The sequence below is a fragment of the Callionymus lyra genome, chromosome 9, assembly GCF_982586985.1.
Source record: "Callionymus lyra chromosome 9, fCalLyr1.hap1.1, whole genome shotgun sequence".
Lineage (NCBI taxonomy): Eukaryota > Metazoa > Chordata > Actinopteri > Syngnathiformes > Callionymidae > Callionymus > Callionymus lyra.
In genome coordinates, this window is record NC_141826.1 from 11,075,001 (window position 1) to 11,316,494 (window position 241,494).

The 241,494-nt window shown below is 38.3% G+C and overlaps 13 protein-coding genes across 20 annotated transcripts; 9 read left to right on the plus strand and 4 right to left on the minus strand.

The window, feature by feature from the left end:
• Positions 1-2,149: 2,149 nt before the first annotated feature.
• Positions 2,150-8,648, plus strand: LOC148071811 (cationic amino acid transporter 2). Its single transcript, XM_087798590.1, has 11 exons — positions 2,150-2,202; positions 4,020-4,432; positions 5,291-5,446; positions 5,507-5,672; positions 5,785-5,921; positions 6,830-7,052; positions 7,125-7,261; positions 7,331-7,433; positions 7,496-7,626; positions 7,698-7,973; positions 8,039-8,648. The coding sequence occupies exons 2-11, from the start codon at positions 4,069-4,071 to the stop codon at positions 8,167-8,169; spliced, it is 1,824 nt and encodes a 607-aa protein (XP_087654716.1). The 5' UTR covers positions 2,150-2,202; positions 4,020-4,068; the 3' UTR covers positions 8,170-8,648.
• A 1,860-nt stretch (positions 8,649-10,508) lies between these two features.
• On the plus strand, positions 10,509-15,418 carry LOC148071812 (platelet-derived growth factor receptor-like protein). The gene is made up of 7 exons (XM_087799064.1): positions 10,509-10,646; positions 10,722-10,885; positions 10,974-11,116; positions 12,322-12,473; positions 12,572-12,865; positions 13,619-13,758; positions 15,125-15,418. Exons 1-7 carry the CDS (start codon positions 10,571-10,573, stop codon positions 15,329-15,331), a joined length of 1,176 nt encoding a protein of 391 aa, XP_087655190.1. The 5' UTR covers positions 10,509-10,570; the 3' UTR covers positions 15,332-15,418.
• Positions 15,419-16,777: 1,359 nt separating this feature from the next.
• Positions 16,778-48,435, plus strand: n4bp3 (NEDD4 binding protein 3). Of its 3 annotated transcripts, none has more exons than XM_087799804.1 (10): positions 16,778-16,918; positions 38,344-38,624; positions 38,689-38,839; positions 41,137-41,343; positions 41,402-41,523; positions 41,600-41,780; positions 43,361-43,453; positions 43,510-43,761; positions 44,867-45,113; positions 46,070-48,435. In XM_087799804.1, the coding sequence occupies exons 2-10, from the start codon at positions 38,377-38,379 to the stop codon at positions 46,435-46,437; spliced, it is 1,869 nt and encodes a 622-aa protein (XP_087655930.1). In that variant the 5' UTR covers positions 16,778-16,918; positions 38,344-38,376; the 3' UTR covers positions 46,438-48,435. The 3 variants fall into 3 exon arrangements, with proteins under 3 accessions (XP_087655930.1, XP_087655929.1, XP_087655931.1); XM_087799803.1 differs by lacking the exon at positions 16,778-16,918 and adding an exon at positions 24,181-24,348; XM_087799805.1 differs by lacking the exon at positions 16,778-16,918 and adding an exon at positions 37,249-37,303.
• Positions 48,436-51,464: 3,029 nt separating this feature from the next.
• Positions 51,465-86,938, minus strand: rmnd5b (required for meiotic nuclear division 5 homolog B). 2 transcript variants are annotated; one of them, XM_087799818.1, is made up of 10 exons: positions 86,922-86,938; positions 55,838-56,005; positions 55,587-55,729; positions 55,383-55,520; positions 55,216-55,316; positions 54,958-55,124; positions 54,250-54,415; positions 54,075-54,177; positions 52,877-53,031; positions 51,465-52,808 (listed from the first exon to the last, which is right to left on the minus strand). In XM_087799818.1, the coding sequence occupies exons 2-10, from the start codon at positions 55,974-55,976 to the stop codon at positions 52,745-52,747; spliced, it is 1,176 nt and encodes a 391-aa protein (XP_087655944.1). In that variant the 5' UTR covers positions 55,977-56,005; positions 86,922-86,938; the 3' UTR covers positions 51,465-52,744. The 2 variants fall into 2 exon arrangements, with proteins under 2 accessions (XP_087655944.1, XP_087655943.1); XM_087799817.1 differs by lacking the exon at positions 86,922-86,938 and adding an exon at positions 57,455-57,524.
• LOC148071815 (uncharacterized) lies at positions 62,818-67,810 on the plus strand. The gene has a single exon (XM_087799650.1). The coding sequence runs from the start codon at positions 62,818-62,820 to the stop codon at positions 67,522-67,524; it is 4,707 nt and encodes a 1,568-aa protein (XP_087655776.1). The 3' UTR covers positions 67,525-67,810.
• Positions 86,939-102,926: 15,988 nt separating the features above from the next.
• On the minus strand, positions 102,927-106,503 carry hbegfa (heparin-binding EGF-like growth factor a). The gene is made up of 6 exons (XM_087799820.1): positions 106,296-106,503; positions 105,557-105,802; positions 105,295-105,493; positions 105,072-105,227; positions 104,478-104,564; positions 102,927-104,402 (listed from the first exon to the last, which is right to left on the minus strand). The coding sequence occupies exons 1-5, from the start codon at positions 106,336-106,338 to the stop codon at positions 104,492-104,494; spliced, it is 717 nt and encodes a 238-aa protein (XP_087655946.1). The 5' UTR covers positions 106,339-106,503; the 3' UTR covers positions 102,927-104,402; positions 104,478-104,491.
• Positions 106,504-108,992: 2,489 nt separating this feature from the next.
• Positions 108,993-116,240, plus strand: rufy1 (RUN and FYVE domain containing 1). The gene is made up of 17 exons (XM_087798521.1): positions 108,993-109,305; positions 110,566-110,745; positions 110,810-110,927; positions 110,997-111,098; positions 111,182-111,305; positions 111,377-111,438; positions 112,031-112,166; positions 112,254-112,355; positions 112,420-112,536; positions 112,650-112,817; positions 112,878-112,975; positions 113,047-113,166; positions 114,128-114,257; positions 114,438-114,532; positions 114,605-114,653; positions 114,720-114,797; positions 114,868-116,240. The coding sequence occupies exons 1-17, from the start codon at positions 109,005-109,007 to the stop codon at positions 115,012-115,014; spliced, it is 2,127 nt and encodes a 708-aa protein (XP_087654647.1). The 5' UTR covers positions 108,993-109,004; the 3' UTR covers positions 115,015-116,240.
• On the minus strand, positions 116,102-120,826 carry LOC148071818 (heterogeneous nuclear ribonucleoprotein H-like). Of its 2 annotated transcripts, none has more exons than XM_087798523.1 (11): positions 120,723-120,826; positions 119,741-119,835; positions 119,508-119,666; positions 119,282-119,425; positions 118,307-118,445; positions 117,570-117,748; positions 117,366-117,493; positions 117,170-117,305; positions 117,017-117,100; positions 116,855-116,947; positions 116,102-116,769 (listed from the first exon to the last, which is right to left on the minus strand). In XM_087798523.1, exons 2-11 carry the CDS (start codon positions 119,820-119,822, stop codon positions 116,675-116,677), a joined length of 1,239 nt encoding a protein of 412 aa, XP_087654649.1. In that variant the 5' UTR covers positions 119,823-119,835; positions 120,723-120,826; the 3' UTR covers positions 116,102-116,674. The 2 variants fall into 2 exon arrangements, with proteins under 2 accessions (XP_087654649.1, XP_087654650.1); XM_087798524.1 differs by having other exon boundaries at positions 117,366-117,478; positions 119,741-119,827; positions 120,713-120,794.
• A 3,470-nt stretch (positions 120,827-124,296) lies between these two features.
• On the plus strand, positions 124,297-147,234 carry ankhd1 (ankyrin repeat and KH domain containing 1). 2 transcript variants are annotated; one of them, XM_087799780.1, is made up of 39 exons: positions 124,297-124,780; positions 127,627-127,780; positions 130,495-130,651; positions 131,532-131,694; positions 131,808-131,955; positions 132,945-133,178; positions 133,267-133,361; positions 133,966-134,121; positions 134,291-134,372; positions 134,805-134,996; positions 135,072-135,181; positions 135,379-135,466; positions 135,605-135,732; positions 135,815-135,958; positions 136,043-136,145; positions 136,230-136,492; positions 136,830-137,117; positions 137,181-137,613; positions 137,692-137,828; positions 137,912-138,023; positions 138,097-138,242; positions 138,314-138,456; positions 138,566-138,779; positions 139,060-139,235; positions 139,310-139,472; positions 139,537-139,632; positions 139,706-139,822; positions 139,943-140,111; positions 140,191-140,390; positions 140,501-140,859; positions 140,943-141,095; positions 141,162-141,311; positions 141,563-143,090; positions 143,426-143,606; positions 143,963-144,091; positions 145,186-145,437; positions 146,107-146,291; positions 146,371-146,538; positions 146,633-147,234. In XM_087799780.1, the coding sequence occupies exons 1-39, from the start codon at positions 124,496-124,498 to the stop codon at positions 146,690-146,692; spliced, it is 8,061 nt and encodes a 2,686-aa protein (XP_087655906.1). In that variant the 5' UTR covers positions 124,297-124,495; the 3' UTR covers positions 146,693-147,234. The 2 variants fall into 2 exon arrangements, with proteins under 2 accessions (XP_087655906.1, XP_087655907.1); XM_087799781.1 differs by having other exon boundaries at positions 143,963-144,088.
• A 1,341-nt stretch (positions 147,235-148,575) lies between these two features.
• On the plus strand, positions 148,576-150,554 carry higd2a (HIG1 hypoxia inducible domain family, member 2A). Its single transcript, XM_087799825.1, has 2 exons — positions 148,576-148,775; positions 150,245-150,554. Exons 1-2 carry the CDS (start codon positions 148,592-148,594, stop codon positions 150,409-150,411), a joined length of 351 nt encoding a protein of 116 aa, XP_087655951.1. The 5' UTR covers positions 148,576-148,591; the 3' UTR covers positions 150,412-150,554.
• Positions 150,555-151,769: 1,215 nt separating this feature from the next.
• Positions 151,770-156,013, minus strand: cltb (clathrin, light chain B). 2 transcript variants are annotated; one of them, XM_087799322.1, is made up of 6 exons: positions 155,648-156,013; positions 155,116-155,162; positions 154,828-154,945; positions 154,092-154,203; positions 152,675-152,728; positions 151,770-152,458 (listed from the first exon to the last, which is right to left on the minus strand). In XM_087799322.1, exons 1-6 carry the CDS (start codon positions 155,808-155,810, stop codon positions 152,287-152,289), a joined length of 666 nt encoding a protein of 221 aa, XP_087655448.1. In that variant the 5' UTR covers positions 155,811-156,013; the 3' UTR covers positions 151,770-152,286. The 2 variants fall into 2 exon arrangements, with proteins under 2 accessions (XP_087655448.1, XP_087655449.1); XM_087799323.1 differs by lacking the exon at positions 152,675-152,728 and having other exon boundaries at positions 155,648-156,006.
• Positions 156,014-159,853: 3,840 nt separating this feature from the next.
• On the plus strand, positions 159,854-215,245 carry LOC148071822 (PDZ and LIM domain protein 7-like). Of its 2 annotated transcripts, none has more exons than XM_087798598.1 (11): positions 159,854-160,008; positions 162,028-162,126; positions 176,902-177,053; positions 189,005-189,032; positions 190,523-190,701; positions 202,992-203,044; positions 203,293-203,527; positions 205,491-205,671; positions 205,777-205,897; positions 211,820-211,935; positions 213,427-215,244. In XM_087798598.1, the coding sequence occupies exons 1-11, from the start codon at positions 159,994-159,996 to the stop codon at positions 213,511-213,513; spliced, it is 1,266 nt and encodes a 421-aa protein (XP_087654724.1). In that variant the 5' UTR covers positions 159,854-159,993; the 3' UTR covers positions 213,514-215,244. The 2 variants fall into 2 exon arrangements, with proteins under 2 accessions (XP_087654724.1, XP_087654725.1); XM_087798599.1 differs by lacking the exon at positions 159,854-160,008 and adding an exon at positions 161,490-161,627 and having other exon boundaries at positions 213,427-215,245.
• On the plus strand, positions 193,778-197,467 carry LOC148071823 (PDZ and LIM domain protein 7-like). Its single transcript, XM_087798601.1, has 4 exons — positions 193,778-193,813; positions 195,113-195,267; positions 195,413-195,449; positions 196,897-197,467. Exons 1-4 carry the CDS (start codon positions 193,797-193,799, stop codon positions 196,991-196,993), a joined length of 306 nt encoding a protein of 101 aa, XP_087654727.1. The 5' UTR covers positions 193,778-193,796; the 3' UTR covers positions 196,994-197,467.
• Positions 215,246-241,494: the final 26,249 nt, after the last annotated feature.

Here is a 241,494-nt window from a genome sequence, read left to right on the forward strand (position 1 = left end):
TTCTATTTTTGTATTATTATTGTTTTGTTTTTTAATTTATTTAGTTTTTTGTTTTATATGTATGTAAAAAAAATGGAAAAAGTCAAAGAAAGTTTTGTGATGTACACTGTGTTCTAATTTGTCGTTTTCCAATAACAAATATTGAAACAAAAAAAAAGGCAAATATAATCATTACCATTCTATTACTAAGCCAAACAACATTTAAATGTAATAAAATAAAAGTTAATTTACGTTTTATACAACATTCATTTTATATATTTTCACGTTTGTGTTTCATCTTAATCAAGTTAAGATTAAAAACGTATGTCAAATGACAAACATATATTTCGATCAGTATTTTTTTTTTGTCATGTGTTTGAATCTGGAGGCGGTTGAGTGGTTGGCACTGGGGTGACTCCACCTGTTCTATTTCTGTTGTGACATCTATTCCAGTAAATATTACCATGGCAGTGGGAGGAGGAGGAGGGGAGAACTAACAGAGTATACATACATAAGTTTAAAAAATAATAATAAATAGAAAACAAAATCTCTGCATTCATTTTTAATGGCGTTACATACTAAATTCTTCGTTTTAAGTTTTACTTGAAATGATTCAATATATCGATTAAAATCCCTAAAAGCGTAATGAAGTTCTATTCTAGTGTTTTCACTGTACATAGTGAATACATTTACGTTTAAAAACACGTTGGCACCCTCGTGTGGATAGAAATTAGTTTTAACTTTACTTGCTTCTCCTAAACATTTTCATACAACTATTCATCTTTGTCTTTTTTCAATTGGATTCATGGGCTTAAGCTCAGAGCGTTGTATTCACAACTTGTTGATTAATCAAAAACACATTTTCCAATAATTTCTTCTAATATTCAAAACCCCCAGAGGTTGTATTGGTCAACAGAAACCATACAAAACTAGGACAATATTTTTATTTGCTGAGAATCTCCTTATTAATTCCCCCAAAACAACCGTAAATTTGTTCACTCTTCTACTTTTTAGTCTCAGATCAACAGTTGTCATTATCGATGTATTCTTTCAAACAAGTTAACCCATTTCCCCCCAGAGTGATTTTGCTAAGAGACAGATAAAAAGACAAATATGTGCAAATAAATCATAACATCTTGCCTGACAAACCTTTTCACCACTGACCTCTGCTGTGTAGGAATTGCATTGAACGTTGTGACACCAACTAACATTGGGTTTAAATTCCATCAAGGGCTGGAGACGTTTATAAAGAATGTCAGCGTTCATGGCTTATTGTAGCATAGAGCGTCTCTGTCCAAACATCTAAATATTACTGTCTGATGCTGAAATAGGGGAAAATAAGCACCAAAAAGGAATATTTCACAACCAACTCCGGACAGAAAAAGCTTATTGTGAAACATGGAGTAACAGGTCCTGACATTGTAGGTCAGGGATGGGCAATTAAAATTCTTCAAGGGCCACATTAAATTCTGTGAATGTTGTTAGGGGCCGTAGAGCAAAAAGAAAGACGAGAAAATCCCTAAAAAAAATTTAGTACGTTTTAAAACATTAGGACGTGACATTTATTAAGCTAAATAAGCTGCAGTTTTATTCTTGTATATATGAGTTTTTTTCAAAACATTTCTTCAACTAACTTTAAAACTTTGAGCGATCAATATATACTCAAAAAATTACACATAAAAAGGAGGGAAATGTAAATGAATAATAAATACAAAATGCACTTTTTAATGCATTAGAACCATTTATACATAAATGTAATACTTTGTCTCAGAGTGATACATAGGTGGTCTGGTTTATACTTTTAGTGTAAAACTAGAATTTACTATATGTTGAAATCTCTTGCAGGCCTCATAACATGACTAGTTGTCCCAGATTTGTTCCTTTTGAGCCACAGTTTGAAAATAAAAACACCAGTATGTATTAATATGCTTCAAAAACACCATCACCATGTTGTTTTCCATGTTTAACATGGCTGACTAAAAATATATCAGGCGTATTTGGGAATGTGAAAAGGATTGGAGTCTCAGCGTCGGTAATAATGAGCACATTATTATCCAAACTGGTCAGGGGTTGAGAACTGTGTAAGTAATTCCAGTGAGTGGGAGGGTCGCACAGACCCGTCTTGTATATATTGAGTCCAAAAAAAAACCATGCTTCAAGTCAACAAACATGGATATTGGGATCGGACTGTTTTGATCGAGGCTGCAGAGAACTGAGAAGCAGGTAAACAAATATTATACTGTATTAATGAAGGGTAAAAAAAAAGATGCTGTATTTATCTGGCGTGCCCTAAATACCCAAAGACCATCACGTGCAGATAATGTTTAGTTATGTATTACCTCAACGTGCCACTGAGAAGCATATCTCGAGAGGCGAGATCGACAGATAGTTTTTAGTTTGGTCAAAGGTACAGTGACGCACAGGCCGCCTCACTTCCCTTCTCCTGCCTGCAGAAGTAGATGCCAGCAGGGATTAGAGGATCTGAAATCCCCCTGATGGTGAATGAGGAGGTAAAAGTGTGCGTGCGTAAGCTATGAAAGCTGCTTTGTGCTAAAAAGTTTGGCCAACTCACACCCTCATTGCCTTGTTCCTTACAACACTTTGTTATAATGACTTTTAACTTGTTATTTTCAAGATTCATAAGAACACCAGACAACAATAAAACGACCAGACCATGTGTCTGCAACAATGGGTGTAGTTTCATTAGGAGACTTTCTTTAAAACTACTATCTGAGTTGCAAACACATTTACAAACAAAATTACAATTTTCAGAATACATTTTATAATCTCTCTAAATAAAAAAAGGACAATGTACAGAATCAAATTTAATCCTTGTTTAATCTCAGGGTCAAGTAGGCCCGAAAACAAATTTGTTTGAGGTAATGGAAATTTGAATGAGGAAATAATAAAACATTTTCAGAGTTTGTACATTTTGTTTTAGAGATTTAAACCCCGAAGACAAATGTGTTTGAGGTATCCCTATGTTGTCTTTAAGTTATTATTTAGTGAATAACATTTCCAATCTTTGGAAATTCTGGGAAAAATGTCTGAACTTGAAAACAGATTATTAAACTCTGGAACAAAGTATAACATTCAATGTTTTATTTTTTATTTATTAAATGTACAAATTCTGAATCACAAAAATCACAAACAAATTAATAAACTCTGAAACAAATTGAAAAACTCTTAAACAATTAAAAGAATCGGAAACAAATCTTCTATTTTCTGAATGAAATTGACAAACTTGTAAAAGAAAAAAAGCGGAAAACGGTACAAACTCTGAAACAAAATACAATTTACACATAATCATTTTTTCAAAGTTTTTAATTATCAGTAAATTGAATCGAAATCGAAGTCGTTTCAGAGTTTGATCATTTTTCCTGCACTTCCAGCCACCGAACAGAACAGATGACCTGTTGTATTTGTCATTAACTGATTAAAATGAAGCATCGACAAAAGGTAACAAATGCAAACACACCGACAGGAGAGTAAAACAAGTTTGAAGTTCTATCATTGACATGTGCTATCTCAATACCTCTTTTTCATTGTTATTATATAGAGGAAATAGGATCTTATTTCGTAAGCGGTGATTATTTTTATCACTGTGATTCTGGAACTCGTGTTTACTGTTTCCTCTCGTGTTCACGAGCAAGATTAGGTAAAGTGCAGTCGTGGCAGTGATTCTGTTTTTTTGTTTTCCTCTGGGTGGAGAAGAAAAGATAACGCATCAGCAGTTTAGTATCTGAGGTGTAATAAATATGTCTATATAAAAGAATAATCTTCCAATAATGGTGTCTTTCAACAACCTGAGTACGAAGAATCTGATCAAGAAGGTGAGAAGAAACATATATTTTTATTACTTGTACTAACTAGTAACTCAATGAATGTACAATTAAGCATTACTGGTTGTGTCTTAAGAGAAAGTTAATTGCATTGGTATCCAGTTTTATTGAAGGGTTGGCCTGGTAATTATTCACCAACTTGTTTACTGGTCTGCACTTTCTACCTCTCTCCCCACACTCTACCTCCCACCCCATTAGTCTCAATACCGTCCAGCCTCTCACGTCTTCCCGTCCGAATCTCAGCACCATGGCCCTGCTGAAGTCCTTCTTAGTGAGCATTTCCCGACGCAAGCCTCTGGAGCCCGATGGCGAGAAGTCAACATTCAACCGATGCCTGACCACCCTGGACCTGGTGGCCCTCGGCGTGGGGAGCACCCTGGGGGCAGGGGTCTATGTCCTCTCCGGAGAAGTCGCCAGAGACACCGCCGGTCCCAGCATCATCATCTCCTTCTTCATCGCCGCGGTGGCTTCTATTTTCGCCGGTCTGTGCTACGCAGAGTTCGGAGCCAGGGTCCCCAAAACAGGCTCGGCATACCTGTACAGTTACGTGACAGTAGGAGAGCTCTTGGCGTTTATCACCGGCTGGAATTTGCTACTGTCGTATGTCATAGGTGAGTGTGGAGATAATCATTTACCTGGCTGTTTATTTTACCTACTGTTTAGTGAAAAAGTGTTTGCAGAAAAGCTTAAAATGTAGGTAAGAAAAACAACTATTCACCAGCTTTATTAAATAAGTCCTTGACTAAATGCATTATAACTATTAAGATTTAGTGACAGCCTTGTTTGTAAATCTGGGTTACGTCTAACATTATGACTTAAACTACTTAAACTTTTCAGATTAAAGCTTTTCAGATTAAAAGTTCTATTTCAGAAATTGAAAAATGCTAGAAAAGTAATAACACAATCATGTTATTCATAAATAAATCTTCCTTGATCAGTTGTTATCTTCATCTTTTCAAAATATTTCTAAAGATATATATATAGTATATTTCCTAAAGCTCTTAAAGGTATTTTTGAATGGTTAGAAACGTATATATTCTAATGAACTGTCTGTTTCCATAAAGCCTCAAAAGTAATTATAAAGGTGTTTGTAGTGCATTATAAACGGAGCTTCATAAAAATAGATACGGGTTAGATAATCAAGGTTTTATCGATCTATATTAAAGATTTTAGTTGTTGTATTACATGACTTGTGTGTCCAGGAAGTCTTAAAACTCCATTAATGATCAACTATGAACAACCTATGATCCTTAACCTGCTGTAGAAGCAGATTCTTCTTTATTATTGTGTCCTCAGAAAGTAGTTTTCGCTCAAAAAACTTGTAAAGTTTTTCACTGTGGCGTTAATAACCCCATAAAGTTTTAATAGACTGAGTCATGGTGTTTAAAAACTGCCAATAACCGCATCATCCAAACTGACATCCAGTTAGTGACGGTTTTGATTGATTTATCTCATCCTTCTTTTCTCAGGGACATCAAGTGTGGCTCTTGCATGGAGTGGAACGTTCGACGATCTTATTGGCGGCGTCATCTCCAAGTATTTCTCTGAAAATGCTGCCATGGGTCTCCCGGGCCTGGCCTCGTACCCGGACGTCTTCGCTGCCTCCCTCATCCTGCTTCTGTCAGGTACTATCAAACTTCAAAATAAAAAACTCAACAAGGGACTCAGTGGCTTTTTTCTCAAAGGTTTGTTGGCCTTCGGAGTGAAAGAGTCAACGACGATCAACAAGGTTTTCACAGCGATCAACATCGTTGTCCTGCTGTTCGTCACCATCTCCGGCTTCATCAAGGGAGACAGCAGCAACTGGAACATCAGTCATGAGGAGTTGCTGAACTACACGGCAGAAGTCGAGTAATGTCAAAGAGCAATATAATCTTGTGTGTCTGGATGTGTGCATGATAACAGAGATCTGCTTATCCTTTAGTCAAAAGGTGAGAAGATAACGCTCTTTCTGTCTCGCTAGCAACCTGAACTCCACCGAAAACGTCGAAAGTCGCTACGGAACCGGTGGATTCTTCCCTTATGGTTTCAATGGCACCCTCGCTGGAGCCGCCACTTGCTTCTACGCCTTTGTGGGCTTTGACTGTATCGCAACAACTGGTGAGATTATTTATGTTTCGTTTTGGTTTGAAGATCATGGATCATTAAAAATGATCTTGTGATTTGAGTCTACACTTCTGCAGATGAACAAACTAGCCAAATCGATAATGCAATGTGAATATAAATAAATATTACTTACTTACTTACTCAGTTCCCCAGTAGAGCAGTTATTTTAAAATAATCTGCGGGGGGAAAAAAAAAAGGAATCGCAATAGAAAAGCACTCGGAGGTCAAAAAACTCTGTCATGCTGCCCCTTCTATTTATAGATTAGATTTTTACAGCCACTTTTTGATTGAAATGACTGTATCCTGTGTGTGATGAAGTCCTTTCTTTCTTACTTTTTTTTGTCGAGTCAGTGACAAATCCTTCAAAGGATAACTGGATCCAGATCGCCCTCTACAAAAACTCCAATTTGAGATATTCTGTATCTTTTCCTATTGCCAAAGTTTTCTAAAAACATTGTTGAAATGGGTTTAATACTAGTCAAGAGTCAGTGCTGGTCAGAAAATTAGTGGTCCTCGATCCCTCCTTTTTTTTCATCTTCTTCCGCTTATCCAGGGGTCGGGTGACAGAGGCATCAGTGTCAGCTACTGGCCCAGACTTTTATTCTCCCCAGCTGCATCTTCCAGGGGGACCCTAAGGCATTTCCAGGCCAACTGTAACTGTAACTGTGGTGTGACCCCCTGCCGTCGCCAGTTCCTATAACGTGTCCTAGGCCTTTCCATGCTCTTCTATAGCACCAGGAGGCAACCTAGTCTGACTCCCAAGCCACCTCAACTGAACTAAACTGCCACAGATACCATCTCAACATATTCATAGACAGAACTTAGTATCTGAATAGAGGAGTGTTCTAACTTTATTTTCATGAACCATTTTAACTAAACCTTCTTCAAATCCCTCGTCACAGGTGAGGAGGTGAAGAACCCTCAGAAGTCTATCCCGGTGGGAATCGTGGCTTCACTACTCATCTGTTTTGTGGCCTACTTTGCCGTCTCTGCGGCCCTTACCCTGATGATGCCCTACTATTTGCTGGACGAAAAGAGCCCACTGCCCGTCGCCTTTGACTACGTTGGATGGGGACCTGCTAAGTATGTCGTGGCGGTGGGATCACTGTGTGCCCTGTCCACCAGGTAAATACAAACGAGATCAAGTACGTTGACACAAGCCATGGTCATAAACTTAAATTACATTGTATTTTTCAGCTTGCTGGGGTCCATGTTCCCAATGCCAAGGGTGCTGTTTGCAATGGCGAGAGATGGTTTGCTTTTCACCCCACTGACAAGGGTCACCTCAAAAGGAAGTCCAGCCATCGCAACGATATCATCGGGAGTTGTAGCTGGTACATACTGATAATCCAATCATGTAAATGAATTAAATATAAATGTTAACTTTATTTTCATATCTAAAGCTATAATGGCCATGTTGTTCGATCTGGAGGCCCTGGTGGATCTGATGTCGATCGGAACGCTGTTTGCATACACGCTTGTTGCCATATGCATCCTGATACTCAGGTATGTGTTGATGATGACAAACCATATCAAAGTGATCACGCTAACAGCCTTATCAAATGTAGGTATCAGGTGAGTGAGGCGGAAAAATCCAACCTGCAGATCATAGAAACAGGCAAGCTCAGCTTTTTAAGACCACCATCGCAGCCCACTTCAGTCACCTCCAGGAGGGTCACCATCCTCACAGTATTATCTGGTAGGTCAAACAAAGCCTATACTCACCATTTATGAAATAGTTCCTCCTTAAATCTATATATTCTTTTGCAGTGGTGTGTGTGGGGGCGCTGTGTGTTACGCTAACACAAGGGATGGACGCCTTATCAAATGGGGAGGTCTGGGCTATCGTTCTTGTCAGCGTACTTAGTCTCATCATAGTGATCAACGTGGTCTTGATCTGGAGGCATCCACAGAACGGCACCAAGGCAACGTTCATGGTGCCTTTCCTCCCGGTTCTGCCCATCGTGAGCACACTCATAAATGTCTACCTAATGGTCCAACTAAACGGACCCACGTGGATGCGATACGCTATTTGGATGGCAATAGGTAAGACTACTACTGCTCGAGTCTCGTTTGTTATATTTTGTTACTCATTCGTCTCTCTTTCGCAGGGCTAGTCATCTATTTTGCATACGGAATGTGGTTCAGTGTTATGCGGCGAGGTCCGATAGCCAGGGCTACAAGCCTAGAGACCATCAGCGGAAAAATGGACAATGAAGTTGTGAAAGAAAACAAATTCTAAATGTGTTGACCAGCACTTTAATTCTAATGACTTTGCACATGTCGAAGAATCATGAATGCACTGAGCTGCTAATACTGAGGCCTTGTCACGTAACATTTTGACGAATTAAGTACTGTACAGAAGAGATCATTTTGTTAATATCATTGACTTGTTGTTGTAACAAACGGCGTTATTTTTTTAATCAGTAACGTATGTGTATATACCGAAGACTTTTATGAAACTAATCCTGTGCATTTTAGGTCAAGTTTGACTTTAAAGTTGCCGTCAAGGTGGAAACATCCATGATTTTGACAGTTTGAAAGGGGAGACATGTTTTTTCCCTGCAGGATTTGTGTTGAATCTGTGGCAATTCAAAACCTCAACCAAGAAGCTGACAAAATCTGAGGAATGTTTTACCCATCGTGACAGAAACTACCGTCTTAAGACAGAAATCTTGTAACAATATCTGTCATTTCCTCTTTTCTACACTGAAGCACATTCAAAATAATGTAATAACCCACCAAATGCGGTCTGATTGACATGTATTATAACTTTACACATTGTAGATACTTAAATCTTTTTATACATTGTCTTGTTAAAATATAACTTGTTATGTAACATATTTTGTGATTCAATATTTGTAAATATGTCTTGATTAAAACTGTCTTTGAATTCTTTGAATTAAAGTCTTTTGTCATTTCTGCTTGACCAACATTTAACGTGGAAAAAAACAAAAAACTTTGTGCTTCTAATCTTTGATTGAAAGTTGGCTGGAGCGTTCCAAGAACCAAATAATCTGTTTAAGGAGCTTTACTTTACATTCTTTTCTGCTGCCTGTGGTGGGAAAAGAATTTAAAACGCTTTTTTGTTAAAAACAACAGGATACTCCTTTTTTCCTTCGTCAAAAACTCTTTGGCCTCGTTATTCACATACACTAGTACACAAAATAAAACATCAAAAGTAATGACGATATAAAACAGAGGACAAAATGTTCGTCAAAACATTGGTCTGGTCTACAAAATAAAGATTTAATTGGAAAACAATTGGAGAAAGAAAGAGAACTTTACAGTCAGACCTGGCTCACAGAAACAACACAACAAAACTTAGGCCCCAAAGTAGGAATTTATGATAGAAACAGAGAGTACAGGAGGGGAATTTCGTTGAGCAACATGAGGTCCAGGTGAAGCTCTCAGGGACAAATAAGAGACAACAAACGACCAATACAAAAGCATGATAAACCAAAGTCTACCAATTTATGAGTATAATATGTAGTTGTTAACCAAGGGTGAAAAAAAACAACAATAGTAATAAAAGAAGAAAAAGAACAAAAGAAAATGATATTGAATGCAAATAACTGCTAACGTGCTTTCAGGTGTTTTTTAAATTTTCAATAAACCTATGATGAGTTTCATTTATATGGAATGTGGCCGACCAATTGTTGTTGACAGTGAAACCTTTATAAATGGTTAAGTAAGTAAGTAACAGTTATTTGTAAAGCGCCTTTCTAGACCAGGGTCACAAAGCGCTTGAACAATCAAAAGCAATACACAGTTAAAAATGTGTACAAATTTAAAAACTGTTAATGGCCAAGACAACATAAGACAAACACCGGAGTCCCAGGAAATTAGGAAAAGGCCTTAATAATAAGTAAGTTAGTAAGTTAATAGACAAAGATAAACAACGTTTTAATAATTATTCTAAACTAAATATTTTGGGTTGTTTTTAATCTTAAACCGACTGCAAAAATCGACTGTTGTTACTAGATGGAGAACGTCACAACTTTTAGTATTTGTCGACTTCGAAATGCTTACCAATCTCACATAGTATAAAATGAATCATCTGGATTGAATCAGCTTCTGGGCCCTATGTAGAGTAAATATATGAGGCTGTAGTGAATATTTGAAGGATGTTTCGTCCCCTTCTATTTAGCTGAGATAAGTGAGAAGAGACTAATATTCCATAATGTTAAGATTTTTTAAATAATATAGCCATCACCTCATGTTTAATCTAGTGGAAGACACCATGGGCAGGAACAAAACTGTACTTGGAAATTAAGTATCATAAGTTAAATCCTGTTTCACAAGTCAACAAATGCTCCTCTGGGCTTCTTTTTGCTCGCAGCAAACTTCCATTCTGGCAGCTAAGCAAACAGTCTGTGTGATTCCACACGGAGGGGTCGGTGCTTCTGGACCCTCATTGGTCAAGCTTAGCTTGAAAGCCGCCATTGAGCCAGTGAGGAGGAATTTGGGGTGCTACTTTTCAGGAGCTGGAATTTGCGTGATACTAGTAAACAGCTGACCACGAGCTTCTGCAAGCTCTGCCCACCTCCTCATTTTTTTTTCCCTTTTTACATTCTTCTCCTCTGGTGTGAGGGAAACAAGAGGCTAACAATCTTGAGGCTCCAGTAATCCTGCGGTCAATCATGACTTTGATGAAGCTGCCCGGGTCGAGGCTGGTGCTTTGCGCCCTCCTTGTTTGTGCGTTAATCTCCGAGTTAGGTAAGTGACTTTGTTTCCTCAGCCGTGACCTCAATCGTTTCCATTGGTTGTGACTTTATGATCTTTCCGTGGAAGTGTATTGTGAAAAAGATGCTGAACTGAAAACCAGTTCAGGAAAAAAGGCAAAGATAAGTAAGCCAAAGAATCAAAAGGCAACAACTCAACGTCCCAAAGCTGCCAAAGTAAATCCCAAAATCAAAACCCCCCCTGCAGCCTCATCTCAGACCCTCCTGACGCAGGTAAATGACGACCCCCTGACGTAGCAGGACATCATATCTGGATTCTGAAGGATGATATGTTTCTTTGATTCTCGATTCAATCCTGAAGGTGTTAAACAGAGGCAAGTTTACTAAGGTGGGTGATACACTGAGTGTTCGCGCGGGAGACACTTTGGAGTTGAGGTGCAGAGGAAAACCCGTGCAGTGGAGTGTACCCCCGTACCTGGAGGAAGACAATGAGGGGAGGCTCAGGTGAGCAGCTGTCAAACGACACATTAATAGCTCAGTTTTTTTGTTAGCAAAATACATGGAAATGTTGTGAATGGATCACAGTGAGATTTCACTTAAAGTAGCATGAGCGTGAATTACTTTTTACAGTTTCTACTGGATTGTACAAGCCACTACTAATACCTGATTTTCCAATAAGCTTATTTGAATTTGACCATTGGACAGCCTGAGCCAAGAGGCAAAGATTTCCTTCTACTCAGTTACTTCTTCCGTTTATCCTTGGAGAATACAGCAGGACTCATGGGTAAAGCAGGAGACATATAGTCTCTCAATCGTGTCCTGGCGCTGCCACAAGGTCTTGCCTATGTCTAAACGTGGGTCCCATGACTCTAGAGCCGATCGTTGGTGGGGGTGTGAGAAAATATCGATACATATTGCGATATTTCTTTCACAATACTGTATCGAGATTTAACAGCCATATCGTTACTTTTTCAAGTAGAAATTTCGAATTATGTTATTTTATGGTTTATTTTTCAATAATCTGTGTATAAAATTAAAAAAATTAATTGATTTTATCTACAATTTTAAAGCCAGGGCTTTTTGTGTTGTAATGCAATGACTTCTCGTCACTAGATAGCAACAATCAAAGGGACAATACAATTCAGAGGTATCAGGAGAATGAGAACGAGAGGATACAGCCGACTCCAGCAGCTTTTAAATCTAATGTTTGGGCAAATATGGCTGTTAAATATAAATGAAAGCAATCTTTTTCAGGGGAATTCTACAACACCAGAGTCAAGTACTCGGAAAATACTGCTAATATATCCATATATTGCAATATAAAGCTCGTTGCCACTATATCGTGATATGTATCGTATCCCCGGGATTCTCGCCAGTAAACACCTCTAGTAGCTAAGGTGAGTATTGTAGGATTCTACCCATCGGGCCAGTTCTAGCTAAGCACAAATGATAAACATAAATCAGGTCGAGGGCACCTCAATTGGCCAGCCAGCCAGGGGCGTAGGCCTTAACGGTTTAATTTATAGAGCTGCTTGGCAGTGGTTTGCGCTCTCTGAGTGCTTTACTAACTAAACAATATATTCCTACCGACTGATTATTCCAAAAACTAAACTAAAATAAATGATGTGATTTTTTTTTAAGATTGTCCCGAAACTGCAATGATAATAGAAAACTCACACTGTCATCGATCTAAATCTCTTTGTTTCCAGGATGATCCAACAGGAGAGATACGGTGTTCTGACCTTGGTTAACAGCACCGGCGCAGACACTGGGGAGTACACTTGTTACCCAATGCGATGTGAAGATACAGACTGCAGAAAAGATTACGACAAAGCCGTCAAAGTCTTTGTCTTCTTTCCAGGTACAATATATGTGATGGTTTATTGATGCCCGTGTCGCCACCCTGTTGATTTTCACGCAATCTAATCTACCATCTTTCATATCTCCCGCACAACCCAGATCCACATGAGCTGTTTGTTCCATCATCCGACTATTACGAGGTCGTTCAGCTGAGGACCAACTGGCCGACGGTTCTGCCGTGCCAGGTCTCGTCACCTCAGGCCCAGGTGACTCTTCACCGCGAGTACCCGCCCGCCGAGGTGACCGTGGACGGGTCCGAGATCTCCTTCGATGTGAAGAAGGGCTTCACCATCCATCGCCCGCGTCCTCACCACGCCGGGGCGTTGTACTGCGTCGCCAGTCTGGGCAACCTGAGGCAGAGTTCCACCAAGTACATGCTAATCTACGTCAACTGTAAGTGAACTTATGTCAGTCATCAGATGAAGGAAGTAATCACACTGCGATAAACAGTCAATAAAGCCATAAAGTCTAATTACTGTAAAGTCAGTAGACTTGCAGTAATGACTCAGGGTTTTATAACTTACATTTATAAATGTAAGTGGGTAGGTAATAGTTATTTGTAAAGTGCCTTTATGACCAGGGTCACAAAGCACTTGAACAATCAAAAGCAATTAAAAAATTTAAAAAAATACCTATAGATTTAAAAACTCTAAAAGGCCAAGACACATAAGACAAACACAGCAGTCCCAGAAAATCAGGAAAAAGCCTACACAAATAAAAATGTCTTAAGGGGTTTCTTGAAGGAGTCAGTAGATCCATCAAAGACAGAGGGAGAGGAAGATCGTTCCAAAGCTTAGGAGCAACAGCCTGGAAGGATTTCTCTCCTCTGGTCCTGAACCGTGTTCAGGAACCATTAGTAGATTCTGATCCACAGACCTCAGAGCCCGAGCTGGGTTGTAAGGCTGGATCATATCACTGATGTGAGGAGGAGCCTGACCATAGCTTTGAAAGTTAGAACCAGAATTTTTAAATTGATCCTGAAATAAACTGTCAGCCAATGCAGAGTTTAAAGGATCAAGGAAATGTGAGTTCTTCTACTAGAGCAGGTCAGAATTCTCGATGCAGGGTGTTGTATTAACTGCAGGTGAGACAGCTCCTTCTTGTTGAAATGACTCAGTAGTTCATACAATCGCTTTCTTTTTTCAGACCCCATGGCCCCTCCTGCCCCAGTGATCCAGGCCTCGGTGGGCTCTCTGACTGCTGGCGAGAATCTACGGGTCACCTGCAGCGTGGTGGGAGAACAGAACGTCGCCGTGGACATCAGTTGGGAATATCCTGGACAGCAGGTCAGTATGAACAAATGTTTATTAATCAATATTGTACTTTTAACCATCAGTCAGAAGTCCGTATTCACTTATTAAAGGTTACGCATTGTGCAGTGCCGGGGCCACAATCAGCTATTTGTCAAGATGTCAGGCAGTGGTTGGTTCTCGTGTACACAGAAATAATATTAAAACGTTATTTAATGTTGTTGTTTTTTTTTGTTTTTTTTGTATTTATTAACCCACATAAAGTGCATACATATTTTTAAATAAAGATTGCTAAAAGTTTTAAGGTGGAACACATTTTATAATAACCAAATGTCTTTAACAGGAAGTATCAAAATCCGATTTCCCTCAATTTATTTCAACCTCACTTTTATTCTCATTGGAAGTCTCCACATAATTGTTGAGGTCAATAACCTCTGTTACTTATCTTACCTTAAACACTGGCTTCTTTACAAATCACCATATTAACATGGATATTAATCTACTTTAATTTTGAGCCAACTATCCGGTGGGCCACATAGAAATACTTAGGGAGCCAGATTTGAGTTTGTAACTGTGATCTAAGAACACTGTAGTAAGTTTAAGTATATGCCAACTAAACAACTTATATTAAGAATATTTCACTGGACTTAAAGTAGATTTCCAAGAATACTTTAGGTACTTTAAATTATGTGTTTAGCATAGATTATTAAATTAAAATGAAAAAAGTACACTTGGTGTATACTTCATCTACACTTTATATATACTTTATGTCTGCTTCAAGTACTAGTACGTGTTAGATGGATGAATGGATGAATGGATGAAAGGATGGATGGATGGATGGATGGATGGATGGATGGATGCATGGATGGATGGATGGATGGATGGATGGATGGATGGATGGATGGATGGATGGATGGATGGATGGATGGATGGATGGATGGATGGATGGATGGATGGATGGATGGATGGATGGATGGATGGATGGATGGATGGATGGATGGATGGATGGATGGATGGATGGATGGATGGATGGATGGATGGATGGATGGATGGATGGATGGATGGATGGATGGATGGATGGATGGATGGATGGATGGATGGATGGATGGATGGATGGATGGCAAGCATGAGGGAGAGATCTGTTGTGGCACCTTATGGCAAAAGGAACAAAGTATGTTTTCCTGTGTTCCGTTCTGCAGTGCATGGAGAGGAGCCTGTTGCTGTGGTTACTCTTCTGAGCTGCCATAGAGACAAGCAGAGGGCGCCATAGTGTTTACTTATACTCATTTATACTCAAACATTTTCATAAAATCTTCCACCTCAGTGATCTATAACACGTTGAAACGCAATACAAATCACCTTAACATATCAACATTATATTTTTTCTCTCCTCATTCTTCAGATCGGGAGGCCTCAGTACACGCAGGAGAGCGTCAGTCCAGTAGGCGGCGCTCCTGCTCGCCAGCAGACCCAGTCAGTTCTACTGGTGGACGAGGTGAGGGACGTGGACCAGGGCACGTACACCTGCACAGCTCACAACCTGCAGGGAGAAAAGTCAGTGTCCACAACCGTCAAGGTTGTTCCCAAGCAGAAACCACGGAAACCCTGAGCCATTATACGAGGAAGAGGAAAGACTACAGTCGTCAAAATAGCCATTTTTTAAAAAAGCCAAATGTATACACTGTTCAAAGTTTTATAAAAGACTCCAAAAACATATGTTATTTGTGCTTCTTGTGCGACTTGTGCAACCTTCTACATCATTTATGAGTAAAATAAATTAAAAAAAAAGTTTTTTATTCAAATAAATCTTATCCTTCTTTTAATACCTATACTATACGTATACTTAAATCTATGTTCCATCAGGAGTCACCACTCTTTTCTTCACTGAGATCTACTTCATGGGCACTGAGGAGTACCAAAGTCCACCAAGACCTGTTTGACCTGAAATAAAACAACTACACAGAAATCTTTTGAGTAACAACACTATTCATCATTGTCATAATAGAAGTAGACGGTATACAATGTGAACACATGTCACCAACTATTATTCACCACAATTATTCACAAAGATTTAAAACAATGGTAACAACAACTTTTTTCTTTGTATGTCAGCTACAACATTCAAACTTTAGGGACCACAAAAAGTAAGTAAGTAAGTAAGTAAGTCATTTTTATTTGTATAGCGCTTTTCCAGACCAGGGTCACAAAGCGCTTAAACAATCAAAACAATATTCAATAAAGTATATACTTAAAAGATCAAGATAAAAACTGATAACACAACAGCAGCCTCATTGTGTTATTTTTAGAACATACCCACAGGAGGCATGAGCATTGGGTGGTCCGCTAGCATGTTGTTTGTGTAAAAGCATAACAGAGGGCATTCAATTCTTCATATTAATCTTGATTAAGAATAAACATAATTTAATTTAAAACTCCTCTTTATTTAATTAATTTTCTATTTTTACTATGATTCTATGTTGAGGGTCAAACATATTACCAATCATATACAATTCAATATAATTTGGTAGTTTCATTAGTCAAAATGAAGATTGAAATCATGTTTTTCTGTTTTATGTGTTGTATAAAAGTGAATCTGGATTTCTGTATGTAAACTGTAATCTCCAGATTACCACCCAAACAAATTAAATCATTGACTGTATTTAAAGTGTATAATAGTTAAATAAGAAAATACTATTTTCACAATTTGATGGAATTCAATGGCTCCACGTGTCTTTATCTTCTATATTATCACATTGTAAAAGAAAAATAACTGGCGCCTACGTGCGTTTACTCCTGGGACCCCAGTTTCCATGCGCGAAAAAACAACAGTTTAAATAAATGCTGAAAATATTTACGAGTGTTTGTGGTGGTTTTACTCTCGTATAAATTCAATTCATGACAATAAAAACGACAGCGGTTCAAGTAGGGGGGGTGGGGTGTTGTTTGGATGTGGCCGCTAGATGGCGGTGTCTCCCCTCTCTTATTAGGGTCGTCAGTAAAGGGGGCAACTTTCCCACCGACTTCCACGCTTTCCTTCTCAGTCCTGCTCAGGTCTCCGAGGGGAAACATTGGTTTTGTGTCCACGCTGCCAGCAGCCGGTCCTGCAGGAAGTCTCGGAGGAATAACGTTTCTCCTGATCCCACCACCGAGAATCTGAAGAGGTCCAACACTGAAGATGACTTACGTGCTGAACATGGTAGGTCTACTTGAAGTTGTCAGTGATGTGGGTCTTGTACAAGGGGTCCACGTAGACCTTAAAGATAGTTTATCCTGGTCCAGTTTGATATTTGTAGTGGGGCCAACTTTTATTTTGTCTGGATGTTTGACTGAAATATTGTACCAAAGCTCCATCTGTTGGCAGCTCTGGTGGTCTCCTTCAGTTTCCAAAAGTGATTGTGTTGTCACAGTTGTGTGTTTGTGCACAAGCTCTCCCACACAACAGGGTCTCTCTTTTTACACACCAGTGTAGTCTCCAGTGTTTATGTGTCGAGGGCGACACAACACAAAAATCCTCGGTGTGTGTGTGGGTGTAGAGATTGTCTCGGTCTTGGGGACCGTCGCCGTGGATACCAGAGGCCAGCAGTGACCTCTGACCTAGGGACTCATGGAGCGTCGCTGGAATGGCTGCTTTGGAGCCGTTATTGGTGGCCGCTGACGCAAGTGAAGTGGCAGGTTTGACAAAAGAGACACAAAAGATGAGTGGACTGTTGCGGAGGAGTGCGCTCCTGTAATTTGGGATTACGGCTGATTTCACTGAGGGGTTGTGCTGCTGTAATCACACACATACGAGGCTCAAGTAGTGTTTTGGGTTTCGGTCACTTTGCAAAAAAAATAAAAAATCTCATCTTCAACCCCACTGACCACTTCTTCAAACAAGGACCTGGTGGCTCTGAATGTCACACTCAAAGTTTCTTTCTCGATCCCACAATATCACTTTTAGGAACTACCTGCTTAACTCCATGTTACTCTTTAGCAAGGCACAGAGTTCCCCATATAATGGAAACTTTATAAACAATCTTATGTAAATAAATAAAAAATATGTTCTGGTGAATACTGCACAACTTCCACACTCTGTAGGTCGCTTTGAGTTTTTGTATTGAAATCAAATTTGGGGCAAAAATGTCTGTTTTATGTTCTTTTGGCAACAAAAAATGACTTTGTTGACTTAAATGTTGACAGCTTTACTCTAATAAACTGTTTTTAGTTGGGAAAATTGGACACATTATCTCCAAAGTGTGTGCATGTTTGCAATTTTCAACATGAGTGTGCAAAATGTTCCAATTTGGCTTTAAATAATCCACAAAATCTACATAGAATCTAGATTCTGAATTGAAAAACTGTCAAAAATACGTCATAGATTCTCGCAAAATTCAAAATATGTAACTTGTCTATTATTTGTGAATTATTTTGTGCCAAATGTGTTGACAAAAAAGAACCTTTAAAATGTAGGTAGAGATACTGACAAGTAAAAACACCATACTTGAACACACAGTTCATACATTATTGAAGTCAGTTTTTATGCCAAATACATAGAAAAGCTTGTCAAACAAGGACATAATCCAAAAAGTTATTTTTCGTTGCAGAAACAAGATTGAAGTACATTTCCCGCCTCATACTGTTGTGTTTGTAAGTCCATGATAACACGTCATCTCCTGACTCAGCTATTTTTTATTGTGCGGTGGAGTGATATTCCCCAATCAATCTCACATTGCACCGTCAAGCACTTGCAAACAAGACCTACAGATGTCAGTTTCTGCAGTTAATGTTCCTTATTTATGATGCTTTATTAATGATGAACAGATAAAAAAATCCATTTATCCATCAATAATTCAAACTGTGGAAGATGGAGCGTCTTAATGTGAGAGATGAAAACCTACAGTTCTTAAACAGAGTGGTGACTTGAGAAGAAGGATTTGATTTATATTTTATATTTTGTTGTTTCTCTACTTTCTGTTTGGGTTTGAGTGTGACGACAGACCCATCGTCGTAACTCTTCTCTCAGCAGAATCAGTTCAGCTGTTCGAGAGGGGGGGAGGAAAAAAAGGGGGTGAAAGGAGGGATCGGACAGCTGATGAAACGCTAACCACGGCTCCGACTTCAACCGGACCGGTCAGACTTATTCACTGGATGTTAGTTTTCTCCGAGAGTGGAATCAATACTGATGTCTTCAACAGCTCAGCTCAGTCATGCTTCAGTGGAGAAGCAGGTGCTTCAGCGGGGAAGGGTGGTAATGGTGTTTGTTACACAGATTTATCCTCGGTCGAACCTGCTCGTCGCCTCCCACATCTAATGTTCGCTCCTCCCCGCTACGAGGCCGAGCTCGGCCGCTCAAAGAAATACTTTTTTCCCTCTTCTTTGTCCGTCCTTCAGGTGCCACCCTTCTGTCTCCGCGCTGTCCGTCAGACGGATTTAAGCTCACCTGGGCCTCCGACCAGTGGAAACACAACGTCACAATGAATAGTTCAAAGCCAAAGTGGATTTTTTCCGTCCGTTCTTAAATGGAATGCGTATCGGTTCGGATGTGCAGGAGACTTTGTTTGGCTTTGTTTCCCTGCCCAGCCATCATAGGGTCCTTGAGAAATTGGAATTCAAACATACCTTTTTTATTAAGATCAAATTAGGAAACCAAAGCCAATTTCACTTTGCATTTAAAAACAGATATTCTAGGACACTACGAAGGTTAATATTAGACAAGCATACACCTAAATCATTTCCTGAAGGGGACCTCCAGAGGGATCAATAAAGTTTTATCTATCTATCTATCTATCTAACTATCTATAATATCCATATATCTACCTGATTTCATATTCATTTATTTCACATTTTCATAGCAGACAAAGTTGAACATGCATTATGACGTTGAAACCTTTTTTTCCCTTTAAAATAAATCCCTTAAATGTAATTTAAAAGGCAAAGCATGTTTTTCTATGTATTATCATTATGTTATTGTTATTATTATGTATAACTCTAGTTTATTCAACAATTTGAAGGACAAGAGAGAAAATATTGATTGATTGATTTACATTGATAATGAATAAAGAACTGTTTTTCTTTCACAGAAAAAAATAAACTATATATTTTGAATGCACACAGGAGAATAGAAAAAAAAATTAGAAATAAGACAGAAGCAACAATAGAATATACACAAATATCAATAAAGTTTTACCTTACCTTACCTTACTAAAGAATGTAAAAAAAAGATGTTGGCTAGTCATTTTTTTAAAAACATATGCTGTGTCTCAGATAGCACATTTCTTTAAGTGCACTGCTCTACAGTACACTGTAAGACAGTGCACTTACTAACAGTGCGCACAGTCGCACAGGGTAGTATGTCTCATATCAAACACTGCTGCTACACACTTGCCGGAAATGACTCGACAGCTTCTTCTTCTACTACTATTTAACAATGATTGCAACCAGCCATTGGAACCTTATCAACGACACTCGCCAATCGAAAAAAGTTATTAATTGTGTTTTATTTTGTTATTATTGTTGTTTTGTGATAAAATTAGTGTTTTCTCAAGACATTTACGCCGGTATCTGTTCCAAAGACGAGTCGTCGGTTACGTAGCTTCCATTAGTGTCATCAACGTCACTAAGACGGCGGCCATTGTGGGTTTAAGGTGTCCATCGTTCCACACTAAATTTTCTGGATGTTTGACACCAATTGAGTGCACATTGCTCACTACAATACCGCTCAATGTGTTTGCACTTGTGTATTCAAACCATTAAGTGTAAGTACAGAAGTGATTTGGGACACACCAATAGTTCCTTTGTTATGGTCCGATTTTCTTATTTCCTCATTTTTTATTTAGATAAACAAAAACAAATAATATTGTACAGAAATTGGAGCTCTGTCATCCAGGAGAGGCTCAGAGTGGAGCTGCTGTCACTCCAGGTTAAGGAGGTATCTGGACCATGATGAGGAGAGATCAGGTTTAAAGAATCATATATGTCGGTTGTCATGGGAAGTATTCCAAGAGGGTAGAAGAATCATGACATCGTTACTGTTTTCGTGCTGCTTCGAGTGAAAATAAATCAAATATTTTAAACCCCGGCCTGACAGAGCTGCCCTATCCGACCCTGTCCGGGTCCAAAGGGCCGAGCAGGTGCTGCCGGACGGCGGTGAGCCTCAGAGGCGCGTCTTAGATTCCTTAGATTCTCAGATGGTCATCTCCCACATAGCTGGCCACGCAGCTTCAACCTGAAACCCCTGGGAACCAGCAGGAGTGGAGATGTTGGTATGAAAAAATGTAGGAGGCGAGTTGTAAACACAAGAGCGGAGACGACAGATCCGACAAGTGCTGAGCCGGTTAGACTGTTGAACTACAACCAGAGAAGACTCATTTCCTCTGCTTAAGCCCGGCCAGACTGTAACAACAAGTCGCTACAGAAGGCCTGCGGCTTTTATACACTATTGTTGGACGCTAATCTGTAAAGTATGAAGCTTACAGACAGTAAAACAAACATCCTTGTGGTTTAAGTAACAAATATGTTTTAATATGATTATCAACTTTACATAATACAAGATTCCATTAGTCCACAGTAACCTGTTATAAGTCCAGAGACCAAAATTAGGATTGTTTTTTTTCTTCTAATTTGGCTCCAGCCAACCTGCATTTTAAGTAAAAAATATATGGTCATAGCATTGAAAATAGATACCAAATTTCCGATTAATTTGGAATTCAAAAATGTATTGTCGGTTCCACTAATGAGCCACTTTTTGTTGTGAGAGTACAAGCCATGTTCGATTTAATATCTTGAAAATTCAAGTTTTCTTTGTCATTTTGTGATGATTTGACATGAACCTTTTGGAATTATTTAACGGGATCAACTGAGATACTCAAGACACTTGACAGTTTAAGTAGAATATGTAGGAGAAAAGAAAAACAGGTCCCAGCGAATCAAAAATTGGGTGAATCACAGTGTGACAGTGTTAAGGAAAAACTTGCTTTTAACCGGCAGAAAAGTTGAGCAGAACCAGACTCGGTGTTGACAGCTTCCTGCTGTGACCAGTTAGGGGTTTAGGGAGATGGAGAAAATGGAAAATGTAGAGGTTTTTTTTTTATAGAGAGAAGAGTGTAGAGCAGTGTTCTTAAGTGATAATGAAGTTTCAAGAAATAAACTAAGTTTAAATGCAACACAATAGTTGTTTGTGTGGCTGACAGTGCATAGTAGAATGAATTAAATAAATAGAAATATGCACCATTAAACCCTTGTGTTGTCTCTTGGTCAAGGTGAACGACCCACAGACTACACAAGGGATACCTCAAACACATTTTTTTCATGCCTCTGGGTCACCTTGATCCTGAGATAACACAAGGGTTAATAAATAAAATGATGAGATGAACAAAATTCACTTCATTTTAGTCATCAATTAGAAAAACAAAGAATAAACTATTGATTTAACTAAATAATCAGTAACCAACAGGTTTCCTTTCATAGAAAAAATAAAGTTAATTTTAATTTCAAAATGTATTATCCTTGATTAAGTAAAAGACAAAAATTGCAAACCATGAGTTCAAGGTTATGCGTTTATCTTTTTTTGCGTGTCTTGCCATTTTTAAATTTGTTTTTAAAAAAATGAATAAACAGTATAATATAAAATTATTGAGTAAAGAAGAATTGTTTGATTTTTCCATATCGCCATAAGATGCTAATGTATATCAAGGATATTTAAAATGCTCATAAAAGTAATTCCAGTGCAATTATATTGAACTCTTAACTCTGTAAATGAGCAACTTGGTGCATACTTGACTTGAGTCTCCGTGTGGCCTCAAGTTCTCAGTTTCTCTTTGAACCTAAAAGCGACAAAGTGAGAGGAGTGAGGAGTGAAGGGCGACCCGGCGTGATAAAAATAAACCTTCACGCCCACTCGCAGTCCGCTCTAGGTCTTTTGTTCGGCAGACAAAATAGACTGACGTCACACAAACACGCGCTTGTTATCGCCACGTGAAGATAAGGCGCATCGATACAGGAACGAGGAAGTGAAAAGTCGATCTCGCCGAGGACGAGACAGCACTCTCGGGGGGGAAAAGTTTAGGTGAAAGTTTTTGAGAGGGAGTGAGCAGCTATTTTCCTGTGTCATGTCGGACAAAGAGCCCAGTCAGGGGGCCTCCTACACACTAGAAGACCTCTCCCCTCTGAAGGTCAATGGGTCCTGACGATCTCAGGAGGACAAAAAAACAAAAAGAAATGGATGACAAAACAGCTACACAATTGAAGTTAATGAAAAAAAAGTTAATTTATCCAACACTGGGGAAAGGAGGTACAAGACTAAAGACCCCTGTGAGAATTTAAATTCTTAATATTTTGAATACATTTAATCAAAAACATTTCTCACTAAGTAAATGAAATTTCATGATTTTTCAGCTCCTTAAAGCAATTGTAAGAGGGCAAAAATTGGGCAAAATACCCCATTAAAATGAAAATATGTCCATTTCAATTGAACGTTAACATTTTTAAATACTTATTAAAAAGGGATAATCATTTCTTCCCCTTTTCAGGAATTCCAAGACCCATAATCCACCTTAAATATACTTTACAAAAGTATTTGTATACCTGGTTTCAGCTCATAATACTAAATAAAACAGCAAATGAATCACTGATGAGAAGGGTTTCAGTGATCTATTTTGTGTGATTTTGCGAAAAGAAACAGTGTCATTGTAACAGCAAGAACATGTAGAACATAAAATATAGTGACAACAATATATTTTTGAATATTCATTTAACCCTTTAATTAACTTTTTTCCCCCCCTTTTTAAGTAAGTAAGTTAGTAATTTTTATTTGTATAGCGCTTTTCCAGACCAGGGTCACAAAGCGCTTAAACAATCAAAACAATATTCAATAAAGTATATACTTTAAAGATCAAGATAAAACTGAGAACACAACAGGCGTTCCAGAAAATCAAGGAAAAGCCTGAACAAATAAAAACCATATTAGTCACTATAAAGATGATTTGCTTAAGTATATGTAATAAAAATCTATACTCTCCATCCATCCTTTAACACCTTGCAAAAACACATTTGAGTTTCTTGGTGATCACATGTTGGATCTGTGCCTGACTAACAGGAAGCAACAAACACTCAGACCATTGTCCAGACTCTGACGCTTCTCCTCCCTCCACCTGCTCTCATTTTCCACTTCTTTCTCTCCTATATTTGTCTTGCAAACCTGAGGCTATTATTGTGCTTCATCCAAAAACAAACAGCCCAAATTGCGGCATCAGCGATTGTCCGGTGACACTTATGTATGTGTGTGTGTGTGTGTGTGTGTCCAGAGAGCTGAGCTGCTTCACATGCACAGCTTTTGTTTCTGAAACAGGAGGAACAAGTCCTGCCACATAATCCCTAATGGAGCTCAAAGTGCACAAAATGAGGAAAAGATGAGACGTTGGGAGGGCGTGGAAAGTGGGCTGGTTAAGACTGAGGAGGAAGAGGTCAGTTTTGTGATGAACAACAAACACCCGCAGGTGAACTGAGTCAAGAGCTCTGGGTTAGTCGCATCTTCACGCCTCCTTCACGACTCTATCAGAGAGATAACCAGTGGAGGACGTTACCAAGATGATAGGACGACATATATGACCTGAGGGAACATCTGAAGCTGAGCAGCAACGTTTTAATCAGGTAAAGAAGAATTTAACTTAAAATAAAAAACATTAAATAACAGCATTTGCCTGTTGATGGACAGTAATATACTCTTTGTTTGTCTAATCTAACATTTTATCATTAGCATTCATAATTTAGTTCATTTTGAGCATTTCATGTATATTTTGAACTTTAAATGCGACTTTAAATTAGAGTTAAAACTAGTGATGAGTCTTCAAGTTTTCATGAATATTGTTTCATTTTACTTTAAATAAATGAAATAAAATGATTTCACAACATAACTGGACAAAAGTTGTTTCTGTGATATAAAATAACTTTCGAAATGTTTCATTAATTTAGATTGCATTTAATTTGAGTGGCACTCACAAAAAAGGACAAATGAAAAGTAGTAAAAAGAATATGAATTTATTATATTATTTTACTCTTTGTTTGTCTAATTCATTCAAAATTACCGAGAAGATTAAATTAACTCCATTGAAGCAATTTACATCAAAATATTTTCAAACTCATTTGAAATTTGACATTTGAGTTAAAATTAACGATAGATGTTTAATATTGCATGTTTAATTTTTTAATTTTTCTTAATAAAAAGTCAATTTACTTCACAAAAGAACTGTGGACAAAAGTTGTATATATTTTATACAATAAGATCATTTCAAAATGTTTAATGAAATTAATATTACATTTATATTTTTCTCCCATTATTGCCGTCATTCATTTTGTACTCCAAATGATGATCATTTTAAAGTATTATTAAGACATTTTCGTCTGCAAATCATACAAGTATCATATTTCTGTGTATTTTGTAAAATGTTCCTGTGTTTTTTAGTTTTTCTTTCCAGTAAAAGCCTGATATATTAAATATTACAATGAAGTAACAATAAATCCGAACGGAGGAAAATGAAAATTTAAATCCTAAAAACAAAAATGTTATATTTAGAATCGGACCAGTGATGAATAATAATAAAAAAGGCACAGTGTAAATATATCTATGAACTGCCAAAAACAACTCTATTTCATAATATTTATAGATAAGGTTTGACCTCACAAGGGTTACCTAAATACACTTGAAGGGTTTGGTATTGGAAAAATCTAAAATATCCAAGAAAAGTTATTATTTATCCAATAAATAGCTAATTTAAGTAGCAATTGGCTGCACTGTTGTAACTATGAGTCAAAATATTTTGAAGTTAAAACTGACATCAGAAGTGACCCGGTCGTAGCGAGGAGGAGCCCAATTGTTAATCAGCTCAGCAGGAATTCTTGTTTTCTCCGACGTTGAATAAGAATTAGCAAAGCAGCCACTTCCTCCCTCATTCAACGTCCTCCCTAAAACTATGCTAATGAACTGTTCTTCGGTGAACGAGCCAAACTTAAAACCACGGGGAGCTTCAAAAAACAGCATGTCAGCTTTACCGCTCCATCGAGTGCACCTTGATTCCGACAATAAAGTGCCTAATAACACGTGGTTGCTCTGCTGCTCTGATGAACTGTTTGTGAGGCTGGAATTCCCCCTGAGGGGAGTTCATGCTTTCTGTGGCAGCCAAGCAGGCTAAGATTTCATTTGGCTGTTTGTTCTGACTTTGTTCCCAGATTTTCTTTTTTTTTTTCAAAGGTGTAGTTTCTGTGTGCGGCTGAGGGTGAAACACGTCTCATGTTGACTTCGGTGTTGTCATTGTAAACTGCTTGGATTGTTCCCACACTGCAGCTTCTGTGAAGCAACTCTATTGACAAGGAAAGTTCTCATGAAAACCGATTGTCATCATTCCGTGTCAGCAGTCGGTGTTTACACCAAAACACTCGCTGGAATTAGAGTTGTTCCCTTAAAAGGCAATATGTTAGGAACTTATTTTGGTCAAACTGGTCCATACAAGATCTAGGATGTAAAGTCTGATTTGGATTTTGTCCTTTGATTCCTGGAGGCTTGACACATCCAAAATATCTCAATTTCTGTTCTCCCATGAAACAAATCTCCTTGTTTGACTATTGACTTTGTATGTCAAGGTCTTGAGTTTGACAATTGAATAAACGTAAATAAATGTAAAAAATTCGAAATAAATAAGAGTTTTGATCTTATTTTTGTTTAAATCAGTGCTATTTCTATGTATATATATACACATTTATTTTTGTATACATTTTCTTTTTTTTTTCTCACATTTTTACATTTTTGCATTTTATTCAATTCTGTTTTTATGCTTTTTGTGTTTTATTTATTAATATATTAAGAAAGTAAAATCAGAAATAATTTATATCGGCATTTTTACATATATAAACACATTTATTTGTTTATTTTAATTTATAATTATAATCATTTTGTTTTGTTTTTTTAATGTTAACTGTATGTTCAACTTACATTTCTGTGGGAAGGTAGGATTAAGGAATGTCTTATCTTATCTAATCTTGATGAAGGAAACTTGCTTGGGAAAACTGATGGGAGTGTCTGGAGAAGGAGGTCAACCATAGAGATAAAACACAAAGGTCGACCCTCCAAGAGGTAAAAGACAAGATTTTAATCAGACTTTTGTAAAAGACAGTTAGATAAATAAACATTTAGTTCTTCCTCAGCAAGAGGTCGCAGGACTTATTGGGTTTGACACCTCAGCACCAGAGGGTTTATGGAGGCAAGCTTGAGTTGGACAAGGCCCAGGCCACACTGTTGGTTCTTCTACACAAACTAAAACACATTAAATACATTCCCAACCTCGTCCTTGTCCATAAGTGTTTGGTAGTGAAGAAGTGCCAGATAAAAACAGTCAAGGTCTTTCCCTCATATGGTGTTTGGACTGTCCTTCGGAGGAAACTTATGTCTAAAAGGAGAGGTTAACCAAGGTGGCTAGATGGTCGGATCCATGGAATGTCCATCACAACCAAGGTCCATTACATTTTTAAACGGATTTCCTTGGAACTTCTTCCCACGAAAAAATCTGAAGGAGTTTTCAGAGGGTTGTCTTGGCTAGGTTACCCACATGACCTGGCGCTATGAACCGAAACTGACTCAGACTCCACATACAAGATAAAAGTGTAAAAAAAACGAAGAATATCTGCTTTTCATTTTCCAAGTTGAGTCACAAATATCCACAATGGAGTGTCCGGAGTGCGATGGTGGGCGCGTGATGTGAAACTACTTCAGGTGTAGGTGGATCTCTCGAACTCTATCGCTGTAATCGCAGATGGGTGCCTCCTAAATGAACCTCTCTTGGAAACAATGACTCCACACAGAGCGTCCTCACAAAACCCCCCAATTATCTGTAATCAACTTAATAAGCTTTCTCCTCGTTTCATACTGTATGACCTTGGGTCTCCTGGAAAAAATGACCTTCATTATAGGTCTGATGTTACAGCTCTAATCCTCATGGGAACTTCTATGATAGGACACAATAACGTAGCCATAACAAGATGTTTACTCTCATCAGAGCTGGCGAGGGTCAAATGAAGGTGCATTAATAATTGCCCAGGAAGAAATGTGAGGAATGCTTGAGTTTGTTTGGTCGTATCCGACTCTCTTTGCATTCCAACTTGTTGAACAGAAACCAAGCAGGACTGAGATTGTGTGAGAAATGTTTGATTACCTTCACGCATTCCTCAACACCTCAACAGGAACTGATCTGTGAAATCAGGAGAAGAGAAGTGAACAAAAAACACACATAAACATCATGTTTAGTGTAGTTTTTTTTTACTTTACACTTTTTCTTTAATTACTTTTTGTTGTAATTAAATGCTTATAAGAAAGCAACCGGGTCAACAAATGAGAAGTTAAGATGCTGTCAAGTGTTCAGTGGGTCATTTAAAGCCTTTTCCATTTTGCATTTTAACAAATCATTCAGGATAAGATTTTGAAGAAAAATTTTGGAGAAAATAATCAGGCATAAGTATTACAATTGTTCCCTTTATTGTGGCCCAAGTTTGTTTTTTTCAAAGAGCAGAACATTTTTATTTACCACCCTGTAACGAAAAACCTCAGGGTTCCTGTCATGAAAATCTACCCAATTTGATTTTAGAAATGTTTAATATTTAGTTAGAGATTTACAGAATTTTGTCTCGAAACTTCAAAATGTTAAATATTAAAAGTGCATGACTGCACTGTTATCAATAAGCTACGCTCGCAAGTTTTCCGCTCCGTTTAGTTAGTCACTTGCATAACAGAACAGGGAAAAAAAACATTTTTATTAGAATTTATCATGCGTTATGGTCAGGGTGTTAAATTAATGCAATTTGCCTGTTATCAGCTTAGCAATACCTTCTTTATAAATTTTGGTCATTTACAATACAGTACTTAAAAATCTTGACGAATGAGAGGTTATGAGAGCCCATTATGAAGTAAATATAGCATAACTTTGCCAGCCAGCTGTAATCATGCCCTGCTTTGTTTATACAACGATTCCCTTGGAAGTGGAGACTTCCAGGATTGGTGACTAACCACGATCTTTGACCAATCACAGCAGAGTGGGTGTGGTTAGAGAAACATCTCCAGAAAAACAATGGGCGGGGCTTAAGCTCATTTTCTAATGTAAATATTTCAAAGAAAAGAGAGTTTTGTACAGACACATACTGATGAGTACAATAGAGGTCCAACGTTACTTTAAGAGATGCTTAAATTAAGACAGTATCAACTAGTTTCACAAGCAAATTTTCAATTGGTTTAAAAAGTCCGTCACTTGCATTTCATTATAGAAAAAAAATAGCATCTAAATTAATTAATAAGTTTAAAATAGCATCTCTTGGTATCAATACTATCTAAATATCAACTTAACAAAACAAACAGTACTTGACGATGTGGAATTTAACTTTAATGCAAATACACGTTTACAAGGTCTTTCTCTGACTGTGTAAAAGTACTTTTCAACTTTTAAGAGTCTGGATTGAAATGTCCTGAAGAGAAAAGAGTTTGTACGTCATAACAACTGTACTAGGTGCCGACATCCTCAGGTTTGTCACGAGTTGAGAGTTCCAAACCTGAGAGCTAATATAGTCTAGATGCGTGACGGGGGCAAACTGAGGTCATAGGTCAGGTGCTTAACCTTAGCCCTGGTCCATATCGGTCTCACACCTTTGTCCACGGAGGTTGAACTTGCAACCTTCACTAATACATCAACATCAAGGAGATTGTCTTGGTCAAAACAAATTTAATGTATTATGTAACCTGCAGTTTGATTCATCGTTATTGAATCAAAAACTGCGTGTGAAGTCATGTGTTGTCTTCGGTAACATACCCGATCAGAATCAACAATTTTTTAAAAGAACACTAGGCCGACCTCAGAAAACCCCACCAGGCTTCTCTTTATTCATCTAGTAATTGAATCAGGAGTCAAAATACGATACTGTTAAGTCAGCAGTGGTGATTTTTTTTTGTTTTGGCAGAGTGGGCCACGTCAATAGGGAAATAAACAGGCTCATCTAGTGGTTAATGATTTTGTGCCGCCTGCTCACATCTATTCAAAGTCTGGTTTGATAAACACGTGGTCATCGGTCTGTGAGAACACTCGGAACATGCAACATTGCTTTCTCTTGGACACGTTGTATTTTCAGAGCGCTGAGGCACAGTAACACCCAAAGGTGGAGTTAAAAAAAAAATCATGAGGTCCGGCTCGTGGTTACACAAGAACGTTCAGCCGCAACATTCATTTTCAGGTTTCATTTGTGGGAATTTCAAGCCGAATAAGCTGCAAATTAAAATCCAGCTTACAAGCATACCTCCAGATATTGGTGGCTGAGTGCGACCAAGATACAGAACCTTTCACCCAGAGATGTAGCAAATAATATCTTTATCAAGTGTAGATTTTAAGCCATTATAAAATGCTTGATAGCTCACTGGCTAGTTTATCAGATGCTAGTTTAGCCTAGAAGGTCTCAAGATACAAGGCCATTATACTTATCTATCTATGAATTTTCTTTCGACCTTGAGGGGCTAGTCATCTTTAAATGAAGGTCGTCTACTCTTCACCCGTAAATGCTACGGTGTCGTGACAAGGTTATCAACAAAAAGTAGCCAGAAATAAGATTTAAGGTATTTTTATTTGGTGTCTACATGTTCAAAATACATTACAAGAAAATAACATTGGTCTGGTTTAGTGGGTCAAATGCTCATGAGTACAATGAAGGAGGAAGTTGTAAAGATATCAGGCAATATATGAGCCACTATCGGATACAAGTGTTGAAGCAGATATAAACGAAGTTACTATCAAAGCTAAACCACTTTGACGTTTACATTAACACCGCCTGAATCAGCGACAGTCTCTTGACAGCATAAAGTTGTACCTGGAAGTCAAGAAAAACTAAACAGAAGGGACTTTGTGGACAATATGAAACAATGCAAAACTTAATATTTCTGAACGGTTCTGTCACACTTATGGAGATAAAGTACTACAAAATAATTCGAATTTGTAGATTATTTAATGCAATAACTGCTAATACTTTGGGACTGTTTATCATTTGGCTAGTTATTTGAATGTGAAATGTCAAGAATTAAACTCGATTCAGACAAGTTAAGATAAATTGTTTACTGATATTAATATTTCATAAATCTTTTAGTTTTTTTAATTAAATTTGTAACAAACAGACATGCAAGACATGTATAACACATGCTTTTTTTATACAGAAAGAGTAGACAAACAATCATAGTATGTTCATTCTCATTCAAAATTATAAATACCACAAAAACGAAAAAAAACAAAATAAAGATTAATACAATATCATCTTGTTTCCTACACGTCTGTCAACCAGGAGTGTATAAAAAATGTAATAATCAATCCATTGTAGTTTAATACTAGTTTAAAGTTTAAATATGATTTATCATTATTTCTGAAAACAAACTCTTGTCCATGGTTTATTACTTATTATCTGCAATTTTTTGTGACCTACATTCCCATGTTTCCTGCGTCTGGACTCTAACTATATAAAATGTCTGCACGTCGGTGTCCTCAATGGCAACTTGTGTCCGCAGCTAAGCCCAAACATGACCCGGTGACCCCGTGTCAAGACTTCAATGGAGACAGTGTGAGAGCGAACACTGGGCCTTCAGGGTTTCCAGCGCCACCACGTCTTGACCCGAGAATTACACGAGCTCTCTGTCTGAGTCTCACTTCAGTAATGAGCAAGTGGTTCTGGAATAGAAGGGAGAGTCATCCCCTCTTTCTTCTCTCCAGTAAAACTCAAACGCTGCTGCTCACAAGTTTAGACAACTTCAGTCGGGAAATTAAACGTCACGTCTCTTGAAAGCACATCTTTGATTTTCTTCAAACTAAGGATGTCGAGATCAAAGCTCCTGCCTCTTTGAGGAAGTTTCAGTTGTTGGTTCAAAGGCCAATTTAATAATCTGCGTTTTAATAGTCTATGAATTAAGTGGTTTGCTTCCTTATTAATATGTCATACATTTGTTCAGACATGTTTCTTGGTTTAGTTAAGAGATCAAAAAGAAAAACATTTTTAATAACTATTTATGACAATACAAAGATTCAACAAAAGGGTTGTTTTCTTCTACTAGATCTACTAAAATACTATTATTTATGATTATTTTTAACAAATATATAACTGCATTTCTTGATACAATACATTTAAAACGCATTTTGCTTTAGATGAGAGTTTGATTCAAATGACAAGTCAAACCAAAAGTGGGCAGTTAAATTCCCTCAAGGGCCACATTATATACTGTCTCTGTTGTGAGGGGCCATCAAGCCAAAAGAAAGCACAGACTGTTAGACCAAGACTGAAGACAGGACTCAAGCAATTCAAGCAATTCATTGCATGGTTTATTTCTTTTTACTTGATTCTTTTAAGCAATGTGTTTTAAAGAAAAACGCTGAACCACAATCAATAAACTGCTAGGCATGAAATAGAGAAACCAAAAATAAAACAAACTGAGGCAAAAGACCTCCAAAACAAAAGATAAAATATAAGAAATGTCTGGCTTAATAGAAGACTTGACAACAAAAATCACTACAAAGAGGATTAAGAAACATTTAACACATGAGGGAGAAGGCGACAGGTGGAAACCATCAGTAATCATGGATGACATCAGACCAGGGAATCATGGGAAGTGACTACCGTGTGACACGGACCAATAAAACAAAGTTAATTATAATGAGAATAATAAAAGGACATAATAAAACAAGCTAAAGTTGAAATTTGATTGAAGATTATAAACTTTTCCATTCATTTTATTTAAAGAATATAACGTTTTTATATTGAATAATTACTGAAACAAAAACAAATAACCTTTGCTTACTTAAAAATCCAATGCAAAAATAAAATGAAGTTAAACTCTGATATCATAAAATAGAACTTCCTTATTGTGTAATATTCCATTTAAAATACATTTCATTGAGATATAAAACACTTTCCACTTCGTCTTCCCCCAAAAAAGAACAGATAAAAGAAAGAAAGATAAGGTTTTTAAAAAAAAGTTAATAATCAATTAGTTGAATAACAAAATAGTTTCACATCAGAAACATTAATAGTTGATCATAGATTATAGTTTTACTTCACGAGGGTCAAATAAATACAGTCAGAATGTCGTATCCGGCCCCCAGGGGCCAATTACTGCCTGTCAAGTCATTTTACGTGGCCCGCAATAGCTTGAATTCTAAATTAACACTAAAGTAGAAACTAGAAAATACTTGTGACACCATTCAACAGGCTTTTTTATCAGTCGGTCATTAAAAAATAAATCATTTCCTGTTCTTTTTTTTCTTAACGCTTCCTCAGACAGTTACGTTTAGATGTCTGGACAGAGAAGCTGTACACTAGAATACTCCATTGATCGTTAGAGACATTCCTTGGCCCCTGACTTGTTTTGAGTTTAAAAAAAATGTGCTTTGCTTGATAGAGTTTGACACCCCTGAGTCCCCATGAGACGGGCCTGTGAGCGTGACCGGGCCCTTTTGAAGACATGTCTCGTCCCGTGATATGGTGTGTCGTCCGTTCACCACTAGGGTGACGCTGGGTGTTTATATTTATCGCCAAAAAAATCCCTCTTGAAAAGGCGTTTTTTTAGTGTCGAAAATTGAGCCAAATATGTGAATTCTGACTCCTTCTCCACCGTGATGACTCACATGAACAATACAAGCACTTATTTGGAGCGTGTTTAATATCAGTAACAGCTGTGAAAACACACAGTACAGTTGGTGTGATGTAACCCAGTGAACGTATGTGGGAGTTTTCGATGTAACCTGCGAAAGTTCTACCCCACGAACATAAAGAAACTTTGATCAGAGAGAAAACGAGAGAGAGAGCGAGAGCTCGGTGGAAGGAGAAAAGAGGAGAACTTCTTCTTTCAGGGCTTTGTTGAGTGACCCGAGCGCGATCACACATGTATTTACCTCCCATAAGAGTGTGCGCATCCGTGGGAGTCGTGGCGCATCAAAAACATGACGAGTCCGAGCATGCGCTCCGTTAAACCGCTTTGGAATTTGTTCCGTCCTTCGTTTTTCCACAGTTTTGTCGTCGTGTTTCCGACCCTGAGTCACAGACTGAACATCCACAGCCTGATCGTGTCCGAAGTTATGACGGCCATTGACCGTGTCTCACAGAGTAATTACTGTGTTATTGATGCTGTACAGACGGAACACGGTGAAGGAAATTCAATTATTTTTTTTACAATTGAATTGTGTGTTGCAGTGTTGCAGGATCTGTCCTCTGCTCGTCCCAACTAGGAGCATTTTTGTAAAATGTGGCTATGAATTGTCATTATTTAACAGTAAAAAAAAAAATGTATGTGTTAAACAAAAGAAAAATCTTTAATATATATATTTTTTTAAATAAAAATAGTGAGTACTTTATGTTACGATATCTTGTCTGCTCATATCTAGAAAAGAATAAGCCTAAAATGTCTTTAATTAATAAAGAGACTTTTATAAAGTCATTTATAAACATTTACCACTCAATATGTTCACCCATATTTAAAGTATGATTTCACATATTATTGTATTTAAAGAGAAATATTTTTAACTTATTATAATATATTATAATGTAATAATATAGATAATAAAACTGTTGTTGGATTAGAAAAATGTGCCATTGCTAGTGCAAAAAATGTGTCATTAAATTGTCAATAAATATTATGGGTAAAAAAAAAGAATTGATTTAATAATCGCAGATAAAATAAAAAAAAAGTTTTACATGACATCAATCATCAATAGAATTTGACATAAGCCAATTATATTCTAGTATTCGTTTATTTCATTATCATTATCAGGTTGTACTATTGTTTTTTTTTTTTTTAAATAATAATTGTCCATTTTATTTTTCTTATTATAATGTTTAACATGTGTATTGTATGTCTAAATGTGTTTGTATGGTTTATGTATGTATTTGGTATGTCTAGTGATTTCTTTCAACAGTAGTTTGACCAAGTGAGACTTTAAAAAAAAAAAAACTTAACTTAACTTAAAAAAAATGAAAGCTATGACGATAAGAAACCTGTGATTTCGATCAAAGTCTTTCGAAAAATCTCATCCTTTCTGAGAGAGACATAAATTACAAACTGAGAACTTTCCAATTAGTTTAAAAAAAAACTTCCCTACACAGGTTCGGGAGCGCTGCTTTGATGTGTGTGTGGACTTTGATTTAAGGAGGTGTGTTTTCAGCACAGCCCCCTGGCTGCTCCATAAATCTTCCCCCTTGTTCCTGACCTATAAATTACTTGGCAATTATGGCGAACAACTGGATGCGAGATTTCTTTGAGTCCTTCTGAAAATTTTTCGACGGGTCTGAATTTACGTCCCACGGTCCCTGAGAGGTCTTAACCTCCTGCGCGAGCTTCCCGTCAAGCATTGATTGAGATTTTGAGAAACGAGAACACAAGTGGAGTACTTGCCTAAAAATACAATGTCAGACCTTGGCCTGCGTCCATTAGGTTTGGCACCTCATGACTTATTCATCTGTAGCTTCGGCGTCCAGAACCTGCCGTCTCCAACTCCAACCAAAATCTCTGCTTCACTGTTTATCTATTTCTTCTACACAAACATTGAATCATGTTTTTTTTTATGGAATAGAAGCTCATGAATATTCACACACAGCGTCTGGGTGAGAGTCCTTCATACTTCTAAGTTCAGGGAGCATGAGATGCATTCAGTGAAACGTGTGAAGCACTTGGAATTTGCCAGCGGGTTGTGTGTTCAAACGTGTTTGTTGATTAATTTTGTGTGAAGTGGCGCGACAGCGAGACCCTTCAGACCACTTTAAAGAGACATTTCCATCCTCAAAGCTGCCAAAATTAACTCCTTAAACTCAGAACAAATTCATTTTTGAAGCGTTTTTTTTTTTTGTGAACTGTGGTAGAAGTTTCATTTAGCAGTTTCAGTAGAGAGTCCTTGTCGTACTCTTGCTGCAGCAAAAATAGAATGTCCTTGTGACGACTGTCTCAGGTTCAACTGGAAAGAAAAACTAAAGACAAATGAGTATACACAATATTACGTACGATTACATGTGGTAGGATATTGAATTATTATTTTGAATATAAAATCTCTGATTATACTTAAATATCTTATTTCAAGATATAGGAAGACAAAAATGACACTAGCTTGTAAAAAGTAAGATAAAAACGTAAGTTTCTTGTAATAAGACATTATCCTTGATTTAGAAACGGTATAAGAAAATGTTATTTACCCAAATGTTAACTTTAAGTACCTATTTCAGGCATGGTTTTTGTGTTAATATATTACAATAGGACCCTTCTCTGTACTAGTATGTTAATCACTAAGTTGAATAAAAACAATGTTACTTAAAATAAGACGTAAATACTTGCTTAGATTTCATTTTTTGCAGATTGGAGGGACACCCTGGACAGTGTACCTGTGCACATATAGACAGACAACATTTCAGAACTAGACAGTGAAAACACAATTTGTGTAAAACATTACAATTTCATATACAACTACAATCAGATTACAAACGATCTGAAAACTAAAGCTAAACTCTCCGCCAAGTCTTTGCTTTGACTTTCCTGTTCGTTGGGATTTAAATGATGTAATGTTAACTTAATGTAAACTTTGACAATAAAAGTACTACTTTTGCTTGTTTCACCATCAACATTCCCAACAGTCAGCATTATGAACACCGTCTTCAATGCTACGAGTGTTTCTAGATTATTTACTTTATATTTTACTGCCATCAACAGGAATCAGTTTATATGGTGAAGTGAATATTTTTTAACCAAATCTTTAACTTATCATAGTGTGACAGGTCATCCATCAATTTAAAGACAAGGTAGTTTAAGAGATAATCTCAAAATTACAAAAGCTTGGAGTTTATTTGCTTTATTTTGGAATCTTAATTAAGTACATCTGGATAACCTAGTTAAGGATTTGGTTCAGAAGTTAATGGTATTCTTTGAATCAAACCCGTCCCGGAACAGAGTCGGCTTCCATCGTGTGGCTTTTATAGTCGGAAAGACTGTGGCGTGCTCTTGTTTTATGGTCCTCCTTCATGTTTTATAGCTGCTCCTGGTGTTTACGGACCAGAGGAGAGCGGGTCATGGAGGTGAAATCAATAGCGATCCTTAATGAGGTTGTCTGAAAAGAAGCAGGCCTTAGAGGGCGGCGGAGGGAGGTCGGCTAAAAATCACAAAGGCGTCCCTCTGTCAGGGAGGAATGTCTCGCATATATTGTAGATGTAGCCTTAACTGAACATCCTAGAGTTTGAGGCTTTCATCTCTTGTGACTTCTGGTACATAATTTCATAACAGCGTCAACAAACGCTAACTCGGTTTTGTTATTTAATTTGTTTGAATTCAATTTCCGGACTTAAATAGTAAATACGGGTTAACTAGAAAGCATGGGGCGAATACTTCCATGAATATAATTCACATGATACTGCTGTATTTGAACAAGATTTTGCTCAGAACTGATGGATTTTGATCACGTTGTTTTGTCAACAAGTGAGATGGACAGATCGGTGCAATATCTTTACTCGTGTGGACGTTGTATCGATCGGTCCTGGTGAAGAAAAAGCTGAGCCAGATAAGATTGGGACGATAAAGGTAACTCACTATTTTACAGTGTGACGATATTTGGCCCACGATATTTCCTGATACACGATATCCGCGATATTTAATGTATTGCAAGACATTTCACTAACATGTCACAATATATGTCTATCAAAGAAAAAATAACCATAAAAATGGATTTATTCCACTTTTTTAACAATGTACTAATAAATAAACACTGTGCAAACCAGTGAACCAGAATTGAACATTTCCAAACAAGTTTATTTTACTTCATTTCCAGTTCCAGAATGTAACTTTTTTCGATACCAATTTTAAAATATAAATTCTATATTAAAGTTAAATGTAAAAATCTTTTGTTAAATTTTCCAGCTTTCCAAATTCCTACTAGTAGCTTTTTCTTCTCACAGAATAAATAAATAAAACATAATTTCAGGCACAGAAAAACATTGGCTAACAAGTGACATATCAATTTAATGTTCACTGCTTTTTTTTCCCGAAAAATTCAAACATCTTGAGGTTTTGAAAACATAACAAAACTTGGAACCAAAAGACGAAGTATCTTTCAATCTTCAACCAAAGCGTTTTGGTCGTTGCCAGCCCTACTGAGTAGTATTTGGCAACTTATTTTATGTGTTTAACAATAGACCACCAATATAAGAATAACGGTAGTTTTTGGATGAGCAGAATATTGTTTTTTGATGATATATTTACTACCGAAAAAAAACGTTGTAATCATCGTCTCCCTTCGCCAAACTTCATTTAAACTGTATCATCTGTTGAACACATCAAATTCATCATGTATTTATAATTTCAGTTTTTTCTGAAAGTGACTGAATGGAATGTTGGGTGTTTGGTGTTCATGGGGTTCACCTTGTGTTTGTTTAGTCACGTGGGGCTTTGCTGGAAGTGTTTGTGGTTCTAGCTGTGCACAGTGGCAGCTGTCAGAACAGAGAAACAGCTGATGAAACGTGGCTCTTGCTCTCCGTAGGGAAAACCCACTTATAGTTTATAGTTTTGTGTCTCGGAGGCGAAGAAAGTTGATATTAAAAAACTTTTCATTCTTCTCTCCGCAGTGGACCTCACCTCCCTGTTTGATCTCGTAACCAATGGCAACCACAGTCCAGACTCTTCCACTGAACCGTGGCCGTAACAAAAAGTTCCTCAACCCTTTTCCTGCCGCGCCCCTTTCGCCCCGCTGCACCATGGGAAGTGTAGGCAGTTTGGTGGAGCGGCCGGACGTATCGCCCACGAAAGTCAACCGCGCGGTTCCACAGGTGAGGCCAAAACCTTCCAACGGGCTTTTAAAGAAAGGCTTCACGCAGAGAGAACTTCTCAACTACCTCAACATCAACAGGTGAGAGCTTTGTCATCAATCTGAGGGTTTAACAATATCAGGCTCACCCAAGTGTTCCTTCTAGGAAAGTAACAAAGTCAAGTTCCACCGTCGACCTGAAGGACATCATCACCTCAGGGAGCGGCGTGGAAGAGGAAAACCTGTACGCCAAAGTCTACCACAAGGATGGAACCGAGATGGACTTGACAAAGAATTCGCTTCCAAACTCTGCGAAGGTACGTTTGGGGTTCATCTTCCTATTTCAGTCAAACTATTCCAGAGTTTCCCAGAGCAGATGCACCACATTCCTGAGTCAGGAGTCGTCTCAGCAGAACACCTCCAGAGATTAAACAAAAGTGCGAAGGGTTTGCGCAGCTGCTGGGTTCAATGAGAGGGAGTGAGATGTGGAAAGAGCTGTGTTCCAGCGTGCATTGGTGAGAGTTTATTATGTTTGAAAAATTGGTGATTGTATGGCTAGTTTGGAAAAAGTTATTTCACATTTTAAATCATTTCAGTCCCAACTAACCAGTTAAAAATAACATTTGGAATTTACAGACTTCAGTTGCTAGTTGTTGCTATATATACAGAGCATTTTTGTGTCTTTTTTCCCATATAAAAGGATAAAAAAGTGTCATAAATAAAAAATATATATATGTTATATGAGAAAAATGGATAAAAGCACTTGTATAGACAATTCTATAGCCATTAAGTAAGTAAGTAAGTCATTTTTATTTATATAGCGCTTTTCCAGACCAGGGTCACAAAGCGCTTAAACAATCAAAACAATATTCAATAAAGTATATACTTTAAAGGGCAAGATAAAACTGATAACACAACAGGAGTTCCAGAAAATCAAGGAAAAGCCTGAACAAATAAAAACGTATATAAATAGTATATATTAATATATATTAAATATAAATAAACTCAGCCACTTTTCTATGATTGTAGTAATGGTAAGTTTGTAAGTGACAACTTGTTGCTGGGTGGATGAAGCCTCATGACACAGTTGTGTATCATGATACAGTGTCTTCATTTCGAAAGACCACTAGATGTCACTCTCGACTTTATCATGTTCGACTCTTATCTAGTAATTCAATGGAATTATTTTGAAACTGGGAGACATGACTAGAGACAATAAAAGAACTCACAGTGGGAGCTAAAAGAAAAAAACTGAACTCAGATATGTGAGATTTAATCGACTACACCGAGTGATTTGAAGCTGGTCGACACCGACCATCAGAGCTGCCACTCAGAAGAGGAAAAGCTCTCTCTTAGCGCCGGCGCTGACAGCTTCTCAACGCCCCTTTTCTGGAGACATCTCATCAATCCCGGGGCTCTTCTTACACTGGAGGCTTTTCTTTCTTACCAGCGCGTTGACCCTTGTCACAGTAATTGATTTCCAACATCCATAATTTTCCAGCTTTAGCGGTGAAGTCAGGTTTAGCAGGATCTCAGATTTCGCTCTGACCGCTCGCTTTTCCGTTCACGCGGAGTAGATCTTGGACAGAAACTTGTCTCTTTTTATTAATCTGTTTTCCTGAAGCGCTGGAGGCAGAACTCCGAAGGCTCTGAAGATGAGTCATCGTTGACACATCCACATTCTTCTGCCATCTTCCCATCACCAGTTTGAGGTTCTCCTAAGGAATGAAAACAACTCGATGTTTTTGTGTGATCCTGAGAACAATGGTGGTGAAATATATCAGTGCAATCATAATATTGAATGGTTGGATATAACTTTATTGATTTTTTTTTTAAAGCATTTAGTTATTTGTTTGAATAATAGAATTTAATTATTTCTATATTGAAATTTTGCATATATTTTATTGAATGATATGAATAATACAATCATTTGAACGGCTGGATTCGTTTTTTGTTGAATACTGAATTTAGAAAATGTACTTTTGAATTTCTGAACATCAAACTATATATATAAAAAAAATAGCTAATTTAAATTCGAAGATATTCGATTTTTTTTTTAATACAAAACAATTAGTGTAATCTTTTTTGTTTAGTTTTTTGATAATTAAAATTAAAATTTAGAGTATTTACAAAACCTTGTTTGATTAATAGCCTTTGATATTCTAATTCCAATTATTAAATTAATATATATTATTTGTATTGTTTAAAAAATAGGCATAAAAAAAGAAATCTATAAAATTGATTAATGGACCACATATTTTTTTTATAAATGTACAAAAATGCTGTTGTTTTTTATATTGGAATAAATATATTAAAAAAAAACGAAAAAAAAAAACATTCATGTTAAACAATTAAAAAAATTACTAAAAAATGTAAAAATAAACTTTACATTTTATTAAATTATTCAAATAATAATCGAATCCTCAAAAAAAGAAAGAATAATTCAACCATTCAATATTCCGATGGCAACTGATATACTTGCATTGTGAAACATAGATGTTCAATATATATTGATTTTCTTTATATATTGATTTTCTTCACATATTGATCTTCTTCCCATATCTGGATTTATGTCTCTCTTCCGTCACCTTCTAATGAATGTTCTCTGACCCAGGCTCACGCCAGGTCGTCTGCCTTCAAACCCGTCACCCCCAAGAATTTCACCTCCATGCAAAACCTCTACCCGTCGTCCAAGTCGGAGGACGTGGACAACGGATTGTCCAACGGGCTCCGGCGAGCCTTCGCAAACGTTCCCAAGGCGGTCTCTTCCTCCTCCTCGTCCTCCTCACCCTCTCGCCCGGGAGTGCCCACCGTCAACAAGGTATCATGTAAATCATTATCATTTCTATCTCCGAGCAAACAACTAAATGTTGTTTCAGTCGCTGTCCACTGCCCGAGGGCCGAGCCAGGAGGAAGATAACCTCTCCGACTCCGGTCACAACTCCATGACCAGCCTGCCTCCCTACAAACCTCCTTTCCGCCCACATCTGTCCAACATCAGGTGTGCTCAAACATCTGCTCCTTGTTTCCCTCTCCACCTTATTTTCCATTCAAGTTGATTTACTGTCTCCATCCAGCGCGTCCATGGGCCACATCAACACCATCGGCTCTCTGGCCAACAAGGCTGCCGGGTCACAGGCCGGCCCGATCGGGGAGATGGCGTGCCGGAGCATGGCCGCCCTCACCAGGCTGGCTCCTTACGGGGGAGAAGCTCCGCCTCCTTATGAGTGGACCCTCTCGCTGTCCGTGGAGGATGTGGTGAGTCTTCAGATTATGAAGGTGGACGGAGCTTTAACGTTAAAACTGAGGCACTTGTCTAACACAAATCAATAAAATAAGTAAGATTCATTTGTAAAATTTGGGGTGTCAGGGATTACACACCCCCCAAAAACGAGCTCATAAATAAATACAATTCTGGCTCTTATGAGTTTATAAATGTGATGTGGTCATCTCAAAATCAAAGTACATTATTGTTCGTGTTGATACGGTGATCTATAAAGATGTCAGTGTTTAATATAAGATAAAGAAACCAAGAGTCCAATATCTCTATAGAACATAAAAAACAAAGGGTCTTCCGAAACCAGAGAATAAACAGGAAAGAAAAGATAAGAACAGCGAACTTGGAAGTAGAAAAGATAACACAGAAGTCAAAACACTCTCTTTTTATCAAGAACAAAATAAAGACCTCTGGGAAAAAAAAGACACAAGGTCCAACAATAATATCCTCAGAAGGAAATAAGAGAAACAACTAGGAATTGAATTGATCCGGCACCAAGGTCTGAACTGAGGTAGTTGAAGAAGGTTCTTGATTAATGATGAGTGACATGAGAGAACAGGAAGTAAGAGTAAAATAAAAGTGGAATATGGCTGCATTAAGTCTCGAAGAATGAAACAAAAATGTCATAATTCTTTCGTCCCATCAGGTAAATGTGCGTTTTGTTTGGCCCAGGACTTGGACTGATAAAAAGATTTTGATCCCTTGTGTAATTGAGTTTGATACTCCTGGTCTAGAGTTATCCAGGACAGTAAAAATAACTCCTGAACGATTGTATTTTTTATATCTAGCTCTTCATTAACCAAAGGAAACAAGATGAGAATTCCATAAAAAGCAATTGTAGAGTAAGAAAATGTTTTTTTTTCGGCAACTGGGTAGTGTTGTTTTGCCTTTATAATTTCATTTGTCAATTCAAAGCTCATTCTGATTTGTTATTTGTGTCATTATAAAGTTTCTACCATGTTATTAGGTTACATTTATTACTCTTTTCTCGGGTTTCTAACTGTCACAAACTCATAGTATTGTTGAATAAAGGAGAAAACAGTAAAAACTCAGTTTGAAAACATTTTTGCTAACTTTTTATAGACGCAATATTCTAAATAAAGCCAGGAAACTTAAAATATAATCAGACACGCTGAAACACTTCAGACAAGAGAATAGATCGAAATAATCGAAAGGCATAAAGAAATAACATTTTCATTTCACCTACTAACAAACGTATTTGACAATATATAGTGGAAAGAAAAGACAATTACAGAGTCCAGGTTTTGGATAATAATGTACACCAGCTCAAAAAGTATTATAGTTCAATGTTTACTATGGCATTTCCCCATATTTTTACTGTATTCATTTTCCTTTTTCTTTTCATTTAACTACTATTTTGAAAGAAACAAAATAAAGTTGATGTCATTGTCAATGAATAAAATAATGAATTTCTGTATTTGTAACACGAAAAGTAAATAGGACTTGTGATTATCACCTGTAAAATCTAGTGTTTGATGTTTTTTAGTTCTTAAGAAAGACTTTTATAGTTTCATGAACATGTGTTCCTGACTGACTGCAGGTACGGGATCTGGAGGAACGCCTGGTTGAGAAGGAGCACGAGTTGAAGCAGATGAGGAGGAACTTGGACGAGAGCGAGGGAGCCATCGCTCAGGTGAAGATCGCCAACACTGAGAGTTTCAAACCCTCCATCTAAATTTCTGCTCGCAGGTGTTCGAGGGGAAGCAGCGCCTGTGGGAGCAGGAGGTGGACGAGCTGAAGCGCTTGTACGCCGCCAAGCTCAAGCAGGTTTCCCAGCATGCCCAGCGCTCCCAGAGGAACCTCCAGCTGCAGCTGTACAAGGCCCAGCAGGAGAAGAACAAACTTCAGGAAGAGTTTGACAGTTTGAGAAAAGAAAAGGGGCAAGAAACCGGCGCTGTGAAGAAGTGCATCAGTCCGACTCTGGAGGAGACGCAGTGGGAGGTGAGACGCGGAATAACTCCCTGTTACGGCGGAAAATCTAGAAACTAATTACAGAAAATTTTGGCGAAGATTTATGAGCTTGACGAACAAGAGATAAGAGAATTTCTTCGGAGAGAAACTAGGGCTGTGTATTGGCATGAATCTGGCGGTACGATAAGCATCAAGATGCAACGATGCGATATATTGCGATACTGTAGTAAAAAGGATATATTTGTAGTATTGTCGAGTACTTGACTCTGGTGTTGCAGAATTTACGGCCCACATGACTCTTGATGAAGTGCTCTTGCTTTCATTTGTTTTGAAACCAAAATATGTCCAAAAATCAGTTTTAAAAGCAGCTCTAGGCGACTGTATCCTCTCGTCCTCAGTTATCACCGGGAAATCACGAGATTTCTTTGTGACCTTTAAAGTATATGCTTTATTGAATATTGTTTTGATTGTCTAAGCGCTTTTTTACCCTGGTCTGGAAAAGCTCTATATAAATATAAATTACTTACTTACTTACCTTTAGCTAAGGTGGACGTAATGACTGCTGCCATCTAGAGGCCGGATGTTTAATTGCAACACAAATAAACAAACTGTGGGCCTAAATTGTAAATAAAAATATATATACTATATATATATATATATAAAACTATATAAAAACTATTTGAAAAAAAAAAAATATATATATATATATATATATATATATTTATATATATACGCTCCTTTTGAAAAAGTAATCTTGATATCCAAGTATATCCATATTTTCTTTCACTTTTACCAGAAACCTCTTCTAGTCCCTCAGAGGAAAAACTGAGGTGTCATTGGGAGAATGAAGAAATGTCATCTCTTTATTGTAACTTGGTCGGCCCCAGGGCCTCCTCCCACTGGGCCAAATAAATCATGCACAATAAGCCTGTTCCACCATCCCTGACGTTGCACAGACTTGTTTTCGAACCAATCCCATGGACCTCAAGGCCAGGTCTAGGGTGGGGGAGGTTTATGGCTTCGCCATAATTACAGGGAAATGCGGAGATAAGTGAATTCCTACGCTGTTTGTCTTGTCCAGATAACGCGGAGACATTGCAGCGTCAATCAAGTCGTTTCCTCTCGTGACCCTCAGGTGTGCCAGAAGGCCGGAGAGATCTCTCTGCTCAAGCAGCAGCTCAGGGACTCGCAGGCCGAGGTGACCCATAAGCTGAGCGAGATCTTCCAGCTGAAGACTCAGCTCAGGGAGACTCGGGGCGAACTACTCAAGAAAGAGAGCCAGATAGACGCGCTGAAGCTCGTCCTGCAGGGGGCGCAGCGACGCCGGTTGGGTTCTCAAACCGTCAGTGAAGACGGGAGAGCGGAGGAGACGTCTTCTGCAGGTACTTTGAATGTCCACCAAACAGTTTTCAACTGTTGTTAATGATCGTTTTGGTTTAAAGTTGTTATTGATATAGCTTCAAATTTAAGACTCATCGGTCAAAAATGGTCTATTATTCAATCAAAATACAGTATGTTGCTTCATTAGGGGCTCCAATAAAAAAAAAAGATTAAAACAAAAGTTAATTTAATTTAAAGTTCCTTCTCTGAAAAACATTTTCATTTAAAAAAAAGGTGCTTTGATAACAAAAAATTCAATTCAATTCAATTAAAGTATAAAAATATATTTTCAATGAAAAGACCATTGCTAAATAGTTTCCATAAAAAAGTTGGTTCAGTTAAAAAATATCTTCTTTTTTTTTCTATTTAAAACTTAAAAGTTAAAAATTCAATAGATTTATTTAACTTTTCTAGGATTGATAAATAAAGACAAAAAAGTTTAGTTAATTTAAAGAAAAATGTTTCAACAAAAAAGGGGTTCAAAAATGTTTAAAATGTTATTGATTGAAGCAACTTTTTTTTTTTCATTAAAAATTGTTATGATTGAGATCCTTTTTCTTTTTTTTTAATTGTAGCACCTTTATTACTGAAGCAAATTTTGTTTTTGGTTTGATAATAAAAAATCTCAAAATAAATGTCAATACAAACTTATGGTTCTCTTTTGTTTTCTTTTTTATTTATTATTGTAGTAACTTTTTCTGACTTAAAATATGATGATGTTTTTTATTGTAGCATTTATTTATTTTTAAATCAAATATTTAACATCAAGAGTTTTTTAAAGAAATGTATCGGAAAATCAAATTAAAATAAAAATGTAATTTATAAATCATGGCGAAAACTAAAATCTCATTTTAGTGTGACTAGTTGATCCTTTGAGTTAGAATGTGGATCCAGGGTTTAGAGCTCCTGGATATTTGGACTTCATCACATGCCTGTAGTTGAACCATGTGACCTCCAGCAGGCGGCGGGAGCTCGGGTCACACCGAGGAACGTCTGCGAGCCGAGCTGCTGCTGGAGCGACGCCAGAGCGAGTCCCAGGCCTCGGTGTTCGAGGACGAGCGGCAGACATGGCAGACGGAGAAAGACAAGGTCATCCGCTACCAGAAGGAGCTGCAGGCCAGCTACCTGGAGATGTACCACCGCAACGAAGAGCTGGAGAGAGAACTGAACCAGCTGAGGTCCGACAGGGACCAGGGAGGGAGTCGGAGGGGGACGCTGGAGAGGGAAGTGCCCGAGCTGAAGAGTGGCATCCGAGAGGAGGGCGAGGACGACAGATGCTCCTCCAGTCTGCCCTGGATCGAGAGAATAGAATCGTCGGAGATTTGAATGATCCCTGTTTTGCAATTCAAACTCTCTCTGGTTGACGTGTAGTTGTTGTCGACGACCAAACCAGCGACAGAAGTGATATTCATAGATGTCATTTCTCACGCTGTACTTGAAATGTGACATAACTAATGTGAAGATGTCGGTAACTAAACACGCTCATGCAGGTATGAACCACAGAAATCAAATCCCTTCCAGAACTACACTCGAGAAAGTCGTCAAATAAATTACTTTATATGGAAGTGTGTCAGTTCCATAAGAATATTGAAAGGTTGAATTTAAATTTTCAGTTTATTTTATTTATTTAAGCATCTAATCATCTTTTTAATCATTTATATATTGAAAGGTTGAATTTGCTTTAGGGATCAATTTAATTCAATAATTTGATTATTGAAAGGTTGGATTTTTCAATAAAAATTTTGAACATTTTCAAAAAAATAAAGAATATACACATAGAATTGTATATTCTTATTCCAGTAACTAAAAAAACAAACATTTTCAATTCAATATATTGTAATTCAATGTGTTTTAAATTCAATATAAAAATGGTGGAACTATTTTAGCAAGATTTGTATACTTTTAACACATTTAAACTTTCAATATAGAAATAATTCCAAAAGATCAAATGCTTTTAAAAAAAACCACAATTTTTAACATGTGAATTTTTAAATTCTACCGTTCAATATTCCAATGGAACTGATATACTTTCAACCTTTATATTGACAGTGTGAACCTCCAAATGTCCTTAAGGTGGGCCACAGTTTTTCCAGCTAGCTAGCTAGTTTACATTAGCTTCGCGGTTCAAATTGTAGGAAGTCATCTGGATATTGGTTGTTAAATATCTCGTCCATACCTTTCATAAGTCCCTATTTCAAGTCCCAGAATCCAGCCTCTAGAAAGAAGGTTCGGTGACTGCTGCAGATCCTGAGGTTTGGTTTGGTTCCGTCCACAAAAAAGGGGATGAGGATTAGCACCTCGTAGTGAAGGTTCCCGACCGAAAACCAAATGTTTCGACATCATAGATTTAAAGTATCAGATGGAGATGTAAATGAAAGGATAGGGAACACTTTCGGAACCCGGGGCCAAAAGCAACAGCAATGGTTTTCCTACAAGTCTTGGATCAAAGTTGTTGTGGTCTCTGGCGATGATGTTCAGATATGCATTGTTTAGTAGACCTCGAGCCAAGAACCGTCCGGCGAGATCACAGTTTGTAGATCGGTCACAGCTGAAAATCGTGAAAGGAAAATTGATGAAACCCAGATACAAGAATACAGTGACGACCATCTCTTACTTTCAATAGACGAAATCACCGTAAGCTGCAGGGTTTTTTAGGCTCTAGAAAGTAATGGACCTCTTAAGACTTCACTCATTTAATAGACTTCGTAAGAGTAATCCAGTGGATCTTCACGATGTCTCGTTTGATTTAGCACCGTGAGTGAAACATGTGTGAAAGCACCTTCAGTTTATCGCCGTCCTTTGTGAATATTCCTTGGCCAAAACAAACATCCGTCCTTTTCATTTCCCCGTAAATAAGCTCATGGAGTTTTTCCCACCAGAATCCATTCCAACTTTCCCCAATTGATTGAAGCTTTTTGTACAGAAACCCTATGTCTGATGTCTTCTTGTGTTTGTAAGGTCCAAATGTTTTCCTGTAAATAACTCATGGGAGTCTCACTGGAGTCGCAGTCATGGATCATGTACAGTTTTGTCGGAAGCCAAAGGATTAAGAAGGGATTCTGTTCAGTGAATGAAGGTTTAGCTTCTGGAAAAATGATGCAGTTCAAGGAAAGTATCTTGGAATTGTTTCCAAGAAGAAATTGTCGGGTGTGCGTTTCACTCCGACTTGGCTTTGTCAGGCGGTATTTATATGCATTACTACATGTATACCTTTGATTATTTTCCGTTTGTTACACTGTTTTCCTGAAAGTCCAAAGTGGATCGCTCGAAGCATGACTTGAAATATTTGAGCTCTCAAAATAAAAATGTTTATTTGGCGATTCATCGCTGTTTCATCTTTGAGTTTGTTAAATGTTTTCCTGCGTAGAAGAACTTTGGTTTTGTATCGTTTATATTAAGTTTTAGAAGTGTCAATTTTTGGGTATTTCTTTCAAACTTTTTCAATTGAAAAAATGAGGTTTTTCCAACATTTTTTGGGGACTTCGGAAAATCACATTTTCAAAATGTCCAACATTTTTTTGCGTTCACTTCTGCTCAAGACTGAACTTTGGTTGTTGCAGATTTTAAAAGTGGTAATTTGTGGGCCTTTTTAATAACCTTTTTGATTTAAAACATTTTTAAGTAACTTCTAAATATACCACTTTTAATAATTTTACAAAATTTTTTTTGCATTAACATAGTCCGTCTCAAACTAAAGTTTGGTTTTGCTGAGTTTTTATCCAATAATTTTGGGGCATTTTTTGTAACTTTGGCGATTTTAAGGAACACCATGGATTTTCTAGTCGAGCGACACCAGTGGAATAAAGTGGAAGTGCGCATCGTGATGAAGTCATCAACTCCGGTTTACTGCTGTTGGACCACATTTCTGTTTTTCCAGACTTCCAGTGGACGTTTGGAGGATCAATAACGATGAGGTAATGAATCTAATTGTTGATAAACTGGTATAAACAAACGCGTCAGCGCTGGTTTAGAGCCTTAAACCTAATAAACAAAACGTTATCTTGGACAATTTCACAGCAAACTAATGTATAAATCACGACAGGAAGAAAAGTGAAAGTCATATTTCATAACACTTTCTTCACATTTTATTGTTTCCTCTATTGTTATAATTCTATTAATAGGATTCCATGTTGAGAATTAACAATACACTGTACTAAAATCATAAGACCCTGTGAATGTGTTATTGTCTAAAGATACATTCCTGTTTGTTCTTGGCAGTAAAATGTGATTCTGATTATTGAACATAGTTGCAAATGTTTAACTTTTTTAAACATAAGAAAATCACATCATCCGCTGGAGTCTGGACTATGGAATTTGCTGTGATTTTATCCATTTAAAAAAAAACAACCTAATTTTTAAAAAAAAGAAAAGTTTTTCAATAAAAATGACCTTTTTGATTTTTGAGACTCCTTAAAAAAACATTTTTTTTAAATAATTATTTATAATTACAAAGAGTAACAGTATTTTTTTTTAACCAATATTAATTCTGTAAAAGTGTTTTTTTATTTTTCTCAAACTAAAGGACAAACATGGTTCGCCAACAAGGTTGACTGCAAATCAAAGTGGATTCATATTGACCTGAAAGTTTTAATGGTCAGATATAATGTTTGGTTTAGAATTAGAAAATGCATGAGTTAATTTGTACTTGTTTTTGCTTTCTTTCAATTCTGTGACCAGGATCTGGCAACTATACTATAAGTAAACACATGCGAAGACGATTGATTGATGCAACCACGATTCAATCTAAGCCTGATAAGTAGGGATCATGAATCTACATTTGAAAGGCCGTCCACCTTTCTCTGGAGACTGTCCAGGCACATCTTGAGAACACATCCAGGCCTTCGTGGGAAAGATAACGTGCCTGAAGAAGCCTGGAAAGAGTTCTGTTGAACATGCACTGATAAGCAAATGAGATAGCTTCAAAGTATAGAATCTAAGGTTTGTCAGTTATGAGTCTGGTGAATCTAAAAGGACTTCAATCTCGAGGTAATGTGCAAATAAACCCCAAGGACATGAGCTTTATGACAGAATGGACAACTAATGTGGCTTTTAAAAGTCTGTCCTTGGATGGCTATCTCCCGGAGGCTTCCCCCCACATACCACCTCCTGCATTCAGGAAACATCAGAGCCATGTTTGCTGAACAAGACTTATATGGAAACGGCAAAAATACCAAGGCTGCCAGTAAAAATCCTGTCCGTTTGGAAACCGAAAAGGCGGTTTTAATAGTGTGGGGGTTAGATCTGAATTGTGATGAGCTGCGGCTGACTCACACGGACCTTCTCCTGGTATTTAAAACATTATGTAAACTCCCGTTTTTATAGACGTCAACGGCTCGGAAGAGGATGAGGAGTGAAGTGGGATCCACACTGAACTCCAGTAGGAGGATGAAGGTCTGAAAGCCATCGGTTCTACTTCATCCTCCCAATCTTTTATTGCGTCAAAACAAATATAAATCTGCCTCCGACTCGAGGAAAAAAAAGGAAGTTATTTATGAGTATCACCTGCAACACACGTGAGCATGCTACAACAGTGGCCTCAAGCGGTGAAACATTAGTATTGCGCGTTTGTTTTCATTATCAATAAAGTTTTTCTACTTATTTATTTATAGAAACAAGACAACCTATATCTCATGGGTTGATCCTATCAAAATGTACATTGTTTCATCGAGTCCAAGGCATGAGGGAGTAGCTGATAAATTTCTCAACTTTTTTTAAAAACACAACATCCATTAAACCCAACAAAACAACTTATATAATTAAGAAACGATATAACAGAAAACAATTAATCAAAATCACATATTCTGACATCAAAGCTGATTCATTGTCAACTGAGAGTATATTGTCTTTTATATACATTATATTTATATACACGTGTTTTTGTTTTTTAACTGAGCAGCCATAAGAAGCTATAAGAGTGAATGAATATTCCTTCAAATCCTTCTTTAGGCCAGAACACTAGCAACATTTAATGTCTTTCTTGTCCCAAGATCATCATTTGAAAACGTTATTTAAATAGTAATTATTTGTTTACAAGCTAATAAAAACCACAATACGCTCCTTGGCTGTGATTACCAACTTATTTTTCCACTGTAAAAAAGGTGAATGTATAATAAAGTGAGCTCCTCAAAAGCCTTAAAAGACTTGGAAAGTTTCGGATTTCATTTCTCAATTAGGAGCAGATTTAATTAATTTGTAAATTATACAAGTAGTTCCCGTAGACACCGCTTGAGGGAGCCATTTCGAGCATTGTTTTACCCTCGAATCACATGTTCAAAACATCCCAATATTTCTAAAAATAAAAGAAAACTTTCACGTCAAGTCCCTTGTGGGTGCAAGATCTACCAGACTCTGTGTTAGCTGGAGTATAAATTTTTATTTTAATTCCAGATGCAAGTATATGAAACATGTTAGAGGATAAATATGTACAGTTAAAGTTGCATCACACACAAATGCCAGAACATTAAAACAGGAAAAAAAAAACTGAAACCCTTGCAGTCTATTTCTGAAAGTAACAGAAGTGATGAATGATTGTCAACATAAAAAAAAGTAGATGTGTAGGTGAACTGAAACGTAACTTCCAAAAGAAAAATGTTGCGTTGTCACTCAACGCTTGAACAAATGGGCTGACATCACCGCTGAGGCAAAAAAAAAACACCAGAACGTTCCACAAACAGCAGGAAGTATGTACAACTGTGTTACAGCTAACAACCACCAGTTGATCATATGTACAAACTATCGATACAACTACCTGCCCCAACATAGGTGTAAATCTCTGCTCCGGAGTATTTATAGTTGAATAGACGACGAGGACGACTATCGCGTGGCTAATGGTGCTTATGTCGGGCCCTGAGGAGATGCATATGGATTTAAAGGTTCTCTTATGATTGAATATAAAGTATATTTCAGGATGATCTGACATGTGTTGACCACTGGTCTGCGCCACCATGTGGAGGTGACGCATTAGTGGTTCCTCAGTTGTGCAGCAGGTAAATATGCAGCGGTGAAGGTTTATAATACACAAGGCTCTTTGACAACCAAAAACTTTTTTTCTTCCTTTTTTTTTGTTGCGTTACTACAGATGTGGACAGAGACAAGATGGCTTCTGTCATGGGGGGGGGGGAAGCTTGCTGGTGCACTCGAACTGAAACACGGTCGCACGACTGCGCGCAACATTCACCCAAAATGTTCCGTCTTTTGAAAGATCTGCAATGTTCGCCAAACACCGTCAAAATAATCTCTGTTACGATGTGTTGCGGAAAAGAAACCCCCTTCACAGGATGTGCGTGTGTGTTTAATGACCCATAGTCTTCAGGCATTCCTAAAACATTCATTCAAACGGCTTCTTCAGAAAAGAAAAGGAGGTTCAGAACTCATACATCATAAATAATCATGTTTAAAAGACTCTGCAGGCATTTTCAATATTCATCTCCATCAACAATCTTTCACCCGCTAGACGCATTTTTTCTTTTCTTAAGCATCAGATCGGCTGGATTTAGAACTTGTGGAAATGGATGAGAACCAAAAGGTGTCTGCAGCTGGGAGTAAACCTTAATGAGTACAAGACAGTCCGAGGACTGAGGGTGGGGTGGGGGGGCAGCCAAGAGTCCAGTAATCAAGAAGAAACCACAGGGCATCAAAAGTAGATTTGCTTAGCGTGTGACGGGTTCTGTTCCATCGGGCAGTACGGGCATTTCAACCTGAAAGAGATTCACGATTATTATTATCAATACATAGGTTCATGGAGGAAGACGCAGAAGACACTCACTTCCCAGCGTTGGTGAGTTTGTTGAGGGCGTCTCTAGAGATGACGTGGCCGCAGATGAGCTTCATGGGAGGGTTGCTCTCCGAGGTTTGCTGTCGGAGGATCGGGCAGGCGAACACTGAGTGGTACCAGCACTTCTTCCCGAGGTCGATCTCAATCTAGAGAGCGGTAAAAAGTTAATTCCCGTCTGTAGGTAGCGTACGTCCGGAGCAGCTGCTCAGATGCATGTCACGTTGAGATGTTCACATCACAGTTACATTAACGATCAATATTGATCATAAATTAACACACAGTTGTTGTAGTTATACGAGTGTATATTAAATTATTCACAAAATTATTAATATGTTCTCATTCACTAAATTGATGATCTGTATTTATTAAGACAACATCGATCATTTTATAATTATTATTTTAATCTGCTATTTTACGCTGTAAGAAATATTTAAATGAATGAATATAAACGGTTAATCCAGTTGACATTCATCTTTTAATTTGTTGACTCTGATCACAGAGAGGGGGGAAAGGGGCGAACAAGTCTGAGATTAATTCTACGTTGATTGGAATGTAGAAAAATTTGTGTAGCACACAGATTTATACATCCAAATATTTCGGTGCTGCGCCATCTTCTGGATTTCAGTTTCCGGACACATTTAGTAGAAGATCTACAAACTTTCATACTACATGAGGCCCCTGGTGACCGAGGACGAGAGGATACGGTCAACTCCAGCAGCTTTTAAAACTGATGTTTGGACATATTTTGGTTTCAAAACTAATGAAAGCAGTTAAGACTTCATCTAGAGTCAAGTGGTCTGTAAATTCTGCAACACTATAGTCAAGTACTCGACAATACTGAAAATAAACATTTGTTTCTACTGTATTGCAATATATCGATCTTTAACCCTGAATGGTGATACGCCTCGCTTGTCAGATCCCTGGCAATACACACCACTATGTACCAGTGTTTAAGATAAGTTAGAGATATTATCTTTGTCAACAATCATACAGAAAGTTTAAATAAAAGTAAATTTGATGGGAGAAATAAAATACCAATTTGCAATCAGACTTTTTTTCCCCCCCATTTGTACAGTTTAGGAAACCTAACATTTGTCTGTTTTGGCTGAGAACAAAAGTGCTACACGATTCTGGCCTTTTGCATGATTTGAGTTTGACACCCCCGCCTTTCACTGAATGCTGGACTCACCGGCAGCTCGTCCTTGTGTGTCCAGACGCCGCTGCACTGCCTCTGTTCGATCACCTGCTTGATGTTCATCAGAACCGGTAAGGCCATGCAGCCGGATGCAAAACTATAGGTAGGGAAGAGTCCATGAGTTAAACACACAAACAGATCTGATGCGACTTCTTGTTGCTCATCTCACCTGACACTGAGTGGAGACTCTACAGAGAGGCCCAGCAGAGCACAAGCGTCTCTAGTGAAGATGTTGCAGATCTCCGCCCACTGATTCGTCTCCAGCAGACTCCGGTACGGTGAGTTATCAATGCCGTGACGCAGGTAAACCAGACTGCCCATAAGGATCTGAATATCTGCTCGCACCCAAAAACAACACACTTATAAACCACAATAAAGTTCATAGAAGTAATATTTGTGAAACACATTGGCATAGAACACGATTAAAACAGTACATAAAGTTAAATATTGGACTCTGTAAAGACAAATGTGACACACAAGACATAAAATATGGAACTTGATAGAAAATATAATTTCTCTTAAACATCTTAAACACTAGAATTGTACTCTCCCTGATGTAGTTTGGAATAAGAAAAACTAAAATGAGTGCCAGAAAGACAAAATAAAATATTGTTAATGGAAAAGTTTTGCTGCAAAAAGGAGGCAAAAGTCTCACTAGATGCCGTGTCAAAAACATTATTTTAACACACAATTATGCTAAAGGAACAACACAGTAATATTTAGTTTCATATCATGTTCAACTTTAACAGTCCTTTATCAAAATATATTTTAAAAAAAAAAGGATATTTTCAAATCTCACTCATTTGTCTTTGGAAACATCATAATAATGTCGACAATAAAAAAAGACTAAATATGCATTTAAAAATCATCTTCTTACCTCTCTGGTGCTGAGAGGCGAAGGGCTGAAAGTGTCGGGCGTACTGCAACGCCTGCATTTGGTTACCGATGCCTCCGCTGAGCAGACTGATGAAGTACAAGCGGTGCAGTTTAAACTCTAACGTACTGTTGAGGTCCAAAAGTCGCTGACGGTTCGTCACTGCCCACCTGAAAATGTTAGGACAATGTTTAAAACACATACCACACAGTATTGTTTCTTTACCATCAATATAAGGAGGTAAAAAGCTAAAAGACTTACTCAAGTGCTGGCCTGAGGTCCTGCATCCTCAGAGCTTCGAGGATTCTGTTGAGCTCCAGAAAAGGCTGCTTCATACTCATATCAATAACTACACCCGATTCCTTTAAGGGAAAAGTAGTAAAAGTCAGACTAGCTATTGAGAACTCGATGTCAATTTGAAGGTTTACCTGACACAGATCTTCTGCTACACTGAGCATGCCTTGTCTGTAAAGATGTTCTACGATGGTTTCACTAAGATGTTTTTGTCTCTCTGGAGTGTCCCACACGGTCTCTGCCACCACTGCGCTTATTTCTGCGTCAAAATTCTGCACAAAGCAAATCGAGAGTTGAAACAAATGAAGCGTCACGCACAAAAGATGATGTTCTCTCACCCTATCAATGGCTTTTCCCACTTTAGACACACTGCCATGGATGTCTTTGTGTCGTGAGGCGAGCATCTGCACAGTTTCTTTTATGTTCTTACAGCATTGAGCCATCGTCTGGGACAAAACTGATAAGTCTGCATCTTGAACTCCTGCCAGAAGACATAAAAAGCATTGCTCAACATTACAGCTTTTAAGATGGAAGACATTAACAAGATTGTCTCCTGTGTGTGTGTGTGTGTGTGTGTGTGACCCCTCACCAAATGCAACAAGCTGTCCTCGAATTTCGCAGACGCTGCGAAGAAGCTCGTCGAGTCTTTCCTCCGACTGGTGGCCATACATTACGAAACGATGGAGCACTTTCTCCAGCTCTCGCTCCACGCACGCACATTGCTCCATGGTTCCGATGAGAGACTCAAACGCATGCACTACCAAAGACAAAGAAAAACATCATTAGTAAAAACATTTTAAGAAGATTTTTTATAAATATAAGGAAAATATTTATTCAGGTAAAACCATATAATTTTGTTAATACACTGATAGATAGATGTATGTGTGTTAAGTAATCAAAGACAACTTTTCTAACCGTTGTTCAGCTTAAAAGTGATAGTTCACAAAAATTTTTAATTTCTCTCACTTTCTACTCATCCCTAACCAACTAATAGTTGTGTCTTATTGGAGTTACAGAAAAAAATCAATATACAGGAGCTCACTTTTCTTCGTCCAAAAAGAGACACCAAAACCATTTAAATAACTCAATACTGCTTGTATGTAATGTCCCTCTTGTATTGAAGAATCAACATGAGAAATTGTTCCAAAAAATAATTATTTATTTTAAGCTTATTTGTAGCAGAACCTGATTGTCACAGTTCACGACTATGCATACATTAGATTTACCTTGAGAAGTTTGGGTGAACTATCCCTTAAAATCCAATGAGTTTACTGGGAAGAGCAGTTGAGAGACAAGGAGGAAAACTAAAGCGATCTTAATCTATGTTCTATGTCTATAGATAAGACAGCAGTTGTTGTTGTTTGTACCATGATATATAGTGTAAAGCGGATTGAGTGCCAAATCTATAAATAATATAATTTAAACAAGCATAGAACCAATTGTACCTCAATTTCTACTTGAAAAAGTGTAGATTCTGTCTCAGATAGGAAGCAAGATCTAGTTTAAACAACTGTATACGAAGGGTTCTAGATGCATAAGCATTTTGGGCGTGTTAATTTAAACAGGAGACAAAACAAGTTGTATTTCAGAGAGATACTGCGAGTGCACTTTTGGTATTTACAAAAGCCTTTATCTTCTCATAAACAGGACAAGTTACCTTTCCAGTATTGAACACGACCTTGTATTGTGATGAAACCAGACTAAGATTGTACATATATCCTGGCCTTTGTTCCCTTGACATGCGATGTCATTTATTTCGCATATACGTTACAGAAAACGCTGGAGGTTTTCCTCCTGTCTCTGTAAATAAAAGTTGACCACTGAGGCCTGCTGTGATTCAAAGTTTGCCTGACAACAAGCTAGGCCCGAGGCAGGGTTGAAGGGACGCTTGCGGCCTGTTGTTTACACACGTTAAAATGATATGTATTCCCTCACCATTGAACACGAAACTCCAACCGAACATATATTTATTTTACGGTTCTGTGAGTAAACATAGTAAAAGTGGACAGGGAGGCTGTTAGCAGGCAATGCTAACAAACAGCATCATCGCACTTCAAAGCTACTTAATGCTACCAGCTGCTTAGGCCCCCCCAAAAAAACAAAAAGGGAATGACAACCGACTTAAAAGGTAAGTTATGCATTTGTAAAACGATGAAACAACGCGTTAAAAGCCAAATGTTGAGCATAATCGACGAAAGCGACTCACCTATGATGATTAGTTAGCAAACATTAGCGTTAGCCACTTTCCAGTGATAAACACTCCACCAGAAGTCGTACTACGGCTGCGCAGACCGAGCGCTTCAAAATAAAGGTTACTCGTTGGGGATTTAAATAAAATATAAGATATTTAATCATATTTTAAAACTCAACCTGAAAGCGGAATGGTGTCCATATAGTTCGCAATTACTTGTAATGTTTTGCAGTTTTAATTGTGAACTATTGTTTCAATATAGATCCAAATTTATTTTACCACTAATTCTTTGGGTATTTTATTTTGCATTTCAGGGTTTAAAAAAAGCATCTAATATATACATATCTAAAATGTCCATTATGAAATTTCTGTAAATTGTAATAAAACTATTTTGAATAATAAAAAAACAAACAAAGGAACACTAAAGGCAACCTTTTATGCTAACAACCACACATAGAGTTATATCTATCTATCTATAATAATGTGCATGTTGTATTTCAGCAAATTCAGCAGCTTATTTGCTTATTTACGGTGAATTAGTTCAACCTAGTAATAACCAATACATGTTAAACTTGTATGTGTCTGTAAAACATAGTCGTTTGTGAGTGTCTTTCTCATTGGAATACACTTAAAGTTTAAGTCTAATTTCCGCTGTCTGTGGCTTGCCAAGAGTTCCTTGCACATCCTTAAAAGAGAAACTGGGTTGATTTAAAAAAGGCTGAGAAGACATGCGATCTTATGTTGATACTCTTACTGCATAAATACTTGCCCCTAAATAGCATGAACCAACACAACGACTTCATATTACTTTTATTTTAATTTTAAATGGCAGTTCAAACCCTCATATTTAAGTGCCAATAATTCAGCATCATTGTTCGAAGAGCTTTTTGTTGGTATGTTGTCTGGTATTAGAGGAGTGGATTGGCTGGTCTGACTCATACATCAATGATTTGGAATACAGAACCCCCTCCACCCAACACCATTCCACTGCTGTTCATCATTCTTTCCCCCTGAGTCCACTTGTCTGCTTTGTGTCTCTCACCATGGAGATTCTTCTTCTGCTCTTTAAAGCTGGGATTTTTTACCATCTGATAACAAGCTTATCCTATTACTGCAGCACATATTGGAGTTAGCATAAATGTCATACAAAAGAAAATTAATAATTGAATATACTCAGGTGTTTAACACTTTATTAAAGCTGTGCCCAACTGCACAAGAAAGGGTTTATATGCATTAATATATTCAAGAGGGTGTTCAAAATTTTGTCATGCCTGCTTTTAATGACATACTTTCGAGGTATTGCTGGTAATCCTGTAGGTCATTAGACTAGGGACAGCAGGGTTATCGAAACTTTAATCCATGAAACCATGTCATGTCAGTTGAAGAGCACTAGAAAAAGATGCTAGTTTCATATATTAAAAACATAATTTAGTCAGAGTGAAAAGATTTACAGATGTCATGCAGGTTTGGTGTGGTTACTTGAAGCATATGAGAGAGGTTCATTTGAGCTGTCAAAGGTGGGTGGTCTATATTAACCTTTGACTTGTTGTCCCCTCTCCAAACTGTACGCCAGATGCAATAAATAAAAAGGTACCTCTGGTGAGTGTACGATCTTGTACTCGATATAGGTTAAGATAATGACATTGAGGTTGTATGATGATCCAGGTTGCCAATACAAACAGCTAAAGCTATCTACCTCTGATAGTATGGGTCTATATATAGAGGATCCCTGTGACCGAGCTGGCTATAAGTGTCAGATTCCAAGCACACTCTTCTGTCCGGGCTGGATCAGCACCTGCTGCTAACTATAACCCCACAGCCACCCCATGTTGCACCCCAGCCTGTCTCTCAAAGGAAAGCCAATGCCTGTCAGAGTCTCTGCCGGGAGAAGAAAAAGCACCTAGGTTAGATCTAGCAAGCCACTTTCTCAGAGGCTATCTGAGAAAGGGAGGGGCAGAAAACAAGAGATGGCATCGTGAAAGGATGAGACATGCTCTGAGGAGATGACCATTTTTGCACTTTCCATCCAAGCTACTGCTTTCAATGGTCCCACCAGCGGGGCTCCCCATGCTTCACCGTGACATCTGGATTTACATCAGTTCCAGGACTGTAAGGGCTCTACATATGATCTGGATGTACTTGATGTGTTGCACCTCTGCAACCGAGAAGAAGTCTCTTTTCTGAGGAAAGCATAACCATCGACTAAAGGTACTGTATTCGTCATGCCTTAAAAAATTCTGAATAAACTTTCATTCAAAGTTATTTTTTGCTGTCCGACAATGCAGACCATGCTTACCAATCAATGGGTTTCCTAGTCACAAATATCAATACATGACATACAGTATGTCTCGGAATTAATGTTTATGGAGATAAAAGTCATACTAGTACTTCTGTTGCTTGTTTTACTTTTCAACATCAAATATGAATTCTAAGGTTAGTGAGAGACATTAAAACGCCATGTGTCCCTTTTCTATTTCAGGCATAAATTGACTTCAGACTTTTTGGTCAATCTGGACGGACCATAGGGATTCTCTAGAGATTGTGGACTAGTGATGGACAGCTGGACTCTCCAGGGGGAAAGCTACTCCTTTCTTCGCAGTGCACCCCGCAACGTTCCTGTGTGTCGCCGTGACGGGACCCCGAACCACGTTGAAATATTTGACATCATCAACAATTCCAACCAACAGAGCGTGATCTCTGAGACCACCTGTCTGTGTGACATTTTCGGGGATGATTGTGAGTCACCCTCATTACCGAGCAGCCCAGCAGCAGAATCTTTCGTCCCTTCCCAGATTGATGTAGACGGACACTCTGTAGTTTCATCGCCATTGGACGAGCTGAACAATTCTTCAGGCTCTTACCATACTGCACCAGGCTCAATTGAAGGCGAGGAAGGGTTTGATAAATCAACCGAGGGGCATCTGGATCGACCTTCTCCAGTGTTGGGACTGACCGAGGAAAATGGAATGATCTCAGAACAACAAGAAGTTGTAGAAGAAGGAGTTACTAATACGAATAGAAAATCACCATACCAAAAGATAAGTACACCCTCCTCTCTTAGTGGAGACACAGGGTCTATTTGTGGTGAGAGGACCCCCCCTCCTGGACACAACTGCTCACCCTGCCCCAGTTCAGCAAGGACACTTTCATCATTATCTTCATCTTCAGTTGAAAAAAGAGAGTCTCCATCATTTCCATTTTCAGTGCCAACTCAATCAGAGAGTGAAGAAGAGACACTTGCGAAAAGACCAAACAGTCACTTTAGTCAAAGCCCTTTGGCAACTGGAAATACTAGTCCAACAATTACAACAATTCAAGACATCACAGCGATCTGTGTCTCACCTGAGCCAAGAGTTACTACCAGTAACGAAATCAACAATTCTCCAAATCAGTTTACTTCGATTGGATCTACTATTGACATAAAACTGTCAGCTGAGGAAGTCTTAGGGCATCTACCAAGTCCTTTACCTTCATCAGAACATTCAGAGGCCTGGTCAGAATCAAGAGACGGATTGATCACACCTCAAGGGTCTTCTACAACTCCTGAGCCAAGTGGAAGGGTTTCTCTCCCTGATCTCTTTAGCAGAGGCTCAACGCCTGAAACAGAAAGTTCTTCCCACGATCAAGATTTGACTTCTCACTCTAGAACATCTTCTGAAAACAACTTGGATTTGCCTGTTACCAGTACTCACTCTACACCTGCTCCACGGTATACGCCCCCTTCTCCTGTGACTTCATTGAACTCTTCTCCTGCTCCGTGGCATAGCAGTGTCTCTCCTGGAATTAAAGATATTTACCCCTCTGTCGAAATCCCAAGTAATTTCTCTCCAGGGGAAAAATCCCCCTCCCCTCGTTGCCTTTCTGAAAATAACGATATCTTGTCATCTTCAGACCGCAGAAACCAACCCTTTTTGACTCATAATAGTTTGTCTCCATCACCTGAAATTAAAGGCCACTGCAGTCCCAAGGAACAGGATTTTCCTAACCCTTCACCAGAAATAAGGATAACATCTTCATCACCGGAAGTCTTTGACAGAGAAATTAACCCAGACCTGCCTTTCGTACAGCCTCATTTTGAAAGTGAACGCTCAAGGATTTTCAATTCGTCTCCACATATCACTGGGATTTCCTACTCTGTTATCCAACCAGAGGACAGAGACAGCCCTGCCTTTCCAGAGCTGGATAATTTCTCTACTCGAGAATTTGACAATACACAGCAGTCTTCTGATGATGGAACACTATCGCCAGCATCCCTAGATAGAAGCAGCATACACAGTTTATCAGAGCGGACTGTTTCATCATACAACTCTCACTCTGAAGAAGCACTCTCACATTTATTTACGTACCAGACACCTTCCCCTCAACTTGAAAATTCACCTGAGCCAAAAAATCCGTCGTCCCCATTCAACACAAAGGGAAGCCCTTTAGCTCAGCTCAACAGTAGAGAGCAATCGCCTCTTGTGTCTTCTCCCACACACAGAGATCATCGACTAAAGAAAATTTCCAGAGAGTCAAGCCCAGACCCTTCTAATACTTGTTTATCTCAAAGTACAAGATTAAAAGAAATTCAACAGATAACTGAAGAACATATCACTGAAAACACTGTAGAAACCTGTGTTTCACCTGTAATTGGAATAGACCTTAAAGAAAAATCCTTTGACATAGAAGAACTTTATGCAGTTCCAGTTGTTCAGTCATCTGAACCATCTTCAGAGGAGGAGTCTAAGAGATCATTTAATACGGAGGAGCAGTTAACACAGACGCAAACAAATGCTCACCAAGATACTATTTTAAGATCTTCATCTGGAAACAAGATACATTCTTCCCCCCTTAATATCCCAAAAGACTCTCCTACCAAACATTCAAGTGACACCCAGCCTGACCTACAATTCTGCGAAAGAGAACATTTAACGGCCCATAAGGCTAAACCAGAAAAAACTGTACAAATATTGGGAAACCAACTGCCTCCTTTCATAAGTTACCCATTAAAACCTGTAAACGATCCCGTTTCCAACTGTGTGACTAAGAATTCTCTTATGCAAACGTCCCCTAAATTTCAATGTGAAATATCAAGTTCTCCTGAGGATATGGCTCACCATGTTAACAGAAGAAGAACGCCCTCCCCCCCAATCACCCGATTTACTCCTGTACATATTATTGCGCCAGAAAAGCCATATAGACAATGGCAGAACAGTAGGTGCACAGGTGCCGAAGCATCCATACAGAGCAGTCGTCCAAAGACACCTGAGTCCTATGGAGAAAATCCTGCTGGCTGTAATAGCCATCCACAGTGGGTAAGACTTGAGAGGCAATTTGAAAGGGAGAGGAAGTTGCAACTGGAGGACATGGGAGAGACAGTTGGAGTGAGTCAAGGGGAGATGAAAAGAGAAACAAAGAGGGAGGGGAAGGAGCTTAAAAAGGGGGAGGAGTGGCAGGGACACATGGGTTACAGAGGGGAACAGGTTGACCTGTCATTCAATGCCAGGAATAGAAAAGGGTTTGCAAGTAGAAAGACAGCCCTCACAAGCAGAGAGACCCGTCAGAGGCTGCCAACAGCGCATTCCTACGCAGAGAGTTTGCTTGCCACCAGACAGCTCCAGCAACAACAGAATCTACACAGATCTGCTCCCCAGCAAGATACCAAGGTTGGTTGTCCGGGCAGACGACTCAATCCTCCTGGACTTCTTGGCAAGGACAGCCCTCAAGAAGTGACAAGTAGACCCTCTCAGAGTTCCAGCTCCAGTATGGGGAGTGAATTTGATGACGCTGATAGTGAGGTGAATTGGCTCACAGACGTGGCTTTTAGTAGCCTTTCAAGCCCCGAAGTAGATTATCTTGATATGTACAATTCCAGCCACCGCTCCTCAACTAACATCTCACAACCATCCACTCAAGAAAGCCCAGCTGGGGTCAATGCTGCCAGCTTGGCCTATGCTGACTTCAGTGGCACTGGTTCGAACTTGGAATATGATGACTTTTCTTTCCAGCAACCGCTTCTTCACTGCTCAGATGGACTGGAATCATCCAGGCGCTATGAGATGGGAAGCTTTGAGTGCATAGATGTCGCAATGGAACGAGAGGACTCAAGAAAGAAAAGAAGAGGCGTGCCTAAAAGACAGATCCAACTGAAGAGAAAGGAGAGTAGAGAGGAGGAGGGGCAGGATGAAAGCAGTGAAAGAAGTATGCCTGTCAGTCAAGAGTTATTATTGAGGCAACACACCACACCAATGGGGAGGCAGGACTTTTTCCTTTCTGGACACAATACCGAACCCCAAACTCACAGGCACAACCAACTTAAAGACTCTACATCACCGGATGAAACTTACACCAAGTCAAAGATGGCCACTTGCTTGATTAAAAATGTTTTGTCAAAGAAAATGCAAGACTTTGATCAGCAACCCAATGAAGAGTTGGAGAGAGCTTCAAGTCCAGACAGTAAGACCCCATTGCTAGTGAGTGCAGGGTCATCATTTAAGGAGACTTCATTGTTACACTCAGATGACAATCTCTCATGTGAAGATTTAAGAGGAGAATACAGAACTCATGAAGTCCAAACCTCAAAGACCTCTGGAGGAATTTCCAGTGACAGACCAAGTTCAACTGGAAGCAACAGAAGCAACAGAAGCAACAGAAGCAACAGAAGCAACAGAAGCAACAGAAGCTCGACCCTATCGAAGAACTCAGAACCCTTTTTGGATCTAGCATTGGGACCTAAAATTCCACACATAAATGAAAAGTCAGGAGCTGAAATAGAAGATTTACCCAACAGCAGTAAACACCTGATGGAAGCTAAAGGTGATGACTCAACACATTTTTCTGCCACTGGAGATGCTCTTATGCAACCTACACGGGATAAGAGAGACCAAGATAATGAAAACGGAGAGGACCACAAACAACAAGGTGGCAAAAGTCCATGTTTGTCAAAATCCCAGAAGAGTGCAGCAAAAAGGAAAACATCCCTTAATGTCCGTCTCACACCAGAGACAGAAATCAAACTCGAGGATGTTTCAAAAGACATGTCTTTTGAGGAAGAGAACAACAAAGCGGAGATGGATGTTGATCCGAATGCTGTGGACAGAGAAAAGAAAGCAAAAACGCCAATCCACAAAGTAAGAGACGTCCGTAGACTTGTCAAAAATACGTATAACCTTTCATTCAAGGCAACCAGCTCTTTAATACCACCAGAAGTAAGTGAATATTTTAATGATGACCGTAGAGAAACAACTGAAAATGAAGGAAAGATTAGCAGCGAGTTAAAGGGGGAAAAGCGGCAGAAGTCAACCAATGAAAATGAGAGAAAAGAGAAACTTGGTGTTATTGAACAAACACCACTAATATTATCTCAAGCTATTAAGCGTGAAGGAAAGCCACACTCACACCTGCAAATACAATGCAGAGCAGTTTGCTTGAAAGGTAACAAAGATAAAACACTTGATAAAAGGGAGCAAAAAGAGGGAGCACAAACCACTGAAACGCTAAAAAACAACCTCACAGGGATAGGTACAATACCTGCCAAGTCATGTCAAGGTGATGTTGGTGCAAAAGGCAGCATCACCAATACTGACGGATCTAAAATGTCCAACAAGGAGGACTTTAATGATGCTAAATCTCATGGAAACAAGAAGACCCCTTTGCTTGGATCTATTCCCAAGCAGCCAAGTAAGGAAAGAGAGGTCTCCACAGCCGTGGTTCTGATAAGAGATGGCTCAAATAAAACAAAAGTATCCCCATCACCAGAGCAAGAGAAAGAGGTTACAAATTCACAAAGATTTTCAGATATGCTACCAACAACCTCAGGTAGTGGTCACTCAGTTTCAATGTTATTGAAGGAAAAGGGTTACCAAGCCGACATTGGAGCAGTGGTTGGAAATGGGTCAGATGTAGAAGGAGGTAAAGGGGTCCTACCTAAACATGTGAACTGCTTGGAGATCCCACTTCAACCAACTGTGACTTCAGATAAGTCCCAAAAAGATAACTCAACTAGTTCGCCAGAAACGTATGACAACTCAGGCACAGCAAAGTTGAAGGAGGGGGAAGCAGATGAGGGAACCCAGATCAAACAGAAGAAGCAAGATGATTTTGAAGAGGTAAAAAAGCAGGATTCAAGTTTTCCTCCGAGATCGCCAAGAAAAGTTCGACAGCAACCTATTGAGGTTAAATCCCTGTCCAATGAATCCCACAAACAGGAAATGACCACCAACATCAAAAGCAATAGACCGCAGACGATTGAAGTCAAATCAATTGCTAAAACTTCACAGAAGCCAATCGTACCACCAAAACCAACCTGCAAATTTAAACCTGCCGATTTAGGGGCCTTTACAAATGAAGCAAACAAGCCGATCAACAACACTAAATCCCAAGGTGAGGAGAGGTCTCAAACTATAGTGGTTTCCTCGCCAACAATCTACAGGAAAATCAGCAATGAGTCAATGCCAACACAAAGTTATACAAGGAAACTTGCAGTTTCTGCTGTATCCAGCCTCAAACCTCCTACAAGCAAAAAGGCTGTTAGTACCACGTGTAATGTTGCACGCCAACAAGACACAGAAGGACCTTCTGACACAAATGGGCCAGACTCTTCAGGGCTTCCACCTCAAAGTTCAAGATCTACCAAATCGTCAAGTGCTTTACCTCCAACTTCTGAATCAACCACTGGCCAAAACAAATTTTCAGCTGCAACAGGTTCAGTTGATCTAATGGAAGACCAAACCCCTGAACACCCTTCAGCCCCTGTTAGAAAAGAAAGCCAACTTGGTGTTTTTGATCCAGAACCCCCACTTCAGTATCCCAAAAGTGTATACTCAAATGAGTCTCTAACTTCAGACACTCCTAAACAGCCTACATCACAAGCCCCTAGATACCCACAGCAGCAGTTACGAAGATCTTTGTCGTCTGAACGACCCAAAAGAATAGATGACCACCATTACTATTCCTCTGGTGATCCACCAAGCTACGATGAAAGGGAAAGCTTTAGTCCCCTCATGTTACCAGATTTAACCCCAAGGAGGTTCAATCGCTTCCAGACATCCTCACGCCCTCCTCCATGTTCATGCACCACCAGTTGCCCTCACCACCCAGGACCCGCCCCTCCAACACACCATCGCAGCCCCCATAACCTTACACCACCTGCACCTTCACACTCCCCTGGTCAAATTCTCCCCTATCAAATAACTCAAGCCCCTCCTCGAACACACCAGTACAGAGGAGACCCTCAGCCCATTGGCTTTCAGGCCAGCTCATCACCAAAATCAAGTCCACTTGGTCCAACTCAGTCAGCGACCATGTACCAGCCTCCCAGCTTTCCTCCACAGGCCTCAATTATGCCAACTGACCGTCCAATGCCACCCATGGATCCTCGACGCCACTATGTCCACAGATCTCCCCATCAACAGTCTTCAGTAATATCTGGAGCACCTTACAGTGATACAGGCCACGGTCATTCTCCTTCCCTCCCACCATTAGATCCCCAATATCTTTGTGGCCCTCAAAGTCTTGGACACTCCTATGGTTCTGATTACGGGGGTGACAATTCCAGTTTGTACTCAGAGAGCAGCTATGGACATGCACCTCGAAGAGTGCTTCTTGATCCTGAAACTGGAAAGTATTTTTATATTGAGGTTCCAATGCAGCCACTTCGAAAAATGTTGTTTGATCCAGAGACAGGTCAATATGTTGAAGTGGTCATACCACAGCAGGCGATGTCTCACTCGGGCTTGTACCCTCCCTCAGCCGCCCCTTATCCATCCATGCACAATCCAAACATGTATGCCCCGTCTTCGCAGTACATGCCATATACAGCACCTCCTCCCCCACCCCATCCCCAGACTCAAATTCATCCGCCTAGATATCCAGAAGCCTCTGCTGCAACTGCAATGAATCCAAACAGCCAAAGTGTCAACTACAGGAATTCCTCTGGTCCAGCCTCTAAGCCAGAGAATCAGAATCACCCAACACTGGACCAGGGCTATCTGGAGAGCATGTATTATGATCCTACGGGGATGACTGCAAGTCCCAACACAACTCCATCAGTCTACTACCACAAACACCCCCCTAGCATTCCCCCAACAGGGGGGAAAAGGTCCTGAAATAGAGGATACGGGCCGACCCTCTGGAGCCTGTGGGGTGTTAAATATACTGTGTATAAAATGGGTGTGTAAGGTTAGCCTGAAATGTTATTTGAGTTTTTGCCTTGTAGCTGAACTTTGGGTTGTTATTTCTTGCTGCTTGTTTGTTGCTAAACTGCTTAGTTCAGACAACGTTTTGGCTCTGAAAGTTAAGCTTTATGTGATCAGTGTTTCTTAAAATGGACAAATTGTAGTTTGTTAAATTTGATCATTTTTTGATACAGAATAAGTCCTAAATCATGCATCGCAACCGCCATGCACAAGTGAATCTATTTCATTGTTTACTTAAAAAAATGAATATTTGCTAAAGAAAAGCTTCTTCCAAAGATTTGTTCTTGAAGTTATTATTTTAATTTGTATCATATTTATTACAAAATTTCACCTGAAAATTGTACAAATGTATATATGTTGTCCTTGACAACCTCAATAAAGTTTCCAAGGACAGCTAAGTTGGCTTGTATTTTTTCTTTTTTTTTCTTGAACAAAAAAAAAATCATTGGTGTAGTATTTATACTCTCATAGTTCAACATTCACATTGTTTTTTTTCTATTTATCTGACACATGGTAGAGGGGGAAGCAGTTAAAGTGAAGAGGTCCAGGCTTCCTTTTGACACAAGGTATACAACAGGGGTGGGCAATTAAAATTCTTCAAGGGCCTCAATTAAATTCTGTGAATGTTGTTAGGGGTCGTCAAGCAAAAAGAAAGACGAAAAATCCCTAAAAAAAAGAAAGGACATGCGTCATTAGGCCATGACGTTTATTAAGCTGAATAAGCTACTATTTTATTCTTGTATAGATGAGTTTTTTTCAAAACATTTCTTCAATTAACTTAAAAATATATGTTTTGAGGAATTAATATATACACAAAAAAATTACACACAAAAGAGGAGGAAAGTTTTATGTGAAAATGTAAATTAATAATAAATACAAAATACATTTGTTAATGCATTAGAACCATTTATACATGGTCATACTTTGACATTACGAGGGCCGCAAAAATACAGTGAAAGGGCCGCACTTTTCCCAGATCTGGTATACAAGGTATTTCAATAGGCTTCTCCTAATGCTGAGAGAAAAGGTTCTAATTTGAGTGTCTTTTGAATGCCTTAGCTTCCCAACTATCTCAAGTGAAAACAATGGAAACTTCATAAACTTAATTCACTAGTGCTATGTATTGGTGATTGACAAGAAGTAGATCAACAAGACATTTTAAAGTTCTGTCCTTCTCAGCTCTCTCGCCACCATCCTGATGATGAGCGATTGAAGACGCTGATAAGTCAGTTGATCTCTCGTTTCACCTTTCTCATCTTAATCTCGTTTCCAAACTGAACAGTCCACCTTTTATAGACTGAGAACCATGTTGACTGCTTTTTCCTGCTTTAAGCTGATGTCACACTAGGGTTCATACACCATAGACAGAAAAATAAATAAAATGAAAATAATAATCATTAAAAAAAAGTGTCATTTTATGGATAATCTTTATTTGCTGTAGTCTGTCTTGCTGTAGTGCACCACACAAACCACCAGAGGTCAGCAGATGTTAACGGAACTGCTGCTAAAGCTCATGAGCGTTCAAGAGGGAATGTTAGTTGTAAAACTGTAATGATTTCCCTTCTAAACTCGACCAGACCACCTGAAACTAGAGACAAGTTTTTTTTATCAGAGCAAACCGCTTTTATTATGCCTCTAAAGAGAAGAGAGGCTACATTTATTACTACTCAGCATGAGCGTCTTTAGCTTGTTCACCTCATGTGAAGTTAAATTAGTTACTCTATGTTTATATCACATAAATCAATTCCACAATTTATGGGTTATAACTTCAACAAAGTATCAGTTTCTATATGGTTTCGTAGCGATAAACCAAAACTCATTTCAACTTTCCATTGAGATTTATGACATCAAGATAGCGGATTGAAATTGTTTATTGCTTTTTATTGTAACGCACCTCCTAGGTTGTTAAAAGGATGCCCTTGCTGATGTGGCCATCAAAGCTTTTCAGTGTCCAAGTTTACAACAGAGCTCATAAAGGTTTATGTCAAACAACATTTGTGCATAGCAACAGTACAAGACCATTGATTTTAAAAACTGTGAAATATTTGTGTGAAATAATACCTTCTGTTAATATAATTTATTTTTTTTGCCCTGTTCGTGTCCAACATGAGTTCAGTGAAAAAGTATAGCTACGTCAGATCGGACCTTTAGATATATTTTAGATGAATTTGTTGCCAAGCAAAGTCTGTGGAATGGAATGTTTCCGTTAACGTTTTGATGCGATATTGAACAATTTAGCTAATGATTAAAGATACGCCTTAGGAGTACATACTAATCAGTTCGAGCTTCCGACACACCTACGAATACTTCCAGGCAAACACGAGCTGATTCCACCCACCTTGGGATCATTCTCAAAATAGGCTTATATGAGATCAAATCATAGGGAACCAAACTAGTACAGAAATTAGGAGCTCACATAACCAACCAGAAAGGACTTGGCAGGTGCAGGTTCTTATTGACTATCAGATAAAATCTAATTTTATTTCGATATTGACTTTTTCCAATCTCTGCATAACTCTTTAACCATATTCTTTTCATTAAAGCTCTGACCAATCACACGGCCTCTTGTATTACCTCTTTGTAATTTAGAATCTGTTGAAATTGTTCAACTAAACAGACGCCATGACATCATCTTGGGCGATGGGTCTTTTCCACTCTTTTGTTTTTGTTTCTCTCTGCGGCCCCCCCTGACAGTGATGACATCAAGGATTTAAGAGCACACACGCTTGAAGCTCGTATCATGGTTGTCACCCCAAGATTGGACCAACTGGGAGGGTGAATGTTGCGTGGAAAGATATCAACTCTATTATCTGGAGCACAGAAGTGTGGGCAGCATGTGCCGGACTAGATAGTGTTTTTTACGTCACAATAGGAAAGTTAACTTTGTTAAATAATCTGTGACGAAGTCTTTTTTTTCTCCGTGAGAATATGCAAGATATGCGTGGCAATCATTTTCATCTTACTAAATCAAAGAATTAAGTCAACCCAGTTAAAATATTAATATTAGTGTCTTGAAGATTTCTTAAACATTAAATTCAATTAATCTCTGTATTTATTTATTTGATAATTGTTTTAACTTCTTGGATTATATAGGTTTACTTTATTGATTGGTTTGTATGTTGTGTTTAAATATTTTTATGTGAAATAAGCTACAATTTTAACTAGTATAATTAGATTTATGTGTGAAAAAAAAATCTGAGTTAAAAACCTGGTAGTCTATAAAGAAAAATGAAGAAAGAAAATAACTTCATTCAATAAATACGGTATATTATATATGTGAACAATGCGTTTTTAATTTGTTTTAAAGTTTAGTTCATGACAGTGTCTTGTTTCACCTCATAAAGGCTGGACACATTGAAACTTCACTGACTTGAAATACAATAAGTGATATTTTTCTAAACAATTGAGCATGTTACACATTTTTTCTTATGCCCATACAAGGCTTGCTTCCACCCGGAAGTAAGCACGTGTGCCGTTGTTATGACACCTGGTCGGCAGGTGAAGCAATAGGAGAAAGGAACGGCGAGTGAGCAACTAGGGAACACCTAAAACTCTGCCCCTCGGCTTCGCCTGCGTTGCCGGGGCGACCGCGAGGGCAAAACAATGAGTGACTTCCTCCGCTCCGCCAGGTGGTGTATCTACAAGTTTGACTAAGACCTGATCGTCATATACTTTCGTCGGTTCCATTTGAACCCTAGCGATAATGCGCAGTCATGGTGTTAGTCACTCATCTAGAGCGTCTAATTATTGAGGAGTCAGACGTTATCGTAGATAACAACATTATAGTTCCAGACCAGACTATGACATTAGCCAGTGCGGATGATGAGGTAGCCGGGGGGTGGCGGGGTGGCGGGGTGGGGGGGTTGATGTCATGCATGGGGCTGATCACTTTACCCGACTTCCACCGGTGACACCGGATCGATGAGGAACGGAAGGAATGATAGAAGAGTGCGTGGGTGGGATGAATTATGATCCCGGTCACTGACCCCTCTGAGCCGACATCAGAGAGAGTCGCCGACTTCAGACAGGTCTGGTAAAAATGACCACCAAGTGAATCTCCTGGGTCAGCCTGGGTTCCTGTTCTACGGTCACAACCGTTACTCTTGTCTAGGTCTGATTCTTTCAGCGTTAGTCAGACCACCTCGTATGAGAAGTGAAAGTCAAGAGACAATAAAAGAGTGCAGCGCAGACGCCGCTTTTACAACTCTACAAAGAATGTTATTGGACCAAATATAATCCAGGTTTTGACAATATATCCACTGTTGCGTAAATATGTTGCTATTTGTGTTTGGCCGCGGATCAGGCTGTCAAAGGGAGATGAAGGTTGAGGAGTTCTTAGATGACCTACATTTGGATATTCGATGTCAACAACAGACTTGGCTGTAGATTCACTTGAGCTTTTTTTCGACATGTGACCTGCTGGGACGTGATGCCGTACGTTATTAGTTGTATTTGGTTCACATTTTCTTTCATGTGGCTTCTGGATCGTGGCCAAGAGAACGTGAAAAAACAATACATACATCGGAACACCTGAGCTGTGTCTCAAATCGCATACTTGCGTACTTAAACTTTGTATTTTTAGTGCATAAGTGCGTCTAAATTTTTAGTATGCGAAATGTAGTGCTCCATGCACACTAAATTGGCGTACTAAAATGCCTAAAACTGAGTATGGATTGATGGGCGCTTTCTACCCTAAACGGCCGCCATCTTAGTGTCAGTTACAAAGCGCTCTATAAATACTAATTACTTACTTACTTACTTATATATACAGTGCCTTGCGAAAGTATTCGGCCCCCTTGAACCTTTCAACATTTCGCCACATTTCAGGCTTCAAACATAAAGATATAATTTTTTTGTCATGAATCAACAACAAGTGGGACACAATCGTGAAGTGGAACGAAATTTATTGGATAATTTAAACTTTTTTAACAAATAAAAAACTGAAAAGTGGGGCGTGCAATATTATTCGGCCCCTTTACTTTCAGTGCAGCAAACTCACTCCAGAAGTTCAGTGAGGATCTTTGAATGATCCAATGTTGTCCTAAATGACTGATGATGATAAATAGAATGCACCTGTGTGTAATCAAGTCTCCGTATAAATGCACCTGCTCTTTGATAGTCTCAGGGTTCTGTTTAAAGCGCAGAGAGAACCATGAAGACAAAGGAACACACCAGGCAGGTCCGAGATACTGTTGTGGAGAAGTTTAAAGCCGGATTTGGATACAAAAAGATTTCCCAAGCTTTAAACATCTCAAGGAGCACTGTGCAAGCAATTATATTGAAATGGAAGGAGTATCAGACCACTGCAAATCTACCAAGACCCGGCCGTCCCTCCAAACTTTCATCTCAAACAAGGAGAAGACTGATCAGAGATGCAGCCAAGAGGCCCATGATCACTCTGGATGAACTGCAGATAACTACAGCTGAGGTGGGAGAGTCTGTCCATAGGACAACAATCAGTCGTGCACTGAACAAATCTGGCCTTTATGGAAGAGTGGCAAGAAGAAAGCCATTTCTCAAAGATATCCATAAAAAGTCTTGTTTAAAGTTTGCCACAAGCCACCTGGGAGACACACCAAACATGTGGAAGAAGGTGCTCTGGTCAGATGAAACCAAAATCGAACTTTTTGGCCACAATGCAAAACGATATGTTTGGCGTAAAAGCAACACAGCTCATCACCCTGAACACACCATCCCCACTGTCAAACATGGTGGTGGCAGCATCATGGTTTGGGCCTGCTTTTCTTCAGCAGGGACAGGGAAGATGGCTAAAATTGATGGGAGGATGGATGGAGCCAAATACAGGACCATTCTGGAAGAAAACCTGTTGGAGTCTGCAAAAGACCTGAGACTGGGACGGAGATTTATCTTCCAACAGGACAATGATCCAAAACATAAAGCCAAATCTACAATGGAATGGTTCACAAATAGACGTATCCAGGTGTTAGAATGGCCAAGTCAAAGTCCAGACCTGAATCCAATCGAGAATCTGTGGAAAGAGCTGAAGACTGCTGTTCACAAACGCTCTCCATCCAACCTCACTGAGCTCGAGCTGTTTTGCAAGGAAGAATGGGCAAGAATTCCAGTCTCTCGATGTGCAAAACTGATAGAGACATACCCCAAGCGACTTGCAGCTGTAATTGCAGCAAAAGGTGGCGCTACAAAGTATTAGCGCAAGGGGGCCGAATAATATTGCACGCCCCACTTTTCAGTTTTTTATTTGTTAAAAAAGTTTAAATTATCCAATAAATTTCGTTCCACTTCACGATTGTGTCCCACTTGTTGTTGATTCATGACAAAAAATTAAAATTTTATATCTTTATGTTTGAAGCCTGAAATGTGGCGAAATGTTGAAAGGTTCAAGGGGGCCGAATACTTTCGCAAGGCACTGTATACATATGCATATAGTTACAGGTGCATTTTCAACCAGCAGTAGTAGGATGACACGTTTTCGGTGCTGATAACGACATAAATATCTTGCAATTATTTTATCTTATTTCTTGATCCAAACTTGAAAATGTGCTGCCAGCAGGTGTCGCCGATAGTGTTCATACAGCTGGTTGCAATCATCGTTAAATAGCAGTAGAAGAAGAAGCTGTTGCGTCATTTCCGGTTAGTGCATAGCAGCAGTGTTTGATTTGAGACGTACTATCTGTCGAGAATTTGTGTACTAGTTAGTACGTACACTATCCTGATGCATACTAACCGCCAGTATGCGAGACAAAGCACCTGGGTCACAGCGAGGTATTGGAAAACAAACATGGCCAACTATTAACACTTAAACTGCACCTTAAACTGGGTTAGTTCCTAAATTTGACATTGAAACACCCTTGAAGTTAAATAATCCCACAAGTCTCACCTTTTAAACATAACCACTAGTCAGAGATTGTTTCATAGATTTTGAAAATTGAATGAGGCTATTTTAAGGTACATATTTTATCCTTGGCGGCATTTTAGGGTGTTAAATGATGAAAGAATGAACAAGACTCTCAAGACTGAAACAAATTATTATCACGGCTGTTCTTTGGCAAAATCGACAAAAATGGGACATGGAGAGAGACTGATGTGAAAACAAATGTGGGCAGGAGCAATAAAAGATTGTTTTCTCAAAACAAAAGCACAAAGTTGTACTGTTCTCGTGTTTTTCTTCACCCATAAATAATCAGATCTTCTGTTTCCTTAGGCAGTAGCTAGAAAAGAGTCCATCAGGATAACACGATAGGAACAGTACAGCTTCCAAAGGGGACGACCTATTTTTGCCATATTTGGTTGAATGTGGAGTTTCAGAACTTCCTTAATAACAATGGACGCCACATTTTCGTCTCAGAAAAAGTTGCGTAGCTGACCCAGAGTGAATTTAACGTTATGAAGCAATGGCGATACAGTTCTGCGACTCTTTTTTTACGAGATAAAACATGTCCATGTCTAGAGGTAAGAGCCAAATACATATAAATCAAGGATATACAAGAAAAAGCAAACGCGTAAAAAATTAAATTGTTGACCCTCAGGTCCTTAAGTAGTTGCATCCACAGTTACAGGCCATGATAGCTAAAACTGACTTGAAATACCAATAAATGTTTTAAAGGTTTTCTGAAACCCACTTTAATATTTTCATAACCAAGCTTAAACTACACTATCTTTTGGGGTTCTGCATCTTCTCTCAACTACTTCTGTATCCAAATCATAGTCATGACGGAATTAAAAAGAGGATGGAAGATAATAGAGGCCAAAATATGTTATCTTGTCAGTGGGTGTTTTACATCCTCCTTAAAGATAAGAGCATTTGTCATCCAGCAGGATTGTTGCTTCTCCACCCAGTACGAGATAATTGAGGTGGATTAAGTATTTAAGACCTACTTGGTCTTCAGAGGAAACTCTGACAGGGCTACCTGGCAACAGATACATATACTTTGCTTGATGACAGCATCCTGGATCCGTGGGCTGAACAGAAAAGAGGCCGACAATGAATGGATGAATCCATGTGCATAGAAGCATGTGAGTCAGTGTTCTCAGTTCATACATACAAAGGACATTCTCCTTTTTCTACTGGTGTACTGCTAATACCCATTAGTGCCAGGGTGGGAGATTTAGTTTCCTATGACTGTCAGGGACCGTCAAGCCCAAAGAGAGAAGCAAAGAGCCAGAATATCTATTACTTTTGTTGGTTATAACGTAAAAAGTCACCAAAAATACAGGTTTTCTTGACAAGAACTGGACTGAAACATTTATTTTCATCAGGACTCGAATTGAGGCGAAAAAAAGTATAACTCTGGAACTGGCATCCAAACATTGATAGATATAGATACTGATTTTGTCCTGTTTAATATTAAAGCTTTAGCAGTGGTTTAACAACTATTTAATCGACCGGATTATGGATAATAATATACTAAAATAATCAATTACTGCAGTTCGCTTTAAACCCCATCACAAATTCTATGAAGCTAATAACATTTTAAATGCAATTCTTTACTAAAAAAACATATATATCAGATGTAAAATGACTGAATTTTATTTAAACAAGTTGATAAAGCATTACAAAATTACATAAACCATACTATGCCAATATAATATAATTAATATGAAATAACTATACTTTAAAAATGAGTGATTTTTAAAAAATCACTCATTTTGAGGAGAAATATTCATCCAAAGGGGTAAATAAAAAATGAAGAAAAAAAAGGCAAGTTGTATTAAGAGTTAATATGATATTAATTACAATATTTTAATTGTTATCTTTCAGTAACATTTTTTACGCATATCAGTTCCACTCTTACATCATGGGTGCCGCATAAATACAGCCAAAGGGCCATATGTGGTCACTGGGTCCAATGTCTACATTTTGGAGACGATATCCTGAATCTCCAAATAGGAACCACTAGTACAAGGAGTGGAGAATTTCCAGGGTTTTTCATGTCAGGCTGTGTGTTTTCTATGGGCTTCTTACATATAGTTAAACGCATTCCCTGAATTCCCAAAAAGACACTCTTGCTTTGGGTTGTTCAAGCAAGGCGCTTTACAAATAAATATTACTTACTTACTCTTGGAGATGCTCAAAAATAATCGCACAAAGTTGTGCCAGACATCCCCCAAAATGTGAGGTAAAAGACGGCATATTGTCACCGTATTTTCCATAGAACTATGCCAATATAATACGGTGCAATGGGCAGGACCATCACTAGATGTCACTATATTTCACACATGGCAACATACCCTTGGGCAACACACCAACTTCTCTGCAGGGATAAACACCAGTTATTGACTATTCATCTCAGCCTTGACTCCAGCATGAGAGCACTTCATGCTGGAGTCAAAACCAGAGTGGAAACCACGGTCGTGAATCAAGACCGCGGCACTGACTCGGTCCCACAGCACCGTGTGAGTCGTCCATTGAATGCAGCAGAACCACAGTTCTTTTCGAAATAGGTGAGATTCCAGAAACGCAGTTTTGCTACATTATCATTTATTTCTCACAGTGGGATTTATGCCACCCAGCTTAATAGCGATTTGATCTTGAAATATTTATTTGCATATATATTTATCTCGTGACCACCTGCCTGGAGGATTTCAACAATGCTAACTAGATGGCGCAGGGCTATATTTACACAGGGCTGGACGTCCATCATCACCGAGCCTGAGCATGGGACGACGGGGAAAAGTGAAGCCCGTCACTCATCACCATCCAAACCTGGGGGTTCTAATGTTTATAATACCTCGGGTCAAGACCGGGTCGATGAGTACGTAGTGGGTTCCGACAGTGGTTTAAAAACAAGTTTGCTCAAACCATTTTAAACCAAAATGCATTCTGGCCGGCACGCATGCACGCGGCTGCAGACTAGACAGAACCGACGAACAGAAAAAGAATCCAGGCGAGGATGAACCCTCGGCCCTGGCACACTGCACCTGAATGACATCACCGCGTCAGGCAGACAAAATAACACATCAGCCATCGAATACAAACGGGACAGTCGACGACTGTCTGGGACTCTGCAAATAGATGACCAGACACCAGGGGCAGGTGCAGCTCCTGCAATGACAGATGAAATTAAAGCAGACACACATGACCTCGTGGACGAGTCCTGCAAAAAAATCGTGGACCATCTATAGAACCGCACGGCGAAGGTGTGATGAAATCAAGCGATATGAGCGATGTAGTTCGTCTTACACATAAAACTAAATATTGCACGCCCGCGTGTATTCCGATCGGTCATATGACAAATTTGTTTTAATTTAGTTGAGGATAGCTATTCTAAACTTTGATCATAACATCTCTACTTTTAGACAGCCTTCAGCTGGAGTCGCAGACGGAGAGGTATAAGGGTATCAGGGTGTTGACCGCAAAGAACAAAAAAATGTCTTCAAAATAAAAAAAATGTTTAAGAAAGCAGCACATCTTAGAAGTGTTTTTTTTTCCTTGATTGGAGATTGGTGGTTGTGTTCATCATTAAGGAAGCCTTGACAACTGACACAACTAACTAATTTGGTAAAATTGTTTGCCTTCTTTTCCCCATAGATTATTGGCTATCACAGCACAATCCACTCCACGGCTTAAAATACTGCCGACTCATCAATTACTCTGATTGTGTCCTGCTGTGCAGATTAATCAACACTCCTTCTGTGAGTGCATATGTGTATTTGTTCTAGGAAACCTGGCGTTTTGTGTCGATTTGAATGGGCTTTTGAACACAAACATGTATTCAAATCTTTCAATTGTAATGTGTAAGATTTGAATAACATGATAAATGTTTTACTGTCAATGTAAATATAAATATATACTTTCTCCAAGAACATGGATCATTTTGGCATTTAGTCCCACAGAAGATTAGCACATTCATTCAAACATTTTCTAAACCCAAACCTTATTATTGAAATTGTTTAAAACCTATTTGAAAATGCCTTTACCTTAAAGTTACATGAACAATTTTTTTCTTCTAAATATTTCACAATATTGTACTGGAAACCCAATTTCCAAGGGTTCAAGATCCATACACTTACAGGAGCCAAGTTCCAATTCAGAAAAGTTCCTTCAGAATTTGATGATTAACTTTAGATTAGATTAGATAGACTTTATTAATCACTTTGGAGGTCTCCTTCGGGAAATTGGGTTTCCAGTTCACAGCAAAGACGATAGTTTCATAAAAACAAGAACAAAGAGCAAATAAAAGAACAAAGCGTAAGGGATGACAAAAGTGCATAAAGAACTTAGATTAAATGAAATAAGGCAGGGGTAGGGAACCTGGTCCAGATAGAGCCGCAGTGGGTGCAGGTTTTCGTTCCAACCATTCAAGAGGACACATTTGATCCAATCAGGTGTCTTCGGAGTGTAATCAGTTGATTGTCAGTCTGGTGTTGCTTGTTCAGCTGAAACCTCATTGGTTAAACTGTACATGCTTGATCGGTTGGAACAAAAACCTGCACCCACTGCGGCTCTTTCTGGACCAGGTTCCCTACCCCTGAAATAAGGCAAAGAAAAGGATACAAAGATAAACATACTGTAGACATCCTTTCACTCTGCTCCTGCCCCCACACTCCGAATTAAAACGTCTAATAGCACGAGGAATTAATTTTGCTCTTTTTGGTAGATTATAACATCTATTGTGCGTCTGTAACAGGTTTAAGCTTTTAAAAAGGAATGGTTTATCAGCTAGCATAGAGAGTTGTTAACAATGCTAATGCCAGTCATTGAGTTTAAATTTGACCACCCCTGTAGGAGAATTTAGAATAAAAATTCTGTTAATTTGCAATCAAATGACAAACCTATCATTTGTAATAATATGAAATTGTATGTTTTTATGACAAAAATGTTGTTAGTTTGATGCTAGAATGTATTTTTAAAGAGTGTTTCTTGTGTTATACATCAGCTGCAAGGAAGTACAACTTTAAAACTGACCACAAATATGCTAAAATGATATTCTAATTATTATCTTTTCATAATTGTTGTCGTAATGATGTTTCATTCTATTGTCTCATTATAACAAGACTATTATTTTAACCGTGTTGCATCTTCTGTGATTGAGTGTGACATCACTTGACCCGCAGTGAACTGTCATGTATTCTGTTGTTGTTGCTTACACGAACATCATACATCAAATGACTGAACACCATCAGCGCCAGCTCATTATCACGTTGCAGTCGCAGAGCGACGTGCCATGTAAGGCTATTTGACTGTGAGCTCAGAAAACACTGAAACCAAAGAACCCTCTAAAGTCTCCCTAACTGACTGCGCCGAGGGTATTAATAACACACAACCACATTTACACACACAACCACTTAGGGCTAAAGAATGGTACTTTTTACAACCTTAAGTTGCCTACAGGTGCCCTGGCTCATGCCACTCCTTTGCTGTTGAGTTCTTAACATTTGGTATGTTGTTGTGCGGCCGGACATTGAGTGTGTCTGTGTGTAGAACTGTGTCCAGTTAAATGGAATCATGTTAACTTGTAAATTAACACCCGTCGCCTCCAGACCGCATGAATGCAGCAGCCTCCAGGATAGTGAGGTCATGATGGTCTCTGGATCGTGTAATCGAGGCGACACTAAACGCTATATATACAGAGATGGGTGAGGGGGTACGCGAAGTATGCACTCACAGTGTGATCGCAGGGGATTGTGCCAATTCTGATCCAAACAGGCACGGCCAGGCAGCGATCGAGAGCGCAGGGAAATGATCAGATGCGAGGTTTCCACGAATACAAATATGATATCCGAGCAGTCCGTAGACACGTGCCATAAATCATGCATGTGCGGAGAGCTATAAACTGCAGTTTGCATTCATGCTGTGTCAGAGCCTCGTGAAACAAAACGACTAATAAAACATAACACTGATGGTGAAAGTCCATCATAAGGTCATAGAAAGGTGGTCAAAATGTCACAGGGTTGATACTATGGATGCACTGGAAATTTGGCCAGTGAAAATCTGTGGCCAAAAGTTATTTTACGGTTTTCGGTGTTTCAAATGTTGACGTCTTCCTCTCCAAGATACAGTAAGTCCCTCATTATGACGATGTTTTGAACGTATTACTTAATAAAGTTCTCCCCGTCTGAAATCTCAGCGAACAAGAGGTTACGAGCAGAGTCCATTATGACGTAATAATGGCTTCACTCCTCCTCCTGCCAGCTGTAATCATGCCTTGCTTTGTTTATACAACGAGTTCCCTGGAGGTTGAGGATTGATGACAAGCGGTGATGAACCTTGATGCTTGACCAATCACAACAGAGTGGGCGTGGTTATGGTAAACAAGATTTAATCACCAGAAAAACTGTTTTTTTAGTAGGCGGGGCTTAAGCACATTTTCTTATGTAAATATTTAAATAAAAAGACAGTTTTGTACAGACAGACACATACTGATGAGCACAATAGAGGTCCAAGATCTATTTAACAGACACTTAATTAACATTAGTTGCCATTTAACACAGAAATGCTGTGACCGAAACAATATGAATTAAGCCAAAGCTGGACAACCAGACTTGCCTGGATACAATCAACACACCGCGGTATGAAAGTGTTCCAATACACCTGAGAAAGATTACAAATGGAATATGAGTTATGCTGACTTTAGTATGTGATAGAATATAAGTTGCTAGCTGCATAAATTCAGTGCATGGCTACATTCAGTGCAGATTATAAGCTTCCCAAGACCTTCACTTCACAACAATTTGTGTTAATAAAACATGTTCTTTCTTCTTGTCCCTTTTCAGCAGCTAACCAAAGAGATCAGCTTCTCTGTTACTTCTGTTACGTGCAACTTATCTTATTGAGTTGTACTTCTAAACCGTCTCCTAACAAAAGGTTGGAGTATATATACATAATTATTACATTTTCTTTTACTGAAAAAGCATCTGTAAAACTGCTGATGCATCAAAATGAACAAGAAAACAACTGTAAGAAACATTGCACCAATTAATATCCATAAGTCAAAGAATACATTAATTACAGTAAAGAGTAAAAATATGTATTTACCATTGATATTTATTATAATAATGTATGTTGCTTTGTTCTTACTTCAGTGTGTCATTATGTTATTTGAATATATTTATTGAGGCGTATCCCTCTCTGGATTTTCTGTTTACCTTGTGAAATGTAAGGATCTGGAAAAGTACTCCAAACAAACCTCAAAGAAGACACTGATGTGCAGGCAACATTCCTAAGTCATTAGAGGAGACATCACTCAGTGTGATGTCATGACAGGTTCATAGGTTCTGCTCAGATACATGTCGAGACAGAAACCAAAGTGAACACGCCCTCGAAGGAAGGAGGAAGCTTTCTTTCCTTTTTATAATCCGTTTAAGGCACCATTTCTCAAGACACGTGAATCATTAGTGGGTCAGACAATGAACTGATTTCAAGAGTTCATTAAGATGAAAGATGTCATTTGTGTCCAAGGTTAAACAACAAATCATAGTCAAATCATAAAGGTAGCTGCACCTTTATGATTTGACTATGATTTGTCAAAGCTTCCTCAGCCTTCTTTTTTTTTGCACTTCCCCCTTTATTCAGGGAGCAATTAAAAGAGAATTTCATTCACTCAAGTTATGTATTTTGAATGTTCTTTTGATGTTTAAACTAAAATAATGAACAATATTTTAGATTAAATGTTAAGTACAAATATGTATATATATGCTTTTAGGACTTACACATGTGGTAATATTTTAACCATCTGTTGGCAAAATATAAGTTGAATTGCACAGCTTCAGTTTTAACTCCATTGTTATTGTTCAATAGGCATATTTGCCAGTTGCTAAATGAGATTGGGATGATGTTTAAATCATTTAGAGTGCGGGCTGAACCCAGGGCAAAGAGCAGAATGCTGTGTCTCAAATCGCGCTGCTTTACAGTACACTGTGAGACAGTGCACATACTTGCGCAGAGCTTGACAGTGTAGTACTGTCTCAAATCAAACACTGCCGCTACGCACTTACCAGAAATGACTCGATAGCTACTAAACTACTTTTTAACGCTGATTGCAACCGGCCGTTTCAACCTTATAACCGACACTTACAGTGCTTTTCGCCAATTGAAACCATTTATCAAGTTGGGTTTTATTGTGTTATAATAGTTGTTGTTTTGTTTTGTGGTAAAGTGAGTGTTTTCTCAAGACATTTACTGAAGTGCTCCGAAGACATGTCATCCTCATCCAACTAGTAACGTATCTTCCATTTAGCGATGTAGCTCTACACGTAGCATCATCTAAGTAACTAAGATGGCGGCCTTAAGGGTTAAAAGTGTCTTTTTCTGGCCGTTTCGCAAACTACATTTTCGCATACTGCTCAAAGTGAAAGCACTTTTGTACTCAAAATATTAAGTGTACGTGTAGAAGTGGGACACAACATATGTCTCCCATCTGGCTTGAGAATAAGTCGTGGTCCTAGACGATGTAGATGACCTCCCTGCTGAAGTTGCTGCCCCCACGACCTAATTTCACATAAGCAGAAGACAATTACCATGAAATACAACTAAGCTAATGCTAGTGATCATGTTGTTGTTGTATTTTTTACTATTGTCAACACAGTTATTGAATTGATTTAATTGTTTTATTGATTTAATTGTATCCTTTTTTAATCAAGTCATTACGATGTGGGAACTGTGTCACCTACTTACTGGTATGTGTTGTAAGTAGCATTAGCGTGAGTTGGGTCATATTCATCAGATCTCTTAAAAAAACAAAAGAACAGAAGAAATCCACAAGGACCAGCTTTGTTTAAGATCCTTTGTGTAATTCAAGATGTGACCCTTGTGCTTCTTTTTGTTCTCGGTATCGTGTTTGCTGCTTCTCAAAAGTCATTTGAGTTGAATAAAACTAAAAAACCTTCCAAATATACCCCTCAAACCACAGCAGCTTCTGTCTGTCAGCAGGTCGTGCTTGAGTTACTACTGGGTTTGGCTTTATTTCGAGTCTCCCTCACGTCAAACTCTGCTGTCCCACACATATTTCACATCATCATTGTGGTGCAGCTGTCTGTGCCGTCCCTCCCTGGATGTCAGTGTGGTCCATCATAGAAAAATAAACGGCGGTTTTCATCCTGGGAGGCATCATAGGAAACCTAGAACGACGCACTCATTATCGTCATCTTGTTTTCCCTCGTGTTCAACATCCATTCGTGTCGTACATAGAGAAAAAGTTTGTCGTGCTTATGATAGTATTTCTTAATCTCTGGGTGGAGAGGTAATAAAACCCTCACATGAGGTATTCCTGTGTCATTGTTCCGTCCGCCACACACACCAGAACTGTCGTCTAATCTGCCGGGGCATTGAGTCCTTTGCTAGCTCAAAAGCAGCATTGTCTAAAGGTCGGGAGAGTCTCTGGAATAGAAATCAATCGTTGTGGCATTTTTTCACTGAGTAGAAGGCCAGCTCCAGTTACATGGACCAGAAGAGAGAGGGATGAAAGGCGAGGGGTGGGTCCACATGTTACATACAGCCACCGAGGATTGGTAGTGCATTAACGTGGAGGCTTATTATGAACACTGGCTGCAGTGACCTATACCAGAGGGTTCAACAATAACCGGTCATCTTTGATTCATCTCCTGGTTCAGCCCGCAACTGATGAATAGTAACTATATTGAGAATAATATTGGAGAAATATTCTTCTTGTTGTTTGCACTATAGGTACCATGGTACTTGATGAATCTTAACCCATAAACGCGGAATGCAAATCAATATTTAGCAGTCAGTCTTCCCCGTCTACCATTGTCTTCACTACCAAACATGTGTTTATCTTATTAAAGTATTGAACGCTCAAGTTGAACATTTTTGCCGAGTCCACCACAAGGGAATATTCATCAAGAACAATAAGCTCTGAAGAATCTGATGCATCCAAATATTTTGCCTTTCAAATGAATCCACATTTGATAAGGGGGTACAATTATGACTCTCTGCTCCGCCATTTAGATATTTCACTAACATTAGACCCACCTCTCATCAATTGACCCACATTTAAGATGCTAATTGAGAAACGGTGAGAGGTTTCTTTGTCACTGGAAACCAATGAATAGCACCTTTAAATTGTTTACTCACTAGTTATTGAATCCCTCAAGTGGGCAGTCAATGGTAGCACACAAAGGACGATGATTGAGGTTGAGGCTACATATCCAAATACTTGAAGGGTGAAATGCCTACCGGCAATAAGATCATATGCTTGAACAACTGATTTACAGAACAATTGAGTTGAGTTGGTCTAGAGACTTTTGAGTGTATTTTTGGTACTTTGGGAATACATGGCACTTGAATCATCTTTGGATAACAAAGGGTTATTCCCACCCTTTTCTTGGAAAAAGTTTCCTGTTGGCAGTTTCTTTTATGGGTTGGTCTAGAGGAGCAAGAATGCTACAGAAGTGGTTGAACATGTTTCAGTTCTCGATAAATGGGCTACTTGGGAAGCAGTGGAAGTAGAAGATTACAAATGTAGACAAACCTGTCCTGAAACCCAGAACCTGAATCATGTTGATCAATTTACTAGGTTCTTGGATGCGTGGATTCTCTCCTTGGTCATCCATTTTTAAAAAACATTTTAGGGGTGTTGGCGATTCAAATAGTGGGTAAATGATGGCATGAGTTGAAAGGAATAACATATGTAAGGCGTATATCCAGGAGACCCAGGAAAGGAGACTGATTGTATCTAATTTATTGTTCTGGCAAACCATTGGGTTTTATCCCTGATGTTATTTAATTTGAATAATTGGCCAATTCATTTATGGGAACCATTAAAGGTAAACAAAACCCCTTCTTACGATCTTTTCCATTCAAATATTATATAAGATATTGTTATTCTTACTAACATCACAGCTAGGTCCAACATTTAAAGTATTACCAGTCACTACGGTGATGGTCATAGAGCTTAAAATACCATAGTTTTGTTGTTTGTGTTGTTTGTTGTTGTTCTGTGTTTATCCTTATCAGGCTGGGGATTATTCCATGTGATATCCGTTCATCGGTGATGGTCATAGAGCTTAAAATACCACAGTTTTGTTGTTTGTGTTGTTTGTTGTTGTTCTGTGTTTATCCTTTATCAGGCTGGGGATTATTCCATGTGATATCCGTTCATCGGTATGAGCTCAACCCAGTGACGACATCTAATTTTTGCAACATGGCGTAAAATCCCTTCTAGGTCAGAAGTAAATCATTCTTTGTGGGGTAAAGGTAAAGGTAATTGCGTAGCTCTGCAATACACTTTGGAACTATAGTGATTTGTTTCAATGAAATCCCCAAGAGTTCTCTCTAGCGTTCTATCTAATTCTTTTGAAATTCTTTTTCATACATTGTTCTAAGGCATCTATTAAGAAATCTTCAGGAAGGACAATAACGTGTCCTTCCACCTAACGGCCAAAAAGTCAGTTAAGAGGTTTGACAAGAAAACCTGCTCCAACAGGAAGGAAGACACCCCTCATATTCACCAACACATGTCTAAAGACTAGCCAAATCGAGCAAGTATTTGACGTGGACAGCCTTAGTCAATGTTGTCGTCATTGGCCAGATTGTGGCCTCATTGCATCATGTGCTCTATCAAAGCTTGAGATAAACTTTGCACGTCATCCTGTACATCAAAAGAGAATTTTCCTATTAGATCCACTGTGAATACTCCTTCAGTGTCCTTTGGCAAACCAATGTTGACCACTACACTCAGCAATCATACCGGAAGTCCAACTTCCCAATTACATAAAGGATTGTGGTCGAGATTACAAGTTGATAAATGTTCGGTAAACTCAATCTGCCATTAATGTTGGCCAATTTGTCGAGTGCCAAATTGATATGGCGACAGTTTCCTGAAATGTAACTTTCACAAATGTCCGTAAATTGTATTACAGCAACTTCCTGATGTGATGCAATAATAACGTGTCACAATAGTGATGGTACAAGCTGTGATTCTGGTTTGTCAAAGCTCTATCTAAGTATAAATAATGTGAATAAAAACGTTACACACACACACTACTTCACATCACAGTCGGCCCAATCCAACCTGCTAAATCAATTACCATAGCCTGCCGTATGGTCGGCTTGAAATTAGAGTAAATCATCGCCTCTAAATATGCCAGTGTTTAAACTCAGATAAGGTACGGAGACAATAGTTTTGGATGAAGGAGAAGAAACTTGAAAAACAAATAGGATAATTATAGCATCTGAGAATGACAGGACAATATCATAATCAGACTTTCTGTTACGCACAGCAAGGTAAGTAATGTTCGGCCCGCGACCTGGACTGCAAGAAGATTTCGGCACCTCGGGTGATTGAGTTTGACGCCTCTTCGCTGCATTCTTTGTCTATACTTTATGTATACATGTTATGGAAAGAATTCAGATGACACATCTACTGTACCTCATGTTGTAAACAGGAATGGCACGCATGTAATTTCAAACATGTGATGACTCCCTTTAACATGAAACTCATATTCCATTTGATCCGGCAAAAATAAAGCTTTTATGTTGAAAATGTGACGCATTAAAGCAGATGAGAACGTGGTGTGTTTGAGCTACACTTGCCATTGCTTTAATGCTTTTTCTTTACGTTGCCACCATGCGGGGTCGAGGATGGTGTAAAGGTTTGAGCTGATGAAAGGTTTCATCACATTACAACTGTTTGATGTCAGCGCTGACTAAATAAGTGCCACTAAAAGCTTTTGTCCAGGGCAGGGAGTAGGTTCAGGGGGGGGGGGAGAAATGTGATATGTGGGTTGTTAGATGAGCTTTGATGTTACCTGAGCGCTGGTTGCTTCAATGGCTTCCGACACTGAGGAGACGACGAGAGAGCTGTGTATAGCATTCTACTCTCTGCGAGTCATCTCTTGTGTAAATCATTCATGAATTACCTGTCCTCGTGTAAGAGTAGGTGTCTTCAGGCGATAGGTTGCACTAATATCCTTCCTTATTTTCGTAAGCCTCCTAACCCTCGCATATTGTTTATCACATTCCATTGGATTCTGTCACAACAGGACGCATGTACATAAAAGAAAAATGAGGGGGTTGGATGGCACACGAACTTCAACTGACAATCAAGCCTCTCTGCATATAAATTCCTCACATATGAATATAACATGAAAGAGATTGATGAAAAGTCAATGAAAGCTCTGACAATGAATACTTTGTTATTTTGTTTGTCTTTGATGACAGATTAAAGAAATTATACTTATTATTTCACGTTTTTTAGATTCTCACACAAACAGAACTCACCATTCCAATATCAAAGGACAAAAAAAGTCCTTTCCGACACAAATACAAAAGCTCATCAAACAAAACTGGAGCAAAATCATGTGGTTTTGATCTACATGCTGGACTGAACCAGAACAGGAGAATCAGAAATAACCGAATTGATACTTTCAGCTGATCTATTTTCCATGTTTATATTGTCTGAAAAATTAGAATGGCGTCGCCATCTTAAAAACGGGTTACCTAGAGTTACTGGAAGGCTGGAGAGATGGGTGTTTTCTGAACATCATAGGAAGTTTTCTGATTCTGATTCTAAATAAAATTTGAAATGAAAGTGAATCACTTCTGTTTTTCTGTACATATCTTTATAAATTGAAACTTATTTAAAAAGCAGAAATAAATATCTTACATTTATATATAAACATGCAGGACCTAATTATTGTTTCTATATTACACTTTATACATTTGTGTTTAAATGAACATTTTTGACTTTTCGATGGCAATAGGATATTTTCTCTCAATCTCTTGCCCTCCCAAAAAAACAATCATTTCTTTAAAATAATAAGCACAAAACCAGATTTAAACATTAATCAATGATTAATCTTGATTAATCCACAGCAATTAATCTGATGAAAATATTCAAACATATAACAGCAATTATTTATTTATATGTGCGTGTAATGGACTGAAATGAATCTTATGTAATAGGATAACAAATATATCTTTAGGGAAGTGTCTTGCGGTGAAAAATGATCAGATCAGATGTGACATCATCACCATCCACTTACAGTATACACATCATAGTGCACTCACAGCAATGAAGCAATTAGCAAATAAACCCAATTGCTATCAGGGGTTTATAGCTGCCATTATATTTTCTCTAAACGTTTGAAACCTTCTCTCGGCTTGTGTTCAGACCATAATAACCATAATGTATTTGGACTTGAAAGCACTGGAGCCCCAGAGTCTCCTCCGCAACAATCTTTTTGACGTTTGTGTCTTCGTCATGATTAGCTAAAATCAGAACACACTTCAGAATATATGGATTTTCTAACCCTATATTCCAGGAAAACACAACCCACACACTTTACTACTGGTGTTTTTAGAGCTGTGAGCTGTCAGAACTGTAAAACCTTTTTGGCTTCCATTTTGTTTTGGAAACCAAAAGAATGCCCTTAAAAAAAAAAACAGGAAGTGTTTTAAATGCTACTGTTTGGATAAAAATACAGCCGTAAAACTGGAATAGTAAGTTCCCATTTGCAAGGTTATTGTGGCATTGTGTGTTCATGTGCGTAAGAGTCGTGCTCTTTCCTAGCAGCCCGTCTCTTTACGTTCATTTAAAGGTCAAGGGTTCTGCAGTAAAACACACTTTGGCGAGGCCTCCAGGCGAGTGGCTGGTTGAAAACCGCCCCCACAGCGTACTCTTTTATCCTGACAACAATCACACTTCCTCAGCTCATGTTGTTTCAGCTTCTTGGTGTTTATGGAGTTCAGGCTAAAGTTCCATTGTTGAATGGAGAGCTAGTGAGGCCTTTACGCCTTAATCATACGCTGCCATTAGCTCAAACATTTTTGCGGAGTTTATGCCCGCAAAATGACCGCGCTGCTATGCGTCACGACCTCCAGCATTTCCATGGCATGGAAGCAGCGGTGATCTCACTCCTGACGTCCTTTTGCTTGTCGCTGCCGCTCAGTTTTTTGGTCCTCTTGTCCCTCTTTCTTGTAAATTCCTTTGAAACAACGCTGTGGCTGGTCATGGAGGAATGTGAGGGCAGTGCAGTGTGAGACGGACAAAGCACCCACACGAAGGCACTTGGAAGGTTTGATTGAATCAGGCAGAGCCCTTCGATTAAAGAGGAACACATTTTCAGGGGGCGAACTCAAAAGAGAAAAGGAAGTAGGGAGGTTAAACTTACCACAGTCGGTCAAATAAAACACGGAAGTGTTTCATGTACGGGCTCCCACATGCCCAGCTGCCCTTTTGTTCTTATGAACAATCTGTTTAACATTAAATAATAGTAGGGAAATGAGTTACATCCTGAACCTGGTCTGGTTAAGATTTTCTGAAGGATGGTGACTTCAATAAGCCTTTGGTTCTCAGTGTTCAAATAAAAAAATTAAAAAATCCAATCCCACAAATGGCACATAAAAATGGCCGTCACTCCCCACACTGGTTACCTAAAAGTTTGGTGAGTTGATACATCATGCTATTATTATGATAAGATCACATTAAAAGCTGTCTTTATTGAATCTTTATTGAAATAATTAATCATAAAACAGCTCGAAAAACTTCAATCTTGCAAAACCAAGTGACTCAAGAGTACAATAAAGGAAATGAAAATAATAAACCCCCAAAGTGGGTGTGACCAGCTTCTGGACTTGATCGCTTTCCTTTGTTGTCAAAGTGTTAAGCAAGATACTCTTTCATTTTACAGACATCTCTCTAGAAGAATACACAACAATAAGGTTTTGTTTGTTAGATCAGCGTCTCTCTTAAAGCGGAGATATTTTGAAAACTCAACTCCTGACCAAAGATGCAGTTAGTCCCTCATCATGACGATGTTTTGAAGTTAGGGTTGAAATCTGTCTAAAATCTCAGAGAACAAGAGGTTACGAGAGCAGAGTCCATTATGACGTAATAATGACTTCACTCCAGCCAGCTGTGATCACACCTCGCTTTGTTTATACAACGAGTCCATCGCAGGTGGACACTTCCAGGATTGATTACGCTTGGCGACAAATCTTGAAGCTTGACCAATCACAGCAGAGTGGGCGTGGTTATAGTAAACAAGATTTCATCTTCAGAAGAACAAAGTGTTTTCGGTGGGCGGGGCTTAAGCCCATTTTCTAATGCAAATATTTTAATGAAAAGAGAGTTTTGTACAAACAGACACATATTGATGAGTACAAAGATCATTTTAAGAAATTTAACAAATTAGTTTCCCTTTAAGATTAACTATTATTTCCGGCAGGTGTTGAGTGTGGAGTCATGACACCAATTCACCAAAGCAAAGTCTGGACCTCAACCAAAAGCTTTGGCACGGAAATGATGACACACTGACCTGATATTTGCTTTACTAAACTAACTAAAACAGCCGATCCACTGAACATTTGTTCCTAATTCAAAGCTTAATGAATAGAAATACAGACGGAAATACTTCCTGTATGACAAGGCAAGGAAAGTTTTGCTAATCCAGTCAATACTAGCAACGACCAGAATTCATCACAAGGTTATGTCTACCTAAGAAGTTCCGCCTATGTCTAAGACCGTGACTGGTTAGTCATGTGGCCATTTGGTCAGGACTTCACACTAAGGTGCACAGAAAGCACGGGTCAAAATATAATTAAAGGTCACATAAATGGTTTAGTGATGATTTTCACCAGGAAGCACTACAGAACTCAAAGTTTCCTTTGACCATGCCTTGATTTAAGCATATGAGCAACTGATAAAATGACCAAGATAATCTACATACTACTAAAATGCAAACATGTGTACATTAATTAATAAATTGAGAATTAATTTAAACTTGCTTTGACACATATCGTTATCCTTCGTGTCGTTAAAGTTGAATAATATACCAACATCAAAGCAGGGGTAAGTTTGAGAAAAAGTTAGATATCTTCTGACGGGATGGATGATAAACTTATATTCTTTTTTTGTATGTTGCCAACAACTGGTAGAGCACCCCTGGAAATACATGATAAAACATACGGCTCGGGGACCATATCTGACCTTCCAACTTTTTTACGAGGCCTACAAGAGGATTTAAAACTATCTTGAACTATAAATACGACACAGACAGATAGGAATTCAGAGAAATACGAGTAAGCATTGTTTTTTGTTGTTTTTTTTTTAAGGCGTAGTTGAATAAGGATAATTTTAGTTCAGTGACACATACCGTACGTCAGAAATGCTTTCTGCTAAAGTTAGCATTCTAAAATGAAAACTGATATCACATTCTGTTTAGACTTCCTGTTAAAGGACAGACAACTTTAGAATGCTCAATGAATAGAAATGTTGTTCAGCCAGCGACTTGGATTGTGTCCAACATTTTAGCACCTAGACTTGACCTAGATGGAGTTGGGGTTAGGCTTGGGTTTCCTACGTTAAAGTCCAGTTAAATCTTTCGGGGGGGATAAATATTTTTATTTCTAATCTATTAAAAAACATTGTGATTGGTTCTAGTTCTGATTTAAGGGAGATGAGTTTTGTAAACGAGGGAGGAGTTACATTGAAGAAGTGAGGAGTGAATTGAACAGATTATGGTTTAATATTCTGCTTTTAAACATACTTTAAATACATGAAGCTCATTATTGTGAAACAAGTATTTCATTTAATTGTTCAGAAAATAGAGATTTTCTAGGCAAGTTTTGTTCAAATTGAAGTTTATTGTAAGTTGGTGTAAGTTGTTGTCTGTCTATATATATAACCCTAACCATTTAAATAACTAAATTATATAGAAAATGAAAAATAAAAATCTAGCACATAACGTAAATCAGAAAAAAAATCTCTATCTAATCTATATAAACATGTAGGACTCAAGTTAAGATTTATTTATTAAATGTCTGTCTATATATCTTTGCATATATCTGCAAACACACCTTTTAAGTTTCCTAAAAATAAAGTTTCTTAAAATAACCCTGTTTAAAGGGAAACCTTGCCCCACTGGTATGGCACAAAAAGAATTGGAAAACAAAACCAAACAAAGAACTATCTTTGTGTTTATTTAGGTGGATCAAGAGTATCTTGTCTGTGTGTGTGCGTGCTTGCATGTGTGTGTGTGTGTGTGCATGTGTGTGTGGGAGACAGCTATTTAACCACATTTTTCCATCTGCGCTATGTATGACTGTGCAGTAATCAGCGAGGAGGAAGGGCCTGTCCGAGTGTAGACAGCGTATCTGAAGGTCCAACCTTTCTCCGACACAATTGACACACACATGCGTATACAGGCTCACACGCGCTGCTTAACAATATCTGACATTAAGCGTTAGGTTACAAAAACTCCAGGAAATTGTAGACGAAAGGTTACACAAGGCAGTCGTGTTTGCTTTGATATAAATAGACACGAGTTGTTTAAGACCAGCCGGCCCTACACGAGATAAGCGAGTGGAAATTGTGTCAAAAAAGGACAACATTAAGCAGGGCGAGTGTCAGAGCAGCGAGATAAATGTCATCGCCAAGATACCAGGGACAAAAAACTTTTAGTTCCTATATGTTTAATCTTTTGTTGTCACAAGGCGCAGAACATTCCAAATTATTATTTTGGAATAACAAGTGATAAATTAAGAATAGGTTAATTACTGGCAATAAACGTTTCTTAACATGAACATAAATTAGGGTAATTGTTTACATTTATTCATTAATAATTGCGGGCCACATTTCCCCAATGAATTCCCATTAATAATATCTATACTTGTTGTTACATAAGTAGATGTAGTTGAACAAATTATACTATCAAGTCTGCAGTCTGACACCACCATGGACAAAGCCATGGATATCCCTTGTGTTATCTCTGGGTCAAGGTGACCCGGTTGCCCGAAAACAAACCTCCGCCACTGCATATATATTTCTGGAAGCCAGGGAGGTCGTTCACTTAGACCCAGAGACAACACAGGGGATAGCACTAACACATTTGTTGTTCGGGCCACTGGGTAAACTTGACCCGGAGATTACACAAGGATTAAACATGAAGAAGGTTATATTTGTTGTGGAAAAAATATGGTAAATATAAATGGGATGACATAAAAATGACAAAATAACTGAAATGGGAACAATCCAACTCTAAAGAGGAATAAAGGAAACTCCAAGAAACTGGGAATTTCTGACTAACTTCGAATCAGGAAATGTCTAACCTCATCCATGCTGTCTACAGTAGGACCAGGCTGACACTTAAGAACACAAAACACCTTCTATACTGTAATATAAAGAGCCGCATGTGCTTCCAATTACTCCCACCCATCCAGCTATACAACTCAATCCTGACCGTAAACTCTCGAGTGCAATTTTCTTTTACGATTTTGTTTTCTCTGCTTGGCGTTGGTTTCAGTGGCGGCTGGCACACGTCGGTACTGACTGTATTGGCTTTTATTGTATGTAACAAGCAATCTCACAGCATGATAGTTGTCTTAAATGAATACATTTATTTGTCTTTTCTCACGATGAAACATTTTGACAATTTTCTCTGAGGATTGCATTTTTCTAATAAACACTCATATTTCACTAGAAGTTACAGTTTTACGGAAGTGGGTCGGACTTCCGGAAAGAAATCTGGAAGAAACCAATGGGGGATTCTATGGTCCCATGCTTGCTTGACATTTTAGCAGATCCATGGATTTCTTCAAGACAACATGTAACTATATTGACAATAATAGAACAGAATTTAATGGATCACTAGGTATTGAAAGTGTGTATCTTCTTTCAAACTTTTGTTTTCTTATGGGAAGTGAAACTTCTTCAGAAAGCGACATTCCCTCATTGCTGACATTTTTGTTAATACGTCATCTTTGGTCATGAACTCAGGGGTTTTCCTGGAGAAAAAAATAGATCATGGTTTGAAGCATTGTCGGTTAGAATAAAAGAACCAAATGCCTTTGCCCAGGTATTGAGCCCCCATTCTTCGTGGTGGCAGGAGTAGTAAGAAAATCTGGAATTTAATATCATGAGTTTAACCAAATGATGAATACTTGTGTGATCAACAGGATGAAAGGGCGTTCAGGTTTTGTCTTGCTTACTCATATAAGGTTGCACAACGCCATCCTTCGCACTTACATTCAAGCAGGAATTTGAGGATTGAACAGAAGCCAGCAGCAAGGGATGAACCAAACCCTATAAACAACAGCTTATCGTGAGGTCACATCCTGCAGGGCTTAAAATCTGTTTGATATTAGCTTCTTTGTTGGTGGATCAGCGGGCCAGACAATATCCCGCGGAGACCAACTTAGTTTTTTGGGGGGGGATTAAAGGAGCAGAAGGATGTTGTGGTCAGTCACTGTGAGGTTTGTTGGTTTACCGACTCATTTCCTTCTCGGACTTCTGCGCCGCTCAAAGGTAACCCCCCCCCACACACACACCCTCCACCTCCTGACCAGAAAAAAAAAAGATATCTGCAGATAACTGAAGGCAGTGTTGGAGGAGGTATGGAATCTGGCGACAATAAAGATGCCAGAGCAAGAGTATATAATTACTGAGGAGGGAACTCCCGGAGTTGCAAACACACCTGCATATCTTTAACAATCACTCTACTGTCAGTGTGCGCCCGTGCGAGGTTGTGTGCCTGTGCGTGAGCTGAAGGCAATAAAAACTCCAAGCAGGTGGGGGAAAGACCAAGTGAGAGATTGTTTGATCCCGGGCCTAATTTAGACACACAACGTATAGAGTGCCTTGCATTCTGTTCCAAAGGTCAAATTTACAGTGGAGTCAGAACGTACTGTATGTGTTTGACATGGTTGTTTAAGGACCGACTACTGAAGTAAAAAATGGTCTGTATAGTATGACTCAAAAGAAATTGACAACATCTAGGGTTGGGAACACTTTTGGCTGTTTCTGGTGGTGGTGTCAGGACTGCAGACTGAAGTTATCTTTTTTTTTATTAGAATCCCTTATTAGGAAATTCGGTAGTGCTTTTGACATTCATTTGGACTGAAAGGAGGGTCAAAAGTTTGGAATCTAACTTCGAAAGATTTTCGAGACTCACTAGAATCTCTGTGTAAAAAGTCTGATACAGTGAAAAAAAAATAATAATGAATTTGAAAAAAACAACACAATGGAACTTAAACCTATGGGGTTTTTTTTTGGTTTATCGTAATCAAGTTTTTAAATCTTTATTAAAAGCTTTTTAATTCCATTTTGAACTGTTTTACCTTTATTGAACTCTACAGTCTGGGCCCAACCCTGCTCCTTTTTGTTGTTATTTGGGATAATTTTTTTGGATCAAATTAGTCTGATATTCACCTTAATAATATAAAATTAGTTGAAAAGTGAACCAAAGAAAGTCCTACCTGTCCGATTATTTTCCCCGTCTAGAATCAGTCAGCAATTACAATGACTATTCTTCATTAAAAGTTTGTTCAATGTTTAGTGCCAGCAGATATTCTTTAACAGTAGTTTATTTGTGTGAAAACAAGCAAAAGAATTTGATCAACTTATCTTCTCAAAGAATTTTCCAGTGAATAAACTCATAACCACTTATCTGTTTTTCTTAAGAGAGGCGTGACAGAGGCATGAAGAACTTGAACAACAGAAGAGATAAAGGAGATAAAAAGCTGTAACTATCAAGTGTTTATGTTTTAAAAGGATAGGGAGCAGAGAATATGTATGTTTTACTGAATTGAAGTGAGATCATTGTGGTTTTGTCTGCTCATAACAACAGCTCTCAACTAAAGACTTGTGTCACAGTCAGATACGGGCTCTTTTGTCTCTTTACAAAAGGGTGGATGTAGTTCCCGAAATCCACGTCGGTGGACGCTCAGAGCGGCGGAGGTATTTTTCACACCGCAGCATTAAGGCCTCGGCGGCGGCGCAGACCATGGAGCACTGGCTGCTGTGACTCATGGCATTTGAGGAAAAGAGGCTGAGTAATCACAATAATAACCGTCATCATCCTGCAGTCTCGACAGTTGCCGGGATTCATCAGTAGGAGACATCTATCCTCGCGATGACACCATATTGGTGTTGATTCAGCTGTTTGTGTCCGAGCACGCTAATAGTAGCTCGTTTCTAATCACATCCATCTCTCAGCTTGTAATTGGGTGGATCTTAGTAGGGGCTTTTCACGTGTCCGGGGGCCCCCTCGGAAGTGCCCACTTTTTCTGTCATGTGCAAGTTTGGCTGTCAAACGTGTTGCGCCGATAATGACGGAGAAATTTGGAATTGGCAGATTAGCCACGCTTTAATGAGTGGATGAGAAACACGTGTTTGCACATTGGCAGAGTCAGGGCGAGTCTCCCTGTGAAGGAAGCCATCGTCCATGACCTCATCCAAGGAAAAAATCCCCCTTGCCTTTTCTCTTCTCTCTCTTCCATCAGGCGAACCCTCCACTCTCCCTCTGCATTCCTGCCTTTTGAACAGCTCCCACACTGTCTGGGAGCGGCGGCAGTGAGAGTGAACACACAGAGTCACTGTGGGTGGAGGGATGCACAGCAGAGGGGAAAGTCTTGCCGAGGTCACAGACCCCACTAATAGCCTGTGGGCCGTGTGTTTCGGGCAGACCCACCGGGAGATGAGCCGTAATGAAAGAAGATATTCAGAAGGAAAAGTTGTTCACTTTCATCATGGGAGTTCCATTGTGCTTGATGGGGAAAAGTAAACACCAACTGTCAACCTAAAAATCCAACACGTGCAAATCAAACTAGAGATGCACTGAGACATGGCATACCTCTGCCAAGGGCCTCATTTCAAATGACTTAATGAAAATCATACAATTAATTAAGTGAAAAATTATATAAATCAACTTAAATTAACTTTTTTTCAAATAGCTTAAATAAATATATGACAAACTCAAGGGCCAAATCTGGCCTGCTAGTCATTGTATGTGGCCCACCAGGTGCTTGAGTCAAAAACAAGTAGATTAATGTTCATGGTGATATTGTGACCAATTAAGATGCCAGTGTTTGAGATAAGAAGGTACTGAGATGTCAACAATTATACAGAGACTAGAGTATGTTTAAAAGAAACAGTAAAAGGAAATTGATGGGAATGTAAGACAATGAATCAGACTCATACTTCCTGTTTAGTAAATACACGTTTCATTTGGTTTTGACCTTTTACCCCTGCTTTAATGCATTATGTCTTATAGATATATAGATAGATAGACAAGACATATTAAAAGTTGTTATTTTTTATCCAAGTGAAAGAAAAATCCTTAAAAATATACATAAATCCAAATGAAACTGGATGACCTCATTTTTTACAAGGATCATTTTAAAATATAAAATTAAAAAACATTCCCGAAAATGACATTTGCTTACAAAAGAATAGTCTTACGAGTTTGGAGAGGAATAATGTCTGGCTGAGTGGTAAAAATCATACTGGCATGATGGCTCTCTATTGTTAGAATAGACATTATTTCTAGGAACTTATATTCAGTTTGGAGTTACACACGGACATGTTTTGGTGTAACACCAGCAAATTACAGGACTGAGCTCACTGTACCCCAAATGCTTAAAGTCTAACAAAGTTTATAACCCAGTAGGGTAAAGATGAAGGAAACTTGTACGTGGTAAATTAACAGACTTTAAAATATATGGATGTGCTAAAGCGCCTCGAAGGATGTGACCCAAAACTGCTCTCCCATTGGTCGCAAGGCACAGTTAGAATTGTTGTCGTTAAACAGAATGTTTTCACTTGGATTAAACATGGTTATCAGAGGGACAAAAGTGGATCGAAAACAAGGGAAGCCAGATTTGTTTGGACAGAGGAGAGGCAGGAGACATTGACTTTCAAGAGGCTTGATATCGTCCCAGATTGGGATACAAATGTAAAAACAAATTCCTTTGGATGAAAAGATGAGCCTTTTGTACACACACCACATTGATACACTGTTGCGACATTACTTTTGGTGTAAGCTGTAGCAATTGTTGTTTATAAGGTGCAACAGAGGGGCGTGGAGAGAGTTTTCTTTCAGTTTCGACATCAACCAAACCGCAGAGGAAACACGAAGAAGAAGAAGAAGAATGCCAGAAGCCTCCACTCCAGCTGCTGACCACAGCCAGCGCTGACATCCGTCCACCTCCCTTTATCATCGGCTGTGTGGTGTCAGTCAGCAGCACGCGCTCAGTTGATCCCCTAAAACCGCCATGAATACTCACACACAGCGGATATGGGCGGAGTCTCCGTCTTTTACAGGGAACCACATACTGTAAGAGGCTGAAAAAACAAATGAGTCAAGCTTGTAGTCATCCCGTCTTCCTGTCTGTTGGCTCCCCGTGTTTGTTTGTGAGTCTTATTACATTGCACGACAATATGTGTGGTGTCTGCGGAGCACAAATGAACAATTACACCAGAAAAAAAAAAAAAAAAAATCTTTATGTGCACTTTGAAAACTTCCCGTTTGTCCTATTTCGCAAGCGCTCTCTGCCCGTAACACGACGCCCCCATCAGACGCCTCGGGGGCCTAAATAGACCTGAGTTAGAACTCGACAGTGTGACCGTGATACATAACAAGTATCTGACCGGCAGGGTGACATCAGCAGAGGGGAATCTGCTGGGGTCCCTGCCCAGGCTCCCGCTGGCTGTCAGAGCAAAGATGATGACTTGCCTGTTTCAAACATCAGGCTGCAATGTCACTTCTTAAAGCCTTGCTAAAGCTTCTGAGTCTATCCCTGTTAACAGAATGTATACATTATAATAATGCAGGTGTCTGAGGTTTTCAAATTACCTATGCCTGGCTTACACAAGCATTAATAAAGATTTAAACTACCAATCAAAGCACACTCTTCGGGTATAGATTTGGTTAGGGTGGAAGTTTTATGACGGGATGATGTGTCATCTCTGAAGATTCCTTGTGTGTGTGTGCACGTGCGTCTGAGGTACAATAAATGAAAGGAAGAGGAAGAAAAAGGAGACAGGATCCGGATGAGGAAATGGGGGAGGAGTAAGGATGTATGTCGGACAAGAATACAGACTAAATTTGTCACCGAACTAAATCAGTATAAAAGGCCGGAAAAGGAAAAGTGACAGTGACGGAAAGACACATCTCTTCTCGGCTCAAGTTTAAGTCTCAAACTCTTAAGACCTTACGCTATCTTCAGTCTTAAGCTAGCGTCACATGACGGATGCACGCATCTTGTGGATGTTGTCACCACTTCATTTATCTTTTATGTGATTCAGAAGCGATGATGTGCTCGGGTACGTGATCGTTTTTTGGTAATAATATGTTCCGGTGGATTGTTCGCAATCAGAAAATGATTATGTTTCCAACTGTTGGTGTGCGCACATCCATATCAGAGTGGAAATTACCCATTGTTGCTCCTCAGCCAACAGGAAGCACCTTTCACAACAATGATTTAAACACAGTCCAACTAAAGCGTCTTATTACTCAAGTCGTCTTGGTGATCCATCAGGATGACAAACTGTATGTCTTCACAAGTGGATTAGAGGGGGGGATAATATTACCTTAGTATCATTATCATTACACATAGGAGTGTCTACATTTTGGGGACTTTTTGACAACTATTCTGTAGTTGTTTAATCTAAAACTTGGAATTTTACCTTTTGAATTATCCTACTCAGCTTCTCAACGGCATTCATTATTTGGACATCAAGGGGTCAGCATTAATCTTAACTTCTTGCATTAGCCTCAAAATGTGCTGATTTGTTCAACTGCCCTAAAATAACTCAGAAAGACAAAAGATAAGTTCTATCAAATTTTAAGGAAATGTTATTAAATGGACAATTGAGTCCATTTGAATTTTGAAGGAGAGCTTCACAAACTTGCAGATTCCAGAATGCTACTGTACAGAGCTCATTTGAATGTCATAATTGTAGTTCAAATGGTATATAGTTATATTATAGTTCTTTCACTGACTACTCCTCATTTTGGGGTCTCTCCAGCACAACTTTGTTCAGCTCCAAGAGGTCTAGTTAAGTGTCAATTTTTGGAAATACAGAATAGGCATTTAGCTTAGTTTGAAGCGTGTAAAAAAACACTCGACCCGACCCGAAAAACCCTCGAAATTTTGCCAGAACTCCACTCCACATAGTAGTGTCCTCTTGAAGTTTCAGAGTATGGTCACCCTAGTTGTATATATGAATACAAAATATAGCAAACACCAATGTAAATAAGTGGCATAAGTGTGTGTAATTATCTAGTTGTGGTTATTTGGAAAGATTTTGGCTTCAGATTATCGCAGTCTGAAGCCGCCATGAAAATCCACCACTTGTTAAGAAAATTCCAGACTTCATTCCTCGTCAACCTTTTGTAACCACCAATATTAATATTTATAACTGTAAATCATACTAAATCATGCCCAGTGGAAAAATGTATCAAACCTACTGTAAAACCCAAAAATGCCAACATCCCATTGTTACGTTTTTATATAAAATATATTTTGCATATTTTATATCATGCCTAGAATTGGATGTGTGGGTCTCCACATCCCCAAAAAATCAGTCAAATTAGTGGAAGGAAACCTGCAACTGGGAGACGTCCACCAATGTAAACATAGACTTTGTCTGTCCAGGAACTTTGAGTCTCTCAGGATAAAATACGAGGGGCTGGCAAGGATCTGCTCGAGCCGCTCCTTCGACCCTACAAGGAAAATCCAGGAGTGGTGTAGACGGGTGGCCATTACCTTACTTTATTTCCTGGCGGCGGTCCACGGAGCCACTCAGAGACAGAACAAACTCCCTTCTCTCTCAGTGTTCTAGCCCTTCAATACCCATCAGGAATAGCAGCTATGCAAGCATGACTGCACCGCTCTATTTCTGTTTCTCTGCTACTTGACATTGAGAGGACGGGATTATGTGGCTCCACTACTGTAAACGAATCTACCCACCTGACACTCGTATAAACACGCGTACTTGCGTGCGTTCACTAAACTCTCTGCCTAGGAAAAGTTTGCAATCAAGACTTATGGTGGCGACTTTTTTTTTGTTTCGCAGCTGATGAGCAACAGGTGGAGGATCCTGTCAACTCAACAAGAGGCTAGAAGTGCAGCACGTTCATGTAGCCTGAAATCTTATTCTTTTTTCTAATTCATTGTATTTTAGGAGGTCTGGGAACCTAATCTGTTTTTCATGTGGTAATGAGCGGTTGCTTGTAAAGGGCTGGTGAAAGCAAACCGTCAGATCCAAACAGAGCAGCAACATCCGTGTAGGAGGTGAGATCAATGGAGTGACTAAGGGCTGAAATCCCAGGCCTCCTTTGAGTCCAGCTGGGTGTTTTAGCCGGTCCTAACCCTAATTAAACGTGCGTGCGGCGCACATGACAGCATCGTGGCCCTGCTGCTACAGCCATGCTGCTGCGGTTTCTGTGAACTCCCCGGTATTCAGAGGCAGCGGAGACCTCAGATGTTGAAGCCGCGTCTTTGAACCTGACATCTGTTGGCCGTGTGAGTAATGGTGTGCGTCGCACTAGGACCGCACGTCAGGTGTTTCCCAGCCGGGCACGTTTTCAGGAACATCTGTTCTCCGAGGATCAGCCCCCAGACGTTCGGCGATGAGTGTCGGCTGAACGATCGGCCTCGGGATTGATGATGCCGCTGTCAGCAGGTGACGGCGATAACGTCTTTATTTTGAATGCGTGATTTATCGTGTGTCCATGGAAACACAAACTGAAACAAGAGTTTGCTTCTGAACTCTAACCTTCCACGTGGACTGAGCGTAATGTCTGTCGGGATTGAGCGTCGATTTAAAGGCATGAGAAAGAGAGAAAAGCCGCAAGAAAAAGAGAGATATTGCCAGAGAGACGCTAGGGTTTCTCTCCACACTGGAAAAGATGAACAGGGTGGTGTCTGAATGGGGATGAGGTGGCGTAGCCAGGAGACAGAGTTTGACTCTGATGGCATCTGTCTTGGCGTGTAATAAAGGAGTCACTTTCCATCTTGTGTCACAATCCATGAAGCATTTTTACAGATGTGCCGCTGACCTGTGGAGGCGAGGGCGTCCCAGTTGGATTCATGAAATCATCCATTATTTTCTTTGGACTCTTGAAAGATACATGTAACATTTTAGTCCAAATTGAAGTCTAAGAGGCACATTGTCTTTTTGTACAGAGGTTTGAGTTTACTGTACTTAAAATGATATTTTCCTGGGAACATGCTAACAAGATGCCTTCATGACCCCTAGGATTAACTACTTGTCTCTCACAGATGACCAAACTCTTCTACTTTTCTTATAGAAAAATCTCTAAATTTCAGAACTTTAATCTTTAAACTTTCAGCAGGAATTATACCTTTTTCATAATAAACATCTTTTCCCACTGGCTTAGCTCTTTTTAAAGGAAATAGGATGTATTGTTACTGGTGTTAGAGTCGTTTTTCAATTTGATGTCGTTAAATTATCTATTAAAATTACCAAAACATACTTGATTTAAACACACATTGTCTAAAAAAAACAGCTCAATGACGTATGCCAGGGGTGCAGGTGCTAATCTACAATGTCAATGAGAGGAAATGAAATAATGTGTTTATTAAAAGAACCCATTCATATACTTCGTAGTATAAAAAGCAACAACACAAGTTCATTTTTTTTTGTCTTTATTTCTCCTCTACAAAACACAACCACCTGATATTGAAACACTTCAGAACTTATGAACACTTGAATTCACATTTTTAACTTGAGTTATGGCAACAGATGTACGACAAACTTTTGCAACAGTGCATTTAACTATTGAACGGGTTGTTTCAGGACCTCAGAGAAAATACATTCTCTCCATGTCCAGTCAGTTGATGACAGGGTTCGGATCAGTGATGAGCTTCATTTTAAATAGTGACATGAAGACGTAAGGTCCGGAGATATTCCCAGTTTAACCTATAACATAATTTTTGCTGCCAACAAACAAGAGTCTTAAAACGTTTGGGAATCTTGGATCGTTTGTTGTAAAAGTAGGAGGCCTTGCAAATGGTCAAGACCTACAAGTGATACAATCCAAGGTCGTTGGTCAATGAATACAACAGCAAGAAGAAACACTAGCTGCGGTATATTTGGTAATTTTGAAACATTTACATCACTGAGATAAATGATGTTATTTATGATATGGAATAAAAAGATTCATTCCACAGTAACCTCTTCAGCATCCTTTATATTAGCGGTATGTGACTAGCTTCAGTAAAACGACTTCTTTCTATTGTTTTTTTTATTTAGTTACATTGCAATCATGGTTACATTTCTTTAATAAATATTTGTTTTTTTCGCCGATTTTTCCGACATATGTAACATGAAAGTACCATGACATGTCTGCGTTTACTAGACCAACACATTAGCTGCGAACATGTTTTTTCAAATGTTCGATTCTGATGATCTTAATAACTTAGTATCAGGGTCACTCAACTCTTTCTTAGGACTCCCAGTTAAACTCACAGTGAAAAGACAAACCCAAAATTCGAATCAATAACTTTATCGTTTTATTTTATCACAGTGCTATTGATCATCAGGGGTCCGGTTATTGATGGATTTAAAAACACTCACGAAGGAGGCAATAATTTAAAATTTCTGCTTCATAAATAAATAACATCCAATAAGAAATGTAAAAAATAAAATGTCACATCATAAATAAATAAATTAAATGTATAAATATATTGAAGACGACAGGTACTGTGCAGGAAAGTTAGAATGATCTCTGAGGAGATAAATCCCGGGTTTACATTTTCGATGGTGTGAAAGAGTCTCCTCAGGAAGAAGCACAGGTACAAGCTCTTCCTCCTTCTTCTTCTTCTTCTTCTTCTTCTTCTTCTTCTTCTTCTTCTTCTTCTTCTTCTTCTTCTTCTGTAATGTTTATGATCAACAGGACGGTCAATATTCCAGTTTCAGGGTTGGCCGTCTTCTCTTGAGGTCTCCAGGGAAAGCGCTGAGCTGCCCGTCTATCATGGGAACATCCAGCGGAGGGTAAACCCTCGGATCCTTCTTCATGTATGCCCCCTTTGACTCTAAAGGACCTCCTTTTTTTTCCGTTCACTTCCCCTTCTTTATTTCGAGGTAGAACTTCCATATCTCAGCCTATGGAAAATACATACGTTTAACGACATTGTTGGATAAAAAAAAATCTAAATGGAAGCGTTAATGTGGACTCACCCCTCCCCGTCTTTTCACTGGTTCGACGTTAACCCTAGTTTGACTTTCTCCTCGCTCTCTACATCGTACGCTCCCCGCTTGTAAAACCTGGAATTGGACGAAAAAGAAAATGGGGTCACCAAAGGGAAAAAGAGAGTTAAACTCGAGAGTTTTAAATGCTTTTTTTAGCATTTGAAATAAAATTTAAGACAAATATGAACCGAAATTTGATTGATTTTTCCCCTATTTTACAATTCTTTATTTAAAAATAGTATAAACATTTGTGAGTTTTTAGTTCACTGGAAAACTTTTGTAAGGTTTACCTTTAAAAAACGATTTTCAAACAGGTTGATTGGTACCACTTTCAGCCATGAAGAAAAAAATTGGTTGGAATTCTAATTTATAATCACATGTTGCCAAAAGCTAATCTGTTTCACTAAAGTTACTAAATGACAGTGTCTAAGTAGAAATGCAACCTTTAAATGAATGAATAAATGTTTCCAGATATTTCAAACCAACATAAATCCCAATTAAGACCTCATTTTATTATGAATTTCGATCATTTTTAAACTTTTTAAAGGATCCATAGGAACCCTGATTGTGTGGTCGACTCACCTGAGCATCAGAAGGAGTCCAATGATAACAAGGCAGATGGACGAAAGTACCACGGCGACCACGGCCAGGGCGGTGGTCCTGCTGTAGCCCTCCTGAGGTTTCTCCACCGGCAACGTGAAGAACTCGCACCTTTCGCCCGAGAAACTGGCGTCACATCTGTAACCATCATTTCTTGCGTTAATTACCGGACCGTATAAACAAAACCATTATATCACGGACGTACACGCAGGATGGAGCCCGGATGTCCCTCAGGTAGCGACACGTGCCGTGGATGCAGTAATCTTTGTACTTCTTCAAACAAGGATCCCTCTTCTTTCCTTTTCCTCTTCCCTTCTTCCTTCCTTTCCCCCTCCTTCTTGTTCCTTCCGTGCTTTCCACCATTAAAATGGCAGACGGGTCTTTGGGTTTACTGGACATGGCGACTGAAGAGGGAAAAAAAATTGTTAGATTTTTAGAATTTCTCAAACCGATGATGATTCTCTTACCTCTTGGCACCTCCGTGTCGTAATCTCCAGACGTGCTGTCGTAGTATTCATCTCTGTCGTAGTATTCGCCGTCGTACTCCTCGTCCTCTTCCTGGACGTATTCCGTCGGGCTGGTGTCGGCTCCTCTGCTCCCCTCCTCCGTCTTCCCTTCCTCGGCCGGACCCAAAAAGTTGATGACCGTCGTATGCCGCTGCCTGTCGCCCTCGTACCTGTCGACAGCTGCTGGGGTTGCCGGTTCGAACACCGCTGGAGGAAAAAAAACAAAAAGGAAATATTCATCAGATCTCTCAAGGAGAAGGGGGATTGACATCTGGAGTGAGGTTACTCTGCTGGAGTGGGCGGACTTTCACAGGCAAGTCGAGGCTTGTCTCAATAGCTCAGGGGTGGACTTTTTTTTTTTATTGGCACTAATAGCAGGGAAGTTAGGAAACAGGGCAGAGGCGCCCAGGATGAGTGATGTGGACTGCCATGCCTGAGGGCACTTCAGTAAAAGTTGGCAATACACCCTTTCGCTACCACCTCACATAAATAAATGCATGTACAGACAGTTAGCTAATGTCAGGCAAGTATAGGAGATAAAAATAAATGTATCCGGTGACATAAAGCATGCTCTATAATAAGATATGTGACCCCGATGGCCCCCTAAACAGACCATCTTCATGAAAACATCCGAAAATACGTTTAAAAAAACACATTTTTTAATTAAGTGGAATTAGGCAAAAGGAGATATGAAACTCACCCAAGGTGTGAAGGAGAAACAGAACAACTCCCCAAGTCCTCATGGTAACAAAAGTGTCTCCCAGAAATAACAATATTCCTATGTTTGAATAGATTTCCGTGCTCTTGGTCTGTTTCTTAATAGTCCGGATGGGGGATGGGTCTGTTATATTCCAGGTGGGAGCGAGCAGGTCTGGTGTTTGAGTCCGCAGGAGATGTTGGTTCTGCTGCTTGGAGAGGAGGGCTGAAGAGATCCAAGCAGGGACCGCTTTATACTCGAACGTGACCCCTCCCACTTGCCTCTTCTTTCTCCAGCGACTTCCTTTCGATTCTTCTTAAAACACGTGGACCTTGTAAAAAAAAACAACCAATATTAAGAAAAAAGAGATTCCGTTTATTAATCTGATTATTTGTATCTGTTAGTATGAAAATACAGGTTTGCAAATCCAAAGCACTTACATTTAAATGTAGTATTTTAATATAAATATTTAAAATCTTTCAGTCAAATGCTCTGTTATTTTTGCGCCGCCAAAAAATGAGTCAGTATACAGTTACTATATTTGTTTCTCCATCTTGTTGCAATAATAAAACGTCTGAAGGGTCATAAAGAAAGGAATAAAATCACACCTTAAGTCAATAAGTTCATAAGTAGGTGGTACCAGAAAAGTCAGGAATGTTTGGAATTTCAGGAATTAACGATATTGGAAATAAAACTGTTTTTTTCAAGGGGAAAATGATTACATAGTTGCACACTTGACAGAATTATGAGCATTGTAAAAAAAAACAACTGTATTTATAACGCCGTTAAAGCTATTAAATGTGAAAAAGGTTGTTGTAATTACATTTTAAAATAAAATCGAATTCATTTTATTAATCTTTGAAATGTGATTCGTTTGTAATTCTATTCATTTAAACCAAATTCAGCACCTTGTGAACTTAATATTCCTTACAAAGATGTATTCATTACGTTTGTTTTTTTTTTACTGTTCATTTACATGTTTCTGATACATTATTTGACCACAGCGATCCAACTCCAGATTTCCTGTGACTTTTGTTACTTCCCAGTTTCATCATACTCAATATAAAAAAATAAACAAAGAAAAGTTGTTATCTTCTATGATTTTGAATGTAAATAAAAAACTTCATTCACAAAAAAACAAGTGGAGCAAATGGGACATTTCCCTTTTAAACAGATTTTGAAAACATGTCAATTTAATGTGTTGAGCACTTATGGCCGTTGAACAGCTTTACAGCGTCACCTTGTGTTTGAATAGAACAACTGCAGCTAAATTGTTGTAGCTTTTCTATCCATTTATTTTTTATACGATTATGTGTTCAATGGATTATTCATTGTATTATTTTTACGAATTAGTTTGTTAAAACGTTCCATCAGGTTTAAACTTGTATTTGTCTTACGTCATTAAACCATTTATATCTAATCAAGATCGATGTATTATGAACCTAAATGTATGAATTATTTAAAATCAAAATGTTATGTTTAAACAGCGTCGTATAACTATGAATATTGCATTTTAAAATATAGCCAAAAAACCCAAAACAACACTTGGTGTTGTCACATTAGTTTTTATTTTACTGCTTGGTTCTTTAATTTCTATGGCTTTTCATATTTTATTTTCCTTTTTTTCTTATTACAAACTATTTCAAACACAATGATAATAGAAGAAATATAAAATGCAATCTTTATTACGGATATCAAGGCCAATGAATTCATTGCTCTTAAAAGCATTTCCATATTTTTGTCATATCAATTTATTTGTCCAAAATATCATATAGGGACGTAAATCTGGAAATAAGAAGAACCGAGAAAAACATTCATAATACTGATTATGTTGCACTCTTGTTACTCAAATATGGATACTTTTTAAGCATATTGTTGACGAAAAAAAAGATTATAGAAAGGCGCTATATAAATAGAGAGTATTATTAAATCTGCTGCTGCTACACCCAATTTAATTCAACTCGGGCTTGTGAAAAACCATAGATATAGCTTGAAATATTACCTTCAAGGAAAATTAAAATACATTTGGATTTAAAGTATCCCACTTAGCCTTATGCATAAGGACAGGATTTGATGTCCTGTCTACGTTTAATATAATATTTTTTATTAAATATTGAATAAATATTAAAAAAACAAAAAAAACTGCAAGTTCTTTGACTTGAGAAAAACATTTTTAACAACCTTTGATCAATTTACAGTGTCGTTTGGATTTAGACTTGATTTTCTCATTTTCTAAACCTTATACCCACTTTTTTTTTTTTAAAAACAAAATATAGAAGAATTAAATACATTAAATAATGAATATTGACTAAACTATAAGTTGCGCAATTGGTGTCCAAATATTGGACTTGACTAATATCAATAGCCATTGATCAATATACAGTAAAGTTTACATTTATAAGCTTTTAAGTTATTCTTATTTATTTTAGACAACTTTCGGACCATTAATACTACTCTGTCTCAGAAGAACTAAATAAATAAAGAGAACATAAAATGGTTAAGTTTTGTTTTAAACTTCCCATCGATTAAAAATGTGTCTATTTGTAAAAGTAGACTGAAACAGATACACATGTTGGATTCATGATGTACCCTCCATGCCAGCTGGTGGCGGTATTGCACAACAACGTTGTTTTCTCAACCACCCTAAACGAAAAAGAAGCAGAAGAAGTCGAGGGCTTGGTCACGTGTTGAGACGGGAGGGGGGGTTGAAACATGGCCGACGAGTCGGAGGAAGTAAACACAGCTGTTGATGGAGAAGCTGAAGAACAGACTGACGAAACCCAGACGAACGACGAGAATGTCGACGACACCGCGCAAAGTAGGCCCGAGAAGCCGCCCCTGGAGAGCGGCTGGTCGGCGCCCATCCTGTCTCTGGCGCGACGGGCCACGGAGACGATCAGCAGCGGGGTGAGCTACGCTGCTGCACCGAGGAACTCCTCACTCACTTCTGCTCCAAACACTCCCACTTCTGAGGCGGAAAATGAGCTCAACAGCAAAGGAAAACTTCTACCCGGTAAGTTTTAATAGAGGTAGGTTTATTCCTTAACTAGGAAAACTTTAAAAACTCAAGTTTTGGGAACTCCCTGTCAGCTGTCAAACACATGACTGCGAGTGAAGAACCAAGATTTTATGGTTCAATAACCATGACAGTGCTCGACTGGTATTCCTCCCTTTTTTTTTGCTTCATGGAACATATCTTTGGATTTTAACTTATTTGTTACATATTGCCCCTTTGGCACATACTAACAACTGTTTTCTATTCAAATTGCAACTTTAAAAATATGTGATTTACCAACGGCTGGCTCAGAACAAACACATTGTTCTAACCATCTATTTGAGTTCATTCATGCGAGTCATCTGTGTTTTCAACAATAACTACCCTCTCACGAAATGCTAGAGGAAAACAAAAAACGGATAAAAAAAAAAAGCGTTACAACTTGATCATGTGTTGTGAGTTTGGTATCTTAGACCAGGGGTGGGAAATTCAATTTCCCTCAGAGGCCACATAATATGGTAGTTATATACTCTGACCGTGACAAAGTGCAAAACTATGAAGGGAAAAACCACTAAAGAGAAGAGGAACATGAAATAAACCTAAATAGGCCATAATATATCCATTTAAAAAAATAATTTGTTAGGAAATAAAGACAATTTCTGACCATGGTCTGCGAAAGGCGCTTTACAATATAAATGTCTTACTTACACTATAAATTTATTTTGAGGGGCAAAAATGACAATGAACTATGGACAAAAACACAACTAAATGTTCTTCACTTGTCTCGTTAGGACCACAAAAATACAATAAAATGGACGTATGGTCAAAGCTCCAGACTAGACCAGAGTAGACGCTGTGCATTATTTTCGGTCTGCTTCTTTCGACAATAGTTTAAATTACCAGAATCCCTGCAGATCCTTAAAAAGTCAGTCCATTCATGAATCCAAAAACAATGCCTTAATTGGCATTAAAATATCCTTACAATTTTCTTGAACTCCTAAAAATGTGCTCACATGAGTAAGATTTTCATCTCAAACTCAAAATATCTGGGAACATTATTATTATTATTATTAATTTAACGTGCAGATTGGCGTGTACTCATAGTGGAACAGATGCATGTCCTGGTTCTGCTACAACAGTATACGGTGTATATATAGTTCATGGCTTAAGCAGTAACAGGCAAAATGTAGAAATTACCTTGGATCCTGTTTTGTGTGGGTACTCATAACTAAAGGTGCACAGAAACTAATCTACATTTCAACATCCTCTTTTGCATAGTACTGCCCCTGAAAGACCCGATGGCAATCGAAAGATCCAACCTCCTCAGCATGATGAAGCTCAGCATCAAAGTATTAATCCAGTCAACCCTAAATCTGGGCAGAACACTGGACTCGGATTACCCTCCTCTGCAGCAGTTCTTTATAGTCCTTGAGCATTGCCTCAAACATGGATTGAAAGGTAAAAGGATTATCTGCTCTATGATTAAGTTCAACAAGTTACCACTTGCATTTCCTGTCTCCAGCGAAAAAAACCTTCATTGGTCAAAACAAGTCCATATGGGGACCTCTGGAACTGGTGGAAAGATTGTGTCCTGAGTCCGTTAATATTGCTACAAGTGCAAGAGACCTTCCCGCCATCAAGTAAGTTTGCACTTAAAGCCCTAACTCACGTCTTTCTTTAATACTGGCGCTGATTCTGTGCGTCTACAGAACCGGTCTGGGGAGAGGGAGAGCGTGGTTGCACTTGGCTTTGATGCAGAAGAAAGTCGCTGACTACATGAAGGCATTGCTGGACCGTAAAGATCTCTTAATGTTAGCGAGTTTCCCTTAAAAAACACTTTGTTTTTTTAATTATATCAGGAATCTTGTTTAAGCATCTATCGTCACTTTTGCAGTGAGTTTTATGATCCTGGAGCTTTGATGTTGGAGGAGGAGGGAGCAGTGATGGGAGGACTTCTCGTTGGCATCAATGTTATCGATGCCAACTTGTGTATAAAAGGGGAAGACCTGGATTCTCAAGTGAGTCTCTTTTCTTCTTTTTTTGATGAAAAGTAAACAAGCAAAACAAAGTTCTATTCCGTTTCCATCAGGTGGGAGTGATCGACTTCTCTCTTTATCTGAAAGACTCTACCAATAGCGAAACTACTAAAAAGTGAGTACACTATTTTCAAATGAAAATAGAATTTGATTTATTTTTAATCCAGTTCGACTGGTTTTACTTTAATTTGAGAACGGTCATATCATTTTAGTGGTGTAAACTGTCTGATAAACTCATCATACAAGGGACCAAATTTCCCGATCAGTCTTAGGTCTATTTTTACCAAACGGAAATTTTAGTCTGATTGTGAAACTTTCAATCTTGATTTATCTTAATCATCTCTGAGTTATTTTCTCCGTCAAATTCCTTTCCTTTGACACCAGTTTTAATCTGATTGCAAATCTCTGGACAATTGTTTTCATCCATAATCTCTGCATCTTCTTCTTTTTTTAAACTCGCATGGCCACAAAATTGGACTCTGTGGGCCAGGTTTAGCCTCCGGGCCACGCATATGTTGTCTAACATAAGAGAAGCAAGAAAACACATCTGAATTCTATAAATTTGTAAAATGTTAAGAAACTGTAAAATGACATTTTTAGGTAAAGTGAGATTATGTTGTTGTTAGTTTTACATAAAATGTTCTATATTTTTAAGAAATAGATGCAGCAAAAGAACAGTCATAAAGGTTTGGATTGTTCTATTTCAGTGATACGAAGATGACAGCCATCCTGGACCAGAAACATTATATTGAGGAATTAAATCGCCATCTCAGTGGTACCGTCACTGACCTCCAGGCCAAGATGGACTCCCTGGAGAAGACCAACAGTAAACTTGTTGAGGAGGTGGAAATTTATATATTTAAAATGTCCTCTGTACAGGATCTTGATAGTGAGGTTAGAAATGTTTGTTTTTTCAAATCTCATTTGTAGCTGACGGCAGCGACTGACCGGATCAACTCCCTCCAAGACGAGCAGGAGATCCTGAAAAAAGAGAACGAGACAATCATGCAGTCGAATCAGAAGAAAGAAGAGGTGAGAGTCAAAACTTCTCTGGATCAGACTTGGCTTTAAAACCGTGGTGATGTTCTGGTACCAGGCAGCGCTTCAGGACAGCCAGGTGGAGCTCGAGACGTACAAACAGACCCGACAGGGCCTGGATGAGATGTACAACGTTGTGTGGAACCAGTACAAAGAGGAGAGAAAAATTCACCAGGTAAAACTGGGGAGAAGTTGAGAATCATAATGTTTAATAGAATATTTATTCGATAAAGCACAGCACGTGTTGATGATGAAATCACGATCATGACATGAGATTTTGAAAACCAGGAGCTGGAGCGTGAGTTGGAGCTGCAGGTGGGTATGAAGAAGGAGATGGAAGTGGCCATGAAGCTGCTAGAGAAGGACTCGCATGAAAAACAAGACACTCTGGTCGCACTGCGTCTCCAACTGGATCAAGTCAAGACTCTCAACGTCCAGATGTTCCACAAAGTGCAGGTACATGGACTTGAAGCGAGTGACTATATCAATGTCTCACACGTCGATCTGTCGCGTTAGAACTCTGAGCAAGAGGCGGCAAAGAAACAGGCTCAGACGGAGCAGCTGGAGAAGAAGATGATTGAGATGGAGACAACGATGCAGAATCTGGAGGACAGGTCAGATCCTCTTCCTGAATGATTTTGCTTTTTATTGCATTCTTTAAACTTCAGCCCTTTTTATCTCACAGACTAAAAAACTCTGAGCAGGACCGCCAAAAGAGCGACCTGTCAGACAAAGACATGCGGGTGGAGCTGGAGGCGAAAGTGAGCACCTTGCAAAATCAACTCGGGGATCTGGATACACTGAGGTGAGTTTAAGCGTCGACAGAAAAACACAAAATATAATTTGCTAGTTTGGTGTTTTATAGTATGATCTCAGGAGTAGCTCCAGTATTAATACTTAAACATGTACCACTGTTTTTCTGTAAGTAAATGTAACCAGAGTCTCTATTGGTTACCCCACCGATATCACTCTTGTGATAGTAGTCGGTAGTTCACAACTCGGGATCCACTTTCTGCTTATCTACTGCCATCAGAAATGAACCTGGTGATAATAAATTTCCCCTTTTAAACGATTGAACTCAATTTTCTATCAAGATGTTACCATAACACTTGGTTTGGGCCATGGATGGAAGATAGTTTGCTTTGAAAAATATGCTCTTTAAAGCAAGTTAATGTAGTTTGTTTTTGAAAAAGATATCGGTTTGTTAAAGTCTGGCAAGATGAGCCAAATATTGTGTGAACAAGATATTTTTTTGTGGCCCGCCAGAGTCTTCTGCTCCCTTAACATGGTTGCATGTTTGTGATAAAATATTGTTCAAAAAGGTTGCTATAAGTTTTGAGATTTTAATATAGAAAATGTATGCTTGTAATGCATGTAATCTCTTTGTAATTTATTTTCTCATTTTAAGCCTCCTACATTACTGTATAAATATTTATTTTAGCCTAAATTATCCCTATCATGACTTTTATATTTGTTCGGTCTGTAACTACGGTTTAAATTTATATTTTGGTCCCTTGAATTAGTTGATTTGGACACCCCTTATCTAATGGATGGATCACAAATTTAGATTGAATTAATCATTGTAATCCAACATACTGTATGTTTGTTGGATTTAAAAAGAAACTGTATTTTTAAAAACAATTTGGAGCAAAAAAGGAAGTGAAGATAAGAAGGTAGTTGTAAAAGGGAACAAGCAACTACTTCATTAATAGTTGGAATTATTAATACATATTTATTTATAACGTACAATATTTGTGTGTGTCCAGGCTGGGTTTGGAGAATGACTTGCGACAGGAGAGAGAACAAAGACAGAATCTCCAGAGAGCTCTGCAGAGGGAGCAGGACAACAGCACTGAGCTGCGCACTCAACTGCAACAACTGCAGGGTCTCCACACGGTCAGTGACTCCACAAGCTTGTCAAAATAATGTACCACTGTGGTCGGTTGAACGCTAAACCGGGAGGACAAAGGTTGAAATAACTTGAGGTTTTTCCTAGCCTCCTTAAGATTTCCTTTTTTTTAGAGGCTTTCTAAATGTGTTTGTTTCATCCGGTTGTTCCTGATTCTTGTGTCGCAGGAGCTGCAGGATTTGAAGCACGAGAAGAAGCAGCTGCAGCAGAGGTGTGAACAGCAGGAGCAGGCTCTACAAGAGATGGGACTTCATCTCAGCCAGTCAGTCGTCACTCAATCCCTGTCACACTTGCATCTGTGATTCAGTCTGTCAAACCGCTGTTCTTGTTGTAGGTCTAAACTGAAGATGGAGGATTTCAAAGAGGTCAACAAGGCACTAAAAGTAGGTTCCGACTAAAATCCAAGTCTTCATTGGTGTTGATTTTTCTCCCTCCCCGTGTCGCGTCAGGGTCACGCCTGGCTGAAGGATGACGAGGCAACGCAGTGCAAACAGTGTAACAAAGAATTCTCGATCGCCCGCAGAAAAGTAGGTGACGTCCTGCACCACGTTATATTTCTGCCTCCGTGATGTTTTAGACCATTGTTTTCTCTTCCAGCATCACTGCAGGAACTGCGGCGACATCTACTGCAGCAACTGCTCCGGGAACGAGCTGGCCCTGCCTTCATACCCTCGTCCGGTGCGAGTGTGCGACATCTGTCACTCGCTCCTCCTGCAGAGAAGCTCGTCCAACAAGGGCTCTTGACAGACGGAAGTTGAGGTTTTTCTACCTAAATATCTAATGATTTGTTAAAGAATAATCTCAAGTGGAACTTCAGTTTTCTTCCTCCACTGGACTTCGAGTGATCTCACTGTTTCATTTTATACTATTCAGATGTTTTTTTTTTTTCCTGTACCTAACTGATGCAACACTCACATGACGATTGTGCCACGTATTGTGATCGATCACAATCCCATGAAGTGTACGGCCTGATGGTGCCTCAAATGTCGGTGTGAAGAAGCTGTCGTTTCTGAATAACCGTCCATATTTAATGGAACCTGCACTGTTTGTTTCTCTTTGTGTCAGTCGTACCATCTGGCTACACAACCTGTTATGACTACTTAAGTTGAGCGTAAAGACGAGCAGCTTTTAAATAAAAATAAAAAAGCCATGAATTGGGTGTGAGGCGCATACAAACAAAGATCCAAGATCGTTTGTTTTTTAACTACAGATCCTTTATATTCTTTATTTTACGTGTGGGTGGAATGACTGAAGTATTGGAACGGATGGAAACATTTGGATAGATCCTCTTCATCCTACACAATTCTAAATCAGTGTTATTTTTTTTATTTTATTCTCCTTTCAACAGTAACATTTCAAAGACTGACAGATGATTCAGGATATTATGATACAATTTTTAATCAGCACATATTATAAATCAAGCGATTTGCCCCAATTTCTACTATTAGTTTGCTCTTAAGTTGATTAAGTCAACTCTAAGGGGAGAAGTTTTTAATTTGTTTTCTTAAAGCTTTGTTTTTGATCAAACATGACAAGTTAGTGTGCTTGATAATCTGTGATGCACTAAAATCATAGTGTTAGCCTGGCTAATTAACAGTTAGCTTCCAAGCCCTTTTAATTTCTAAGCTTCTTTTCACTGCCCTTTTTTTCAAATATGAATTTGACACAATCGTGTCCTTTTGGTCGTAGGATTCAGGCTGAAGTATTGTGATGATGATTGTATACTTCCATGTTTAATTATGAATAGTCGATGCTACAAAGTGGTTTCCTTGATCAATTTTGGACATTTTAACCCACTTTTCTATTGCGTTTGATAGATGAATAAAGGATATTTTACATTTCTGTGCTGGGTATTCCAAATAGTTTTATTTACTTGTGCACAGGAAGTACAAACATCATTTGAAGCAGTAGAAACTTTAACAACAGTATATCGGAAACCGAGTTAGCCATGTAAATAAAAAAAAAAAGAACTGCTTGAACATGTAATACTAACAAAACATCTCTTCTCTGGGACAATTAAAAAAAAACAAAAAACTAGGTGCTATTCAGAATAGGGAAGCAAAGTCCAAACATCACAAATTCAGATGCTTTGTTCATGCACTCTTACATGAAAAATGTCACAGACGGAATAAAATAACAGGACGACGCTGGTGTCATTGAGAAAAAAAAAAACAGAGGAACAAAATGTTTTGGTGAGGAATGAAGAAAACACTGCTTCTGACACCTTTCCTGGCCCGTCCTCCTTAGAAAAATTACAAACCCAACCCTTCAATGTATTCACAACGACCTCACCTGGCTTCTCTGTACCAGGTAAGACGTGCAGTTGCAATATTTGCAGCACATACCGAGTTTTTTTTCTTCTTTTTCTTTAATTTATAAAAAAAGCAACACTGAACAACAAAAGTTACATTCCCCATCCACCTCCAAGGCCATTCATTGAGCTTCTGCTTCCTCCGCCACCGCCGCCATAGTAACTGCTTCCCATCCCACCCTGGTTACCTAACAGAGAGCGGGAGAGAAAACACAACATGGGACCAGGAGCTCGGAAACAACACAACCCGACAGTATCCGAGCTTTCACTCACTGTAGTCATTGTAGCCGCCCATGTTTCCCTGGTTGTTGTAGCCGCTGGAGTACCCAGAGTTCATCTGGCCGCTGCTGTAGGACGACTGGTTTCCTGTCGAGACGATGGACATGCATTTAAGCACTTGTGTCATGATTTAGATAAGAAACGCAAACTACTTACCCATGCCACCCATCATCTGGCCCCCGTATCCTCCATTACTGCCCCCTGCAGTTGAGTTTAAAAATAACTCCACATAGCGATGCTCTGTCAAAACAAGGACAATGAGTAAAACATTTGTATTACAAAATAGAAAAGGTCCTTATTTAAACATACGCATGTTGGCTTTGTCTTTGGACATGGCAGCAACAGCATCCTCGTGGCTAGCAAATTCTACATCAGCCTCTCCGGTCACTCTGCCATCTGGACCGATTTCAATGTGCACACGTACTGGATTCAGTGGTGAGAAGAACTGCAATAACATAAAAGGTTAAAAACGAGTCTACAATGAAGAGTTGTACAGGTGTCCTACGTTGTAGATGTCCGTCTCCGTGGCTCGGTAGGGCAGGCCCCGCATGTGAACGCAGTGACCCGTCGTGCTCTGGAAGGAGGAGCCGCCGTCGTTGTAGCGTCCATCGGATACACCTGAGAACGAATCACCTACTATGAATTTTAGTGCAGCTCTCGCTCAAATGACGCGTACAAACGGACGTCGGATGTCTCCTAGGCCACTCACCTCCGCCGTAGCCGCCGCGGCGCACTCTGTCGTAAGACCCTCCTCGACTCATCATGTTGTAGCCGCGACCTCCGGAGGGCCGGTCGTAGGGGCCCGGCCTCTGCATGCCCATCGGCTTCCGCTGGGGTTCGTAATGAGTTCGCACCTCGGCGCGACTACTCTTGAAGATCTCAATGTACCTAAAGAGCAAAGGGGTGTTGCCATGAGACACGCGGCGTAGCGATGCTGCGCGAGCTCATTACTCATGACTAATCTGTGAAGTTCATGGTGTAGTCAATATTATGTGTGCCACTTGAGATCCAATGCAAAAACGTTTCTATATTGATGAAATATAAACACTTTTTTTAGGCTAAGAACGTCTGGTGTCTCAGTTTGTGTCCAGTCATTGACCTGATTTTAGAGGCGCAGACATCATCTGACTTTGCATTACCTGGAGTGGGCTTCACGTCCTTCTGTACAGGATTTACCGCCAGGATTACTCCTTATTATGTTACTGAGGAATTAGTACTTGGGCACCATCATCGATGGGAAAAAACCTTCATTTGTGTACGGATCAAAGTGTTGTCCAAGCACTAACCGTGACCATGTTGAACACAAGAATCAGCAGTTGATCGTGTTTATGTGTATTTATCGCATTTAGTGGTGAGTGTTGTGTCAGATTTGTATTTGGTTGACATGTGGAGAGTGCACACCATGAAAAAAGCAAGTTATCCAGCCAACCAACCAACCATCCCCACCTGTGCCCTATTCTTTCCTTGTGTTTCTTTAGAGCCTTTTCAGCTATATCCTGTGAAGCAAACTGCACGAAGGCCTCCCCCGTACTCCTCCCCTGGATGTCCACCGGCAATGTTATCCCATTTGGCACGATTTCCAACCCTTCAACCCAAGGACAGATAACCCCAGCGGGGGACATATTAAATCACATGCCCAATCACAGAACTTTTCGTCTAGAGAGAGATAAAGAAGAACTTATGGAAAACTCTACACATCATCATACATACCAGTTAAAGACTTTTACCAGTGACTCAGAATTACATTCATCTTGTTTGGGGTAAAAAGTGCAGCGGAAAAATGTCAGGATAGAGGAAGAGCATGAGAAGGGAAGTGTTGGGCTGTAACAGGTGTGTGGATGGGTTCAACTGGTCAATGAAATGGATCATCGGGTTAGGAATTGCATTTGAGTGTGAGGAAATGAAGGAGGACTGATTCACAAATAACTGTCAGGAAAGCCGTTTCGTGATGAACAATTGAGTTATGCCTGTAAAGGTAGGAAAAGGTGAATGGGGATGGGGGGGGGTCTCAGAGATGTGCTGGAAATTGACTCCATCCAACACGAAAACATTTTCTTTAACAATTCTTTGTTACAATACTTTCAACCAACAAATATTTGAAAAGTTATTCATGTATTTATATAAAATTTTAGAATTTAAAAACACAACAGAATTCCCGAACTGAGCTCTATACATTTTATAATCAGTGCATTTTAAAAACAGTAAAGAATAATATCATTTGAAAGTATGATCATCCTTTTGAAATTCTCAGAATCATTTGTATCCTTTACACCAGCACATCTCTATACCACATTAAATTATGAGTAAATGTTTTTGGAGGACTAACGTTCAAAAGAAAATAAACAAGAAAGGGAAGATGGAGCCGGACGTTAATAAATGTCGTAAACACCAACTTTCCCACAGGGCAAGCAAATATCTTACCTGAGAAAAACTGGACGATCTCCTCTTTGCTGCAGCCAAAGGGTAGTCCTCTTAGTCTGACCAGACCGTCACCTGCCGTCTCTGGACAGTTTGGACCGGTGTGCTTCATGACCCAGTCCATCTCGACGTTGTTGGACTTAAAAACTGAAAGGCAGCACAAAAGAAAAATAAGTCCATCTCTGCTTTGAATATACAACTCGAGGTGCAAACTGGGCGTTAGTCTTACCCTCCACGTATCTGTGACCCATGGTTTCTCTGTCTTTCTTCACCGCAATTTTCAGATCTTCCTCCGTCTCCAGCTCCACAAACGCCTCGCCGCTCGGCCGACCCTCTCGCGTGTAAGTGAAGTGGATGCCACTTCCGTTGTTGAGTATTTTGCAGTCCGCTTTAAAAAGAAGAAGAACATTTTAATTACGCAGTCGAGGTTATCATCTTAACAAATAATCATCAATTACTCACCCGAGAAAAACCTTTGAACTTCGTCCACCGAACAGGACCAAGGGAGGCCCCTAATTCTGACAACATTTCCCTCATCAGTCATGGCTGGTCAAAATCTGTGCAGAAACAAAGCAGTGTTAATGTGGGCAGTACACGGTAATACAATGTTTAAGTGTAACTGGAGTCAAATATGCAACGCTTTACAATTTGAAAACCACATCAGACCTATTTGACTGTACTTTTCTCTGGAAAACAATGCGTTTGATAAACATAAGAATATAAAATGAAGTTACCGCCACAGTCTGAATTGTTAGCATTAGCACGATACAAATTAAGAGAGATTTGATCTATTAGTATCATTTAACTTGCAACACATTACGGTTAAAGTCTCCTTGTATACAACTGGTTTTAACTGGATTACAGATAAGAAATCCAAAGTTTAACCGTTGACATATACAGATTAGAGGGCGCGACCCAAAGGCTTCTGTAAACAATTGGGTGACCAAAAAATGGAGTTAATACTATAGAATACAAGACCAAATACACGCACGCATTTAATGCAATCGTAGTAAAAAATAACTTTGCAGTTGATCCCGAAGGAACCGCGACATAAAATGGAATCACGCTGCGCAAGCTAACCATTTAGCACCGGCACTATTTAGTAGGAAAAAAAGTGCAAAAAACGTCTATTTAAGTGAGTTTTGCAAATCGTTAAACAGATTCCATTTGTGATGTTCGGATTTAAATAGTAAAAAAAAAACACAGTCCGGTGACTCTAGTCCACCACCGCACCCAGACCGTAGAACAAAAGCGGCCTTCTCTTGTCTGCGCCATGCTATTAGCTTTTTGAACTAGCATTGGCGGGGAAGACATAATGCGTTTAAAATGACTCCACCGAGACACTGGAGACCACGCGGAAAGGAAAGATGCATAAAAGTATGTTATATAGAACTATCTTCTTTCAGAATGATCCCGTAAACAGTCGCTGTAAAGATGTAGTTACCTGGTTTGATCGCGGGTGAACACGCTGGAGTTTGTATGGACAGACTTCGGCGGATACTGCTGGTAGAGCCTTGTCGTCGGGGTTGCCAGGAAAACGTCACATCCCCCCTTCCGTTGTCAATATACAGCGGCCGCTGTTTCCCCGGTTTTAGAGACAAAACAATCGTTATTTTTAGCTTAACAAGTTAGTACAATTTAATATATCTAGTTAAGCGCCAATTATGGAGTTATGAAAATAATCCATTGGGATTTTGCCAGGCGTATAATAAAATGGGGAAAGTACTTGTATGCCATCAAATCTACCCCCATGAAGCCTTCGATTGACCACGCCTTTAGCATTGTAGTAGTATTTTTTTGTACTTTAGTAGTGCAGTAGAATAGAAAGTATTACATTCATAAGTCCTCTTGGATCAAATCATTGAATTAAAACAATATTTTATAATATTCCCCTTATCTTAATTATTATTATTATGGTAGAAAAAAAAAAGAATTCCTTATTTGTGTTTACTGTTCCCTGTGACTTTATATTGCTTGCATCATTATGTCAGACTGCATAAATGTCAAATTGGATGAAAATCCTTTAAGGGACACTCCCATATTTAAGCTACTTCATTGCCAATTGTCTGGTTGGAACATGTTGGAAGTGGAAAGTTACCGGTAATATTATTTATTTTTGATCTCGAGGAGCAGTATGCTTTACCTAAATTTAAGCTAAATCTTTATGTATTGTTATTTGTACACATTTTTATGTGTCTACTTATTTGACGATTTACTGTAATTGCAGTAATACCATTACCATGTAAGCTGCTTACTCATTCTCCCTTTATACATATATTTATAAGACTTAAGAGGCTTCACTGAGATTTAAAATATTGTTCAATTATTCTGTATGCATAGATAGATAGATCAAACTTTATTGATCCTTGCATAAGTTAACTAAGGTAGTCCGTTAGATTAGATTTGATCAGATAGAACTTTATCGAAATTGTTTATACCATACTCCTTAATGACAGCAAAGGGCAATACCACGTCTTTAAAATAAAACCCCTTCTTGGTCATCACTGTAGTTTTTGTAGTATTATTTCACAGTTTAGTCTACTGTGAGTAGTCAATTTCTTTTCAGGCAGTTGTATTTAGAAGATTTAGAAATATTCCTCAGCCAGTGAATTAGTTAATATACAAGTGTGTGCAATAGGTTCAATATTATACTATCAATCTACATTTTATTAGATATTATAATTAAATATTTATATATTATTGCATCTGTTCAAGGTGGTAGCACACAGTAGTGAAGTAGCTTCTCGAGATCCTGGGTTGACAGCAGATAACAGCAGGATTATCGATTATTTCAATCCTCGCCCAATGAAATTGGATAGGGCCCAGACCCCAATAGGGGGTTGGAATATAAACATTAAGTACAGCTCAGCTTGATCAATTTTTAAAATCAATTTGGCCATATCAATTCATCCGAAGTCCTAAACTCCCGAAGACATTTCAGTTCAGCATGGGGTTGAAGGACAAAATGAAGACGCATTAAAAGCAAAATAAAACATAATAGCACACAGAGAAATAAGAGAATAAACAGGGCTTACTTGCTAGGGAACTAAATGCTAGTAGACCACCGCAAACACTCCTTAGCAAACTTTTGCCCTCAACTAAAAAAACAGGTTTAAGACTTGACCTTCCAGATCAATGTTCTACAGGTCTTCTGTCCTACTTCAAGACTTCCTCCATTCTGCTTCATGTTTTGTATTGTTTGATGTGTGACATGCTTTGAACACCTCCTGAGGAATGTAGCCAGATTACTTCCTTTTCAAAAGGAAATCTGTGAGAATAGCCCGAGTCTTAAATAATGACAGAGCTCCCCACCATAGTCGAACCACTCTTCAACCTAACCGTATTGGCTGCATATTGATTTAGAACATTATTTTTTACAAAATAATAATTTATATTAATATTCTAAATGTAACAACAATTTAAAGATTTTCTTAAGATAATTTAAATATTTAAAAATACAACAAATGTTTACTTAAAGGCCAACTAAAGTGTTGATTAAATTGATGTTGCAGCTCTTGAACTCATCGTCATTTTTGCACAAAAAGTCTATTTTAGTTGAAAAATTGACATCAGATACTTTGTTTTCTGGAGATTTTTTTGCACGCTCACTCTGCTTTGATTATTCAATCATCAAAGTTTGTCACCGTCTTTAAGTAAGTAAGTAAGTAATATTTATTTATATAGCGCTTTTCCAGACCAGGGTCACAAAGCGCTTAAACAAACAAAACAATACTCAAAAAAGTATATACACTTTAAAGATCAAGATAATACTGAGAACAACACAGGAGTTCCAGAAAATCAAGGAAAAGCCTGAACAAATAGAAACGTCTTAAGATGTTTCTTAAAGGAGTCAGTAGACTCCATCAAGCGCAAAGAGAGAGGAAGATTGTTCCAAAGCTTAGGAGCAACAGCCTGAAAAGATTTCTCTCCTCTGGTCCTGAGTCGTGTGCGTGGAACCATAAGTAGATTCTGATCCACAGACCTCAGAGCTCGAGCTGGGGTGTAAGGCTGGATCAGATCAGTGATGTAAGGAGGAGCCTGACCATGAATAGCTCTGAAAGTAAGAACCAGAATTTTAAAGTTGATCCTGAAAGAAACTGGAAGCCAGTGAAGAGTTTTAAGGATCGGAGAAATGTGAGTTCTGTCATCAATCGTGGAAGTCTCCACCTCCACGGAACTTGTTTAAACAAAGTAGTGGGCTAGGCTCTCGTGACTTCTCGTTCGCCGAGATTTCAGACGGGGGAGAACTTTATAAAGAAATACCTTGAAAACATCGTTATGATGAGGGACCTACTGCATCTTGGAGAGGAAGACATTGGAACCATGTGAGTGAGTCGGGAGAGTTGGATTTTCACATTACTCGCCCTATTTACAAAGGCAGAGAAATAAAGTGATGACATCTACTATAGAATAGAATACCTTTATATCCAAGAACAACCGCCACCACAAAAAAAACCACCCTTTGTTGTGTTTACAACACTGGCAAAAAAAGTGTTGCAATATTGTTTGGACAATGCTTTTTTTAATTAAATTCAGTTTTAGCGTCTCTAAAAACAAATACAAAATATATTTTCAATAAAAAAAAATACGTAAATGAAATGAAATTAATGTACAAAGATAAATAAAAGGGTAACTACATAAATGATAAACTAGGAATACAAATTAATTGCAGCCAAAATATAAGTAGTGAACAGCGCAAATTGTTTTTTAAACACTGGGCGGGGTTGTCATTGCACGTCATTTACAGAAAAAAAATAATAAACATTTAATCAGAGGGCAGAATTCACTAGACGAATGATTTTCTCCAAAGGTGTTAAAATAAACTAGTAAACGCAGGTCCAACAGTGAAGTTGGCCTACTATGTCATGTCTTGACGTTCGCTCACCAGCCTCGTGATATTGGTAAACCTAACATGACGTTGCAGTCTAGCCTTTAACAAGCAGCCGCTTCGACCAATGGGATTCCGCCTCAGCTGCGGCTAAACAAATAGGATTGGTTCAAATATGCAGAGAGGGCGGTCTTTCTGAGAAACAGTGCGTATCGGGTTAGGTTGTTAGAAAGTTAATGGCTGGGGGAAAGAGATCCTCCTCAACCCTCGCTTCGGGAGAGTTTCTGGATTCCCTGAAGTAAAATAACGCAAATATCCAAAAAGAATTCGGCTGGGCGGACATATAAGTGATCAGCTAGCTCGGCGACGCACGTATCTTGAGAATAAGTATGCAGGATGCAGTAGCCGGGACGGCAATGCTGACGGACGGCTTCGAGGACGAGATTGACTCGGTGACTCCTCGCTCCCCGGTGGGAGCTGGGATCGGGGTAGGAGCGACACCAGGAGGGGTCGGACTTGGGGGCATTGGGCTCGGCGTGGGAGGAAAGAAAGTTCGTCTATACGGCGAACCCGGCGGACCCACGACAACAGACAGACTGGATTTCAAACTAGCGGCCGCGGCCGTCCTCTCCTCGGGTCCAGGATCCGGCAGCGACGAAGACGAGGTTTCAGAGGTAGCTAAGCTAGTTAGCTAAGCCGTAACCGAAAAAAGGACTAGGCCGCTAAACTACATCTAATTACCCAACACGTTGACTTAACACCGGTTGTTTTTTTTTACTTTATCCGAGCGAAAACGTGTTCTAATATCCGCCATGTTGTGTAAGACACGGTGGTAGTTGTTGACGCTGACCAACTGTAATGTTTTATTTATGCAGCGCAGGCTGTAGCCACGGCCTAGTTCGGGGTGGAAGCGACGACGGCCTCGTTTGCTGCTGTCGTCTTGTAACACCCCATCATAAGTTCGCAGTTCTAAGAAAAACAGTTTTAGATTCTAGACCAAACGAATAAATAATCGTATCTCACGGATGAACACTGGCCCAAAAGTCGCACAATGTTGTAATTGTGGTGCAATTACGTCACTTTCGCAAAAACGTGTACATTAACTCGGATCGTTCTTTGGCCAACTTGTGTTTGGATTGTGAGGTTTTTTTGCTTGCGGAACTGGGTCTAAATGTAACAGTTTGTTTTGACAATTTAGTGCGTCCTCCTCTCGAATGGTTTCGTACTCGTCGTTTATTGGGATTGTTGTAATTTAATATTTACATTTGAAGGTAGTTCTGACCCCTGGACTGCTTGCTTGTGGTCAGAGAGGACAGGTGTGGTGGCATCTCCACGTCTAGGGACACACGTTTTTTTTTTTTAAACCAACTTAGCAACATCTGTCAGTCCAGTTCGTGACAAGTGTACCTTTAGTCCACTACAATTTAAAACACACGTGATGCAACTTGTACGATCTTTTATACTTTCACGTCCACTGCGTGGGGAGCGTAAAAACTCGATCGTTACATAGAAATTAAATAGTTTATTAAACAAAAGATGCCACGGTATTATTAAGGGATAAATGTCAATAAATGTAACTTTAATGCATTGACACGACTTTCTATGATATCATCAAGGTATAAAAGGGTTTGTTATTATCAAAAGTGATTTTTTTTATCTTCTCTTTACGCGATGGAGACATGTTTTTATTTCAGTTTTTATCCTATTGTAAACATTTTTGCTCAAAGATCGCTGACCGGGTTTGTTTAAGTTTCACTTCTAGTCTCCTGACCTACTTCAGTGATCAAACTTTTTTTTAGTTTATCGCTGGGCAATTAAAATGTATTTTATCCTTTTACAGAAGTATCGGTAGTATGGTGATAAGCTCGCACCTTTCAATACACATTTATTAACACATGGTACAGAAAGCTTCTGCCAGTGGCAAACACTGAACTTGTTTGACTGCAGTACAGTAAATATTTGATGGGTTTTTTCCGTCATCCTCTCCTGTTATAAATACAAGTTGCTATAATTTTTGTGGTATACAATGAATCGTCACTAGCTTTTGGTGGTCATTTGAGAGAGAAAAAGTGCTCTTTCCTACGTTCAATTTCTTATTCAAAGTGTATCCATTTGTCAAGGCATGTGGTTGTTTTTTAACAAGTCGCTAAATGAAGTCGTCTGTCATACCCGGAATTATAGTTATAGTATAGTTAAGTTGGCTTACAAGTCTGTCATGGACAGGTTTTCAGGGTGCCCTCTCAAGTTGTGGAGTTGCTTGTCTGGGCTCTAGCTAAAAACTGAGCCCCAGGATTAAGAAAATGCCATTCTCTGCCCTTCCAACTCTCTGGATACCAACACTCTGTGGGAACTGTAGTTCAATTATAGCAAAGACTGATCTCCATTGTTGACTGAATAGCTTCGGTAGAACAACATTTCCCCTAAGTCTTTGTGTTGGTTTATGCGTAGAATCTTGCTAGCTATATTAGGAGCTACATCATTTAAAAGCATTTTTCATGAAACGAAAACTCTTGTTCCCTTTTTAAATTCCACAACTTTTAGAAAGTATTTTGCTTGAAACCTTACAATTGTTAAATAATAAAGAATTGATAATAGTATTTAGTGTAGTAGTTTAGTTATAATAAGTATAATTGTTTTCGACCAGTAATTGTATTGCTTTATGGATATTCTACTATAAACATTTCACAAGAAAAATACCTTGCACTCTCCAGAAACTGTTCTTAGATTATTGACAACCAAACCAGGAACTTGCGCTATTTGTAATCACTAGTGTCACTTAACTATTAAAATGAGATTTACACTTTATAATCTGTCATCTTAAAACAAACATGTTATAGTTGCTATTGCCTGATGATCAAGCTATGTCTATAGCCAAGACAAAGCAGACTGTTTCTTATGTTTATACATTATATTCAAGTCAATAGAAGAAATCAGATTTGAACTTGCCATGGATAAAAGATCAAATGTCCACATGTTTGGTTTGACTTGGTTAACTATGCTAAAACCGTCTGTATTATTGTAGCCAGTTCTAGACACATCTGCTGATTGTCTATCATTACGCCAACAGTGTTTAGGTCTGTGTTGCCAAACATCTCTGAAGTCGAGTAGCTTTATAGGAAGTTTAAAACGATAACTTGTCAACAGATAAGGAAACAGAAAGATACTTTAGAACTCTTCGGTTCAAAAAGTGCAATTGACAGATGGTATTCTGGCATCAAGAGTCGACTGAATAGCTTCACGTTCAATGTAGTCCTGTCTGAAGTGTTTCCTGTGTGGGATTTTATTTTCGATTTTCCTGCTCTCTTTCCATTGAAAGAAGTAAATAAACGAAGGCAAAAGGCTGCTCTTTTTTTAGTAGCTGTATTTTGTGTGTCTTAACACTTCAATATTTACTTGTTTTTAAAGTTATTAAAGCGTCCATAAATATTTTTCAAGTAGTGTGTCCCTTTTGATAGGTTGTACTGGATGTTTTGTTTTCCCTGATGAATGTCAACAACAATTTTACTTTCCTGTCCAATAGGTGGAGTCCTTTATTCTGGACCAGGAAGACTTGGATAACCCCATAATGAAGACCGCATCAGAGTTGCTTTTGTCGAGTGCTACAGATGGTGTAGATTTGAGAACTGTTGATCCAGAGACGCAGGCACGACTCGAAGCTCTTCTTGAAGCCGCAGGTATGGCAACTCTGTCTAACCTACAGCCTAAAGACCCCTGGGAAGATGTGTTTAAATCTGAATGAATTACTAATATTATCTTAAAAAATTGAATTCTATCCAGTCTTTGTGCAGGATAGATCACTTTAACCAGTTGTGGTTTAAAAGCCAATATCAAAAATATAAAATGGTGACTACAGCTTTCTCATTTCTTTATTAAATATTTTTACATATTGATTATCGACACAAATATTTGTATATAATTACTTGTAGAAATGTGCTTCCAAATAACTTATTTTTTTAGAAAAATAAGAGAATTTTCCAGTCAGCAGTTGAATTTAGTAAATCCGATCTCAGAATTATTAAGTCAAGTGTGAATCAATCAACAAAGGTTGAAAAATAAATATAAATTCCAAGTTCTTTTTACTGCATCCGAGCATTAGTAATGCCTCTCATTTCATAAGTATAAAAGTAACAGTATTTTGTTAAATATATATTGAATTTCCAAATATGTTCACCAGGAAAGATCCACATTTGTAAAATTGCATGCATTACAAACAATCTAACATTTGTGATTCATTTTGTTATTTCTTAAGACTTCCCATGCATGACATGCAACATACAGTTGAGGCCTGGCATGTGAATTCAAAGTGATTTCACCGTCATGCAGGAACCAGGTTTATATTGGCATACAGACAATTGATATTCAGTCTTCATATATTTTATATTTATTGTTCCCTTGATTTCATCTAATTGTGTAGAGTTATTTGGCTCAATTAGTTTTGCTGTACGGTGGGTAGGAAATCCTGTGTGGATTATTCCAGCAGGCCTGGGTGTCCTGCCCTCGTTTGGGCTTATGAACATTACCAGGCAGATTAACGCTCCAACACTACTGAGCGTCAACCACATCATGCAAAGCGGCCTGTTGACCGACTCATGGCTAATCTCCTACTTCTCTCTGACTAGTCAGGAAAGGCACCTAGCATTATCTGTATACCTTTTGCATGTGGTTTAAAGAACTTGGCATAAAAAAAAAAACAACTTTAAAAAGTTTGGAGTTCATGAATAAATCCAGGTTCTTCTCGTTTTAACCAACCGTCCATTGGTAGAGAAATCTCAGGCTTTAAAGCTGTAGTTATTTACTTTGTGGTTAAAAGGTTTTAAACTATTCTGTGGACATGTTTCAATATAACCAAGGCTGATTATTATTTGCAATGGAAGAGCGTTTTACTCTCTAAATACACTATTGGCTTTGCATTATTGTGACCTTCAACTTAAAGTCTTCCTACATCATTGGCATTAGAAGTAACTAGTGTTGATGCCCAAACAAATTTGACATCTCAGTAGGTCAAGATTATAGATAAACCAACTAATCCGTAAAGATCTTTAAAATGCTGATGTTACACTATGTCAACTTGAATTCTGTATATCCTAAAGATCTCCACTACTTCTACTACTACTACAGTATATCTGGTCTTACAGCAGTATAGCCCACACCAAACATGACGCCATCGTCCAAAATGTTGTGGTAACAACTGTGGTGTTCAGTTTCACGCAATTCTTAGAAATAACTTAAAAACCTTAAAACCCTTCTTGCTGCTTGAGTACCTAAGATGTATTCACTGCACATAGCAACAAATGACCTAGTTAGGTTCATGTATGCACAAAATTAGACTGCAAGTAAACTGTTTACATTGTCATGATCATACTTCCTTACCACAAAATTGAAGCAAAACGGCATGTATTGATGAAACAGAATTCAGATGCAATACCTCGTGAATTAATGAATTTAAGTTCATAATGTTTTAAATGGACTTTACATTTAGACAGTGCGGACACTGTACTGTATCAAATATCTTTATAGACGTACAAAGTTCAGACAAATTATCAATGAGAATAAAACAATGGTTTTCTTCAGATCTATTATTCTCATTCATTTTTTCAAACTTGAATCATATTGCATCATCCTTATCATTATACAGTCCGTGGTAGTGGTAAAAACATGGTAACCACAAAGACTGAAGTACCCCCCACTGTCATGTTGGTCAAAGTTCAACACATTTAAAAAAGCTTTTCAAACATTTGTTTTCTACTTTCTTTTATCATTTAAATGATGCATCCACATATTAATGCAATTTTTCAATGGAACCTGTTAGAAATTGACTTCATAATGTAGGTCAAAAACATTTGTTCTCCTGCTGTTTCCTTCATTCTTTTCTTTTGGGCAAAAACACATCCACTCATTTTTTTTCTTCTCTGTTATGACTCTTGTGTTTTCCTCCCAGCTGTGCTCTTTTTCTTCTCCCTCTTGTTGAGCAAAATCTCCAGTTACATTCTCACACATGCACTGTCCCTTCCCATCTAGAATGAACACGATGTTTTATCCATCTTTTCCTTTTATTTGTGTCACCAAATACAAAAGAACTGTTCAATTTTTGCAAAGTTGTTTGTACAGAAAAACCTCTTCAGATGCTCGGGGGGATAGTATGTTTCTTTAAATTTAAATTTTTAGATTGTATGTTAATGAGTATAAACTTAAATCATGCAATATTAACAAATGCTTGTGTGTGATTAGTTGTTTTTTTTGTGTTTCCTCCATCTCTCTTATGTATCTTGCTACTAACCATCAATTGGATTGGCTGGACTGGACTTGCTTCTTCACCTGGCCTGGTTTGGTTGTGCTATCCCTTGGTTTGCCTTGCCCTATGCACCTCTGCCCTTTTGGTATTTGGCAGGCATCGGTAAACTGTCCACTGCCGATGGTAAAGCTTTTGCAGACCCTGAGGTGCTACGGCGACTGACGTCATCTGTGAGCTGCGCCCTGGACGAGGCTGCGGCAGCCCTCACACGGATGAGAGCTGAAAACACACTCAACGCTGGCCAGGCCGACAAGTATGTATTTCATCCATGTAGACCATTGCTTGTCGTCGTATACATGCATTTAGCGTGATCGGCATATCTTCATGAAGTGCAGGGTAATATGACGCTGAAACACTATGCAGATAATGAGTTGGATTTCAGTAATTTGAACGCTAGTGTATTTGAAGATGATACACGATTTCTCAAACTTAAGTTAAGCCATTAGAAAAGGAATGTGCACTTTGAGTCAAAGCGTTGGTTTAACCAGTTCCTTAATAATGGGGTTTTGTATATCATTTTTATCAACTATTTGGTTTCTTTAGTTCTAGCCAGTCTTATGCATATATTCTGCTTATTCGCCTTTAAAATTAAAGTTCTAAGTTGCCTCATGTATGTCCTTAATGTTGCTATTATTCAGAAAGTTGAAGTTTATGATTTGATGATGATTGAATTGATTATAAAAATACACAATATTCAATTTATCTAATCTTCCTTTGGCTTTATTATGTTGTTATGTCATCTTATTCATTTGAAGTGCACTGTATCTTAATCTAACATGTACGATTGTTTATTCTTTTCTTATTATTTCTTATTCTACTGTTTACTTGCTGCTGTAACGGCTAAACTTAACCATGGGACGAATATATAAATATCTTATATTTTCTAAATATAATATAATAACATGGTGTTAGTGCTTTTTAACTACTTCTATTGATTGTTTTTGCCAATTAATAAAAACACTACATTTTGAATGACAGGGACCAGGCTGTAGTCGGAGAGAGTCCTTTTATTGAATAACAAAACACTGGCTGTTGTTGGACACAACCCGTGTGTGCTTGTCCTTCTTGTAGCTCGTGTTGCAACTGTGAGGCGATTGTGTGTTCACCTGTCACAGTGGCAGTAATTGTAGCAGTTTGGTTATTTTCAGCCGTAGTTTAGCGGAGGCGTGCTCGGATGGCGACGTCAACGCAGTACGCAAATTGCTGGACGAGGGCCGGAGTGTAAACGAACACACAGAAGAAGGAGAGAGCCTGTTATGCCTCGCCTGCTCAGCTGGCTACTATGAACTTGCACAGGTATGCAAAAGATGTTATGGCAATCGGTTAGTCTTGAATATTGTCACCCCCAAGTACGTTTGGAGCTGCTATAGAATCATTTTTTTTGATTGCATCTTGCGTTATTTATTTAGGTTCTTCTGGCCATGCATGCCAACGTGGAGGACCGCGGGATCAAAGGGGACATAACGCCACTGATGGCTGCTGCCAGCGGAGGTTATGTGGACATAGTCAAACTACTTCTCGTGCACGGAGCAGACGTCAACGCTCAATCCTCCACAGGTAAACCAGTCTCTACTTTAAGGCTGTCAGCACTGTTTTATGTAATATTTAAATTCTTGGTAGCACAGTATGGAAGTATATCTGTGGCATCAAAATATTTCATGGTCATATTTAACATTTCATGTATTGAAGTTTGTTTTATTTTTATTTTAAACATTAAAATGATCAGAATTGAATATTTATTTTACAGATAATTAAATTCAATAGATTTTCAATTTATGACTTTTTAAAGAGCTGGGTATGATAGTGCCACCAGACGATACCTTTCAGCCAATTATGGTGGCACTATTATACCAACATTTTTATATTGAATTTTAAGGGCTACAAAAAAGAAAATTGAACACAACACTATACACAATATTGAATTTGATATTCAGTCAAAACAAATTCAACCTTTCAATATAGAAATGATTTAATTAAATTATATCTTCCTCTCTCTTTGCGCTTGATGGATTTACTGACTCCTTCAAGAAACATCTTAAGACGTTTTTATTTGTCCAGGGTTTTCCTTGATTTTCTGGAACTCCTGTGTTGTTCTCAGTTTTATCTTGAACTTTAAAGTATATTTTTTATTGAGTATTGTTTTGATTGTTTAAGCGCTTTGTGGCCCTGGTCTGGGAGAGCGCTATACAAATAAAAATGACTTACTTACTTACTTACTCTCATATTCAAAATTCTGGTGGAAAGGATATAATTCGATAGCACAGAATCTCTAGATATATGATGTGGACTATGAAAACTTGTTTTAATAAAGTAAAGTTGTCCTTTTAAATAAACTGAAAATGCTTTGACTGAAAACTATTATAAGAGACCGTCTGGTGATAATCATGTCATAGTTCTTTTGATCATGGGTCGCACGTGTGTGCAGCAACATCTAACAAAGAGGAAGTGACATAAATCACTACACCTCAAAATGCATAGAATACATTTCAAGATTCCAGGGACACTGTTAATTCTAAAATTCTTCTATTTTTGTTCCTCCATTTCAGGCAACACGGCCCTAACGTACGCATGTGCCGGGGGGTTTGTGGATGTGGTGAAGGTACTTCTCAAAGAGGGTGCTAACATCGAGGACCACAACGAGAACGGACACACACCTCTTATGGAGGCTGCCAGTGCAGGCCATGTTGAGGTGGCCAGGGTACTGTTGGAGTATGGGGCTGGCATTAACACTCACTCTAATGAGTTCAAAGAGAGTGCGCTAACACTCGCCTGCTACAAAGGTCAGATAAAATTTTATATCATCCATTAAATTCTTCCCTTTTTCCCCAAATTGGTGTTTTCTTCATGTACTTTATTTTCCCTTTTTAGGTCACCTTGATATGGTACGTTTTCTGTTGGAGGCTGGAGCAGACCAGGAACATAAGACGGATGAAATGCACACAGCCTTGATGGAAGCCTGCATGGTGAGCATCTGACCCAAATTTATACCTACTGTAAACTTCATAGTTCTATAGAGACTTTGTTCTTTAAAGATGTTTTGCCTTAGTTTTTCCTAAATGACATCTGGGTTATGCCTTTTTGATGTATTGAATAACTCATACAAAAGAGAGAATCCTGAAGATGGTTGACTATGAAAGCTTCCTGAGCACAGGAAGGGAACATTTAATTGAGTCTACTTTAGACACATAATCTCACAAGTTTCTAAAATATGGCTAAACAAATATTTTTTATTTTGGTCTAAATTTCTTTGTCAGCTTCCAGTCTACTCGCCATCGGAAGTCTATATGCAATTAATTTGACATATTTACTTTGAGTAAATAGATATGTACTATTGTATAATAATATTAATAATAATCACTATTGTTATTATTATTATGCGCGTAAGAGTATGTCTTGGTGTTGCAAAGGTGAAATGACCTTATATTGAGTTTTTCTAATGACCCTTGTTGAATATTTGACAATAAAATCATTTAACTAAGTAATAAATCACTCAAAAGCAGTTAAGATTTTCTCAGATCTTTGTTCAGGTGCTTATCTCCACCCTCTTTGTGTGTCTCGCTGTCCCAGGATGGCCATGTGGAGGTAGCGCGGCTGCTGTTGGACAGCGGTGCACAGGTCAACATGCCAGCTGATTCGTTTGAGTCGCCTCTCACCCTAGCAGCCTGTGGTGGACACGTGGAGCTCGCTGCTCTGCTAATTGAAAGGGGAGCAAACCTGGAAGAGGTGTGTTTGTATTATATATTGTAATACCAGCTTTGAATATTGTACAATTTTTGTTTTAAGTTGCTTCTCTGGAATCATGTTATTAGTTCAATGTGAGCGCCAAAGTACATTGTAGAGACTGTGATGTATTTTATAGAACCATATATAATTTACTGTGTCTTTAATAAAGGTCAACGATGAGGGCTACACTCCCCTGATGGAGGCAGCAAGAGAAGGCCATGAAGAGATGGTGGCGCTACTGCTAGCTCAAGGTATGATCTAATGTGACTTGAACGTTGTTCCTCCTCTAGTGAGCGTATCAACACTTCGAAAGGTGCACAAAAACGGTTCATCCATTACCAAGCAGTGCCTTATATGATGTTAACATTAGTGCAGACTCGCTCAAAACTGTTTTTATTCTCTTATGTTTTAATAATGGCAGACTTTAAAAACATTTACAAAACATTTATTTAGATTAATCATAGAAAAGGCAACTGTAAGTATATCTGAGATTTTATTCCACATATAGATTTCAAATGAATTTTTTGATAAACATTTATACTCTATTTTATTTAACGTGTCAAATGACAATAAAGTTTCTCAATCAAACACTGCAAAAGAAGAGGGGGGGGGGGGAGTTGTGTTCTTTAAAATTATTTTTGGTCGTTGTGTTTTACTGAATGAAATCCTTAATCGCTGTCCAGGTGCTAACATCAACGCACAGACAGAAGAGACACAAGAGACCGCTCTGACTCTAGCATGCTGTGGTGGCTTCTTGGAAGTGGCCGACTTCCTCATCAAGGCTGGGGCTGACATCGAGTTGGGGTGTTCTACCCCTCTCATGGAAGCAGCACAGGAAGGCCACTTGGAGTTGGTTAAATACCTTCTTGCTGCTGGTGAGTCTTGCCGTTTTATTTTAGTGGGAGGAAAAAAGTTCAACAATGATGAGTATCAATCACTATTTTTTTCAGGGGCAAACGTTCACGCGACCACTGCGACGGGTGATACAGCATTAACGTACGCTTGTGAGAATGGACACACAGATGTGGCGGATGTGTTGTTACAAGCTGGAGCTAATCTGGTAGGTCTTTAACAGAATTCTGCTAGTCTTGCCTGACTGCCAGTATTGGCGGATTCAGAAACTTTTGTTACCAGTGTTGTAAATGCAACATAATTCATATTTTAAAAGCAAAATATTGATTTTAACAAACAAATAAAATACATTTAAATATAATTTTTTTGCAAGACGTTAATGGACTTTTTCTCTTTTTTTTCCAGGAACACGAGTCTGAGGGAGGGCGGACGCCTCTGATGAAGGCTGCAAGAGCGGGGCATCTCTGCACTGTGCAGTTCCTAATCAGCAAAGGTTTGTTATTTACCCTCATTTCATTAATGAAATTAGGTTACATGAGCAAGAAAGTGAACATATTTTCTCTGTATCTTGGGTAGAGGGATCAGATGAGTTTCTAATTTCATCAAACAAATGTTTTATCTCACTTTCCAGGTGCTAACGTGAACAGAGCCACAGCCAACAATGATCACACAGTGGTGTCTTTGGCCTGCGCTGGAGGACATCTGGCTGTCGTGGAGTTGCTGTTGGCACATGGTGCTGATCCTACACACAGACTCAAAGTAAGTGCCACGGTCCTACCAGAAAGTCTGCAGCGTAGTGATGACAATTCTAATTAAATGTTGTTCATGCTTCTCTCTGTAGGATGGCTCGACCATGTTAATTGAAGCTGCTAAGGGTGGTCATACAAATGTTGTGTCCTACCTGTTGGATTACCCAAACAACATTTTGTCTGTCCCGGCACCCGACCTTTCCCAACTCACTCCCCCTTCGCAAGATGCCTCTCAGGTAAATGGAGAAACCACACATTTTTTTCAACGGGGAGACATTTCAACTCAAGAACACCATGCTTATATCTCTATCTGTTCTCAGGTCCCTCGTGTTCCATTCCAAGCTCTCGCCATGGTGGTTCCTCCTCAGGAGCCTGACCGTGCCCCATCAAACATCTCAACGCCTCCTCCTGCCTCCAATAAAGGTATAATCGTTCTTTAAAATGCAACCTGTGCTCGGGTTCAACCAGCTGTTTGAACCAAGAGACTCATTTTCTCTGTCACTCCAGGTATGTCCAAGCAGCGGCAAGCAGCCCTTCAAACCGGTGTCCCAAGCTCAGTAGGCCGAGGGCCTGAAAATGAGCAACTACCACCCTTTCACTTGTGCCAACCCCTGGAGTGCATCGTAGAGGAGACGGAGGGGAAATTGAACGAGCTGGGCCAGAGAATCAGCGCCATCGAGAAGGCCCAGCTTCAGTCACTCGAGCTCATTCAGGGGGAGCCGCTGACCAAAGACAAAATCGAGGAGCTGAAGAAGAGCAGGGAGGAGCAGGTATCCCATCATTGATCTTAATATTTGTGATGGTCATCTACCCACTCCATCTGTCATGTTTGATGAAGCACTCTCTTCGCTATAGTTGCATCTTTATACCGAACCCATTTATTTTATTTAAACATTTACTTAAAACGTAATAATAATATATGTATACAAGTTATAATAATCATACATACAGTGAAGATTATAATTACTTTTTTTCCTAGTCTAATCTGGATTAACACTTAATCGCAAATTGATACTTTTTCAGTTATTCTTATATACAAAGTCAGGGTTTGAGGCTCAAAGGGCTTTCATTTTGTAAAGCAAGGATGTGGCCTTCCGCCCCTTTTAGGTACAGAAGAAGAAGAAAATCTTGAAGGAGCTCCAGAAGGTGGAACGCCAGCTGCAGCTGAAAACGCAACAACAATTCACCAAAGAGTACATGGAAGTGAAAGGCTCAAAGGAAGAGCAGGAGCCAGGACAGAGCCAGGGTCCTGGCCCGGGGCCTGGAAACATGTTGTGCACTCCCGAATCCCTTCCCATCGTACTTGGCGCCCAAGTTAACACCAGCTCTGATACAGATGAAGAAGCGAACAAGGATGGAGAGCTACAGGAGCCTCCCGGAGAGGAGGGAGAAGAGGTCTGACCTGATGAACAAAACTTTTTGATCATTCAAGATGCATAAATGTCTTTTTATTTTTAGGAGGAAGATGACGATAATGATTATGTAGAGGACGATGAAGACTCGGAGGAAGAGGCAGAAGCAGAAGATTACACCAAGCTTCCGCAAGTGGGCACAATCCTCTACAGAGATGGTCCTCAACCACCACCGCAGCAGCCTCCTCTACCGCCATCGCCACAAACTCAGTCCCAACCTCCCCCTCCGCCTCTCCAGGCCGCCTTTGTTCCCATCCAGCCACTGCCGGACTACAATCCAGCAGACTATCCAGGAAGCACCAGCCCAGAGCTGCAAAGGGTACTAGTAGGGCAACAGATGTTGAGTCAACAACAGCAGGGTCAGAGTCAACAGTTGGCTGGTTTAGGACCTGGAATGATACCTCAGCAGACCCCAGATGGACTCATGGTCGCGACGCCTGCACAGACGCTCACAGACACACTGGATGACATCATGGCAGGTAAGGTCCTTCATAAATGAAGGTTTTATTCACCAACGCCTGCCCCCAATTAAAGATTTTACCCCTTTTCCCATTTAGCTGTGAGCAGTCGGGTTCCAATGTTGAACACAACATCACCCACTCCCCTCTTCCAGCCACCTACACAGACGCCTGCAAACATTGCATCACCACCTTCTGTCTTACCTCTCTACCCCTCTGTGGACATTGACGCGCACGTAAGACATAAACACTCAAGTCTTTTTTTTCTTTTTTTTTTTTAGCTAAAGCATTTTTTTTAACAACAATGTTTATCCGACAGACCGAGAGCAATCACGACACGGCACTGACGCTGGCATGTGCAGGAGGCCATGAGGAGTTGGTGTCTGTGCTCATCGCTCGAGGAGCCAACATTGAACACAGAGACAAAAAAGGTATGGCTTGATAAAGGTGAATGATTTATAATTATTGATCGCTAATGGTCCTATCCTACTCCCTTCCTCACAGGTTTCACCCCTTTAATTCTGGCTGCCACAGCCGGTCACGTCGGTGTTGTTGAGGTGCTGCTGGACAAAGGGGGCGACATTGAGGCTCAGTCAGAGAGAACCAAAGACACGCCGCTCTCGCTGGCCTGCTCTGGGGGACGTCAAGAGGTGAAGAGCTTTTCATGCTGTTGAGCTTTAATCTCAAGATGTTACGGAAACTAAAAAGTCTCCAACAACAGGTCGTTGAGTTGCTGCTACTGCGAGGGGCAAATAAGGAACATCGCAATGTCTCAGACTATACTCCTCTGAGTCTTGCTGCTTCAGGAGGATACGTCAACATCATCAAAATACTCCTAAACGCTGGAGCTGAGATCAACTCCAGGTAAAGCTGCAATTTCATAATGGCCGCCCGTAACTATTTGCATTAACCCCCAAGTGGCATTATGGGATTAGTCCTCATTAAAATTTCCTTTTGTTTTTTTCCCGAACAGGACTGGCAGTAAACTTGGGATCTCTCCCTTGATGTTGGCAGCAATGAACGGCCATGTACCGGCTGTGAAGCTCCTGCTGGATATGGGCTCGGACATCAATGCCCAAATCGAGACCAACAGAAACACGGCTTTGACATTAGCTTGCTTTCAGGGCCGGGCTGAGGTTGTCAGTCTTCTCCTGGATCGCAAAGCTAACGTAGAGCATCGTGCGAAGGTAAATTCACTTATCTAACATTCACACTCGGATATGGTAATGAAAATTATTTTGGAAACATGCCCTGAAAGATCTAATCATGATTTACATCATGCCATGGACAATGGTTAACTTTGCTTAAAAGGTTACGATAATCCCATGTGATTAAGTAATCAACTTGATAGTAAAATCAGGTCAAATAGCCATATGAAGGAGATTCCTTGAAATATAACCACTCGATGGATCTTCATAACCCATCTGTCTGTTGTATAATCACTGACTGGGTGTTATGGTTCCACAGACTGGTCTCACTCCTCTGATGGAGGCAGCTTCAGGTGGCTACGCAGAGGTTGGTCGAGTGTTGCTGGACAAAGGCGCTGACGTCAACGCCCCCCCTGTCCCTTCATCCCGGGACACAGCCCTCACGATTGCTGCTGACAAGGGCCACTATAAGTTTTGTGAGCTGCTTATAAACCGGTTAGTTCAGTTCAATTTGTTTAGTTATTATTTTCATTTTCCATGCATCACGATGGGTCTTTTGCATATTTAAGGGGCGCCCACATCGATGTGCGCAACAAGAAAGGAAACACACCTCTGTGGTTGGCGGCCAACGGTGGTCACTTTGACGTGGTACAGCTGTTGGTGCACGCCAACGCCGATGTGGATGCTGCAGATAATCGCAAGATCACTCCTCTCATGGCTGCTTTTCGAAAGGTGAAAAAAAGATAATTTTCTTAGGTGATGTTAAGTCCTTTACTGACCTAAATTTATTTTTCAGGGCCATGTAAAAGTGGTGCAGTACCTTGTCAAGGAGGTCAACCAGTTCCCGTCAGACATCGAGTGCATGAGATATATTTCAACAATTACGGACAAGGTAGGTTTTTATATCGTGAAAGTGTCTTAACAATGTCTCAACTATGCTCAATTGTTTTCTTCGGTTATGGCAGGAGTTGCTCAAGAAGTGCCACCAGTGTATGGAGACCATTGTCAAAGCCAAAGACCAGCAGGCAGCTGAAGCTAACAAGAACGCTAGCATTCTTCTCAAGGAGCTCGACTTGGAGAAGGTAAAGCAAAAGTTTGAATTACCTTTTACCATACCACTTGTAAAACAGGTTAAAATAAACAACCTTTGAGAGGTGCATACGGGGAGGTTTTTCTTAAATGGAAATTCTTATTGTGCACAGTCGAGAGAGGAGAGTAAAAAGCAGGCTCTGGCTGCCAAACGAGAGAAGCGCAAGGAAAAGCGCAAGAAGAAGAAGGAAGAGCAAAAGAGGAAGTTGGAAGAAGAAGAGGGGCAGAAAACCAAGGATGATTCCCTGGACCTGCAGGAGCAGAAGGACGATTCGGCCGATGGTAATGTTTCTTTCCAATTTGGAAGTTCATGTGTAATCAAGAGGGATGTCTTAATTTTTATTTTTTATTTTTTATTCAGAAACTGAAGTTCCTCTTGAGCCCCCCAGTGCAACTACCACCACCACCATCGGAATCTCTGCTACTTCAACCACTTTCACTACAGTTTTTGGGAAGAAGCGAGCAAGTGTGGCAACCACCCCGAGCACCAACCGCAAGAATAAAAAGAACAAGACCAAGGACTCCTCGCCAAATGAACCCATCATTTTACAAGATCCCCAGGTGATTTGATTTATTTTATTTCAGATTTGTCTTGTTATAAATGAATGCTCTGTGCACGCCAGAATGATGGGATGAGGTTCAAAAGTATTTCCTTTTTTTTTTACTCTTAGGTTGCACTTGCACAGCACAAAGCTGACAAGAACAAGATCCACGGTGAACCTCGCGGCGGTGGTGGGGGAGTGGCGGGAGGCAACAGCGACTCGGATCCACTTGACAGCACGGACTGTGCCAGTGAGAGCAGCAGCAGCGGTGGCAAAAGTCAGGAGCTCAACTACCTCCCCGACCTCACCTCCTCTGCGTCGTCCTCCTCTTCGTCATCTTCCTCTTCATCATCCTCGTCGGCGCCGTCTTCAGGTGCAGCGCAGTCCCTGCCTCTTTTGTCCGGCCCGGAGAAAAGACACTGCCTCCCGCCTCAGAGTGAAGGAAAAATGGACAAGATCACGGTGTCTATTTCAAAACCAACACAAAGGTGAATTTGTCTCGTAGAATCTAGCAAATCAGAATATAAACCTTTTTCAGCCCGACTGAGCCTTTTGAATTCATCCATTTCAGAGCTCCAGACATGAGCGACTCCTCATCCAACTCTCTGCCGTCTCCATTCAAGACCATCGGCCTTCCTGTCACCTCGCCTAACAGTAAGCTCAGTCTCACAAGCCCGAAGAGAGGCCAGAAGAGAGAAGAAGGTTGGAAGGAAGTGGTCAGAAGGTCAGTAGCAAAGTCCATCCTGATTGTACAATCGATCAACCTTTTTTTTTTTTTTTTTTTTTCCAGATCAAAGAAGCTTTCTGTACCAGCATCGGTGGTTTCTCGAATCATGGGTCGAGGAGGCTGCAACATTACAGCCATTCAGGACGTGACAGGAGCTCACATCGACGTAGACAAACAGAAGGACAAGAATGGAGAGAGAATGATCACCATCAGGTAGCAAATGACTTGGCATTGCCGCATTTATAGAACTTTGATTAAAAAATGAAATTTGATTTAAAATCCAAGAAATATTGTTTTTATTATAAAAAAAAAAGTTCTGCTGCTGTAGAGTATTGCTAAAGTATCTCAAAGAAATAATATTGCTACATTTAAGTGTTCTGAGATTTTCTTACAAACCAAGAAAACCCTATTTTATTGTTTTTACCTAGAGACATGCTAGGCTACAAGTTGTATTTTTCTTTCAGAGGAGGCACGGAGTCCACGAGATATGCTGTGCAGCTGATCAACGCTCTAATCCAAGACCCAGCCAAAGAGCTTGAGGACCTGATTCCCCGAAATCACATTAGAGCCCCAGGCTCCAAAACGGTCTCAGCCTCCTTCCCAAGCACCTCGGGGGCCACTAGTGGTTCAACCACTGGCCCGAAAGCGCTCGGCTCACTGGTCACTTCCACGGGCACCTCGTTCCAGGCGTCCTCTTCGTCATCTTCATCCTCGCCCCAGGCCGGCGGGAAGATCGGAAAGGGGTTGTCGTCAAATGTCAGGCAGCCATTTCCAGTGTCCCTGCCCCTGGCGTACGCACACCCTCAACTGGCTCTACTGGCTCAGACCATGCACCAGATCAGACACCCTCGGCTGCCAATGGCTCAGTTCGGTGGCACCTTCCCTCCGGCCCCCAACACCTGGGGCCCCTTCCCTGTTCGACCCGTCAGTCCAGGCAGTGCCAACGGCTCCCCCAAGCACAGCGGAGGGACGAACGGGACGCCAGGACAGGCGAGACCGAACTCGACCCACAACGATCACGGCAGCGCGGCCAGCTCAGGAGCCCCCGTCACCACCACCGTCACCAGCACCACCAGTGCTCCCAATACATCCACAGCTAACGCATTGCCTCACTCCCCGAATCCGACCCCCTACAATCCTCAACCAAACGTTCTCACCCCGTCATCGGTCAGGAAGCAGCTGTTCGCTCCCGACTCCAAGCCCATCGGAGTCCCCAATGTGTCCATGTCCAGCACGTCTAGCAGTGGCAGCAATGCAGGACGAGGCACGGGTTCGCCTGCACATTACAGCTCCTCCACTCCGACAACTGCTAGCGCCGCTCTGAACCAAGTTGGAAGCATCTCACAAGCTGCTGTCCAGCAATCTAAAGTGGAGCCAGTTGTCGTCGCCCCTCCTGGAAAAGAAAAGGCTCCTCTAGCTGCAGAGTCTGCGTCGTTGAACGAGAGTGCCGGCTCAGTGGGTTCCACGACCCCTGCCATGGCTTTCCCTCCCAAACCAGAGCCTCGGCAGCAGCAGCTGCCTCCCCCTCCATCCTCCGTATCGTCCACGGACGTTCTCCCGCCGCTTCTCAACGCACAGCCCAACTCCCACCATCCTTCAGCGACCTCTGCTGCTCACTCACACAATGTTGCACAACCCAACAACACTGTCCCCGGCTTCTCAGCACAGGCGCCCAGAGTCTCTCACCGTATGCAGCCAGCAGGGCCTTACTACACGCTCCCTGAGCAGCAGACGCAACAGCAGCAATCCGTCTTCGTGCCCTACAACCCTCAGCAGGAACAGGCGAAGCAAAACCAGAGTCAGACGTCTCAGCCCACGAGTTTGCCTCCTCAGGCCCACAGCCAGGCGCCAGGTCAGCTCCCGGTCTCCGGTAACCTCAACCTGATGAACGGTTCTCAGCTGCAACATGTGGCCAATACAGCGAAACAAATGCCCCTCAACTTTGGACCAGCAGGCCCCTTCAACTTCAGCATCTTTGAGAACAACAACCAGGTGAGGATGTTCTCATTGCCTTCAGTAGTTTTCAACTACTGTATTTTTCAGACTATATTCACCTAAATCGGTAGAGTTACTTGGTGAGGCTCCGTAGTATTATTCTGCAAGGCTCGGCAGAGTTGCTCGTCCAGGCTCCTCAGTATTACTCGACAAGGCTTCAAAGTAATGCTTGGCGAGGTCTAATACTAAAAAGCTCCACTGTGGCTCACATGGTTGAACAAATTGTGCCTTATATTCCAGTTGGTGTTATGGTCTTAAAAACTCAATAAAATGAAGTTGTTTTTTGTTGTCAAAGCCACTTCTTTTGAAGCCAACAACTGTCCTCTCCGCAGGTGGGAAACAATCAGGCGTGGGGTGCGTGTCCCTTGCCTGCTCGCTCCCCTCCCGAGCAGTCCTACACGGCTCCACCGGCCTACATGAACATGGGACAGATGGAGAACATGATGCCGCCGCCAGACAGCTCCAAGGCACCTGGCTATCGTTCGGCCTCCCAGAGGATGGTCAACAACATGGGTAAGTTGATTCTTCCGGGTATAGATAAGTCCAACTCGCACGAGGGGCCAACATCTTTTACCAGTGGAGGAAAAAAATATATATTTACCAAACTGTCGGCAACGGTTAGTATAGATCGTGAATTTGTCTTGATGACAAAGGCGTAACATGAAACTGAACAGCAGATAGTAGTTGCAGATTAACATCAAGTCAGTGCGTTCAATTTTGTTAAATGACGGATGGTGTTAAGGAACATTGAATCAAAGACCTTAAGTTCGAAATATATTAAAGTTGTCCCGGATATACATTTTTTTTGTTGGTGTCTCTTTTATAAATTACTTCCTGGAAATAAAACAAAAAAACTTTTGCACTTGCAGCATTAACCAGCTATGCCACCAGCATCTCTGGGAACCCTGTGTATCTGCACAGTCATGCACCAGTTGGCACGCCCTCATTCAGCAGACAGCACTTTTCCCCTCACCCCTGGAGCGCCTCCACGTCAGGTAGTAAGTGTTTGTCGAGTTTCTTTCCATCATTACCTACTCGGGATTATCATTAACTTCACCCACGATCCAGTGGCCATTTGAAAAGACCTTAACCCTACAAAGAAACCACCATCCTGAGGCCGAGAAACAGTGCCTTTATAGTGTGACCCGAACATGGACCAGATTCACAGAGAGGGAAAGGGAAGGTTCCTGGGAAAAAAAGCGAGTGCTGGCATGTGTATACATAATAACACGATGTGTTAAACATGGCAAGCTGCTGCGACGAGTGAGACATGGAGCACTTTTTACGACGTTAGTTGTTAAGCCATTTTTATTTCTCACGTGAAGCCACGCAGATGCTGTTGGCATGAGTGAAAACGCAACCCTGGCTGCCAAGTCCTCCCACAACAGCTAAAAAACACTTGTCAATTAAATCTGGGATCTTCCTTAATGATCGGTTGATTTTGTGAGGAGTCCTTAGTCTTAGTCTTTTACATAATAATAAAAATTGAGAGGCCAGGAGTAAACATTGGTTTAGTTTTTTTTTTAATATTTCAAGGTTCAAAGTTATTTCTTAGGTCGGCCTATTGATGTCTTTTTAAAGTTCTCATCAAAAAATTAAAAGGTGCAGCTGGTATTTGAAGTAATACAACAATAAAGTTCAATTTATTGCCGGATATTTGAAAATTATAAAGATGACGTCTTGTGTGTTAAGTGTATGTGTATGAAAAAGTGTTAGAAACTTAAACCATACAGCGACGATGACCTCTATGCGTACCTTGTTATGGCGGCATTCACCTAGTAACAAAAAAATCATAATCTTCTTAAAGGTATAATTATCATTTTATCTTCTCCCAAGGTTTTCTTAATGAATCATAATTGTAGGGAAAACATTTGGAGGAAAGATTGCACAGACCATGTGGGGAGTGACAATAATGTGGCAATTTTAGGTTAAGGTTAATCTGCAGGAATAGATCATCAGTTTATATCTTCAAAGCAATACAAAGAAGTCTTCAAAGAGCTGCAACCAAATGAGTTTTTACAACTTACTGAAGGAAACTATGTTCGTGACAAAATGTCTTTATAGTCCACTCATCTTCTATCTCTGCCACCAGGAGAGCCTCAGGTGCAGCCTCCCTCCACCGCGTCATCCTCGACTCTCTCCACATCCGTCATGGCTCCGCCTCCGCAGTCCAAGCAAGGCGGCGTGTCGCAGCAGGACCGGAAGGTTCCGCCGCCCATCGGCACGGAGCGACTGGCGAGAATCAGGCAGACGGGCTCGGTCAACCCACCGCTGCTCACCACCAGCTACACAGCATCCGTGGGCCAGGGTGGAATCTGGTCCTTCGGGGTCGGCAGCGCTTCAGGTACGAGGAGCTTGAGCCGCTTGGCAACTGGGGGGTCTGAGGGGAAAAATCAATACACTAAAAAAGCTAACATTTTTTTGTTATCATATTTATTTTAATAGCTAGATAGTATATATAAATAAAAAGTAATTGTATTTTTATTTGCAGTTTGCTATTTGAAAAGAGTTTTTGTTCATTATTGGGCTGCACTTAAACTCCAAGCCGCTAGATGGCAGCAGTCTTTACCTCCTCTGGCAATAAAAGTTTCGGATTCCAATTCTTTTAGCTGCAGTTTTGTAAACACGACATAGATGTCATGTTATGAATAAGACACTTTAAATAAAATTGAATTGAATTGAAAATACAATAAAATCATGCAATATCCCAGCGATGACTGAGGACAAGGAAATACAGTCAACTAAAGCTGATGTTTGGACATATTTTTGTTTAAAAATAAATTAAATCACTTTTTCAAGAGTCTTGTGGTCTGTAAATTCTGCAACACCAGAGTCAAGTACTTTTGAGTTTTATTCGAGTACTTGACAAATGTATCCTCCTACAGTATCACAATATATCGCATTTGTTCGTCCACAATAGTGCTGTGTATCGAATCACCAGATTCCTGCCAATACACACCACCAATGGCAACTTGAGCATCCATCCTGAAGTAACTTTTGAATCTCTTTTCAGAGGCCATGTCTGGATGGTCCCAGCCACTGATGAGCAACCACATGATTCACCCTCAGCTGCAGGCGGAGCAGTCGGCCTTCTCCCAGCACCAGCCCATGGAGCAGGACGACACCGGCATCGCGAACCCCGTGAACAACTACCACCAGCCGCAGCATCTGCCCAGCAGCTACATTGACTTCCCAAAGGTCACTTGAAGCCCCCCCTCGTGGTGTCTGCTGGCACACATGAAGAGCTCCTTCAGTAATCTTGTCATTGTCCATGCAGGGAATGCCCTTGTCAATGTACGGAGGAACCATGATGCCCCCTCATCCTCCCATGGCAGAGGGGCCGGGGGGACCGATTTACAACGGTTCACACGCTGGTGACCCCGCATGGAACCCCATCATCAAAGTGGTCCCGAACAATGCAGACAGCTCTGATCCACAACAGCAGGTGACTTTTGTTTGTAAAGACGGGGTGTGACGGCAGTTCCTGGTTCGTCCTTATCAAGTGGATGATTGACACTTCTTTTGCTCCGCCTCCACAGGTGTGGCCGGGTACCTGGGCTCCACACGTGGGCAGCGTGCACCTGAATCACGTCAACTAGGCGGCCTCGGCAACAATCAAGCAAACGCATGACCCGACTGAGGAGCAACCACCGACTATGACGACGACGACGACAAATTGAAACCTGTTAACTTTAGTTGAGACCTGCGGGTGCAGAGGTCGAAGAATTGGAAGATCTCTAGACAGCAGTCTATGATGTGCCTATCTCATTTGAGTGAAGAAGAGTTTTGGGAGAGCTGTTAGCGGTATCCCCACGATGCAAACAAACGCGCGCATTCACCTGTTCAACAGGACCATTCTCTGCGTAGTTTAGCAGTTTTGACTTAAACCCACCACACCGTTCTTGGGCAACAGGGGGCTCGACATGAAGTAGCTGTTTTAACTGGGCCCAGAACTAGATGATGATTACCTAAAGAGAACGAGAAATCAACCTTTTAGAGTGGTAAATACATGTATAATTGTTTACATACTAAAAAGGGTTAAAATGAGAGTAAATTTCATGTCGTATAGTGGCTCTACTTTATGTAGCCTGTATTAATGTGAAATATTTACCTTAATATTCAATAAAAAGATTGAAAAGTACTGCTTTTGTGTCGACTTTTATGGTTCAGTGACGACAACTACCCTGAGCTGGTTGACCTGGAAGTGAGGGCCAACTTTAGGGTTTAGATTCAAGTTCAATTGATGACCGTTTCAAGCCTGCTCGCTAACAGGTTTTCTTCAACGAACCCTGGGTTGCATTGAAAAAACGACTACTTCGCACAAATCTCCGTTTGAACTCTGTCGATTGACTATAGACACTAATTGCTTTAATTAAACTATACATTTCCTGCCTCATATCTTGCAAATATGTTTCATAAGTCTGTATTACTCATGTAAGGTGTGTTCAAACCGTCAACACCAGTAGTGGGAAGTTACGTTTCCACATTCGACCAAGTGATTGTTGTTGGGAACCATCAAGTGAAAAGCCTTAATACAATGGAAACGCATATCAAAATGTAATTTATTAAAACGATACAATTGTTTTAAATTGGTTATAATTATGTTATATTTATTTTATTTAGATCTAAAAATAAATAAATAAATCTTACACTATACTAAAAATGTATTTATAATATCCACTTAAACATTTATAGGAAATAAATACTCTCAAAAATTGGGGGGAAAGTCCTCAAAGAAAAGCCCTATAGTCAAATTTAAAGCTGAACTAGTAATAAATAAATAAAACAAATGATAGGAAGTTTCTACATTACCTGATGAGTTTTCCTTTGACCTCATGAGGGCCACATTTTGTCTTTAACACTAGTATTACTCTGTCAGGATTGATATTTAAAATATGGTTTTCTGTACTAAAAGGGCTCAGGAAAATGCTCACTTTAGTTTAGTCTCATTCATGGTTCACTCTAACTGATGCGGCTCTGCATTGGCAAGCACCTGCTTCCTGCCTACAACATCCTACCAACACCGTAGATGGATAAAATAGATGGTTAAAATCTAGTCGTTTTTCCTGGCCGTCCAGGTGAAAAGTTTCTTCTAAATTTCTGGGTCCTGGTTCTCTGGTGCTCCCGAAGACATTCCCATGTAAGCTAGCTTGGGTTCATGTTGAACCCTTACATTATATATTGTCATAGTGTTTTAAATATCATCACTTTATAAACATGTGGTCGTAAATGTTTCATCTCGACTAAGAAGCCAAACTGTTGCAATCGTTGCCATTTAAAAAAAAAAGTTTTCATGCAGGGGATCCATCTGCAAACACAAGTGGTTGAGAATGATTATTCAAGGAGGACCAACAAAAACTGCGCATTCTTATTTTTTATTTAAATGTGTGTACTTTTTTTTTTAACAGAGTACGTTCAGTGTTTACCCCAGCTCGCCAGGGGGCAGTGGTGAGCGCGGCGTCTATTAAACGAGCACCTCGAAGGGAACCCATGTAAACATGGCGGCCGCAACGGTACCAGCTCCTCCAGCTCAAATACCGAACCCGAGGGGCCCCACTCTCCCCTTCGACCTGGACAAGCCCCCGGTCATCGACGGGTTCGCGCCGCTCTCGGCCTTCGCCGGGGAGAGCAACCAGGACAAGTTTCTGAGGAAGGTGAAGGAGAATCCTTTCGTGCCGATCGGTGAGTTACACAAGTGAGAGTCGAGTGTTACACAAGGACAGGACATCACGTTTATGTCCACAACCTTCACTGGATCACGAGAATGAACATGGTTTTTAAATCATGGTTTAATACAGGACGATATGCACGTGCATTTGTATTTATAAAACCGAATAAATCCAGTCTATCCTTCCCCCTGGGGTTGTTGACATAGTCCTGAAGGTTACATGAAATCTATAAACGACACATTGTTTTAAAAGCTGCACAGAAAGACTCGAATAAATCAAATCTGAAAATACTTGTTGCTTTTTGAAATGATTGCACTAATGTTTGCATAAAGTTATAGGTGGATCAACTCTCTAGTTTTTGCTTTATTTAAACATCAATTTCATTGCTTAACATTATTCCTGCAGGCTTTTCCATGATTTTCTGGAACTCCTGTGTTGTTCTCAGTATTATCTTGACCTTTAAAGTATATACTTTATTGAATATTGTTTTGATTGTTTAAGCGCTTTGTGACCCTGGTCTGGAAAAGTGCTATATAAATACAAATGACTTACTTACATTAACATATTCATTGTTCTTTAGATCAGGGGTTCCCAACCCTTCGTGCTTTGGCCAATAAATTCACGGACCAACCTTCATATAAAAACATTTTTCCGCTAGTTCCGCTTTATTTTACGAGTAAACTTGACTCAAATGAGTTTCTTGACGAGTCAGAGGTGATTGTTACTTCAGAGAAAATACCATATTTTATCAAAATAACACTTTAAAGACTGTAATAATCAAAATAACAGAGATTGTAAAAAATATTTTGTTATATATATATATATTGTTTTTTTTTCTTCTGTGGCCCGGTAACAAACGACTCACGGACCGGTAACGGTCCAGGCACCAAGGTGTTGGGCACCACTGCTTTAGACCATTTAGGGGCCACTAATGTAAAAACTGTGACCATAATGGGCTTTACTCCTCCTCCAGCCGGCTGTAATCATGCCTCGCTTTGTTTATACAACGAATCCCTTGGAGGTGGAGACTTCCAGGATTGATGATGTGCAGTGACAATCCTTGATACGTGACCAATCACAGCAGTGTGGGTGTGGTTATGGTAAACAAGATTTAATCTTCAGATAAACTGTTTTCAGTGGGTGAGGCTTAATTTTCTAATGGAAATATAAAAATAGTTTTTGTATAAACAGATGATACAATAGAGCTCCAGGATCAATTTAAGAGACACTTTAATCATCACTTTAGTTGCCCATAAGTGATTTAAACTTATTCTTAAAAAAAGGTTATTTATTCATATATTATGTTATATATTCATATTTTAACTTTTTGGGGGAATAACATCGACAACAAAGTTGTTTTTCAACACTTACTCGTATCAAAACGTATAATTCAAAATTAATAACGTGACGTAATGTGTTTGTAAGAAAGTATTTACCATTTCTTTTAAACAAAATTTGTTGACCGACTTGTTGTCCTCGCAGGTTGTATCGGAACTGTGGCGGTGCTGGTGATGGGCCTCCGAGCCTTCCATCAACAGAAGTTCCAGCAGTCACAGAAACTCATGAGGGCCCGCGTGGTCGCACAAGGCTTCACCGTGTTTGCCACGTTGTTTGGGGTCCTCACCGCGGCACTGAAAGATAGGAAGTGAAGTTGGAACTGGACATTTTACCCCGAAACCTGGGCAAGATCTGATCTTTGGTGAATCAAGTAAAGAATGTTGGATGATTTATCAACAATAACGAGGAGACATTATTTATTACTTGAAAATCATATTAAAAGGCTAACACATTATGACTGGAGGACTAAATGAAGTGTTTGTACCCATCTGTACAATTGAGTCTCATGGTTTAAATCTGACATTGTGGAGACAAATTGATCTTATGTGTGCTTGTCAAGATTATGGCTGAACAATTTGGGAAGAAAATCTTTTTAACAATATTCCTATCCAGTACGCTTTTTTTGTGGTAATACTATACAGGTCACTGTATTACCAATACAACCTTTGATAGAATCAACATGAAACACTCCTTTTATGTAGGCCAGGCCTGAATATTAACATTAAATGAGATTCATACAATTGTTTAAAAAAATATTTTTTTAATATATACTTTTTTTTGCATTCGCTTGTTTCTGCCGCCACCTACTGTAGGGTTGGCGCAAGCGTCTAAATTTATTATTTTTTAATCCTGGCCGCTTTGAAAATTGCATTTTATCAAACGGCGGTGTCGAATTGAAAGAAAAAAGAGTTCCGAGACACTTGAAATTTATATCAACATATAGGGCTGGGTATTGATCAAAAACCTTTGGTACAGGTAATGATACCGATCCCTTACGCTGATACAGGTTTCCGAGCAATCCTGTTTTCGATACCAATTCTTTTAACCATTTTATAACAAAGAAAAAAATATTTTTTTTCCCACAAAGTGCATATCTTGAGTTACTTTTTTCAACTTCAGTAAATTTCCACCTTTAAGGAGTTTCCAAGAAGAAGAACAAAATTCCTGCCCAAAAGAACACTCCAGATTTCCACATGTTTTGATCACACTTTGCACAAAACCTTGCATCGAAATACGAAGCATGTTTTGATTCTAAATTCTACTGAAGCTTTTCGGTCGATGCCACAACAAAAAAAAACGAAGCTCGATAGCCAGCCCTATCAATATCGTATCCATCAGCATCTGGTCATCAGCTGCAACATCCAAACTAACTACTGATAATTAATAAAAAGAAAAAAGAAAAGCGTTAACTTTCTTTTTGATTATCCCGGGTCGTCGACACGAGTTTTAGGATCCTTGCCCAAGAGACCTTTAAACGCTACAGATCTATCGACTTTGTTCTGAAGTAACGCATTGTGTGGTAGTTAGGGTGAATACTTGTACATTCCGACTCAAAGTTTTATATGTGTTCTGCAGTAACCCAGAGAACCAGCCTTGGATTGCTGTGCAGTATCTTCCCAAAAACATAAACCATTAAACCAGTAGCAAGAGAGAAAAGAAGGAAACAACATCTGCTTAATTACACTTCTTTATTGTTCCAATCAACGTCAACATTCAGTTTTATTAAGTCCAAATAGGCCACTTGTGAAATGTGTTTTCTGCGGTAATTAAACCTTGACTGCCATTAAAATAAATCTTCAGGAAATCATTAAAATTCAGCGCTATGATTGTGCCGGGACAGAGTCGTTTCCCTGTCCGAAGAAAAGAACAAAAGGTGTGTTAATGGGTTTTAGATTAGAGGCAAAACGTGGTTACAATCTAATCGGCTATAGTGCTCTCGTCTAGGCGGGAAATGAAAAATGTGGGCGTAACATGCAAACACAGGGTTAATAATTTAAAATATGAAAGATGTTACAGTAACGCTATTCTCCTGGGGGGGTCGTAACAGATCGGTCCTTCATTCTCTACGGGAATTAAATATTTGAATAAGCTTATAAAATGGAGAAGGGAATTTCATAAGGTAAAAAAAAAAGATCAGGTGCAAGGTTAAAACTGAGAAAAAAAGGCAAAGAACTGGGGAGAATGCACTAGCGGACGAGCGGCGTCTGTTTGAGGGAGATGAGGACGGAACGCATCCGAGACACGTCCTTGGCCTGTTTGTTGGTTTTTGGGTTGAAGTCGCAGAGGCGGGCTACTCTCTCCCACTCGGAACCAGGACTGTCTTCGTCGGTCTCGGCCAGGAAAGCCTCCTCGGACGCTCTGCGGGGGAAGAAAAACGAACCCAAACTTCAGTCGTCGTCACGGACTCCTCTACGACACATCCAAGATGCCCAACCAGCCACTAGTGTTCGACACGAGTCGCACCTGCGCACGCAGTCATGCACTAGGTCAATATTCATCATGCAGCAGGTGGACGTCACTCATGAGCATCACGCACAGGACACGCACACAAGGACGAGGGTTTCTAAAACGTACACAAGGCCTATAACATCAGAGTTGGGCTGTTTGTAGAAAGCCTTGTCAGCAATCCTAGTGCGCAGGACCAGACAGCAGGAAACAAAAAGGAGAGAAGAGTTTCAGTGCACGAAAGACAACGTTAGTGCATTTCAGAAGAGGAAAGAAGTTTACAGTTAGTGAAGCCAAGATTAAAAGTAGCAAAGAACACTTGCAGGCGATAATCTACTCCTATTTAGGGCAGGGTTTCATGGATAGTTTACTTAATAGATTCAATTCATAAGGTTATGAAACAATTTCGATTCACAATCTGCTCTTGAATAATGAAAATACAACAGTTCTACCTCATGTGTGCTCAGCCCTCTAAAAGCTGTCACTTTTGGTTACCTCCCAAAGATACCAATCGGGACAGCACATATTTGTAGAACCATGGTTGCAACTGTATCAGAGGGGTTTTATTTGCCAAAAACTCCATGACTATTAAGTCTAAAAGTGTAATTGAAGTGCAACAACAAAATTATTGTAATAATACAACATTAAAAAACTACTTTAGTTAAGTGACTGTTGTAACTTTGTGATTCTCTCAGTTTCATTCGTTATGTCACAGGCGGCTTGTTGTCGGAAGCTAACGTTAGCGCAGTGCGACACCTTGTCAAGAGGGTTCTGACAGAGTTTTATCCACGTCTACCATGTTGTGTTGTAAGCTCCAACCTGACGTAATTGTTCAAATAATCGCTCTAGTGATTTAATAATCGATATTGTAAAAATATTTTCTTTTATCGAGCTCTACTTCTGCTTCTATGTTTAGCTCAGCACTGCTCAGAACAGAAGATGGCAAGAATAATGTAATCAGGTTTCATTTCAAATAATCAAACTTGCTAAAAAAGATACATTTCTCTGTATATATATACCTTATGATATAGTTAAGCCAGTCATGACGCCAACAGATTAATTTAGCAGACAAAGTTGTGGGTGAAGATGTGACACGTGGGCATTAAACTCTCATCTAAACCTCTCCTATCTTCAGTCCAATGATATTGTCACTAAGTAATCAGAGCCAAGAAAGCTGATTCAGGCGGTTCATTTGTCAGTTTAAACATTCCATTCAACAATTGGTTTCTGTCCAGTTCTTGCCACAAAAAACAATGTTTAAACAAGTCTGCAGAAACAAAAACAAGCAGAAACGGGAAGATACCGTTCCAGACTTGGACACAGTCTGTGGAAAGGTTTAAGAAAAGAGTAGGTTAGAGTGTTCAGATGGAGAAAGACGAGAAATGGACATAGAGAACACATTTTCAAGTGCTTTAAATACAAATATAATCCTTTTTTTCTACTGATACCAGGAAACATGTAGTTTTCTTAGATTTTCTCTTTTTTTTTTATATTCATGGAAATGTTTCTGCCTGACCCATCTGGAAGGGAAATGAGAAGTACCCACCTGTTGTTGGCCTTGTTCTTCTCCATCTGCTCACCCTGGTGCACATGCCAGTCCTCGAGCTCCTTCTTGGCTTTCTCCCGCCACTCCGCCTCTGCTGCCTTCGACGCAGAGTCTTTGTCAAAGCAGACATGATTGTCAGAGGATCAGATTCAGCTTTATACGCCAAGTATATGTTGACTATATACACTGACTCTTTAAGAATGTGCATTTTGTGAATAGAATAGCAATAAAATATATAGGAAATATAGAAAAAAAGTGCAATGAAAGATAAAGTAATGGCAGAAATGAAAAGGGTTTTATTAGTAAGTAAATGTTAATAAATACGCAATAAAAGTAAAACAACACATCCATTTGATGATTCTCCTCACTAAATCTTCAAGTCACTCCCTGATAAGAAGCTTGTACGGAACAGAAATATACTTTGAAAAAGCCAGAAAATGTATCATAGTTTCCATCTGAATGAATGCAAAATGAAGTTACATCCCTGACATCAATCAATCTATAAGCACCAACAATTATATTATTATTATTATTATATCTAATATTATTAAGATGACATATAAAAGCTGTTACTAGCTAAAATAAAAATATAATCCAACGTCAAGAAGGGTTTATTCTGCTACGCACACTTTAAAAAAAATGTCTGGAGACAATGGAGATGGCGACATGGAATAATCCATTAATGATGACCGTGTGCACAAAGTACAAAAGCATTTTTCAGAGCTCAGGAACTCACCTAAAGCTTCGAGGCGCGTCTTCTGCTCCTCCCTCCATTTACGCAAACTCTCCGGCTCCTGTCTCTGGATGTCCACCTGGGCGATGGCTGCGTAGCTGTCTGTCGGGCCATTGGACTCCTAATAAAAGAAGAAAAACGTACACACAATTACAAATATTTATTTGATTTAAGATAAGAAAAAATAAAGAGAATGATTATTAGGATTGGTCCAATGTAAGGGTTAAAAAAAAACAATAGTAAATTATTGTTATAAAGACTGAATGGAATGGTGAGGGAAGAACAACTCACCTGATGGATCTCTCCATTCACAGCGGCCAGTTCGTCCTCGAAACCGTCTGACATTTTGAGGGAAAAGACAACAAGATCACAGGAGGAAATGTCCAAGTCGCCTGTTCTGTCCTTCTTCGTTCTGCCTCTTCCTTAGTCTTTCAGAGGAGGTGAAAAATGCTGAAGCACCTGTTTGGGCAGGTTCGTTGAGAACCACACCGGCTTTAGTTTGAACAGTTGGATGGATCAGGTTATCCGCAATGAAAGCTTATCAATAACATGTTTATTTTGTTTGTGTTAAAACGAGTTTTAAAATTCGTAGTAGACAGCTAGCAGGCTGGCTAATAACACACAAAAGTTGACAGCGTTTCACTGTAAAGCGTTATTAAAAAAACAGACATACAGCATTTATTGATAATAAAATACACACTATTAGCTTTATTTTAACGCTAAAATAAACACAAGGCGGATGTTTTAAGGAGGAACTGTTGGGAGTAGCAGCTGGCACGTTAGCTCCTGCTAGCGTTAGCCGTTAGCTTGATAGCGAACTTGCCGTAGTTGACGGTCGTCGGTGCGGGAGGTTGACTCGTCTCCGCTCCCTCCAGAGCCCCGAACCCGTCCGCGTCGTTCTCTATCACCGCGATTTCGCTCTCCTGCTGGGCCAGGAAAGCTGCCGCCGGGTCCTCCTCGGTCGTATGTACTCCGTTGTCAGCCATTTTTTTTCCCCCCTCAAAGTGTTTAGGCAAGTTTATCTGGGCTGCGAATGACACGAGAATGACAACTCCGCGGTTCAATTCGAGTCGAAGCCTTTTTAGTTGAAACTATCGTTAGGGTGTTAAATTGTATTTTAACGCGGGGATGTCTGACTGAAAGGCCCCGCAGTTCAGCCGGTGATGCGTTCACTTGCTGGCTAGTGGTGATGGAGCAGAACCCCGAGGGTACCGGTTCACTTTAGCGACAGTTTGGCACCATCTGGTGGCTGAAACGTGTATTGAATAAGTATCTAGAAACTCTCCCTGTTTTCCTTTTTAATAGGCTGCAAGATTTTCTTGGAATGTTTGTTTACCTTTCAGACACCCAAGAGAAAGCAGGTCAAACACACAGAAAACAACCCCAGCTTGCAGGGAAATGTTTTTATTTGTTCAGGCTTTTCCTTGATTTTCTGGAACTCCTGTTGTGTTATCAGTTTTATCTTGCCCTTTAAAGTATATACTTTATTGAATATTGTTTTGATTGTTTAAGCGCTTTGTGACCCTGGTCTAGAAAAGTGCTATACAAATAAAAATGACTTACTTACTTACATTTCTCCGATCCTTAAAACTCTTCACTGGCTTCCAGTTTCTTTCAGGATCAACTTTAAAATTCTGGTTCTTACTTTCAGAGATATTCATGGTCAGACTCCTCCTTACATCACTGATCTGACCCAGACTTACACCCCAGCTCGGGCTCTGAGGTCTGTGGATCAGAATCTACAGATGGTTCCTCGCATACGGTTCAGGACCAGAGGAGAGAAATCCTTCCAGGCTGTTGCTCCTAAGCTTTAGAAAAGATCTTCCTCTCCCTCTGTGTTTGATGGATCTACTGACTCCTTCAAGAAACATCTGAACACATTTTTATTTCTGCAGACTTTTCATTGATTTTTCTGGAACTCCTGTGTTGTTCTCAGTATTGTCTTGACCTTTAAAGTATATATTCTATTGAGTATTGTTTTGATTGTTTAAGCGCTTTGTGACCCTGGTCTGGAAAAGCGCTATATAAATATATATACTATATAAATTACTTACTTGCTTACTAATTGAATGGACTTTGAATATGAATTTCTAACACTACATATTTACAACATTAAAATCTTAAAATTTCAAGCATTGTTAATATTTTGCTATATTTTGGTCTATAAAAAAAAAATCCATGGATAAATTCATTGGAAAATCAATGTGTAAAACAATTTAATGTCAAAAATTCAGTGTAAACAATTAAATGGAAATATCTATGGGTTTTCTTTTCAGTGTAAAAAATTTGGTGTAAAAAAGTTCAGTGTTTCCATCCAGGCAACCGATTAGAAGCCATCGATCCCTGCCATAAGGTATCGCTGCGACATGGCGTGAAGTGAGCCATGGCAACCATCACGTGTTGATCTCAATGGCTGGACTGTTAACACTAAACTTTTTTTGCACCAAATTTCCATCCATCAATCCATTTTCTGCGGCTTATTCTCTAGTCTAGTAGACAGACGCTAGTCTGTTGCAGGACAAACAAAGACATACAACCACACACTCATACCTACGGACAATTTCCCCAAGTTCCTCTGTGTGTTTTTGGACTGTGGGAGGAAACCGGAGTGCCCAGAGGAAACCCACCCAAAACAGGGAGAACATACAAACTCCACAAACCGGGAAGCAAACCAGCAACCTGGTGAACTAGTTGTCTGTGAGTGTTAAAGCTTACCTTTATTCAAAAACAAATATTTATTAAATAACTTGATCTTAAACAAGTTAAAGTAGACCTCATCAAATTTGTTGCAATCTGTCAAGTTTGTGTTAACGTGTTGATTTGAGAAATCTGTGTCAGCATTAAGGCAAATCTGTGTTTGTTGAAACTAATGTTTTCAACTTTTCAAATCAATACATTTTGTGTTTTGTTTCAATGAGAGTGAAACTAACTAGAAACTGCAAAAGCCATTACATCCAGTAGCCATCCATATGTACTGATATTCTCCATAATCAATTACAATTCTGTAATTGAATCCCTAGTCGTTCTCTGCAGTCATGCTGGCTTTTCACAAATCCATCAACACCCTTCAGGTTGAAGGAGGGAAGAAGTGGTGAACTGTCTATAATGAAATGGATGCACTCCAACCGAGAGGTTCCAATTGCTGAAAGGGATCATGCTGGCCTGGATGGAAATTTCCAGACGAGTCTTGGGTATCATGCTGACCCTTTCTTGAGGTGACCTCCACAGCAATGTACAAAGTAAACTTGACAAAACACAATTTTCTTTACATCATCACAGGGGTGTTCCTGGAGTTGTCTGACCTTTACACGGCAACACATCATTTGGACCCAAATAACTTATGGTAAATGTGTGAACGACGTCAGTAAAGATAGTAACGGAATGTTTAAAGTGTATAAATGGCTTATTCCCTAAAGTAGCTGAGTTACTCAGTACAATTCCAGAGCGAGTAGTCTCTCGTCGAGCAAATAATCAGTCCCACCCAATCTTAGAAGATAGCAACGTTAATGTATCTGTGTTTGTAAATCGTACACGTACCAGAGATGTGTTCATATCGTAACATGTAAGTGCTTCACTGTACTGTCACTGTACAGAATGAATTGCATATATATAAATTTTAAACAATATGTTAATATTTTTTTTGTTATTCTTATTCAAATCAGTTTCATTGACTTTGCTGCTGGGATGTCAAAGTTCCATGTGGTTTGACAATTATTATTTGAAAGATACAATTTATTATTATTTATTAAATTCCTTAAGAGATTAGTGCTCCCTGCATAAAACATGTCAGTGGCCAGACATGTCTAAAGTCAAGATGTTTGTCAGTGGTTCACCTGGAAAAGAAAATGTCTGCATATTTTTAGGTTTGCGCTCAAATCATTTACAAAAGAAGATTTGACAAATCTAAAGATTTTAACCTTTAAAAACAAATTTGTGAACTTAGAATATTAAGCTTATTTGTTTACAAACCACACATTTCTTAGAATAAGAATAACCACATTTGACACTTCAAAAATGTATGAATCCCTCTGTTAAAAAAAATACAAAAGTTTATTTTACAATCCGATATAAAGTCATTTTGTTTGGCATTGGTACATTTTTTAATATTGTTTCAATCTCATCGTGTCCTTTAAATCAGATACAGTATATTTGTAAAGTTGTACACATCAAATCATACCAAGTTTTTGTTTTGAATACATCATGTACAATATAGGATTTTTCTAGCTCATCCTATTCTATTTCACTCAAGAAAATATTTATTTTACTTCATACTTGTGTTACAAATTTCTGACTTTGTCCTCATATAATGTCATATGAACATTATAGTACACATAATGCATATAATGTCAAGAAGATCATTTTATTAGGTTGGTTAGCTCAGATGGTAGCAAGCTGCACATTTTGCTGGTTAGAGTCCCCCTCCCGACTTTTGAATTTTCCTTTTTTTTTGTGTTATTATTATTACTTTTTAATTTTATTAATTCGTTTGTTTATAAGATTAGAAATAATTTTAAAAAAATATATATATACATATGATATTTACATGTAATATAAAGGATAGGGGGGGAAATGTACTGGAAAAGAGCCTTACCTTAAATATTTTTCACCAGCCACCACTGTATACTAGTATGGTTTTACATAAGTGAATCAATTCTAATTCGATGATGCTGCTAATAATAGATTCCCCTTTAAACAATATATTGATTTATATTGATAGATGGATGGATAGAACTTCATTTATCCCCTTAGATGTTATTTATAATTTACTCAATTTTAATACATATTATTGTATATCAGTTTGATGCATTACACTTCCATCCGACATATTTAGTTTTCAGCTTTTAAATTTATAAAATGTATCGATTCAAACTTTAGCATTAATGTACACGTCTAAAAACATCTCCAACCGTTTCTCCTGATATTTTTTTGTTCCTGCTCTTCTGTTGTTCCAGCAAATAAAAGGTAGACAACAGCACCCTCTGCTGGTCCACACGGTAGCGTACGCCCGAGCAGCAAGGCCATGTGACTTCTGACGTCTCGTCCTTCCAAAAGGAATTTGGGGGAATGATCGAGCTGCTCTCGCCAAGGGGACCCGCTGTGGCTTCCTGACGGCCGCTTCGAGGAAGTCCGACGCTCAAACCCGCTTACACAGCGACTGATCCCGCGAACATGGAGGAGCAAGAGGTAAGAAGAACTCTGTGGTCTGAATCAAAACTTGTCGGGTGTGGTGGAACCTCATTCCAAACTTTTTTTTGTTTCTATCTTAAAAGAGTTTTTGTCGCTCGACACCGATCGGCTCGAACCCTCGGGGACGTTTTGTAAACTTTTTGGTCAGAACCGAGGCAGAGACTTACTTCACTTTCAGTTTGTCGAACTACCTGTTGCAACTAGTCCCAGAGTAACACAAAAAAAGTAAAAGAGCTTCGATCTGTGACAATGACCATCTTTACATTAGCGGCGAATAACTCGCGATTACGTGGATGTTGCTATAGTAACGATTGTGTGACATCATGGACGGTTATAAATGGTAGTCACCATAAACACAAAACAACGTGTGGACGTTTCTGCGTTTATGCAACATTAATACAAACATTATAAAATGTTTTAGCTTCACTAATCAAGCCAAAATTATTTTTAAAATCCTGTATTTTATGAATTAAACCGTTTTTGTCAATGGTTGACGTTTTAGTTGTTTGTAGCGTCCCTTTAAGTCAATTAATGTGGCCCGTGGGATGGTTGGCTTTAATAAAAAATGTTAATGTTTTCTTTAATATCGATGTATTAATAAAATATAAGGAATATATTATGATGACAACATACAGAGACTTCTAATTAAAGCATACCTTGGCAAAGTGCGGTTCTGGGACCACATCTGGCCCTTTGACTGTATATATAAGAGGCCCTCAATGAGGTATGATCATCTAACTAGACAAGCTTCTGATGGATATTATTATATATTCATTTTTTTATTGTTCATTTCAACATCTAATAACAACATTATCTCCTTTTTTAATTAGTCCTTGTGTATTTATTTTCCCTTGAAATCAAATGTTTTTAATTTAAAAAAAAAACACAAACAAATGTATACATTAAAGCTTTTACAGCGTTAAACCTTTTTTTAAGGGTTGGTTCTTCTTTTTATTGGCTTGACCGTCCCTTAAAACAGTAACAGTGTCAAATGTGGCCCCTGAGGAAATTGACTAGCCCACCCCTGAATTAGAGAAAAAGAAACACAGAGATTATGATAAATCAAGCTTTTACAATAGACAAAATTGATGGTAAATATACTTGGTACATTTAAAATATTCCCTGCAGATCAACGGTCAAATATACAGTTAAAAGGTATTCTTTGTTGGTATTAAATACATGTTTGTTTTGTTTATACACCGGCTAATAACCAAACGTTACTGTGGTAAACCCTGTATATAAAGCACCTGGCGTGGCCCTCCTGCAGGATGACTAAGTTGTTAACCTTCATTTAATCTTCCCTTCCGTCACAACTAACCAAAAAGCGGCCATTAACTAAAAGAGGCTTCTTTATTGGAGTGGCTGGTGTAGACTCCGTCCTCTTCTGCCCCCCTTCTCACTGACTCATGTGGGTGTTGGGCTGAAATAGTTTGGTGTAGTTTTACATTCCTTATATAGCCTCTGAGGAGGGAGTGGAGGCCGCGGCTCGCTCGTGTCACACACACTGTTTGGGGGGTAGGGTTTGCCAACACAGTGAGAATCTGCTTACACAAGCTAACTCGCTTCTCTAGCTTTTCCTGCCAGCCTTGGGCTACAACTCAAGCCCTCAGAATAAGGTAGGATTTCTGTGGTTCAATTTCGGATCTGACAAGCCGTGTTGCGTGTACCTGTTACAAGAGAGCAGTACCGGGGGTTCGGTGGCGCTAACCTAGCAGCCGTACAGTATCAATGTCTGAACTAATGGCTACACAGATAACTGCGTCTTTGAAATAAAATACCTCCACCATGAGTTCACCACGACCATCAGCTCTGGACCGAAGATGTATTTTGATCTCCGTACAAACATCTGTGACGCAGTGGAAAGCAACCTGATATATATGTTGTGTACTGGACCATATTTGTGTCACTCGTCATTTAATTCATGCAGATGGTCAACAGGATTTGGAAAAAGTTGTGCATTTATTATCCGTTTCATAGCAATAGTTTTGATTTTCTCCTTCTGCTTTCTTTGTAAAGGCTATGAACGTTTACTCTGTGACTCTCAACGGCCCAGCGCCGTGGGGCTTCAGGCTGCAGGGCGGCAAGGACTTCAGCATGCCCCTCACTGTGTCAAGGGTAAGCTAATATTTTGACTCTATTTTCAGAGGTTTATTTTTTAATCCTCATTTTGTGCTGGAATTACGCGTCCAGCCAGGATCCTGTGTACGCATCGTTCCTAAAGTGTCATGTTCTTGTTCACACAATAGTTCCCACCTCTCTCACCAAAACAAATCCTACCTTTGCACCATCTTTAAGTCATGATCGTAAAGTTTCTTCAATGTGGGGATTCTTTAAGCAAAAGCCACTGATCCAAGATGTCTAACCGAGTTGAGTATCCACAGCCTCTTGCTTTATTGACCTTTCACGATCAAACGTGGAAACTTTATCCCGCAGATGTTCCTTTGAGCTCTAAACCTTGGTCATAACAACAAAGTTATCTCTTCAAACTAATTCCCATCGTTGTCAAGGTCTTTAGTTACTGTCACTTCTTGATATACGAGCGTGACTCTTTGAAAGTGGAATTCATGAAATGAACAACTACTTGTGCTTGGATCTTATAACCAATGGTGTCTCTTCTAAAGACCGTGAGAAGAACTTCTAAAAGAGTTTTAGAAGTCTAAATTAATAATTAAAATACAAACTAAACACGTTTTTCTTTAGGTTATCACTACTGTGCAAAATATAAAATCTTTGCAATGATTTAAATTAAGTAAAAACTGCCGGGAGAGAATTAAAATTCACTGGACAAGTCTAAAATTGTAATTTCAAATATTTAAAGACAAAATGAATACCTGAATCGCTTGGAAACGGTATCAAGAAAATTCTGCCAATGTTGTATGTTTATTATTTTTTTGTGTTAAGACTTTATTCTCGTTTTTCTAAACGTAAATAAAATGTTCTTTAACCCGTTGGGAGGATTTTAAATGTTTTACAAGCAATTCAGGCTTTATTTTTGTATTTTAATATCATCATTTTATGGACTTGTGGGATTAATCCAGCTCATCGAGTGAAACAAGACAATCTTTACTTAAAGATAAAACATAAAAACTTCCTAAAGTTAAGTATAGGTAATTCTGATAATTCAAAAAGGCCTTAGTTTTTCTAATGGCATGTCCAAAGTCTAAAGTTCTTTATCAGATTTTCAAGTGGCCCTTGGCCTGTCATTAATTGTGGGCGACAATTGTGACCTTTAGAAAGAAAAAAAGCGCATCAGCAATAATAACGAGATATTGCGAGTTAATGAAAGAAAGATAAGGTTGAGCGAGTGTTGTGACTAACTAGTTAACAAAGAACTACTTCTGAATAAGAGTTTTTTAAATGTGTGTTTCTATGGTTTAAAGAATACTGAGAGAAGGTATTGGCCCTGAGACATCTGCTCCACCTTCCATCTGACCCTCAGTGCAAAACTACATTCATGTTGTGAAGGTTTTTTTTTTGTCAAATGAACGTCTTTCATTCTAACAAGTCTTACATTTTCCTTTGATCCACTTCTTGCTTCTATTGAACCAGAGAGGCCACAAGACTGTGTGTGTGTTTGAGTTGACTCGAAATTAAATTACATTTTAATTCAAAAGTGAATCAAAAGCTCATCTTCAATACATTTTAGTTTCATGGCCCTCGAGTTTTTTAATTGGATATTCGTTGTGTGTCAGTTGTGTTGCCGACTGCAGTGAAGGAGGTTACACATTTGTTTCAGAACTCTTCAATATATATATTTTTTCTTAGTCCCGTCCAGCAAAAACAACCTTTTGACTCTGAAACGAAAAACCCTCCGTAGATACAAGGTCTTGTTGCAACACGAAAAGACTAAATACAATAAAACCCATTCATTAAAAGTCCATTTATTATTACTTGATCTTTTTAGTTGCCACTGCCGGCATCTTTTCAAAGCAACAAAAACAGTAGTTGAAGTGGTATTTTGTCTAATAATGAAAAGCACGACTATAAAAAAAAAAAAAAGTGACCTCATGTTGGCATTTACAGCTTTGAAATTTAAATTAACAGTCAAAGGTTCTGGCTTCAAGAGCGAAATCCTCTCTGAACAAACCTTCAAATAGTCTATAAACTGCTGTTGCTTTTCAACCGCTTTTCCATTCCTTATAAGTACATCGCTTCTTTGCCTTTCTCTATTTGACCTCTCAATTATTTGTATTTAAATGCACGCCAGAGAGTCGCATGGAATTAAGAGGAAGAAGGAAACTGTTTTGTTAAGATGTTTTTAAGTGCCTGCTCTGTGTCGAATGTGTGTGTGTGTGTGTGAAGCTGAGTTAATCCTGTGATGATGGAAGCAGTTATCACTTGCGTTGCCGGTACATGTCTTGTGTCTGCTGGAGTCTTGGACTGGCATCACACTCTGTACCGGAATGTTCCTCATGAATTCTGAACAGTAAAAAAAAAAAAACCCAGATGTTCAAACTCAGACTCTGACGAATTCAACCCCCAAACATGAAACATGTTGATCCAGAGGTGACTAATAGAATTCTCTTGAACCCTTTTTTTGACAGCTGACGGTGAGACATCCGCGGTTATTACTCACAATGAATCATCTTAGTTTTATTTTCTTTCACCTGTGATAAGACACTTTCAAAGAACCAGGTTTATATAAGTCACTCTGGCTTTTTTAAGGACTTGGTATTTTAGGAATCGGCACAATAACTGTTCAGTGATTTGCATTTCCCTGGAATTATTTAAAATATAAATCAAATATTATATCAATTTCCATTTTTTTTTAACAGCTCAGGTATTTAATTTATTAATATTTTAAAGATTTAAAATTTGTGTGTATAGTTTATTTATTTAAATTAAATGAATTATTATCAATGTATTGTATTCAAAATATTTTCATAAATTTAAACCTGGTATTAAAAATAGGACCAAACCCCAGCAGCAAATTTATAAATTGATTTAAATTTAATTAAAAAGGTCACAATATATCTGTATTTGGTTGGAATATGACCTAAAATTATAAAGATTTTCTGTTTATTACAACAGAAAGCTTTGTTTTATGAAAGAAAACCTAACTAATAATAAAAGTTGTAAAGTTGGTTCAGATAATATTAAATTTTTTTTCTCTTTATTTACTTTATTAAGCAGAAGGAAGTCCTTTAGTTAACCTACTCTTAGTCCTTTAACTTGATAATTTCCTATCATAGGTCCAGAAGCCACTTGAGGTGGAAACAATTATTATCCAAATAGATTGTCTTGCTTTGCACAGGAAGACGGTTCTCAACTCACTGCAGTCGCACTGGAATCATTTAGCAGGGTTGTTTATCCTCGCTGACATGGATCTGATAGCAATCTAAAGCAGACAGTTAAAAGGCTTTTCACAATAATGGAAAGCATGTGGAGCGACTGAACGGAAGGCTCGAACAAAAGAAGGGAGATTAAAAGAGACAACGTTGAGCTCATCAATGATTTTAAGTGGTTTGTTCTCACTGTAATGACTTCAACGGCAGCTAATGTTCTCGATGACGAGTGTTCTGTCATTGTGCGCCGACTGCAGCCGTCTATATTTTATTAGACGGAGACGTTATTCGAAACAACTTTATCGAAAAAGCGAAGATGCATCTGGGACTCTTGTTGTCTGGTATTGATTTCTCATCGCGCGGCTGGTAACTTTTATGTGAGATGGATTGAAATGGAGGTTTCCATTCACCGCTTTTTGGCTTCCTTCCTTCCCCGCGCCTACAAACCCGTGCCTTCTCAGCATTCCTCGCATTTTTTCCCTCGACTCCAGCCGTCAGCGGGGATAGACAATCCTCTCGCCTCGTTTGTGTCTGAAATGTCTCCCGACCTTTTCTCGTCCGGGCTGCGTGATGGACTCCTCGGAGCGCTGTTTGTCCTGTGAGCCCAACGACCAACATGGTGCCAAAACAAACTCTCAAGTCCCTGTGAGAGGAAGAATTACTTCTTCAGGCGAGGCCTCCCATCATTAATATCCCTGGAACACCGACCACATGACCTCTCTGCTGGTGTTTAATCAAACCACATGATTTTGATGTTTCTTTAAAAGATAACCTTCTGTCCTGACCCTGCATCTCCTCCTTTTTCTGGACTGACTATAATATCTGCTCATTATTTTTTTTATCAAAATAACCTGCCGGACATTTTATGAAGGGTCAGGGATTTGATAGGTTGGTATTGTATTGACATTTATGTCATGTTTACGGTGAGCAGCTCAATGTGGTGACCTGAAATAAAAGGGTCAAAAAAAAAAAGAAGAGGGATTTTTTTCAAGCCCTGCTGGCCATTAAATCCTGACGGTTATATAAAAGTTTGTTCCTCACTAGTGTTTGCAAAAATATTGCACAACATGCATAAAATCAATGTGTTTTTTTTAAGCAAAAACAAAGTCATTTTATATAAGCCAGTCGGATGGTAAGATCGAATTAAAGTTCCTTAATGTTCATGTTAAATTTGGTGACCTATAAAGATGCCAGTGTTTCAAGATATCATAAGGAACAAAGATGATCCATTTGTCCAGATATTAAGAGAATTACGATGATGTTGACGGACCTTAAAAGGTGTCAATATTTAAGGTAAGGAACATAGATTATGGATGTCAACAATCATAAAAAATACTTAAGATAAGAGTAAAGTTTTAGGATATGAATTTAAGGGGAGAATGAAAGACAATTTTCCTCTTTGTGAAGTTTGGAAAATATAAAAGATTTTCGTCCTGTGACGAAAAGTGCAAACAATTTGTGGCCCCCTTACTGTATGTTATTGTAGCAGATTAAACAGTGATGATGTGAAATATAGATCATAAAACAGGGCTATTCAACCCAGGCCAAATCCTGCCCATCAAGCAATTTGGACCGGCCCATTATCCCATCGATAATGAATACACTTTCAAAAAGCTGCACCGATCTGCGTCAATTTTTGCGCAGCTTTTCGGTAAAGCCTGCGTTTCATTGTAAGCGATGGAGCTTCAGTTTAGATAATCCAACAAAGCCTTCTCAAGCGACGTGAAGTTGACACGGAAAACACGAGATTTAACTACAAACGGACTGAAAAATATCTACACAAAACAAATGCCAAAGGCCTCCCCCACAAGTTTTTTGTGTCGGGATGCATTTGCTGTCAACAAGGATTATAAATAACATGAGGAAAAGCTGTTGCTATTTCAATATGAGTACTAAATGATTTACAGTATTACATTTTTGCTGAACATTTAACAGCAAATAGTGGATTGGATGTCCTTTGGAAAATCTGAGCCCGAAATGTTTTCCTTTTACAAAAGCATTTTCAATTTCAACACAAGACATATTTTGTCTCCGAGCACATTCCGACAAGCTTTTTTGTTCTTTCAGTCTTCAGAAATTATCCTTATCCTCGTTGCCCTTGAGAAAAACACATCTGGCGTAGTAACATTATATCTCCCTCTGCAAGGCGCTCTCTCCACTTCCTGCTTTTGGTCGAGGCGACGTGAAATGTAGGAAGACGGTTGTTGTAATGCTCTTTTAACTGAGTCACAGTCGAGGGCAAGTGTCGAAGCTCCTCAAAGGAATTTCTCCATTTATCTGCCTGCAGGCAGGTCTGAGCATTACGATGCTCCGACGCTGAGCACCATCTGGTTTCTGTTTGTGAACACATGTCACTCCTTTAAAATTGAAGGATGTGAATCGGAGATGATGTCAAGTCAATAAGTGCAGCGGGGGATCCCGACTACAGCTGACTTTTCATTTCTGCTTTTGATTCCCACAGTTTTGTTCTGAGCTTAAATACTTTTTTGGTTTAAGGCAAATTGAATTCCTAATCAATTATTTTGATTATAATGTAGTTAAAAATACATATACAAAAATACTACTTCAGCTTTTTACTGTTTTCAACATATTTGTTGATTTTTGTCGGATAGATAATCTATGTAGTTAATCTCATTATAAACACTCATGGGCGCAGTGGTTAGCTCAACGCCGCACAGCAAGAAGGTTGTCGGTTCGCTTCCAGCTTGGGAGGGAGCCAACCTGTGACCTTTCTATGTGGAGTGACTCGTGTTCCGGGCACACCGGTTTCCTCCCACACCCACAAAAAACAAAGAGGTTGATTGGGAACTTGGTAAAATTGTCCGTAGGTATGAGTGTGTATGTGAATGGTTGTTTGTCTTTGTGTGTCCTGTGACATACTGGCGTCCTGTCTACGGTGTCCCCCACCTCTCGCCCGAAGAAACTGGGTTAGGCTCAATGCCCCACCCCATGACTCACATAAGGGACTAAGTGGCATATAAAATGAATGAATGAATAAACACTGGCATCTTAATATGTAACGATATCAAAATGAACATTCATCTACTTTGATTTTGAGCCAAACATCCAGTGGGTTACGTAAGATTTTGTAGCCCCTGGAGTTTGACTAGAGTGCCCTAAACTAAAAGTAAATCTATGTATATGTATATTTACCTTTGCAAGGGAAGTGCAGATAGTTATACTTTATTTTTTTTAAAGTATAAGTCAAGAACGCTGTGCTTTCATTTGATGGGGTGGGAGTTTGATTTTTGGTCCGAACTTTACTTTTGCCGTAACCCAACGCAATTCTTGAATCAAGGAAGTTGAGAGATGATAAGACAATACATAAGTACATTCTGTTGTTGACTTGTATACGTTATGAAGTAGAGCGTACGTTACAGGTGGAATAGTGGTTACGATACAGCTAGCTGCGTGCGTTCAATTTTGTGTTCCAAATACCTTGCATTTTTCTTGCGAGCCAACACCAATTATTCATTCATTGGATGTTGTTCGGTACAATTTAAGTTTGTTTTTAGCCACTTAAAGTACGTTTTAAGAATGTTTCACGTAAGTTTATTGGCGACAACAATAAGTACATTTGAAGTAATGGACCACTGATTCACAAAAAAACTGACATGATGAAACCATTGAACCTCTAATGTAAAAAAGTTTGTTGTCAGGAAATTTTGTATTTTGGAATGTGGTAGAGCGAACATAACTGGATGCTTAGTGGTTTTTGTCATTAGCTAATAGTGTACATCAATCAAAGAAGTTAAGAACGTTCTTAACCACTTTAAGTACGTTTAAATTGTGTGTTGATAATTTTTCAAGTGTGTTAGTAGGCAACTACTTTATGTTAAGGACAACTCATTTGAAAAACCCAACTTTCCTAACTGACTGGCATGTTACAAATGTTGAAGTCTTCCTCTCCAATTCTCCTGTCTAATATCTTGGTGAACGAGATGTTACGAGACTGAAGCACATTATGACACAATATTGGGTTTACTCCTCCTTCTGCCAGCTGTCACGCTCCACTTTGTTTATACAACAAGTCTATTGGAGGTGGAGACTTCCGGGATTGATGACGGGCAGTCACAAACCTTGATGATTGACCAATAACAGCAGAGTGGATGTGGTTGCAGTAAACCAGATTTCCTCTCCAGTATAAGGAAGTGTTTTCAGTGGGCGGGGTTTAAGCCCATTTTCCAATGTAAATATTTGAATGAAAAGAGAGTTTTGAAAAAACAGACGCATACTGATGATACAATAGAGTTACAAGATAAATTTAAGAGACACTTCAATCAACACACCAGTTGCTTTATCAGTTGTTTTATTGATTTCCTATTTGTAGTCCATGTGAGATTAGGAATGTGCCGTGTCAGTGCTTCTTGACTTTCTTGAAATGTGGCATCACGTGTGGTCAATTCCTCTGGTGTGTTCACTCACTATAAAGCGCTAGAATCGTATTTGTGTCTCCCTCCCCATGTCACGCTCGGTCACCTTCATCCTGCGTCGTTGACAGATCCACCGTCTTCGGCGCCTCCGCTGTATCTCCTGAAGGCATATGAATATTTCCTTAACAAAAAAAAAAAATCTGTATCAGCAGCATCGCACTCCCCTGTCTTTCCTTTCATGTGGATACTTGTGCTACTCGTTTTCTGATTCCCCAGCGCGTTTCCAGATCACGCAAAAATCCATCTGCCGCTTTTCACCACAACTCGCCCATTAATTCCCACACATGCCACCGAGAAGGAAATGAATAATTCAGGGGTTTGGGATAGATTGCCTTCAGGGGAGGCATCATGAAGGTCTTATGTTGCATTCACACCAGCAGACTTTTAAGGTGAGTTAATGCTAGGTGTTCCTGCTCCCTCATTACAGGGCGACTACATACTTGTCGGTTTGGTTTTCCATTTCTCAGAGGGATATTTATGGCTTTGCATCAGCTGTGCTGCTGGAGTGATGTCAGAACAGGCTGTCTCTCGGCCCCCGAATAGCCGGGGAAGAATAAAAGTGAGCCGGTGCAGTGTTACTCGGGCTGCATATTTGCTGCAGGTAATTGGTTTAACGAGCAAACCAACTCCGAGACTTTCAGGACCTGGACTCACCTGTGGAATAACTTTTAATGATACATTTAAAGTGCTGCATTTTTTTTTCCAAGAGTTTAGGATTTCTTTGAAATGTGATATCAGTACCAAGCAGCTTGTGCGGCTTTCAACCTCAAATCAAAACCTTTTTCTTGTGAGCTAATCCTGCAGGTTTTCTGACTCAATTGATCGACAGTTAAAAGTTTATTCTGTCTCTCTTCTAGTAGTTGTACGTGTGGTTTGTTGAAGGTTGTTGGTGGGGTACAGTTCAGGACAGGAACATGTTTTTCACTGTTCATTGCCAAATTGACAAACTGCAGAGGGGATATAGGATTTCCGATCGTCCACTCCTGACCAAAACTCTGAGCAGGGGCAACTTTAGCTTCTCAAGTGAAGGGGGGGCAGCTGCATTCTGAACCTGAGCCAGTAGGGCAGGTGTTTGTGTCCGTCACACATGCACGCACACACACACGCACACTCAAAGACGCACACACACACTGAAGCTAGTAAGCTAATAATTAATTTGGTAGAAACATCGACAAACTGATAGACCGATATTCAACAGCACTGTATCGATTTTTATATATGTTTTTATGTGTTTATAGCATTTTTTAGGCTTTCAAATAATATTTTCTTTTTTTTGTAGAGTTGTAAAATCATGAAATTCAACTTTTATTTACCATTAACATGCAAATATTGACAGCGTAATTCATAAACATTAGCGTTGTTCATTTTTTGTGTCGCGATTAAACTTCTGGCCACTAGATGGCAGCAGTCGGTACGTCCTCCGCAGCTAATGGAACAATTAAATCCTGCGATGCTTTAAAGCTGATGTTTTTGACATATTTTGGTTTTAATATCGAGTCAAGTAATTGGACAATACTGCAAATGTATCCTTGCTCCTACAGTATTGCAATATATTGCAATATATATCGCAATATAACGATATTAAGTGGTGATAGATTAGTTTATATAGGGCGTCCCATGACAATAATGTTAACATTAAAGCCGGTCCTGGGTGCAAAAGATTGGGGATTGACAAAAACTAGCTAAAATGCTAGTGTGACACAGTTTCACATGAGTTTCACTTCTTAAAACAATATTGTGTCTTTTCTCAAAGTAGTACAAATACTAAATTTTACCCATCAAATGAAGATCCACCTATTTACATAAAGCCACCCTTACTTACTGAAAAAAGAAATCACATTGAGTCTTTATATATTCGAATGAATCAACCTTTGAATGGATTTTTTTTTACATATAAAACAAGAATCCCCTTCTGAGGGATGCTGTTAGCAGAAATCTAATCCTCAAAATGATCACGTTGAGTTGGGAAATAAATGCTGGATTCCCCTTTTCCATCACCAACACTGTAATCTAAAATATTTATTTTAAAAGACGCTTAGAAAAGTGGCTGACATGTGTGAAATTGATATTTCCACTGCGGCTTTGATAATGCTTCACATGTGCTTAAAGACATTGCGAAAGATTCGACGCGGTGAAAAAACTTTACTGTAATTTTGCTTCAGTAAGTGTAAAAATAAAACTTGTTTTAATGAATCGCAGTCGGTTGATGCGACACATAGACCAGGGGTATGATGTTTGTTTTGTTTAAGAAAAAAGGACATTATCAATGCCCCAAAAAGACGCCAATTCCCATGCTGGACACACTTGAATGTCCCCGCGATTGCCAAACCTCTATTCAAGTTGTGCGTGCAGGAAGTACAGGAAGTGACCGTGAGCGCAGAGATAAGTGCGCTGGTTATTTTGTGTGAACAGGGCTCTTTTTACATGCACGGTACTTACTTTAACCCATACCATACCCATAAGTACTTGGATGGCCAATATTTTGAGACTGAGGTCTCCTTCATGGACACGGAGTAGTTTGAAGGGCTACCAAGACCTGTTTTATACAAACTTCCTGAAACAAATGTTTAGTTTTTAGCCTTTAGTAATAATGTCGTTAAAAAAAAAACAACATTTATATTTTTCTTCATAAATTGGAAAATCAGTGGCCACCACTGCTAAATTTTAAGTACAAATGATTCATTCTAAAATGCTCACATTGAATAAATATATACTGTATATATTTAATACAGAGCTATTTTGTAACAATTTTTATTTTGGGGACATGGTGTCAAACTAAATCAAAAAATGGGCCAATATTGTTCATGCAAAGTTGCAGGCTGAACAAAATTCAAAATGAATATTTACTAAACTGTCCAATACATCTTAATAATCTATGTGTTTTCTATTGAATAGTATTTGTGTCTCTCAACAAGCAAATTTATTACCTTTACCATAATTTTGACAGTCATCCGAATGGCCTTTGATAAGCCATGACATCTTCATAGGTCATATACAGACAGACCGACAGACAGAAAGATAAACCTAATTGATCCCTCTGGAGGTCACTTTCGGGAAATTGTTTTTTCCAGCACACAGCAACACTAAATAGAAAACAAGAGCAAAATGCAATAAAAGGAGTGATGACACAATCTAAATCTAAAGATGATCAAAGAAAAAGGATACAAAGATTAACATAGAAAATAATTATATTTTCACTCCACTCCTTTCTCTAAATTCAGAATTAAACAGCCTAATAGCACGAGGAATGAATGCATCCCTGAGTCTATTAGTGTTGCATCATGGGAGGAGCATTCGTGATGACAGTGTTCAGAGGATGACTGTCATCAAATCTTAATTGATTAACACAAAGTAAATCCTCTTATTCAGCTACTTGTAAATATCAACTGAAAAAAACTCCTAAAAAGACAATATTTTCCGTAATTCGCCATCACTGAGGTCGAATCAAAGGCTATTAAAGTGAAGCTGTAAACGGAACAAAGCGAGCGAAGCTCCGGCCGCCTCCGAGGAATTCATCCGTCACTATTTTTAGCTTTGATTCGAGGCAGGCCTTAACTCTGTTGTGTAGTTTTTGTAGCCGGGGCCGTCGTCGGTTTACAGACGCGATTACCCCCGCGCCGCCTCCCCAGTGTTTATATTTAATGTGCGGGAATCAAAGCGCCAAAGCTTAGCTGAACGCGGCAGAAATCTATTGATTGAAGAGCGCCGTCCTCTGAGTTTGTGATGAGCTAACATTTGCAGGGATCCGTGACATCAGTGAATAATCCTAATAGGTTTTTTTGCCAGAAACCCTGGCAGTCGCCCACTTATCTGATGCTGAACACTTTGTACTGGAGTTATCTGAGAATATGACAAGTCTAGGGTTTCATTAAGCCGCATGGGCAGGCTGACTAAGCTCTTACTAAACACAGTTTGGCATCTCCGCTCGGTGTGTGTTAGTGGTTTTAAAGGCCTCGCGAGACAGAGCAGTATTTTCTCACATGGCGGGTGACAGGATTCCTGCTCATCCGTGCTAATTCATCTGCTATGTTGGCGAGACAACTCTCGGGATGATGTCATTGTTTTGTCAGGGGGAGCTGGTCGCCTACCTGTCGGCGCGTGTAAATGATGGAGCTATTTGTTACATGTGGCTTCTGTCTGAAGGGTTTGTGCCGTTTGCTTGATCATCTGGAGTCGCGTCGGCTGTAAATCATATGTTTATGACTGATGCCGTCGCGACGGTCATAATGGCTGTTCCCTCTCCTGGTCGCACATTATTTTTTGTGTCTCCGGTGATCAAACCTTTATTGGTGTGAGGCTTGTTGTGTTCCCCTCTTCATTCTGTGTTTATTGTGTTAATATTTATTTAAGGTAAATACTTAAACACAAACATTGGATGCAAACATTTTATTATTTTAATTTATAAAGAAACGGCAGATCAAAGAACAGAATTAGTCACTTTATAGTTTTGGATTTAAACACATTAAACACGTTTTTCTGTTGCAATGAATGCAGAATTCAATGATTAGGAAGCTTTTATATTAACTACCAAATACACATTTTCTGCTGCTTTTAGTGTTTTAATGTTCGCTTGATTTAAATTTTTTTTTTTTAATACAATTTCTTACTGTTTCTTATGCTGTTTATTCAATTTTAAACTGTTTCTTACTGTTTCTTATGCTGTTTATTCAATTTTAAACTTAAAGAAACATCACATTAGTGAGCAGAATAATTCACATTACAACTTTTTTTAGATTTCAGATTATACATTGTATTTATGTTGCGATTAATCCAGAATTAATTTTCTTTTAAGAAATGCTGAAATTCAAAATTCTGCTGCCTTAAGTGTTGTAATGTCAGCTTGATTTGATTTGAAGTTTTATTTGAAACGTACTTGTCTTTTTTAAAAACAATAATTGCTTAAATAATGATAATTATTTTTCAATTAAATGGTTAGTAAATTTCATGACAACAATGCATTAAATTAGCTTTAAACTGCTTGAAATACTGTATAAAAAGGATGTTAATGCATTAAACATTAACTTATTATATATTTAATTTCACTGATTAGTGAAGCAGATCAATTCCCTATGGCGACTACAGTATTAACATATATTTTTACTTTGTTTGTGTATTTTTAATGTTAGCAAAAATACCTAATAGATGAAAGCATGGCTTCAATAGTTGAATTACAATTTGAACAACTATAAAATAAAACTAGATTGCATTTGCTTGTAACTAGGTAGTTATTTAGTAAATAAAAAAAACGAGATATTACATTTTTGTTCAGACAAACGTATTATTTGCGGCTCTTTGGATCTTTTTCGGGCCTTCATGCGTTTATATCTAAGACATCATCTATTCGCCTCAATCTTCTTGGTCCAGCTGGAATTTTTTTTCTTCTTTTCATTGACCAGACACAGTACTTTAATGACAACGTCTGTGATCTTAGTGCACCGAAATAACTTCCCTCTCTCCTGGTTTTGGATGATGACATAGACAATTTGCGCTAAACTATGTTAGGAAAATGGCCAATCTAAACAATAAGGGTAAAATATCTTTGTGTTATATTTAAGTCCACTATTGTTGTGCTTAAATACTCCTATTTACTTTACTTTTGTCACATTTCTCTCAGTTTTCCTCTTAAAAATAGTTTTTTTGCTACCACAATTATTGTAATAGAGTGTCACAGGAATTCTCAAATTCCCCCTTTCACTGTAAAAACACGTAATTCACCTTAAATTACGATCTTGACAACAACAATGTGTTTTGACCACGATTGTTCCGCCTCATGAATTTCGATGTCATGGCGAGAAAATGTTAAACATAGCTGTTTTTTCATGCTTGAGAAACGACACAACCGCCAGTCACAGGGCCAGTGAGCATGACTCACCCGGGAGTGGAACATGTTGTTATAACTCACCGAGCCCGAGTGTAAATTTCCACATCTGGACAGGGATAGTTATTAGACGTGAGTTCCTCAACTCTGGGTTGTGACCTCACTTAGTGTGATTAGCTTCTCAACGTGTCATGGTGTCTGGCTGGAAATACTGTAGCGGCGTTTTTGGACGACAGACTAAGACGGTACAATGGTCGGTCGTTTAATTTATCAACGTTAGCTTAAGCCTACAGCGCCATCACGTTTAGCTAATGGCTCTATGTCACTGGATGCCAGAGGTTCCACAGTTTTATTCCCTGATTTACAAATGTTAAAAACAATGTCGATTTCCTGTGAATGATGCTTATGTTTCTAATGATAATGGTTATTATGTTTGTTATTACCAACTCCGCTAAAAAGGTAATGACGCAAGAAACCGTTATTCACTTGTACGGCTTCTAACTGCTGCTGCTCCATTCAGAACTGCCCAAAAAACTGAAAATATTTTAGTTTATAAAAATCGAATCAATCGAATCTCTGAAATAACTCAAAGCCCATGTGACTGTTGGTGAAAACATTAGAAAATCGCTAAAGTTTTGACTCAGGAATGCCATGGGTGGGTCACCTTGACCCTGAGATAACACTTGGCCTGTCTTGGCTTTTAAATGATAATGTAGACTACTGACCTAACAGTGAAGCAGCAACATTCAAATACAAAATATAATTTCGAAGAAATTTAAACATTAAACATAAACATAAACATCATACATTGTCTATCCCCCCCATCCACCCTCCCACTGCTCACAGCAGGAGGCCATCATCACTGAATCTGGTTCTGCTCGAGGTTTCTGCCTTCTGAAAGTTTTTCCTCTCCACTATCAAACTGTAATTCACCGATTGTTGGTATCTTTCTATTCTCTAATATAGTCTTACTTAAACTGAAATATATATAATACCTACTAATATAGATTCCTAAAATTTCAGCTCATGAAACACCCATGAAAACATAAAATATACACCATATTTATTACATATAATACAAGGATCATTTCCATAATTTTGTTTCCTTTCGACAATTGTAAGACCCGATAATCCTCCTGACCGTACTCTCTTCTCTTCTCACTTCTTTCTTCAAATGTATTTTCAATGCAACACAGCCTACATCAGTTAGTATTACAGAATCACAATAAAATGACGCCTTTTACATTTCCCAATGATTTATGTGGCTCATTTATGCTATGGTCAGTTTTGACCTTCCTATTATCCGTGTTATCGCTCTCATAGAATCCATTTGCTCTCTCCTTATCTCGTCTAGCTGACTCCCGGTGGCAAAGCAGCCCAGGCCGGTGTCGGAGTGGGAGACTGGGTCGTGTCCATCGGTGAATCCAACGCGGAGGAAATGACCCATGTGGAGGCACAAAACACCATTAGAGGAGCGACAGACTCGCTCACCCTCAGCCTCAGCAAGTAAGTCATTAGTTTCCCGCGTGAAGACCACTCACTTTCCCTTTTTATCTGCACGCTGCACAGAGGCATAAATCACCACAAGCAGCCTTATTGCGAAGAGAGATGAGATGCTAAAGTCCTTGAAACGTGTCCCGATGTGACAGATATTAGCACCGCCTGCATAAAAATGCTGTTTTTGTAGGAGTTCCGTTGTTTACTTTTCACAAGATTTCACATGATGTGGACTCAGACCTCGGCGGAGAAACGCCGGCCAGTGTCCTCCCGAGGGTTTTGTTATCGTGTTTATGTCTTATCTTTTTTTTCACGCTTGTTGGATTGCTCTGTCAGTCCGATAACATTGGGAAAGAACGGTTGTACCTCTGTAAAGGACATTATTTTTTTTTATTTGTCAACTTGTGTCAGGACAGGTACGAAAATGGCTTTCGATAACAAGAGCCTTTAAAAGAAATAGAGTCGGGTCAAGACGGAAGCTTAATGTGAAATAAATAGATAAAAAGTGAGAAAAGAAAATGCTCATATCATACCAAACGAAAACAGGGCCACAGTGTAAACTAGAAAAAGCCCAGAAAAAGTGCATAACTTTTTTATTTGAATAAATATAGAAAAAAACAATCCTTTTCAGAGTTGTGACCACTAGGCCACTAATCAATTGGCTTGTAGTAATAATAAGTATTGATATACTTATACACTATTATTGAATGAACTTTTGCAACTCATTTGTGACCACAGTTACAAACATTTATATTTTCATTTTTTATAGTTCAGGGTTTGTTGTGTCAGCAGTTAGAGGCGATACAAGTAAATGAAAAATCTTGTTCTTATTATAACCAAAGACTCATACATGTATTTTACCATTAATAACTTTCCCTAAATGTTTTTTTGGAATATGTATTGCCTGAGATTGGCATTAACTTTAGTGAAATATTTACATGGTTAATTGCCTCTTTAATCAATTAAAGTATTATTTCCAACAAATTTCTTTCAATTGACAGAAGTACCTAATAGTACAGTATAGTAAATAGTAATAGTAAACAATTTCCCGAAGGAGACCTCCTGAGGGATCAATAAAGTTTTACCTTACCTTACCTTACCTGAAGAAAACAACCAAAAAAAGTTTTTTTTGGTCCTCTTTGCTATCAAATATTAGACTTTCTTCAATCTTGAAATTTAAAATCTGATAGCTCTTTTTTTCGGCAAGATCTTCTACTGTTTCTTAATGACCCTGCACGAAGAGTCCCTTCACTAGCTTGACTACATTTTTTTTGTGTAGAATTTTGTGTGAAATAATGTGATCCAAAAGCCACTTATTTCAATTTTGCTACAGATATATTAAGACATCAATACTTTCAAACACTGATCTGTGTTAAAGTGCAACTAATGTGTTGATTTAAGTGTGTCTTAAATTGATCTTGGACCTCTATTGTACTCATCAGTATGTGTCTGTTTGTACAAAAATCTCTTTTCATTGGAATATTCACATTAGAAAATGTGCTGAAGCTCCACTGAAAACACGTTTTTCTGAAGATTAAATCTTGTTTACCATAACCACACCCACTCTGCTGTGATTGGTGAAACATTTAGGTTTGTCACCGCATGTCATCAATTTTAAGAAAGTCTCCACCTTCAAAGGACTAGTTGTATAAACAAAGCAGGGCGTGATTACAGCTGGCTGCAGGAAAAGTGAAGCCATTATTACGTCATAATAACCTCTTGTTTTCCAAGATTTCAGACTGGGTAGAACTTTATAGAGTAATAACTTTAAAACATGGCCATGATGAGAGACTTACTGCATCTTGGAGAGGAAGATTTCAACATTTGAAATATGCGATTAAGTCTTGGTTTTTCACATTAGTTGCCCTTTAAGGAATCTGATTATTAAAAATCCGATTTAGTGACAAAATGCTTGAGTTTGTAGTTCTCTTACTGAATGTGCTTTGGTTCTGTAAGATAAGACGATGTGAAGCCCTGAGCGCTCGTCTATATTTAACACACTGCTAGATTTTCGGAGGATAATATTTCATTTCAATTTAACATGTACTTAATCTTAACCTTTCGCTGAGAGAAACATGCCAACCACCTTTTTTACTTCAATCAATTCTTCCCTCCAGTGGTTTTCCCTTAAAAGAAAAATTTCCATGGATGATAAATAATACCGAAAAAAGATCCAAGTTCCTCGACATCAGAGAGTATCACAGTGCAGTATGAAGTATCTGGGTCTTGCTCTTTTGGATTTCACAAATCAATATTGTGATCAAATCTCGCTCGGGTGGTAGTTCAACTTTCTTCCGCTCCGCCTGCAGGAGCTCCTCTGATAACTTGTGAGAATCATTTTGTTTACTTCAATTTCTGTCAGCCAGAGAAGCCGCGGGTCATTTATGAACAATGATGATTGGGAATATAAATATGCAATTAAACTCTCCGTGATGCTTGATGTTATTTTGGAGTACTCTGATTTGCAACCGTATTTTTTCTTCTTCATTAGAGGTCTATTGTACTTCGGTTTATATAATTCGGAGAACAAGTTTATTGATCTATTTATTAATAGAATGACAGTTAACATCTAGAAATCAAACAAAACACAAGCACAAGTGCAGTTTCTCCATTTCTGTTATCTGGTATTAATATACAATAATAATTCTCAAGGGGGTTACATTTCAGAATCGGTTAAGAAAAAAACGATATATTTATTTAATCAATTTAACATTATATACTAGCTGAAATACTTGGTCTAAAAATAAATTGTTTATGGGCTTTACCATTCTGCAAATCGTCCTAATTGAATATGTATTAAATATGGTTTTAATTTAAATAGAATGTATTTAAATTATAATTCCCCCTTTTCAGGCCCCCCTACAAAAAAAAAGATGCTTAAATTCTCCCTTATTAATTATCTGTAAGATGTATGGTTTAATTCTCATCATAATTAGATATTTTTTTTAATTTTCATGGGGGTCTTTTGTCCAATTTTGTCAGGCAGTTTGGAACTATTTAAGACATTAGTATCAAGCCAACACACACACGATGTAACAATATATTTGATTCCAATAATGAAGCAGGAGAAATTGAGGATATGGAATAAACTACACAGGAATACACTCCGTAGGTTCTGCTCTAAGAGGTAGTGTTACACATTATTTCTGCGGGGTTGCCAGGCCGTGATTTATGACTGGAAAGTATTTCCGCATCTTGCTTTGAGATTATAACGGATCAGCTTTTTTCTCTGTAGAAAGTGCCGCAGCCATCAAGATATGGTTGATGCTGCATATTCTCCTCTCCATCTCGCGGAGAGGTCACGCATGATACTTACCCTAGCATCGTCGCTGGTGTGTGTTAGCGGGGCTGGATTCGAGGTTGAAAAAGAAGGGAAGGGCGCTGCGGTGATGGGATAAGAGCCAGAATAAATGCGGCGCCGAAGGGAGGCTGTGGGTGAGCGGGGTCAGGTTCTACCTGAGCCAGATGTGGCCTTTGTCTGTGTAATTCGCTGGCCTCAGTCATTGCACCGTGATTGATCCTGTTGAGATGTGGCCAGGAACACACAGCACCCGACCGCTACACTCGCATGATCTGCTGTGAATCAGGGCTGACGGCTCTGTTATTCCGCAACATTAAAAAAAAAGACTAATGTAAACATTCTCAGCTTTCTCCTTTACACAACATACAGCGCTGAACAAATCATTTTTATGATGTTCCTGCACAACAGTTCACCTTTATACTGTGTTTCCCCCTCTTTTGCCTCATTACTGTTGCAGTGCGTACAAGTCGAGGACAAACGGTGCCAAATGCAGATTCAATTAAGGTCTTATTAAGTAATAGTTCACTCAAAATTATAAATTCACCCATTTTCTACTCACCATAATGTCGACTAAGGGTTGCGGTTATTTTAATCGGTTCCTTAGTAAAGTAAAAATGTAACTCCATTTTATTACAGCCTCTGGAGTTAGTCATCTTTTTCCAAAAAGACAGTTAAAAAAATCCAAATACCTCCCTACTGCTCGTCTGTAACATCCATCTTGTATTGAAGCCTCCACATGAGAAATTGTTCCTTAAACACTTAAACAAGTCTATATTTCAAGGTTGTTTGTAGCAGGTCAATAACATCTAAACAACAACGTGCTACACAAACGGAAAGTGCTCCAGGTAATATTGCGAGTGCTTCCAATAAACTTTCCTTTTGTCATTCTTTTGATGACCTTCAGAATATTGTCGGCTGAAATGGATTTGACTTCACAGGTGTGTCTTTTCAGGGTTACTTAGTGGAATTTTCTGGCCTTGTTAATGGGGTTGGAACCATTAGTTGTGTTGTGCAGAAATCAGTTTGATACTGTCCTATTGGACAACCTCTAAATTCATTTTATGGGATGAAACAATCAGCTAAGTAAAGAGAAATTAATGACCATCATTACTTTTAGAAATTAAGATCAGTCGGCCAGAAAAATTGCAAAAACTTTGAGTGTCCAAATGCATATACTGTTTAGTGCACTTTATTGTGCTTACTTATTTATTGTTTAAGTGTGTTTTTTTTCATTTTTTAAATATGTCAGCTCAGTGTTATACATTCTCTTTTTTTCATGTATACCCTGTAAATAATTACGTGATCTGTGCTGCTGTTACTGTTCAAACTCCCTACTGTGGGGACAAATAAAGTTATGTCTTATCTTATCTTATTAGTCAGATTATAATGTGCTTGTGCGCCACCTGCCGAACATAGGGTAGACAGAGAGTAGGTTAGGTGAGCTTCACTCCAGCAATCAGGACAAGGAGTGATGAATCCTTCAAGAATACTTTGGATCCAGATGGAACTCCAGTTTACCACAAACTAATTTCATTTCCCCTTAAAATCGAGTCTAAATCTCTTTTGATTCTTTTTGCAGACGTACAATAACATTACTTACGGTTCACAATCAGACTTCCTGTTGAATAAATACACATTTCATTTAGCCGGCGACCTTGACTGCAAAAGCAATTTGGCCCCTTGTGTGAGCTAGTTTGACACATCTGTTTTTGTTATCTGTCAGCAAGTGTTGAATATTTTTGTGTTGTGTGGGAATTTCTTCTACAACGAAACATCATCTGACAGTAATTATTCCTCCAAGGCTGCGATCCAATGCTGTCAGGGCTTCTCTAAAAAAAACTAACTGATTGGCTTTAATTGGTGAACTTTAACTTAAGATAACGAGGAGTCTCTTGGCTGCACTCACAGTGAGCATTGGTGTCAAACTTAATCACACGAGGGGCCAAAACCTTATAATAGTTGCGGCAGAACAATTTTAAGATTTTACAGGAAGTATGATATTGTATTTTATATCTAGGCGGCTCCATCTATCTTGAATTTATCTGTGTTTGTCCTCTTCACCAAACTCATTTTTGTTGTAGGAAGTCTCTGTTTAATTATTGTCATCAATAATCTTTGTTCCTTATCTTATCTTAAACACTGACTTATAGTTCTTCATATCCAAATGAGCATTAAACCCAACTCTCTTGACTCACTCACATGTATCAAATGTTGAAATCTTCCTCCCCAAGATGCAGCAAGTCTCTCCTCATGACCATGTTTTAAAGTTATTACATAATAAAGTCCTCCTTCATCGGAAATCTTGACGAACAAGAGGTTACAAGAGCGGAGTCCATTTTGACCTAATGATGGTCTTCACTCCTTCTGAAGCAGCGAAGAACGCCCAGAAACTTATTTTTTATCCAGTTTTTTAAAAAGCAAGCCACTTTTCTTTCTTTTTATTTCTTTATCTCCCCTAATGGATGCTCTCTTCACTCTAAAAGGTTTGCTGTGATTTCTGTGCGGGGCAGGTGAACATTGTTTTCCTGAAACACTTCTTCCCGGTGAAGAGTTATTGTCAGCTTTATTTGCTCTTATCTTGGTCGCCATCCACCGTTTCTTTTATGCGAAGCGAGGACAGCAGGGCAGTGATGAGATACGGTCTATTGGTTGTTTTATTGCTTCCTTTTTCCTCCCAAAAAAAAGGTCCAGTGATCATCTGATGTTGTTTTATTGCAAAGGTTTAGGTTTTATTTGGAACCTTGTATCAGTGAGGGAATTTGATAAAACTGAGATTTTTAGAGGAAAAGGAAGAGTTCTTGTACAACCTGTCGATGCGAGGGGAGACTTGTGGCCATTTACCTGTATTCATGAGGCCCTTATAAAGTGTGAATGAAAGTATACAACTGATTTTTACAGTTATCCATGATTTGGTGGCATTGCCTTATATATTTTAATAAAAACAAATAGGGAATAATATGTCCTCAAACAACCCCTATTTTAAATCCTAGCTCAGGGGTCACTAACCTGCGGCTTTTACACCCCCTTGATGTGGCTCACTGAGAAAATATGAATAAATATTGGCATTTAATCAACATGTTTCATAGCGTTTTCTTAAAGCGCAAGTAAAAAACTAGCAGCTCTTTATTTTAGTTTGCCTTATAACGGTAAGAATGAACCTTAAATAAGTAAGTAATTTGTATTTATATAGCGCAAATAAGAGCATATTGGCACCAAATTTACCTGTCTCAGGCTACACCTCTTAAAGGAACAGTAACACGCACAACATGGAACAGTATTTCCCTTAGTTTCTTTAAAGAAAATTGAATTTCAAATTTGTGCAGACGTTAGATATGTATAATTTTTTTTCAGCATACATAGTAAATGTTGTTTTTTTTCCGTTAAATACCTGTACATAATTATTTATTATATAATACAGTGCTCCTGAAAACATTATCAGTGATATAAGTTGGCTACATTTTTTTATTTCCTTTTAATTTGTATTATTGAAATAATACAAGGCTATTAATAATGATGATGATGATGAAATGATGATGATATCTAAATCTTATTTATTTATAACCTTTCAGAGTGCACTTTATGTAAGAATAAAGTTAAAAAAGATCATGATTTTTTTAACAGGACACACTGCAACACAAGTACAGTAAATAAGTAAATCTGCCCCCATTTTTGCATCCGAACAATTAACAAATTTCTCTAAAATACAGGAAAGCTCCTTTATCGCAATACATTTATTTTTTTTCCGTGGGGGTTCTGCATCCCTTTGAATCTCCTTCCTTTGACCAGGTTACACTGCAACTTCCCAAAACCTATTTACCTTCGTTACGGTATATAATGTGGCCTTTTGGGTAATTTAATTTCCCGCCTGTGCTCTACACAGACCATGAAACCTCAGTTAGTTACCTGAGGAAACATGGACGTCATATTTAAAACAATGTTAGTGGTTGCATGAGAGTTTCTGTTTTCGTGGTCGTGTAAGATTTTTATCTAACATCCGTTTGCAAGCCAAGGTTTCATTATCAAAATAATTCAGCCCTGAACATGATCTCATAGCCAGTATGACGAGTGGTCATCTAGATTGAAAAACGCTCCAAAGTTCTGGCTAACATGAGCTTGATCGCCTCCAGATGCTGGCGTCTTATGCCAAAAACCACTTGTGGCTTTTGGCATGATGAAAATATTCGAATCTCTTGTTGTTTTGTTTTGTCTGTATTCTTTTGTCAGGACATGGCTTGTTGTTGCAGTTGTGTATTCTAAGCTACATAAGGATCCAATTGTTGTTGCGTTAAACTTTAGCAGAGAGAATCGCATTCTCTTCACACTTCATTGTGATGTTGAGGTCTGAGAAATCCTGTTTTTTTTTTAGGTTTTAAATCGATCCATTATCTACAACATTGTTCTCTGGTTTCTTGTCCTCCTTTTAAAGTGTTGCATTTAAACAAAGGCTTGAGCTTCGTCACACTTTGCCCTTCAACGGTTATTAGAAGAGATATCTGAGGATACATTTATCAGTTTGACATTAAGACTCAAGACGCTTTTGTGACGAAGAAAATCAGTGAACGATGAAGATCCACTCATGGATTAATCCCCTTGTGAACACAATTAGTTCTCCTTTGTGAAACATTGTTTTATTTTTCAACGGACCAGTCAATCCACAGTGCAGCTGTCCGAGTAGCAAATTGATTTTTGAAGAGATGTCCAAAACTTTTTAAAATGAGATGAAAATGTTTGGCGGCCAGCTGCTTCACCTGACTTTTAATCGTCATGAAGAACAAATGTTTAACTTTCAGTTTAAAACGCATGAAGAAACACATTTATCTTGAGCTGGCAACGCAACATTGGTAAACGTCTTCTTTATGGGAAAAAAGTATGAAAATACTAGTATTAGTGTAAATACTATGATATAATAACTACTCCAGACATACATTTAGATGTATTTTTCTATTAATTGTGTAAAAAAAAAAAATGTGTACCACAAATCAACAATGTTCCTTCAAACATTTTTAAAGATACTTTGGGTGTGACTAACTTGAACTGCGATGAGTGGTTTGTTCATCCATATGGTTGTTTGAGGCTGGAAATAGATTCCAAATATTCCAATACTTATACCTTCAATACTGGTTCCTGAACGATCATTTTTCTGATAACAATATCAATCCAATTCCATCAAATACAATCAATTCTTGGAAAAACTAAATTTCATTACACATAGTGCAAATCTTTCATTTTTTCCGCTTTTTGTTAGTTTCCACTTACACAGTTTTTTCCAGTGCGAAAGAACACTTGCTTACAAGTGACAAATCAATCTGATGTTCACAGTCGGTATCAGTTTTTCTTATCAAATTTTGATTACATTTTGGTCGGTGTTAGAAAAGAAGTTCGATACCCAGCCCTCGTCATGATGGATTTATGAGGATATTGTTCAAGTTTTAATCAGTATTCATGCCAAACTGGGAAAAAACGCATTCTCTCAAAATTAGCTTTTCTCCCCCAAAAAAACACAGAAGTCAGTCAGTTTTTGGGATGGATACTAACATTTTGAGTGACAAACTCAATCACACGAGGGGGGGGGCATCTTTAACCCTCATTTTATCTCAGGGTCAAGGTGACCCAAAAACCTGAAAACAAACATCTTTTAGATATCCCTTTTGTTGCTTTTGGGTCAAGGTGATTTGTTTTTGGGCCTTCGGGTCACCTTGACCCTGAGATAACACAAGGGCTAAGCACTCTTTGGTAAATATAGACTTTGTTTCATATGCAACAAACTGTCAGATTATTTGATACTTGCTGAGTATAATATTCTGGCATCTGTATAGGTCACAATATCAACATGAACATACAAATCTACTCTGATTTAGAGACAACCCTCAGGCGGGCCACATTAATGGACATGTGCAATAGAGTGCAAGTCTGTCATCGATGGGACTCATCTCAGGGCTGAAGACGATGGCGCATCTTAGAATCTCATGCTTCATTTATCCGTATAAAAATGATCAACTTGACCGTTTTTTGAACTGATGTCGAGTCATAGACTGAAGCCCATTCCTTCATTATTCCCTCACCGACGGGCCAATAAAACCCCAGCTTTGAATCATCACATGTCTGCGATGATATCAGGTCTTGAGCTGAACCCGCCGAACCTCATGATGTTGTCATCTGTGGAACAAACGGAGACATTTTTCACAAGATCCAGCTCAGTTCAGATGAAATGGAAACGGTTGCATTCGTCATCCCTGCAGTGTGCGACAGGCAGGGACACGTCAGCGTGGCCTCACTCCAGCTCCCGACATGAGTACATATTTGTCACTCATTGTTGCAGTGAGCAGCAGCCATTGTTTTGGATTGTGCGTGTTTATAGGCCCGAGACAATGAGGGCGGCCGCGTCACTGGTGTGTTCAGGGCCCCCGCCTCATTACCGCTTTGTGCCAGGATGAACTGCTGGTCAGCTTTATGTTTGTGTTAGCAATGCCATGTCTCCCTGTTTATTGTGCGGAGGAATTCTAATTGACTTAAGTCATTTGAAAACTGCAGCTAGAGTTCGACACTGGGGGAAAAAAAACCCCCTGATGATGATGGTGAAGCTGTGACCTTTTTTGATGTTTGTTTTGTAAACCACCTCTCCATCATGTTTTATGTCTAGCAAAGCGGTGGTGCTGTGTTTAGAACATAACAAGAGCCACGATAATGAAAAGAAAAAGTAGAGAACAAGAAGGTAAATGTGATCTTGTGACCCTTCAATCAAGGAGATACATTTCAAAAGAGACATAAAATCTGAATTTTTGATATAGTTGCCAAAATAAAACTGAGAAAATGTCGTTTCTCAACCTTCAAAGTTATGGTTAAAATCAACTCAAATTATTTTAATAATTGATAACAAAAAACATTCGCCTTGAGTGATGGTTACTTAGTTTTAAATTGTGGGTATTTTTCTTTCCTGGACCATTTTTCTTCTACGGTATTTCTTAGAAGCACCTTTGCATGAAGTCATTAAATGCTATGACAAAAATTGAAGATAGTTAATTTGAAGCCAATGCCTTTGTTTCTGATGGTGTTCTTAAATAGAAGTGAAATTGTATTTACTTTTATACAGATTTAATTGAAATAAAGACCATAAGATATAGAACATATGACTTAGCTCCAGAGTTAATTTGAAGCCAATGTTTGCCTTTTTTGTTTTTTATCCGTTTGTTTCTGTTGGTGTTCTTAAATAGAACTCTCAGACTGAAGTTAAAAAATAGCTATATATATATATATATATATATATATATAGAAGCATTATCAAATAAATCTAAACAATAATTAAATACATTTTATATATATATATATATATATATAGAAGCATTATCAAATAAATCTAAACAATAATTAAATACATTTTATATATATATATATATATATATATATATAATTTCTTTGATTGGACTCTAGGCAAAACATTTATATATTTCACTTCAGTTTTAAAGTTGTGGTTCGCCACACAAATAGAAATAATAAAAAATGATAACCAAAAATATATGTTAAAAAGATAATGGAAATTCTGCATTACTACTCCCATTATTTAATTTATTGCAAAATACTAGATTAAAATGAATACTAATACCAAATTAATGAATTATGTTAGGAGAATAAAATGTCCATTAATATATTAGCAAATCTAAATGACTATGAAAAAAAGGTAGAAGAAATTGTATGGATTTGAATTTGTTAAGGGTATAAATATAAGGAATTATCAATGAACATTGATCAAGAACCTACAAAGATATAGATATAGACTTTAGAGCACAATTATTAACAAATTCTTGTTTTTTTAATGCAACTTTTCTCTTCAATAGTTTAGTACTTTTCTTTCCAACTTAACTTATAACTGAGCGACAAGATTGATGCTGATATTCAATTCATCTTCTAGTGTTTGAATAGTCTTCTAAAAAAGTTCTTTATTGCAAGGCCGTCCAACTTTAGAGCTTTAAGATCAAGCTTGAACTTTTTTTTTTTATTGAAATCGTAATTTATCAATACAACTTCTCACTTGAGGTCACAGTTTAATCGTTTTGAGAAAGTCTTGTTATACATGTAGCGGTTTTTTTTTATTCTGTTCTGTGGTCACATGGACAATTTTTCCGATCGTCGACCGAGGTCAGAAGCTTCGGTGATCAAGGCCGAAAAAGCGTAAAACGAGCTGTAAAACTCGCAGGTTGGACTTCAAGGGCAGCAGGACTCGGTTATAGTTTCTTTCCTCTCAGTGCAGGTTGAAAAAAGACGCCCGGCAGCAGGTTTTTCCTGGAGCGTCTGAGGGAGCTGCCGTCAGCGATGTTAGGTCTGCCCCTCAGTGATGGAATTTATCGTGAAGCTGAGCGTCTGCCCGAGATGAAAGCCCGAGCGACCTTTTCTAAATCTCAACGAGACAAAACAGGATTGCACCACTTCGAGAGGTCAAAACTGAGAAAGATAGTTTCTGCCCCCGCAACATATTTTAGTTGTGACTTCCAGTTCAAAGCCGAGATGAAAGTGCTGCTGCGCTCCCAGCAGGAACCAAACCCTTAATAATTTGTTATTAAACAAGATTTTATTTTCAAGTGCTCCTCACTCTTGAACAACAGTGTGTGCCACCTGTTCTTTTCATACCTTCAAGGACTGATCAAACTCTTCTCTCCTTCCACAGAGCATTCAAAACAGGTGAAGACCAGAAGGTAAGCATCTCTAACCTCCTTCTATCTTCTGTGTAAACACTTGCCTGCTCTGACATGTTTGCTGCTGAAACCTCACACTGTTATTATTATTAACCCGCGTGTGATAGAACTCAAGGGTGTGTGTTTGTGTGTTGTGTACACTCAACACTAAATGAGCAGTTTAGTGGGTGAAATCATCAGAACATTGCTTTGGCATGTCCTCTTTTGTACACTGAGTTCTTCCTCAATTATTAACTTTCTATGTAGCTTGTTTATTATCCATTTATTTACGTGTTTTTATTATAATTTGGAGAAGCTAACCAATAAGCTCTGGATTGTTTTTAACTCCAGAACCAGAAATATTTAAACACACAAGCCTATATATAAAAACATACCCCCCCAAAAAAGTTAATTGCATTAAAAATACTATATAATAATAATAATAATAATGCTGAATCAGCAGAAACCTGAGGAAACAAGATTGTTTCATATTTAGTTTTTAATTAACTTAAATTTTCAAAAATAAAACGCTTTTCAGACAGAATTGGAAAACTTTTATTGCTTGAATAATTTATTAAACCGAAATAATATGAATGCAATAAAAAGATGAATAAAAGAAAATACAATAATAATATACAATACATTTAAATAAAACAAGATGCATTGCCATGAAATGACATATAAATAAATAATTAATTAAAATGAAATAAAATACACAAGTACTAATGAATAAAATTAAATACTTTATTTTTTCTATTTCTGTGCGTCTAAAACAAAAGTTTGCTTTTGTCTTTTAAAAGTGAAAAGTAGTGGGGGTTGTTATTAATTTTTAATAAATGTTTTCTAACAGAATTACATATTTACCAGCAACTAATCTCTGCTGCAAACCAGGAAATACTGCAATAAATTATGACTCAAATTGTTGTTTCACCTCCATGAGAAATTCAAATTTTAGCACCGTTTAGTTTCTATAAACTTTTCATAAATCGGGCTATTTGTTTGTAAATAAAATCAATAATAAAACGTATATAATGTCTACATTCTAGCAAATATAAGAGTTTGACAAGTCTCCTTTATTATTTCTCCGAGCCTCATTAATGGGAAAGACTTGACAAAGCCTGACTTTTGCAACCAACTGTTAAAACTCTACTCGTTGGAGTGATGGCAGTTTCTGTGAGCAGCACAAAGGGAAGAAAATCTTGTATGTGCTGACACCGTGTCGAGTATAAACTGCAGGCGTTTAGACTTCAGCAGCAGAAGCAGAAAAGTTTGGCAACTCTTGGTCGACTGCCAACACAAATAAAATGGCTTCTTCACACTTGTTGGGCACGTCTTCAGTGCAGCGAAAAACCCCCGCAGGCTTTGACAAAGCTCCGCTTTACGGAGTTATCCTAGAATGCAGCGAGGGAAACCGAGGGATGTGTCGAGTTTGTGCGACACTTGAATTTCTCTAACCGCACTTTGAACGCTTTTGCTGTGTTGTGTGTCTCTCTCGCTCCCCCCTAATTCAGGGTTCGCTCGGCCCGGCGTCCGTGCAGCCGAAGTACTCCTTCGCTCCCAGCGCCGCCATTAACAAGATCGCCCGGCCGTTCGCCGCCGGTGCGCCGGGACCGACCGTTAAACCTGTGGCCTATTCGCCGAAACTTAGCGGCGCTCACGGTCGGCCCAGTGCACAGCAGACGCAGAATGGGTAGGTGATGCGTGTTGAAAGACGTTTTTTTTTTTTACCCACGAGGTGTTATTGTTACCTCGCACTCTCTCCGTGTCGCACTGAACTGACGAAAACTAGGTCAACTATGAAAGTGACATTTATGAGACGAGGTGCAAAGGTTTGATTTTAATTCACTGTATTGACGTGGCCCTCATTAGGTCAAAGATCATGAAGAAATTTGGTTTTATATTAATTTATTTTATTCATTACTTGTCTATAAATATAACTATTTAAATATAACTATAGTCCTTTTATTATAGGACTTTTGTTGTTTTTGTTGGTATGTATTTCCCCTCAAAAATATTTAAAATATTTGTAAAATGGGTGCTTTTATATAAAATGAAAAACAAAAGAATACATTTAAAATACAATACATTTTTGAATATTCAGCTTGATTGAAGTAGATTAATGGTCATGTTGTTATTGTGACATTATAAAGATTTGAGTGATGTCAATGGAGAGGAGTTTGATGAAGGACAAACGCCAAGATAATAAAGTTTGAAATTATAAATTCGGAATCAATGCCAATAATTTTCAGCAAACCGAGTTAGATTGATGAAAAAGGTTTGTGTGAGTTCGATGCTCCTAATTGACAGTATAACATTGATTAAAAACCTGATCAAAGTTTATATTAAAAACCAAACCTTGTTGTGATCTATGAAGATTCATTGAGAGATTTTAGGAAGGAATAAATAAGAAATAACAATACTATTCATGTTGTGTCCATAAACAAAAGTATTTTACTCTGTAAATGTAAAATATTTTGCTTCAATTCATTGCTTACAAATATATTGAAATATTTTCGTTTCATTTCATGTTCAGCAAAACTTAGGAAAAAAATACTGTGATAATTATGTGTGTGAGAAAATACGATATATTTTTTTAAGCTACTATATCAATATTCAACAGAACTGTATCGATATATTCCCCCATTTTATTTATATATATATATTTTTTAGATTTTTTTTATTTTTTATTGGCTATCAAACCAGGTTTTATGTTTTATGTTATTTATTTGGCAACAGTCATTTACGTCCTTTGCATCTAAGGCAACAATGAAATGCCGTGAGATACCGGCGATGACTGAGGATGAGAGGATACAGTCGACTCCAGTAGTTTTGAAGCTGATGTTTGGACATGTTTTGGTTTAAAAAAAAAAAAGAAACAACTTTGTCAAGAATCAATAACCTGGTCAATAATACAAGTATATCCTTGCTCATACAGTATTGCAATATATCGTTGCTCCTGTATCGGATTACGTATCGCAAATACACACCCATAGTATTAATTACAACACACACACAGTTTGACAATGCGAGTGTAAAAAGTTCACTCACATTTGCGATATTAAAAAGATTTAATTGAACCAAGTTCTCTTAAAGATTTTACTGTGTATTAATCTTTGTATAGATTGAGAAAATATATTCAAATGTTTCTTTTAAACATTCATACTTTGACAGAATTGCGATGGCCTTTAAGGTCAGTGTCACTCACTGCTCCTCCTATATTGGGTCACTGTGGTGGTCTAGACGGCAGCCATCAGCGAGAGGACGTCTGATACTGTTTTTAGCCGCACTCATAAATTCTGCTGAGTTCTCTGGCAACTTTTCATTGCACCGGTGTTGGATTATTTAAGTCGCTGCCGCCGGAGAAGCTGCACGTGGCGGCGTCTCTGCTCCGATGGTTTGAGGACGGATTCGTCTTTGACATTTGTTAACAACCACTGACAGCTCTGATAGTGTCATCACATGATGCGTCTAGACGCAGAGGTGATGTCATTAAAATGATTTTAAGATGTCACTCTTTCGAGAGAAACGTTCTTTTTTTTTTCTCCCCCTCCTCTCTCTCGTTCCTCTTGTCAACAATTTTATGAAGTGGTTCTTTTTTTAAACTCTCTCTGTGGCATTTACTCTTTGCTGATCCTGAGCCTTGAAGGAAATATTTGAGTAACTTTTTTCGGGGCAAATGTCACATCCAGTTACGTGACCGAGAAGAGCAACCCGTGCACATGGCCGCCGGGATTCCGAGGGGAGAAGTGATATTTCGGGGTCAGGAAGGCAATGGGCGGGTTTTTGACAGACAAACAATGCGGCATCTCTCTGAGTGAGCTCGCTGACAAGAACAGCATGTCTCTTGTCACCTTCTGCATGTTTTCTGCATCCTGATGAATTTCCTGCCTTGTGTTGAGCACAACCTCATGTCATGCGTTGACACCTCCTCTGCCGCTGTTCCCCCTAAAGCCTGCCACCTGACCTCCTTTTCTCTCCCTTTCTCCTTCATGCTCACGCCGCAGATGGAAACTCTTGACAAGTCAGTATATTGTTTCGTCTTTTTATCCACATTCCATAAATATATTTGTGCATTTTAAACATGGTTCTGACTCACATGTTTTAATACAAGCAGAACTCAGGTCTTACTTTAGTATCAATGCAGTCAAATCAAAGAAACAACAAATGTTGATCTTTTTTTGGAATAAGCTATTTTTCTTGGTGTCAATGATTATTATTTAAATGATCATTCGTTGATACCAAATATGTCAAAATGATTCAACTCTTCAAAATAAAATAGACATTTAATTTATAGTAACATCTTTTTTTTTTTTTCACCTTTTAAAACGCAAGCGAAAAGTGACTAAAAAAACAAATATTGAAACTTCAGTTCTGACAATAATAATCACCTCCATGCTTCTCTATTTAACAACTATATTTTCTGCTGACTCCATACAAATGTAATCGTTTTTTCCGTTCAATTTTCTTATATGGAAATATTAGGCAACCATTCCAAGGATCGACGTTTTAACATGTTCTTTCAGTTTGTATTTCTGTTCATTTCAAAAGTTTAACTGTACTTTTTATACCATTCATTACTTTTCAAATGAGGTTTTTACATCAGTTATTGATGCATATAATATCAAACGGTAACCCCTCGAGTGAGAAAAGACACCAATGATGTTTTAAAGGGCAACAATTGATCTTTAAGTTCCTCTTAACTCTTTCCACTAACTGACCTCAGTGCAGTTGTTACATGTGACCTCTGGTCTCCTTCACAGGGGTGAAGCTACTTACTTTGATGAGATGTACCAAGTGGCTAAGTAAGAGGCATGTGCATGGATCTTGTGTTCAGGGATCACGTGTCCTATGATGACTTTTACACACAGGAGAAAAATTGATTATCCTTCGATTGTTTTCAACGGAGAACAGAAAACTAAATGATATCTTAGCAATTTTTCTGTCTGCTAAAGACAAAAATCACTTTATATTTCTCTTAATTTTTAATTTATTTCCCGTTTTAAAACATATGTCAAGTAAGCTTAAAGTAAACAAACAAGAAACAATCTTGTATGATTCACTGCTATCAACTTAAATTTCATTTTTTATTTTGTAAATTCTTTAAACTTTTTGTAAAATAATCTTTATTTATGATATCTATTTGTACAATGTTTTTTTTAGGATTTGGTCCACTTTAGTTATGAATTAAAAATGAAAAATAATTATAAACTTTATTGATCCCTCTGGAGGTCTCCTTTGGGAAATTGTTTTTCCAGCACACAGCAACACAGACAATAGATTCATAAAACAGAACTTGAAAAAAGTTCAATAAAAAGAACAAAAATACAAATGACAAAAATCAAAGTATAAAGGACATGGATAAAAACTAAAAATAACAAAGAAAGGGATACAAAGATTAACATGGAATATAATCATATTTTCACTTCATTCTTGCCCCCAAACTCAGAATTAAACAATCTAATAGCACAAGGAACGAATGAGTCCCTGAGTCTATTAGTGTTGCATCTTGGGAGGAGCATTCATGCTCCATCTGCTCCATCTGCTGGAATTACAAGATAATCTTAGTTTTTACGTATAACTTTAATTATTATTATTGGTATCATCATCATAAAAGTCATTAGTATTACTAGTTTTATCGTCATTGTCATCATGTATATATTTTATTATTATTATTATTATTATTAATAGTATTCTTATTATCTTTATGTATTAATAGTATTATTACATCTGCATCATATTTCACCAGTATAATGTCATGTAATAAATGTACTTAAACTTATTTCAAGGTCTTTCTAAAAAAACTAGCATATTTTTTGATAAATGATTAGTTTAAATTAAAATGGAAAGGATGGGTAAACGCTTAACAGTAGTGAAGTAGTGTATCAAGTGACCAGTTGTGTTCATAGTTGTCGTCTGTCATTTGCAGCAGTGGCCTCATTGTGTAACGTTCGTGCAGATACAGCCAGTAGGATTGTGTTGATTGACAGGACGGAGGTCGCCAGGGTCGTCTGGTAGCATGACGAGCGCCGAAGTCGGACGTGTTTGTTTGCTTGTGGTCGGCGTCGCTCGCTGTGGTCGCTTCTAAACGCTGCTGTGTGCAGGCACGGCCTCAGGGCGGAGAACATCCCCTGCTTTATCCCCAACGACCGCAGCAAGAAGAGGCTGATCCAGGACACTGAGGACTGGCAGCCTCGCACCGGCACCACTCAGTCCCGCTCCTTCCGCATCCTGGCACAGCTCACGGGCACCGACTTCAGTAAGTCAGGAGGGTGTCAGTGGGTGTAGAAGGACAGTAGATCCAGAGTGACATGGGTTCACGGGGAACTGTCAGGCGACCGCGCTGTGTTTGACTGCCTCAGTGTTTTTGTTTGGTTCTGACTTGTTCCTCTCCTGGCTCTCAGTGCAGGACCCAGATGATGAGATCATGAAGAGATCGAGGTAAAAGCATGAAGGAGATGCTCGTGTGTCTCGGGTCCAAACAGTGTTGAGTCTTGGAAAAAAAATGCCACTAATGAAGTTGAACGTGTGATATTTTTAATCTTATGAGTAATCAGAGCACATGAAAGAGTCACATGACAACTTTTTCTACTTTTACTTGTTTTTTTTTTGTAACTAACATTTTGTTTACCTGCAAGAAAATAGTTTTGGACCTCATGCATGAATTAAATTAAACATAGTGCATATTAATAATAGATACATTAAATAAAAAAAACTGAAAACCTCTGTAGAAAGTGGGAGGAGAGTAAAGACTAAGTTTAGGTGCATTATGGGTAATTTGGAAATCTTTTTGATTTATTATTGAATATGGTATACGTTTCGTTGAAATTGGAGCTTTCAACTTATTGAACTTTGCCTCCCCCTACAATTAACAAAAATAGCTGAAATTCTGGAAATCTCTGGTAAATACTATGTAATGCACAGGGTTTAATTTTCAATCAAATTGGATTTATTAGAATTTTCGTTCCTTTCCCTTGACCTGATCGAGTTGCCCTCCTCCCTAAAACCTCCACTTTGAGTTTTAAAGAGTGTTTTTTGAATCTATAACAAATAAAAATCAGTCTCTCAAAGAAACAGTGTCTTTGTAATAGCTGTGAAATAACAATACAATTTGGTTAACAAAAGAAAAATAGTTTTATTAACATCTGAGGTGTTGATTTGAATGTTGGGAAATTGTCCTAAATAAAAAAAACAATTTTATTTAATTTATACACGTTAAGAAACATTTTTAAAGCTAATGACATTTACTCGACACACTAGATTTCGTAGAATAACCCAAAACGTTGTATTTTATTTTGTTCTCTTGTTTAATAATTAAAAAAACGTACAATAGGTGATTGACAACAAATATTTTTTAAATAGTTTTGTTCATTAGTTCTATATAAAGACTATAAAATGACATTTTTAGTCATTTCTAATTGATAATCTACGACCTCAGTGTGTTATTTTTCCCACTCGTATTTTAGTTTTGATATACTTTCATCTCATACCTAAACCTGAGACGGGTCTGGTTAATAATATGTAACGTCACAATCCCATTAACAAAACCTTAACAAACATCAAATTAAGAAAAAGTTGACAATAAATAACATTGTTCACCACTTAATGATTAATTTTTACATAACTAACATGTATTTATTGACGCAACATTGACATTTCTATCTTCTCAATGTCTTCTAACATGTCTCGCTAACAGTTACATCTCTATTGTGGAAGTTTCCTTTGCTGTTGAAACCAAAGTCGAAGCAGGAAAGTTAAAGGATGCTTCCACAATATTCGGACTGTTATGAATTTTCTCCTCACTGACTCACACATAATCTGCTTTCACTGACTTCCTGCTGTTCCTCCTCTATAATCTCCCCTCCTTATCTCTATCTGGTGTGGTCAGGGAAAAGTTCCTGACCGAGATTCAGAGTCCCCGCTACGCCCGCCTGAGGGACTGGCATCACGACAGGTCCGCTCGCGCCCTCAATATCAAATCCTGAGCAGCCGTCCCCGGAAAAAAAAACGCCCACGGACCCCGGCCGACCAGACGTAGACGACGATCGACCACGAAGACTTTGTGACGAAGACGACTGATAACCGTTAGAGAAAGAAAGAGGAGGAAATGATAAATGTAGCTGAGATGACAGAGCTCAAAAGTGGAACCTTGCATACTGAGCCCAAGTTGAAGATTTCCCTCTGAAGCCACTTTATTCCCATTTCATACTGTGATACTTTAGAAGAAGAAAAAAAACGGAAGAACGAGGAGAAGGGAGGAAGTCTCAGTATTTGTTATTCTATTTTCATTGTTAATCTCTTAACCCTTCTGTCCTTCTCACTTCCTGCTGTTTCACGTTGATCTCTTTCGAGGTTTCATCTCTCATCGTATTCTGTGCTTCTCAAAAGATAGAAAACATGAATGTGTACTTGTTTATCAGCTGTCATCAAAAATATAAAAACCTCTGGGGAAAAAAAAAAAAAACACCCTTTTTTCTCTCTGTCTTTATTTCTTCCTCGCATGCTTACGTCTGCACTTTCCTTTCCAGGCTTCAAGAATCTCTTCATCTCTGACAAATCTTAAGTCGTAACCAGACGCATCCTGTGATTTTATAGTTGGGATTTAAAGGCTGTCTCGTCAGAGATCAAGGTTTGAGGTTGGATTTTATCGTCTCACGAAGAAAAGGGTTGTATAATTAGGATATAAAGACGAGCAGGAACGTACACTTGTAAACACGACTTACAAGGACTAATTTAGAGAACGCTTTGACGCTTTGAAAGAACTTTTAGAGCTGCAGATTTCATGGATCTTAGAGTTTGAGTCTCCGTTTAAAATATGTTTTCTTGAGCTGTCAGCAAATGCTTTCATGGGTGAAAATCTTATTTCTGTGACAAGTTTTATGAAAAGATGGTAAGAAAAATCCTTTAGTAGTTGACCATGTTGACAATATAGGTATTAATAGCCATCAGTTACACTAATTATTTGATAAACACCGTGAAATATGTGTTTATTCATAAGATTTAGTCCAAGTCTTCCACATCTGAGGATTTTAATTATAAGAATAGTCCTATTTATTAACAGAATGAATGTTACTTTCAAAAATAACTATCTCATGTTTTTGTCTTTAGTTTCTAATACTTTTACTATTTGTTTTATTTTTTATTTTCACCATTACATTGCTAAATTCCCATTTTATTAAATAAATATTTCAACCAAATCTTAAGCTATTTATTTATTTTATGTTTTGACACTGGTCAAAACTGTTTTTAACAGGGACCAATATTTCCAATTATACCCATAGTTTTATTTTAATACAAATTGGCAGGAACAGGCACACATTAGAATATTTGTAATATATGGATTTGTATGAAATTAGAAAATATATGCTAAAAGCATGATTATAACAATGGGGGAAAAGAAAAAGGATTTGGTTTAAAATAAGGACATTTTTGTGTGTTATGCTTATGCTATGTAGATAAAATGGACATAAGTGTTTTTTTTTAATTTACTATATATTAAATAATAGATTACACTTTAAGTAACAATGTTCATCATTTGAAGTGCATCTCCTCATTTTTTGAAAGCCCATGAAATGGAATAAACACAAAAGGTTTTTGTGAAATTACATTTTCTTATTTACAATATCACCTGTCAGGGGGACTGTTTAGCTATAAACCAAATTTTTCTTTTTTTTGCTATAAATGAAGAGAATTCTATATCAAATTGATATGTTATTTTTAAGTGTATGGGTGTAGTGTGAATTGTTGATTCGAGGGTGATGAAATAAATTAATAAATAAAACTTAACCTTTAAATGTGAATATCTTTCATTAAAAACAAAACTTAATTTGAATAACCCAACATTTTGTTATTAATTTGGCCCAAATTAACCTTTTTTTTTATCTTTATGAGTTGCTGCAGAGAACCAGACGTTGATGAATATCAGTGAGTAAATATCTTTTCTTGAAAGATCAGCTCAGGATGTTGCTATTGACCATCTTTATCTGAACAGTAGAGGGCGACGTACTTCAATTCTAACCTTTTTTTCTGCACATTGAATTCCTAAATCTGGGATATTTTGAGATAAACATGAAATGTGCGCCTCTGTCAGATGCTCAGAAGTCAACATCAAAGGCCTCTTAAAGCGCTACAACTCTGCGAGTGACGAGATGATGTACACCCGTCACGCTGGGAGAGGAATTGGAAAAGTGAATTAAGTGGCAGGAAGGTGTGACCTTGGCTGGTCCTGGCGGGAATACACCCTGCAAGGTCGCTGTATCCTATTTCCCTGTAAGCAGGTTGAAGTCCACTCCATCAAACCTCAAAGATTGTCAGCTCTTGGTAAAAAAAAAAAAAAAAGGCAACATGATGTTTGTAGCTTCGGGGTTGTGGCTTTTACCGCAGTGTCGATTTGGGATTTGTTCAGTGCGGTCCCCGAAGACCGACCATGTGGGTCGGCGAGGGCAGATGACATTTTGTGTCCTCTACTTGAACCCACAAGCCAAGATCTAGCCTGCATTCATTCCCTGTGAATTCCTCCGCCTTCTCTTCCCACAACTCTCCTGGTGATGAAGTCTGTCTCTACTTTAATTTGAAAAAGATTAAACTTCTCCGTCACCAGCACTGCAAGTCATCTTTTTTTTTTCCGGTTGCAATTTCAGAGGGATTTAATGTGCTTATTATTCCGATTCTGCTGTTTGGAAATAGACTTCTTCTCTTATAGCTTCAAGCTGCAAGTAGCTGCAGCCACGACTGCCTAATGACTGTATTTGTTGCGTGGATTGACAGATGCTGCTAAATAAAGGAGTGTCACGAGTTGAGATGTTTTGTTTTGGTGTCATTATATTTGGTGGAAACGGTTTCATCATCTTTCATTAGTGTGCTGTAGATGCCACAGTTGATGACGCAAACACCAACGCTCCAGGCCGCTTTCTTTCTTTCCTTCTTCCCCAAAGTTGAGTCGACTCTGTAGCTTCACTCTGAACTGCTATTCAGAATATACTCTATCATCTGAAGGTGGAATATTTATCGGTACAGTGACAACTGCTGCAGGAAGCCAGAATTTATCGTCACATTTATACATGGGCTTATCTCTAGATCTGTCGGTAGTGTTTTGACTTTGTTGCTCCGGAACGTTAGTCTGAGTGGAGCCGTTAATAACTTTTAAAATACCGCTGCGGCAGTTTAGTCTACACTCCACGTTGGCTTTTTAACTTTCACTATGATGTAACTCTCCTTCCCTTTTATTTAGAGGTTTACACTTGTGTTAGCTCAGGGTCAAGGTGACCCGGAGGCCTGAAAAAATTGTGTGGTATCCCTTTTTTTTTGTGTCTTCTTGTTTAGACTATTGTAACAGTTTATTTTCATGTCAAAACAAGAAGGAGCTGCTGCAGTTAATACAAAAGCAGGTACAATTCTGACCTGCTCTAGTAGAAGAACTCGCATTTCCCCGATCCTTAAAACTCTTCCCTGGTTTCCAGTTTCTTTCAGGATCAACTTTAAAATTCTGGTTCTCACTTTCAGATCTATTCATGGTCAGGCTCCTCCTTCCATCAGTGATCTGATCCAGCCTTACACCCCTGCTCGGGCTCTTGGGTCTGTGGATCAGAATCTACTTATGGTTCCTGAACATGCTTCAGGACCAGAAGAGAGAAATCCTTCCAGGCTGTTGCTCCTAAGCTTTGGAACGATCTTCCTCTCCCTCTGTGTTTGATGGATCTACTGACTCCTTCAAGAAACATCTCAAGACATTTTTATTCGTGCAGGCTTTTCCTTGATAATCTTAGACTCCTGTGTTTGTCTTGGTGGTGTCTTGACCTTTTAAGTATATATTTTATTGAGTATTGTTTTGATTGTTTAAGCGCTTTGTGACTCTGGTCTGGACAAGCTCTATATAAATGTAAATAACTTTCTCTCCCTCTGCGTTTTATGGAGTCTACTGACTCCTTCAAGAAGCATCTTTAGACATTTTTATTTATGCAGGCTTTTTCTTGATTATCTCGAGGCTGCTATGTTTGTCTCTATGTTATCTTGGCCTTTTATGTATGTATTTTAACTGTGAATTGTATTTTTTGAAACACTGTGACACTGGTCTGAGAAAAAGGCGCTTTGATGAATGACTTCCCTGGCTCCCGTCAATACATATGCAGTGGTTGAGGTTTTTTCGCCTTGACCCAGACACAACACAAAGGTTAAGGATAACCTCCTCTATATTAATACAAAATAAATACATTTGGGATTTCACAGATAATTTGGCCGCTAAAAAAGTGCATTTTGGGTTTGCGATCGAACCACTTTCAACTGAAACACTAATTCCAAAGCAAAATTATCTAAGCGAAAGCTCTGCCAGCAAACACTCGCCTGGATACAGTCAACATGTCCGCAGTCTGGAAGTGTTTTCCTGTGCACCTGAAAAAAGACCCATAAATGGAGTTTGGAAAATGTGTTATGCTGAACTGAGTAGACGGTAGAACAGCACTTGCTGTTTGAGCTGATCATGAGTTCCTGACGACCTTTACTTCTCAGCAGTTGGCACTTCTAGAACATGTTCTCTGTTTTTGTGCCCTTTGAGCTCATTTACATCGTGATTTAACGTTTCATTACAGCGCTTAACCATCTCCTAAGCAATGGGATAGACTAAAAATGATATTAATACAGAACTATATATATATATATATATATATATACTATATATATATATATATAGAATATAATTATTTAAAGGGCCTCTAATGTGTTGATTTAAGTGTCTCTTAAATAAATCCTGGACCTCTATTGTACTCATGTGTCTGTTTGTACAAAACTGTCTTTTAATTTAAATATTTACATTAGAAAATGATAACAAATGACTTACTTACTTATCTGAAAACTTTTCTTGAGATTAAATCTGGTTAACAATAACCACACCCACTCTGCTGTGATTGGTCAATTGGCATTGAGGTTTTTCTCAGCGTGTCATCAGTCCTGGAAGTCTCCATGTCCAACAGACTCATTGTATAAACAAAGCGGGGGTGATTACAGCTGGCTGGCATCATGGGAATGTGTAAATTAAATAAGAGCATTGTCCTTCATTGTCAAAAGAGGTACCAAGCAATGTGTACGACGTATGCAAGAACATTTTTCAAAGTCATGCTTGCATAGATAGTAATTGGTGATGTGATTTTTTTCGAGTGATTTTTGTCTTAAGTTAAATTAAAATGGTAACAAAACATTTTAAAAATAGTTAATGGAACTTTTCTTAAGCTGTAGGAACCCTGACATAAATTAACGTAAGAGTTTAAAACAGAACCATCACATCAACATGACACTCTACTGTGAAAACACAGCACAAAATATCAGGGCTTAGTAAAATTATTTATTATTTGATTTGTTAATATTAATATGTGCAATTGATTAACCTTAATTTAACTGTGGTAATGAAGTTATAGCCATAAGTCTGTATGACAACTTTGCATTTGAATTTATTTTTCTATTTTGTTTTTTTGTCCTTCATTACCTAATTTTTACCAAGAGTTTTAATTCCTAAAATAAATATATAAGACCAGCACATGTAGTTCATGAAAAAAACCTTTGGCTGCACTTGCTTACTTACTTTCATGAATAATATATTATAAACTAATAGATAATAAGTCTTGCAGTCATTCATTTGGTCGAGGAAGTTTTCAAGAAGTCATAAAAGAACATGAATAAAAAGATGCAAGGAAACTAGAAAAGTGTTGAGCTGAATAATCTATTAGAATTGATGTATTTAGTTATTCTTTTGATGGTTTCTAAAGACTCATGAGCAGGCCTAGTCAACCTCCAGAGTAAAAAACAAACATTTTTAAGATTATTTTTCTACAATCAGCTAATTCTGTATCCATGCCACGCCGCGTCTGCTGAAACAAAATCATTCTTTGGCAACGCTGTTTGCCAATTCTCCCAGCCGAGCTGCTCATAAGATAACATTTTATTCAGGAGTTACAGGGGTTACATGTTCTAATTACTCATTTTTCCTCCCCTCAGTCTGGAGCCAGCTCCTTCACCTGCCAAGACCCCGGCTGCAAACACGCCAGATGGTGAGTATTCTCCTGCTGCTGTGTAGAAAGAGCCCCAGCAGCGTCCGCCACAGTGAGATCTAATAGATTCTTATTAAGTGTCAATACCAGCAGCAACAAGACGTCACATTAAATCGTCACAACGCACATCTGTGGGGGATCCACAATATCATTATAGCGTCCTCCACCCTCGTCGTCCGTTGTTCAAAGTCAGAGCCGGAGTTTACGGGTTGGTTGTCATAGAAAAAAACTTTCTCTCTCTGGTTCAGGATCCAAGACGGCGGCCGACGCCCGCCCTCCTTCCTCTCGACCGCCGTGGGTCACCGACCCTAATTTTGCCGAGCGTTTCCACCCTGACAAGACTAGCACTGTGGTGACCCAGCACCAGCAGGCGGTCCAACCTACGCCCATGGAGAACCGCAGCTCAATTCTGCAGGCGGCCCAGCAGGAAACTGTAGACAGCGGGAGGACGCCTTTATGTGGAGCCTGCAACAAAATCATCAGGTGAGATGAAGTCACTCGTGTTTTTTTTTTTCAACAACTCTGCTGCTCAAAAAACCTCCAGGAAAAGTATCATACATTGAAATGATAGCTGAGGTTGTTTTGTTTTCTTCAATAGAGCACAAAATTATATTTAAAAACAACATTTTTGTTATGCCGGGAAACATGAACCTTCAACAAAGTGTCTCCCTCAACAAAGTGTGTCAGGGAAGTCAAACCGTTGACTCAATTATTTATTCTTGTGTAGAACCCTGAGAGTTCCTGCTGAGTCGCTGTCACTTTACTCCGTCTCTTATCTTACCCTCTCTCTCCTCTCGCCTCCAGATCTGCAGTCTGACTCACCTCGTCCTTCTGACATCTGCTGCTCACCTTTTCCATGTCACTTCTTATTTTATTCCCCCTTCCTGCTTCTATTATCCACCGTGCCTCTCTGTCCTTCTTCTCCTTTATCTTCTTCCTGCATTTGAACCTCCAGTGCTGCGTCCACCTGCTTCAATGGCCTGGTCCAACTATTAAATGCTTCAGATGTTTAAGATGACTGATGGGTGAATAATAGACGAAAGGATGGGTTGGGTGGATGGTTGGATGAAAGGATGGGTGATTGAGTGGAAGAAAGGATAGATGGGTGGGGTAGATGGATGATAAATAAATAGATGGATGGGTGGGTGGGTAGATGTAGGTTTGATGAATATATCGATGTTAAGTTGGATGAAAGGATGGCTGTTTGCAGGGATAAAGGATGGATGTTTGGGTGGAGGATGATATATAAAAGGATGGATGGGAGGGTGGGTGGATGGATGATTGGTGAATAGATGGGTGTTTGGGTGGATGAAAGGATGGATGGGTGGGTCTATGGGTGTATGGAAAGTTGGATAAAAAGGTGGATGTTTGGGTGATGGATCAATGGGTGGATTAGTGGTAGGATGGATGGATGATGGTTGATATGATGGATGGGTGGATAATAGATAGAAGGATGGATAGATGACGATAAGTGAGGGGGTGGATGGATGGATGGTTGGATGATGGGGTGGATGAAAGGATGGATGTTTGGATGGATGTTAGGGTGGATGAAAGGATGGATGTATGTGTGGATGTTTGGGTGGAGAATGATATATAAAAGGATAGATGGGTGAGTGGGTGGATGGGTGATTGATGAATAGATGGGTGTTGTGTGGATGAAATTATGGATGGGTGGGTCCATGGGTGTATGGATCTTTGGATGAAAGGATGGATGTTTGGGTAAACGGATGATGGATTAAAAGGTGGATTAGTGGGTGGATGGAAGGATGATTTAGGAATAGATGGGTGTTTTGGTGGATGAAAGGATGGATGTTTGCGTAGATGTTTGGGTGGAGGATGATATATAAAAGGATGGATGGGTGAGTGGATGATTGATGAATAGATGGATGTTTGGGTGGATGAACGGATGGATGGGTGGGTCCATGGGTGTACGGATAGTTGGATAAAAGGATGGATGTATGGGTGGACAGTTGATAGATTAAAGGGTGGATTAGTGGGTGGATGGATGGATGATGGTTGATATGATGGATGGCTGGATGAAAGGATTGATGTTTGGGTGGATGGATGATGGTTGAAAGGATGGATGGGTGAGTAGGTGAATATTTTGGGTGGATTAAAAGATGGATTTTTTGGTGGATGAATGATGGATAAAAGGGATGGATAAGTGAGTAGATGGATGTTTGGGTGGATAAAAGGATGGATGTTTGGATGATAGGTTTGAGGATGGATTGTTGGATGGATGGATGGATGAAAGGATATTTGAGTTTGTGGGTGGATAAATAGAAGAAGGAAGGAAGGATGACATTTTAGCCTCCATTCACTTCACAGATATGAAGTTGTGTTTAAACATGACTCTTCTATCGATCCTTCAGTTGTAAAAGTAAATCATGGCAGCAACAGATCCTTCTCCCCGAGCTTCACGTATATCTTCACCGTGTGTCTCCAGGGGCCGATACCTGGTGGCTCTGGGACGATCCTGGCACCCCGAGGAGTTCACGTGTTCGCAGTGCAAAGCCGTGCTGGAGGAGGGCGGCTTCTTCGAGGAGCGAGGCGCCGTCTTCTGCACCAAGTGCTACGACAACAGATACGCCCCCAATTGTGCCAAGTGCAAGAAGAAGATCGCGGGGGTGAGAGCGGCTGGAAGTGGACGTGCTGACGCGTGTGGACGGATTCCTTCGGATGCTGGAGATGGACGTCAATAATTCATGAACCCTCTTTCCCTCCTTGACCAGGAAATCATGCACGCCCTCAAGATGACCTTTCACGTGGAGTGTTTCAAGTGCGCCGCCTGCAGGACGGCCATCAGGAACCAGGCCTTCTACATGGAGGAGGGAGAGCCGTACTGTGAGAGAGGTGAGCGGCCGGCGTTTCATCTTCTAAAATAGACCCTGAAACAGATGATCACAGTTTTTTAAAATAACAAACGCTCTTGATTAAAATCACACATTTACATATATTAGTGTCGCAGATATTCAGACGTGGTCAAGACCTTCTTGTAGATGATTTTCTTCTCCTGTTTTTCTCTCCTCGACTTGATTGATGAAGGCTATTTTTGATTTCACAAACAAGGTAAAATAATGAGTTTCACTTTTTGATATTCAACATGTTTTTAATTAAAATGTATTTGTTCTCTTTTGAAAAGTTATTTTGGGTGATTCAACCCTTAGTTTGAGTGACTTACTGGTCAATTTACAATAATGATCCACAGAAAACTTATTGGATCATTTAGAAGTTTAAGCATAAATAAGTGACATAATTTAATGATTATTTACCATTTTTATACAATTTTAATTGTAATCGAGTGTTTCACTTTAATCAAACATTTTTTTTTAACTGCAATCAAACAATTTTAACTACAATCAAACAATTTTCAACTGTTATCAAACAATTTTCAACTACCATCAAACCATTTTTAATTGCAATTGAACAATTTTCTTTACTGTAATCAAACAATTTTCAACTGTATTCAAACAATTTTCAACTGAATTCAAACAACTTTCAACTGTAATCAAACAACTTTCAACTTTGATCAAACAATTTTCAACTATAATCAAACAATTTTCAACTGTATTCAAACAATTTTCAACTGTAATCAAACAATTTTCAACTATAATCAAACAATTTTCAACTGTAATCAAACAATTTTCAACTGTAATCAAACAATTTTCAACTATAATCAAATAATTTTCAACTGTAATCAAACAAATTTCCACTGTATTCAAACAATTTTCAACAATAATCAAACAATTTTCAACTATAATCAAACAATTTTCAACTGTAATCAAACAAATTTCCACTGTATTCAAACAATTTTCAACTATAATCAAACAATTTTCAACTGTAATCAAACAATTTCAACTATAATCAAACAATTTTCAACTATAATCAAACAATTTTCAACTATAATCAAACAATTTTAAACTGTAATCAAACAATTTTCAACTATAATCAAACAATTTTCAACTGTAATCAAACAAATTTCCACTGTATTCAAACAATTTTCAACTATAATCAAACAATTTTCAACTATAATCAAACAATTTTCAACTGTAATCAAACAAATTTCCACTGTATTCAAACAATTTTCAACTGTAATCAAACAATTTTCAACTATAATCAAACAATTTTCAACTGTAATCAAACAAATTTCAACTATAATCAAACAATTTTCAACTGTATTCAAACAATTGTCAACTGTACTCAAACAATTTTCAACTATAATCAAACAATTTTCAACTGTATTCAAACAATTTTCAACTGTAATCAAACAATTTTCAACTATAATCAAACAATTTTCAACTGTGATCAAACAATTTTCAACTATAATCAAACCATTTTCAACTGTAATCAAACAATTTTCAACTATAATCAAACAATTTTCAACTGTATTCAAACAATTTTCAACTATAATCAAACAATTTTCAACTGTGATCAAACAATTTTCAACTCTAATCAAACAATTTTCTACTGCAATCGAATAATTTCATTTCTACAATTATTCTTATTAAATGGGTAAATATCAATACTTTTCTTAAATGTTTACCAGAACAAGATGCTATAAGTGTCATAAGTTCCAGTGTAGAACCAGTTAAGACCAGTTGAACAGTTTCCCATGGATCCCCGTGAGGAGATGAAGGTGTAAATGTGTTTTTCTGAATCAGACTGTGAAAGAGTCGTTGGTTGAAAAGCTTGAGTAGAAAAAAATCAGTTCAAATTTGGGGCCAAAGTTTTACCGACTTAAAAATTTCAATTTGTAAAAGTTCAACTTTTGAGTTTCAAGTTCCCGCTGAAATATTGTCGTACAACTTCATTCTTTGTTCCGAGCCGACCTTAATTTTTGGATTAGCAGAGAAATGTATATTCATGATTTAAAGTTGTTCCGCATTTGAACCGACAATTCGTGGAAGATCATTACAGATGGATGTATTCTGTGTCTCTAGGAAAGATGATTCATTCATACAGAAACATCTGAATCAAAGGGTTAGGTTGACTTTTTATCTTCTTAATATTCATTCCAAATCCTCCATTGTGTATTCAAGAGATGTTCCGGGAAAAATTAGGGCAATTGTGTGAAGAAAGAAACTAGAAGATGATAGAAAAGAAGGAATGACAAGTTTTTCATCGGGAGGTTTAGGTTATGTTTGGGTGAGGTAGGTGTTGGACTACCTCATTTTTAAATGTAATCTGTAAATGTAACAATTTTGAATTGAAATCCAACAATTTTGAACTGTAATCAAACAATTATCAACTGAAATCCAACACTTTTTGACTGTAATCGAACTATTTTGAATTGTAATCAAACAATTTTGAACTGTAATCCAACAATTTTTAATTGAAATCCAACACTTTTGAACTGTAATCAAACAATTATCAACTGAAATCCAACACTTTTGAACTGTAATCAAACAATTTTGAATTGTATTCAAACAAGTTTGAACTGTAATCCAACAATTATCAACTGTAATCCAACAATTATCAGATGAAATCCAATCATTTTTAACTGCAATCAAACAATTTTCAACTAAAATCAAACAATTTTTAACTGCAATCAAACAATTTTCAACTAAAATCAAACACTTTTCAACTGTAATCAAACAATTATCAGATGAAATCCAATAATTTTTAACTGCAATCAAACAATTTTCAACTAAAATCAAACAATTTTAAACTGCAATCAAACAATTTTCAACTAAAATCAAACAATTTTTAACTGCAATCAAACAATTTTCAACTAAAATCAAACAATTTTCAACTGTAATCAAACAATTTTCAACTGTGATCAAACAATTTTCAACTGTAATCGAACAATTTTCAACTAAAATCAAACAATTTTCAACTGTAATCAAACAATTTTCAACTGTGATCAAACAATTTTCAACTGTAATCCAACAATTATCAGATGAAATACAATAATTTTTAACTGCAATCAAACAATTTTCAACTAAAATCAAACAATTTTTAACTGCAATCAAACAATTTTCAACTAAAATCAAACAATTTTTAACTGCAATCAAACAATTTTCAACTAAAATCAAACAATTTTTAACTGCAATCAAACAATTTTCAACTAAAATCAAACACTTTTCAACTGTAATCAAACAATTATCAGATGAAATCCAATAATTTTTAACTGCAATCAAACAATTTTCAACTAAAATCAAACAATTTTAAACTGCAATCAAACAATTTTCAACTAAAATCAAACAATTTTTAACTGCAATTAAACAATTTTCAACTAAAATCAAACAATTTTCAACTGTAATCAAACAATTTTCAACTGTGATCAAACAATTTTCAACTGTAATCGAACAATTTTCAACTAAAATCAAACAATTTTCAACTGTAATCAAACAATTTTCAACTAAAATCAAACAATTTTCAACTGTAATCAAATGATTTTCAACTAAAATCAAACAATTTTTAACTGAAATCAAATAATTTTAAACTGAAATCAAATGATTTTCAACTAAAATCAAACAATTTTTAACTGAAATCAAATAATTTTAAACTGAAATCAAATAATTTTAAACTGAAATCAAATGATTTTCAACTGAAATCAAACAATCCTAACTGTAATTAAACAATTTCCAACTGAAATCAAACAATTTTCACCTGAAATCAAACATTATTTCTTGTTGTAAATGATCTGTTAAAGTTTTGCGGTGACTGTGGATGTTCGATGAAACGTGTGCACTAACAAAGGTCAGGATCATCAGAACACGTGTGCGTCGCATCACATCCGTGTCCACGTAGATCAACTTTCATGTTTCTATCCGTGCGCTCGTGTTACGATCTCTCTACGTCTCTCCACCGCCGTCAATCACCGTGTTTGATGTCTTCCTCTCCGTGGACCAGCCTGGCTTCACTCTCTCGCTGCACACCTTTTATGAATGGTGTGTGCTCCGCCATTGTGTGCCGTCCATGATTTAGCTCGCGGCGCTCTCGACATGGAATGCCGCTTTATCAGAGTCAAAAGCCCGGAGTACTCACACTCGGAATAATACCTTCAGCGCTGATAACCGTTCTGCTGAGTCGGCATCTTGCAGGGATTGAGCCTCGCTCGCTCGCTCTTGAGCGGCGGCTCTAAAGCCGAGTGTCGCCGATGATTGGGGAAGTAGCAAATCCACTTTAAGTATCTGTAGCAATTTCCTGCCGTTGTAATCCCTGCCCGCTCTGGTGAGGAAACAACTTACAGTAGGAGGACGGAACAACACCAAAGTTAAGGGTCGACATTGTTTTGCTGCTCATTATGACCATCGAAGTCATTGACGGGGGAACAGATGGTTCATAAATGTCTTGCTCAATGGCCTCACAAAAGCGACCTTGTGGTCCAGACGACTCAAACCGCTGCCAAGGAGGTCCTTTGGCGTTACATGTTGATCGATACACATTTGTGTTTTCCACTTAGGGCGCTTTCAAATAGTCACAGCAGTTGCTAAACTCAGATTAAAACATACAAACACATTACATAATATAATACATTTACTTAAAGTTAAGATGTTATAAATAATAACCTTAATACAAAACCCAATAATAAATGTAATAATAATAAATATATCAACAACTGTAATACACGTGTTCTCACTACAGAAGTGAGTTTTTATATTTTTTATAATCAATAATAGCTTGTTGAAGTGTTGAACTAATGACCACAATTTTGGCTTCAAAAAGAAAAAATAGAAACATTTGATTTATTCATTTTTATAGTAAAATAGAGGCTTAAATGGTGTTTTGATGATTATTAAATTAGTTTTGCGCAACAGTGTAACCATCTTTGTGAGAGTTAAGTCATCAGTTTGTTTGTTTTTAATTTTGTTTAAGAGTCAGCCTACATGATGACAAGTTCAGTTGCGAAGAGAGAATCTTTTTTTCTTTTTTTAAATACTGACTTTTTACTCACGTCTCTGTCCCCGATGAAGACAACTTCAAATCAGAAATATTGTTTAAAACATACATGTGTACTTTTACTTTCAGATCATGTACATTTTTCTAACCATCATATGTTTTTTTTACTAAGGGCTGGTATTGGCAAAACCATACGTAACACGATCTATGGGGAACGATACGATGTATTGCGATACTGTAGTCACAAGTATATATTTGTAGTATTGTCAAATTATTTGACTTAAAGAAAGCAAGACTCGTAACTACTTTTCATTTGTTTTTTAAACCACACCAAATACAAACATCAGCTTTAAAAGCTGCTGGAGTCGACTGTATCCTCTTGTCCTCAGTCATTGCAGATCTCATGGGATATTTTTATCATCCCTTTAGCTTACAGCTGCCATCTAGCGGCAGAATGTTGAATTGCAACACAAAAATGAACAAATGGTGGAAATATTTACATAGTCTATATCGATATTTTCTCGATTTTTGACAGGGTTTTTTTTCATAAAATTTTCAGTAAGAAAACCAAAAAAAATCCAAAGTTTTAAAGTGGCCCATGTCTTTTTTGTTTCTGTAAAAAGCCTTCCTTTTCGAAATGCAAATATGCTAATATAGCATGCTAGGAAGCTAACAATGCTAGGAAGCTAACAATGCTAGTGTCGTCCAGCACCAACCAAGTGTCGTTGAAGATGAAGTTGTTTTGGAGTCTGTTGGTTTCAACCTTGTAACAGGAAATATATACTTTTCCTATTAAGCCGGACAAAAGCGGGAAGAGATTTATACGTTTTTAATCTTCTGAAGTAACCTTCCCAACGGAAAAATAAAGTACTATCCGTCCATTTACAGATATATCTCTGCAATCTTTTTTCTTTTTCTTTTTTTTTGAAGATTATGAGAAAATGTTTGGCACCAAATGCCACGGCTGCGACTTCAAGATCGATGCGGGCGATCGATTCCTGGAGGCCTTGGGCTACAGCTGGCACGATACCTGCTTCGTCTGCGCGGTGAGTCTGACGGAAACTTTAGATTCATCTCCCTTTTATGCTGAGAGCAACTCGTGTGATATCATGTGAACAGACCTCGTCTCAACCTTTCATTTATCCGGCATATTTCAAACCATGTTTTAATGAAACTGAAATATTCTGAGTATTTACTCAGAAAATTTCACAATCTTATTTACTTTTGAATGATCTGAGTTAGAATATCAAATTTCATGTGAAAAAAGTAATGTTAATTAAAAATAAATAAATCATTCAATTATTTATAAAACAACAAGTTAATTATTTCAATATACAAATTATATGAAATATTGATGTACATTTTGAATTAAATTAATAAAATCAAAAAGTCTTAAATAGCTTCAACATTTAATAAAAAAATAGAAGACATTTTTATTATTTTATATGTTAAACTGGACTATTCAATATTATGAAGCAACAAACTTTCTTATCTATGTCGATTTGCCAAAATTCCTCGCTTAAGATAAAAAAAATAAAAATCAAGGCAAGATGACAAACAAAAAGATCTTTAGGTTTTCCCAGATTTGTCTCATGAGATTCTGATATAATTTCTTTTAAAATAAATATCGTTAATAATTGTCGAAAACGTGACCATAAATGAATCTGCTGTTGGACACATACATAATGTATACTTTTTTTTTTTTTTAAACGTTCATAAAATCCCTTTAATATTATAATTATATTTATTTTTTGTTATTTGTGATTAACTGAATTTATATTGTAATTTTTAAAGACACAAAATGTCACAAAAGTGCTTCATATCCAACTTCTAGCGAGGCTAGAAAATGTTTACACCCGTTTAAAATCCACTTTAATTTGTGATTTATTTGGTGCAGAGGAGCATAAATTATTACATTCTATCTAAGAAGTGATACTTTTTAAACATGTTTAAAGACTTTATATAAAATGAAAATATTTTACTAAATTACATCATTAAATGAGTATTTTATGGTGTGATTAGGCACAAACGACAAGAAATGTGTACTTAAAATGACAAATTATTTGAATTTGTATCATTTTAAATATAAAAAGTTTTAGTACATTTAAATACCTTTTGACACATTTTTAATAGCTCTTTAAAATAATACCAAATAATTAGGTTACCTAGAGTGACTCTTAAATATATTATTTTATCGTGGGAGTTGATCCCAGTCATAAGTGTTAAGTTACCGAGTGTGTTTTCTGCCTGAGATGTAACTAAACGATCATAAACATCATCAACTAAAGAAAAACTTCTCTTACCATGACTTTTATCATACGTGGTTTTGCTAACGCACGCTAGCTGACGACCGTGAATGCGGTTTGAGTGACAGGTGTGAAGTCTTTCAATAAATAATCTCCTCTGCTGCAGTCTAGACTCTTTTTCCCTTCTAAGTCAGGCTCCTTTTTTTTCTTCATTTTTTTATTTCCTGTTCGCTTATGTACATGAAAACGTTTGGCCAGACTTTGACTCCCGTCTGTCTCCCGCCACTAAAGCTCTGCCAAATCAACCTGGAGGGAAAGACGTTCTACTCTAAGAAAGATAAGCCGCTCTGCAAAGGCCATGCCTTCGCTCCGGTGTGAGGGACGAGTAGCTCCATCTTCAGAGGCGGCACTTTTCCCTCCTCGCCGCCTGCAGCGACTCTTTCACCCGCCGCTCACATCGTGACATATCCTGGTTTACTGTTGCTAATGTTCCTGTTTTTTTTATGGAGACTCGAAGGATGCTTTTGGATTTTGTAAGAACACTGTCGGAAATTATTGTTTTCATTTGAGTGTTTTTATTCTTCTGAAGCTTATGGATAGAAGTATATCAGTGGCATTGGAATATTGGAAGATTTCAATTTAATCTTAATAAATTGATTTTTTTAAAAAAAAAGCATTTAATGATTGTTTATTATTTTTGATTAAATCATCTCTATAATGCAAAGGTTGAACCGTTTTTTATTGGATAATTTAATCATTTTTGTATTAAAGCTCGAGTCTGTATTTTTGATTTGAAAAATGTTTGTTTTTTTGTTTTATACACATAGAGTTCAATTTTGTAATTCTAATCATTCAATTTCCATTTTCTAAATTAAGTATATATTTAATTTGTAGCATTTTAAGTTCAATATTGTCTCGACTCTGTTCGCACTATTATACCAACATTATTTTTATTGAATTTAAAAGGCCACAAATAAAAAAACATTACATTTATGAAATGATTTTTCGGATTTAGAATAACAAAACTCTATGTGTAAAAAAATAATTAATTTAGAAAATATTCAAATTATTTAGTTTAATTGTAATAGCAAAATTTCAATATCAAATTATATAGTGAAAATTTAATATTTCATAAAACATTTTACATCCTTTTTTTTTGTAAAAAAATATTTTATTAAAAACTGTTTAATATTCTGATGACACTGATATACTTCCATAATTACGCACATTTAAAAAAAACATTCTCTAAAAATGTTTTGTTTTTCTCTCACTGCTGCCCCTGTTGGTTCACGACAGCAACAACAACCGATCTAGTCTAATAACATTACGTTGCCTCTTTACTTAAAAACAGAATCTTGTCCAAAAATTCATAATCAATAATCAATTTTTGCAGCATTTTTTAAATCAATTATTCCTTAAATATGCTTAAGAATATTTATTTTGATCGTGAGTCGATACACGTTCATATCGTTGCGTAGAAAAGTCACTCCACGTAAGCGTAAAGTCGTCAAGAAGTCGTTCATGTGATCTACGAGTTTCACTTTCCAGACTTCGAAGCCGTTCCTGACACAAACTCCACTTACGCCGCCTTTGTTCAGTCGGATCATCGTTGTCAGAACCTCCTCCGTGTCGGCGAAGCCGGCGAGCCTCTAATAAGCTCAAATATCGCCATAACGACCAGCTCCGCGCTGAAGTGGCGGCGGCGATTAGAAGCCCAACAACTGCCTCTTGCTGCAGCGGCCATTAACCTAATGGGCGTCCAGTCGGGCGGAAAATGTGGGAGACAGATTTCTGCTCCGCTGAACGCGCCGCTCTCCAGACAGACTCCAAATTCGAGTCGACGGCGGATCTAAAAAGTCCTCTTTTTTTTTTGGTCATGAAAGTTTCTTTTTTTTTTTGTTCATGAATTAAATGGGAGAAGAAAGTGCAGTTGTTGTTTGTACACGGATGTTTGGAATGAACATACGTCACTGAGAAAATGAGTCTCCACTGTTAGAATAAAAAACTTCCTGCAGGCTCTTGTTGAATATGCGTTTATATGTTTTATAGCTCGTGATGTTTCCTACAAAATAAAACGACTCTTCTCTCGATCAAACGATTCTTGATTTATTGTTGAATGTTAGTGGTTTTATTTCAGGTGTGAACAGAAAATATTCTTCTCTTGACTGCTTTACTGCCATGGAATTGTAATTGTAACTGTCCACCATCTTTCATCCATCCATCTTTACATCAATCAATCATCAACCCATCTGCCATCCATCCACCCATCTTTCCATCAATCAATCATCCACCCATCTGTCATCCATTCACCCATCTTTCCATCGATCATCCATCCACCCATCTGTCATCAATCCACCCATCTTTCTATCAATCATCCATCCACCCACTTGTCATCCATCCACCCTTCTTTCCATCAATCATCCGCCCACCCATCTATCATCCATCCACCCACTTGTCATCCATCCACCCTTCTTTCCATCAATCATCCACCCACCCATCTATCATCCATCCACCCATATGTCATCCATTCACCCACCCATCTTTCCATCAATCAATCATCCATCCACCCATCTTTCCATCAATCATCCATCCATCTTTCCATCAATCATCCATCCACCCATCTGTCATCCATCCACCCATCTTTCCATCAATCATCCATTCACCCATCTGTCATTCATCCACCCATCTTTCCATCAATCATCCATCCACCCATCTGTCATTCATCCACCCATCTTTCTATCAATCATCCATATGCCATCCATCTTTCCATCAATCATCCATCCACCCATCTATCACCAATCCACCCATCTTTCCATTAATCATCCATCCACCCATCTTTCCATCAATCATCCATCCACCCATCTGTCATTCATCCACCCATATTTCCATCAATCATCCATCCATCCATCTTTCCATCAATCATCCATCCACCCATCTTTCCATTAATCATCCATCCACCCATCTTTCCATTAATCATCCATCCACAAATCTGTCATCCATCCACCCATCTCTCCATCAATCATCCATCCACCCATCTGTCATCCATCCACCCATCTTTCCATCAATCATCCATCCACCCATCTGACATCCATCCACCCATCTTTCCATCTATCATCCATCCACCCATCTGTCATCCATCCACCCATCTTTTCATCAATCATCCAAAATCCAACCTGCAGACTCGCCTCACAAGAACGGGGCCACTGAAGCTTCCGTCCGCATCGTGAAGCGAGCTTTGCTCAATCTTGGAGGAAGTGGAATCTTCACATGGAGTGAGTATCAAACTTTTCTTTATACGGCTTCCAGCCCATAAAATGAAAAACCGATTGACGACAGGACTCGGAGCCGGGAGGACTGTGTAGAATACATCAGCCCAAAATTCACTCCAACTTTTTTAAAGTTTGAGTGAAAAAAATCGGTCGAAATATACCTTTTTTCGAGCCTTCAAAAAACAACATTTTAAGCATTTAGGCAACTATTTTTTGCGCTCACATGGTGCGTCTGATATAATACTTAAGTATTCCGACCTTTTTTTCCATTTTCGGACACGTCGATTTTTGCCCATTTTTTAAAGTTTGAGTGAAAAAAATGGGTCGAAATAGACCTTTTTTCGAGCCTTCAAAAAATATAATTTAAAGCATTTAGACAAATATTGTTTGCGCTCACATGGTGCGTCTGATATCATACTTAAGTATTCCGACCTTTTTTTCCATTTTCGGACACGTCGATTTTGGGCCATTTTTTAAAGTTTGAGAAAAAAAAAAGGGTCGAAATAAACCTTTTTTCGAGCCTTCAAAAAACGCCATTTTACGCATTTTCGTAACAATCTTTTGAGCTCATATGATGCGTCTGATATCATACTTAAGTATTCCAACCTTTTTTTCCATTTTCGGACACGTCGATTTTGGGCCATTTTATAAAGTTTGAGAAAAAAAAAAGGGTCGAAATAGACCTTTTTTCGAGCCTTCAAAAAACGCCATTTTACGCATTTTCGTAACAATCTTTTGCGCTCACATGATGCGTCTGATATCATACTTAAGTATTCCGACCTTTTTTTCCATTTTTGGACACGTCGATTTTGGGCCATTTTTTAAAGTTTGAGAAAAAAAAAAGGGTCGAAATAGACCTTTTTTCGAGCCTTCAAAAAACGCCATTTTACGCATTTTCGTAACAATCTTTTGCGCTCACATGATGCGTCTGATATCATACTTAAGTATTCCGACCTTTTTTTCCATTTTCGGACATGTCGATTTTGGGCCATTTTTTAAAGTTTGAGAAAAAAAAATGGGTCGAAATAGACCTTTTTTCGAGCCTTCAAAAAACGGCATTTTACGCATTTTCGTAACAATCTTTTGCGCTCACATGATGCGTCTGATATCATACTTAAGTATTCCGACCTTTTTTTCCATTTTCGGACATGTCGATTTTGGGCCATTTTTTAAAGTTTGAGAAAAAAAAATGGGTCGAAATAGACCTTTTTTCGAGCCTTCAAAAAACGCCATTTTACGCATTTTCGTAACAATCTTTTGCGCTCACATGATGCGTCTGATATCATACTTAAGTATTCCGACCTTTTTTTCCATTTTCGGACATGTCGATTTTGGGCCATTTTTTAAAGTTTGAGAAAAAAAAATGGGTCGAAATAGACCTTTTTTCGAGCCTTCAAAAAACGCCATTTTACGCATTTTCGTAACAATCTTTTGCGCTCACATGATGCGTCTGATATCATACTTAAGTATTCCGACCTTTTTTTCCATTTTCGGACACGTCGATTTTGGGCCATTTTTTAAAGTTTGAGAAAAAAAAATGGGTCGAAATAGACCTTTTTTCGAGCCTTCAAAAAACTGCATTTTACGCATTTTCGTAACAATCTTTTGCGCTCACATGATGCGTCTGATATCATACTTAAGTATTCCGACCTTTTTTTCCATTTTCGGACATGTCGATTTTGGGCCATTTTTTAAAGTTTGAGAAAAAAAAATGGGTCGAAATAGACCTTTTTTCGAGCCTTCAAAAAACGCCATTTTACGCATTTTCGTAACAATCTTTTGCGCTCACATGATGCGTCTGATATCATACTTAAGTATTCCGACCTTTTTTTCCATTTTCGGACACGTCGATTTTGGGCCATTTTTTAAAGTTTGAGAGAAAAAAATGGGTCGAAATAGACCTTTTTTCGAGCCTTCAAAAAACGCCATTTTACGCATTTTCGTAACAATCTTTTGCGCTCACATGATGCGTCTGATATCATACTTAAGTATTCCGACCTTTTTTACCATTTTCGGACACGTCGATTTTGGGCCATTTTTTAAAGTTTGAGAGAAAAAAATGGGTCGAAATAGACCTTTTTTCGAGCCTTCAAAAAACGCCATTTTACGCATTTTCGTAACAATGTTTTGCGCTCACATGATGCGTCTGATATCATACTTAAGTATTCCGACCTTTTTTTCCATTTTCGGACACGTCGATTTTGGGCCATTTTTTAAAGTTTGAGAAAAAAAAATGGGTCGAAATAGACCTTTTTTCGAGCCTTCAAAAAACGGCATTTTACGCATTTTCGTAACAATCTTTTGCGCTCACATGATGCGTCTGATATCATACTTAAGTATTCCGATCTTTTTTTCCATTTTCGGACATGTCGATTTTGGGCCATTTTTTAAAGTTTGAGAAAAAAAAATGGGTCGAAATAGACCTTTTTTCGAGCCTTCAAAAAACGCCATTTTACGCATTTTCGTAACAATCTTTTGCGCTCACATGATGCGTCTGATATCATACTTAAGTATTCCGACCTTTTTTCCCATTTTCGGACACGTCGATTTTGGGCCATTTTTTAAAGTTTGAGAGAAAAAAATGGGTCGAAATAGACCTTTTTTCGAGCCTTCAAAAAACGCCATTTTACGCATTTTCGTAACAATCTTTTGCGCTCACATGATGCGTCTGATATCATACTTAAGTATTCCGACCTTTTTTTCCATTTTCGGACACGTCGATTTTGGGCCATTTTTTAAAGTTTGAGAAAAAAAAATGGGTCGAAATAGACCTTTTTTCGAGCCTTCAAAAAACGCCATTTTACGCATTTTCGTAACAATCTTTTGCGCTCACATGATGCGTCTGATATCATACTTAAGTATTCCGACCTTTTTTTCCATTTTCGGACATGTCGATTTTGGGCCATTTTTTAAAGTTTGAGAAAAAAAAATGGGTCGAAATAGACCTTTTTTCGAGCCTTCAAAAAACGCCATTTTACGCATTTTCGTAACAATCTTTTGCGCTCACATGATGCGTCTGATATCATACTTAAGTATTCCGACCTTTTTTTCCATTTTCGGACACGTCGATTTTGGGCCATTTTTTAAAGTTTGAGAGAAAAAAATGGGTCGAAATAGACCTTTTTTCGAGCCTTCAAAAAACGCCATTTTACGCATTTTCGTAACAATCTTTTGCGCTCACATGATGCGTCTGATATCATACTTAAGTATTCCGACCTTTTTTTCCATTTTCGGACACGTCGATTTTGGGCCATTTTTTAAAGTTTGAGAAAAAAAAATGGGTCGAAATAGACCTTTTTTCGAGCCTTCAAAAAACGCCATTTTACGCATTTTCGTAACAATCTTTTGCGCTCACATGATGCGTCTGATATCATACTTAAGTATTCCGACCTTTTTTTCCATTTTCGGACATGTCGATTTTGGGCCATTTTTTAAAGTTTGAGAAAAAAAAATGGGTCGAAATAGACCTTTTTTCGAGCCTTCAAAAAACGCCATTTTACGCATTTTCGTAACAATCTTTTGCGCTCACATGATGCGTCTGATATCATACTTAAGTATTCCGACCTTTTTTTCCATTTTCGGACATGTCGATTTTGGGCCATTTTTTAAAGTTTGAGAAAAAAAAATGGGTCGAAATAGACCTTTTTTCGAGCCTTCAAAAAACGGCATTTTACGCATTTTCGTAACAATCTTTTGCGCTCACATGATGCGTCTGATATCATACTTAAGTATTCCGACCTTTTTTTCCATTTTCGGACACGTCGATTTTGGGCCATTTTTTAAAGTTTGAGAAAAAAAAATGGGTCGAAATAGACCTTTTTTCGAGCCTTCAAAAAACGGCATTTTACGCATTTTCGTAACAATCTTTTGCGCTCACATGATGCGTCTGATATCATACTTAAGTATTCCGACCTTTTTTTCCATTTTCGGACACGTCGATTTTGGGCCATTTTTTAAAGTTTGAGAAAAAAAAATGGGTCGAAATAGACCTTTTTTCGAGCCTTCAAAAAACGGCATTTTACGCATTTTCGTAACAATCTTTTGCGCTCACATGATGCGTCTGATATCATACTTAAGTATTCCGACCTTTTTTTCCATTTTCGGACACGTCGATTTTGGGCCATTTTTTAAAGTTTGAGAAAAAAAAATGGGTCGAAATAGACCTTTTTTCGAGCCTTCAAAAAACGCCATTTTACGCATTTTCGTAACAATCTTTTGCGCTCACATGATGCGTCTGATATCATACTTAAGTATTCCGACCTTTTTTTCCATTTTCGGACATGTCGATTTTGGGCCATTTTTTAAAGTTTGAGAAAAAAAAATGGGTCGAAATAGACCTTTTTTCGAGCCTTCAAAAAACGGCATTTTACGCATTTTCGTAACAATCTTTTGCGCTCACATGATGCGTCTGATATCATACTTAAGTATTCCGACCTTTTTTTCCATTTTCGGACACGTCGATTTTGGGCCATTTTTTAAAGTTTGAGAAAAAAAAATGGGTCGAAATAGACCTTTTTTCGAGCCTTCAAAAAACGCCATTTTACGCATTTTCGTAACAATCTTTTGCGCTCACATGATGCGTCTGATATCATACTTAAGTATTCCGACCTTTTTTTCCATTTTCGGACACGTCGATTTTGGGCCATTTTTTAAAGTTTGAGAAAAAAAAATGGGTCGAAATAGACCTTTTTTCGAGCCTTCAAAAAACGCCATTTTACGCATTTTCGTAACAATCTTTTGCGCTCACATGATGCGTCTGATATCATACTTAAGTATTCCGACCTTTTTTTCCATTTTCGGACACGTCGATTTTGGGCCATTTTTTAAAGTTTGAGAAAAAAAAATGGGCCGAAATAGACCTTTTTTCGAGCCTTCAAAAAACGCCATTTTACGCATTATCGTGACAATCTTTTGCGCTCACATGATGCGTCTGATATCATACTTAAGTATTCCGACCTTTTTTACCATTTTGGGACACGTCGATTTTGGGCCATTTTTTAAAGTTTGAGAAAAAAAAATGGGTCGAAATAGACCTTTTTTCGAGCCTTCAAAAAACGCCATTTTACGCATTTTCGTAACAATCTTTTGCGCTCACATGATGCGTCTGATATCATACTTAAGTATTCCGACCTTTTTTTCCATTTTCGGACATGTCGATTTTGGGCCATTTTTTAAAGTTTGAGAAAAAAAAATGGGTCGAAATAGACCTTTTTTCGAGCCTTCAAAAAACGCCATTTTACGCATTTTCGTAACAATCTTTTGCGCTCACATGATGCGTCTGATATCATACTTAAGTATTCCGACCTTTTTTTCCATTTTCGGACATGTCGATTTTGGGCCATTTTTTAAAGTTTGAGAAAAAAAAATGGGTCGAAATAGACCTTTTTTCGAGCCTTCAAAAAACGCCATTTTACGCATTTTCGTAACAATCTTTTGCGCTCACATGATGCGTCTGATATCATACTTAAGTATTCCGACCTTTTTTTCCATTTTCGGACACGTCGATTTTGGGCCATTTTTAAAGTTTGAGAAAAAAAAATGGGTCGAAATAGACCTTTTTTCGAGCCTTCAAAAAACGCCATTTTACGCATGTTCGTAACAATCTTTTGCGCTCACATGATGCGTCTGATATCATACTTAAGTATTCCGACCTTTTTTTCCATTTTCGGACACGTCGATTTTGGGCCATTTTTTAAAGTTTGAGAAAAAAAAATGGGTCGAAATAGACCTTTTTTCGAGCCTTCAAAAAACGCCATTTTACGCATTTTCGTAACAATCTTTTGCGCTCACATGATGCGTCTGATATCATACTTAAGTATTCCGACCTTTTTTACCATTTTCGGACACGTCGATTTTGGGCCATTTTTTAAAGTTTGAGAAAAAAAAATGGGTCGAAATAGACCTTTTTTTCGAACCTTCAAAAAACTGCATTTTACGCATTTTCGTAACAATCTTTTGCGCTCACATGATGCGTCTGATATCATACTTAAGTATTCCGACCTTTTTTTCCATTTTCGGACACGTCGATTTTGGGCCATTTTTTAAAGTTTGAGAAAAAAAAATGGGTCGAAATAGACCTTTTTTCGAGCCTTCAAAAAACGCCATTTTACGCATTATCGTAACAATCTTTTGCGCTCACATGATGCGTCTGATATCATACTTAAGTATTCCGACCTTTTTTTCCATTTTCGGACACGTCGATTTTGGGCCATTTTTTAAAGTTTGAGAAAAAAAAATGGGTCGAAATAGACCTTTTTTCGAGCCTTCAAAAAACGGCATTTTACGCATTTTCGTAACAATCTTTTGCGCTCACATGATGCGTCTGATATCATACTTAAGTATTCCGACCTTTTTTTCCATTTTCGGACATGTCGATTTTGGGCCATTTTTTAAAGTTTGAGAAAAAAAAATGGGTCGAAATAGACCTTTTTTCGAGCCTTCAAAAAACGCCATTTTACGCATTTTCGTAACAATCTTTTGCGCTCACATGATGCGTCTGATATCATACTTAAGTATTCCGACCTTTTTTTCCATTTTCGGACATGTCGATTTTGGGCCATTTTTTAAAGTTTGAGAAAAAAAAATGGGTCGAAATAGACCTTTTTTCGAGCCTTCAAAAAACGCCATTTTACGCATTTTCGTAACAATCTTTTGCGCTCACATGATGCGTCTGATATCATACTTAAGTATTCCGACCTTTTTTTCCATTTTCGGACACGTCGATTTTGGGCCATTTTTTAAAGTTTGAGAAAAAAAAATGGGTCGAAATAGACCTTTTTTCGAGCCTTCAAAAAACGCCATTTTACGCATTTTCGTAACAATCTTTTGCGCTCACATGATGCGTCTGATATCATACTTAAGTATTCCGACCTTTTTTTCCATTTTCGGACACGTCGATTTTGGGCCATTTTTTAAAGTTTGAGAAAAAAAAATGGGTCGAAATAGACCTTTTTTCGAGCCTTCAAAAAACGCCATTTTACGCATTTTCGTAACAATCTTTTGCGCTCACATGATGCGTCTGATATCATACTTAAGTATTCCGACCTTTTTTTCCATTTTCGGACACGTCGATTTTGGGCCATTTTTTAAAGTTTGAGAGAAAAAAATGGGTCGAAATAGACCTTTTTTCGAGCCTTCAAAAAACGCCATTTTACGCATTTTCGTAACAATCTTTTGCGCTCACATGATGCGTCTGATATCATACTTAAGTATTCCGACCTTTTTTTCCATTTTCGGACATGTTGATTTTGGGCCATTTTTTAAAGTTTGAGAAAAAAAAATGGGTCGAAATAGACCTTTTTTCGAGCCTTCAAAAAACGCCATTTTACGCATTTTCGTAACAATCTTTTGCGCTCACATGATGCGTCTGATATCATACTTAAGTATTCCGACCTTTTTTTCCATTTTCGGACATGTCGATTTTGGGCCATTTTTTAAAGTTTGAGAAAAAAAAATGGGTCGAAATAGACCTTTTTTCGAGCCTTCAAAAAACGGCATTTTACGCATTTTCGTAACAATCTTTTGCGCTCACATGATGCGTCTGATATCATACTTAAGTATTCCGACCTTTTTTTCCATTTTCGGACACGTCGATTTTGGGCCATTTTTTAAAGTTTGAGAAAAAAAAATGGGTCGAAATAGACCTTTTTTCGAGCCTTCAAAAAACGGCATTTTACGCATTTTCGTAACAATCTTTTGCGCTCACATGATGCGTCTGATATCATACTTAAGTATTCCGACCTTTTTTTCCATTTTCGGACACGTCGATTTTGGGCCATTTTTTAAAGTTTGAGAAAAAAAAATGGGTCGAAATAGACCTTTTTTCGAGCCTTCAAAAAACGGCATTTTACGCATTTTCGTAACAATCTTTTGCGCTCACATGATGCGTCTGATATCATACTTAAGTATTCCGACCTTTTTTTCCATTTTCGGACACGTCGATTTTGGGCCATTTTTTAAAGTTTGAGAAAAAAAAATGGGTCGAAATAGACCTTTTTTCGAGCCTTCAAAAAACGCCATTTTACGCATTTTCGTAACAATCTTTTGCGCTCACATGATGCGTCTGATATCATACTTAAGTATTCCGACCTTTTTTTCCATTTTCGGACATGTCGATTTTGGGCCATTTTTTAAAGTTTGAGAAAAAAAAATGGGTCGAAATAGACCTTTTTTCGAGCCTTCAAAAAACGCCATTTTACGCATTTTCGTAACAATCTTTTGCGCTCACATGATGCGTCTGATATCATACTTAAGTATTCCGACCTTTTTTTCCATTTTCGGACACGTCGATTTTGGGCCATTTTTTAAAGTTTGAGAAAAAAAAATGGGTCGAAATAGACCTTTTTTCGAGCCTTCAAAAAACGCCATTTTACGCATTTTCGTAACAATCTTTTGCGCTCACATGATGCGTCTGATATCATACTTAAGTATTCCGACCTTTTTTTCCATTTTCGGACACGTCGATTTTGGGCCATTTTTTAAAGTTTGAGAAAAAAAAATGGGTCGAAATAGACCTTTTTTCGAGCCTTCAAAAAACGCCATTTTACGCATTATCGTGACAATCTTTTGCGCTCACATGATGCGTCTGATATCATACTTAAGTATTCCGACCTTTTTTACCATTTTGGGACACGTCGATTTTGGGCCATTTTTTAAAGTTTGAGAAAAAAAAATGGGTCGAAATAGACCTTTTTTCGAGCCTTCAAAAAACGCCATTTTACGCATTTTCGTAACAATCTTTTGCGCTCACATGATGCGTCTGATATCATACTTAAGTATTCCGACCTTTTTTTCCATTTTCGGACATGTCGATTTTGGGCCATTTTTTAAAGTTTGAGAAAAAAAAATGGGTCGAAATAGACCTTTTTTCGAGCCTTCAAAAAACGCCATTTTACGCATTTTCGTAACAATCTTTTGCGCTCACATGATGCGTCTGATATCATACTTAAGTATTCCGACCTTTTTTTCCATTTTCGGACATGTCGATTTTGGGCCATTTTTTAAAGTTTGAGAAAAAAAAATGGGTCGAAATAGACCTTTTTTCGAGCCTTCAAAAAACGCCATTTTACGCATTTTCGTAACAATCTTTTGCGCTCACATGATGCGTCTGATATCATACTTAAGTATTCCGACCTTTTTTTCCATTTTCGGACACGTCGATTTTGGGCCATTTTTAAAGTTTGAGAAAAAAAAATGGGTCGAAATAGACCTTTTTTCGAGCCTTCAAAAAACGCCATTTTACGCATGTTCGTAACAATCTTTTGCGCTCACATGATGCGTCTGATATCATACTTAAGTATTCCGACCTTTTTTTCCATTTTCGGACACGTCGATTTTGGGCCATTTTTTAAAGTTTGAGAAAAAAAAATGGGTCGAAATAGACCTTTTTTCGAGCCTTCAAAAAACGCCATTTTACGCATTTTCGTAACAATCTTTTGCGCTCACATGATGCGTCTGATATCATACTTAAGTATTCCGACCTTTTTTACCATTTTCGGACACGTCGATTTTGGGCCATTTTTTAAAGTTTGAGAAAAAAAAATGGGTCGAAATAGACCTTTTTTTCGAACCTTCAAAAAACTGCATTTTACGCATTTTCGTAACAATCTTTTGCGCTCACATGATGCGTCTGATATCATACTTAAGTATTCCGACCTTTTTTTCCATTTTCGGACACGTCGATTTTGGGCCATTTTTTAAAGTTTGAGAAAAAAAAATGGGTCGAAATAGACCTTTTTTCGAGCCTTCAAAAAACGCCATTTTACGCATTATCGTAACAATCTTTTGCGCTCACATGATGCGTCTGATATCATACTTAAGTATTCCGACCTTTTTTTCCATTTTCGGACACGTCGATTTTGGGCCATTTTTTAAAGTTTGAGAAAAAAAAATGGGTCGAAATAGACCTTTTTTCGAGCCTTCAAAAAACGGCATTTTACGCATTTTCGTAACAATCTTTTGCGCTCACATGATGCGTCTGATATCATACTTAAGTATTCCGACCTTTTTTTCCATTTTCGGACATGTCGATTTTGGGCCATTTTTTAAAGTTTGAGAAAAAAAAATGGGTCGAAATAGACCTTTTTTCGAGCCTTCAAAAAACGCCATTTTACGCATTTTCGTAACAATCTTTTGCGCTCACATGATGCGTCTGATATCATACTTAAGTATTCCGACCTTTTTTTCCATTTTCGGACATGTCGATTTTGGGCCATTTTTTAAAGTTTGAGAAAAAAAAATGGGTCGAAATAGACCTTTTTTCGAGCCTTCAAAAAACGCCATTTTACGCATTTTCGTAACAATCTTTTGCGCTCACATGATGCGTCTGATATCATACTTAAGTATTCCGACCTTTTTTTCCATTTTCGGACACGTCGATTTTGGGCCATTTTTTAAAGTTTGAGAAAAAAAAATGGGTCGAAATAGACCTTTTTTCGAGCCTTCAAAAAACGCCATTTTACGCATTTTCGTAACAATCTTTTGCGCTCACATGATGCGTCTGATATCATACTTAAGTATTCCGACCTTTTTTTCCATTTTCGGACACGTCGATTTTGGGCCATTTTTTAAAGTTTGAGAAAAAAAAATGGGTCGAAATAGACCTTTTTTCGAGCCTTCAAAAAACGGCATTTTACGCATTTTCGTAACAATCTTTTGCGCTCACATGATGCGTCTGATATCATACTTAAGTATTCCGACCTTTTTTTCCATTTTCGGACACGTCGATTTTGGGCCATTTTTTAAAGTTTGAGAAAAAAAAATGGGTCGAAATAGACCTTTTTTCGAGCCTTCAAAAAACGCCATTTTACGCATTTTCGTAACAATCTTTTGCGCTCACATGATGCGTCTGATATCATACTTAAGTATTCCGACCTTTTTTTCCATTTTCGGACATGTCGATTTTGGGCCATTTTTTAAAGTTTGAGAAAAAAAAATGGGTCGAAATAGACCTTTTTTCGAGCCTTCAAAAAACGCCATTTTACGCATTTTCGTAACAATCTTTTGCGCTCACATGATGCGTCTGATATCATACTTAAGTATTCCGACCTTTTTTTCCATTTTCGGACATGTCGATTTTGGGCCATTTTTTAAAGTTTGAGAAAAAAAAATGGGTCAAAATAGACCTTTTTTCGAGCCTTCAAAAAACGCCATTTTACGCATTTTCGTAACAATCTTTTGCGCTCACATGATGCGTCTGATATCATACTTAAGTATTCCGACCTTTTTTTCCATTTTCGGACATGTCGATTTTGGGCCATTTTTTAAAGTTTGAGAAAAAAAAATGGGTCGAAATAGACCTTTTTTCGAGCCTTCAAAAAACGCCATTTTACGCATTTTCGTAACAATCTTTTGCGCTCACATGATGCGTCTGATATCATAGTTAAGTATTCCGACCTTTTTTTCCATTTTCGGACACGTCGATTTTGGGCCATTTTTTAAAGTTTGAGAAAAAAAAATGGGTCGAAATAGACCTTTTTTCGAGCCTTCAAAAAACGGCATTTTACGCATTTTCGTAACAATCTTTTGCGCTCACATGATGCGTCTGATATCATACTTAAGTATTCCGACCTTTTTTTCCATTTTCGGACACGTCGATTTTGGGCCATTTTTTAAAGTTTGAGAAAAAAAAATGGGTCGAAATAGACCTTTTTTCGAGCCTTCAAAAAACGGCATTTTACGCATTTTCGTAACAATCTTTTGCGCTCACATGATGCGTCTGATATCATACTTAAGTATTCCGACCTTTTTTTCCATTTTCGGACATGTCGATTTTGGGCAATTTTATAAAGTTTGAGAAAAAAAAATGGGTCGAAATAGACCTTTTTTCGAGCCTTCAAAAAACGCCATTTTACGCATTTTCGTAACAATCTTTTGCGCTCACATGATGCGTCTGATATCATACTTAAGTATTCTGACCTTTTTTTCCATTTTCGGACACGTCGATTTTGGGCCATTTTTTGAAGTTTGAGAAAAAAAAATGGGTCGAAAAAGACCTTTTTTCGAGCCTTCAAAAAACGCCATTTTACGCATTTTCGTAACAATCTTTTGCGCTCACATGATGCGTCTGATATCATACTTAAGTATTCGACCTTTTTTTTCCATTTTCGGACACGTCGATTTTGGGCCATTTTTTAATGTTTGAGAAAAAAAAATGGGTCGAAATAGACCTTTTTTCGAGCCTTCAAAAAATGCAATTTTACGCATTTTCGTAACAATCTTTTGCGCTCACATGATGCGTCTGATATCATACTTAAGTATTCCGACCTTTTTTTCCATTTTCGGACACGTCGATTTTGGGCCATTTTTTAAAGTTTGAGAAAAAAAAATGGGTCGAAATAGACCTTTTTTCGAGCCTTCAAAAAACGCCATTTTACGCATTTTCGTAACAATCTTTTGCGCTCACATGATAAGTCTGATATCATACTTAAGTATTCCGACCTTTTTTTCCATTTTCGGACACGTCGATTTTGGGCCATTTTTTAAAGTTTGAGAAAAAAAAATGGGTCGAAATAGACCTTTTTTCGAGCCTTCAAAAAACGCCATTTCACGCATTTTCGTAACAATCTTTTGCGCTCACATGATGCATCTGATATCATACTTAAGTATTCCGACCTTTTTTTCCATTTTCGGACACGTCGATTTTGGGCCATTTTTTAAAGTTTGAAAAAAAAAAAATGGGTCGAAATAGACCTTTTTTCGAGCCTTCAAAAAACGCCATTTTACGCATTTTCGTAACAGTCTTTTGCGCTCACATGATGCGTCTGATATCATACTTAAGTATTCCGACCTTTTTTTCCATTTTCGGACACGTCGATTTTGGGCCATTTTTTAAAGTTTGAGAAAAAAAATGGGTCGAAATAGACCTTTTTTCGAACCTTCAAATAACGCCATTTTACGCATTTTCGTAACAATCTTTTGCGCTCACATGATGCATCTGATATCATAATTAAGTATTCCGATCTTTTTTTCCATTTTCGGACATATCGATTTTGGGCCATTTTTTAAAGTTTGAGAAAAAAAAATGGGTCGAAATAGACCTTTTTTCGAGCCTTCAAAAAACGCCATTTTACGCATTTTCGTAACAATCTTTTGCGCTCACATGATGCGTCTGATATCATACTTAAGTATTCCGACCTTTTTTTCCATTTTCGGACACGTCGATTTTGGGCCATTTTTTAAAGTTTGAGAAAAAAAAATGGGTCGAAAAAGACCTTTTTTCGAGCCTTCAAAAAACGCCATTTCACGCATTTTCGTAACAATCTTTTGCGCTCACATGATGCGTCTGATATCATACTTAAGTATTCCGACCTTTTTTTTCCATTTTCGGACACGTCGATTTTGGGCCATTTTTTAAAGTTTGAGAAAAAAAAATGGGTCGAAATAGACCTTTTTTCGAGCCTTCAAAAAACGCCATTTTACGCATTTTTGTAACAATCTTTTGCGCTCACATGATAAGTCAGATATCATACTTAAGTATTCCGACCTTTTTTTCCATTTTCGGACATGTCGATTCTGGGCCATTTTTTAAAGTTTGAGAAAAAAAAATGGGTCGAAATAGACCTTTTTTCGAGCCTTCAAAAAACGCCATTTTACGCATTTTCGTAACAATCTTTTGCGCTCACATGATGCGTCTGATATCATACTTAAGTATTCCGACCTTTTTTTCCATTTTCGGACATGTCGATTTTGGGCCATTTTTTAAAGTTTGAGAAAAAAAAATGGGTCGAAATAGACCTTTTTTCGAGCCTTCAAAAAACGCCATTTTACGCATTTTCGTAACAATCTTCTGGCTCACATGATGCATCTGATATCATACTTAAGTATTCCGACCTTTTTTTCCATTTTCGGACACGTCGATTTTGGGCCATTTTTAAAGTTTGAGAAAAGAAAATGGGTCGAAATAGACCTTTTTTCGAGCCTTCAAAAAACGCCATTTTATGCATTTTCGTAACAATCTTTTGCGCTCACATGATAAGTCTGATATCATACTTAAGTATTCCGACCTTTTTTTCCATTTTCGGACAGGTCGATTTTGGGCCATTTTTTAAAGTTTGAGAAAAAAAATAGGTCGAAATAGACCTTTTTTCGAGCCTTTTAAAAACGCCATTTTATGCATTTTCGTAACAATCTTTTGCGCTCACATGATAAGTCTGATATCATACTTAAGTATTCCGACCTTTTTTTCCATTTTCGGACACGTCGATTCTGGGCCATTTTTTAAAGTTTGAGAAAAAAAAATGGGTCGAAATAGACCTTTTTTCGAGCCTACAAAAAACGCCATTTTACGCATTTTCGTAACAATCTTTTGCGCTCACATGATGCGTCTGATATCATACTTAAGTATTCCGACCTTTTTTTCCATTTTCGGACACGTCGATTTTGGGCCATTTTTTAAAGTTTGAGAAAAAAAATGGGTCGAAATAGACCTTTTTTCGAACCTTCAAAAAACGCCATTTTACGCATTTTCGTAACAATCTTTTGCGCTCACATGATGCATCTGATATCATAATTAAGTATTCCGACCTTTTTTTCCATTTTCGGACATGTCGATTTTGGGCCATTTTTTAAAGTTTGAGAAAAAAAAATGGGTCGAAATAGACCTTTTTTCGAGCCTTCAAAAAACGCCATTTTACGCATTTTCGTAACAATCTTTTGCGCTCACATGATGCGTCTGATATCATACTTAAGTATTCCGACCTTTTTTTCCATTTTCGGACACGTCGATTTTGGGCCATTTTTTAAAGTTTGAGAAAAAAAAATGGGTCGAAATAGACCTTTTTTCGAGCCTTCAAAAAACGCCATTTTACGCATTTTCGTAACAATCTTTTGCGCTCACATGATAAGTCTGATATCATACTTAAGTATTCCGACCTTTTTTTCCATTTTCGGACACGTCGATTTTGGGCCATTTTTTAAAGTTTGAGAAAAAAAAATGGGTCGAAATAGACCTTTTTTCGAACCTTCAAAAAACGTCATTTTACGCATTTTCGTAACAATCTTTTGCGCTCACATGATGCGTCTGATATCATAATTAAGTATTCCAACCTTTTTTTCCATTTTCGGACATGTCGATTTTGGGCCATTTTTTAAAGTTTGAGAAAAAAAATGGGTCGAAATAGACCTTTTTTCGAGCCTTCAAAAAATGCCATTTTACGCATTTTCGTAACATTTTTTTGCGCTCACATGGTGTGTCTGATATCATACTTAATTATTCCGACCTTTTTTCCATTTTCGGACACGTCGATTTTGGGCCATTTTTTAAAGTTTGAGAAAAAAAAATGGGTCGAAATAGACCTTTTTTCGAGCCTTCAAAAAACGCCATTTTACGCATTTTCGTAACAATCTTTTGCGCTCACATGATGCATCTGATATCATACTTAAGTATTCCAACATTTTTTTCCATTTTCGGACAGGTCGATTTTGGGCCATTTTTTAAAGTTTGAGAAAAAAAAATGGGTCGAAATAGACCTTTTTTCGAGCCTTCAAAAAACGCCATTTTATGCATTTTCGTAACAATCTTTTGCGCTCACATGATAAGTCTGATATCATACTTAAGTATTCCGACCTTTTTTTCCATTTTCGTACACGTCGATTTTGGGCCATTTTTTAAAGTTTGAGAAAAAAAAATGGGTCGAAATAGACCTTTTTTCTAGCCTTCAAAAAACGCCATTTTACGCATTTTTGTAACAATCTTTTGCGCTCACATGATGCGTCTGATATCATACTTAAGTATTCCGACCTTTTTTTCCATTTTCGGACACGTCGATTTTGGGCCATTTTTTAAAGTTTGAGAAAAAAAAATGGGTCGAAATAGACCTTTTTTCGAGCCTTCAAAAAACGCCATTTTACGCATTTTCGTAACAATCTTTTGCGCTCACATGATGCGTCTGATATCATACTTAAGTATTCCGACCTTTTTTTCCATTTTCGGACACGTCGATTTTGGGCCATTTTTTAAAGTTTGAGAAAAAAAAATGGGTCGAAATAGACCTTTTTTCGAGCCTTCAAAAAACGCCATTTTACGCATTTTCGTAACAATCTTTTGCGCTCACATGATGCGTCTGATATCATACTTAAGTATTCCGACCTTTTTTTCCATTTTCGGACACGTCGATTTTGGGCCATTTTTTAAAGTTTGAGAAAAAAAAATGGGTCGAAATAGACCTTTTTTCGAGCCTTCAAAAAACGCCATTTTACGCATTTTCGTAACAATCTTTTGCGCTCACATGATGCGTCTGATATCATACTTAAGTATTCCGACCTTTTTTTCCATTTTCGGACACGTCGATTTTGGGCCATTTTTTAAAGTTTGAGAAAAAAAATGGGTCGAAATAGACCTTTTTTCGAACCTTCAAAAAACGCCATTTTACGCATTTTGTCGTAACAATCTTTTGCGCTCACATGATGCGTCTGATATCATCATTAAGTATTCCGACCTTTTTTTCCATTTTCGGACATGTCGATTTTGAGCCATTTTTTAAAGTTTGAGAAAAAAAAATGGGTCGAAATAGACCTTTTTTCGAGCCTTCAAAAAACGCCATTTTACGCATTTTCGTAACAATCTTTTGCGCTCACATGATGCATCTGATATCATACTTAAGTATTCCGACCTTTTTTTCCATTTTCGGACAGGTCGATTTTGGGCCATTTTTTAAAGTTTGAGAAAAAAAAATGGGTCGAAATAGACCTTTTTTCGAGCCTTCAAAAAACGCCATTTTACGCATTTTCGTAACAATCTTTTGCGCTCACATGATGCGTCTGATATCATACTTAAGTATTCCGACCTTTTTTTCCATTTTCGGACACGTCGATTTTGGGTCATTTTTTAAAGTTTGAGAAAAAAAAATGGGTCGAAATAGACCTTTTTTCGAGCCTTCAAAAAACGCCATTTTACGCATTTTCGTAACAATCTTTTGCGCTCACATGATGCGTCTGATATCATACTTAAGTATTCCGACCTTTTTTTCCATTTTCGGACACGTCGTTTTTGGGCCATTTTTTAAAGTTTGAGAAAAAAAATTGGTCGAAATAGACCTTTTTTCGAACCTTCAAAAAACGCCATTTTACGCATTTTCGTAACAATCTTTTGCGCTCACATGATGCGTCTGATATCATACTTAAGTATTCCGACCTTTTTTTCCATTTTCGGACACGTCGATTTTGGGTCATTTTTTAAAGTTTGAGAAAAAAAAATGGGTCGAAATAGACCTTTTTTCGAACCTTCAAAAAACGCCATTTTACGCATTTTCGTAACAATCTTTTGCGCTCACATGATGCGTCTGATATCATACTTAAGTATTCCGACCTTTTTTTCCATTTTCGGACACGTCGATTTTGGGTCATTTTTTAAAGTTTGAGAAAAAAAAATGGGTCGAAATAGACCTTTTTTCGAACCTTCAAAAAACGCCATTTTACGCATTTTCGTAACAATCTTTTGCGCTCACATGATGCGTCTGATATCATACTTAAGTATTCCGACCTTTTTTTCCATTTTCGGACAGGTCGATTTTGGGCCATTTTTTAAAGTTTGAGAAAAAAAAATGGGTCGAAATAGACCTTTTTTCGAGCCTTCAAAAAACGCCATTTTACGCATTTTCGTAACAATCTTTTGCGCTCACATGATAAGTCTGATATCATACTTAAGTATTCCGACCTTTTTTTCCATTTTCGGACACGTCGATTTTGGGTCATTTTTTAAAGTTTGAGAAAAAAAAAAGGGTCGAAATAGACCTTTTTTCGAGCCTTCAAAAAACGCCATTTTACGCATTTTCGTAACAATCTTTTGCGCTCACATGATGCGTCTGATATCATACTTAAGTATTCCGACCTTTTTTTCCATTTTCGGACACGTCGATTTTGGGTCATTTTTTAAAGTTTGAGAAAAAAAAATGGGTCGAAATAGACCTTTTTTCGAACCTTCAAAAAACGCCATTTTACGCATTTTCGTAACAATCTTTTGCGCTCACATGATGCGTCTGATATCATACTTAAGTATTCCGACCTTTTTTTCCATTTTCGGACACGTCGATTTTGGGTCATTTTTTAAAGTTTGAGAAAAAAAAATGGGTCGAAATAGACCTTTTTTCGAACCTTCAAAAAACGCCATTTTACGCATTTTCGTAACAATCTTTTGCGCTCACATGATGCGTCTGATATCATACTTAAGTATTCCGACCTTTTTTTCCATTTTCGGACAGGTCGATTTTGGGCCATTTTTTAAAGTTTGAGAAAAAAAAATGGGTCGAAATAGACCTTTTTTCGAGCCTTCAAAAAACGCCATTTTACGCATTTTCGTAACAATCTTTTGCGCTCACATGATAAGTCTGATATCATACTTAAGTATTCCGACCTTTTTTTCCATTTTCGGACACGTCGATTTTGGGTCATTTTTTAAAGTTTGAGAAAAAAAAAAGGGTCGAAATAGACCTTTTTTCGAGCCTTCAAAAAACGCCATTTTACGCATTTTCGTAACAATCTTTTGCGCTCACATGATGCGTCTGATATCATACTTAAGTATTCCGACCTTTTTTTCCATTTTCGGACACGTCGATTTTGGGCCATTTTTTAAAGTTTGAGAAAAAAATGGGTCGAAATAGACCTTTTTTCGAACCTTCAAAAAACGCCATTTTACGCATTTTCGTAACAATCTTTTGCGCTCACATGATGCGTCTGATATCATACTCAAGTATTCCGACCTTTTTTCCCATTTTCGGACACGTCGATTTTGGGTCATTTTTTAAAGTTTGAGAAAAAAAAATGGGTCGAAATAGACCTTTTTTCGAACCGTCAAAAAACGCCATTTTACGCATTTTCGTAACAATCTTTTGCGCTCACATGATGCATCTGATATCATACTTAAGTATTCCGACCTTTTTTTCCATTTTCGGACAGGTCGATTTTGGGCCATTTTTTAAAGTTTGAGAAAAAAAAATGGGTCGAAATAGACCTTTTTTCGAGCCTTCAAAAAACGCCATTTTACGCATTTTCGTAACAATCTTTTGCGCTCACATGATAAGTCTGATATCATACTTAAGTATTCCGACCTTTTTTTCCATTTTCGGACACGTCGATTTTGGGTCATTTTTTAAAGTTTGAGAAAAAAAAATGGGTCGAAATAGACCTTTTTTTCGAGCCTTCAAAAAACGCCATTTTACGCATTTTCGTAACAATCTTTTGCGCTCACATGATGCGTCTGATATCATACTTAAGTATTCCGACCTTTTTTTCCATTTTCGGACACGTTGATTTTGGGCCATTTTTTAAAGTTTGAGAAAAAAAATGGGTCGAAATAGACCTTTTTTCGAACCTTCAAAAAACGCCATTTTACGCATTTTCGTAACAATCTTTTGCGCTCACATGATGCGTCTGATATCATACTTAAGTATTCCGACCTTTTTTTCCATTTTCGGACACGTCGATTTTGGGTCATTTTTTAAAGTTTGAGAAAAAAAAATGGATCGAAATAGACCTTTTTTTGAACCTTCAAAAAACGCCATTTTACGCATTTTCGTAACAATCTTTTGCGCTCACATGATGCGTCTGATATCATACTTAAGTATTCCGACCTTTTTTTCCATTTTCGGACACGTCGATTTTGGGTCATTTTTTAAAGTTTGAGAAAAAAAAATGGGTCGAAATAGACCTTTTTTCGAGCCTTCAAAAAACGCCATTTTACGCATTTTCGTAACAATCTTTTGCGCTCACATGATGCGTCTGATATCATACTTAAGTATTCCGACCTTTTTTTCCATTTTCGGACACGTCGATTTTGGGCCATTTTTTAAAGTTTGAGAAAAAAAATGGGTCGAAATAGACCTTTTTTCGAACCTTCAAAAAACGCCATTTTACGCATTTTCGTAACAATCTTTTGCGCTCACATGATGCGTCTGATATCATACTTAAGTATTCCGACCTTTTTTTCCATTTTCGGACACGTCGATTTTGGGTCATTTTTTAAAGTTTGAGAAAAAAAAATGGGTCGAAATAGACCTTTTTTTGAACCTTCAAAAAACGCCATTTTACGCATTTTCGTAACAATCTTTTGCGCTCACATGATGCGTCTGATATCATACTCAAGTATTCCGACCTTTTTTCCCATTTTCGGACACGTCGATTTTGGGCCATTTTTTAAAGTTTGAGAAAAAAAAATGGGTCGAAATAGAGCTTTTTTCGAGCCTTCAAAAAACGCCATTTTACGCATTTTCGTAACAATCTTTTGCGCTCACATGATGCGTCTGATATCATACTTAAGTATTCCGACCTTTTTTTCCATTTTCGGACACGTCGATTTTGGGTCATTTTTTAAAGTTTGAGAAAAAAAAATGGGTCGAAATAGACCTTTTTTTGAACCTTCAAAAAACGCCATTTTACGCATTTTCGTAACAATCTTTTGCGCTCACATGATGCGTCTGATATCATACTCAAGTATTCCGACCTTTTTTCCCATTTTCGGACACGTCGATTTTGGGCCATTTTTTAAAGTTTGAGAAAAAAAAATGGGTCGAAATAGAGCTTTTTTCGAGCCTTCAAAAAACGCCATTTTACGCATTTTCGTAACAATCTTTTGCGCTCACATGATGCATCTGATATCATACTTAAGTATTCCGACCTTTTTTTCCATTTTCGGACACGTCGATTTTGGGTCATTTTTTAAAGTTTGAGAAAAAAAAATGGGTCGAAATAGACCTTTTTTTGAACCTTCAAAAAACGCCATTTTACGCATTTTCGTAACAATCTTTTGCGCTCACATGATGCGTCTGATATCATACTTAAGTATTCCGACCTTTTTTTCCATTTTCGGACACGTCGATTTTGGGCCATTTTTTAAAGTTTGAGAAAAAAAATGGGTCGAAATAGACCTTTTTTCGAACCTTCAAAAAACGCCATTTTACGCATTTTCGTAACAATCTTTTGCGCTCACATGATGCGTCTGATATCATACTTAAGTATTCCGACCTTTTTTTCCATTTTCGGACACGTCGATTTTGGGTCATTTTTTAAAGTTTGAGAAAAAAAAATGGGTCGAAATAGACCTTTTTTTGAACCTTCAAAAAACGCCATTTTACGCATTTTCGTAACAATCTTTTGCGCTCACATGATGCGTCTGATATCATACTCAAGTATTCCGACCTTTTTTCCCATTTTCGGACACGTCGATTTTGGGCCATTTTTTAAAGTTTGAGAAAAAAAAATGGGTCGAAATAGAGCTTTTTTCGAGCCTTCAAAAAACGCCATTTTACGCATTTTCGTAACAATCTTTTGCGCTCACATGATGCGTCTGATATCATTCGTCCATCCACCCATCTTTCCATCAATCATCCATCCAACCATCTATCATTATCCATGTATCTATCTTTCATCCATCCATCCATCCATCCACCCCTCTACCTTTCATCCATACAACAATCTATCCATCTATCATCATCCACCTTCCTACCTACCTTTCATTTATTCATTTTTTTTGACTATTTTTCTTTCATTTTAAGAAACGTCCATTTTTGACATTTCTTCTTGTAATTTTCCTTTTTTATCTTTTTCCACCATAATGATTATTAAAAGCTTATTTTTCTTTTTTTTCACTTCTTAAAATGAGTACAATTCGGCTTTCATTCGAGTAACATTATTGTTTGTTCAAATGTTCCGCTTGAACATAAACTTTTTTTTGTTGCTTTTGCTGCATTTTTTTAATCTTCAAGACTTTGAAGAAAATTTTGGGGTTTGCTAGATTTGGGTAACTTTTATTTGTGTTCACATCGTCCATCTGAACATTGAACCCTTTTTAAAAGCTTCTTTTTTTTTTCTTCAATTTTTTAAGAGCATTGATTTAAAACAGTTACATTTAAATCTGGATATTGTCAGAGATAATTAGTTCACGTTTTAATAAGCGACGCAAAAAAATAAACCGAGTTCATAAAAAACAAAAAACAAAAAAAAGAATGAAATAACTAGGGCTACTGTCTGGGCTATGATTAGGGTCAGGGCTAGGGCTAAGATTTGGGGGTCAGCGTCCAAGCTAGGGTTAGCATAAGGGCTAGGGCTACTGTCAGGGCTATCACTGGGTTAAGGTCAGGGCTAGGGATAGGGTTACGCTAGTTTTATCGCTAGGGTTAGCGTTAGGGCTGGAGCTTCTGTCAGGGCTACAGCTAGGTTTAGGGTGAGGGCTAGGGTTACGCTAGTGTTATCACCAGGGTTATCGGTAGGGTTAACATTAGGGCTGGGTCTACTGTCAAGGTTATGGTTTTATTTTGGGTCCAGGCAAAGTCTCGGGCTTTGGTTGGGTTTAAGGCTAGGTTCAGGGTCCGGGTTAGGGTCACGCTAGTGTTATCGCTAGGTTTAGGGACAAGGTTTTGGCTAGGGTTTACGTTGGAGTCCGGGCTGGGGTTACACAAGTGTTATTGTAAGGGTTAGCGTTAGGGCTACGTTAAGGATCAGGTCTATGGCTATGGAATTATTAGCATTGCAACATAAAATCATTTACATTTAAATCTGGATATTGTCAGAGATAATTAGTTCACGTTTTAATAAGCGACGCAAAAAAATAAACCGAGTTCATAAAAAACAAAAAAAAATGAACTAACTAGGGCAACTGTCTGGGCTATGATTAGGGTCAGGGCTAGGGCTAGGATTTTGGGGTTCGGGTCAGAGTCCAAGCTAGGGTTAGGCTAGTGTTATCGCGAGGGTAAGCATTATGGCTAGGGCTACTGTCAGGGCTATCACTGGGTTAAGGTCAGGGCTAGTGATAGGGTTTTGGTATGATTTAGGGCTACGGTTCTAGTCACAGTCCTGGCTAGGGTTACGCTAGTTTTATTGCTAGGGTTAGCATTAGGGCTGGATCTACTGTCAGGGTTATGGTTTGATTTTGGGTCCAGGCAAAGTCTCTGGCTTTGGTTGGGTTTAAGGCTAGGTTCAGAGTCCGGGTTAGGGTTACGCTAGTGTTATCGCTAGGTTTAGGTTAGGGTTTACGATGGAGTCCGGGCTGGGGTTACACAAGTGTTATTGTAAGGGTTAGCGTTAGGGCTACGTTAAGGGTCAGGTCTATGGCTATGGAATTATTAGCATTGCAACATAAAATAATTTACATTTAAATCTGGATATTGTCAGAGATAATTAGTTCACGTTTTAATAAGCGACGCAAAAATAAACCGAGTTCATAAAAAACAAAAAACAAAAAAAAATGAACTAACTAGGGCTACTGTCTGGGCTATGATTAGGGTCAGGGCTAGGGCTAGGATTTTGGGGTTCGGGTCAGAGTCCAAGCTAGGGTTAGGCTAGTGTTATCGCTAGGGTAAGCATTATGGCTAGGGCTACTGTCAGGGCTATCACTGGGTTAAGGTCAGGGCTAGTGATAGGGTTTTGGTATGATTTAGGGCTACGGTTCTAGTCACAGTCCTGGCTAGGGTTACGCTAGTTTTATTGCTAGGGTTAGCATTAGGGCTGGATCTACTGTCAGGGTTATGGTTTGATCTTGGGTCCAGGCAAAGTCTCAGGCTTTGGTTCGGTTTAAGGCTAGGTTCAGAGTCCGGGTTAGGTTTACGCTAGTGTTATCGCTAGCTTTATGTTAGGGTTTACGATGGAGTCCGGGCTGGGGTTACACAAGTGTTATTGTAAGGGTTAGCGTTAGGGCTACGTTAAGGATCAGGTCTATGGCTATGGAATTATTAGCATTGCAACATAAAATAATTTACATTTAAATCTGGATATTGTCAGAGATAATTAGTTCACGTTTTAATAAGCGACGCAAAAAAATAAACCGAGTTCATAAAAAACAAAAAACAAAAAAAAAAATGAACTAACTAGGGCTACTGTCTGGGCTATGATTAGGGTCAGGGCTAGGGCTAGGATTTTGGGGTTCGGGTCAGAGTCCAAGCTAGGGTTAGGCTAGTGTTATCGCTAGGGTAAGCATTAGGGCTAGGGCTACTGTCAGGGCTATCACTGGGTTAAGGTCAGGGCTAGTGATAGGGTTTTGGTATGATTTAGGGCTACGGTTCTAGTCACAGTCCTGGCTAGGGTTACGCTAGTTTTATTGCTAGGGTTAGCATTAGGGCTGGATCTACTGTCAGGGTTATGGTTTGATTTTGGGTCCAGGCAAAGTCTCTGGCTTTGGTTGGGTTTAAGGCTAGGTTCAGAGTCCGGGTTAGGGTTACGCTAGTGTTATCGCTAGGTTTAGGTTAGGGTTTACGATGGAGTCCGGGCTGGGGTTACACAAGTGTTATTGTAAGGGTTAGCGTTAGGGCTACGTTAAGGGTCAGGTCTATGGCTATGGAATTATTAGCATTGCAACATAAAATAATTTACATTTAAATCTGGATATTGTCAGAGATAATTAGTTCACGTTTTAATAAGCGACGCAAAAATAAACCGAGTTCATAAAAAACAAAAAACAAAAAAAAATGAACTAACTAGGGCTACCGTCTGTGCTATGATTAGGGTCAGGGCTAGGGCTAGGATTTTGGGGTTCGGGTCAGAGTCCAAGCTAGGGTTAGGCTAGTGTTATCGCTAGGGTAAGCATTATGGCTAGGGCTACTGTCAGGGCTATCACTGGGTTAAGGTCAGGGCTAGTGATAGGGTTTTGGTATGATTTAGGGCTACGGTTCTAGTCACAGTCCTGGCTAGGGTTACGCAAGTTTTATTGCTAGGGTTAGCATTAGGGCTGGATCTACTGTCAGGGTTATGGTTTGATTTTGGGTCCAGGCAAAGTCTCTGGCTTTGGTTGGGTTTAAGGCTAGGTTCAGAGTCCGGGTTAGGGTTACGCTAGTGTTATCGCTAGGTTTAGGTTAGGGTTTACGATGGAGTCCGGGCTGGGGTTACACAGGTGTTATTGTAAGGGTTAGCGTTAGGGCTACGTTAAGGATCAGGTCTATGGCTATGGAATTATTAGCATTGCAACATAAAATAATTTACATTTAAATCTGGATATTGTCAGAGATAATTAGTTCACGTTTTAATAAGCGACGCAAAAAAATAAACCGAGTTCATAAAAAACAAAAAAAAAAAAAAAAAATGAACTAACTAGGGCTACTGTCTGGGCTATGATTAGGGTCAGGGCTAGGGCTAGGATTTTGGGGTTCGGGTCAGAGTCCAAGCTAGGGTT

Bases quoted from the DNA above. Each gene is read 5' to 3' on its own strand.
- LOC148071811 (XM_087798590.1), top strand. From the start codon at position 4,069: ATGGCCCTGCTGAAGTCCTTCTTAGTGAGCATTTCCCGACGCAAGCCT. The intron at 5,447-5,506 runs GTACTATCAAAC...TTTTTCTCAAAG, and splicing joins CCTCATCCTGCTTCTGTCAG to GTTTGTTGGCCTTCGGAGTG. The intron at 7,974-8,038 runs GTAAGACTACTA...TCTCTTTCGCAG, and splicing joins CGCTATTTGGATGGCAATAG to GGCTAGTCATCTATTTTGCA.
- LOC148071812 (XM_087799064.1), top strand. From the start codon at position 10,571: ATGACTTTGATGAAGCTGCCCGGGTCGAGGCTGGTGCTTTGCGCCCTC. The intron at 11,117-12,321 runs GTGAGCAGCTGT...CTTTGTTTCCAG, and splicing joins GACAATGAGGGGAGGCTCAG to GATGATCCAACAGGAGAGAT. The intron at 13,759-15,124 runs GTCAGTATGAAC...CTCATTCTTCAG, and splicing joins GGGAATATCCTGGACAGCAG to ATCGGGAGGCCTCAGTACAC.
- n4bp3 (XM_087799804.1), top strand. From the start codon at position 38,377: ATGGCAACCACAGTCCAGACTCTTCCACTGAACCGTGGCCGTAACAAA. The intron at 38,840-41,136 runs GTACGTTTGGGG...TCTCTGACCCAG, and splicing joins CGCTTCCAAACTCTGCGAAG to GCTCACGCCAGGTCGTCTGC. The intron at 43,762-44,866 runs GTGAGACGCGGA...CGTGACCCTCAG, and splicing joins TGGAGGAGACGCAGTGGGAG to GTGTGCCAGAAGGCCGGAGA.
- rmnd5b (XM_087799818.1), bottom strand. From the start codon at position 55,976: ATGGAGCAATGTGCGTGCGTGGAGCGAGAGCTGGAGAAAGTGCTCCAT. The intron at 54,416-54,957 runs GTAAGAAGATGA...GGGTGCGAGCAG, and splicing joins CGCCTCTCAGCACCAGAGAG to ATATTCAGATCCTTATGGGC. The intron at 53,032-54,074 runs GTGAGTCCAGCA...ACCGCTCTCTAG, and splicing joins CACACAAGGACGAGCTGCCG to ATTGAGATCGACCTCGGGAA.
- LOC148071815 (XM_087799650.1), top strand. From the start codon at position 62,818: ATGAAAAGAGAAACAAAGAGGGAGGGGAAGGAGCTTAAAAAGGGGGAG.
- hbegfa (XM_087799820.1), bottom strand. From the start codon at position 106,338: ATGAGGACTTGGGGAGTTGTTCTGTTTCTCCTTCACACCTTGG. The intron at 105,228-105,294 runs GTACGTCCGTGA...TGATGGTTACAG, and splicing joins ATCCGGGCTCCATCCTGCGT to ATGTGACGCCAGTTTCTCGG. The intron at 104,565-105,071 runs GTGAGTCGACCA...GTCCAATTCCAG, and splicing joins GGACTCCTTCTGATGCTCAG to GTTTTACAAGCGGGGAGCGT.
- rufy1 (XM_087798521.1), top strand. From the start codon at position 109,005: ATGGCCGACGAGTCGGAGGAAGTAAACACAGCTGTTGATGGAGAAGCT. The intron at 112,356-112,419 runs GTGAGAGTCAAA...TTCTGGTACCAG, and splicing joins CGAATCAGAAGAAAGAAGAG to GCAGCGCTTCAGGACAGCCA. The intron at 112,818-112,877 runs GTACATGGACTT...CTGTCGCGTTAG, and splicing joins AGATGTTCCACAAAGTGCAG to AACTCTGAGCAAGAGGCGGC.
- LOC148071818 (XM_087798523.1), bottom strand. From the start codon at position 119,822: ATGACTGATGAGGGAAATGTTGTCAGAATTAGGGGCCTCCCTTGGTCC. The intron at 119,667-119,740 runs GTGAGTAATTGA...TTCTTTTTAAAG, and splicing joins AGTTCAAAGGTTTTTCTCGG to CGGACTGCAAAATACTCAAC. The intron at 117,306-117,365 runs GTAGGACACCTG...ATGTTATTGCAG, and splicing joins CGGAGACGGACATCTACAAC to TTCTTCTCACCACTGAATCC.
- ankhd1 (XM_087799780.1), top strand. From the start codon at position 124,496: ATGCAGGATGCAGTAGCCGGGACGGCAATGCTGACGGACGGCTTCGAG. The intron at 135,467-135,604 runs GTTTGTTATTTA...CTCACTTTCCAG, and splicing joins GCAGTTCCTAATCAGCAAAG to GTGCTAACGTGAACAGAGCC. The intron at 143,091-143,425 runs GTGAGGATGTTC...TCCTCTCCGCAG, and splicing joins TCTTTGAGAACAACAACCAG to GTGGGAAACAATCAGGCGTG.
- higd2a (XM_087799825.1), top strand. From the start codon at position 148,592: ATGGCGGCCGCAACGGTACCAGCTCCTCCAGCTCAAATACCGAACCCG. The intron at 148,776-150,244 runs GTGAGTTACACA...TTGTCCTCGCAG, and splicing joins GAATCCTTTCGTGCCGATCG to GTTGTATCGGAACTGTGGCG.
- cltb (XM_087799322.1), bottom strand. From the start codon at position 155,810: ATGGCTGACAACGGAGTACATACGACCGAGGAGGACCCGGCGGCAGCT. The intron at 154,946-155,115 runs GTGAGTTGTTCT...TTCTTTTATTAG, and splicing joins TGAATGGAGAGATCCATCAG to GAGTCCAATGGCCCGACAGA. The intron at 152,729-154,091 runs GTGGGTACTTCT...CCTGCGCACTAG, and splicing joins AAGAACAAGGCCAACAACAG to GATTGCTGACAAGGCTTTCT.
- LOC148071822 (XM_087798598.1), top strand. The intron at 205,672-205,776 runs GTGAGAGCGGCT...CTCCTTGACCAG, and splicing joins GCAAGAAGAAGATCGCGGGG to GAAATCATGCACGCCCTCAA. The intron at 205,898-211,819 runs GTGAGCGGCCGG...TTTTTTTTGAAG, and splicing joins AGAGCCGTACTGTGAGAGAG to ATTATGAGAAAATGTTTGGC.
- LOC148071823 (XM_087798601.1), top strand. The intron at 195,268-195,412 runs GTAAGTCAGGAG...CCTGGCTCTCAG, and splicing joins GCTCACGGGCACCGACTTCA to TGCAGGACCCAGATGATGAG. The intron at 195,450-196,896 runs GTAAAAGCATGA...TGGTGTGGTCAG, and splicing joins GAGATCATGAAGAGATCGAG to GGAAAAGTTCCTGACCGAGA.